This window comes from Plectrocnemia conspersa, unplaced genomic scaffold (genome assembly GCF_051122295.1).
Source record: "Plectrocnemia conspersa isolate PC_06_02 unplaced genomic scaffold, ASM5112229v1 ptg000013l, whole genome shotgun sequence".
Classification (NCBI taxonomy): domain Eukaryota; kingdom Metazoa; phylum Arthropoda; class Insecta; order Trichoptera; family Polycentropodidae; genus Plectrocnemia; species Plectrocnemia conspersa.
In genome coordinates, this window is record NW_028277177.1 from 14792197 (window position 1) to 15031973 (window position 239777).

A 239777-nucleotide genomic window follows, 5' to 3' on the forward strand; every position below is an offset into this window, starting at 1 on the left:
GACTTGTCATTGCGATACTAAATCAATTTTTGGTAACAGCCTAATATATGTTTCACTAAGTCAGCATAGGTCTTTATTACCTAAAAAACCTTCCATTACTGATCTGAATGACTTTCAGGCAGCTAACTGAACACTAGTGAGCTGTTTTTCGAACTCCTTGTTCTGTAATATTTCGCGTATTTGTGGCTCAACAAAAATACCTTCTTTCAACTTTGCTACTAAAAGTTTGTCATAAGGTACCGAAAACCAGTGACATTCTTGTCTAGATTTTTATACAAATTTCATGAGAGCAAGCTTTATGTGTAATGGTGGTAAGAAAACTTTCTCTGAATTTACAAGTGGCTTAAATTGAATATTGTCTTTTTCATGCATAAATTTTGTTCTCTGGGGCCATATTATTATATTATAATGTTAATGTGTTGCTCTGCTATCGCATAAATACAAGAAGCAAGACAGTAGGTTTCAATATGAAAGAAACCTACTGTCGTAGGTTTCTTTCATATTGACCGCATAATTTATTGAAATCGATTGTTTTTTATTACCATTGCGGAAAAAACTGCTTTTAGATTAATTAATGAAAAGACGCCAATCACCTAGATCATAATCTTCGTTCGTTTCTTGAAATAATCCACAGCATTGGAACGCCAAATGACATCGTTTTTCCTTTATCATAGAACCACTGAGTTTGGTTTACTTTACAAGATGTGCAGCAAACACGAGGAGTCCATGATTTGTCTTAATCACTAATATGACATCCAAAGTAGTGAAAATATGCTGTTTACATCTTTAAAGTAATATTATTTTTCTATTTGACAGATACATATATATGTTCCACGTATGTAACAAAATCTGTCAACCGCTGTCTTGCAGTGTCTTGAGTCACCTAGAACATTTTACTTATTTTACGTATTATTTTGAGGGTTTATAATCAGTTTACAGCAGTGTTGGCAATATTACTGTGTTGCCAATGTAAAAAAGTGTAGCAAACCCAATTAAAATAGTTAATGAATATATTGAATGATTGGTGCAAAAATGCAAAATTAATATATATATATATATATATATATATATATATATATATATATATATATATATATATATATATATATATATATAGTATATATATATACATATATTCATTGTTTTCGAATTTGAATTTACCTTTGCATTATGCATTAGGATCAGTTATTTTTAAGAAAGTTATAAAAAATAGTTTTATCCAGTGTAATTAGACAGGTAATAACATACGCTTGCTTGGTGTGGAGTAACATTAGAAATTTGTGGCTTCTCTACTTCAAATCATTTAAAATCAAGCAACAAGAATATTATTTAAAACACCTCATAAAACTATATTAAATATTTTTAATACAATTATTAATCAACTTTTTATGTTAGTAATTTTTATAGTAAAATATAATTTTTTATAATAAAATAGTAATTTTTTATAGTAAAATAGTAATTTTTTATAGTAAAATATACATATGGTCAAACCACTTAATTTGAGCTAAAGAATAAATATTAAATAAGTATCTCATGTGTCCTATTTTTATATTAGTTTATGATGTCAATGAATATCCTAGTTTGTTAGTAATGCCTAATGTTTTTTTAATTGTGTCAAAGCATCATAATTTGAACCTCTAAACAAAGAGGTTCAATTCTCAACATTTATATACGTTTCGGTATTCACACTGATTTGCTATTTGTAACTTTGAAAAGTTATAAATAGGACAAATAATAACAGAATAAGGACATTATACAGGTTTATCGTATTCGTTACATAATTCCGACAAATCGAGCAATAACAAGATTTTCCTGTTGTATTTCGATTCACGTCTCAGCGCTAAATCCCAAAAGGCAAAATTGCACCGGCCCCAGCTTAAAAAAAGAAACGACCCAATCCTGATTAGGATGTACAAATAGTGACGTCACATTAGGCTAATGTCGCACGCATTTCGCAAATCCTTTACGGTTCGCCACGTACTACGTTTCACATCTATTATTCGATACGCGTACAATTTTAACGATAGTCCCCACTAGCCAAAAGCGGTCACAAAATTATAACTACGGGTCGGTATTAGGCATTCGACGTTTGCAAGCAATTTGATTTCGTTTCCAAGTTCACTTTCAATTATAACTTACACAATGCGATCGGGAAGCGGCAATTAACGGCAAACTTTCGACACCTACACATACACAAGTCAATGGTGATAAATACTGCGAATATCTGGTACCGATCTGCAGTAGTGATTTTATTAATTTAAAGCGCTATAGACAATGAAGCAATCAACAGGTAGTTAATTTGTAAAAACCGGTAAGGGCATGAGCTTAAAAGCTTTGACGTATTACAATTTCATTGACGATGCCATAAAAAGTAATCAAACTTTAATTAAATATTCGTCACAGGTACTTCAAAATGTTTTATTACTTTAAAAAAGTATTTGTTTTAATTGTTCAATATTTATTAAAAAAATATTTGCTGTATTAATTTTAGTTATGTACTAGAATGGATTATATGAAAATCAAAAACGATTCAATTTGGTATTACACATATCTTTGTATTGCATTGTTTGTAAAAAAATATTTATGTAGCTTCAATACTTTTATTGGTTTAAAAAAATTACTGCAAATAGTTACCATTATTTATTTTTAATGGGATGTAAAAAAATAAATTATAGGATCAACAATAAAATTGTTTTTTCAGTTCCTATATTGGGTATCATAGAGTTTATTAAATTGAAACACGTATCAAAGTACATTTCATAACATAAAATATTTCTATTTTATTAAATTATATTCGATTCATGTCACACTCACTACAATATGACGTGCAAAGATGTGAACGAATGTAATAAAAACTGAAAGCTTTGGAATTCATTTTAGACGTGACTAGTCATGAGATATGCTTCGTGAATATTTGACAATTCGTTTCGCGTTTACAAATATTTTTGTAAAAGGTATAAACGAAAATTATAATTAAAATTATTTAATATATTTATTTTATATAAATAAAATTAATAATTGGTTTCGTTAATATTTGAATTAAATTGTATATACTTTAAATACTTTTGAAAAGCTCAATAGAATTGTTTCCGTATTTCTTCGAAACATCTACGAATATGTTGTCTCAAAAGGATTGAAATTCAAAGAATCTTTTTGTGTTTCAACGTCTTTGTAATCTAAAAATATTGTTTTTAGAGCAATAATTATTTTTAATATGTATGATTTAAACACTGTATTCTTAAATATAATATGTGCATTTTAATATTTTTTAGATTTTTATTGGCTCTTCTTAATAGTAGTATTTAAACCAAAATTTATTATTATGTCACATTATTTTAGACATACAGATTATTATACCTATTGCTTATATTGCATGTAGACTTAAACTTGCAAACGTAGTGATTCACTTTACAAACGATTATTTTGAAACATGATTTTTCGAGTTGGGCATTAATATTCTCAATGCCTCATATGGGGGTATAATGTATAAAAATGTTTTGATACTATTTAATTAAAGTATTATCCATAACTTTTTCGATCATCTCAACACGGACTGTAAGATAGCAAAAGTCACGTTTAAGTATTTTCATCCAGTCCTGGGGCAGGGGTTGTGCAACGTGGGTCGCGGCTCTGCCAGGACTCCGGAGACCGCTTCCAGGCGCTTTAAAAATGATAAGTTGCCTGAATAATTTAAGGTCCCGCGACGGAAGTGCATACAAATTTGCCCACCGAGTGAAATTTACGACTTTCTCCCGCGAATTAAAATAAGAAGTGCAAGCGCGGTCGGTAATCCCGACGCAAATTAATCCCATGAATAACCATTGAATATATTCAATTATATCCAGACGAAGCCTGAGTTTGATATAACGAATCAAAATATTCCTTGTATTTTCAACAGCCGGGGGAATATCACAAAATTAAATACGGAGCCGCAGTGAAAACATTTTATATTCAAATTTGGGCGTGTGGAATCAAAAATTCAGATATGCACTCAATTTTAATATAAATGTAATAACACAACAAGTGTATTTATACGTGTGTTTCTGTTCAATATTTCCTGATTTATTGTTATTTTTTATAGTAATTGAAATACCATTATTCAACTTAATATAAATTAAAATTGAATACAAGTCGTCTCAAATTACGTAATAAAATCAATATGAACGATCAGCAATAATGAATAAGGAAATATTTTTAGAACGAGAGAATAAATCTTTTAAACGACAGGAAGTGAAACGACAAAAGGGTAAAAATGACAGATGAGGATTTGTAACCAGCATTTTTTATGATGAAATATTTTATAGTCAAGCATTTTATATTTCATGTTGAACAAAGCTTAAATTTGTGATTGGAATTAAAATTATGCTACTCAATAAAAATTTTTTTTACGCAAAATAGAGAGGCATTGAATTTGTTTGAAATTGGTGTCAATAAATTTCGTGGAAAACCTATTTGCTTTAACTGTGTTTGAATACGAAATAATTTTACTATATTGTTTATAACAAAATAACACATATGTCACCAAACATATTTTAACAGGCGTGTTTTATAAAACGCGTTTATTTTAAATTCACAATAGGCACGCAAAAATATTGATTTCAATAACAGAACAGGGTACGGGAATGAAATATAGTAAGACAACATCGACAGGACAAAGGTCGACACACGTATTTGATATATGCTGAAAAGGGTTCACAGACTTGTTTTATTGTGTTTTAATATAAATCAATTTCATCGGAATCAGAGACGTTTTTGCAATAACTCGGATACGCGTGTACATATAAATTGTGTTCTTGTCATTAAAATATTGACTAAACAAAAATAGGTAAATATAAAAATAATTAGAATATATAATAAAAATATATTTTTATTATGATTAATAAGGTATTTTTTTACTATGTAGAAACAGCCAAAATTCATCCAATTCAAAAACAAGATAATTGCCCTACTTAATAAAATATTTACAAAAATAATCTAATCGCGTTTAGAATAATTTATCGATAGTAAATTTATTAGCGAATACTTAAAAAATACTATAAAAAATATTCCTAAGCAGGTGTAAGGAATGTTGTGTAAGGAATAGCGGGATAAATATGATTTAAACTCTTCCATATTTCTAGATTCGAAAAATATAATATTACTAGATAAATTAATTTTCAGTCCAAAAATAGCACACGCTTGCTCGGTGTGGAGTAACATCAGTAAAATAAATTTCTTTACCTAAAATTAAATGTATTTAATTAAAATATAAATATCGCAATAAACATACTATTATATTCAAAATATAGTATAGTAAATATACTAATCGTAATTATATTTAATAAATAAAATATTTTACATAGTATTGTAACGGTAATTGTAATTAACTATCCTAAAATTCAGTTAGCTCTTCATTTGGAGATAAGCCAAAATTTTCATTTACATATTCCAGTCACCCGTGTATGTAACGTTCTGCATTTATATTTATATAGATATACTAGCAATTAAAAATATAAATATTTTTATTTTTCATGAATTTGTGAGAAAAATTAATATTTTTTTATATTTGTTTAACTAACTTAAAAACGATTATTAAAATATGTATTATTTGCCTCGTGACTAATTAAATATTTTACGTGGGTTTGGATCCTCTAATAATATATTTGAATGTTTACTACTTTTTTAATCCAATTACCTCTAAAGTTTATTGGTCTTACAAAGTTTCTGATTAGTTTACGATATAATATTTACAAAAACTATAAAAAATTAAAATAGAGAAGCAGAATATTTATATATAGCGGACAACCCTAATCTCTACATTTTCAATCGATATGTATAATTAATTAATTTATACCGGATTTCAATATATCGTATTTAATATATAATATTATCTAATGTTATGCAATATTTTCCCCGCATTAACAATTGCTGTACATGTATTTATATTCACTTCTGACTGTTATTTGTATCCAGTGGCGACATCTGCACAGATGACAAACACAAATTGCAGCAAGTGCAATTGCAGTCCGGCGCAAGGAGAGAGCACTTGTCCTCGTAACGACCCTAGTCCAGGGGCTTCTATAAGGAATTGCATTTTAATAGTACTCTGTGGACGTCCGCCGTTTTATATATATATACCCACAACCGAAGCCAAGATGTTCCCAATTGTATTAAATTACTTCAGGGTGAGCAACGGAATATCCACTCCTTTCAGTCGATTGAATTACTCACGACGACGGGCAATGTATGTTTAATATCTTGAATTTAATATCACTTCTCATTATTAATAAAATAAATAATGACTTTTATATTTATTCTATATATTTAAAAAAAGTAATACATAAAACTTTACAATTTTTCTTCAAAATAAATACGATTTATTTCTGATTTTTAAATAAAATAATGATAAAAATATAGAATATGTATAATTATTAAGGTTATTAAAAATTAATTATTATCACCTGTAATCGAATTTAATAGAAGATTTAAAGGCTAGTTTATTATAATAAAATACAATATTACGATTTCAATCGCAAGTGATTAGATTTATTAGTTTTTATGTAGCAACATTTTCTTGATAAAAAAATGTTGACTGCTTATACGATTATAAACTTCGTTATTACCAAATTTTACAAATAAAACTCAAACATTTACTTCTCAATTATATACTTACAACAGAGTTTGCTATTTTGGCATTGTTTCCGAAACACATCAAAAAGGGGTGGGACAGAAACGAATTCACACGTATATCCCTCACAGCCACAAAATCTTTTACGGGCAATTACGGCCCCTCGTTCCGCTGGTATTCATTGCACAACTTTCCTTCCACCGCCACGCCATTGTGACTTCCTTTTTTGCAGCACTGCAACCGCTTGTTTATCCTCAGCGGGTTACAATTTTTGTTAATTAATTCATGGCGCTACCCATTGTCGTAGCGAGCAAACTTCGTTTGTTAATTTAAACCGGGCGCCTTTTAAAGTGTTTCTGCCATCGCGTACTATTAGCGTTTTTGTCCTTCGAACGAGCGGAATTAATTAAACAAACCTTGATTTCTTATTTTATGTACCATCGGATTTAAACGAGCGTATTATATGTACACAAGATCGAGTTTACTCGCCGGAGCTCAGTTTTAGCCGGATGTCAGTGTGTTTGGTTTGTGGAGCGGACATCTGCTTAAAGAGAGCTTTTTGGTTAACCGAAATACTCTACAAAGCTTTGCTTTGTCATAGTGATTATTATTCATACCTACCCTCGTTAGCATCTCTTGATGAAAACTTTAATTAAACTACGAATAAATCATGGTATTAGATGTACTATGTATTGTTTTCTTTATGATTTAAAATTCAAGAAATCATACAGCTATAATAATTTTAGGCAAAATCGGAGCGTATTATTTATTTATTTATTTATTTAAGTATATGTGCAGGGAACTTGACGTGAATGCACTCTGATCAGAAAAAAATATTCATAAAACATTTGGGTAAATTTATATGCAATAGTGACTAAAATGCAATGCGTCCAGCAACTGTGAATACCTGGATGAGAACAAATCAATACTTTCCGATAGATGGTTAAAAAGCGCTGGTAATTAAGAGGCACATACCAGTTCGTACAAGCACATTGTGAGAATTTATGGACTAATATGCCCTGCGTCTCGTCTTCTTCCATCTGCCTCGCATTTGCCTGTCCATCTACCTGTGACCAAATATCGCTTCTTTTATGTTACTAATTTAAAACAGCTCTCTCAAATTGTAGATGAGGATGCTGATGTGACAATTGCATCGCTTTTTGGACACAATCTAAAACTGCCAGATGGCAAAATATCAAGAACTTTTTTTGCGCAGGGTCGTATTGTCTATCGCATATCCTATTCACACAACAAAGTAGCTTTTTTTGTACTTAAAAGTGATAACGAGAGATGTGCTAATACGTGTTCTGTGAGCGCTCGTCCATTGTTGAAGCCTTATTTTCGAGATGAATTAATATTTCTTTTCATTTGTTCGATCTGTAAGTGTATTGTGCAGGTCGATGAAACTCGCACATAAATTATATATAATATAAATAATTGTAAATTTTAAAAGTAATGTTTCCATTCACAATATACTTGAAAAATGTTTAATTAAATATCACATAATAAAAATTGTTTTAATACAATTTTAATACAGAGTTAATGTGATACGTCGTTTATAATTTATTAAAGGAGAAATTTTAAAGTATTTCAAATATCTATAAAATTATTTGTTATGAATGTTCTATATGTAAAAAATATATTCAATAATTAACATTAGTATATTTAATATTTAAACATTAAGGTCTTGAATAATAAATAATGTTATTGTACTAAAAAAAGTATTTTGGGTTAAAGTAAAATTTAACCTATATTATATTTTTTTTATATCGTACAATATATTGTAATTAATTTACAGGTGATGTGATTGAAATAAAACGAACCATAATCGCCATAATTATTTTTTAATGTACTTCTCAACAGTCTAAATATGAATAATAATTGTTGACATTATAATATATTTGCAATACAACAACGATTATATAACGAATAATATTTACAATATGTATATTGTTAATTTATGTATTTTAATCCATTATAACAAATATTATTAATATTATTATATATAATATAATATCGTACAGCGATTTTAATTAACGATAGAAAAGCTATTTTTATGTAAAAATTTCCACGAAAAATCTATATCAATTTATTAAATACGTTTATTGTTTTTTTGACATTTTTTGGCTATAAAAATATTTTTCATTAACTACGAATGGTAATTGTGTAATATATTATATTTCATACCAATGAATATTTACACGACGTTTAACGCAACTTAACTAAAATCACAGACTAAATTAATTCAATGTGTATATAATATTATATAATGGTGATGTTATAGTCTTGAGGTTCGATCTATTGGCGTTTCAGCTGCGGAAAAAATCTCCGGCTCCACCTAATCTTTTGAGAATGCTGCTGGACGAGGTCCACGGCGATAAAGTGTTTCCGAGATCGTTGGGACTTAAGGTTAGGGGAGATGCAGAGTCGTTACCACCCACGGCGGATCCTCCTGAAGTGGCAGTTACCGATACGGTCGGTCTATTTTTCAATATCGATCTTGGGTTGGTGTCATCAGAGCTGGACGGCGTAGTGACACAATTGCTGAATAAAAGCGGGTCGATAAATCGCGAATTCGATGGCTTTTCTCTGGTCGAATTGATGGTCTCGCACGTCTCTTTCATTTTGCACAATTGCTCCTGCAAGCTGCGGTACTCTTCCAAAAATCTTTCTAATTGGGCCGCGTGATAGTCGTAAGTTAACGGCATCGAAGGATTTGGCGCAACGAAAGGAGCTCTAGCTATTTCGGCTCTCGGTAGACCTCTAAGTTGCAATAAAGGTGTAGCGTTTCCGGGAGATCCTGGTAGACTGGGAGCTCCTCGACTGCTTGTAGAAGTAGCTAAATTAAGAAAACTATTAGATCTCTGTCCTGCTTTGTTGCTAAAATTCGGGACGTTGTAATGCGAATAAGACTCGATAGACAACCTCCTATTTGAATTACTACCTATACTCGATTCGCCGCCGCTGCTCCCATATCTACTCCCGGGGAGCAAAGGACTTTGACTGTCCGATTCGTTATGACTTCTATTATTGTTGTTATTTTTCATATGTTCCTTTCTCGGTAGAGTGAAAAATGGAAAATCTTTATTGTTCGCCGCGCTGTTGGGCGATTTGCTCTTTTTGTTTGTCATCGATGAATTTATGTTGTAAGAGTTGATCTCAAGCAAGTCGGGGTAATTTTTATCTGGATCGTTTGTGACGTTATTCTGGTCGTCCACGTTGCTGACAGCAATTGAAGAAGACGGAGTGGGAGACGTGTAGATTATTGTACTATTAGGACTAACTAGTTGCCGTCTCAGGTTTTGAGACTGAACGAGTGATGGATCGTTTTGATTGTTGTTCACTTTATTTTGTAAATCGCTACTGACAAATACATTATACGGTTGACTGGATGACGAATTGGAATCCGGAGTGAGTTCTATCCTGTAATATAAAATGCATTATAAAAATGTAAAAATGTATAACTCATATAAACATACCTTGGATCTCTATATTCTGTCAGTCTAGGAATGTGAAGATCCGTCTCGTCAGTTTTCAACTCATTTCTTTGATCTCTATGCAAAGACCAGCTCGTGGGAGGTACTGATCTCCAGCTAGGATTTCCTAGATTTTCGTTCGTAGGCGTCGGTGTCGGTGTTTCCATATCTTCATCATACGTTTCCGCCTCGTCTTCTGTGTCTTGACTAGGCACGTGTCTATAATCGCCTCGTTTCTTAATAGCTCCAGCTATTGGGTTTAAAGGTTCATTTCTATGCGCAAAATTATCGTTTTCTATTACGTTATTAGATAATGGCACATGGTTGTTGAACTTATGATTCATTTCAATTTTTTCATAACTATCGCATCGATGGCGAGAACAAGGTGGCGGATGCGCTCTCGGCTTATTACGAGCTGCTTTAATTCCCAAGAATAGAAGACAAACAGCCAAAACTAAAAGAGCTGCTGTCGCTCCTGCGGCTAATGCCAAGTTTCCGTTACTCGAAGTTCCGACGCGCTTAGCTACGGCTAGTTTTACAACTGCCTCAGCTCTGCCGGCTAAATTTTCAGCAGCACACGTATAAAGACCCGCATCTTGGGGTTCGGCCCCTAAAACCGTTAAACTCGCCGCCCCACCCTTGGCTTTAACTAAATAAGCCCTTTTTCCACTAATGGATGTTGTATTCACCAATACCCTGTTTCTTAACAGCCACAAAACTCTCGGAACTGGTTCGCCGCCGACCCGGCAACTAAGCGTCACGTTGTCTCCTTCTTCAGCTTTGGATTCGGTTTCGTTTGGTACGATTTCAGGAGCGCATGCGAATTCATCAACTTCCATTCGATCCCAAGACTTACCGGCCAATCTTGGCGGATATCGACACGCAGGAGGAGTGCCATACGGTACATTATGCTTCAGCATCCATTCTCGCAAGGGTCTCAAACTACACGTACAGTTCCATGGATTGGTGGCTAACTCTAAGCCGTGCAGGCTTTGTAATGAAGTGATTGTTGCGGATTTCACGTCGGACAATCTGTTTCGATCTAGTTTTAGCCATTCTAAACTATTTTCTAAGCCGCTGAACGCCTTCGGTTCCACGGTGCCTAAGCGACAGTCTGACAGCTCTAGCCGCACGAGTTGAGGCACGTGCATGAAAGCGTCGTTTAAAAGCCTTTGTATGGGATTGCCGCTAAGTTTGAGCTCTCTTAATTCGGGGACGGAATCGAATACGTAAGACGGGACAGCCGAGAGAAAGTTATAGCTGAGGTCTAGTTCTACTAAGTTGATTAATTTTCTGAAGGCGAACCGGTCTATGGTTTTGAGTCGACATTTTGCTACATATATTTTTTGGAGATTAAGAAGTCCGGCTGAAGAGAAAGCGTCTCTGGCGATGGTTGTCAAAGGGTTATCGTTTAGATCTAGGAGCTGCGTGCCGGCGTCGAGGTGGGCTGGAAGACGAGTCAAGTTGGCTGACGGACAAAGAACAGATTCTTTTCCTCCCTTCCATTTGCAATCGCAAAGGCGAGGGCAGTGAGCCCTGAGCGCCTGGACCCAGAGAGCTGCCAGCAGCAGCGCACGCATGGCCGTCTATCCTCGTTTTTTCCCCATCTGCAATAAAAAAGTATATATTAATTAATTACTCACCAAGAAAAATAAATAATATAAAATCAGCATTAAATATTTATTAATATAAATCTTAAAAAAAAACACGCCAAGTTACAGAAAAGATTTTTCCAGCGCAGTGGTTTAAATCGCAATATACTCTTTGTATGAGTGTATATTTTAAGCTCCTTGCTGTTGTATATTGGCAAAAGCACCAGAGCAGAGTTTCGTGCTATTAAGTTGTCCAGCGGCCACTGTACTTGCATTTTATTAGACAGAGAGAAAAATGTGCGGCGAAAAGGCCAAACCAATTGTATTTTCCCCATTTTTCGGCTCAACTAAGAAGGGTCTATCCTCTCTTCTCTTTGATCTAGCATTCGAAAGGGTCAGCTACGAAGGAAACGCCTCGACCAAATGAAACGTTCAGAATCGACGATTTCCTTCTTGATTTTTGCAAAAAGCATAAAGCGTAATTTTCCAATATTGCTTTATAAATTATTTTATTATTCTTTTAAAACACGTAAGGATTTTATTTTAAATTTCATAAAAAATAAATATTGAATAAATTCTTAAAATATTATGCTCATATATAAGCGATACTTATGTATTTTTACTTAGTCATATGGATGATATATGAATATTTATAGTATTTAAATAATAAATTAATCAGTAATAAAATTAAGTAAAAGTAATATAATTTTAAAATAAAATAACTTCACAGATTAAATTATAATACAATATATTACAAAGTTATAATACTGAATTATAAATTTAGAAACAACGGGAAAATGAAAGTTTGTGAATATAAATAGATTTACAAATTTGTGATGATATTTTGATAATGAATTTAGTACTACCATGACATATTTTATAGTTAAAAAATAGATAATATTATATAATATATATTATAAAAATTGAAATATATGTATATATAATCTAATATTTCTGTCTTATTTTTCTTATCAAGCTACTATTTATTTTTTTGCCAATAATATATTTAAATGGAGGAGTAAAACTAGTTTTAAATTAAAATATTACACTATAAGAAGGGTTTAAAATAACTGTAAGCGTATTTGTTATTATCATATTATTTAAGTTATATAATTATAATATAATAAAATATAGTGATAGTTACAATAAGCAAATTAATAAATGGTTAAATAAACTATTTTTTTTATTAATAATGCTATAGTAGTACATAAAAAAGTTCTCTACATTCATTAACCATGTAAATAAAATTAGTAATAGTACTTCAATTTTAAAAGAAATACTTCAATTCTAATAATTTCAGCCAATCATAAAATATTTTTAATTTCAAAACTTTCTACACCAATTTTGATTTTTCTTGTAATATAATATTAGGAGTGTACGACATCTTAGCAAAATAAAATTTCGAATTTATGAGACTATTCGTAATAAAACAGTTTCTGTTTTATTATAAATATAATTGAAATTTTATTTTTTAACTGATCTTATTTGTATAATTTATTTATATAAATACAAATAAATGTATTTACCCTAACGCAATAATAAAATATTGCTTTTTATTGATCAAATTATCTTTTACATATTCTAGTTAATGTTTTACAATCGTAGGATGTCCATTACACGTTAAAGTTCATTTAAGCTTTCTAATAGTTATACGTTTTTCCATTTAGAAGGGAGCTTAAGAGCTCGATGGTTCTAAAACCTCAAAGAGAAATTTATCGCAATTAGAGCCGATCTTCAATCAAACAAAATTCAATCATTATACGATGCTGTTAATTTGTTACTTTTCAGTAGACTGAGAGATTATGTTAACTTTGGTAAATTCGTGATCAGACACACGAAAACGATTTGACGTAACGCAATTTAACGCCATCGTGTAAATTCGATACTTTTTCAAGATTTACGCTCACATGAAATAAGATATTTTATAAATATATTTGTATATCTCGGTTTTTTGCCGGTGAATATTTTTGTAAAAGTATTTTAAAAATGCTGAATCAAATTGAGGCCGCTAATGTTTCCTGTTTCGCATGCGTTATTAAGCACACAATGCGAATTCCTCGAACGAGTTCAAAGTATTTGCACAATTTTGGCTCCTCGCCTTCGATTGGAGCTTTTCTTTATTCGGCACAACCGCTGAGCTTAATTTTCGTATATTTCCGTTCGCCCGGAAAATTCGCCAATGACTACGCATAATATTCGAGCAGAAAAACAGATGTCGAATGCTATATCTATAATATATACGGACTATCAGAGCTTTGGGTTTATATACAGGGCCGTATTCGGATAGGTGCAAGTAGTGCAGTGAGTATAAAAATAAATTTAATTTACAAAATCAAATTTTTGAAAAATATTTTGTATGGTAACAAAAAGTAAATTAGGTAAAAGTTGTGGAAGTATCGATAAGATATTTCTGATAATTTATGATGTTGAGTAATTTAGTTAGTTTACTTACAAGACTATCTACTATATTATAAATCATATAATTAATGACTGCAGCTCATTTTTTTCTACACACCTCTTAAGAAAAACATTTTCGAAAGCTTTTATAAAAAAATTGTGCTACCAATAAATTTCTTTGCTGCAGGGCAATTGCGCACACAGAAGCGGCCCTGCATGCATGTATTATATATATTTTACAGCCCTCCTTGGATGCCTTCGTTCGAGCTCTTAAATATTCGCTTTCGGTCCGACGGGCGAGTGTCCGCTGAACCGGAATCGTGAAAAATTAACCGGGACCAAGCCGGATGCGACGCCTGAACGCTTTCGGACAAAAAATGAACGTTCGAATGTATATCCAGTATATATTATTGCCTTAACGACACACTACATTCGCACCATTCTATGCGATGCTTCAGTGCAATATTTCATTGTATCATTGGAAACGGTAGGGCGCCAGCGTTGGAGCGAATTTGGAATGCATTTCCTACGTGGCGAAGAAATACTTTTCCATGGAGCTTTGTGTTCATTTCACATGCATGAATTATTTTCACATATGAACTTCGTATTTCTAAAATATATGCCCTTGTAGTTGTTCAAAATAAATCATCAGATTTGATAGTCAATAATCGTTCGGGTAATTTAAAATACTATTACAAAGTATGTGATTCAAAAAAATACCCCTATTACAGCTTGTACATTATGTATATTAACAGTTACTTAAATAAATATTTTTATATTGAAGAGTAGCTGGGCCGATTGTTAAAATAATATTTCACCCCTTCGGGGGTTCCTCAAGGGTCCAACTTGGGCTCTCTGCTGTTATTTTTGCTATTTATTAATAACATAAATACGGCAGTTACAAATTCAAATTTTCTTATGTACGCAGATGATTTAAAGTTGTATAAATGCATTTGATCTGTTGTGAACTCCTCTCTACAGAATGATTTAAACTCTCTATGGTGATGGGCTTTCGTTAACCATCTGCCCTTTAGTATCGGAAAGTGCCATACGGTGTCATTTTCTTGATCTAATTCGCCATCAGTTTATTTCTACGATCTCGGTGGGAGCATTTTGGCTAAAGAAACTTCCATTAAAGAGCTCAGAATCACTTTTGAGAGCAAATGGAGGTTCTCTTTACACATACACAACGTCAGTTAATCGAGTTCTCTATGACACCTTAGTTCGTAGCATTTTTGAATCGGAATCTATAATTTAAAATCTTTGAATAACCAAATATTCCGTTTTAGTCGAAAATATTTTAAAATGTTTTTAAGATACCTTTATAAAAGGGTATATGGTTATTATTGATTTTTATATCCCAGTGACTTTCTTTTAGGAGCGTTGGGATACTCGCAGAAAGATGTATATCGTTAAGCATTTCTTCAAACTACTGAAGGGTGCTGTCGACAATCCAGCTATTCTCGAAGAATTCCAGTTTTGAGTTCTAGAACCTCTTCGAGAATCACGATCGCGTCCTTTTTTGATATGCGTTGGGGCTACTCGCCTATGATTGTCACCATCCGGATCTTTAATTCGCTGACATTGCACATTGACCTGTCAGCTGTCAGATGTCAGCTACGAAGAGCTGGTCCAGTTCATATCATTTAATTTTGATATTTTATTATATTTAATATTTTGATTATATATTTTTTTGCATATTGAAATAATATAATTATTATTTTCAACCATTGTGACGCATTGGGGTAAACTCATGTAATGATAGTTTTAATTTATTAAAACAAACAAATGAAATTCCATTGAACTTACTCCATTGATAATTGAATTAATATAAATTATAAATAAAATGAAGAAGCGGTGGCAAAAACTTTATATTCGCTATTGAAAACTTGAATAAGCAAATTCACAGATGATTATTGTGATAAATTTTTTAGAAGCGATACCTAAAAAACTAAAACCTGCAGATAATTCATTGAACAAAATAACTAAATTGTTTAAAACTAAACATACAAAAATTCCACTGTTAAAAACTGGAAACATCTTAGCTCAGTGCAACACAGAAATGCTAACTAATGCTTTTTCTAACTCGTACAAACTTTTAACATCTCAAAACTAAAAACAAAGTAAATAGTTATATAACACATTGATTATACACATTCCTGGAGTTAAAAATTGCTTATCTGATAGGAATTTTTAACTATTTGGAAAACCGATTAAAATTCATCCAGTAAAAAGAGTCCGATTAAGATCTTACAATATCAATTAGCTATCGTCCCGTCAGTTTATTACTGCCATTTAGTACAATATTTAAAAATTTAATCCTTATATGATCGTTAAAAAAATATCTGAGGATTTAAATTATAACCAATTAGTTCAGCTTTTGCGAAGATCACTTGATAACATACCAACTTAATACTTGTAGTTTGACGAATCATATATTCGCTAATTTTAGCACGAAAAAGAGTAAAGGTATTTAAATGATAGAAATAGAAAAGTATGAGAAATTATAATATAAACCATACAAATATAAAACCTCCGACTACCTGCTACGTTAAATATGCTCATACCTAAGAAGTAAAAGTTATGTTGTTTCACTAAAGAGTTCCTGAGTATGTGATAATATTAAAAACATATATAACCGCCTGGACTTTTATAGTTTAAAATAATTATCATATAAATATTTTACATTAATTCATTTTTGCCTTTGCAATTACTTGTGGAATATAACGTCAGATAAATGGCTTCCATTAGCTGTCAGAAAAATACAAGTCCTTCCAAGAGCGTTTCTCATAACGATTGCCGCTTGAATATTATTTTTGAGTACTTCAATCAACGTAGGTTTGTTGACAACGATTTTAAACTCAGATCATTAAAAATTCTTGATTATGATACGTTTGCTGTATTTTAAAATTGAAGCGTTTTAGAATTAATTATGAGCAATTATTATTTCTTACATCAGTACATTGTCATTTTGAAGATGTAATAGCTAATTACATTTTTTGTGGATTTTCAATAGCAACTATTCTATTTGTTAACTTAACCGCTAAGGGCAAAATAGGATTAGTTGCTTACTAAAATTTTGCCATTCGGATTAGGTTTATCATTAAATACGGGTAGGATAGAATATAATTATAACTATATCTTATACAGATACACGTACGCATATGTTGAGAATACACTACAGAATCGAAGGCAATTATTTAAATTTATTTTCAGCAACTCAGAAACTTTTTATTTTATGGGCTTGATCTGTATATATTAATACAGCCCTTTTAATGTTGAAAGTTTATTTTGCCCTCGACTCAAATAACAACATATAAGCCAATCGCAAACCACCGTATAATTTCGTTGGTCGACCGTCGATGATCTTGAGAGACCGTATAATAGTCATGGACGCATTGAAATTTAACGAAATTTTCTATTTGGTTATGGAAATGTTCTGAAGTGGGGCACAATGGGAGCAGTCCTGGGCGTTATTCCCTTAAGTACGATGTGGACCTTTGTTTGTTTGTGCCAAACCATAGCCGTGGGGATAAAGATAATCCGTAACAAGACCCTAGCCCCGGACCCGTGTTCAGGTCGAGACGCCGGCAGAGACCATTTTTCTCCGAGACACCGCAGCGGTCATTATCGTTTCGGCAAACAGTCGAAAAAAACACCACCGCAATACAACCAAACAACAACCAAAGAAATCCGTCTGGCCGAGAGAAATAATGACGATTATAAAAAGGATATAAAACAAAGCGATACGTATACGTGTATTCGCATACATTTATGTATACATGTTTGTGTGATACGAACGTTTTTATCGGATTTTGTGGAAAAGGTTGTTTGTAATAATAATATAGAAAGTTAAAATAATGTTCAGAATAATTAATATAAAATTATTAACTTTACTGATCAAGGTTGACACTGCTAACGCTCTGGATATAGTGATAATGAAATAATATATATTTTTAGATTTTTTCAGAACAATATTAAATATTCTAAAGTTTTTCAAATAAATGTGATATGTAGAATCAATACTATACATTTATAATACGTGTTTTGCTATATAAAGAAAAAAATATTTATAACATTTTAAAATCAGAAATAATTTTAAATCAGACAAATTAATCATAAGCCGGCGTTTAATCAAGTGATCACCATTATTTGATGTAGTTAGGTTTTTATCTTGATTGTCTTAAAAATTGCATTTGTCAAATTACCATAGGTTTAGTAATGTAACCTTATATCATATAAATACCTAGTCAACATTGAACGGAGACAGATTTAAAAGTAAAATATATTTTTATTGCTATTTTTTGCATTAGTTTATACATAAATTATAAACTGAAATATTATATAATTGACATGTATAAATTTTGATTTACCAATATTTTCAATATACAATAATATATGCTGTAATATTATAAATACATATTTTTAATATGTCAACATTTTTCGAGAATACTTTAATTAAAATTTATAGCAAAATTACAACATGTCAGTTATATAATATTTCACTTAATAATTGATGTATAAACTAACACAAAAAATGACAAAATATTTATTAAAACATAGAAATTTATATACGGGATATTATTATTATTCCTACCTAAATCTTTAACGTATGTTTATTATATTTTTAGTATTTAAAAAATTACGAATCCTTGCTAGTCTTCCTAAAATAATTTCTTGCATCTATAATTTTATATTGACCAGTAAAATTCGAGAAAGTCTATACAAAATGTTTGCTAATCGTTATTCCTAGAGTCGGTCATAAAACGTATATTGTCAAATAATTCTTTCAGAGTGTAAATTAGAAATCTTTATTTTTTCAACTACCAGCTGTAATTGCAGCTGTAATTTTAATGAATTTAAAACTTCCATATTCCTGTCTTTAAAATTTAAATGTTTGTAAATTATTTTAAAATAATTGTAAAAAATATAGCATAAAACTATACGAAATATTATAGGGTGTGCCTCAGGGTATTATCTTAGACTGATACTGTATTTGTTAAACACGATAGACCTTCCTCAATCAAAATTAACAAGAATTGCTACATTTGCCGATGACACTACAATAATAGCGACTGATACTGACACCAAAAATAGCATTCTAATATACTGATAATAATTAAAGTAATATTTAAAATTATAATTTATATTACATATACTAAATTTAGAAATGATTCTCCAAAAATCTTTATATCGTCAGAAAGATTTTTTCCCCCACATATTTTATCCACTAATCCTGCATAAGCAACAAGATGAGAGTTTGCAAAGAAAACTCATATGCTTTGGCATTTGAGTCAACGCTCTCGGAATATCATAAAAATATTAATAATATGAGCATAAAATATTTTTTATAGTTTTTCACTTTACATGCTTTATTTATTTTAAAGCGAAAACAGATCAAATCTCTCAGCTTTTCATTCCCAAAAAAACTCAATTATGGGAGCGGCATAAAATATTTTTGCCGTTGTTTTTACGACTGCAATAATTCCAGCATAAAAATCGTTCATTCCACGCCCACGATATGATAAATGATTTATTTATATATAACATAACCAGCCAAACACTCTCAGTGATCCTATGGATTCGCAATAAACCACCGTCGTTTCGACGGCGTCGCCCCTCAAAATCGAAGGGGGAATACATAACGACTTAATTTATTTGCGCTTTTGAGCTTTCCTCGTCGCGTCCTTATCTTAATTTTAAATCCGTCTCCGGCTTGATAGCCTCATCATCCCCGGTGCCGCGTATTAAGCGGGGATTTGTCGGGATACGACTTCAAACCGCCATCGAGTTATGAATATCGAGTCATGTAGAGAGGGAGAGACGAGAGGCTAAAAGCGAACAGCAACACGCTTCAGCATGATTTATCCCGTTCGACTACCGGGGGTGCCTAAAGTTAAGCCACTTTGCGTGGTACGTGGCTCGAATCGACGATTAAGGCTACGTAGCCAGGTGATTCCGTATCGGAGCCCTGAGGAGATATTAACAGCCGATACAATAGTCCTGGGATACGAACGCGCGTGCCTCACTTGCAATCTGACGCCGATTGTTTGGATCACTCACCTTGTGTATTATGTATGGATGCAGAGCCATATCGAAATGAGGTGTAAGTTGCAACAACAGGGCGGTATCCCTTGGATGCTTACCATTTTTTCGTATGGTGTAGATATTTTAAAGACCAACCATAGTGATTATATTATTTTCAGTCAAAATCGAATTAAATTGTATTAAAGTTCAGACTGAAACCTAAACTGAAACTTTGCCATTGTAACTATTGAAATAAAATCTTAATTTGAATTAAATTGTTACTATCACGTAAAAGACCTTCCACGTTTATTCCCAGCAAGCTTAATCGCCTGACTGCGTAGATATCATAATTCGTTTTTACCTGTTTCAATATTTCCGAAAGTGAAATATTTTATCTATGTAAATGTAATTAATTTATTATTTATATTTAATGTTTTTAAAGCTTTTGGTAATTATTTTATTTTTATACATCAATGTTCGTTTCTGAATTTTATTTTTAACATTGTAATCAACGAAATAATCAATCTATTATATATAAAAATCTTATTTTGCGTTATAAAATTATTTTTTCAACTAAATTTTACTCTAGACTCATTACTTATTGAATTTAAGTATTTCGTAAAGATTTAATTTAAGTGAAATCCAAAAGGTTCAAAAAATATGTTAATAAATAAACACCGTATTTTATATTAATAGAATCCAAAAACTAATTAGACATCAAAACTGCTGGCTTTTATTTGTGGAAATATTGCAAGCAACATACAAATATAAGCCACGCAGTATAATCCAGCTAAAGGGTAAATTTTAAAGCAATAAACGGTATTTTGGTCAAAAACATGGCTTAGAAATTTAGGTGATCATCTCTACAAATATTATTGCTATACAGCTCTGTTTTATGTAACCATATAACATACATATATTAATAAGATAGGTTCTTGATTATCGTCTAGCCCATAGGATGAATAGGGTCCGAATACGATATTACAATTCGTGTGTGATCAATAGTCCCGTATGTCGATTTAATATGTGACATTCGATTAATATTGTTACGCTGATAATGCAATGCAAACACAAATAAGACGTTGTACGTTATCAGAGATAAGACCGTAGTTAATTATATTCGAATTAAACCATGGTTAACGTATGTTTGAGTGTATAATTTACAATAATATGCATTTACTTGGGAGTTATATATATTATAATTTTAACCAGTGACAAATACATTTAGAACATACGCGATCGAAAGGGTTATGAAAATATTTATAGTATTTTTACAAGAGTGAGTCTGCCACTCATTTTATATTACCATTGAATTCATAACACATTTTCCTGGTTTTACAAGCCAAAAAATGTTAAATATATAATTTGTATTTAAGTTGTCGAGTTAAAGCGTCATTGCATACAACTTGGAATTAATTACATAAATATTACCTAGGGCAGGATATGAAAGCTTAAGTCGATATTTTAAGAGGGTCGATGTCGGTGGTAATAAATACAAACCACACCGATCCTCCATAGCTTATCATTATTAAGGAGCTGGTAAACCATGTTTAAACATACTTTTTTCGATCAGGTTTTCTTTGATTGCTAACAGTAATCGTTATAGTAATTTACGAAATTTTTTGACTACTTTATATTTATTTATTAAATTATTAAATATATTATATATATATATATATATATATATATACCTAATTATATGTAGGTACTTAGTCAACGCTTAGTACCTACATATAAATAAGAACAAGACATCAGAAACGTGGACGAAATTAACATGAGTAATTAAAAATAAACCTAAGTTTAGCTCGTACTCAAAAAATATAATTTTCTTTAAAAGATGTAACTTTATCCTACCCCTTGTCAGCTTTTATTAATTCCATTAGCATATTGGAGGCTTTGATTCCAAATATTCCGATTGCGCCCATTTTAATTTTTTTCATCTAGGAAGTGTTGCATTGATTGAAATAAGTATTAGTTGAAAGGAGCAAGGTCTGGATATTAAGGTGAATGGGATAAAACTTTCGAGCCAAGTTCCTTGATTTTATCAAAAGTCAATATAGCCACATGTGGACGCGCATTGTCAAGTGCAGACCTTTTTTTACTTCCTCCAATAATTTAAGCTTGTGTTAATATTTGGCCAGTTATGCAGTATCTTTGCAATCCCATCATACAAACAAAATAAACAATTAACAACAAAAGTGTCGGCGACCAAAGCACGGCTGGCTTAAATTATAAAAACGATATTTATTATATGTTCAGTGCGTAACGGTTAGATACAATAAAATATTAAAAGTATATTATTATTACATACGAAAAATGCAAGCATTAAGAAAAGTGTTTTAAGTAAAAAAAAAAGTAGTTAAAAATAGGAAAATTTGCTCAATTTAAAACAGCGCCAGCTTTATCCTTCTAAAGTTTCAGATGCAGCATCGCTTATAATTAATATTAATCACTTGCTCTAGATGGCTCCGTCGCTTCAATTATTCTAAACATTCAGCAGGTTTAATGAAGGAGAAGACAACGAGTCTTAACTAGTCGTTTTCAGTGTCTTCCGTTGCCTCGACACGGCGAGCACCTGACGCGTTCGCTCTTTATAGCTAAATTCTGTAATGGAAACAGTTTCGCCTTTTCGGTGATGCACAACCAGAGAAATTTGGAGCGAATTTACGACCCAAACTTGTATCTTATTTCCTGGCAGACGCCGGGATGTTTGAGAAACATTGTTCAAATTGAAATTGATTACGTCGGCCGGCGCTCTGTGCTTTAATACGTGACTTGCGTAGCGACGGACGTCGCGCGGGACTCGTACAGTGAAAATTTATAATATTCACACATTAAAATATTTAAATTATTTTTTTATTATTATATAAAACAATTTTGCGTTATTAAAAACATTGGAGCAATCTCTGGAGCGTAATTTAATTTTTATGTAACTGCGTATGTGCGCGCGTATTGTAATTTAAGTTGATCCATTAAAGAGTTACATTATAAAAAAAACATTAATAAGAAGTGATTATTTTAAGCAAATTTAATTGAAATAAATCTGCAAAACAATAATCAATTTTAAGAGAAAAGCATAATGGTTCAATTTTAACAGTTCTGATCCTGATAATATTCAAATCAATGCTTCAGGAAAAGCATCGCATGAAGTTTTTAAAACAATGCACTAATATTCTTCTTTAACCAAATGAACATTGGGTTTTGATATACAAATAAGGTTTAGATTTATGTTTGGTTGTAACAGATGCCGAAATCATAGAAAACACTGACGGATCGTCAAAAAGTTTCTCAAAACAAAGCCCGTTATCTTCAAAGATTTATCTCAGACGTCGTTATGTGTGGAAAAAACTTTTATTTGCTCTCAAGGTGTGATTATAACATATTCATTGAAAGTTATTCTTATCAAAACGTTTCCATTGAGATCCTAGGAATTATCTGATTGCTGACGGAATCTAGAAAATTACACAGTATGGCGCTTTTCGAAAATAAATAGACGGTTCCTATTAGCAATCAAAATTTTACAATATATTAGTAGCATCTCTGGCATTGATTGACATCCAATATGTCACCCTTTACACAAATATTTTTAGTAGCAGCTGTTGCATTTATTTTTATATTAAATTTATAAAATATGCAGCTCCATTGATATTGTTCTAAATAAAAAATACTCATATTATTCCCTGGTTAGGTAGAATTTTTGTCATTAAACAAAGGTCAACTAAGGCCACAAAATAATACTTAAAAATACTATTCCACATAATAACATATAAATAAGCCTAGTTGACGTTTAAAAAACAATATTTAAGACAATATCCGCAAGTATTAAATCGATATTACTTTTCCGACGAATTTATTACCTATTATTAATTTACTGACTGTAAAACATTCAGACCATACTGTTTTCTAGCAAGAATTTAAAGTATGTGGTATTATTTCAGCGATAGCGGATGAAAAATAATGTAAGTGTTATTGCATATTTTTTATATATACACAAAATATTCATAAAAGCTCTATTTGCCTTGATCTAATGATTGAATGATACTCGTTGTATTGTGTGAAAGAAACACTATCTGTACATTTACATGTTTTAATAAAATGTCCTTGTGCAATATTGACAATCAATCAAATTTAAAAATCGAGAGCTTTTCACTTTCCGGTAAATATAAATTTGTAAGCCATTATCATTATTTTTGGGTACCCATATTGCATAAAAATTACTTTCTCTTGAATTAAAAAATATTGAATTTCTCCTTTTGATTTAAGGCAATTAAATTATTTGCTTAATCTCGAATGTTTAAATAAATTAGATATATTGCAAAGTGGTCGTGAAAATTCAATATTAAATATTTATAAACTTCTGTCTCCAATCTATGATGAAAAATTCAAACACGTACAATCAGTAATTGAAATATACAATAGCATTATATATTTTTTGTAATACGCCTGAATCCATTAAAGAAAATAAGCATTTATATATTTATATGCATATAATTACTTTTAAGAACACTCAATATTAAAAACTTATATTTAATTTGAAAATATATGTATTTAAATAGCAATGATTGTTCTTATATTATTTTAGGGTATTACAATTTTCTCAATATTTAATTTATGTAAACATTACTTTTTTTCTTCTGTAAAATAAATATTCAGATTAATCAATGATTTTAAAAACTCTACAACGACAATTTCACAATATTAATACCACGTTATATATTTTTTTTGACGAAAAACAAGCATTTTTAGACCCTCTTAGAATAACTTTTGTAGAGTACTGTTCATCCACTTATGCGTCGTCCTTCGAACCTCTTTAAAAACTTAAAATGTTTGCCCTACAGCTTTATTTTTTAATTGCTATGAGCAGCTGTAATCATTAGCCGCTAAATCATATGAATTAGAATAATAATATAATTTAATTACTTATATCAAAATAGATCCTTTGCTGATTTAAAATAATTTGCTTATAGAGATTATATTAAACACGATCATGTAAAAACGAGCTATTCAAATCGCTTATTACGACACGTTATATGTGTTATGAATAATATTATAACTTCAATAATATACTACATAAGTTGAAACATTAACCGTGATATGTTGTTTTGAAAGCAAGCGGTTCAAGAAGATTATTGCTATGACATTTGTATGTCTCTGGAGAGAACTAGATCGCCTTTGAGGTCTGTAATGATTTATCTTCGCTTCGAAGTCGCAAATCTTCACTTATAATGGTATTTGTATCATAATTACGCAATATCTATAGTATTTAAAATATTAAATAAAAAATATAGCTACCACATTAATTTTCAGAACAAATTATATATCTGTATTTTACGTATATTTTTTTGTCAGAATCTTTTCAGAATATTCAGGAAAATATTGAATATAAATATTAAACACTATACAAATTTTAAATAACACTAATAAGTGGAATACTTTTATCTATTATTCTGCTAATTTTGGTTGATATGATTATTTAATGTAATAATAATACATCTTATTTTCGTCTTATATGAATATTTAAACAATTATAATATAATTTTGTCATTTCATTGAATCTTATTAACTTTTAGTCAAAGCGTAGAATTAAATATTTGTAATAAATATGCTGTATTATATAATCTCTTCAATAATATCTACAATATAATACAAATTGAGCACATAATGGAGATTTTGCGTAAAGTGTTTGCAGTATACGCATTTACGGATATGATTATTAAATTAATATTCAAACAGTAATCATCAAAAGCCTAATATGAGACGACACGGTCCGCACGTCAGAATAATCCATCAAAGGCCGAAAAGGTTTACGATCACTAATTCAATTCGACCATGGAACGGAACGGAGTCAACTTACATAATGTACATACGTACATATATACATAATGTATGTACGTACATATTACTAGTAGTATGTTGTGTAATAATAATATAAATGCAAACACATCGGGCAACGAAAATGCATATTCAACTGCTCAGTTGTTTGTCGGTTTAGTGCAAAACATATTACACAATATATGAATAATTTAATACTGCACTTACTTATACACTAAAAGCGGTGTATGTTAAGTTTTGATGTAGCGGGGAAAATTGAGTATAATTGTGATAAATGGCAAAAATAATTATGATCCATATAGCTAAAAATACACATGCAAATCATCAGTAGTTTTTAACGTACATTGATTCAATAAAATTAATTGCTTATTTTTTCTAAAATTACATTTATGCCGTTGTCCAAACTGCAGTAAATAGATATATTAAAATATTTTATCAAGACATATCTTTATGTGCGTGTTTCTAATGAAAAATGCCATCGCTCGTAGAAAAGAAAATTCTTCACTCGACGAAGAAACAAACGCGTACGAGTTGTTCTCGTATATTTTAGGATAATAGAAAATGACTTTTATGGCTGGCTTGTCATACTGAATAAAGCAAAGGGAGAAAAGAACGCCGGGGAATCGCTATGCCGTTACGAAATTAGGTGCGATTACATTTTTACATATGTAGGTATATAGTTTTCCTCGCGACATCAAAATCGTATACCTATGGGGGAAAACGTGTAAAAAATCTATATAACCTTTAGCGAAATAACATGCTATAAATTTCCCATCCAAATGTCACGTTGATATATACATACGTTTCTTGGTTTTTTCCACGATAACGTACCTAGGACATATGTATACGTACTCGAGAGTTGATCGATGGCTATAAATTTGGGAATAAATTGCTCTGATTGAAATCAAACGGCGCATGAAAAATGTGAATACATCTGTTTCAAACATTAACGTACATATGTCTATATATATTTATATTTAAAAGATGTTTAAAAACTTTATTAGATGGTATATGTATGTATTATAATAATAATTTTAAGCAAAAAGTAAATTACACAATCTATTTTTTTAGCACAAATAAAAAACACTCTCTCATCAACTTGGCACTTATGTCGTTTTGTGAAAAGCGTGATTAATATTATGCAATTTACACAGCAATCCAATTATTAATTTAGTTATTAAATTTAATACTTCACGGTGAAAATGAAGGCAAAATTCGTGCTCCACTTTCGTAAATTACGGGATTTTAGTTATTAATTTTATGACGGGTCAAATGGAGTGGTCGGAAGTTATACCTGAAATCCTTAATTTCAAGGGCAGACGAATTGATATAACGAGGCTCAGCAGAGCTATGAATAATGAAGCGTTCGATCTGATTTATTTGTCGAGGCAATTCAATAAGTAATTCGGTTACCATTGACTTATCTAAAAATAAAGCATCAAGATAATTTGGAATAGTTTTAAAAATATTGTACAAATTTACACTATACTAATCATTTTTAAGTTTAAAATTTTATTGAAGTAGCAAAGAAAATAAAAGTTATGCTATAAATAACTTAAGGGTATAAAAAAACATTAAATTATTTTTTGTAGAGTAAATAACAAATTACTATTTTTTTATTTTATGTACGCTAACTGCACATCGATTTTAATCGATGTGCAGTTAGCCAATCAATCGCAAATGAATTGCAAAAAATAAATATTACTAGAGGTGGAAAATTATAATGAACCAGAATAAAATGGAGTCAATTATATTTACGAAACGTAGAAAAGCTTTGCCACTACTAATCTAGGCTTACACCTGAACTACAAGCTTAATTTTAATAAACACATTTTGGAACTTTGCTCTGAAAAGCTTGCTTTGAGCTTACCTATCTTAACATTTTTCTGTCTGGCTTAGAGTAACATCAGTATTACTTGTTTTTAAACTGCATGCCATTCAAAATGAAGCTATAAAATATATATATAGCACACTTTTTTTATACTAATCTTAAGAAATTTTCAATACAATCAAATCATATTTTCATACCAGAAACCATCATAAAATATTTCGCATAACTAAACTAAAACTATGAGAATGATTATAAACTAGTAAAGTGTATTGTATATAATCATATAATTTAAAAATGAACTATCGTATTGAAATTAACGTTTAATACATCAAAAAAAATATGATTTTAAAATAATGTATGCTTGTATGTTCATTTATACAAGTTTTCTCGTAGTAACATGTTATTATACTAGTGAGTTAATTAGTTTTCGTGAAAGCTTTTCATTATATTTTACTGTATTATAATAGCTGTGCTTCTCAGTCCAAGATGTTTCATCAAAACTAATGTCACATGTAATCAAAGTTTTGAATTTGATTGTGATGTGTATATACCATTATTTTTTATGTAATTGTGGGGATCTTATTCTTGAAAGTCGCGTCAATTGTCGTGACTAAAAATGATCATTCATCAACAATTGAGTGTATAGTGTAAAGGATGGGACTACAAAAATTCCTCGTTACGACTAGAAAAAGAGGTCACATAAATAACACGCAAGGGTTCTCCGGTGCATTCACAGTTGCGAAACGGTCACGGGAAGCAATATATCACTGGAAGACAAAAAGCACAGTAAGACCAAAATATTGCAACGACTGGCTGAATGATCACTGCATGATTGTAATTGATCAGAAAGCTTTGCAGCCCTGAATACTTAATGCTTCCTCCACACTCTCTGGAAGTAGGCCATGGTTGGGCAAGGACGGAAAATATAATGTGCTAATTCGGGGCTACTTCGGTCGAGCTCGGGTCATCCCGCTCTAATGTCTCGGCGACCTCGACCATATTCGGTAGACCTTTGGTTCGGTAACTTCCAGAGAGTGTAGAGGAAGCATAAGGTTCGTCTTCAATGAGGAGAGGACAGACACCGGCAGACACTACAAACCTGTGGACAATATACGGTCATGAAACGGACTCCACCATACGAACACCGCAGTAAGGATCAACCTCCGCTATACTGTCGCACCAATCAGATCTTCCACTGATGAGTACCATACTACTCACATATTGACGGATCCACGACAAAGTTCCACGGAATTTTGGTCCAAGATTATACGTCCACGGCAAAAGATCTAGTCGATAAATGGTCCACACAGCATTAAGTACAAAGACATAACAAAATATTCAAAATCATTTTTTAAGAGAGAGTTTTTTTTCTTAATTTCCTAGTGGTAGAAATTTGCATATTGCAAATTTATAAATATAGGTAAACCAATGAAATTAAATCCGATTGAAAAGTTAAAAGTTTTCGTGATAGTGACAATTTAAAAAAAAGTATATACGCCGCTAAAATCTAATATAACTTTATAAATCTTTAGTTTGCGCAATTTAACCACTTGAAAAAATATTACGATTGATTATTGCTATTATTATTTTTTGATTAGTAAGTGGCATGGACGAAAGCTGTGTTACTTGTCCAATAAAATCCACTGACAATGATTAAAGATAAATTTATAAAGAATTATAGCAAAAAAATAAGCAGGTGTTGAAGAAAGGAAGCGACCGGTCTAAAATTTTTGATACACATTTTTATGGATGGAAGTGACTTTCATTCATGTCTACGATGAAGTTTTAAGTGACAAATTAAAAATATATTAAAGAGGATACGATTTATCTCGCTTTAATATATAAATAGTTTTTAAATATTTTTAACGATCGTTGTACCTAACATATAATGTTAAAAAGTATTAAGAATTATTATATGTGAAACAGGGTGTGTTGGGTGGCAAAAATACATTTTTAGGCTTATGTCAATAATGAAAATAAATAAGTAGAGAATGAAATATAATTAAAAAAAACGGTTCAAACCTCTCTGAATAACGCTTCTAGAAACGTATGTATTATATAAACAATACATTTTTAGAAGAACTTCTGACAAAACAAGGAATTTAACTCATATTTTTTTATATGAAATATTTTTGTAACGAATGAAAGCACGTCAGTTTAGTCGATTAGGACGCGAAGTGATTTAGTCAAACAATGCGTAAGGGCAAGGGTTCCCAGATTTGCAGCGGGAGCCCTTGTGCGATTTATTCGAGCGTGCCCCGGGCGCTTTAGTTCGAGGTACAGAATTGTCTGCCCGGGGCGCGCAAGGCGTTTAAAAAGGTCCTTTCCCCCACTTTTGGGTTTTAGCGTAATCAGGTTTTATTCGGACTCATTACGGATTCAAGTCACTTCAAATGTGTGCGCCGTATGGAGAATGCTAATGGTTATTTGGCACGCGCAAACGTCAAAAAATCCAAAGATTTACTCATTTAAAGAGGTGTCAAAGCAATTTTAAACCCCAGCATAAATTTTCGCCATAGAGTGTTAACTTTATTGTCAATTTTCAATATATTACGCGTTTTGGATAATGGCGTTAGCGTTTTATACTATCGTTCAAATAAATTTGGTAGTTAAAACTGTTCATAAAGGCAGCCACCGTAATTGCTGAAAATTTCCATTCTAATGCGGTCAAACTGCGAATCTATTTAATTGATTTATATTCGATCAGATTAAAACGATGGTCATTTGCGAATACATATAAAATTTCATTGTTTTTCTGCATTATATGATATTTTTCAAGCAATATTTTTACAGCTGCACTTTATAGCAAAATGCATTTAGTTCAATGTAAGTTTTATGGGCATTTAAACGATCAAATAAAATCCACGAATGAAATGAAAATCTTGTTAATATATCGTTATCAACCTTCTATTTTGCAGCAATAAAAATACAATTTAAGTGTTCATATCACACGAACGTAAGATATTAAATTAATAATTAACTACATTGTAGTAAGTTTATATAAATTATTTAAAATAAGCATCTAATATAGCAAAGTTTGTATTTAAGATTAATCTAAGACAATCTTTGCTCTTAAATATAACCTCAAAGAAGCGCAAAAATAAAAAAATACTTCAGCATAATCTACAATATATATAAAAAGCTCTCCTCAGCTCAGTGCATAAAAAGTGCAGAATAAACTTTAGGGATAGCGTGCTTGGTTTGTTTTCAATTTGGTCGAGAGCAAAGTTGGGCGTCTGTAACGCATGCACAATTGAGTTGAAAAACGTTATCCAAGCTCAAGTTTCGAAATATGAGCATACATGTAATTCAATGTCCACTTGTCATCTCTCGGACACCAGAGTGTCATGTCTCGTAAACTTTGAGTCGCTTTGCTTAATTTCGTGACTTATTTCAGAATCGCTGTCATGAAAAAGTTACAGACTGCTTTTTGTTGGCCGTTATCACTTATTACGTTTAATATATCATCTGAATGAAATTTTGGAGAGAGATGAATTTTATGAAATGAGCGAACTTAAATATTTTTTGTAATAACAACTTTTAACGATCTATTATTAAATTTAATAGTTGTTAAAAACAGAAAACGCGGACGAGGTCTGCATTAAAAAACCGCCGATTAAATTTATTGTTGATGTTTCCTCATTGGGGTACTAAGAGCAAATAAAATATATGTATAATATATACTTTATTTGCTTTTAGTACCACATTTATCTTTCAGTACATTTATAAGTAAGTGTTTTAAATGCCACGCTCATGACAATGTAACATAACATTGACAATGACAAGTCAATTCCTATCACATTGTGCGACTATTTTAATGACAATAATGTCATGACAAAGAGAATGAATTTAGACCACCTAAAACGTATTGTCAAAAACCAAATTTGCCTTTAAATGAATCTATCATGACCGTCAATTCAATAACCACATATAATGTCCAATTAAACAATTTTATTTTATTAATTACTAACATTTTTAAACTGCTCAGAAAGTTTGTAATGTGGTAGTCTTTGTTGCTATACGGAATAGTATATTATTTTATTAATTGATTAAAATAAATGTGAAGCAACTAGCATAATTCCATGAATCTAGAAATTTATTTTATTTTAAGTAAAATTACTTTTCGAAACTATCGTTGTAAATATTATTCTTAAAAATAGTTATTTTTTTTAACAAGGGTTAAATAATAAAAATTGCGTATTACTGAATTTATATATCGTTGTAATTTCAATATGTCTAAAAATATTATTTAAAAAAAAATAAACTTTTGGTAAAATTTGCAGCAATATATGCAGTAAAATTTTTGTATCGCTCAAATATTTAAATTGCAAGTTCTATTGGAAAAATATAATGAAAATTTGAGAGAAAAATAGAATAGTCGTTTTAATTATTAGATAAATATTTATAACGCATTTAATAATCTTCTGAAAAAGTATGACCAGCATATTATAAATCACTACAATAAAAAAAATAAAAATTAAAGAATGTGTAAATTTCGTACGTTTCTCTGGCAGTTTTGCCAAGTTTAAGACAAAATTTATTGTTAGCTCGTTTTTCCATATTAATTTTCCGACTGACAGCAAACATGTACTGTCATATTTTTGACATACATATAATAACTCAGAAGCGCCAAAAATATTTCGATGGCGAATGTCAGAAACTAGACCTACAAAACATATGCTACAATTAAGAGATGGCGCTACTGAAATCTGAGATATGAAACTAGTCCTCTCGGATTTGGGGCAGACGGTTTAAGTCTTTTTTGTTACTGCAAATACACCCAAGTAGTATATATTTGCAGTTAAAATAGACCCTGGAAAAGTTGTTAACATTTTATTTTATATATACAAATTACCACATAGATTACTATAAAAAGACATCCACAGATTTCTTGTGAAAGTTTGGCAAAACCTAAGTTAGGAAAACACATATGTAAAAAATAAATAAAATAATACTGTGAACCGTAGCCTGAGGTGATTTTTAGATAGTACGATCTATTAGATATTGATGGAGCATAATGGATTTTTTTGTATAGGCGCATAGTAATGGTCACTATTATACATCAAGTAGCACACACATGAGCTGTGATACAGCAGTATAGTAAAAATATATGGTTGTGTATATTCGTGCGGCCTGCGAAAGGATTATAAGTTTGGGCGGTTTAAGCATAGATTCCAACAAAAATAAGCTAATATATATTAAGATTGATATCTGGTTGACTATTTTCTTTATTTTTTGTTTACGAGTCAGCTACGAATCAACATTTAAAAAATCTATAAATTATATATATATATCTATAATCTTTACAGTTAGCTCGTTTATACATTTCACAATAATATATGTCATAAGTTATTTAAAATAGCCACGATTGTTGACTTGTCGATTGCCCTGGAAAATATCAATAAAAATGCTAATTTTATAATTAAACCGGCATGATTGACGAGTGGTATAAGTAAATACCTGGGCTCGAATCCTATATGGAACATGTATTTTTTAAATTTATATCGTGACTGGAAGATCTAAATTAGTGATTTTTATATATATATAATTTCAAATAATCATAGGTTTTTAGATTTTCCTGATCTCACGGATAAATATCGTAATGATTAATTAAAATCAAGATCGTACATATTAGGTATTGAAATATCACTAACAATGAGCCATATAGTTTATATGTATGTATTAAACAAATAAAAAATTAAATTGCGATTTACGTGGTGTGTAATAATTGAACATTATTTTCTTAACTTTAATTCTATGAACGATAAATAATACTACTAAACGTAAAATCCGATTCCAATCAATAAAATAAAGTTTATATTCGTGTACAAATTGGATATATACATATGTATTACAGATTATTTGAAATTTTACTCAAATGCGATACACTTTTGCGAATCAATTTGGGAATTCGTTCAATTTTATTTTCGCATAAAATGAGAAAATAAAATTGTCTCAAATCTCATCATATACAGTGTGTTTTATAAAAATAAAAATTTGTTCTAATATCATTTATGAAATTAAACGTAACGAAACTGTATTATTTATTTGTATGTATCACTTGCTTTGACTTATTAAAATAATATTATATACGCATACTATTTATGAGCATCCCGTAGTTTATAAACAATCGTCCCCGGAGCGAAAAGTTCTCGAACTAAACCCTGGATCGAAATTAAAACGTCAACAGTGCTTACTAGCTGATATGAATTATTAAACGCGTCATAAATCTAAAAACGGATCTTGTTCGTCGCGAATGTGACATTCGTTCCGGACTGAGATTTAGAGCGTTCTCTGCTCTCGTCGTCGAGATTTCCGCCATTTGGGAATATTCGACGAAAAGCCTTAGGTAGGTAACGAGGGAACCGCGTGGGGAGTGGACACGAAAGGCAGAAGGAGAAGAAAAAAGGGATAAAAAAAAGCGAAAGTAAAGCGAATAACGGAGTCACGCAATGGCGTCGTTATAGCGTCGCTAAAAGCGGCGTTCAACGCCGTAGCAGCTCCGCAGTTAATTCACTCGGTTTTGCGTAGCGTTGCTGTAAATACACACAATATAGAACTATACAAGATCTGAGTGATAAACGAAAATGCGTGCAAACGAATGAGATGTTGAGTAAGTGGCAATTTTTATTTATTAAAATCATATAAAAATAAATAATAATAATGAAAACTGTTTCGGAAGTTGTCGTTTTTCAGATGATGAAATCAAAGTTAAGCAAAGTCGCTACGCTACAATATAATGAATAAGATATATGACGTTCTTGTAAATGTACAATTGTCACAAAAATCATCAGTACTGTTCTGTTATTGATCATGTAATTTGAATACAATTAATTGCATCTATGATATAATTATGTCAGAATTATGTATACATAAATCAAGGATTATTGTGTATTAAAAATTTAATATTGGCTGATTCAGACCATGGATTTAATAAACTGTAGGCAGGCCTACATTTTTAAAGGATGCTAATCTGATTTTATAAACTATTTTTGGTTGATTTAATTTAATTTAATTTTGCGATATTCCTGTTTTTCACTCCAACCATATTGTTGGATATATTCTCGACAGGCTTTTCCCTACTAAGAACCTTGGTGTGACGATTGAAAAGCACCGGATATTCAATCTGCACATCGCAGAGACTCACAGTAAATCGATAAAGATACTCGGTTTTTTATCTTGAGAAATACGCGCTACTTTAAAAATACCTTTTATTGCGCACTCTTTATGATGCCCTAGTTAATAACGCAGCATACTAGAAGCTAGTGCCATTATATAAATTTCTAGCATAATGCGTAAATGCGTTTCAAAAATTTCAGGGTAAATTCCATTGGTAATTATATTTGAAGAAATACGGGCATATCCATTGCTGTATTTCAGTGCTATTTATTTAACATCGGAGCATAATTACGTGCTCTTTATGTGAAACATTTTTTTCCTGGACGTAACGAGGGCTTTTGTGTGGTCTTTTAAACTTTTAAAAGGCATTAATAATTATCCATTACCGCATTCATAAAAAACTCGCGGCAAGAATCAAAGTACGCCGAAGACAATATATTTAGATTCGTATCAAATGGCATTGCTCTTTAGCCGCTAAAATTACATCTAGTGTGTTTTTTAAGATAACTCTACTGGTTGTCAGCAATTCGTTAAAGTTACCTCGAGAGATTGACATAAAATATGTAACACTTTGTCACGTCAGTATAGAGAGAGCAGTGGCAGATCATCAGGAGAACATCAATGGATCATCACGAGCAAAGTACATCGAGCGATCATCATAAGATCAAGACATCACCACTCACTAGAACAACTGACTGTTGCTAATCATTAAAAATGCCACGGACTACCCCTGAACGAACGATTGTCACTTGCCACACCAGCAAAGACTCTTAGAATTTCAAGACATGATTTTTTAACTCTACGATTTAAGTAATTTTCAAATGATCTATAAAAACATATATTCCTGATTTATCATATACACACATACATACATATATATAATAACCGTAAAAAGCAAGACGATTAAACATGTAGAAAAAAATATTCATTTATACATAAGTATGAATGTGCTTAGATTTGCTGTTAAGTTAATTAACTGGAACTTACATGGTTTTTATTATTCTGTAAAAGTTGAAGTTGAACCTATATAACATTTGCAGTAAAAGAAATGGTCACACTTGTATATTATGAAATGTTTTTTTTAAATATTATTTTAAATACATAGACGGCAACAAAATCGAGTCATTAGCAAAAGTGGTTAATATACCAAATGAATCGGTTCACATACTAGTGAATTGGCTTGTCACTTTAACAATTAATTCGTGTAAATTTTACGCTGTGGAATGAACTTAGTTTACGGAATGAATTATGGCCTAATGTTTAATATATATGTATATACATACCTAATTAAAATGTTTCCCGAAAAAAAATGTTTTTTGTTACTTATAATATATTAATATAATTTTTACCAAGAGAGTGATATTAAAATAAAAATTAAGCCTTTCTTCTGTTGTTTCTAAGCTAAGCCCAGGAAAGTTTTAATCAAGATTCCTTTGATCACGAATAGTTTAACGTCTACGATGGCATTTCGTCATTTGCCGAAATTGAATTTTACGAAGTTTATCTTTAATTGAAGCGCTCGCTCTCTGAAAGCTTCCCGGAAGCGATTTCCAGATATTTCCATTGCCAACCCGGCCGCGTTTTCAGCGTGTTGTCCTATTCGGCTAAATGACACTATATATCTGTAGCACTAATGACTGAGTGGAAGTTAACCTTTTCAATTTAACGCAAATGCAGTGGTGCTCTCATAAATGCAAATTAACCCACACACCTAAATGTTTTTATATTAAATACGTACGTATGAATAAATAGGAGCTATATATATATGAATGTCTATTAATATATGTACTATTCTCGCAGAATATATTTCATATTGATTAACCACGATGATAAATTTTGATATTGCCGGACTGTGACATATTTGCAGATTAAATCGTCGCATATATCACTACCAGTAATTAAACTGCTTAATTGATAATTACGTTCATGTTATGGTTATTGCATATCAATGAGTTAATACAATTAAATGCGTTATAAATATATCAATTTGAGAAATATCATAATAATATTTTTTTATTAAAATCTTTTGGTAAAATTTAGTTTATCAAATAAATAAAAAACAACAGTATTGATCACTAATATTAATTTTTAATTTAGATAAAGAATATTAAATAAAAATCAATTTCATTAGATTAGGTTTCACGAAACAAATAAATATTATTGATTAATTATAGCTGCGATTAGTTGCTCTCTTATGCCATTTGCAATAAGTGCGATAAAAAAATAAAAACCGTTCAATATAATTGATTAAAATATGTTTATCTAAACAAATATTTGTTTATCTTATTTGGGTCAAAATTAACAAATAATACTAATTTGCTAATACCTAGAACGGTAATACATTTACCAATGAAAATTTTACATTTTCAAACATTTTTAACTTATTAATTATGTTTATGAATTTACACCATTTATTTAAATTATTTTATGCAAAGAGATCAGCATTTACTATAATCATTTTTAACTTTGTTATTGAAAAGTTTCTCTTCTTAAAAATGTTATTTTATATAAACTATATATCTCATTTTAAAGTACTGCTACTAACTCTTTGTAAGAGTTGCCACTATACGTAACTATAAAATTCAGTTATATAAAATTTTATACAGACATATTTAACCTACTTATATAATTGTATACCGAGTTAAATAGTTTATGTATACGAGTATTGCGTAAAGTTTGGCAGTGCGGTGTTGATGTCAAAAGTTGAAGCGACGGGAAAAGCACAATTGTTTAGCCAGCGAAGATAAGTTAAGTGAATTAGTGAAACGTTCTATCCTTTTGCGGGAGGCGCCTTTTATATTTCAAACGGAATTATTCAGTAGTCCAAGAAGAGCCATCGGGGCAAGATTCTCGACTTGGGAGCGATCCTTGTAGCTGCATAGCTACGCCCATTCCTTGCTTCTGTCTGCCGCTAATTCCCCGCCGTTTGTTATCCCACATTACGTCCTCGCTTAAATCCTCTTAATTATGCAACTGCTCCGGGAATAACCTTACACTTGAGAAAGTATAAATTGTCCCGGGACGGGTCTAGGGGCTTCGGTCACCGACCAGATTCCCTCCTCGCAACGATCATTTTCCTCTAATTGCTCTCGGGCTATTGCCGGGAAACTCTCGGGCGCTACTACTACGGTTCGAGGGCGGTTCGGAAAGTTCACAGTTCACAATGAACAAACACAAAAATCATATTGGAGTATTCTTTATATTATATTTTTTTTAAATCTGATGCAAAGTGGGTGGCACTGTTTGCGTGTTTGATAAATGATACTACTTATGAAGAAGCGTACAATTTGGCAATAAATGGCAAGGAGCACTCAAGAGTCGATTTAAGCGACAAGGGACATGTTGACATTTCGCAGAGTGACAAAAAATATATTTTAATTTTCGTAATATAATATGAACCCCAGATTGTAAAACAAATATTTTTAGAATAACTTAAGCTACTTTAAGTTATCTACATATATAATTAGAACAGGCTCTAAAAAGCATACTAAATATTCGGAAGGTAAATATATAAATTAGGACTAGTAGATACAAAAGCTCTTTACCAGACAGTAGTATGTGTTTAAAATGATTGTATCAATTCCTTATTCCCACAATTGCATGTTTATTTAGTAATTATTTTATTTTTTACATTAACAATGATTTTATAAACTGAAAAAATGGTTTCATAAATTTAAAGCAAAACAAAATTACATAAATGATTATAAAATTATTACATCTGACTTACAGATGATTCATAAAAATATTGTCTATCAAAAAAGTTATAAAAGGATTTTTTAAACGTTATTAAAAGTAAATATTTTTTTATCTTTGTTTTAATTTTCCAAGCATCCCTATATACATATCCATACACATATACATAAAATTATAAAACTCACTTGAATCGTCACAAATTATATATAAAAAAATGTTGTTTGTTATTACTTCAGACCAGAAAACTTATCAAACCGCCCTCGCGCTCAATCCAAAAGTGTTTCGTTAAATATTTTAACCGAGGAAAATAAAGGAGGAATCTCGGCAAATTAAACATTTCATTTTGGGGAGAGGCGAGCGAATTGACGTCGTAAAAAAAGATGAGTATAATTCTTATGAAAGCGTAATGTATGCGCGCGTTTTCCCACTCGTACATATAAGGAGGATTGCACAACGATTAAGTTCGCATAAAACCTCTCCCCCTTATCATAAAAATGTGGTATTATGCCATAAAATCGGGACCCGCAGGTCCTCACGCGCCCCCGGACTGGCTGCGGACCATAACATTACCATAAGCGCCGAAGTCAGCTAAACGTTTACCATAACGATCATCATAAATCGACATCAGCCCCGAAGACTTCCGGACGATGGGCGGGATCAAATTTCGACCAGGGAAAACAAACAATTGCATCCCAATTCATGGACCTTTTAATATTAAAACATACTGCCACTTTTATTTTTTTTATATGCTTCAGTAATGCTATAAAATTATATGCAATAAAAGTATTATTACTGGATTTATTATATTAAATAATAATATTAAAATTTACTCCAGAAACTACTTATTATAGGTAGCTAAACGCTCCTCTTACACAAGCCATCCAGCTTCTCAACAAGCTTGCCAGACACATGAATATTTTCGCAAGATATAATATATATAAATAAAATGAATACACAATTTCATAATTAAATATATTTCCTTTGATCAAAGAATTAACACAAATTAAGACACAATTACGATCACAGACAACTGACACAAATTTAGAAGATCAACTGAAACTGCGAACGTCTATGCTTAAACCAAATATTCAAATGCTTTCCAACAGAAAACAGACAAATCAGCCATTAAAAGTTGGTAAATTGTAACATTAACAAATATTTTTAATTAAGCATGTACTTTATTATGTATATTTATTGTAGATACGTGGCTCGATGACTGAGAGAGAGTTTAAAAAAATGAGATGAAAATAAGAATAAATTAAATTGGATTAAAAATATTCCGTACATAAAATTATTATATAATATAATATGATTCCTTTAAATGTGTATAACATTCCTGTTTTTTTAAACAATAAATATCAATTTATATTTTTGTGATTTTTTCAATAAAAATATACATTGGGGAGGGGGGTGTCAACGTTTTCTTGAGTGCGGCTTTATGTTGAATCAGATAAATAAATATGGCCTTCAGAAATAGAAAGGTTACCCACACCTGGTATAGACCATTGAAAAAAATATAATGTAAATAAATACAAATATCATATTATATGAAATTTTGTTCAACTTAATTATACTTTAGAAATACAAATAACGCATAAATTAGTCAGCTACTTATAACGATAGTTAAATAAACGCGTTTTACAAGCGGCCTGTACTTTTAACGAATAAACGAACAATAAAAAAGCAATCAAAACAAGGTACTTTATGCAGAATATTATCCATGATTTTTTTAATTTGCTTAAACTTTTTAAATAGTACCAAATCTTTAACTGTTCCCATTTTAATGAAATATGTGGTTCACTTTTTTCAAATGATTTTTAATATCAAGGTCAAAAAATTTTTTACGCATACAAAATGCATTGAGATTTATAAAATATTTGTTAAAATATAAATATTGAAAGACAATCTAAGGATAAAATAGAAAGAATTTCTGAAAGCAGTTTATTTAAAACTGTTATTGATTTATTGTTAAACGAATTTGATATAGGGCATACATAATATAAAATAAGCAGCGCTGGTTGCACAATCAGCGAAGATATTTTCACTGCCTCAATGAACATCTCGTCAGTATATATTATGTTATGTTATATATTGAAAATTTATATAACTATAGAGTTAATGTATTATTTTATTTTATTTTTTGTGAAGTTTTATATTTTTAAAATAAAATACAAAGAATAAAATAAATGTTTTTTTTTTTTTTTTTTGATAAAGCTCTAGACGTAGTAAAGATTCAATTTGCATGAGCAAACATTTTTTTTAATTTTATTGCGTTCTAGTTTAACTTTTTTCCATATTATACGGTTTACCCGCTTTTAACTTCATCCATCATTATCGAAAAAAGGCATTGAATTTTACGACCTATGTGCGAATATAAAACGAGCGTTAACCTTGCATATTTAATGAAATTGCCTAAGATCCCACCTAACTTCACCCAAAGGAATACTACATAACCCATGATTTCTATCAGTGTACTTTCGATAATATTTATTACACTCAAAAAATGTTTGGGTAGTTTTATTTACTTAAATTATTAACTTTACCTGTCTGCTTGTTGTGGAAGTCCGGATGCTATGTTTTCATTCAATTTTGACGTCGAACTATAAAAGACTCTTGAAACACTGAAACAAAAATAAAACAAAACAAAGTATAAATCAATTTATCATATTTTAAATGTATATTATATATACATATATTTTAAAAGAACTCTTAATATTGACCTTATAATATAATAATATTAAAATAAGCAATTTAAATAGCATATGTAACAAACATGTTATAAACATTGTATTTCAAACTATAACAAAGACGTTTTTATCATTTATTGTAAAATATTATAAGACCCCTGTATATTTAATCTGAAATAACAATTTCTGCGTCAGTTAAAATATACAATATGTTACCTTTCAGGCAATGGTTTAACAATGAATATTGGCTGTCGGAAAAATGTATATTATTGGAATAAAATTCACAAAATATATATTTTTTATATTTATTTCTACAATAATGAATAAAGCGTGTGTTATAAATCACAATGACTTGTTATAGCTTTTGAAATTTATATTATTTAAATATTACACATTTAATACAAATAAATAATAAGTTATATTTATTTAAATGCAAAATTAACAAGTAGGATAAACTATTATTATATTTTACGTGTGTAATGTCATATATTGCATCTATGTTTTTATTACAGTATTTTGTATGTAAACATAAAATATTGAATTGCATTTTTTGCAACAGTACTAATAACAATACTGTTTTTGTTTTAATTAACTTATGTTTAATCTTTGTTTGTCGATACACTTATTATTAAGTAATAATTAGGCAAATTAGACATGTCAGTGGTATTTTACAAATAATTTATTTTGAGTAGCTGTTTGTAAATTTTTCCTCTATGATAGCTCAGTTTTATTGAAATGGTCCAATGATTAGTTGGTGTTTCTAAATTTTTTAGTTCTATTGAATGTAAATTGGGTGATTATTTATCGAAAACAAAGAACACGAAAGCCATTTAAATTGTATTAACTTTTAATATAATCGCTTTTTGTGGAGGAATAAGTGTTGTGTAATGGGCGCTTAAAGACCAACAAAAAATATAAATATATATGTTATTAATACTGTAGTCCTCCGAATCTTCCATTATCACCTTCATATAAATAAAGTCAATGCGAAATGAAATTCAAACAGTAACGCGTAAACTTTGTAATAAGTTTTTGGACCTCTGTCACGAGAAGGAAAATGAAATTCACTTTGATTGTTATAGTAAGGTCCGGAATAATTTAAAGTCTAGAGTAGTGGAATTCAAAAGGTACTGGGCTAATAATACACAACTACTGATTCGATTCCCCAAGAGAGTATTTTTTTCTTCACAATATAAATTATATTAATAATAAAACTGACCCGTATTACTTTATGACATATAGTAAATAAAAACAATACTTAAATTCTAGACCATTAAACGCGTTGCTGATTCTAATGCTGATAAATCTACTCAACCAACGCTTTTTTGTATCTACATGAGCTCCTCTAATAGCCACTTTGCAGACTTCAAAGTCCGGCCCACATTAAATTTTGTATTTTAATATATTTTCCGATATTAGAATTTAGTAACAACTCTGCAGTTGATATAATCTGCTGTTATAGTGACTCATTAAATGCCATCGTCGCAAAATAATCTAAAAAACTTTCTCAGAAATTTATTGCTTAAAAGTTTGCAATCAAGAGAGTCGTTGGTGCTCAAGGTTTACTTGATACACCCATTTTTAATAAATAGCCATACTTTTATACATTTAAATACTATTTATAAAACAAAAAATACACTATTATCTAATACAAATAAAAGTTAGGGATGTTTTAAAATTCTCACTCAAAAAACCCTATCTGAACTGCCACCGCTACCCGGTGTCCGATTAAACGCATTTCTATAGACGGCAGCTAGAATTTGGCACACTTTTCTCAGTTTTATTCATAATATTCAAATGAATCTATCTAAACGACAAGGGCTCACTTAAAGTATGCCTTCTGCACCATTCTTATATTTTTAATCCTCATTACGTACAATGCAAATGCCACTCAAGACGATTAAGCTTCTGCATTCTTCGTCATGGACTATTTTCTGTCTATGCTGGGCATCTAAATATCGTGTGGTCTTCGACTGCTTCATTGCAATGTAGACACTGGGTTACTTTTTCTTCTTTTAAGATAGAACCCGAGGGAGCCCGTGTCATGTTAAGTGGGTTAAGTGGAAGTTTAGCTCACCATATTTTCACTAGCACAAGATTGTCCGCCACATTTTTCAGAGGAGTCTTTGTTTCCCATTAACCCATAGTCATCTCCTTAACATAATTTTAATCAACCCCCATAAATAGTCTACCTTTCAAAAAATAATCTTGTCTATACCACAGCTATTATTTTTCTACGATAAACGCTGTACAGCCATCTGAAGGTTTTTTTGAACAAGAAAGACGTGGTTATTCCAGTCACTAAAACGACTACGTTTCTGAAAAGACATACAAGCATTTGCACGTCTTAAAAAGTATTTGAAACAATCAATGATGTCAATATCATCTGCATATGCAATATCATCCAATAACTATTTGTTTCACTATTTATGTTTTATCTATAGTGATATTTGCAATGGTTATAATAAAAGTAAAGCATAATATAGTCACTTTGTCTTAGACCATTGGAAGTTGATAAATTACAGTTCGTATTAAGAAGTAGAGAAAGATCTATTTCTCAATACGAACGCTTCATTTTATTTTTTGTTGTAATTTCGACCAGGTAAATGATCTAGTTAAAAAATCTGAATTTATACAGTTAGCTTACCGGTTATAGTAAGCCACTATTTAAGTATAAAGATATAATAAATGTGTCAATGATAAGCTCCTACGCATTTTAAAGTATATTTTGCAAAAAATGTATTAGGTCAATTATTAATTGCTCTTACACAAGTTCATAATGGGTAGTCACAAATGCATCGTGTACGAGGACAGTAGAATTGGGCACGTATCTTATATGAAATATTTAGTAGTGTAATCCCTTGATAGTTCTAAAAATAAAGACAGATATACTATAGTAAATTCAGAGAACTGTACTACAGTACATAAATTTCAATATGCTACTAAAGAGAAAAAATATGTTCGCACAAATTTATGAATATGTACATATCATATTTTTATTTAAAGCACATGTCATTTTTGATTCTCACAAACGTATATGTTACATCCGTATTCAACAGTTGCAAGCATGGAACATACATAATATATTATACATGTACTCGGCGCGTTCGTAAATTTTCCAAAACGCTCCGAACATCCCAATAAGCAGTCCAATACAAAACGGATAAACAGTAAATCTGAAGGATCAATGTATTCAAAACTAACAAAGCGGGCAACGGGAGGACGGGTGGATCCCATGATCGACCCCCATGCCGGCGGAAGGGTGGCGAGCTGGTGGGTCACTCGACCGGAACCTGTGATTGATGTTCAGGACCTGGATAGGCCGTCCACCCATCCTTCGGCTATTTACCCTCCGCGGAGATACAGCTTTATCGGAGCGCTGATAAGGGGCGCGCACCAAGGGGGTAAATATTGGTGTCGCCACGAAATTTACGCTTGATTAAAATTTATATTCTGACAAAGGGATAGGCTTCGGAAAAAAGGAACGTCAAAAGTGCTAGCCGCTTTTTCTTTCTTTTGAAAGACAATCTTAAGATGAGACAATTAAAAAAATAATTTAACATGAAATGAAATACGATAATGTCTTGAAGAAACTGAAATTATTATATTTTTTTCTGTAAATAAAAATATATTTGCTAGGTTTTAATCATGTTGGGTTTTTAAATATAACTTATTTATTCTTTTTAAAATAAAATATATTTTAATATTTTTTTAAGAAAGAAGTCAAGATAGAAAAAATCTAGCTTACTTGGAAAAACTGATTATATTTTCGATTTGAATTTATAATCACGACATTTAACGGTGAGATTAAAATAATCTAAAAATCTTTATCTGAGACGATCAATTGTAATTATAATTAAATAATAATCATTAATTCTAATCTCACTGACTTGATAGAAATTAAAAATCACAATTATTTTTATTTAAATAAAATTATTTAAAATTTTCCTTATATACTATATATTAGAAAGTTAATTTGCTGAATCAACAAAAATTCTTAAACGGTGTAATCTGTCGCTATGCAATTTTCACAGCTTATTATATATAGAATTTTCGGGCCAACGCAACAATTTTCGGTTTGCAACGTCATTTATATCATATTGAATCTAATAATATGACAATTCTGGGTAAACCTAAGTTTTTAATTACTAGTTATAATTAGCATTATTTTGCACGCGAACAACAAAAATAGGTTTATATGAAAAAAAAATATTTTTATATTTTTAAACATATAAGGAATTTTAAAAATCATGTAAATTAAAAATATGATATTTTTAGGACAATGAATGTCTAAATATACTAAATAAGATGTGTACATTATAAACAGATTAAATGATTATTTTCTGAGCTTAAAATGATCTTTTGACTCATGTTTTAAGATACTTCACCTCAAAGTTTTTGCATTTTACTACAAGACTTGCTTCTGCTGTACATAAGAAAATTAAAATTAAGGTGAACATACTATAATATATAAGGTTATGATATAAACCTTAGCGTGTATGGTTACTACATGTATAATAATCGTTTAATATACTATATATAAAAATAATAAAGCACAAAAATAGGAATAAAATATTTATTACTTAATCTTCATTTTCTATATGTAATATAAAATATAAGAATAATTTATTTTTGTCAATATATTTTCTCTTTTTTAATCAAATATAATACTAGGTATATAATAATCGCAATAATGCATATAATAATACGATCCTTTATTTGCCTTGAGATGTCTAAAAATATGAGTATTGTGAACTGTTCATTTTTAGATCATATTAATACACAATTATGGTATTTTTTAATGAAAATAATTTAATAGAATATTTTATTTAAATAAGATTATTCGAAACATCTAAAATTTGAACTTACAACCACTTTTTTATGGCAATATTAATTATTATCTGCCATACTGCATCATACAATAATATTGTAAATTAGTATATTTAGTACTTCTTACAATAATAATATTACCGTTTTTCATAATTCGTATTACATAAAATAAAATACAATTAGAGATATACGTTCAGGAAAATATACTATTATATATTATATATAAAAATATTTTATTAACAACCGGTTTGTTTCATAGCAGGTTTAAGAGCTATTAAAAATCAAGATTTGTCTTAATCTGATTTTATAAAACTTATTGCTTAATAGCCATGAAACGGTACAAAAACTTTCCCGACACAGCGCTCGCTACAAGAGTGTTTGAAAACAGTTTTATGACTCAATTCATTAATAATTAAATTCAAAATCTTAAAAGTTGTGAAAATAACTTGCTAATGAGTAGATATATGTATATTACTAAGTCATGAAGCTATAAGCGATAAACATATCTGCTGATTATGTAGGAATAATAAATTGTCAATATACACACTTCACGTTTCTTTGTTTTCACTTTTTCTCGCTCGTCCATTTATTCCATGTTTTTTATGAGCCATACTACATATTGTTATACGGTCATTAGCTCTTTAATATTTGTTATTTATATAATACTAAACGAAACGCATGTACACGCGTAGCAAGTGTGCCAAAACACATATGCTTAGATACAATAATTTTCTAACGCGTACACATACACATATTCTCCGTTAAGTTAAATTAAATTTTAACCTATTAACGGCAACGTAGAAGTTGAGTTAACGAAGCAAATTCAAAACTTTAGTTTTAGTCTTAGTTTATTAACTGAAAACTTTCGAATACCTTGAGGATAAAATAAACTCTTGGGCGTGTTGCAAAAGCAAAACCCAATCGATATACGCCGTTTAATTTAATTTTCTCGCTTCGTTCACGCGATACGACAATCAACGGGTGCGATGATGTGCCATTGAACTATACGTGATTAATGCGGTAAAGTATAGGCGATAGTTTAGTCACGATTTGGCAAATTTTCAGTAAATATGGGCAATGGGCAACCGACCGCAGTTCGCTCAGGATACACGGTCGCTGTTTGAATCGATTCATTGCGAGAAGGGTTTGTTACAAGTGAGCTGTGTCAAGAATTGTGTATGGGTAACTTTGCTAGAGTCAATATTGATGGAGGCTAACAAAGTGTGCAGCTAGACTAACGAGCAACTTAAAGAGTTTTCAAAAGCGTGTTACTGTTACGCGATAAAGCAGTTAAACTTAATTAAAAACAAAATAATAGTGTAATACAATTTATGTGTCTGTTCCAATTTATTTAACTACAAGTTAGTCAAAAAGTTGTTGTACTTCATTTATATTTTTTATATAATCAACTCAAAATAATATTTTTTGTCTATGTAGCCGAACATGGTGTTTTGAATAGTAAATAATCACAAATAAATATACTGAACTAAAATTTTATAAAGTTGACTTAATAAGTGTGAAATTAAATTGAATAGTGTAATATTAATTTATAGATAGTCATTAAAAAAATATAATTAAAAAAAAATATAAAAAGGATTCTGGGGTGATAATTGCTTAAGAAAATCAGAGAATTTAAATTTTCGACTATTATCTTCATATTAAGACACAAAAACGTATTTGCAGTAATAATAATATACGAAATTTATAATTTTAAGAAAACAATATTATGTGTAATTAATAAATAAGACCAGTTATTAAAATTATTAAGTATCTCTGTTTAAACAGTTATTTATTTATTATTTATTTTATTAATTTATTTAGCTTAATAGGTAATCTTTACATCTAACAAATTTAGTAAACATATATAAAAATATATAAAAAATACATAACAGAAAGAAAAAATAAAAATATACAATAATAAAGTCTTAATATTATAATTTATTTCTATATGTACGAAGGTGTTTTTTTATTCCATTTATGAAACCCGTTATATTTTTGCTGTTTCGGATTTCTCTTGGAAGACTATTATATAAATCAAAACCTCCGTACATAATTCCCCTAGCCGTACTCGTTTTCTTATACTTAATTATCTTTAAATTTTCTCTATTTCTAGTATTATATTTATGTACGTCTTTATTTCTTATTAAATACTTATTAAAATATTCTGGTAACATATTATTTTCTAACTTATATATAAATACTAAAACATTCATACTCAATATTTCTTGAACATTCAACCATTCGAATCTTTCAATCATACTTTTACAATTAGTTAATCTATTTTTATTTAAGATTACTCTCATTGCCCTATTTTGTAATTTTTGCAACATTTGTTTATCTAATTTATTTAACATATTTAATAGTGTTGCACAATAATTAAAATGAGGCAATATTATACTATTGTAAATTATTTTTTTTGTATTTATACTTAATATATTTCTTAATCTAGATAATAAACCTATTTTTCTACTATTTTTTTTTTAATATGTAATTACAATGTTCTTTAAAATTTAATTTTGTATCAACAATTACTCCTAAATATTTTATATTATCCACTATTTCTATACTAGAGTTATTTATTACTATTTTGGTACTATTATCTAACACATTTTTATAATTAATAAACATACATTTAGTTTTATTCTCATTTAATTTAAGTACATTATTCTTGAACCATATTTCTAATATACTTAATTCATTATTTAAATTATTTACAATTTCTTTAATGTTATCAACTATGCAATACATTAATGTGTCATCCGCAAATAGATGAATTTTACATTTTTTCACGTTTTTAACTATATCATTAATATACAAAACAAATAACAATGGTCCCAATTTAGACCCTTGTGGTACTCCATAAGACACTAATTTCTCTTCAGAATATACATTATTTATTTTAACTTTTTGTTTTCTTTTATATAAGTAATTATTAAACCATCTTAAAACTATATCACTTATACCTATACTCTCCAATTTCTTTAACATTATTTTTCTGTCTATTGTTTCGAAGGCTCTCATGAAATCCAAGAAAACTGCTTCAATGATTTTGTTTGTATCCTTAGCCAACAGCCAATCATTTATCACTACTTGTAATGCAGTTTCAGTGGAATGCTTTTCTCTGAATCCCGATTGTTGTTCACATATTATATTTTGAGAAGTAATAAATTCCTTTAATTGTTTGATTACTACTTCTTCTATTATTTTTTCTATACACGGTAGCATGTTGATTGGTCTCATTTCTTCAACTTTTTTACTATTTTTTATTTTAGGTATAGGTACAATAGTAGCAATCTTTAAATTTTCAGGCATTTCTCCTAAGGAGAGTGCTTTATTTATTAAATAATTTAATTTAGTTCCTATTATTTCCCATGTTTCTTTAATTATATTTATATCTAGTTCATCAGTACTAGTTCCTTTTTTAAATTTACATATTATGTTATAAATTTCATCTAATGATACCGATTTAAATTTAGTAAATTTTACAATTATTGCTTTATTATTATATTGTACTAAATTACTAATCCTTGGTATTGAATTCACAATTTCTTCTATGCTCTCAATGTAATATGTATTCATTTTTTCTGCTATTATATAAGGATCTTGATATATATTTCCATTAATTTCCATTTTTATTATAGTTAAATATCGAAATAACGTACATTTAAAGTCTAACCCAGATAAGCTTGTACTAAGTGGCTTTATTCATCCTCTTAGTGCAAAGTTATCTCGGTTTGACTATACAACTCACATTGGTCACGACACTTAGAAATAAGGCCATTGAAAGAAAGAAAACAAGATTTTGGTTACAGACAGGAATACTCGATTTATATGTATTATAGAAATAATACTCCTTTTTATAATTACATTTTATTTTTGATTCTTCATCAATATTTCATAGTTTTTTTAAATGGTTGATCTAACGAAATAGTAATAATATTTATGCAAAAAATAAGATTGACAGGTTGACCTAATGCGTCATGATATCCTTCATACAAAATGAATTATTCAACATTTTTTACTCAAGTTTCCATTAATTTTTATATACGATTGTTTTGAAGTTGAACTGAACATATATTTTTATTTATAAAATGCAGACTATTAAGGAAAAATAATTGCTCACTTTAAAATTAATATTATTGATAATTTTATATAATTGCGTAAAAACTTTGTGAACCCATAATATTACTCTGATGCCACGGTACCAAAATGGAAGCCAGCCTTTATATAGTACATATATGTATCTTTCTGAATTTTTCAACCGCTATTCCCCCACAGCAATTCCTTAATGAATTCCAAAGACCTGAGGTTGCCATCAGCATACCGATGAACGAAGGTGTCTGCTCCCGAGCTGAACTAACAAGCTGGAATGAAATAAAAACCTATCGAACGAATTGGCCGAAAAAACACCACAAATTTAATCGAGGGTTCTTTCGTGGCAAATTAGGTTATCAGTTTTATATTATTGCATCGTAACCGACGTAATTTTTACAAAAAAAAATAAGAAAAACTTTTTCCGGAAATAGACAATATATATTATATTTAATAATGCGATTCAGACAGAATGTTAAAACTTAAACATGTCAAACCTGTTATATGTATTCATATTATATATTGATATCTCAAGAGGTTACTCCATAGAAATAAGGCAGCAAAGCATCCAATTGCAACATCCTCGTGTATCCAATTTGAAGTCTCACGGGATATTTATTATTCATATTTGACAGAAACTTTTGACATTTAATAATTAGGTAATAGTCGATAACTTCAACTGAGATTGCGACAACTTCATTAAGCAAACATGTGTGACAATTCAATAATTTGTAATATATTTATTTTATATTGTATTTTCAAGATAATCATTTTTCTATCATCAAAATAAAAAAAACCATTAAAAATCCATTTAATACAAACTGTATCATTAGTGAGGATCTCTGCTTACACGCGATACCCGGTGCTTTTGAATAGTATTGATCAGCTCACACAAAATACACATGTTTTTATCAAAGGTTTAGGCTTAGCATAATAGTCTTTTACATGTTCCACAGCGTATTAAATTGAAACGTGTCGTTTTAACTGTTAACTAAAATGAAAATCTCTTTTAGGTAAAATATACCAATTTCACAGTTTCACACTGCTAAATATCGTATGATTTTTCTATATTAAATAATGCTTCATGGTAAGATATAATAAAGATTTTTTGATTTTCGTCGAAATGTCTCTTCATTGAGGCATAATTTTGACGCAAAAGGGAGAGGAGAAGCTTGATGACGAATGAAATGCCAAATTTACCCTTCAGTAGGCCGTCAAAAAAAGCTAACGGTGATATTTTTATAATAACGTTACATATTTAGGGCAAAAAATAGCTTTTTAGTTATATTAATACTGTAATAATATATATATGTATTATTATATAAGGTATATTAAATATATATTTACTAGAAATATACTTATATGTATATAAATATCAAAATTTTTGTCAAAATATCAAAAAAATGGTTTCTTTTTATTTTTTAACAATTTTTAATGTATTTTTTTTAATTGAATATCATGAAATTTTTTTTTAATAATTATATAAATACACATTTTTTATAGTCATTAATTTTAGTACAATTGTTTATTTTACAGTAGTATTAAAAACATATTATCACAAAAGCCATAATTAAAGACAAAGTTGATATGTATAAACTGCTATTATTTAAAAAAAATACTAGTAAACATAACTTAACATAGCAAGTATTTTATTTTACAAAATGATTATGTACATTATTGTTGTGGCATGTGTATTAACACGTCTTGTTCTTTTTGTTATGACATTTAAATCAATTAATATAGTTTAGGTTAACCTAAATTTTCTAATCTCTCGAATAAATATCGTAATGATTAATTAAGAAATTGAATAATAGTATCCGCAAAGATAAATCAAAATAAATTTTTTATTATTGCTTTCAATGACAATGAAGTTGTCAAATGTTTTGTTTTATTTTGTTTTGCTATTTTGAAGCTTAGAGATTTTTATAGAACATATCCTAAAATTGTGAGAACAAAGTTTTATTATTTAATAAGTTTCATTCAATAGTAGAATTAGTCAATCTATACTAGCAATATAATTATGTTATGAATTTCACAGACAAATAAAAAGTATACTATAAATGCTATTAAAAATTGTATTACTGTGGAATATGTAATATATTCATGTTTTAATCAAGCACTATACTGTATTTAAACCAAATAATATTTTAATTTCACATTTTTTTTAATTGTTCAGTCTCATTTCATGGCACTGTATTTTCAAAAGTTTAACTATGTGAAAATATGCTAGTTTGAGGTCATTCGCGCTTTGCTTTCTCTCTCTTGTCGTGCATGATTGCTATACTTTCGAAACTTTTTTCATCAGCTTCTTTGCTGGGACAGGTTTTTTTCTAAATTATATTTTTTATGCGAGCAAAGGAGGAAAGCCGGGCATTGTTCCACCGTAGAAGAATTAATATCCGCGATGAAAGAAGACAGACTCACCCCTAACTCACTCGTCGAAGAAATATCGCTGCATTAAGTGAACCTGAGTGGTACAATTTTTTGAGTTTCATAAATTTCATAAGCTGCGCGTACATGTGTAAGAAAATTAATTTTATTCCTCGAACATCCATGTTTCGCTTATTTTTTGGAAACCAAGGCTCATTTACCTATTCAGGCAGAGCGTTGCTATTGCTAATTAATGTTAAAACCAACATTTGAACAATGTTTTAATTATTTATATAATTCGTTTAAGCTTTGCGATGTATACCCGGTTCATTATTAATCCCGGGGCGCTCTGCGTATTACACGTTCAGACAATTATAATTATTGTGCAAACATAGCTATTATTTTCATTATTTAAAATTAATTAAGTGAAAATGTTAATGTTATGAGGTGATATTAAGTTATAATATAATTATTAATATATTTTTAATTAGTATATTGTGTATTGCGAAAATCAATAGCTGATTTAGAAGATTTGAAAAATTGTTTGTATACATAAAACAAAGATTTATTGTAAATATTTCGTTACAACATGACAGACGTTAGTTTACTGCGTTACAATTAGTGTTTCTTTTCGAAATAAATGCTAAATCTAGAATTATTTTTTCTTGAGAAATTTGCTAATTTCTCGAAAAATTTTTTTTGTTAAAAATTAAATCGAATAAAGGTAAGAATATTTAATAAGAGGAGAATATACAACCGCATAGTAAAAATTATATAATGTAGTTATGGTTTATAATTATATGAATCTTATAAAAATATGTAGTATTTTATTTATATTTTTCATACGCGGTATACATAAGATATATTTGTGTTATATGCCTTAAACTCGTTATAACATGTAACATTATCCACAAACTCCATTCACATTTGCTCTTTATTAAATGTCAGACTATTTATACGGCACCTATAGCGAAGACGTTTTATTCATAACATGTAACTTTGGAAGCAAAGTTTTTACGACGGCACCACAATGCATAACCGCCACAATGCAACAACGACCACTCAAATATTTATTTAATCTAAATTTGCCCATCGTCGTTGTTGGAAAGTTTGCCCATTCTTCCGCGAGTTCCAACTTTTCCTCCCGTGCGAAACTTTGTCCGGGGACAAAGTGCCGACCGAAGATTTCCCTTTTTTCTGTCGCCGTCACAATACCTTGTCTATTGCCACAATCACATTAATTATTTCGTTCCGAAGGCGAAGGATTGTTTGTTGTGTCAGCATTCATTTCAAGCACCGTCCCATTTACGACCACTTTCCTCTTACTTTTCGTTTTAAATTTAAATAAAGAATTTATGGGGTGCGCCATAAAAATGTGTATTCTCTTTCATGTTGGACATTTGTAAAGATATTTAATTGATTAAAAAGCGAAATATAAATAGCAAAGTTACATTTTGCAGATTTTTAAAAAATAAATTATGTTATTTTAATGTGCAATTTCACATTTTAATCTTATTTTTATAACCGAATTATTAAGGTAAACAGTATTACGAAAATAAATTATCCCTCTTCATTATATATTTAGCGATGGTACGCCAAGCAATCAAGGTTTTATCAGGTTGTGCAAAAATTAAAAAGGTTGATGACCTTAGGTCTAAAACTCTAAAATATATGTAAGTGTAAAATATAAAATAAAATATCAATTTAACTGTATATATTTTTCTCTAGCGGTACAATGTGTTGAACGAAATGGGAAAAAATACATTTCCCAAGCATCGAGTCATTTTCATCGGCGCAGCATTTTTGCCGTTTTCCAATTAACCCAATTAAGGTGCTCGAATTGCTCAATAACTCAAGACACCCTCAATTTCGCGGTTATTAACACGGCTTTCTGAATTTTATTGATCGTTAAACGCCCGAGGGCGGTTTAATTATTTATGGGCTGCGATCGATCCCCTGAATCGATGTGCCGTACCTATGAAAAATGCGTATCTGTTAGCGTTGAATTATGCCCGATCGCTCAGAACCGGTTGTTTACGTGCCCCCAGGTCGTCCCTAGGGACTGGCTGTGCGACGCGGTCCCTCGAAGCCCTCCTGTTATCTCCTTTTCGCCGTCGTATTATTAATGCGCCGAAGCCTGGCGAAATTCAGACGCTCTCCCTATCAACAGCGACCCTGGAAGTCACCGTAAATCGCCAATTATATTTCAATTTCGCCTGAAACGCCTGCAGGCTGTCAACGAAAGGCGTCGCCAAAACTTGATATAGGTGCCGTGCAAAAATAAACGCCGATAGACGACACTGCCACTCAATTGCGGAAATTCAAAGATAACATTAGCGTGTTCAATCGTCGAATACGGTGGGCCAAAAAAGTGTATCGAATTTTATAATAACAATAAATATTATTATTATTTTTAGAGTATAAATGGTCTGATTAAAACCATATCCTGGCCATTTTTATACCAATATTGATTATTGGATATACTAAAATTTCAATATTAATAATACGAGAAGATAAGCATTTTTTTACCAAACTGTATAAAAAAAGATTTGGATTTGATTAGATGGTTAACAACGGATATTGTTTTTCATTGATTTTTATATAGATACATAGTTAAGTAGGTAAGTATCCTTCTTAAAGTTGTCTGTAATTTTTTCTCGAGTGCGTGTTTTGGAGGTGAAGGCAAAGTCCGTTGCCCAAGCATCGAGGCGCAGTGGAATCGAATTTGTCAAGTCTGGTTTTATTACCAAGTTATATATACGGTCATTTGGGCCCACTGTCCCGCCACCACATACAATAAGGTTTAAAATGTTATTAGTGCACGTCTCAACGGTTACAAGAACCCCAGACACTGCTTGTGGTACTTCAGACGCGTGTATGTCGTGTAGGTTAGTCTTTTGATTTAGCTTTATATATCATGAGTCGTAACACAATACTATTTATCAAATTGATTTGATGAGTCCTGACAATTTTATTTTTTAATACTTTAAGAATTTTCAATACACAATGTACGACCAAGGTCGATTTAAATTAATAATTACGAGATTCATCTGTGATTAGAAAAATCAGAGTATACCCGAAACCAGAGTATATAAAAAAATATATCAGGAAAGATAGGGGCATGATCCTGTTAGATATAGAAAAGACTTTCGACATTGTTTGGCACGATTGATTAATGTATAAGTTACCAAAAGCTAAAGGTGCTCTTTCACTTATCCGCATATTTGATAAATATCTTTGCGATAGAAAATTTACTGTCTCAATCAAAGGAAAAAGTTTAGTCCCAAGAAAATTACCAACGAGAGTGCCGCAAGGCAATATTCTCGGCCCTCGTCTTTTTTCCCTTTATATCCATGACGTTCCATCCCCACTTACTGTCAACTTGCGCTATATGCGGATGATTTGGCAATTTATACCTGCTAATCAAGCAGAAAAATAATCGTTAAAAGACTTAAAAGCGGATTGCGGCAACTGCGCAACTTCTACAGTAAGTGGAAGATATAAATAAATGACGCAAAACAGAAGCTATTATATTTTCTCGTAGAACAAGAACGACCCTTTTGTCATAAATAAAAATGAATGATGGGGTTATTCCCTGAGCAAAATCTGTCAAATATCTCGAGTTGAACCTGGATTGCCGTCTAAATAAAAAAAAAACAAGTTGAAGCCATTAGATAAAAAGGAATCGCAGCTATCTCAGCTATTGCTCCAATTTTCAAAAGAAAAAGCGGTCTCAGTAATAAAAATAAACTTTTGTTGTATAAATCTATGATAAGGCTGCTGATGACATATGGAGCTCCTGTATGATCTAGCATATCCCATAGCTCCTTCCGCAGAACAAGTTCTAAGAATCGCCTTAAATGCCTACCCTAGAACTAATGTCAAAGAACTTCACTCGCGAAGTGGAAGTTTAGAGACGATAAAGGACTTTTGCGATAGACAGACACGTAACTTCTACAAAAGTTTAAAAAGCAGAAAGATAAATAATACCTATATCACTGATCTTGGCAAATACAACCTTAATAACTTACCGTTTAGGTATAGCATAAGCTACCTAAACATATATTAAGAAACGAACCGTCCAAGAAGTTTAACGATCTGCATTAACGTGTTTACTGCTGTGACACCTGCAAGTCCCCGGAAAAAGTGGGGGCGCCAAATGTTCAGCTTAAAATCCGTACAAGTGTCGTTCGCCAAATTGAACCAAACATGGCATGTAAACCATTTTGTGCGAGTACATTCATTAGTATAATTTTAAAACTATTAATTAGTTATAAGTTAAGATTGTATTTTACATATTTTTCGATGACTCGCAGAAAATTGGTGTGAAAATTGTTTAAAAAAAATTAAATTGAAAATAACAGATCCGCAAAGAGATTTTTGTCCACTTTTTCTCTATAAATAATTAGCCTAATAATCTGGACTAAGATAATAATTTTAAGAAACTGATAATGTTATAGATTAAGGTAATAACTTAGGTTAGGTCAGGTTCCTACTTACTGATGATAAAAATTAACTTTATAGAAATATGTTGTGTTGTCTTAAGATTTAAATAATATATGCGATATTTTTTGCCAAGACTGACGTTGAGCTGTTTTTTAAAGGTCAAGTGAATCCTAAGCTTCTAAAGCACAACACTAGTGTATACGCTAAATGACTACTAAAGGGCAATCGGCCTTAAAATAATAAAGGAAAATATTTGAATAAGAACCTTATAAATTCTTAAGAACCTAATTTTACTTAAATTTTTTTTAGCGTATTTATTTTATGTATTTGTTTTTCGCGAATGTTTTATTTATTTGTATTTTTTTAATAAATATAATAATAAAATATTAATTAATGGTATCACTATTTTTTTATTTATGGGTATCGCTATTGAAAATAAAGTGTGTATTGAATCTTATACTGAGAAATAAATAATATATTATAATATATAGAATATTATTAATATACAAATATATACTTATCAATAACATGCAAGCACAATAAATATATAAAAAACGTTGCTTTTATTACGATTCTAAACAAAAACACATTCACTATCGCAATAATAGGTAAAGTATTGTGAGATTTATCAATTAACTTATCTTATGTCATTAAAAAGGGTAATTTGACATGTGATACAGCTTTTCAACTGTCTAAGTAAAAATGTTTTTATTTGTTATAATCAGACACGATCGTGAGAGACCTTCTAACGGCTTATTTCACAAGGTATACGATATAAATATCCGTCGCCTTGATAAAAAAAACAACGCGTGTATCAGGTTTCGCTCGAAATGACCTAATTTAGCGGTCAACAGCAATTTATAAAAAAATCGTCACCTTTCTGTAATTGATCAACAAAATCTCCCATGGAAGTGACCATTGGTATTAATATGGAAAATCGGGCAACGAAGAATCATTTCCCTTCCTGATTGTTGCGCAACATATTTAATATTGTCTCAACAAAATAAGCTCCCTGATTTGAAAGTAAGGACAGTATTAAGTATGCGTTTTATTATCCTTTCATGCAAACTTTTTATCTGTAAAGCTGTACATTGAATTGTTTTTGAATCCTGAAATATAAACAGAGATAGCAAATGGTGTGGTTTTTGCTTTAAAAATAGTAAAAATGCGACAATAGCGACATCATGTATTTGCGAAGATTATAATACTGATACTATAAAAGTATATAAGATGCAATTTTGCTTCGATACAATTTGAGACTAAAAATGTATACTGTACATCAATATTAAACAAAAAAGATCTGAGCTAACTTAAACATATCCTCTAAAACCTGCACCCAAAAGCGGATTACATCCGAAAAGAGTAATGTTATGCATATGTTGGGATGAAAAAGGAATATTTTATTTTGAACCCTTATATTTAATTTAAACCGTAAACGCCAAGATGTACTGTATGCAATTATACTATTTATATAAAGATTTTGAAGCCGTAACAGTTTTAAACAAATGATTTATTACTCAGGTTAATATTATATTATTTATTTATAAATTACAAGGGATATTGCTCCATCTTTGGGTAACAACAAAAGAGATTTATCTATTACATTTTATCCAAAAACAAGGAACAGAGCGTATTGGATGCGTGTAAGGATAAGAAGAAAAGAATCCTCTTTATCTGGATAACCTTAAGGAAACGGAAGAGATAGAGTATCGAACAAGGCTTAGGGATTGTAAGATAATTAATTCCAGAACAGGATTTCGCAGGCTTCTAGATGAAGGTTGAAAGGGGATAAAGGTGGTGTACAATGACAAAAACAATAGGCCGGCGTCTATTAGACGAATTGCTCGTGTTCACGTTCGTACCGTAAGCCTAGACCCGCAGTTTGTTTAGTTGTCTTACTTGCGCGTGTTTGAGTACATAGCCGCATTAGTATGTGATATAGCCTTAAATTAATTTCGTTTATTATTAAAAAATAATTTTACTAACATTTAATGTATTTTTAAATCTCAGTTGACTTTTTTTGTGGTGGCAGATATATAGCATTATTAAAATAAATAAAACTCTTAATTTCTTTAAAAATTAACATCTGATTCAATTGCTTAAATTGCAATCAATAAATAACTTAATCGATTTTTTATTTAATAATCATTTTAAAAGCACAAGTATTTTTTTTACTAAGGAATTTAGTAAAAAAAATATTTTTGTTTTTATGTTTTGTATAAAATACCACTGGAATTAGTAAAAGTGACCGTGTGCATGTAAATATATGTGCAATTAAATTAGTCGATGGCAAAACAGTCGTAAAACATAAATCAATATATTTATAAATGAATTGTAATTTATTAAAATTTAAATTATAATCATAATTAGATAGTAATAAATAATTGTTAAGTATTTTACAGAGAGTTTCATATTTATTTCAATGCTCTGAATTTTACTAAATGTTTTTAAAAGGCAAAGTTGAATACATAAATAAACTGGACTTGCTACAAAAATATGAATTTCAGATTATAAAAATTCTGTTGAATTAAATATAAATATGGTTATTGTTTTTGCATCAAAAAATGTTATACAGTGTTATTTAAAGCTTAACGAGTGCCACTTTATTAAACTTTTTTTGTTAAAAATAATACCAAAACTCTGTTAATCAAAAAAGGAGTAATAAATTCTGCTCGAACGAGCAACGGGTTAAAACATGCATGTTAAAACGACTCCGTTCACAATTCCGAAGCAAAATAATTTGCAAATGAATCGCTCGTTATAGGAAAGGGAAAAGTGGCAGTGGATAGACTCGGCAACCGAGATTTATCGTCATGCGTCCGTTTTTCAACAAATTTAGTGGTCGTAACAAATGGCTCGGTACGGTCACGGCCGACGACTATTTGCCCGTTATTACCCCCCGGTTAATTTATACCAAACGGGTAGCGTTTTTACCGATACACACACGCATTTGCAAAAATTACATTCGTCTAGTATTTACATCATCATGTCTCACACTAACAACTTTACAGCGTGTATGCGGGGAAAAAATACATATATTTTGGTAACACGTGTCTACAAAATTCAATATCTTAAATTCTAGCCTTGTAATATCCACAAAACAAGACATGAAAAACTCATTTTTATAATCTGATGGTCAGATTAATAATACATCTATGTTATAATATAATATGTATTTATTTATTGCAACTAGTGTTTATAATTTTTTTGAGATATATTTATAGTTTATTCCTACAATATAAAAGGGAATATTTAGGTTAAAAAAAACTTCCACTAAATATTTCTGAATCACTTTACAGAGCAAAGGGCTAACTAATATCTATTAATATTTATTCAAGAAATTATATTACGATGTTAAAAAATGAGGCCTGGAGGCATTGTTTTTCCAGGGTCCGGATTTCCTCTAGGCTGCCCTGGGGGTAACCTGTTATGTCACGATGTTATTAATTCATTTAAATATGTAAATAAATATATATTAAACATTGCTAAATATTTATAACTATGAATTAATATTTGTATTTTAGGTATGATTAAAATTAATCAATAATTAATAATAAGCAAACAAAGACCTAATCTACGAAATTACCTAATAAATTATTTTACATATTTTGCATGTTAATATTGACAGAAATTTCAAATCCCTGACTTTGTATAGAAACTCTATATTGTCTTTCTAATTAAAGTATTCGTATATTTGTTTGTAGTATACGTCATTAAATATATATTTTAAAAATATACTCCACCCTTATCTATATATCTTCTATCTTATAAACATTGCGAATTTTGCATTAAAAATAAAACTGTTTTATAATAAATACATGACTATTAGGCAGAAGCATTTTGATTTCTCGAGAAATAAAAATTCTCATTTCCACTTTTAAATTTTTTCGAGAAATTTTAATAAATAAAATTTATTAAAATTGAATATAAAGTATAAGATTATAACTATATAGTATATTCTTGTCAACATCTTTATATATGTAATTTATATATACTGCTTTTATTTTTACTTGTTATAAAGCATGTAAATTATATTGTATATAGTGAAATTGAAATATAAGAAAAATTTATTAAACATATAAATAAGTACAATATCACACATTATTTTACTATCCTTATTTTTTATTTTTGATAAAAATATTCTGATATAAATATTTCACAGTCAATTCTCACGCGGTTTTTTCTTATCTAATTATTATTATAATTATATAGCCGATAAAAGTAGTTAAGCAATTTTTTGCTACTCAAATAATTTAGACTTCTATAAATAGTATATTTAAAACACTAAAAACAATAAATTATTGATTGGAATGTATTTTTGCAAGTTTAATAATGATGTTGATTCTGCAATAAAAATAATGAATATTTTTCATTCGCCATAACGTGTGTTTTTTTAAAGAGAAACTTCAAGCGATATATCGATCTTGTGATTTTAGCTCGTAACGATTCAAATATATACATCCATATGACACCCTTATTTATGTGTGATATCTTAAAGAATGTGGTGTATGTAAATAAAGCAACCACTAACAAGCAGCCGAAAGTCAACACTAGAGAGAAAACTGAAGTATTAGGACTTGAAATTCTAGACCAAACAAAAGCTCGACCGTTGAAACTGAAAATGGCTGACATTTGCACGTATTATTTTTACGAATTAAGGTAAGTCAATTCCTGAAAAATATGTATATAATATTAGTCTATGTGTATACGTATTTGTGTATTTTTTTATACAAAGTAAATATTAAAGGCTGCTAGTCAAATTATAAACAAACTTTGTTAAGAGATACATTTTTGAATACATATTAAAATGTACATATTTGTATAAAATATTGTATTGATATTTTAGGAATGTTGCCAAAACAATCCTTAATGTTATTTAAGAAAAAGTAGAATTTAATATTACTGTTATAGTGAAAAACAAAAAAGTTATTTTACGCATGGACTGCTTTAATTTGTTTATAATAAAAAAAATACAAGATAATAATGATGTAAATATTTTTCCATATTTGTACACGAAATGCAATATAGAAAGCATTAAAATTTGCATTTGTCTATATAGATATATGGGGTGAAAAAATCATCGATTCGTGGGTATTATCCGAAAACTTTTTCAATTTTCTAAGGTTTTCCCTTTATGTGTATACACACGGCACGAGAGGGTAAGTTTGCGCAGAGAAATAAGAGGATTTCTACATTTTTATCATCGCGCGTAAGAATAACTTTCCACGCTCGATCTCGCGAACGTTCGCAAACATTACAAAAAAAATCATACACATTTGTGTATCTGTGTATATTTCTCGCAAAAACATACGCTTGTACATTATATAGTGACGCCTGAGCATTTGTTTAATTCTGTTTCGCGATAGGCAACACTTTTTGTTTTTTTGGCGAATTAACAGTGTGCGCGAAACACTCGTGGATAACAAGATTTTCCACGTTCGAAGTATCTACTCCCCTGATGATGGAAGGCCCCGTGTGAACCAAGCAAGTGTTGTATTCACGAATATCCTCTTTTTACACAATACGTGCAATGTTATGTTCAGCTTAGAATAGAATCTGTGAGCGAAGCCTTTTTTTTTGAAATGAGAGCGAACCACAATGAGGAATTATCCTTTTCGGGCGAATGGAGAAAACAAGGTGCACGGAAACGTTTTGGCTATTACAATATAACGTTTGAAAAGCGCGTTGTTTTGGTATAACAAACTTTAAATGATATTTTAATATAAACAATAAAATTAGGTTGAAAGATGGTTTTTCTTAAGATTTAGTTTTTTATTCCATTTCAATATTTAAAGTGTTTTTTTATTACGTTGGATAAACACACAACACAAATACGAGTATTTCTTGGCACTTATAAAAAATGAGGTTATGAGATAAAATAAGCTTTTAATGAAATATTTAAATCTTTCTAAAATTATATGCAATATGCATTTAGAACTGTTTTACATGCTAACAGAAAGCTTAGCATGCAAGCTCATTAAGTATGCCACACAAAATACATATTCAAAATTATGCATTTATTATAATAGTATACGTCCTTTTTGAAAGTAGCACTGCAAAAAGGCAATCGTTATTGGCCCCTTGCGTCGGCTGTAAACTGGACATTGTACTCAATCCCGGTACCACGAATACAAATTGAAATAATGATCGTGAGGGTCCAGGTCGTTCAATTAGTCTCCCGGGGCAAATGGCCAGCTCAAAGGTCCCGCTGGGGATTTAGAAAATTGAGCGTAGGAGACGGAAAACCCACAAACCTCATTTCCACACTGCATTCGATTACTAGTTCAGAACAAAACTACGTGTTGCGGCCTCATACAATCTCAGTGCATATGCTCAAATCACATAGGATATACTTGCTCTAAAATGCTGTTTTGCACAACCAAAAGCATATAATACCACCGGTTTAAGCTAAACTTGAATGGTTCAATATTTGAAACAGGAATAATTCTATATAAATAAGTGTGGTTGTATTTTTATATAATATTCATCTAATATGTATTGTATTGAGTTTAAAAATCTAGTGACAACCTTGGTTAGCATACTTTAGAGACTTTAAAATATTTAACCAATTTAAAAAAAAATGGTAGTGCGTATGTCATGATCAAGTGTATCGAAAAATATTTTTTATGCCAGTTTGTGACCACTGATTTGTTATTACCACCTAAAATAAAAATAACAAACAAAACAGTGAAAAAAATGTAAAGCTAGTCATAGATTCAGTTTTTTTTTAGATATTTGGGGAATTTGGTTTATAGATTGTTTTTAAAATAGGAAAATAATTTCATCTTTAAAAGAGATGGACCATATTTAAAAGGAATGTATCAAATCAAGGAAGAATATAAGAGAAATAAAAAAAATGAAGTTCTTTTGAACGGTAATTTTACTCATTTGCCAAAATAATTTACAGAAAAGAAACAACCAGTTCTCCAATTAGCTATAAAATGCTACAGATAATCCACCGAAGTGCAATGTAATTGTGGTGTAGTCACTATGCTAATTGGTAAGTTTTAAGGCAAAAACATATTTACTCCAAGATGCTCATTCAATTTTACCGATATACCTTTTAGGTTTAAACGGCTTTAATCGTAATACACGATGTCTGCCTATGCTATTATATTAACTTAAGAGACGAATGTTTCTCTTATACTTAATTTTATATCAAAATGCCATAAGCAGCACATCTAAAATACTTATATGTGTCGGTAAATATTGAATGATTATATATATCTGGATAATATAAATATAAATAAATAGTATCAATATATTTGTGTTTTGATTTTTGCTCATATATATTTCAATCTATTAAATAATTTTAATTAATTAAAATATGTTGATATATCCAAAGATCATATTAAATTTGTATAGCTTTGAACACGTCTGAATTTTCTGATTGGCAAATTTAAAATCTGTAGTTATCTACGACTATTATAAGAAATGTGTTTTACTTGACCCAAAATAAAATAAAGAGCTACAATATTTTGCTTAAATCACAGGAGTGATGGTTTTTGAAGTTTGTATTTTAACTATAGTATTTTTTTATACAAAAAAACAGGATTGTATAATATAACCCATTAATTATTATAGTTATTTTTAAAAGCATTCACGTATCATCTTTATGTAAAAATATTGTTTTTATCGCTTAAACCAACCATAACTTGAACAGAAAATAGTGACATTATCCGAATCACGTCCCAAAGACGCTATCTTTGTAAGAGAAATTGTGTTGCGACTGTTTTAATCGTATGTGACGTCGTTCACTAACTTATATACAATAAACAAACTTCGTATACGTTTTCAAAACGTCTCACTTCAATGTAGTGTATGTAATGTAAATTCATACGTGCTTATCAAATTTCACACGATGTCTAGACTGGGGTAAAATATCCTCTTTCAAGATTGTGCACTTAACCCATAGGGTCAGTGTGTGCCCTAAATAAATATACCCTATGAATCGCCGCTATAAACTATTACATTATCGAACAGTATGCTTTGGTTAATTTTAAACTCAAAGTTTGCGTGGCATTAATCGGTATGCTTGATTATACAATATTGTTTGATTTATGCATAAAATAAACAATGAACAATACGCATAATGTGTCATTGTTGTCAGATGATGAATTTACTGATATCAGATTCAAACGTATTGTACAGTATATAAATACGATCATTAAATTAATACCCAGATATGCATTTGACCATTGACAGAAATAAATTGCAGTCAACAATAAAAAAAGGCAATGAGTTATAATTCAATATTTTCTTGTATATCTTATATACAAATTCTTGTTAATATATTGTACAATTTACGTGTACTAATATAACGATGAACTTAATGTTTTGTAATATATGACCAGAAATAAGCACACACTCGCTTCTTTGGCAACACGTACGATAAAAACTCATTTCGTACGACTTGTAAACGATCGGCTCTTTGTTCCGGCGATCTGGTCTCGAGATAAATCAACTCAATCCCGACGTCCCTAGAGCGTGTTGCTCTCAATATCCCATTTGTCAAGCACTTCCAGATATATCAGTGCCCGATTTCTATGCGCCAACTGAGTGACTTTATCATTTCGAATCGTAGCAAACGCCCCATTCGTCAAACAGGGTCAACTGTTCTATCCCAAACCCTGTCCTTTACGCCTTTACGTTCACGTGTGGAATACGTTATAAATCGTTTCGTATGATTTTTTTCCATATTGCAAAATGGATCAAGTGATAAAAAATGAATAATGTGATCCATTTAGAATTTTAAAAATAATAAAAATAAGTGCTACTAATGTGTATAATACACATAAGAGACATTCCGACTATTTTAATACTAGGTGCTGTATGTAATAAATTATTATATACTAGTGGTAAACAAATTACAAACATTTTTTTATATCAAATTTTACTAATATACTTGGAGTCATTGATGTGTATCTTTTTGTAAATATGTAAAGAAAATTATCCATTTGATTAGGATTTGCTTACAGTTTAACCCTAAATTGGTGTTAAAGTATGGCAGAGAGAATTAAATTGTTGGAATCAAATTTCAATATTAGGAGGGAATAATTTTAATGCGACACTCTAAATAACCTCATACTTTAGCTCTTTTCCAGTGCTAAGCTAATTTCAACCATCTCTTTTTACTTTTTTCTGAAAGCCACAATTCTTGCTCAACATTACAATTTCTGGCTTTCATTTTCTTTACCTTTCTGTCTATCATCGTAATGAAATGGATAGTCTTTGTCTAAAACACATATCACCATCTAGCTTTGAAAATGTATTTCAACAATTTTTTAATGACTTAAAATACAACACCCATAGCTATTGATATTTTCACTGAGAAGTTTTGAAGTACAATTAATTATTTTACTAATGTTTGTTCAATCTTTACAAATCCAATACAATGACCTTTACTTAAAAATCGTTTTATTGGTATTAATGAAATATGTATATAAATAAATATTATAGCAATATATTACAAAATACGTATCTAAAAAGAATGGTCGCTTTTTCCAGTCTAGACAATAATATTGTAATTTTTTAATCAGTAAGCAAAAAATCAGTGTATATAAAAATTACAGTTAAAAATACACGCCAAACATATATTGCTCATACTATAAATTAGGTAGAATTATAGTTAGCTTAAAACGAATTCTGCTCAAAGTTTATTACATTATCATATTTTGAATTAAATTTATTTATAAGTATGTACATGTAATGTAAGCAAAGGATGTACAAATCTAAGCCATGCAAAAGAAAGAAGAAAAACCATTCACATTGGTCGTTATTGAAGTAAAGGCCCGGACCGCGTTTATTTTTGTAACTTTTTGAATATATACATTTTTTACGAATTCTGCGACTTCTCTCGCTGAATAATCTGTGCGGCCTAGGCAATAAAGAGATGATATGGGCACTTCGTAAATTTAATAAAGCGAAACGGATGGAGAGCGAAACGAAAAAAGTCTACTGTTTGAATTTAAATGGACGCTCCACCTTTTTTTTATTACCCAAACCCATGAAATGAATGTGTAAATATTACGTATCAGGTAAAACGTAAACGCCTCCGAACGCACCTTTGTAACGTTATTTAAACGTAAACATTGCGTACCCTAACGGATTCATTGTTTCACAAATGCGTATATAATTGTTTCAAAATGTGTATATATTATAAAATGTAATTAGGGCAAAACTGTCTTATATTAAAAATCGGTAGATTTTTACATTTAATAAATGTAAAAAAAATATGCTAATATAGGACAGAATGAAAGTTTTTGAAGAAGGACTTTAACATTCAAAATATTAAATTTTGGTGAGTTAATATATCTTTAAATGATTAAAATAAAAAAACGAGTAGAAAAAAAATTTGACTTAATATGTTTAAAGGCATAGAAAATATTAAAAATAACTGGCTTAATAATAACTTTAACATCACATAAAAAATAAAGCAAAAAAGTAAAATTAATAATATGTTTTATGTTTAAGGTAAGTCACAATAACAGTATTATTCACAATAATGAAAGATAGATCTTTTAACATTTGCGGTTATAATCAAAAAAATTGCACGGACAACTTAAAACCAAATTCGTCCCATGACATAAGTCATCCATAAGTACCGCTGAATAAAATACTCTTTATTTGTGAAAGGATGCGTGCTAGACAATACATTCTACCCTGCGCATAATAATATTTTGTATTGTGTCCAATTTGCCTGCAAACATCTTTATCTGCGATTTGACAGAGCTTTTCCGAACCAGAATTATAAAAGATATGACACCAGAAGACGTACAAAAAGATACGCTACAGAGTCCCAGAGATGAACTAGCACAATGCATGGACACGAGACACATTAGCAGATCGTCCAACATCATCACGAGAACTCATCACAACAGATCTTAGCTACTCCACGAAATCATAGCTGACAATAATACAACTCGACACGCCAACAAAGACTGTCCGAATTTTAAGATCCATCATTTAAACTCCAGCGCCTGAAAGCGGAATCTACATTTTTATATTATATAATATATACATATATTGTAATTTATATATGTTTATAAAATAAACAATCACTAGCTATTCTAGAGTCTATTTGGATTCAAATCACACCCATTTGGCCGCAAAATCCAAAAATAATAAATTTGGATTTTTTTGTATTATTTTTGTAAAATTATTTATTTAAATTTTTTTATTAAAAAATCTTAAAATTATTTATTCACACAAACTTTGAATTTGTGTACATGCTCAAAAAAATATGAATATTTTAAAATTAAGCAACTTATTATAGAAAAAATTAAAAAAGTACAAAAACTTTGGTACAACAAAGTCACCAGCATAGAAATAGTGACAAGATAATTTAATAGTCGAATAAGTGCCTTAATAATGAATCAAAAATCAATTTACTCAACGAATATTTTTCGATCATCAATCGACCTTATACTTGTCAGTATTATAATCAAAAATGGTCATTGTATAGATATATTTAAAAAAATCAAATTATGTACAAAGAAATTTATTCTAGGCGTATAATGTAAAAAGAATGGACGATTTAAATTTTTAATTAGCTCACTATGTCTAAACGATACTGCAAATGGCAGTTTAAATATAAAATTAACTGAAAAGCACTAAGCGAAAACATTGCCATTACGTAATATTATTATTACTAAATATATTGTTAGACTTTTATACGCTTTGTTAAACATGTAAATGTAAATAACATGTTAAAATTTAAAGAAAAGCACCAAATGCAACAGACCGAAGCAATTTTCAGCTAGTTTCTTTCAGACATACAATTGTCCTGCCATGACCATACTACAGAAAATTTTATTTATATAATACATTTTAACAAGTCAAGCATTATTGTATGTTTTCGTCTAGTTACGCAATATAAACATACGTTATTATTTCGTATTTAAAAATGATTTATAAACAGTAACCCCTTTTGTTGAAAAGTGCCCTTTCACGCATCGAATCCGTTCGCATATGAGTATTAAACATGTGTATCTACATGACAATAGAAGGAAAACATTTTCTCCCGCAGGCGATGTATGAAAAATAAGGTTTATTCGGTTTAAATAACTCCATATTTTGCGGTCAACATTTCTCTTTGTTAACGCTTGCAAAGACCCCGCCGCTCGCTCGTGAAAACATAAACAGGTGAGGGTAAATTTTATTTCCGCGATGGAAAACCCGGAAAGTGTATTATTGGGTATGAGCGAGCAGATAAAGCCAAAGATTGAAGGCGAAATATAAATTTTCAAGGGCGGAAATCGTTTTCCCTTGTTTTTCCGGCGCAAAAACGCGCCGCGGACCGAAACAATATTACCGCGCGAGGATTCGCGGAATAGGGGAGGATATTCAAGAAATTGTTTTTTATTTTCGTCTCTTTCGGTTTGTGCTGGTAGAATATGATACTTTGAACTTACAAATGTAATTTTGGGATTGTTATTTTACACTTTCGTAGATACGCGGATATAGCACTTACGACATTACTGCAAAAATCAACGAAAACAGTAAAATATTGTTTTATGTTCTGGATAGTAATAATATAGATAGTTTAATAAAATTAAAATTTTGCATCTAAACTAAAGTTTATCTGATACTGTATGGCAATATTTAAGTTTTTTATAGTATAAACCTTTTTATATGAATTCTTCTGGAAAAATTAAAAAAATGAATATGGTTTTAGTAGAAAGGAATAGCTCACATATTTTAATTCACAGAGCGTATTCTGACTATAATACGTACACACATAGGCGTTAAAATTAATTAATAATTAATTTAAAAACAAAACCAGGCGGAGAACGTGTTAAGAAGGAACAAGAAGATGGCGTTATCACGCTACGCTGTCGTTAATGAGCACCATAGCACGTGTGCCGGCATATGCGGGACTTGAACCGAGAACGGCGGTTCCTAGTCGAATAATTTATGCAAACTTTCGACGGAGCCATTACGGTGCTTGTTCGTTGCATTTAGAATGCACTCTGCTAATACCTAATCAAGGTATTCCGATTAACGACACGTACCTTGGTGTGGCTATTGGCTATTAATAAAATGATTATAATTTACAAGAGAATTTCATTAACTATCTCTGTTCACCTGTGGATGATGAAATCCGAACTTAACTTTTTCTATATATATATATATATATAGAGAGAGAGAGAGATTTTTTTAATGTATTAGAATATCATACAAATGTGTGAAAATAAAATAATTAATATATGAATAGGTGGTTGATTATGTTTATGGTGCAAGCTCTTGCCTTTATTACACTTCTCTTGATTCATTTCCGCATTGAAGAAAAACGATGCAAGGCTTTTTACAAAATTTGCATATTTTATTTCAAGTAGTTTTCCTTTTCATTTTCATATAATTTTCTTTGTTACAGATGCTGAATTAGGCATCTTACCTTTGAACTTCTTTCAACGATAATATATTTTTGCGCTCTGAAATTATTTAAGCAAGTATAATTAAATAGCGAAAAATAAATATTGAATAATAACATTTAATTTAATTTAAGTATTATTTCTGATTAAATATAAATTTTAGAGTATGAATAAAATATTATTTGATATATTTTCATCTGGAAAATACATTTTTTCGTTGTTTATTGTTTAAGCTGCAGGTAATTTTTAAACTATTGCTGAATTATTCCGCAATGTTCCTAAAAATGCATTTTACTAATTTATTGAATTTAAAATGTTTCATAAAGAGCAAACACGACATTACCTTCAATATTTTTAATTTGAAGATAGTGACACTTCCTGAAATATTTTTTTATAATAAAACGCACTTGTCTACAGAGTCTAATGGCAAAACACATTTTAGATAATAAAATTAACTATGTACTTTGACACGTTTTTATCGTTAATGATATTGTCCTGAAGTAAGAGTAGCGCGTTATTTTTTAAATCAAAGCAAAGGCAAAGTTATTAAGTTTAATACATATTTATAAATATGCAGCATTTTGATCACGTGTCATATCTTGACCAAGGATAGCGTGGAGAGGGAAGCGGCTACTTCCATAGTCAATGTTTCGATTTATCTCAGCTTGGTGCGAGTTCTATTGAACTCTGTGTATCCCAAGCCAAAGTTGAGTACCGAATAGAGATATTTACTTCTATTCGGAACAGACTTTAAACTGAACGGAATAATTTTATGTGCATCATATATGCGCTTATTTCAGCTAGATATATTTTTTTTGCCATGCTTACTTTAAATGTGTGCAATATTTTTTATCTGAATTTTTACATTTGTCAATAAATAACATTATTTTATGTTTGTAAAGACAAATGGTCATTTTTAATAGTCTACCTGGAGATGATAATAAATGTGATTCTTAATAATAACAAACATACATTTGTCAAAAGGTCATTGAGATTAATAGTATTTTAGTTTATTGCGCTTTTAACACATATGCGCGTTAAGCGATTTTTTTTATCAAAGTCAACCAAGCAAGGTGGTCCCAACAATATATTTGCTTGCATAAAAAAATCATTTAAATTTCTAATAACTAATCGTATAATGACTACCAGACCTTTTAAATATAATGTTTAGCTTTAAGACTTAAAATTCACTTAATTCCAAGCTTTAAAATATAATTAAACATTCTGTACCAGATTTCATATTTTTTAAAAGTTTAAGGCATATTTCACCCTGAAGAGACTAGCAAGTAATATGTTTTTAAAAAAAATTATATTGTATGATTTTTTGAGCAAATAAATTATTATGATAAGTGAAATATTAATATGTGAAACATAATGAATTAATATGAAGAGACTTTTTTAAACTATGAAAGAACTATAGAAACATATTAAGAACTCCCTAAATTTATTTTACAGAATTCAGAATTCCAGTTATTGATAACATCACCTATTTATACATACGTCCTGATGATAAAAAATAAAAGTTGGATATGACTCGCTAAGCTAAAAAGGTTGCCTATCTCTGTTGTATGCATTTGATCGATCGACAGTGCATTGTAGATTTCGACAGTTCAAAGCACTTTATACTTTTTTGATTGGCGTTTGGAACGGATTGTAGTGCCGAATACGAGTACACTAAAATATATATTGTTAATATTGTGCAAAAGGAGAAAAACTGCTGATATTCATTGTTATGAACGTCCATAATCGTGTCTAAAATTTTAAATATTATTTAGTTCGCAATGAAGAAAGCAATGTACGATCATTTGTTGCTATTAATAATAACCTCTTTAAAAAAATAAAATATTTACAAAATGATTAACAGATATATATAGAACTGGTATTTATGAAGTAGTAATCGTAAGATGAGGCTATCTAAAACTGATCAAACTTTAGGTATAGAAAAAGAAAAAATACTGGAAAATAAATAAAGTCGAACATTAATAAATGCTTACGACCTGTTTTGTGGACTCTGTATTTTTACCTTCTGAATATACCTCATATATATTTAAAACAATTCTTGAGATTATTTAATTGAATATGCATTTTAAAATTTTAATTTTAACCATATATGTATGTATAACGTGTACATGGGGGTATTATATTACAATATTTGTATTTTATTATGCTAACATGGCACGATGCGCGCATTATATTATATTATATAAGCTACCGCATTAGTTACATTTAAATAATGCCTTCGCGTAATTACGAGAGTTTTTGAGCCAGGTAAATGGCACGTTACACTTAATTTACGTGTACATTGTGTATATTTTTTATACTGTACACAAAATTAATTAAGTATGAGCGCAGACGTCTACGGTTTCGGTCGTGGTGTATTTGTAACCGACGAGTACAATTCCGGCTCTCCGTTGGGCACGAGAGTAACAACGGGGCAGCTGAAATAAGATGATTCATCTCGTAACATTAAACATTATTTCATCCGAGTGGTAGCGTCGTGTTTCTCCCTCCTAATTTTCTTTTCTTCCCCTATTCATTGTTGACAACACGTTTTCTAAAGGCGCCGAGCAAATAAACAGCTCGGCTTTTGTGAGAGAAAAATCCGAGTCTTACTCAGCACTCTCTCCTGTCCCGACAATCAAAAAGGAAGCTAGTTTTTTCCAGGTATTTTTCATTACCCGACGGCCCCCTTTTCAAAAAGGGAACATCTTTGTTGTATTACATTTATCGACGTCGTTTATAAAATTGTCGCTAAATCGACTAGTTAACGACTTACAGTAAGGAATATATACGTCTGGCACCGATAGAACTAGACTAAATTAAACATTACACAAAACGTTAATTAATTTGTAAATGTAGAAGCTTTACAAAAGCGAAAATGAAATTACTTTTGTTTTTGTATTTAATAAAATATTTATTTTTCGCAGCGGTCGTTGTGATTTCACGCAATGTTTGCTCTTTTCACATTAACCACACAACGTTTGTTTCCTACACATATAAAAACTCAATAACACGAAATTTGTATTGTTAAAACAAAGTAAATCTTCCAGCTACATTTTCATAATCCTATTTATGGGGGCTGTTTGCAAAGTTCTCGTAATCGGGTACAATATAAAACAAAACATCAGTGAATTGTTTATTTCAATAAGTGGCAGTTTTACTTTTTAAAGTACACAAAATAAAGAAAAACATAAATAAAAAATAAAAATTATTACTATATATAATTTTATACAATATGTGATTTAAAATTACCTATATAAATTATTAACCATTTAATTATACGACCTACATATTACTTTTTATGAGCGAATTTGTGATTTATGTGTTAGACATGCAAATTTCATCGTTTAAAATTTAATTTGCAGCTAATGATAGTAGGATCTAGAATAGTTATTCAATATAAAAGTTAAAATAGTCATATAGAATTTTAGAAATATATAGTTTACTTTGCTTTAAGTACTTTAAGGTAAATGAGTATATTACTGGGCTATGATTTAAATAAATAGAATTACGGTTGTTTTTAGTTATTTGCTTGTTAAAACAATATTTATAATATCTGCTACTAGAATAATGTGTAGGTGTAGTTGAAGCTGTTAAATTTATATTTTGTTTTAAAATAAAATCGCGAAGGGTTCTTCCGTTTCAATTAATGCTTTGCAATTTCAATCGCGATGCATAGAATAGAATTAAAATTCCGTGAATGTAAATTTCCCGTATTTTTTTAATATAAGTGTAAATATAGAGTGGATAGTAAAACAACAATATTTTCCTCAACTGTAGTTACTTTTATTTTTTATAAGTATTAATTGCAGTTTCGTAATAAATTATATTAGATTTGCAAAAAATATATGTTTCACCACTATCTCAAATCAATCGGTTTTTAAAAAATAATATTTATCGATGCTTTTAAGTAGGTGTCAGAAATTGTGTCGAATAAAAACTTTTTGAATTCTAATTTCTTTTCTCGCAATCCATTTGCGTTCCAAAATAATATTTACAGTATATTGCACAGTTATTTATTTTTGATAATATAATAGATATAATTAAATTCATTTAAAGCTATATTTTTTGCTGCATTTTTATTATAGTATTTTTTATATTTCTCAAATGATAACTCTTAAAGGCTTATCTTTGAAAAGAGTAAAGGAGTGATAAGAAAATTCCTACCAAGGAAAAGATTAGCTTCCGAACTTAGTCCGGAATATATAAATTCCGTATCTGTCAAATGCTAATGACTTAATGAGCTCATGAAAAATAGCCTGCTCCTTGAGGTTTTACATAATTATTAAATCACTTATTTGTAAGTCTATATAAATGGGATTCAGTCAAGAAAGTACCTGGTTCTCCATGGTACTGTAGCATGGGCCTTGACGATCGATGAGTAGGTGGGAAAAAATCTCCTGATCAAAAACACTAGTTATAAATTTCACGATCTGAAAATCGACTGTCTCCGTCAATAGCTAATGACCAACTGGGACTACATACTAAGGTTATACAATATACTCAACTTTCGTAAAAAATGTTATGCTTTGGAATTATGTATGTGACGACTTTAATCAATATAAAATGTATCAGTTTTATACTTTATTATATTATATACTAATCAATAAATGTAGAGATAAAGAGCAACAAGACTAGTCTTTTAAAATATAATAAAGGTCTTACATAACTTTAATTTTTTTTTAAATGAGACTATTTTTAATTTATTTTCATATGGTAAATGTTTTTCAAATGCAAATGACATATTTTACTGATTTTTTTAATGAAAATAAGCAATTCATAATAAAATTAAACTCATGCCAACTGCAATGCTGTTTTAAAAGCTTTTCAAACTATATATATATATGTATAAAAAAATAAAATAATTAACTAAATTCAAGCTACGTTTCAATATTGTTTAACTTTATATGTACCTGTACTTTTACTATTCAAAAAAACATACGATCGAATTTCAAATATAAATATAGCACACTACAATCCAATATTGTAACACACGAGTTTTAAACGTAAATAGTGTTTGTTTTGTAAATTCGAAGCTTTTGATGCTTTCGACTCCCGAGCGCCTTAACTGAAAAGTATACATATACGGTATAAAAAGCAAGATTGCGAACTTGGAAAAATTAAATCCACCCGCGGTCCAATCTTCTTAAGTGCTCAATGAGCTTTTTGCATTTGTTCATATTACGTTGAGATGAAGCAAAAAAAAGTTACCGTATGGGGAAAGTGTGATCAAAGGTTGGAAAGTTAGAAGCGTACGAATGAACTTCGTCAATTTTTCTTCATTACAAAATAAAAAAGTTTACCGTGTATATCAAGCAATATTACATTTAAATAATTATTAAAAATAATATATAAATCAGATTGATCCATAATTTTTCATTATATTTACTTTACTAAAAGCTTTAGATTATATCGTTAAAAATACATAGTAAAATAGTACATATGTGCATTAATGTATGCACAAACGCGTCCATTAGTTCAATTTCCATATTTCATGCAAAAGCGAAAACACGAAACTATCGTATCTCCACGATGTGTGTTCATTTTGGCCCTGCATTTTTTATACTGACACGTATGTAATTTAGTCCGAGCAAACTATGTATAACCTACATTATCCATTAAATGACTTTTTATATCACATGACATGTATGTGGCTTTGCATCGGATTTATGTGCACATTTGTAAGTTCTTATTATATGCAACAAATACAATATTTAATTTAAAATATAAAAAAAGTACACAATTTTGTCTACTTTTTTATATTTTAAACTAATTATCTAAACACTAAAATAAATATAATACAAAAATAAATAAAGTAGTAGTATTATCTTCAAAGAGATGTTTAAAAATTGGCTTTTAAATAAAGCGTATTTGTGTACTACAATAATGACAATAGTTTTTTTTTCAACATCTAAAATTAGATATTTTTAAATATTTAATTCTAGTAATTTGTTTATATATTCTAGTAATTTATTTAATAATTCTAGTAATATTTTTTTTCTCTATACATTTAATCAGACATAAATGTGGCGTAAATATAGTATAAACATAAGATATGGATTTATTGGCTTTGCTTTTTATACTTTTGAAACATATAACTTTAAATAATTCACAAATATAGATAAATATGTTTTGAAATACAACTACTATTTAGGAAATTTCAACAACCAGCTATTTTTATATCTCCTACAAACTAATCACTCATCTTATATATAAATGTAGTACTAACTGTAATTATTTTTTAATTTATAAAAATATTTAATTACATTTTAATTATTACTATAGAAGAAATCATATTTATATACATATATACGTTTACGCAGGTTATTTCTCTCTCACATTTTTTTTATTGTGATAAATATAATCGCACCTTCTTTATAAAAATGCGGAAAAGTTAAATTGCAGTTCAAGTACGTGCAGGTAGTGGAATTTATTGCCACATATGGTTTATATGGCGACCTACAACACCTTTGTGTCAAAACTAAAACAGCTCGACCGTTATTATCCGACAAGAACAAATAATTCAAGCAATCTATCGCTGAAATACGCCAGGAGAGCACAAGGTCTCCGGAAATGCAATCACAGAATAGGCGATTGTCGAACTATTCGAACTATGCCGCAGTTGGCTACTTTGGACAGATTTACGAGACGGAATTCCAGTACGACTACATTTTGTCGTTATACACTGGTAGTGATACGGAATTTATTATATAGAGAACCGCATCGCAGCCTTTGCTAACTTGAGGCTTGATGGTCTGATTGTTTAGGTAATTGATGAGACATGTCCATTGACAGGACTTTAAATTAAATTAAATATTAAAAATATTTTGCAGGTTATCAAAGTAAGTAACCAAAATCCTTTCCAGTAAAAACTCAACCTTCCGGGAAAGTGTTGAATGTTAATCTCCTTGTTCAAATTACATAATCATAACAATTTTAATGGAATCAAGTATCGATTAAAATTACTTTTACAGTGTATTTACAAAAGTAGCAATATATGATAAAAATTACAATAGCAATAAAGAATGGAATTATTAATATGAAGCATTTAACCTAATATACTAAATTATCGTTAATGATTAAACTTGAGTTCGCTTATAATTCTGTCGGCGCCATCGAAGTGGGAACGATCGGTAAAATAACCTGGGCCTTTATTTTGAGGGATTAGAGCATCTCAATTAATAAATAGGATAAAATCACTGGTTGTACCCATAGCGAAGATTTACATCTAAGCGACTACATTATTTAAAAAATTCAATAAAACGTAAGTGCACGATAGTTTATGATATCTTTAAAAAATCGCATAAACATACAAGTGTACAATAATATCATATATAAAAATTAAGTAGGTATAATTATTATAAATATTTGTACAAGCCTGACCTAATTATTATACTATTTACCTAACATTATTATATGGCAACATCTACGTATACCTTATTTTTATATGGTAAAAATTAAGTCGTTTTGCGAACTTACCATCTTATCAAGTCTGCGTGACTAGCATGCGTCTGGAAAGTCACGCCACAGCTTCTGAAAAAAATAAAAATATTATTATCGCAGCGAAAAAATATCCGAAAGCTCTTTGTTTGCACTTAAGCCCAACTCGCGATTAGCACGCAAGATTAAAAAGTTGAAATTGCTTGTTCAAGTCGCGTTTCATCTAATTAAAATCATATTTAGTAACACATGACCGTGGCGTGTAATATACGGCTGCACTTGGCCGAAGCCGCGAGAAAATTTATCGTAAGTACAAGTAAGTGTGAAAAATGGCATTTAAAAAGAAAGCCTGGACTACGGCCAAGAGATACTTAGGGGGATGCGAAGATCGCCCGGCAATAAGGGGTGAAACTCATAACGACCCGACCCATAAACAAAGCTCAACGGCTCGACTCTTTCGGTATGTGTATATAGTAAATATACAATATAAAATATATTTTTTAATAAAGTTAATAATACTGGCTCCGATCGCACGGAAAAATAAATTTCTGCGACGTATAACCTCGCGGTCGAACGAATTAGAAATGGGAGGAAATTCGGTACGTATTTTCTTTGCTGCAGCGCTTCTCAAAGAATATTTTAGTAAAATGAAAATAAAATTTAATGACTAGTACTTAGTGACGCATGAGTTTTGTCTGAATTTTATCCCGCTAACAAAGTTGGTTTTCTGAGAAAATATAAATAACGTCTATTTTATCCCTATTATCTTGTGTAAATATGAAGTATTCCACTTGCGTTCCACAAAACTCTTGAGTTCTGCAAAATAATTTTTAAGGGTTTCACGACAAAATATAATAGCATAGATTCAACCTCGTATAACCTATTTATTTGTTGAAAAAAAATTTTAAAATTGCTACCATGTTCCTAAATATAGTACATATATAACACTATGTTTCTAAATATAAATCTATAACACCTTGTTCCTAATTATATACTAGGTTTAAGATTGAAAAAAATGTTAAAATAACCTTTGTATGGTCTAGTTTTACTAAATATTTTTTCTTAATTAATATTTTATAAATAAAATCCTGATCTTTGATTTTCTATTAATAGTTTATAAATAAAATCCTGATGATCTTTCTAAAAATATTTTTATTTTTATTTTTCTGCAAAAATTTATTCTATAAATATAAAACTAAACATTCATGCTGCAGTTTTTATAAAATACACTGTTAATTAAATTTTTGCCTAGCTAGCAAATAGAATAGATTTTAATTGACTTATCCTATTATAAAAACTACCGAAAGCCAATGTTATCTTTATAAATGCATCTTAAGTTTGAGAGATTTGTATTTGAGTATTTAATTACTAAGACCAAACATTATTTAAAGATTATTAAATTAAATTTTTTTTCAGGAGAAATTTTAAATGGTAATAAAAACTTAACACATAAACCTACCTGGAATTTGCATTCATTACCTAACAAACATATTTAACGCTTGATTATTTTTTTAGTATTTACAAAACATTTAGAAAACCGCTTAAATTCATCCGATAAAAGTCTTACTAAATTGATTAGTTTATTACCATCATTTGGTAAAATACATGAAAAATAATCCGTATGGGTTTAAAAAATATATTAACAAACAGTTTTCTTCTGTAAAAGTCAACTAAATTAAGTTTAACGGAACATATATGCGCATATTTTAGTATAAAAAGAGTACAGATCTTTTAATGTTGATTGTAGTAAAAGATTTAGACACAATTTCATTCACTATACAAATACAAAACTCTCGACTATCTTCTACGCTCAATACGCTTATACCCGAGAAGTAAAAGATATGTTATTTCACAAAATAATGAACACTCAATAACGCATAACCAGCTGGAGTTCCTCATGGAAGTTTGCTAAGGCCATTTCTCTTTAACTTGTATACGAACGATATCCCAAAATTAAGAAAATACACTTTAATCTATGTATGATGACTGTAAAGCTATTTTAACGAGTGCTTGCGGTTTAAATCACGGATTAATTACAGACATATTCTGAAAGATAAAAAATTAAAACTGACCAGATTAAAACAGAATCAATTATATTTACGAAAAGTAGATAAACTCTCCCACTGCCTCTTTCCAAAATAAAGAGGCAGTAATGTGGTATATAAATCTAAACTAAATATAAGTTGATTTTTATTATTTATATATTTATACTGACACGCAGGAATAGTTTGTGAATCGTTGTCGATATGAGAAACGGTCTGACAAAGAAAATATTATACGCGAAAGCAGTCTTCCTTTAATATATATATAAAACACATAATACGTGTGTACATAAATATTGCACAAGTCAACGACGATTCGGGCTTTTCTTAAATTTTGTCTTGGCACTCTTCGGTGTTCATAAATCGTCCTTCACACACATAACTTTGAGCGCTGCTCATATTTTGTTTAATGCCTTCTTCGTCTCAATAATTTCTCCGCTTTGAATATAAGTTTGGCAAGTTTCATGTGTTTTTGACTTATTACACACGGAGCGATCGCAAATCTCCATTAAAACTCCAAACGTACATAGTATGTGCCGCTCTAATGACCCCGTCATCGTTTTCGCAGTTAAATATTACGAATATAAATAAAATGTGTATTATTTATAGGATACACGCGTCGTATGTTATGTTAATGTGACTTGTGCGATATACTGTACTGCGAAAAGATCAAGATTATGTTTTATAAACTTGATTATATGTTATACATATCTTAATTCTGGGGATTTTGGATTTCAATTAAAATATAACTAACAGCCGCGCATCTTAAAATTATCTATGCTAATTTATTATAGATATTAGAATTTATAAAAAGTCATATTAATAATACAATAGTATCAAATTGCTATTGTATACATATAAATATATGGTACTTAAATTCTCTATACAATATACTACATATGTATATACAAAACGTCTTATATATTATTGTTGATAGTTACTATGGACGTGCTTGCGGTCAAGTTGCATAGCTAAACTGCAATTTTCATGCATCTTCCATTACAAGCTTTCAGCTCTCGTCGGTCAGTTAATAATTGCCGGCATTTCGTTAGCTACAGTTCATATTCAAATTTAGAACTAAGCTAGTTATATAAGCAGAGAATAAAAGTGAAACTGGCTCGACCGCATTTGGGGTGTTCCATTGAATGCAAAGGTTCGGCGGTTGGATGGTTGGCAGCGATTTGTGGCAACCACTACCAGTAGATACTAGTACCTAATATCTACAACCCGCTATAGTGACGTGACTCTGGCAACTTCTAGTAGACCAACTTTGGGCCGCGCAGTTATAATTGGCGTACGAATGGGCACCATTAGTCCCGCAAACTGTATTCATTCGAACTAATAAATTTTCAAATTATCGCTTCAACTCCAACGACCCGCCGAAGGGACTACTTAGTTTAAGGAGCGTTTAGTTTATCTCGGCGCGATCGATATGGGAGATTGCTCTAAATCACCTTTTAAGCGACACATGAATATTAATTTGTGTAACGCTTAATAATTATAGTGTACTAATAATATTTAGCTATATTAAGTTTCATATATTTTTTAATTTTACATATATATATAATACAACTAATAAATTTTAGTTAATCATCTAAACATTAATTAGTGATAATGGTATAAACTTGAAAGGCAATACTTAGGTTAAATATCCGTTAATATATTTTTAATATAATAGAAATATTGTTAAAAAATAATGTGCCTAAACTAAAGCAGAATAAAACTAAATGTATGATTATTAATTGTAAAGATATGTTAGATAATAATATAAAAATAGTTATAGACAACTATATTATATAAATAGTCGATATTATTAAATATTTAGAAGTTATTGTAGATAAAAAAATAATTGCATATTAGAAAAATAGGTATATTATCTAGGAAAAGAAATAGGTAAAGTATAACTACAATAGTATTATATTGGCCCACTACAAAAATTGTGAAATAATATTATGCATGCTTAATAAATAAAATAAAATGATGTTACAAAAATTACAAAATAGGAGAATGAGTAGTTTATTGCATACGGAAAATTTTATCAACATTATTTATTTAGTTGATTAAAATATCCCTTAAAAAAGAATATGAAGAAAAAGTATGCATAAGCAAACAGTTACTTACTAAATGAGTTATTAGTTTGCACTTCATTGAACTAAAATTAAATTTTTTATTTTTTTTTAATTTTGTAATTGCGACGACTCTGACCACTGGCTTTACAGATACTGCTTTTTTATTGAAGTTAAGTAAACAATGTACAATCTAAAATAAAATATACTCAAATATGACACATCTTAGCTTAAAATAAATTGAAATATGTCACAGTTTAGTTAAAAAAAAAACATAATGCTTCTGAAATTACTAGATATTTTTCCAGGGCTGTGGAGTCGTTAAATTTCCGATATTTACCAACAACACGACTCCACTCCGACTCCGACTCCGACAAAAAAGTTTAATTTTATCAGGTATTTTTGGTGTTTTTCTACACGTTTAATATTCATACGCTATACACATTCATTATTACGCAATTAAAATTTCATAATTTAAAAAAATGCATTTTATAGAAAATATGGTCGGAGTCGCTCATTTTTCACGACTCCGACTCCGACTCCAACTCCGGCCAAAACACCACGACTCCAGTCATAGTACTGTTTTATTGATATTTTTTGAACTCATAAGAATTATCAACGATAAACACACTACTAACTACTATTATACCTAACGCCTTTAAAAATTAGCATTTTTAACAAATTTAACTTAAAACTACAAGGAAAAGCAGTGCTCATATATAAAACTTACACTGTTGTGTAGTACATTTTTGCGACAACTAGCGTTGATTGAATCAATATTCAGGTGAACTTGCTTAATGAATTTTTTTACAAGCATTTTATTAAAGGCTTTCTACAATTAGTTGAATAAATCTTAAAAATGTTATTTTTATTTTATGGAATACTTTATAAAAAACATACAAATATTCGGAAAAATAACTATGTATTTATAATAACAAATTAATCTAAGTAAGAATTTTACATACTAGATATCAACGTTATTACTATATTTTGACAAAACATGGATTATTATGGTAATTATGGTAATTTATAATTATGTTTGTAGATTGAAATTTAAAATATACTCATAGTGTTCAGCGTAATCCAAAAAGTACAGAAATTTATTTGAACAAACTTGATGTTACAATTTGCATTGATACCATATATTTGTTCGTGTATTACAATTATTAGCTAAAATTTTAAGACAAAAATTAAATCCATTTTATTTCTTAAGAATCAACGTCATAAACAGCATAAATGACACAATAGGAATTTAATACAGTAGCGAACTAATTTGTAGTAAATGCGCAATATTCTAAAAAAATCGCCTTAGCCAAAAATACCAACTTGAATTCTAAAACAACAAATATTAATACTTAATACGGTAAAGCGTCGTTTAGGTTTCTCAGCACGTTTCGTTCGAGGCGAACTCATCTTTTTTATCTTCGAGAGAAATATTTTCATTGAATATTTAAGGGATGCAAAAAATTAGGTTAGGCGGATGTGAAAAAATAAAACCATCAAACGATCATCATTCCTCTCGCTTTTTCAGATGAGAAATTTCGTTTGTACATAGAAATAATTAATTATATTCGTACGTCTACGTTCTGCAGTAAATTAGGAAAAATATCATGCATATTCGTATTGTTTGTAGGCGTTAGATTAAATTTAATTTAGCTGTATATTAAATTGATTGTGTACAACCGCCGTGCTAAATTGAAAGAAACCAACTCACGTGAACGTTTTGTTCGCAATTTGTGATGTCACTTCAAGCGTGTGTTTTACATGAAAAGTCCCCACGCATTTACGTGCTATGCTTTATTAACGTAACTGTACGTTAAAATTTGAGGTTTTGAAAATTATATAGCAAAAAGCGACATCTTGGTATACCTTTTACATTATAATACTAAAATAATTAAATTAAACAAGGAGACTAATTTTCTTAAGCCTGCTCTAATTTGGTATAAAAATAATTAGATTTATTTTATGTTAGTCAAGAATCAGACATGATATTTTAATTGTCTTATGACAATACAAATATAAATGAATATACCATTCTTTAAGAAAACAGAATAACATAATTTCGAATAAAGACATATCCCAAAAAAAATCAGATACAGACCAAAATTTAATCTTGGTCAAATTGAAATTTCTGACTTTTTGAAATATTATATAATTATTTACGAATTAATAATCTGATGTTTTGCCACTTTTTTGTACTAATTGGTTATAAAAATAATGCATTCTGGTTCAGTCCAGAGAATGTCTTGACAAACTTTTTTCTTTCACGTTTTCAGTTGCTGGTATATCATTTTTATATTATTAAATTATATTTAATAAGAATATGCTATAAGAGCAAAAAATGCGATTTAACCTGGACGCAAGAAGCGAATTTTAATTTATTGATTTTCCAAGGACTGAATAAAATAATCATCATTAAATAAGTTAATGGTTTGCGACACGCTGTTAAAATACGTTAAAGCTTCTTAGTATGTATAATACATTTAAGGACTGATAAAAAAATAAAAACTGTTCAGAAAGAGATTGCATTGTATTTTAATTATATTATTAATCCATGAAAGACATTTATACAATAGTATGTGAATATAATAATACAGTAAATCATTTTATATGTAAAATACCTTCATTGATTTATTTTTTTTTGTTAGTATTTAAGTATGTAAATTATATTATTCATAGTAACTTAAATATAAAAAGACTCTCAAAATGGCAAAACATTTATTATTTGTTCATATTAATTGGTACATTATTAGTCATTACTCCTAAAATAATACACATTATATTTTATATTAGACGTGATTAATTAAAGGACTAGAAAAGATCGATCTACTTCGATTGATTATAGAGCCTCGTGTTACAAAAGAAATTGGGCTCCTGTGTTTATATCCAAATTGTAGAGAAAATTGTCAATAACAGTTTTTGCTACTTTAAATATTTAATATTTTACAAGATAAAGAGAAAACAAAATTTAAGTTCGCCGACAGGCAAATCTGGGGAAAGCCCCCATACATTTTTTCAATCTGCTGACCGGAGCGATTTATTATTTTCTAATTATTAAAGTATATCTAACATTACTAAAGTAAAAAAAAACGTGAATATTTTTTGCCATTAAAATTCTTCCGACCTCTAATTAAGACTTCCAATAAAGCAAGCATATTTCAAAACATCTGACACCTTCTCTAAAGCAATGGTTTCAAAAATACAGTAGTTGTAGAATATTAAAAAATATTTGACAAAAAAAGATTTTATGAAAATTGGCATGAATTAATCAAGAACTCTCATTAGCATTGGCATGACATTAAAAATTCTCGCATAAGCATTTTTCTCCTCAAAAAATTCTTGAGAAATAACTCGAAAAGAAACACTAGAATTTCTAGCTTTAATCGTAAAAAGGAGAATAGACTAGAACCTTGAGTTAAAATTAAAATTACGTAATATTTTATAAGTTTTGCAAGCTCTGGTATCGTATATAAGAAGAGTCTAAAAGTAATTTTAAGCCAAGTGCATCTTATATAGGTCAAACAGTTGTATGATAGCGTTATGATTTTCTTAGCAGCAGCAGAGGTAAGAAGTATGTTCATTTGCGAGGGTCATACAAATAGTAATGCAATGATTTTAGAATATATTAGCATGCGTATAGTCAGACTCAACAAGACAAGCAATGGACTGTTTTCATCGAGAAGTTGACGGTTTTTATCGACATTAACAGTCAACAGACTGAATTTTAATAGATAAGTTGTAGTAATAAAAGAATGTAGACAAATACACATAATTGTGAATGTAGCGAATTCTTTTTTTACGTTTATCTGTATGATATTAGTAAATAGTATCATAAAAAGGGTAGCAGCTGTGATAAAACAAGAAGGGAGGATTATTTTCATTACCAACGTGTTTTTTTAAACAACATTTTTTTTGCAACAATTTAAATCGCATTCATGTACAGTCTGTATTAAGATTGGAATAAGTCTAGACTGGTAACCTAGAGGCAGCGGGTTTGTGCCACAATAGCGAAATAATTTTATTCATAAAAAAATCGGCTTCAGCTACAAAGTAACATTTATTATTTATAAATTATAATACACATAATAAGTCTGGTTAGTCAATAAGATATAATGAATACTTCTATTTATTTTTTTATATCTGATTGACTTACCTAGTTTATAAAGATTTACTCCGTTGTAACGAATTGGGCTTACGCCTGCCAGTTTTCAACGGAAAATTGAAAAAAAGTATTATTTTCGTGTCCCGTAAAGAATCGAACCGGATTAGGATAAGGTAAAGAGATAGGCGGTTGCTTCTTCGATCTTTGACGATCTGGAGTTGATTGGCGACATTTCTTTGTCTTTCTTAGTCTCGAGTTTGAAAAAATCAGTGATGCCAGTTGGATCAGTTTATATACACATGGCCCCTTCAGTGATTTAGTGGTTACTCTCTTTTGCCTGGGAGTGACCGTTTGATATTTGTTGAACTTGTTGTTGGTTCTATTACATCGGTTTTTTAAATAGGTTACACTTGTAGTTAAAGCATTCATTGTAATAAAACACAACCAAACTTGTAATTCCGAAAGTCTGTTGTGATGCTTTGTGTACTGTCATACACGCTAAACTCCAGTATTTTAAGCAGATACATATTTTGAATGCTAAATCAGCCAATATAACAAAAGGACAACTGACCTGCTGATATTTATGACTTAATAACGTATTTTTTTTGTAAATTTTACTGTTTGAAAAATTACATTGTTTAGTTAATTCAAATGTTGATGTACAGGTTGGTCCATTTTATGTTGTGTCTTGTGTGCCTGTGTCGATTATTTTTTCTTCATTTGATAATAATTTTGTATAATGCTTTCTGTTTTATTTAGTTTCTTTAGTGGATATTGTACACTTATAGGCCCCCAAGCTACCGGTTTGAGGATTCGTAGGATTCGCTGCGTTCTGCACCCGCGCGGGGTCAAATTTATATCGGCCGTTACTTTCTCGTGAAATGGCTGCACTGCGACGGACATTCTGTATGTTCTGTACAATGAAATTTATTTCGCCACATTCTTGGCAATAGTGAACAGCACAATGGCGGACGATTCGCAAAGAATGAGCCGCATTCATCGGCATTTGTACGTGCCGCGGTGGGGCGTATCAAAATTATTCGATTTCGCAGTATTGTTTCGGAGGCCGAAGCCTCGATAGAGTTATGCTCGGTTTTCAAAAGCCAATGTTCATTAGGGTAAGTTGTTGGTGTGGAGGCGTCGGTTTTGGCTCACAACATTCAAGAGATGTTCTTTATCTCGTCACTTGGGAGAACGCCCGACCGAACATTGACTAACAATTCGCTTGATTTAACGCAAGTATTGAAACACAAGCCAACTTTCAATATTGTGTGATTATCTCATGTTTATATGTATGTATGTATAAATGTATGTTCATACACACACGGGGTCACAACACAGATGGTATTTGTTATTTGACATTTATTAGTTATAAATGAGCAAAATTAGTTTTAAACATTTATTCTATATTTTCTCATTCGTAAATAATCATTTTTTGCGGCGAAAATTTCATCTTAAAAACGTCTTGATGTAATTTATCAAATTTCATGATCCATTTTGAGTTTAGAATGACGTGTTTAGTTATAATTTATGTGCTTTTAAATATCGAATTATTAAAAAAGCGTTACAATGACGTGACTATAAACATTTACTGTTGACTATCTTTTAATTATAATTTATTTTTTTATACTAGAATTTACTAAACACTAGCAAAAGTTAAATTATGGTCATTAGGCCTTTAATTACATATATTTTATAAATTTATTGATATAAAATGGCTCATTGCATAATATTATTTTTATCCAGGTTTATTCAAATTTCTAAAGTCAGAGTATCCGCGTGATCGTAAATTAGATTAAAACGTGCATTTAAAATCAATTACTGGCACAAAGCAATTATGTAAATATCTAGTCGTTTTCTCATTTTCTTTTTTAGGTGTATTTCCATGAAAGATAATTATAAAGCCGATTTTAAATTAATTAGTTTACCGCAATTAGATACATTGAAGTAACGCCCATCATATTTTTTGTATGAATTAAATTCAGGCTTTCAAGGCTTATTTTAATTAGATTTAAAATCAATTTCGTCAAAATGGTATTTGTAGATCTTGTTACATCAAGCGAAAAATATTGGAAACAATGAAAAGGGTTCTTCATTAATGTCTAATTGGAAAATAAATAAATCAAGTTTTTTTATAAAGAATCTATGTATGTTAAATATAATTTTTGCTCTACAGTAGTTATTATTTTGAAAACATTTCTAACAAATGTACATATTCCAACTTCATTACGATGCAAACTAAGCGTTATGTTTACACATCAAACAAAAGACGATTTCAATAACAAGCACAGTGATAATAGTTCATAGTGAATCACATAATATACATGTGTATAATAATATCCAATACAATACATTTATGAAAGGAACGCGTAGTACGTCACAGCGACGCATAATGAATACATACCTAATACGCGTATTAATCCTTTTCAGTGTTACATTGTACGTTTAATACATCCGCATATATCGGGTTCACCTATATAATAAATAAGTTCAATTAATCTTGTCGAAACCCATCCAGCAGTCATAAGACAATGCAACTTGTATACATTTATAACCAAATGAAAGCCGAAGCTTATCTGTATCGTGTTTTGCCAGGAATCGTCGTCTGACGACCTCGTAAACGTCTAACCGAATTACTCGTACATGTGTATATATGTACATGTTACAAGGGCTGATCAAAAAGTTCTCGAATTTTTAGAATATGGGGTAGATGTATTTTTAGCTCATGTTACACTGTACAACAATTTTGACTTTTTTAGCTACAGGGGTATATTTTTTAATTAAAAAAATATAATTACTCTGATAAATGTATATATTAATTAACTAATTATAAGCGCAGTTTAAACCGTAAAATTATTAAAGGATCTATTGAAAAAAAAATAAAAAATTATTTAAAAACTGTACCTGACGATTTATGGTATATTTAATAATCATGGTATATCTGCCAGATTTAATACCACAAAAATCGAAGTGGTATTAAATCTGACAGGCTTTTATTAAAATTGGTAAAATGTGTATTATATAAAAATTATATCCAAGCGAAAATAAGTTTAATTGATAAAACAATAGTCAGCATTATCGTTTCTCTAAACGGTGATACTTAATCATTGTTATCAGATTAATTTAACGCAGGATAAATTTAATTTATGAACAGCAAAAATATTTTAATATAAAAATCAGAGATTCTAGTTTCGCATCAAATCATTGCAGGAATAAGAGAATCTTCAATCAAACCCTAGTGAAATTTTCACATGATTACAAAAAACAAGAAAACTAATACGTAAAATAAAAAATTAATGTGTTGCGGATGGTTGAAATAATAAATGTTAGTTAAAGCCAAAATTATACATTTTAAGTTCAGGAAGTTTTTGATTAAGCTTCGTTTGTGCGGTACATATCGCATTTTGAAAATTAATCCGAGATGTTATCAGATAAGACGCGTCTCCGAAGCGATATCAATTCGAACCGTGTAAGTAGTGGCAAGTATTGTGAGGCTGTGTCGCCGGAGAGCGTGGCATATAATAGAGTTTAATCCCCGGTACCATTATATATATACTACTATATTTCCAGGTAAGCAACTTGTAAACACCAATTTAGGTCGTAATTATTCGACGCGCCAAATCGACTGGTTTATATATATGTAGTATATGTGTGTGCGAAAACACAAGCGACGCTTCCTATTGTGTATGATCCTAATGAAAATTTAATATTAAACTTTAAAAGTGTCGGATTACGTTTTGGCAAAATTTTCTTATTAGAAAGCCGAGAAAGTTTAACGGGGTGAGGTGGCGCTTTGTTGTGCTGGTTTATATAAAGATAATAATCGAATTTTTTTATGTACGAAAAAAACATGTGTCACCTAATTTGATAAATTAAGCTGCTACTATAAAATGATACTAGTATGGTCTTACTAAACTTTCTGAACAACCAGCTAAAAGTATTTTTAAGATAAAATTTTATTACCTAATATTATTATTTTTATGTTTATGTCTACCTCTTATTTATTATATTAAAATACGCCTAGCAGCTCTAATATTTTTATTTTTATTAAATAAATAATAAGTATTAGTTGAGCTATAAAAACAATTAAACAGCTAATTACAATCTAGGATCTTATTCAATTTAGTCACGTAAAACGGTGTAATTTGTATTTATTATTATACTCAAAATGCAAATTCTTAGTAATAAAACACTCGTAAAATAAAAAATATGCAAATTAATATTATCTAATTTATTTAATCCCTGATTTTGTAATGAGTAATTTGGCACAAAAATAATATTCCTTTGAAGGTTGCAATATTACAAAATTTATATTTTGACTATACTTCTAGGTAATAAAAAGGCGCGATTCCCATTTAATAAAATTACGCAATATATAATACTGAGATAAGCGTAATGAACTCACAGACTAAAAAATTACCTAACCTTTTTTGTATACATTCATAAATATGTAAACTGTTATTACACATCATAAACTATACACGCTAATCTACAAACTTTGTTTTTATATAAAGAGAACGTGGTTGATGTTTTGACTAAAATTATTTTATCATATATGAATATCAAAACTGATACTTAAAATGTATGTTATTCTAATGAAGATATACTAATGATATCATATTTTAATTTTGGTGCTGAAAAAGGAAATTTATAATATTGTTTAAGCTTTCTTTGATTTTTTGACATACATGGCATGGTAATTTAAATTTCAGATTGCCTCAAATCAAAGTAATGTATAAATACTTATTCCAATGTCAGCTAAGACTATGAATCTGATATAAATTATATGTTTTTATTATTTTTTTAATTCTCAAAATAGTTTCTCTTTGAATACAGTTTTCAGTTCAAGTGAAAACATAGGTAGTATTCAGCTAAATGTACATATATGGTATGTGATTAATCGTGGATCGCGATTTATCATCATTATACAGTCCGAAACAACCCTTCGCTTTTTTGTTGTTAAATACATACAAAATATTCTATATGAGCTGAAATAACTCATTATTAGAGAACTTTCAACATTAATTAAATTAATCATTACGATATTAATCCGTAAGATTAGAAAAATCTATGTAAGCTGTTTACCTATAAATCATAATTATAATTATATAATAATGACTAATTTCGATTTCCCAGGCACGATAGAAATTCAAAAACATAAATGTTCATATGATCTTTCAGGAGACATACCACTCGTCTATTGACTGGTCGTACTTCTTCCGAAACTGATATTGACCTATGTCATGTCCTATATATACTAAGTATTTAGAGATTTATATTTATCTACTTTATTGAACCTAATTTGTTAAAATGCAAATACATACATATATGTCTGTCTCACTCTAAGAATTCGGTCTAGAAATAATTATTAAGACGTTTAGCTTATAAGCTTATTATTTTGATATGTTGGTGTAGTTTGGAACATATTTTTGTCAATTCTATATTGGGAGTGCTGCAGCCCTATCGCCCATATGGGCGAACTGCCACTGATGGGTATATGCTTTAGTATTGAAAGCACTAGTCAATTGTGAAACGAGTGAGAATAAGAAATGCATGCTAATAAATACTTATCGAATTTTATACCGGGGTCGAAGCTCAAAATTAAATTACGCCATTTTAATCACAACTCATTACTATTTAAAATTAATTCCGGCTGTGTTAAGATTTCAGTTAAAATTTAATAAACACCTTAATCAAAGTATGCGAAATAATGCCAACCGCAAACGGTTCGAGCATACCACCCTCCGCAAAGCGAAACGTTTTAATTACGAGCAAAATTTGAAAATAGTTCCAGCCGTATTTGTTATATAGCATTCCAACCCCTGAACTAAAATTTGGCCTAAAGCACACCTACAATATCACGCAGTCGTAGTAGTGTTTTAATTATTGTCAATAGGATACAATAGTCGCAAGTGCGTTTTCGTATTATTGCAACGCCATATGTGGCGCCTTCCGCTAACTTGTAATCCGAGTTGTGTTTGGCCACGTCTTGTCTGCCATTATCACCATTTGTTTATCCTGGAAAGCTTCGGCTGATTAAGTTTCCAGAATCGGGTCGTGTGGCTTATGGCGGACGACCTTCCGGGTAATCTTTTCCTTGTTTTCGGACAACTTTTTAACGCGTTAACACGTTCGATGTCAATCTATGCTTAAGTTGAAATCATCAATAAGCAAATTTTTAATTATAGTATTCATCATTGTTTGTATTTAATGTAGCTAATTATTTTTTAAATAAAATATCTAGTATATTTAAAAATGTATGGTAATATTTCCTATGCTTTATTAGTTTGGAGACCACTCCTCAGTGAATCGTCGACTCTAAAGCGAAATTAGAGTTTTTTTAACTTATTATAATAGCACACAGCATAGCGTGCAGCTTTCAGATTAATATCAGACGACAAACAGCGAGCAGAGTCGCGATAACGGCGTTTGTTTTGTAACATCATAACGGTTGCGACGTTGCCACCGAGAAATACGGCGGTTACACTCTCTCCGGGTGGCTGTACAAATAATTAAAATTTGCATAATAGTTCATTCGGCAAACTTATCAAGCGTTAAGTTTATAGACTATTAGAGTGCTAGAAACGAGTGGGTAAGTCACAATAAGCTGTAGCCGTTTCGGCGAACTAAGTTGGGCGTCGGTGCGGAGCTTTGTTTAATCCGAGAGCCAGCCTCCTGTGCCAAGATGGATAATTCAGATTGGTGGGCGAGACTTGCACACTGACTTGGGCGACAGACTAACTTGCATTAAACTACTAAAACGTCGTTTGATTAATTCACCAACTCATAGTCGCCACCGTTGGCCTTCACTTTAATTGAATATGGCTGACGAAAATTATAGGAGGAAAGTTTCGCGTCTGATTGTTTGCTTTCTCACTTGTGTATGTGGATAACAATTTGATGATCATTCAACATAACCATGTCTAACTGCATTTATAATAAATTGTATTAGCTTCGAAAAAATAAGGCTTAGGAAATTGAATGACTTTGCTTACCTATCAAATTACATGAGTGGCCACCATTAATACAATTTAGATTGCTGCTTATTATTATTGAAAACTATGGATCAATTAAGAACTACAATATTTATCAAATTCTAACGACTTTTAATATCATTAGAAGTCATGTAGCTATCTTTCATATTGCCTGATTGCCTTTCTAGTCTGGGTTTTAGTAATTATGTTATAAAGTAAAATGGATATAGTAGTCCATAGTTTTTTTGAATATATATAGGTTCATTATCTGGAATACCATCGAAACAAAGTACTCCATGTTATTAGAAAGGCTTCAGAGAATATTCCCTCAATATCTATAAGAAATAAAGTATAAATCGTATTTAAATTTTTATTCCAGTGGCTTTTTTATTGCATTGGAATACAATTAATTATATTATTAACGTAATTTGTACCTAATAAAGCGGTTATTTCTGTTATTTACGTTCAAAACGCCAACAATCAAAAGTTTCTCTTTGATTCAAAGAGAAAGTTATCCCCAAAACATATTTGTATCGTTAGAAATATTTGTTTCAATGAGCTCTTTATATACAAATATGTTTTGGCGATAATCTACAAGGAGCTGATTCACTACATTTTAGATAGTGTGCCCAATCTAATTGACAATAATTATATTCTAAATAAGTAAATACTGATATAATTAAAAAAAACTACATCATGCAAAAATACTATTAAGACAACTAATTTTTAAAATCGGAAAAAAATTAAGTTTAAGAATTTTAAGACGCTTATACTAAAGTAATCGTTAATATGCATGGAGATGTCACTAACAAAGAGCCTAAAGTTGGCAGGATATATAAATATAATGAAAGATATTGTAAAGATATATTTTCATGTATTTTATTTTAAAATAAACATAAATATTTTAGATGATTAACAACATTATATACTGGTTTACTTAAATTAATAATTATGTAACGTATTCGTACAATATAGCTTATTATACTTTATAATACGTTGAATTTTATGTACAACTCATAAGTATACATATTACATTATATGCTTACGTATAAGTTATACAATTAATTTACATTTTGTATATAAAAATATATATTGTAAGGCAATGTGAGCGAATCTTTCATAATGCTATAATATAAGCTCATTAGTTCATATAGTGCTTACGTAGAACACGTGTAAAAGACACATGCTTTGTATATATTTATTTTCTTTAATATACGTCTTCTTATAATTTATAATAACAATTTAATGATATATATTTCATACATATATACTTATGACAGATCAGTGACAACTCATTAAAAGTCTAAAATAAAGTTTAAATGAATTTTTTTAATTTAAATCAAATGAGATTTGTATTGTTACCTTTTCAATATTCCAACAATAATACAATATATATGATTATATAAGTGTAAATATACATACGTTTTTTAAAACTTTTTGTTTGTAGTATATAACTTTTATGATCTAATTTACGGTAAGCTCAGTCAGTTGTTATATCATATTAGGCTATATTAACATCTTGCTTGAGTTTTGACTAAAAGCAAGCTGCAGATTTCTCTTTCTAGTACTTAATTAATTCCCCATTTTAATTGCAATCAATGTGGTATTTTTGGACATACACTGATGTCCTAGTGTGAAGAATAAAGGACGCGATCGCGACTTTCTAAGGCATTCTACAGCTCGCAGCCGAGTTATCAATTTTAAATATGCTTTATACAAAAATACAATGAATTATATATCGACGCCCCTATCAAAAACACACTGGGATACAAATACGGATATGACCCGTAATCTTTCTTGTAGAGATATCTCAGATTTCTTTATTCTTTTTTTATCTCCAACAACAAAGAGAACTTACCTTTACTCAGATTCTAGATAATGGAGCCATATTCGAGAACGCTACTAACTAGCGTATCGTACAGAACGTTAATCGCCAATAAATTATTTAAGTGACACGCGCTCCACATAACCAAACCGAATCGCAAATTTTAGCGATGCGCATAGAAAATCTCCATCCCTGCTCAAAACTCCTAAGTAATAGATGAAAGTATTAATGGCTAAAGACATCTCAACATTAAATAATACAATTCCGCCGGGCTAACAGATTTAGAAAATATGACGACGTGAATTTTGGCGATACTGAAAGGTAATCAATTGTCAATGGATTACCTCCACAGCGACTCCAGGTCTTTATGTAAACAGAGTGAATCTGAATTTGTACAAATACTCTGAAACACTTTCAGGTCATCAGCACATATTAAATATTCTGAATTATTAATTCGTTTATAAAGAGAAAAAAGAGCAGAGGATCTAGATTAGATGCTTGTGATACTCCAGAATGAGCGAAATACTCATTGGAGTGACGATTGCCATAGACCACAAAACATACTAATTATAAAAAGCTAATAGTTGCACTCTTTATTGCTAAAAATATAACATCAACATTATTTGTTATCATTTCTAAATGTTTAGTTAAAGTGCAAAATTATAATATTGGCTGATAGACGGTGTTAATGAATTTTTCATAAACAATTGTTCTATAATATCTATTTGACTTCTGGACATTTTAATCAATATAGTTATTTTTAAATTGCGTTTTGAATTACAATAAAATATTTTGCCATATTGTAAATAGAATACAAAATAATTAAAGATAATTACCACAACTATAAACTTTTTTAATATAAATAAGAGAAAGTAAAACTGATAAACGAATTTGTGAAACCTAGTCTCGTCATTAAAAATATTCAAGATTAAGTTCCCGTTAAACGTTCTTTAATTTATTACAAAATTGAAAAAAAAACACATATTTTTAGCAATAGATCAAATTATTTAAATGATATTTAAAAGTTAAAAGTAAAAATGCATATTACAAAAATTTATTATTTTTTTTAAAATCCATTAATATACTTAAAAAAATCAAGTAAATTAAGCGCGTTTCGATTTACATGATTGTTTTTTTTTTAATTAATGATAGGGTTTATTCAGGAACGCAATGCAATTTTTTTTATATATTTTTCTTTTGATCTGAAAGTTTATTTTGAAACTACATGTTTTGTAAACTTTTACTAAACATGAAACATCTGAATATGTTTTGCCCTGAGCCTGAATCGTAAGATATTTTTGAAACGAATTGCTGTATGGCAAAGTTAAATATCCCATGATAGTTGGAAATGTATATATTGGATGCTCAAAGTCATTTAGAAATACTTTTATATACACATACTATTGTACATGACAATTTAGCGGCAATTTGCATATGCATATAATTTGCACAATTATTTACGAAAGTAGAAGACTCACTGCGACATAAAATATTCACAAAATTATATTAAATTTAATAAAAAAATCGTGAAACAAATTTGGACATGAAGCACGATTTTTTTGTTATTCTACTCACGAACTAACGTTTTACTTCAGAATATAATTTTTTGAAATCTTCAATGATATTTTAATATATTAAATACATAGATACATCTTAGTTAAAATAAAAATTGCACTTAAAAACTAATTGAGAAATATTATTATTTTTTTTTTTATAAAGCGTATATTTCGTTCTGATAAATAAATTCACAACATATATTAAAATAAAATATTTTTTGTTGATTTTTAACTATTTTGTTTTATAATATTGCGATATGTTTATAAAATATAATAAAAAAAATATTATTGGTAACAATCTAAGAGTAAAGAATTAAAAACCTTGATAAGACAAGAGAAAAAACAAGATTCAGGTCTTATTATAATACTAATATTATAATTTAATTGAGATCTAGAATTTGAAGCAATTTGTGCATTGGCATTTTGTGCTTTTTAGAGCCACACGTGCGTATTCCTAAAATATTACATGCCCCCTAAACCCTACTTTCCCGACTTCTGACATAACTTAATCCAAAAGTTGATCATTTTATGCTCATATAAACATTATATAAATATTTTACCGAAAACATACCATTCACTCTAACCGTCTAAAAGACAATTAATAAACTTACTAGATAATATATTTTAATTTACTGTTTAATTTTGTAGTTATTATTACGCATACGAGACGGTCATGTCAAAAAAATAAAAATATTTTCTATATCACAAATTATTACAATTGTACTGATAATATTTTCAGTTATTTTTATTAAACTCATCATTTGATTTCCCGTAGCGTAACCAATAAACACACACACAACCATCCATGTATATGTACATATATTTGGTGGGTCGATTGAGCATTCACGCGGTGTCTGAAGGAAGGCAGTGATGCAAACGAAGAAGCGTTCGCTTAATTCCAGTCACGCGGCCTCGATAAAAACCTTAGACGCTTTATCGGCCGTAGCGACTACGGCCGGAATATTATCGCGGCTTTCGCGTCGTTTACACCGGCCATCGGCCATCCAAAGTGCCAAAAAAAGGAAACGAGCTTGCCGAGATTATTTTCAATACACCCCATACAAAATCAATCATCGGCCTCAGTATCGCGTGACCTGCCTTCAAACGCTCGGACCAATAGAACGTAGACCCGTCGAAACAATCTTAGGCGCTCGAGCTACGCCATCGTAGCAGCGTTAAAGCTTGCACGAATACAAAATGTGGTCTAGTAGCTACTATACACTTCATTGGTTGTTTGACATTATTTTTATATTTATGAATTATAGGCAAAGATGTGAATTATAATAATGTTTATTTAATTAGATATTGTTTATAATGGTAAATTATAATAAATTTATTTTTTACCATATGTTACTTTGATTTTGATAATATAATATACGACGTATATTTAAAAAGTAAAGAGAGTTCAAAACATATTTATTTTAGACTGACATAAATATATTTAAAACACACTTTTATCTATTTTTAAAATATTTACTAAATCTACTGAGCTCAACACGAATTTCTTGATTCTGGCCTAATTGAATTATTACGCCTTTTCTCTTTTTATAACATTTTTTCCCGATAGCACAATCTTTCAATAACATAAGTATAGATATATTATGATTCAGTATAATAAATTTATTTTTCAAACGAAACCATAATAGAATATGAAAGAATTTTAACCAATTTATTATAAAAATCCATCAGTTGTTCAATCAGAAAAATACACGTTTAAAATATGCTATCGCATAAACTGATGCGGTAAAAATAACATAAATACGGTCACGTTTATAATATATTATAATAAATTAATTTTTTTGACAACGGTAACAAGAATATCAAAATCGATTATATTTGAATAAAAAGCATTTAAAAGTATAATGTTTAAATAGATCATACTGTTGTGACAAAAAGGGTGCTGCATAGTAATATTTAAAATAAATAAATAATTTTATTTATTGCCATAAAAACTTATTATTAAAATTGTAATCGTTTTTCAATATATCAAATAAATTATAAGTTTCACGACCCCTATAATTTTACTTTTAAATATGCACACATAAAATATGAATTTCTAGGGAAATCCTGAGACATGTTTATGAAGAAGCATCACAATCAGATTATATACATAAAAAATATTTATGCCTCAAGAGCAGGAAACGGATAATGCTTTAAATATACTACATTTTTTCTCAAATAAATTCTCCTAATATTTTTATACTTAGCTACACCTATTATTCCAAATTAACAACTCAAGATTTTACAAATGCTAAGCCTAAATTATCAAATTTTATATTAAACGAATCGTAGCCTCTTAATTACGAAAACAAATATCCGAGTTGCTTAGTAACGACTCATCGTTAAAACACTGATTGGAGGAAATGTTACAAAAGTGTTTGCACAAGAGAAATTTGTATTAATATCAAAACGGTAGATTTCGTAGATACTGTTTAATGACGACCCTTTGCTGAAATCTAATTATATTTTTATAATAATATTAGAAATTTGTTTTGCTATGGTATGTATAATATTTCCGGGTTTTGCACCAGAGCGAGTCGGTATCTCGATCTTTATGTTAATGCTACATCGGAAGTGCAGCCAACTCCGATAGCCTCGGGGGAGTGAGTGATTTCCACCACCTTATCATACTCATCTAATAACAACTTGCATAATTTGCTTTTCTTCACGGCAGACAACATTCTTGTTCATAATGTTATGATGAGCAAAACCCGCAAGCGATAACTAGCTCATAGCAAAACTTCTGTCAGAATGCGATTTATCTAATAAATTGGAGATGCCAGGGAGATTAAAAGAAAAATTTAAGTAAAAATTAAAAAAAAAAATCTACACAATTCAATCAATCTAGGGTTAATTAGGCATATTTTTATAATCTGATTAATTGTGAAATATAAACATCAACAAAAAAGATTAGTATATGATTAAAACTTGGGTCTTGAATGCAAAGGTCTTTCTGCTTCTCAGCATAAAGCCAGCTGAATTTTTACTTTTGCGGATTATCCTAGGTATAATATTATATAAACTCACGCCTCCGTACAAAAATTCTTAACTGGTGCTTATTTTTTATATTATCTGTTTTTAGTATTTAATTCAAGTAAATCTATATTTCATATTAAATACTTATTGAATATATAAAAGCATAAAATTTAAATTTTTAATAGCGAAAAAATCGTTCAAATTAACTTTTACTACCAGTCTTTAACTATTCTTTGTATTTTCCATGAATAGAATACTGTCTATAACATTAAATGAAAAACTACAAGGTGTTAAAAAAGCATTTATATAAAAATTAAACACACTCAATCGTGACATACTATCAGATAGCTTCGAATATTTATCTCTTATTATTATATACTTTAGAAAGATCTAGTAAACAATCTTCGTTATATTTTTTCAGTAAAATATTATTTAATAAATTTTTCTTTCTGAGCAGTTTAAAAAATTTAAATATTATTTATGTAAAATAGCAGAATATAAATCGCAAACAGTTTATAAGCAGTAAAACAAATTTCTTGAAATAAATATATGAACTGAAAAAACCTCATCAAGTTTTAAGATGAACGCTAATATTGCGTTTATGAGAAAACTATCTTATATTTTTGCACCCAAACCAAATGACATTTTGAATTAAAAATCTACTATTTATATGTCAATGTGGCCATTGACTAACACTAAAATTAGAATGTAGCCCGCTAGACTGAAAAGCTTGCCCACCCTTACTGTAGAAGCTCGTAGCGTTCACATGTCGCCTTAAATTATATTATATATTGAATGTGAGAAAAAAATGTCGGCACAAAGCAAAACCTGTGTTATTTATTTTTATTATTATATATTGCCGAGAAAAGTAATATTTTACGTTGATTTAAATTGTTCACGTCGGTCAATCAACGTTAGATGTAAACGAGGAAAAATCAGGAAATAACTATAAATGAAATATGGCCTGGCCTGGTGGAAGTAATAATGTAAGATGGATTTTAGCCGGGTGTATATTGCAAACGCCGGGAGTATTATCGATATTGCGGGTCATAAAGGTGAAATGTTGGATTAAGGCGAGATGGATTATCAGGTTGTCGTAAATATATTTTGGGCACTGGAAACGAGATATCGGGGGCAGGTGCTTTTAATGTTGTATTTATGTAATGGGCGTATTTATATTATCGTATAAATACATTTCAAAATATGTTTAATGTGTTGGCAATTATTTTTATGTAACTAGTCATATTAAAATAAAGCTTTTCCGTTTATTAATTATGTACACGTAATTAATGCTACATCATTAAAAATGAAAATATATTTTTAGTATCTTACGTATACAACAAATTTGCAGTTATTGTATTTTCCACATTAAGAAGATGCCTTAATTTATTATATTTAAACTCAAATCACGACTTGAACAAAATCATTAATTTGTTTTTTAATTAAATTATAGTTTAATTTTTTTATAGTAGGTATCTTTTTATTTTACGACAAAAATATTTATACCTCCGAAATCAATGTTTAATTCTACATATAAATATAAATATGCTATCTTTGTACCAAATCACTTATATTTGTTAATATTTGTCTAAAAACAACCCAATCCATTATTTCCTTCGATATGACAAAGTAAGCAAATAAATATTAAAGGATTAAAAATAAATATTATATACCTTTTGACATAGGTCAATGGTTTTCTAATTTAATTTACTATGCCCCATATTTTAAGAAAAACATTTTGGCACCCGCCCCCCTAATTTAAAAAAATAATTTAATAAATTCTTTAAAAAATGAAAAAAATACAGAATTATAACAAAGTTTACTAATATGTACATAAATGTTATTAAATGCATTTTTTAAATTCGATTTATGAAACTATATGCACAAATTTTATCAATTTATGGTGATATCAATGAAAAAACTACTATGAGTTATTTTTTTATTATTTTGGCAGCAAATTCAAAAAAAAAGTTTCGCATAAATATGATGTAAGGCAACACTACTTTTATAGCTTTGTTTGACAATATCATAAACTACTCAATTTGATTTTACTGTAGGTTGCCTATTTATTTACTATGGCCAAAACTAGGCGGCACTCTGATAACACTGATGTGATGACGGTGTAGGTCACCACATCAGTGTTGGACCTCGATGAGAAAACAACGACCGGCGGCGCCTCATCCGCCGAACTTTCGACGTGTAACTAATTAAAATAAACAACTGTTATACAATATTACTACAGCAGCTCAATATGTGTGTAATTGTTACCCGTCACCACCTGTCAGCTATATTACCAAATTTAGAGTGTATTTTTAATTTTATTCATTTTTTTAAATTAAATATGGCATGATTAGTATTGGTGTTCATTTTTAAATGTAGTAGTCCAAATACAACATGTTGTTTATCGAAAAATAGATTATGTGCCAATGCGTCTTTTGTAAAATCATGTGCATTATTAGACCTTGCAAATATTAGGTGAAATTTTTATTAAAAATATAATTTGAAAAACATGTCGAACATATTTTTTTGTAATTCAATATTTTTATGGGTCTAATATTTTTATAATTTCTTTATTTTTTTTGTTTTGAATCAGTGGATGTATTTGTTAATTTATGTCACTGAATTTTAAGAAAAACTACACTAAATTAGTGAGTTTACATATAAATTTATCGCTCCTAAATAAATTTCTAATTACGGAAAATCGCAATTCCCTTTTAAGTTAAATAGCCCTTTGAATCATTATTGCACGAGATAACCAACGCACTTTAAAATAGTAAAGAAGTAAAATTTCGACACGAATTTTTAAACGGTCTAGTTTTAAAGGACTGTTTTTGATGTAAATATAATTTTTCTATAAATGGTTTTAGGTAAATTTTAAACAGGATACATCGTATTTTTTTGCTTTAAGATTTATATTTTCTTATTTTATTCCTACCAGCTTTTATCAGCGTCAGTATTTCCAACATAAGCGGATTTTATCTTGTAATTATTAGTATTAGAAATAAATTTATAGCAAAAGAAAGGTTGAACTATTCGTGCATTACATTTTGGATCATATTTTTTTATCCCAGACATAAAAAATGAATAAACGATATTTGTAAGTTACATATGTTTTATCGCATAATAACTGGTGTAAAAGCATAAACATGTAAAGAACGAGTATATAACTTTGGAGTTAAGCAAAGATGTTTGGGGTGGGTATTTGCACTGTGTGGTCCATTCCAAAGTTTGAAGTTGTTAGCAATGTATCATCTAGACTTGTTAGCCAACGTTTCTCAAACGCGACCGTGTTGATAATCTGTTCCAATTTTCGGCACTTTGCCAGTTAAATTACGTACAATACCGGCCACCGGTTATTGCACACCGGAAAATGTGTTCAAACGACGACAATATGCAACGTACACGTAACCGTTCTAATCACCCGGAACTTAAATAGGATCATTAAATACGTGTAGATTAAAACATAACAATCTCCTATAGCTTTACTTTTAAGAATTAATAAATATATTTTTTATATCATATTTTTTGAATATCAATAAATTGATACGATCCAAATTTAGAGTTAAAGATAAAAAATTCGGTTCATTATTTTAAGTATAAGCCAAAATATACGACACTAATCTGCAAAAAATAAATAAACATGAACTGTCAAGAACTTCTTTTTAATTTATAAAATCTTAATCAAACTTATTTTTATTCGTAATGTATTCAATTGTAAATATAAATGGCAGTTATGTTCGGTCTCCAAGGTACTTATTTTAAATGGTTTTATTTGCTATTACATTTGCAAGGCATTTCATATTGTATGTATGCAATATGCACTCCTATAACTATTAGGTTAAAGAGAAGCTTAATTTAAACAAACACAAACGCATTACAAATTCCCGCAATTATTACATCAGATTCTTACCACCGCGCTCATAGTTTAAACTTTTATGCACGTGCGGGGCGCTTTAAAGTGAATAACTCCCATTTTCACGAGCGAATCGCCGCATTAAAAGTTGTTTCTTTGCATTTAGCGCTGATGAGAACAAACGATGGGCGGTTTTGTGCCGGAACGGAAATTTTCGGCGGGTGGTAATTTGTTCCGTACACGTAAGTTTTGCGTGGTATTATTTGCAACTGCTAATTGCAACCGAGCGCTGATGTACGACGATATTATGACCGTGGAGTTTGGCGCCAGAAGGCTCCTGCGTGTTTAAGGCCCAAACTTATAATGCCTCCCAGAATAACAGGGCCCTATTAACGAATTTATAATTAGAGCAACACCTGGCCTCGGGCTAACCTGGGTCGGCGTGATAAGGTCCGACAGTTTCGGGCCTAGAACACTTAACCGGCTCGATTTCATTAACAAAGAATAGTTAAATGCAACTGTTGAAAGCATAAGTTGCAGTTTTTACTAAAAAATATTCATTCTATTCGTAGCACTAATGATAAATTCACATATTAAATATTTCTAATATATCGTCAAAAATGACGGAGGTTGTGATTCATAAAGCTCAATATAATACATCCATAATGTAATAACACTTTTTATTTTTCATGACATTTGCTGTATATCATATAATAATATAAAATGATGGTATGGAATTTATTTTGATATAATCTTTATTACGACATTAAAAGGAATACAAGATATTTGCACATAAAAATATGAGGGACTTTTTTATATGAATATTAAATTAAGAACATTTTTAGTTCCTATAGAAACGGTTAGGTAACGAAACATTTCTAAATAGTTCTGATGGACATCACGCACAGCTCTTATATAATATATGTATTTGTACCTTTTAAGCTTACTGTCGAGCTTTCAAACATTTTAGTGTAGGTTAAATTAAAACCTTTAATAATCATCTCTAAAAGTGCTATTACTAACTATCTGTAATATTACTCATCTGCGATTACTAAATGTACTGTTACTTGGCAATTTTAATTTATGATGCTTCTAATCAAAAAAGGTTTGCTATAAAACGCCACTTCAAAGCATGCATTACGGTACTAAGCTTTTATTTTGCTAATTTTAGCGGGTTTTAGTTATTTACTACTTAAAAAAACAAATAAAATTTTGCTGTTCCGCATAAGTACATGTTACAAGTACAATGACTATTTCACATGCCTGATTCAAACTGCTTCTTATCCACTTAAAGCTAATTTTATATCGTACGTGTAGTCTTATGAGTAGATTTACTTTTATACGATATTTAATATTTTTTCTTTATTGCTTAAGGATTTTTAACAGTTAAAATATGTACAATATATACATACATAAAATGCTTTGAAATATAAAATATTTTTTATGGTACATTTAGTATTTTTTATTAAATAGCTTGCTAGCTTTAATTAAAAATTGGACAGGTGCTACGCACCTGCGGCAACCGATGTTTACGTGGTTGTTAACTGCATGAAAAAATTCGATACTCAATAACGATGGCGAAAAATACTCGTAACTCTCGCCCTTGTGAAGATACTTCATGTTAGGGACCCAACAAAGCACCTCAACCACCGTAATTAATATTTTGGGCTCAACTGGAGATTCATTGTGCGTACATAACTTCACAGAAGCGATTAACTGAATTATTTATTCGATATGTACTGCCACAAGACTAAAATTGAGAGTAAAGTGGGATTTTTTAAGTTTTCGTACCTAAAGGTCTTTCCGAGAAGGAAAAACGACCCAATTATAATATAAAATGCATAATGTATTGATGGAGCTAATACTTATTTCAAGTATTTTTGCTCTTTCTAGAATATATAATATGAATTAATTGGGTTATTTTCTGGTTTCTATGTGATTTTTGGGCTCATATATTTTATATTATTATTCAAAAATAGCATATTATATTACGTGAACAAATAATAATTATTTGTTATGTAATCATTACTCTAAATAATTATATACATACATTTATAATTTCTACTAAGTGTGCAAACTATGTATAAATGTCTCTTTTACAAAACTGAGAGAATCGTGTATTTCTAAGAAAATCATTATAATTAATTTTAAAATAAATTATTTGGTCTTTAAAAACGCGTTACTTTACTTTACATTATTTATATAAATTTCTGTATGTATTCGGAATTGTCGTATTTTTAATAAAGTAAAGTATGTTTTATAAATTTTTTGAAAGCAATATAAAATTTATTATGTATTGAAGTTTTCAATGGATACTGATTTTGGACCATAGAGAAATAAATGTAAAATAAAATAGCAAACCAAATGTAAATGTTGAAATAGTTTTCTATTATCATATAGATATCAATATGAAAGTAAATATTTGATAACAAACAATTTCTTATTTAAAAAAATGTAAAAAAAAATAACTAATACACGAGTGGCAACGATTAAAATTTTTTGATAATTATATTATAGTAATTGGTAAGAGTATCATATCACTAAATATGTTTCAACTAACAATGTTAAGCGTTTTTATGTTGTACTGTATGTGTGCATCGAATACATAACATAACGATTGACTATGTATTATATATAAGTAAGACAGATATCGACATTAAAACATATAGATGAAATCGCCCAGATGCCATATATGTTATTTTTGTAGCATGTAAAAATTTGATTCAATTAGCAGAATTATGAATAAAAAATAGTGAGTCAAAGTCATTATTAATCTTAACAATAAATTGAATATAAGAGTATATTCTAAAACAAGCCACAGTCAAACATGTATGTTTTGAAATTAAAAATGCAATGAAGAGATTAAAATACAGAAATCGACACTGCAAAATGCATAGTATTATTTTTCTATTATCATGATAAAGATTTTAAACCATTACTTTTCCAAGCAAGCAATAATTTAAGGGTTTATATCGTATGGAGTTTTTTAAGAAAATAATAAAATTATGTTTATAGAAAAAATATAGTTTTTTACTATATTCCACTTAACATTATAAATAAATATAATAATTGGAGCTTAACAATATTTTAATTGACATTAATTCTATTTACAATTAGTAAAAATATGTAAAAAATAATAATTTAGACAATCAACGTAACATATATCAGAGTTCAATGTTCGTTGTTTTGAAGTGGAGAGTCTATATTGATACATCTGAATTAATAATTACTCCATACTCGATATGACCTACAAAATCAATTTTATCAAATAGTCCTTTTTAATTTAGAGTATGTACTACGATTAATTTATAATCATTTAGATCTAAATAAAAACAACTTTTTTTTTTAAATATGTTTCATAGATAAATTGTATATTTATATACACAAAACATTTTTATTGTTTAATATATTGAAAAAACTAAAACCTTACTTTGTAGTTTAATTTTTATGGAACACCAAGTAGGTGTGGAAGGTTTATGCGCCGAAAAATTCCATATTAAAATTATCGCTGGTTAAATTTGGCCGAAAGTGCTCTGCGACCCCAGAAATAATACGGTCACGGCACATAACTTATTTCAACGTGACGGAAAGCTCAAGCCGAGGCAATATTTCAATTTTATGCACGATCCTTGTTTGGGCCGCACTAGTTTAGAATACAAATTATTTCTTACTCCGGAAACAAAATCAATGTTTTGATTTTGCAGCGAACAACGTCTTCGATGCATGTTTTATTTGTTTCGTTTTTTGCTCTCTCGCTCTTATTTGATCTTTAAACTTCGCAACGTGTGCCTGGAAGCTTTTGTGTAATTTCACGTTTTCAGCATCAATGCATCGATATACGATCAGAAATTCTATTTACAATATAATAGCAAAGCTCGATTATTCGCATATACATTGATCCAGAGATTCCATTTTATATTTATCCTAAACGTTTGTGTAATTTTATATTTTATGAAAAAGCACCCCTGGATCTTTCTGAATTAAAATTATATATAAATCGATATACACCTGATACAAAAACAGAAATTTAGTATAATACTATATATCACAATCTGTCTTTTGATAATATATTAATACTAATACTATTTTTAAATAATAATAAAATCCTAAAAAAAATTATATAAAGTTATGATTTTTCTATAATATATTGTATGTTTCTATTTAAGTTTTATTACTAAATAAAAAATCAATAATTTCCCACTTAACAAATTTGTAATATATTATTTTGAAACCTAATGATATTCGCCCAAAAATAATATTTTTACGTTGAAATTACAAGATAAATTAATAAATAATATAGAAAGCTACTGTATATTAAAGACGATGAAATTGCTGCAATTTTAAAAACAACTAGTGGTTCAAATTTGCAAAATTTATAGCTGCATAAAGAGCAGGTAATGAGAGCAATGTATCTAAAGACATATTATATTAAGAAAATATTCCTGAATTCTTATGTGTCATAAGTTTTATGCCCAATTTTAGCAATTACAATAAGTTTTGTTTCTACGTCCTTACATATTTTTTTGCAAAATAAGAAAGAAAATTATAATTTTATCTAACTTAGACAATTCACATAAATTAATTAGGAGCTCGAACCCGCAACTACAAAGTTACTATTCTGAAACGTTACGGACTACGCTATTTCGTCCTTAATATATAGTTTATGATTAGATATAACGTCAATTAACTACTTTTTATTTACCGCCAAATTAAGTTTTAATTTTCGCTAAATTTTAGATGAATTTAAATTAAATTTAAAACAAATTAGGGTATCCTAGATATTAGTACACTAAAATCTCTATAATAATTTAATAATTCATGAGTAATTTTGAAGAGTTATAAAATCAAAAATACATTGTAATTAGTATTAAACATATATACGTTCATTACTGATTAACCATAATCCTAAAGTCACAACATTTTTGAAAATCTATAAAAATGATTTAAAATAAATTACAAAATAACATGTTTATAAAATAAACACAAATAAAATACATAAAATTGTAAATATTTTTTAACTTTAACCAATAAATATAATATTGACTAATTTCCATTTGAAAATACACGCTGATTTTAGTTGTACTAATAAACGATGAATTTAACTAGAATATAATAAAAAAATATGATATTAAAGAAAGAAACCCTAATTGAAAAAACTATTGACACATTATTTTTTCCCGTGAAAAGTTATCTGACTCTTGAGAAAAAATCTGTATTGTTAAGAATTATTATGTGATCTCACATTACTTTTATATTTATATACCACATATGTATGTATGTGTTATTATTTTATACCAAAAATAAAAATAATCAATAAATTATTTAAAAAAATACATTGGGGTAAATTTTTTATTAAATGCTGTTTTTTTAAGTAATTAACCCTTAAAAGCATGTGCTTAAATTGTACTATTTCACCTTTAAATCTATGAAAGCTATGATAATTAATTCTTATAAAAAAATTGGAAAAGTTTTTGTGTTATAAAAATATAACAAACTAATTTTATGACTATTTCACGGAACTAAAAATAAATTCATAATTGAATTAATCCATCCTTCATTCCCATAACCAGACACTAGAGCTTAAAACCATTTTTTAATTTTTAAGTGCAGATATAAATATACACATTAAATAAAAATCACTTTACTTGTTCAAAAACACCGTTAAATTATAAATTAAAATTCGCTTAATATAAATACTTTTTAATGTAACCATACTGTATATTCACATCTACATAGATTTTGCTTAAGCTTTTTATTATACATGTATGCTGTTTTATATTTAGCTCTTTTATTAAGTTTTTCTCTGGAATATACGTTTTGTATTATATAGTAAGGCTACGCAAACCATACATATTGGATTCGCCCATGTCGCACAAAACTAACCTAGTACATAATAAACCAAATATTACGTCTTGTCCAAAACGTGATCTCTCAATTTGACGAGCTTTATCCCGCTGCGTGTATTCCCGACTGCGCAAGTCGAAAACGCAAAATTGTGTATACACATGGCGCGATCGGTACACCATAATGCGGACGTTCCTTAATCAAATTGTTCACAGTTTGTTTGCAGAAGGGGCAGCCTCTGTAATTGTACTCTGACCAAATGGTTACCGCGGCCCTGCGGTCGAAACGGTGAACGGTTCATGGTATCCATGGAACATTAGGGCAACCACAAATTATGCATATCGATTACACCGACGAAAACTAACACTAAACTTTAGTTTATAGCATAAGAAATAATGGATTGAGTACAGCGCAATCGGATTATTCTCATTGCATACAGTTGTATCTATGCAATGTATTAAACAATAATAAATTTATGCAGATCTCTCAAATGTAACCAAAATTTATTCATTAAAGATTTTCAATATTTTAATTTATTAAAAGTATTATAAATGTTATGATCTATATACATATATCCCATCAATCGTTGTACGTACAACGCAATTTAAAAAATTAGCAAAGAAAAAAATAGTTACTCAATTCAATAGTAATAATTAGAAAAATATATTGGAGAGCCCTTAAAACCTCTTTTGCTATATATTATACACGCCAGTGCTTATCAAAAGGGAAAGATTTATGACACGCATGAATTGCAAAACGGCAACAGTAACGACATCTTAAATATTCACGAATGACGATTCACTATTGACACACGGCCACCCCTTTTCACTTCGCATGACATATGCAACTTTTAGCGCAAGTCATCTCGGTACTGTGTCATTTCAGCTCTCGAGTTTTTTTGCAAATTAAAATATAATTTATTACGTGAATTTTTGCTACGAGTTTGAGAATAAAGTAACAGAGGGTATAAAATAACACTTTGTAGATATTAAAGTAAGATTATTGAATATTGAAGGATTTTCGGCGAGTTAGATACGTTTCGCTTGAGCGTGATACAGCACGTATAAGAGCAATGAAGGGTCCACGGACGTACTTGCCAAGAATGCGAAGAAAGTTAAAGTGCCTTTATTAAGGCTGTCGTCTCGTCCCTGTAATAATCCGTATAGATTACAGCGCGAGTTCTTAACGCCATAAATTTGCATTAGACTCATTTACATTAATACTTACATACATATGCATAATATAAAAATATAATTCATAATATTTTTTTGCCTCTATCTATCTACTTGTAACATTTGTGTATTATTATATATTTATATTAAATCTAGCATTAAAAGTTTGAGATGTTACACGGACAAGGGATAATGCCATTAATACAGCGTATCACATCTCTACTTTGTAGCATTTTATAATTGAAGTGCTATGTGGCAAAAGCATCTGATAAATAGTATGTACAAAGGATATTTAGAAAGTAAGAATATAATAATTGTGTTTCGGGTTTTAAATCAAAATTGGTGTGATTAGTGTTTATTCCCAAGAATTTCTCGAGAAAAATGACAAATCAAAAATTCTTATTTCTCAAAAAATTTGTCGATTTTTCGAGAATTTTCATCAAGCCTTTTTTGTTGAAAATAAAATTGTAGAAATATTTTTAAATATTTTACGACTGCTGCATTTTTGAATAATGTTTTAACAAAAAGGATGGGCTGGTGCCAAATGTTTGCTTATTGCTTAAAATATGCATATTTTCTAGGATGAAATATTTAAATAGCAAGAAAATGTTCATGATTTTTAGATCAGATAAGAAGAAGCCGCTCCGCGTAAAAGTCAGCAGATTTCAAAAATGCATGGGGATTTTCACAGAGTTTTATTTCCACCGAAAATTTCCTGACAAGCATGGCCGATTTCGCTTTAGACGGTATGTGCTATTTAAAAAGTTATTCCAAGAATGTGTGACAATGTACATACCAATATATTTTAATACATGACAAATGTTTAATTATTTTTAAATTTTTTTATTTTATTTTTACTATAAATAATATAATTTACACGTTTCTAATCTCACAGATGAATATCGTAATGATTGATAAAAATCGGGCTAGATCGTAGATATTACGTATTTAAAATGAAATTAAGAAAACAATAAGCTAATTTAGCTCATAGAAAAAATAACTTCTATGCATTAAAAAATAAACGTCAGTATTTTTTAAAGCAACAAAAAAAATGATTAAGTCAGTGTAATTTATTAATTACTTAAATACTCTCTAAAATATTTATTTAGTTAAATCGTCGGTAAAATTTCTAGTGAGCGTGCATCTTGCGACAAGCCGGGAGCTTTAGTTAAACGATGAAAATCTCGTTAAATTTTCTTATTTACTTAATAGCAACCACCGCGGAAGCCTTAAAGTGCCACTTCGTCTCCAGATAAAGTTATTAGTGAATTATTACGAATGGCCGACAAATGGCAGCCGAGTTAACAAGTTTAAAACTCCGCCCCGATATAATAAATACATATCGCATACCAAGTGGGGGAGAGAGAGCTTTGTTATTGGATTTGACGAGAGTAATAATGTTTTGCGAAACTTGGTAAAACTCTGATTTGCATACACCACCCGTCCTCCCTCACCCGCTCCTGGTAATGGATTTTAAACTTGACAATAGCGACGGAATAAGTCCTGCGTATTTTAAATTAACAGGTTTGCGTTTCGCCATTGTGCGGCCAATCAACGCTATAAACAAACTTCGCACTATTGAAATTTGCCATTCCGGAGTTTTTCAAAGCTAATTTTCGATGCAAAATGTATACTGGTGTATGTGTGGATGTTCGATGAAAAATGTGAAGGTTTTACGAATTCGAGAGTTATTCGCGATTGTTTGTCAGGTCGGGGAACATCAATTTTTGTTGTTAATTCATGGATGTGGATTGCATTGGTAACAAATTAAAATGTAAAATGTAGATCGGAATTTTAGTATTTATGTCTAAAATGCAGCTAATAAAAAAACATTGAAAATTACACCAACAAAAACATATATATACATATGTATTGTACATATTTCAGTCAAGTATATTTTTGTTAAGATTTTCTTTACAACACAATAATGGGTCTATTATAATAATATCTGAACAGCGAAATAAAAGAGTAGTACAATTGATGTCCAATCGATGACCAGCTTAGATTAAAATGGAGAAGGGATGTACACTCACCCACGTTAAATCTCTAAAAGCTGTTTGCGTCTATGTGATGGTTTACAATGAATGTCTGTCCCTCAATTATTTTCTTAATTGTTGAGAAAGTTACCTTCACGAAGGCTTTTCTATTTTAACAGTACAATTTGGTTTACCTCTTAGACATTATGCAGTTGTTTGCGTAAAATCAATCATCAACACCCATCCTTGGAAATATGTTACAGGTGCTCTTTTCAGTGTTACTAAATTGTATTATCGATAATTTGACAGTTGGATTTAATGCAGAAAAATAAATTAATAATACATTCAGTTTTATGTTGTTAATCCTAAAACAAAATATATAAAAAACATTCTCGAATCTATTCCAAAAATATTTTTTTAAATATGTCATTACAGTAAAATCATATCGGAATACATTTTCACCAGTAGATATATATATATTTCTACTAGCGAAAATATAATTTAACTGATAGGCTATAATATGCTGCTCTAAAATGTCTATAAAAGCCAATTTAGCAGTTGCGAAACGTGCATTTGCTGTTCAAACCCAAACCTAACCTAATGAAAGTTCTAAAACTAAGTATAGTTTCAAAACATTCATTAGGTCAAGTCCGAAATACAAACTAAGCCAAATCATCTCTCAGGGAAAAATAAGCGAAAGAATAAGTACAGACAGTTATCGCATCTCACATATTGCTCCATAATGTCTGCATTTCGATATTACAATATGTTTTTAAAATATGATAGCTTTCTTTACCGATATTACTATGAACTTATAATATAAGAGGACTGATAAAAGTATATTCAAATCAAATTTTGGTCAATAGGAGAGCGCAAAAACAATTATCACTTCTCAGAAGGCAAAAATTCACGTCAAAAGCAATAAAATCGTGTCGGCGCCATCGCTATGGGAACGCTCGGTAACGAGTTTTTAAAATACATTTCTAAGATAAGATTGAGCAAAAAAAAGGTAAGTAAATTTTAGTATAATATATACCTAATAATATATGCAATCTCGATAATAAAAAATATAAAACCATTTTTTGCTCTAAGTTTTTTGCTAGATGCTTTGGAGAATTGCTTTTTATTTTCGTGTGAAATATTCTCTATGCATAAAAGAAACACTATAGATGAAATTCCCAATAGGTATTTTGCTTCTTCCCCCTATAGCCTCCTTCGCCAAAGCTATCTTTCACATAAGCTTTAACGCAATCTCGATTGATCTGTCTGAGAGGTAAAGGAGCTTTTATTACACGAACAGTTATCTCATTTTGAAAGGTCAGCTAAATTTTAACGCCGCGAATAAAACAAGCTTATCTGTCTAGGCATCTAGCAGGACGCGAAGGGCGACAAAACTTTTTTTGCTTCGTTCAATTTACATACCTGTTGAACCGAGTTTATCTGTCGGTTAACTCGAATTTGAACTCGAGTTTTTGGACGTTTCACTTTGCCGTCTAGATTTCGACACGGCTAATGGTCGATGGTAGAGATAGGAGAATGTCTTGAACACTTGACGGCGGTGAGTTATTGTTGAGTTATTCGAAGTTGTCCCAACTGACGAATATAGAACGCTGTTCTCGTGCTTTAAACGCTCGTACTTTGTTCAACTTGAACGTTAAAACGTGTTACTTGTTAGCGAAATTAATTTTTAAAGTTAAAGACTTTCTCATGGCACATCGGTTACAAGATTAAATACTTAATAAAAAAAATATATCTATAAAGGAAAAATAATTTATAAATATACGTATGTGCCTACAAACATGTATGTGGGTATTACACATGTATATGAGTAGAGTTATATACATGATACATATTGCGTTAGAGCCAACATTTTACACAGTTTCCTAATCTGTGTGTACGTAAAGCATATCATGGGGTTGGAAAAAGACCATCACAATATATTTATTTATTTTTGTTTGACTAATGCAAGATATTTATTTATAATGCATATGATTACCTCAAAATCTAAAGAGCACTGGAGTTGAAAATATTCTCATAACATTACTACCCGTTATATGAAATACAATCAAAGAGCACAGATGAATAAAAAAATGTTTGATTCAAAATTTTATGCAAGAGGTAAAAACATATATTAGGAATAACCCACCCTTAAATATCTCACAATGCTATGTGACTATAATGAAAACATAAAAAATAATGTTCTTCCTCCAACTACAACTTTTATTGTTTAACTAAATATTTAAAAACCATTACATATGAACCAGATTGAAGCAAGCGAGTTAAAGTTATTGATGGACAAAACTTCAAATCAATAACGCATTTCTGGATAGAGCAAAACATTTATAAACCTACTAAAAATAATGGTGTTTTAATATCTACGATGAGTAACGTATTAAATAATGTCACACCCTAGTTGGTAGGGAAGAGTATGCATACTGAAGAAGTTAACGAATTTATTAGCAAACTAGTAGAAATGCCCAAAAAACTGAAGCTACTGTTTTTTTAATAAGTAAACTTTAAAACGAGAGAAAAGATATTAATTTTTTAGAAGAATACAAAGAAAATTTAATTTTTGCAACAATTTTTAGCCTAAGAGATGGCTTTATATTTTAATATGATCGAGAGCGATTTGTGTGTTAAAAGCAATAAATAATGCTATTTTATAATATGCATCAACTTATAAAGAAAATAAATGAGCTACATGACAAATATATAAACATAAATAATATTTTAATTTAAGTTTTGTTCTCTAAGATGAAAGTATATTAAAATTTATAATAAAAAAAATATTTTTACCTATTCGAAAAAAATCATATTTCGTATGTTTTAAAAATGCTTAGTAATATCCTCTTGGTAATAAAAATATTATTTTCATTACTAAGATGATATGTATTACATCTTATACGGTCTGTTTAAGTTAATTTAACAGGCTAAACGTATTAGCAACATAAAAGCTATTGTTTCCTTAGGATTACTATAGTTACGAGATAATATATTATATGTTGGTTTAAGTAGAAAATATCAGTGATAAAAAAACTTCTCTATTATAATATAAATGATTGTATTAAAGTTACCCTAAACTTTCTTTTCAACTTTTTTGTAAAAAGTTACATTTTAATTTATCGTTAATGCAAAAGTTTTATACTGATTTTTTTATATCTATATTATACATGTGTATATATTTTACACAAAATTAAAATGTAGCTCTTGACGTTTTCCAACATTATCACATTTAAATCGCGAAACGGAAAAGCAGCACAAAAATAACTTTTAACATAAAGTCGCAAATCTTTGTGCCATTTTTTTAAGCTTCCAGATCGAGATTTCATTGTGTGTAATATTAATATCGTTTTTGGCGAGTTTCTTCAAAGGTCGCGAGCTTGTCGCTTGAATAATGAATGTTTATGATTAAACGCCCCGTTTCAAGACTATGAATATAATTTGAAAAGTATTTAAAGAGCCGTTTTATTCATTTAGCGTAGCACAGGAACCGTTGAATTGTTGATGGGTCAAGAGACGGCTAAGATTTTGGGATTTTTCGCCATCGGGATTCCCGCCACGGCTGAGAGTTCTCACAGCCCCTGTCAAATATTAAACGAGTGCCTCCTTTTCCTCTATCGCATCGACTATTTATATCCGTGAGTGAGACAAATGGCGGTGCTTTGTTTGGCCTGTTTATCTGTCTGGATGAAAGTTTCAGGGCAGCCTTTAGGAACCGGGAGGTTCCTTCCGTGCCCGAATGTATCGCGGTGTGGAAGCCAGAGCTACAAGAATTCCTAATTACACCGGAATAAATTACATGTGAAAACTTTCAGGGTCGAAGGGGTTGCTACATCATTTCGGGCTGGATAGAATACGAAAACGCGATCTGAGGGAGAGTTATGGTGACACTATTGTTTTCGGAAACGTACGCGAGGCCTACGCTAAAATGAATAGACAACCGTAAACACCCCGCTAATATGTATATTTCATATAAAATTTATTGTGGTCGTTGAATTCAGTTTCCATTAATTATCAGCGCAACAATAACATAATCCAAGACTATAAAATATAATAATGTACCGCTCGAAATTATTTTCGATACAATAACACAGCCGGTAACAATAGACGCCGCTCCTTTATTTATATGTCGTTCTATAGCGAAACAAAAACGTGTCAATGAAAAAGTTTAAAAATGTAACGTCAAAAGGTGTCTAACATAACAAACTTGCAAAGTTTGCTTGAGCGTAAAATAACTTTGGAGTGAAAAAAGGTAAATTGGAAAACATTTCTTTAGAAAACACTGTTTTGTGTTGATTGCGATTTTGGAACACTTCAAAAACTCTTATGAGAAATACGTCAATTTAGTTTTCGTATATATATATAATAAATATATTTTTTTACTATTAAGCCATAATCATATAAAAATATACTTTTTACATTAATCTAATATTTATATTTGCCTATCGCATTTGTACAATAATTTTAACAGAGATATATTTTGTAAAACTTTTATTTATCAGATTGATAGCATTTGAAATATCAAACTTTCAGATCAAAAAAATATAATACTATATTGTCATCATTAAATCTCTACCATAATAACAAGAAAATTTATATCAAATTATCCGATTAACTCTTTAAAAATTCTCAAAAGAAGCCAAACAATTTGATCTTGGATCAGCTCTTTGTAACTGGAACATGGAAAGGATTTGTTACATTAAAAACAGCCAGACTTAGTTAATCAGAATAGAATTATTGCAAAATAAGGCAAGACTTTAAATTGTAAGACAGCAGGAAAAATGTTTGTGCTTAATAATGTAAAATCCTTCACTTTCCACATTTTCCTGACATATAGAACACCAACCATAACCTTTTTTGGCATTAGATAAATACATAAGAAATAGACAATTTCAAAATAAATTGGAGATGCAAAAATTAGTATTTTTTGCCTTTAAAGACACTTTATAAAAACATTATTTATTTATTAATATTAGGTTGGGATAGAGTCATTGAAAGTATAGGTTTTTGAAAAATCTGCCCTTATTAAATTTTTAACATTCAAAATCACACGATTTTTTGGGTTACCTGATACTTAATTTTAGTAATTTTCATGTATTTTGTATATTCTAAGGCTAACTATTTAAATAATTTCTTTCTACATTATAAACAGCTCAACTTTAACCCAATCAATACATGTTTTATGTCATTTATTTTTGCTCTCTTTTATTTCCTTTAATACCTAGTTAATATTATCATTACGTTATTCTTTATATTGTCTTTATTTGAAAACCAAATATTTTTAGTATTATTTAAACAATTACATATTTTGTTAAAATGAGATAATCGTATTGTCTTTATTATTTTAAAGGCAATTTAATGTTTTATAATATTAAAAAATAATTAATTTTAGGCTATTATAGTTGAAATAAAAGTGTACGTTAATCAGTCTTTTGATCCACAATAATAATAAATGGAACTATACAATACTTATTAGTATTCCAAACATTAGTGATTGGTATTACAAACATCTATTACTAATACAAAAAACTAGTACTTATTGTTACATATTGCTATTTAATATATATTATTACATTAAACATATTAAATTCAATTCGACGATAATTATAACAATATGTTTCCAAATTTATAAATCATTATTCTTTATAGAAAATATTTTTGGTTGAAACTATTTATGAAAAAGCTAAAGTGGACCATTATAACGTAGTGTATGGTTATATTTTTTCTGGCTATATGATTTTATATACGTCCAGTGCACGCGATTTTGTAAAATAATATAAATTCTTGTCACAGAAGCGAGCATGTCGTGTAAAAATATCAAGCGAACGATTAAGTGAAAAGTGTAAAGAAATATCCAAAGCTTTTCACTAGACTTTCACACATACGATAGCATAAGCGACGTCGATCCAATAGCGTCGTTTGCTGGGTACGCCTATTTCCGGAAAGGTTGGAAAAGCTCTGGGAAAATCGTTCGTTTCGATCGAGTGCTCTCTCTCTTGCCTCTCTTTGACAGGAATTGACACTACTGGCAAAACATAAACCGGTAACGTCACTTAACATGACTTCATATTTATTACACGAAGAAAATAATATTATATAGTTATAAAATAAATACACTTTGATATAAATGTACATTCGTCTATTAATCTTTTCAGAAAACGTAACTTTTTGGATTATTTTTTTTTGCGTATTAGCCGAAATAGCGGCGCGTCTTTAATTATAGGCAAGCCAAATAAAGCCAAGACCTACTCAAATACCATCAATCACCCCTGAAGGGTTTTCCCTTCGGTTAGGGCCGCTCTTCAAACCTGATATAGCACCCTTTAACCGTTTTCTTGTACGTCTCCCAAAACCTCAACTGGCAGAAGTTGTCAGGCCGGCGTCCCTCGCAGTTGATCAATGGTAAATGCTAATTTCTAGCCCAATTATTTTAACAAGTTTCTCTATTTTTAAACTATTTCTGTTTTATATTATATCTACTATCTATTACTTCCATAAGATCTTATCGATATAACAAAGTATATTCTGACACAAAGCGGTTAAGCACCATAAATCTATTCTCGTTGTACTGATAATACTTTTAAAATTAAACCATAAACTATATATATACATATTTTTTTTTATTAGATAATATCTTTATCTATTCATTAGAACGCCGGCATCTGACACTTGATGGTAGACGATCTAATTTTTAACAATGTGAAAATTTTAATAAAATTAAAAATATTTTATTTAGTTTTGTATATTAAAAAAATATTTCTGATTTTTTATAAATGTTATTAAAATCATACTACAAAAAATGTGACTAATGTAAATATTGATTCCAAGTCTACCTTTTTGATTATATTTTATCGTGTGTAAATATTATTTTTTACTTTAATGTATTATTTTAGGTCAGTTTTGTGGGCAATGATAATTTTAGAGATACATATAATTATTATATAAAAAAATATTTGTATTTTATATTTATACAAATATATATATATATATATATATATATATATATTCCAAAACAATATTTCTTCATTTAGTTTCAGAGAAAACTCGATATAAGTACTTAACGTAAACTTAGAAAATGGCGTCTTTGCGAGGGGTATCAAATGTTGCGCTTAATGCAAGAAAAAGCAAGGTAGCGAACTTTTCCATTAAGAATGTAAAGTGGCCGATGTAACATTTTTATATTGTGTCATATTTTAGTAAAGAGAAAGAGGAAGTACTGGAGTAAACAAAATATACGAGTATTGCCCAAAAAGCAGCTTTGCGTATAAAGACGACCATTCTTTAGAGTAATGCGAGCTTTTTACGGCAAAGCTCGCGGCGCCGGTCGGAATATTAAGGATTTTCAATTCGAAGCTTTAATCGAGGGCAGATTTCTAGCAACAATGAAGAAAAAAATTTACGGATCGTTTAACTTTTTTTTATCTTTATTATTATTTTTTTACTTCTTGGTTTTTTTTAATAACACTTCACGATGTATTTATGATATAGTGTTTGCTTTTCATAAAGTGAGATACTCGGAAAGTCTCTCGGTACACACATTCCATTGGAAAGATTTATAGCTTCGGAACCGTTCATTGTTCAACGTCGATATTTTATTAAAATATAAACACTATTTCAGCTTAGTGGCTGACTCAAATACTAATTCAATATTATACCATACGCTCGAGCGCCAAGATTAATTGATATTGCTTGTTTGCTGTTCGCGGTGTTTGTTCGTATTGGTTTTTAAGACCTTTAATTTATTTATTACTCGGGCAAAATGAAAATGTTGTATAGGACCATTATTTGTATTACAAATAACGACGTAATGAGATATAATATAATATACCATTCAAATTTACACAAGAATAACGACACACCAACACATCCATATATCTTTAAATTCAGTCAAATTTTTAATTTAACCTTGATTTGGTCAGTCCATCCAAATGGGTTTTACCTTTTTCCAACTATCTGTATTTCTCCCTTTCTTTATAATGGATCTATAACAGTGGAATATCTTTCTATAAAAAAATATAGAAAAGATCAAACTATCAAAATTATGGTTGTTGTGGAAATGCTCCGATTTAGATTTTTATTACGATCTAAGTATCGCTTCACATAATTCTTAAACTAGCAGATTTGATCCAATACAAACTCGTTTTCGATATCTAGATCTATAAGTTAAGTGCCACTGTTGCAAGACCTACAGTGGTGTAGCTTCGGTACGGTTCATTGTTCAAGGGTTTCGACGGTATAAGCGACCGTAAGGTCACCGCGTGCTGGTGTCGATACAAATCGTGGGAACGTGAAAGGTCCCACTCCATTATACTTAAAGCATTGCCGAGATGGATCCACGGAACAAATACAATATAAGATACGGTGTTTTATATGCATTGAATCAATTTTTCACATTTCATGTGTTGATCTAATACTTTTCGGAACTAAATCATTATCATTCGAACAGCGTCTAAGAAATGAAAATGTTTTATAAAAATTAGTATTCAGTAATGGAATAGGTCCTTACTGCATTTTTACAGGTGACAAAGGCGCTTTAGATGCAAGCCTGCCCTCCACCAAGATGAGCTAATTTAACAATCGAATTAAAAGTTAAATGAGAAAAGTTTGTGCGACTGCCTGCGAATCCGTCCTAATGGCCCGGACGGGGAAAGTTGCCAAAGTGGGCTCACTACTGTTTGCCGTTGTAAATAATACCGCTGATTGAATAGCTGTTAAAGAACCATTAACCCGACACGCTACATTTAACCTAACCGCAAATGTCGTTATTTCATTTGCAATTTTGTCCTCTTAACGGCGGAAGAAGGGGGATAAGAATTTTATTAGGTGGTCCAAATCTCTTTCGGTATCTTACACTCGTAATAAGAGAGAATCGGCGATAAAGATTTGTCATTTTGATATTGAAAATTTATTCTCATTGCGTGTTAGATATGCTTGTTATATGGTTATTCGAGACATTGTGTAAAACAATGTATTTGAATACTTAATTCATTCCCTTCGTTAATTTTATTCGTAGTTCATCATGCTTCAACTTTTGTTTTATAATACGCAAAGAATATATTATGCAATAGTATAATTAGTATTCAGAGTGTTGCGCGTACTTAATAATAAGGCTTCCATAACATTATGTAAGAGTAAACTCAATTTTTAAGTTTAGGGCTTATCGTCATTTGCGCCGAGTGGTGTGTTGTTACGCGAGAAATATACCGATGATCGTAACAGAGCGGATGCTATGGGGGAAAGCGAAAAAAAGAAGATATTTCGAGGTGGTTGGAAATGCGAAATTTGGAAATTTGATATTTTAAGATAAGCGTTTTATGTTGGACGTCAAAAATGAACAAACGCCGACGTATTCCGGTTTTAAAGACACTCGGGAGACGTGTACGGCATGTCATCAAATGCCCATAAAATTATCCCTTATTTTTTTTTCTTGCTAATATAATATATTTTATATAAAAGCATAATATACGATTATAATATATATGCAAGATAATCACTTTTAACAGGTTTTATGTAATAAAAACATAAAATTCACCTATAGAATGCAGAAAATGTTTTAAATACATTGTATTTATCTTCGTGACATTTAGAAGTAATAAATAAATTAAAAAATGCTACTGTACAAATTAGCTAAGGCAAAAATTATATTAAGCCTTAATTATCGAATTATCGAATATGATAAATTAACCAAATAGAAAATAAAAAAATTACTTTTCATAAAACATTTTTTTAGTGATATTAAAAAGGTTTTTGTCGACAACCTTATATATTTATATGATATTTATAAAAAATATTCGTTATTATCGTATGGGGGAAAGACCTTTATATTTCTAATAATGTTGGAAATCTACCACCGTACAAAAACAGGTGCAAGCCTAAGATATTAACATCGCGTGTATAACAGTGTTCAGACAAATAAAATGTTTGGCAATTGTCGACATATATTTATATTAATTGTTAATTATTTATAATAGTAATTAACAAATGTTTCCTATAGGTCGTATCAGTATTTATACTAATATCGTAAGTTTTAAATAGTAAATACATGACTATTGCAGAAATTCCACCTAAATTTATTTATAATCGCTATAAATAATTTTAATTTTAAAAATATGCTTTTTTTACATCTATGATATCGGTGCTTGTCTACTTCGCTTAAGTTTCTATAAGTTTCTTAAAAAGTTTATCAGAGATAACACAAACGCCTTCAATTAACAACGTATAGTGATCCCATTAAGAAAAAGAAACATATTAATTAATTTTTAATATTAATTTTTTTATAGTATTTATAAATATGTTTTTCTATTTCTAGTAATCTAAAATAAAATCTAAGCAATATGATTTTCCCATAGTTTCAGTCAGCGATAGTTTCAGAATTTGCAACAATTTGACAACAACAAAAAAAGGAAAAAATTTTAACCAATGTGAATATGAAGTTTCTAATAAATGTAGTAATTTAAATATAGCTAAGAAATTTCGTATAAAATACATAAAGGCTGGTGGCGGCTTTAGAAGGTGTTAAAATATTTTGCCTATGTTAGTGGTTTAAATATAATATCACTAGATGAAACTAAATTGTACCTTCAAATATCTGCGATCAAATATACGGGGAAACTTGAACAAACCAGAATTTTTAGTGAGATAGTCTGTGCTAAAAATTGTTCCCGCTTTTGGTTTAGAATTTTCTATTTAACTATTAAGTGTTACAGACAGCAATTTATGTATACTTTCGATTAAAAACAAATAACATAATTATACGAAGTAGACAGAATTAAAGATGATGTTTTCTCTTATAGATGAAATTAATACATATTTTAAATCCTGAATTTTTAATCCATTATAACAGTATTCGTACGCTTTTAACATTGGTTTTGGTCCAGGACGTTTTGCATTGTAGAAGTTACAATGAGATAAGATCACTACATAAAAGTACTCGAAACGTGTTTAATCTGTGATGATCAATTATAATAATATTTATATAATATTATAATACAGAAATTAAAAAAATACTAAGGTCAATATAGGATTCGAACCCTTATCTTTCAGGTGCTGATTATACCACTGATCTATGCATTTATCTTATCAAATATACAAGAGTATGTCTTAGCATATAATTCTACGTTTGTTTTTAACATTGTCTTCTTATTTTATTTTTGCAATATGCAGTAAAAAGCTGCTCTTGTTTATAAAAAAATAAAAGATAAGTATTATAATGAAGATACATATGACACAAATGCGCACAAATGTATAGACTGATATGATTACTAGAAAATTTATATCTAGAGAAATAAAGCCCATTTATTATTACCACAAAAATAGTTTTTAATACATCACACAAAAGTAATGTATTGTTGTTATTTTATATTAAATATTTGTTTTTATCACAATAAACACGAACAAACTTAACAAGCAAAATGTTATTTAACGTTGTTGATATATTATGTCTATCCTTTTTAACCATTACTACAGAAGTAATAATAGTTTCAGGAAAATAAATTGGGTTGTTTTTATAGGCACACTTTAGTTGTTTACCATTATTAACAACATCTCTGGAGATTTGTGACAATTTGTCGTATTTCGTTGTCGGGGTTTTCCCAGCCCCTGTCCCAAAAGCCCAAATAGAAATTTTGCTTTTAATAGTACAACATTGTAATAAAACAGTAAAAAATGTAGTTATGTTGGATGCTCCGCAATAAATCGAGACCCTCGGTTTTATTATGCCATAATGCGATTTATATATTTATTGCAATAGCATATACAGCTTACCGACATCGAAGAGGGAAAAAATAAACATTTAAACAGGATTAAAAGTATAGTAGAAGTTATAAAAGAAGGCGTTTCTTTTCATAATCCCATTTCGTTGGTTTTTATCCCTGTCCATGTTTGGAAGAGGATTACTCTCCGGAAGAAGTTAATGCTGTCCGGACACGAAGGGCCCCTTGACATTTCTCAAAATGAAAATCTCCTTTACGTCGTCACGTCTTGTCCGACTCGTCAGAGACAACTAAGATATTGGACAGATATCGGTAATCTGACGCAATTATTCAAGCGTCGCTCGCTCCTTCGTCGCTTTCATTATCTTAATTTCCTGCGGGACTCGGAGATTTATTTCGAAAATAATCTTAATTTATGTGCGATCGATTTTTTTTAATTAAAATTTTCTCCACACCCTCCGAGCCCAAGGTCCCAAAGGTCTCGGCCTGGGGTCATGGACGAAGTGGTTATTTTGCCGTATCTGGTTCGCTCGACGAACTATCTAAACGGTTCAATCCCAAAAGAGCAACGTTTGACAGAAAGTACAAACCTCGGGACGGATTTGCGGTTGTCCTACAGGACGGCTACTATAAAGTTTAATAAGCTGCCTTATCAGATAACGCGCATAATTTCAAATGTCGCTCTGGCTCTCTGAAAACGGCCTAAAATATCATATTTCTGAAATGTGTTGTGTATAATTTTCGTTTATGCCACACAAAGCAATTATCATTTTGAGTATTCGGGCTAGCATAAATAATAATTAGTAATTCTGAGGATTGGCATACGTTTAGAAAATTTCGCCGTAATAAATTTTAACAATTACAGTTGAGAATCGATACCGGATAATTATAGGTTTTGATAAGGGTGCCCCTTAATAATTCAAGAATCTCTTTACCCCAAAGTTCAACAAAATTAAACTGAAAAACTCTCTGTGGTAATTGTATTGCTTTTAAATTATTAACCAAAAATCAATAATTTAGATGTAATACGAATAAAGTATAAATATATAAATTGAATTAAAAAGAACACCTCGGTACTATAAATATTATATTTTCTACAAATAAATAAATATTTGTACAGTGTCATACTTATATGCAAAATTTTAGTGTAACAAAGCTTAAGCAAAAAATAGAAATCTTATTTATTTATTAGGCATACGTGATCGAAACACCACAAATTTATTGTACATTTAAGTTAGTACTTTTCCCTACTTATATATTGTACTATTTTTTTAAATAATAATTAAACTATTCAATGATTCTATGTTTATTTATATCAAAACTGACTTTAGTAGCTGGATTTTCACAAGCAATAAATACTGTGACGCAAGGAAAATATTTATTTTTGTTATCTAGCGCGACTAAGCTACCCTGCTCACCGATCGGGAGTGGGGTCTTAAAGAGATTTAAAACCTATATCAGCCGCAATGATTAGTTGAAAAATCCGGGTTTTATAAATGCTACTATACTTTTCATTTATGGCAGTACTTTAAACCTAAATTTACCAAATGTTGTTTCTCTTATTAAACGTATTTTCTAGATATTAGAGCTTTCATAATAAATGTCCATGCTATGTAAATGTTTTTAAAAAAATGTTCCATTAAAAATTTGATTTTCGATTTGTATCATATTATCATGTTAGAGTAATTTTGCTGTTTACTCGAAAATATATAAGAAATGTTTAACATTTTTGCTATATTTTTATATATAATATATATATTTATTCTAAAAATAAAGAGATTAGATAGAAAGACCGGCTATTTATGTTTTGTTAAGTCAAGTGTAAATTAAAGGGTTTCTTTGCCCCCGCCACGTATATCGTATTGTACGTATGTATTATTTATATATTTATGTATATGTATATACAATAGTGACTACTTGCTATGGGTTTTTATTTGTATAGAATTTATATTCACTATACGGCTACTTTTAACTACATTATTATACAATTCACTGCTAAATATTTTTTAAATTACTTTACATATTATTTTCAATATTTCATTAATATAATATCATAAATGTATTATACAAATAATAAATTATTAATTGCTCTTTCTGTAATTAAGAAAATTTGGAACGATACTGTATCCAAAGAGTTATTGTATTCTAATGTATATATTGATAATACTATAGAACAATTCAAATATTACCATTTTTTATTTGGATGAATATTAAATAGTATACAATAAATAAAAAAAGTATAGAACTCCATTGTGTATTAATTTACCTAAAAGGTATTCATATATTTCATCCCACGTACTTTTTTGTTATTTAAACGCAATACATGCCAAATTTACAACAGTTAAGTGCTTTTCTGTTTTTTTTCCGACGCACAGTAGGATAGAATCGAATACGGAATAAAATATTTTTTTTATATTATCAGATACTTTAAAGGAAATAAAATTTATTTATAGTTCTTAATATTAGTTTAAATCATTAGAATCTTTTCTTAAATATGAATTTAATATAGTGTTAAGTATCACATTGTTAAATTAATTTATTGATTATCATTAGGTTTTGTTGCATTATTGTATAAAATTACAAAATACTAATCAACTTCTATGTATACGTAGTTTGTATTTTTTTATTCTAAAACTTTTATTGAAAAATTTGTATATAACGCAAGAAAATCGTACTAACAATAATATGAAAATTCTCGTTGAATAAAATATTTCCAAATAGTGAATCTTGAGAGTCGAAAAAAAATAGAAAAACACCTGCTTAACTATTCGCGATTTAATTAAATAGAAAATGAAGTTGAAGGAGTCAATGTATTGAAATGTTGTCAAATATCAATAAGCGAAGGTTCGATTTTTATGAAAATTATTATTGATATTTAATTATTTTTAAAATAACTTTTTTAATAAATAAAACGTATTAAATATTTTAAATAATAGACCGTATTAAAAATATGTTATAATATTTTAAAACAATTTAAAATAAATACTTTACGTCTCTTCCTATCATTAGCCCGAATAATTGAGAGTATCTGTATATAATATATATATACATATATCCTCACAAGCGATTGAAATGTGAAATAAATCTATTCACAGACAATAATGTTCTTAATAAATGGTTAATAACAATAAATGACAATGACAATTCACTCAAAATGTATGATTAATATATATAAATATCTGTTCTATTTATAATAATATTATTGTAAGAAATAATAATATGTAATTATTTTTTTAAATATAAACGTTAAAATTATAACAAGTAGAAAAATTTATATTTATAAATAGTACTGTAATAAATGAAAAACATGTAAAGTGTTATTATAAAAAAATAAAAGTTTATTATAATTAGCCCGCAGCAATATAACACATTTAATAAAGTAAATAAAACAACATTATCGGCCTTACACCTTATCGGCCTTTTTTTGCTTTGGTAATCTAAAATCCACATAATAATTAGCTAAGAAAAACAACGCGTGTGAATAGTCGGATTTCAAAAATATATGGGAGTTATCCACAGAGTTACACCTAAAATTTGCAGGTGAACTTAAATCTCGTTTTTTCAATAATCATGAAAGGATTTTTTATCTTTATATTGTTTAAAATATGAAATATGTAAATTAACAACAACTCTTTAAAGAAAATTTCTCTACGATTTGGTTATTAATATAGGAAATTTATCAGTAACTCGAAGCTCTGTAATCAATTGAATTAGATCGATCTGTTCTTTCGCATTCATTATAACTAATCATCTTCAACGGTTATCTAATTATTTTTAATCAATAATATTCAAATATATTTAACAATATTTTGCATTATTAAAATCACATATTATATGCATATTTTTTTATTGAAATTTTTTGAAAAAATCAAAAAGTGAAATCGAGAATTCCTATTTCTTTAGACATAAAAAATATCAAAAAAAATAGAATGCTTAGTTATAGCGATATTTTATATGTGTTTATTTAGTATTGCTATTATATTTTACAATAATATATAAAAACATATGTTGACACAATATCTTTTCATTTAAATAACTGATATTACGATATAATTAGTTATAAGTTTTATTCTACAAGCATTGATTATTTTTTACTAGTATGCCGAATCTATTCTACTGTGCGGCGCCGACGCCGCAAAGACTTTTTTGTGTGCGAATATACAAAAAAATATTGCTTCTAGTTTTCCATTATTTGCCGCCATATAATACAGTGCGAAAGAAGAATCCGCTCTTTTTGCGTAAGGTCGGAAATACTTTTTGTTTCGCGCTATAGATACGTATTCTATTTTTACGTCCCTTCGATTACCATTTCGCATCCCGTGGGAATCCTTTCGGATTTTTTTGTTATTATTTTTTGCTTTGTTTTTTAAGGCCGTTTATATCGGTTAGTAGTAAGGCGAGAGGTAACGAAATAATAAAAGTGGGATAAACGAATTATATCATATACTGGGTCCATAAATCTCGGCATTAACGCTTCGCGCTGGCGAATTTAGTTGCCATTGTTTGTTTGCTCGGTGACGTTCGAGTTCGAAATTATATTTACTTTTTATCAGGAATTTACACGTGCCGCCACTGCTTTTCATTGTGCTTTACCTTCGGCTATATTTCACACAAATATTGAAGTCGTAAAAAGCGATATTCAATGTAAGCGTTCGTGTCCCTGTCGCCGGTACTCTTTTGAAACACTCCCATCACTTTATATATTCGCATGTTAAAAAAACTATTATTCGCGTATACAGGTGGTCTAAAAAGTAACTTTACCTATATAGATTTAAACTTAAATATTTAAGTAAATAATAACCAATATATAATAGAACAGAAAGTAGTAAATTTGACCTAAAAATGCATGCGTGTACTTTTTCTTGAGCATTAACCCATATGAATTATTAAGTAACGTAAATTGTTCGTCAAACATCACCCCGCTATAATTTTGAGTACAATTTTGGTTACTGCTGGCAGAGCACATTAACTTGATTGGCATGTGTCCCGCGAGCTTTCGTCAATGGTTACGAGTTGGATTTCATAACCGCCAAGGTACTCGGTGCTGTTTTTACGTTACGTTATATAATTTCACCCATATAATATAATTCCTAGCGTTTAATTTTACGTGACTCGTGCACGTTTTTAAACGTGGGTTATTCGGCGTCAATGAATCGTTAAATTTAATGAGATTTTTTCACGCGGAAGATAAGGATCTGTGGTCGGTTTCGGGTCGTATATCAATCAGGGTGTTGACTGACGTGTTTTTGTGTCGCGACGTCCAAGAACGTAGTACGTGGTCGTGTGGACGCAACGTCACTCTATCGCCGGTCACGTTGACGGACGCTAAATCACTGGGTGTGTAAAAACAAATTGACGAGCTACAAAATCGTTTGATTTATATCGATGGGAATGTACGGCGTGTTTTATGTTTTAGCTTGCCAACGATTACAACCAGGTGGATACACACGCGAGCTTTCATACAAAAATGAAGTTTTTGATTCGACAATTCCTAAAATTCCAACCTAGCTTTGAATCAGATTGATATGTTAATTGTTTAGTGCTTATGTCGTTTGCCAATTTGCAAGAAATGAATTACAATTAACAAGTTTGCCCATAAAGAATAATATTCTATTACCAGTACCTGCCAGATAATTTATATTTTCACTGGTAAAAATATATATCTACTTGTGAAAATGTATTTAGATATGATTTTACTGAAATGACATATCTTAAAAAATATTATCGGGATTGATTCGAGACTGGTTTAGAGACAAATATATATGAATTACATCTACTTCAGCAATATCGTCACAGTTTTAATATACACTCCCATGATTTTAGCTGTAATATTTCAAAATTTAATTATTTTTACCACATTTAAATTTTATTTACGTAATTGAAATTATAATTATATAATTACTAATTCTAATTTCCCAAGCTCCGGATAGAAATTGAAAACACTAAGGTGGGAGGAGGGGGCCAGGTCTTTTCGAATTATATTATATTTCTTTGTAGAAAAATTTAGTTGCATGTTGTGATATTTTTTTTCAAAAATTGTTATTTCAGCATAATTTTACATTGCAATTAGAAGTATAATAAAAAAGAAAGAAGCGGGTTTTAGAATGTTTTGTTTTCTTGTTTATATGGAAAAGTAACATTGCAAGAATTTCCTGTATACAATAATGGTTATTATTTTAATCTTACAAGTATACAATATTTTTTAAGCAATATTTTACAGTAGTTAGTTAATTGAAGAATTTTGCAGCCAATCAAGAAATACTATACACTATGTTTATATGCTACCCAGTCTCCTCGAGCTATAGAAAAATGCTTAAAATGTTAAAATATTTACTGCATATATTTCTATTACTGAATACAGTTTATTACGTATTTCCTAATCAAAACTAAGTGATGTTCTTGACATGGAGGATGTCACTCAATGTTTATATACGTAAATTGATTGACAGGTGACTACGCACAAGGACTTTTAATATACAATCCTCAACGGAAAATATTATTAAATAATACCTTAACAAAAATAAGAATAAAACCTAAAGTATTTGGACAACTTATGAATATTTAGCTCATATCAAAACAGATTAAAAAAATTAAAAAAGCTACATTTTTTAAAGTATATTTATGATATGCTCTCCCTGATTATATGATATATTAGATTTTTGATAACAAAACAGAACATTTTTTGAAACTCATCACGTTGCACGAAACCTATGTTGTTGATTATCCTTCAATGTGTATATAATGATTTCGAATATTTTATACAATGCAGATACTAATCTATATTTGAGGCCGGTAACTGATGACAACTAAATTGTTAAAAAAAATATGCTTGTAGCTCATAACGAAAACGCACTTAAAGCGTATTACATCAATAGATTTTATCATAAACCATAAATGTGTGACTAGCGTGTTCGACCCACAAAAAAAACATCATAACAATTCTCACAGAGCAAATCTAAAAACTGGCGATTCTCATCGCACGCGAATAAAACACGAAATAATTCGCACACGGCATAGAGGCAGGCGGTTTGGTGTGCGATTTTAATAACAAAGTCCCCGCCGGTGTAATATTCGCGAAATCGCCCTCGCCCAATCCTTGTAGCGTGAAAATACAACATGTCAGGACAGAAAAACAAGAGAGTATACGTGGGTTGTTCAAAAAGTTTGAGGACTGTTAAAATAACGCGTCAATGAACAGTTTATGGCACTTGTTATCCCTAAATACTACAAGTAAGTTATTGTTTAGTTATTAATCTTAATGTTTGCAATATTTAGAAGATAAGTTAATTTCTCAAGCAGGGTATCAACATGTTACATCAAACATTATAAAAGTATTACAGGGATTGATAAAAAGATTAGATAATAAAAGCGAAAGTTGGCAAAAGCAAACAAGAAAGTCAAATAAAAGTTCTCTTGATTGTGAAGAAGTCGTGTTTTATTTTTATAAAGGGACAAATATTGAATCGTTGATAATACTATGAAGTGCTAAATCTATGTTTAAGAAGTAGGCTTAAGTGGAAATTTTCTTTATACTTTAATATTCCTATGCGGAGTTATTTCATTAAAATAAAATAAAAGATTTTGAAAAACCTTTACAGTAATCGAGTTTATAATTAATAGTTTATTTAGCTGTGCAGCGAAAAATTCGAAGATTTCTTACTTAATAATATACAAAAAATCTAAAATTGTATTGTAAAATTATAATAATGAAAAATCCTGAAAAAAATGTATAATTAATTATATTTTATATTTACTAAACAATTCATTCTTAAAAAAAAATCATTATTATATATCTTGAGTCATCAAATAAAATAGATATTTTTAAATTTAACATTATATTTTTAAAATTCAACTCCCCTTTTGTACAAAAATTAAACATATCTAACTACACTCAACATTATATAAGATGTTAGAATTTAAAAATATGATTAAAATGCTTAGTATGTTTGCTTTTCGACCTAGTCTTAGTCTTATAGAGGCTTTAAATATAGGCAATATTTAAAACCTTATTATTTAATTGAGGGAGATATCTAAAGGATGGGAGTTATATTGATTATATTTTCTTTAATAACTAAGATAAATCGTGAACTGATCTCATTCAATTCGAAGTATACCAGCACTATAGACGAGTGGCATAAGTCGCTGATTATTGACCTAAAAGACATGGGTTCAAATATCATATGGACCTTAGTGTTTTTCAATTTATATAATTTCTAGAAGGTTTCAAATTCTGATCGATCATCACAGATTAGATTTACGTATATTTTTTTAATCTCATAAATTAATATTGTGATGATTAATTAAAATTGCGCTAGGTCGTACATATTAGGTTTTAACTAATAAGTTACATTAAACTCACAATCAGTGCTGTTTATCATAGAACACATTTAAGTTTTAAACAAGTTTTAAGAGTAACTTTTAAAAAATTACAAATAATCTTCCGCATATAAACCAGCATTAAAAAGCAGTTATTAAAAGTATAAAAAATGTCATTATCTCACGAAAAAATAAAAACTGCATATAAAGAAGCAAAAAATTGAAAACAATCTGAAAATTTTTAATTATTATGCAGCTGAAATTGCTCTGCAAAAACTAAACTAAATTGAAATGGGTTATATTCTTCATTCTACAGAGTAAGAAGACTTGCGAAGAAATGCGTTGATCAGAGGATGACCTTCGGTCATAGATAACTAACAGCAAAGAGTTGATAAGATTTGTCGGACGAGAATTGGACAAAACTTAAAAATTGATTGTAAAATATATAAAAATATTTTGCCTTAAATACAAGAAATTAAATTTAAGTTGAGAAATGCATAAATATTTTTTAATTCAAGATTAACAATATGTGAATTCCGGCACTTTTTCTTACAAAAAGGCACTGCTCAGACTTAATTAGTTTCAGCTGTTATTTTCAGTTTTGCACGGTGAAATATTAGAGTTTTAATTTTTCAACAATTTTATTATTTTCCATACAGAATTATCTGCTGCACCTATTTTTTTAAGTTTACGTGACCACGATATATGTATGTTTTAAACTTTATAAGTGACCGAAAAAAATTGTAAATTTAAAGTTCGGTAACTTTTTGAACGACCCGCGTATATAGTGTGTGCGGCACAGGTAAATTTCTGTCCGGTCGTTAAAAATAACGTCAAAGGAATAAAGGCAGCCGGCATGCGACGATAAATCGGGGCACAATGGCCACACCGACTTCGGCGCGACTAAATTGAACATTCAACGACTATGTCCGAATAATGTTCATTCCCCCCACCTTTTCACGGTCTCCGCGAACTTTACCCCCGCCCTTTTCGTGACGTTTTTCCGCTTTCCCGACTCGGCTCGACCTCGCTCCTGAACGCTCACCTGCGGAAGAGGCGTTTCCGCAGCATAAATCTAGCGTTTACAATTACCTTTTTATGTGTTAACGTCGCTGCCTTGGCAAGGCCCTTCATAGTTCAAACATTTAATTATAGAAATACACACTCATCTATATTACGAAAATATTTATTATAAATAAAAATACTAAGTTGAGTATGCATAATACTTTGATCACGTAGTTCCTATGTCTCGCCTCTAAATGGGAACTGACCATCGCTTGTGTCAGTACATTGCGAGTTGAATATTAAAGCATTCTAATATTGAAAGGCGTATTATCGTGCTTTTATATATTTTAGCTTATATACTCAAATAGTTATTCTTTCTGATGATTTTATTATTTGTATGAAACGTGACATTATAGCTTTTATGTACGTTTTTTTTATTATTTTATATTACGAACACAATGGCTAAATATAGTCGTCGACGAGAATAGAAAGCTTACATTATGAATGCTCGCTCTTACATGAGCACATCGAAAAATCGAAATCCTCTCCCGTCCGGCGTACACGTCGAAAACGCTGACCAAACATCAACCCTTTCGCTATAGAAAGGGCGCTCATTTCGCAACGACAAACGTGATTGAAATGCTAAACACCTTATAAACTGCCGTACACCAAATTCTACCTTACATCGAAAGTAATATCGTGCTATCTTATACACGTAGACACAATTCCGATAAAAAATGATTCACCCAATATCAATTGACTAAAAGTAAACTGGTACTATTTCCTTAAAAAAATGCATTGCCTTTAATATACAAAAGTTGATTTAAATTCTTTAAAATAATGTTTACGTTCAGTTATATATGGTCCATCCAAACAATATTTATTATAAGATGATTTTATATCAAGCTATTTTTTTAAAGTATAAGTTTGTTAAAATATGATAAAGTTTAATTTAATAATATGAGTTAAATTATTTTTTAATAGCAAGCGAATTTTTTAATAATAATGTTTATTGTTTCCAAGTTCCATTTATTAGAAACAAGTGTATCAGGCACACCAGATATGAATCGCAAAAAATATTACAAGTGATTAATAAGCATAAAGTAAATATTTTTTACGGCAAAAAAATTATCACAAAAATTATATTTATACTTAAAATTTGAATTTAAATTAAATGTATACATTGGCTAATGCAATAATTTTTTTATTATATGTTTTAACTTAACATTAACTTGTAAGTTTACATATTCATATAACTAAACATTGTAAATATTGTAAATCCTTAACTGCCCTTGCGTCAAATCCCTGATACGAATTCCTGATACGAACATATTTTCGATATCTCCTAATTTTCGCGGTCGGCTCTTTACCGCGCCTTAGTGGAAAACAACTATCAGAAACAAATGAAAAAATCGGTTGACATGCAAACCAGAGCGACAGGTGTCGGCTGAGGGGCAAAGCTCTAGACGAAAAGGGTGGCCCTTAGTGGTTTTACTCGCGTGTTTTTTCGCGGAAAATCGGACGCGAGATTTTTTATGACACGCGTCAAGTGGTTGCGGTTTGTCGCTCGTGGAAACCATGAAAAATATTGTGACAATAACGACTGTCGTTTCATTTTAGAGGCAAAATAGAGCTTATCTATTTTATTGTCGGAAATAAAAATGTTTATTTGCTTTTTTGACGCGAGAAAGAGAATAAATATGTTGAACTCTGTGAATTCAACTGGCAAAGGAAAACAATGTGCTTGATAGACCGTTTGATAAAACGTCAATTTGTAATATTTTTGTTCATACATCTTTTTAACCACTAATTATGCAGTAATCTCTCAATGTTTTGACGCATCTAATTTTTGTTTGTATTTATATAAATCTAACGAAAATGCCAATTGTCTGATAAAATAATAATATACAAATAGCTTTCTAGCTGGAAAATATGTTTTTATGAAACGTTTCTCATTCTAATTAAAGATCACTTTCGGAGCCCAGCTATGTGAACTAATTCTTTGTCATTTTGGTTGCTTTTATCTAGTCTTTTGCAACTTCAAATATATGAGTTGCCGAATAAAGCCCACATCATTTTTCTTAAAGCATGTAATGCCAATGACATAATATTATTCCAGGTGTATAATAAATCTTTCTGTTCTCAACTTAAATAAAAAATGACTTAATACAATCCATATTTTTTTAATGTTCTACGATCGTTAAGTGAAACGCTCTAATCATAGAAGAATGGTCCATTGACAGCAACTATACACCTATATTCTGTCACAAAAAAATGTGTCATAAAAAGTCCAAATCTATTAACTAATACCACAGCTGCAAAGAGTAATAATTTCTCATATATTATTGCTAAGTAAAGTCAAGTATAATTAAATATTATAATACTTATATTCGTTTTACTTTTACATTGTATTAGACCATGAGCACCATAAACATTCAAACATTTACTCGTAATAAAAAATCTAAAATATAATAAATTCGCTATATTAAACACTCTATCCTAAATACAACGTATAAGATACTACAAATTAATATAGAGGTGAACATCCAAAGACATCGTCAAGCTGCAAGAATGAGCTTTTCGTGTTTGAAGAACATAAAAAACTGGACGGGGATCGACGCGGTTGAGCAACTTTTCCACCTTGCAAGTAACAGGAAACACTTCCAGGAGCTTCTCAGACATCATGAAAAGACATACGTCTGAATCAAGCACGCCGCGAGAAAATAAAATGTTATAAAGTGAGAACCAAGTTTAACTCATTATTAAATTTTAAATTTTAAAACTATTACTGCAACAGAAAACTAAACATTCTAATGGAACATTCATTTTGAGTACAGGTACAAGAAACATTACAAAAATTCACTAATTAAATATTTATTTATACAACTAGTAAACTTTTAAGGTATTTTATAAGAATTAAAAATTAAGTTCATTTAAAATACCAATTACCGAAAAACACAGAGGTCTTTCACCCAGTTTTTATGGATTGAAACTCGTATATAGGACTTACGTGTTTTCTACCTAAATAAAATTATATATAGCTAATAATTTGTATAATCTTTGATGATTTCTGGGGTCTTTTGTATGTTTTTTAGGCTCTAAAACACTGTTAATAGAACTATATATTGCTATGACTAGTGAAATTTGTAATGATTTTTGCTGTCTTTTACACGGGATTTGACCCAAAACTTGTAAAAATAAAGCGTAATTTCAAACTAAATGCACATTATGTCAATTACATAATAAGATTTATATACTCGTATTATAGGCCGACGACCAAAAATAGCTATATATATTCGTTGAAACTATGTATGTTGTAGGTGGCTTTTTTGCAGGTGTATTAGAGTGACATAGATAAGGATATACCTTATTATGGTGTACCTCGTCATAGTTGTTTTATAGTTCTGGGTTGATAAGGGCCAGATATTGGATGGCTCTTGGGGACAATCGAGCTCTGAGATTGATCGTAGGTCTTGATTGATCTTTCTGATCTGCCCTCTTGTGAGGTCGAATGTTAACGAATCAAATATTTAAATATGAATTTCTAATATGATGGAATGTGCTTTGCTTATGATAAACCTTTTATCGATAATTTAAAATTAGGGAGGTGTTAAGCCCTTAAACCAATCGCTTTTTGGCTAATGGCTTTAGGCCAATCACAGCTCGTGTAGGAGTGTCCTGGTATCGAAAAGTAATGGACGTTATCTCATGTTTTGCTTTTCCTGAGAATTTAAACCTCCGCAGTATTGAAAGCTATTTACACTAATAAATTTTCTACATATTTTATAACAAAAAATATTATGTACATACTACATTTATCAAGTTAATCGATTTTAAATATAATGTTTATATAACGATTTCACGAAGTAATAAGTTCACTATTTTATACAAACAAGAAAATTAACTCTTTTTTCTTATAACATTTTATATGTTCAAATAAAACAGAATTCACAAGCCTTTTATACGTTTCATAACGTCCAATTCGAGTCCCTTTGAAAGTACGTCAACCATACTAACGCACGCCTGTAACTTTGAAAATTCATAAATGTCATTTATGTGCTCTCCCGCGTATCTTACCCGAGCGTTTTTTTGTGCCCTTCCGGGTCACCGTTTTTACCTCGTCTCTCATTTCGGGAGGACGCACATATCGTACTCTTTTACCCGCAGTAAATTCTAATTGCCGTCCTGGTTAGGATTATGTCTTTTTTGTTTGCGACAATAATACGGCTCGTCTCTGTCCGATGGTGTATGTTTTTTCCCGTATTAAAGGTCCGAAGGGTGGATAGGGCGGACCGCACTTGGCCACGTCAAACCGGGAGGGTAAAATATGAATACGTAGATATTTTGTCCACTAACGAGCGTTAATATTCGGACGAGGGTGAGTTGTAAAAAATGCACATTAGTACACGCAAGAGGAGTGTTTCGAAAGTTTTTAACCAAATATTGGATAGACGGAATCTTGCGAATGCATATATTTTAAAAGCTAGCTAATCAATCTGAGTGAATTCAAAAAAAATGTTTTATGAAAATATTTCTTTGATATAGTAAAATATTAAAGAGAAAAAATAATTTTGGATGTGTGCATGTTATAGCATGTAAATGGTGATATTCTGAATGTACCAGATTATTTCAAAAAATGTGCTGAAATAATCTGGTACCTTCTAATCTGCGCAAAAAGTGTTTTTCGTTAAATATATTATTTTTTATATCTTGTGTCATAATTCGTATTATTCGAATTGTTAATTTAGATACAGAACATTACCAATTATTGAATCATTTGTTAATACAAACATTAATTTTTAGAAGTTGTGTGGTTATCAACGGCTTTTATAAATTCACATCCAAGGGAAAGGATATTGGAATATTGGGGATGAGCCAAAATTTCCAATCCTAACTCGTTAAATTTTGCAACAGTAATCGCAAAAAGTCTCGTATTATTATCAGTCTGATTACCAACATCGTATGTTTCATCGTTAATTTTCTATGCATGCTTTTAATTTTAGTAAAATTTGATTTTCCTGTTATAAGAAACGATAGATAAAAATAAATCCTTGAGAATTCCACCATATATTTTTTCAGGTGCAAACTTGGTTTTGGGGCATGGTTTTTATTATATTATCTAACAATTTCTCTATATACCAGTGCTTCCCAATTACGTTCATGTCACGGCCTTTTAAATCTAAAAGAAAGAAATTCCGGGCTCCTAAAAATTTTTTTTCTAGTTAAAAGGTTTATTTGGCAGTAATTATTACAATTATAATACACATATTTATAATGTGTATATAAATATGTTTTATATAATGTGTTATTATTTATAGACTTAAATATATACATTCATGGAAAAATATTCATAAATGAATATTTGTACTTCCTACTGAATATTTTCGCGGCCCCGCGAGAAATCCTACGGCCCAAATTTATGAAGCACTGCTCTATACTCTCTCGTCAGTATTCAGATAATCATCTGAATACTAACGAATTATTTTTAACTTTCACTACACATTTTGCGCATAGGAGATATAAACTATAATTAAAATAAGTTTATAAACTTTACAGAATTTAATAGGGACATTTTTTCAAAATTGAATTGGGACATTCCTTTTTTTCTCGAAAAGTCAGGGTTACAATATTAAAACAAAAAAATTAACAAACGTAACAAATATAAATTAGTTGCGTATTGCCCCCCAAAACATTCAAATTGCTCCCCAGTGGGGGGCGTACGGCCGCGTTGAGAAACACTGATCTACACCATAATGCATAGGATCGCAAAGTCCTCAAGCCACAGTTTTCAGTTTTCGACTAAGTAAAAATTGGCCACTTGATATAAAAAGAATTTATAAACAATTGTTTGTATTTAGTACAGCACTGGTACAGCACGATTTATATTTTAAAACTTAATTTTAATAATAATATAATTAATTAAGTACTTTCTACGAATAACTCTAAAACGAGGATACTAGACGAAGAATCTACCAGTTATGCATTTTCTATGGTGATTCATAAATCACAGTGACAGTTGCTTAATGTGACAGGAATCTACTTGAAGAATGCTTTTCTCATGGTAAATTGTATCTCGCATTATTAATAGCACAGCATCTAAAACCTTAGGTATGTATATACATATATTTTAGCAGATAAAAATAATTCAATCAAAATCATTATATATCGCTAAGTATCGAAGAATTTAATATAAATGGAAGTAAAATTAATAAAATAGTAAATACTTTTGTTTGCGAAGCGAAAAATATCACATTGTTTGGCAAATAAACTAAATAATATATAGTATAAAACAAAGTATAGTATACTAAACTTTTCCTTTCTTAAGGAGCACTATTATTACACTGTTAACATTTTTGGCTCAAAAATACGATACATTTATCTATAAATAAAATAACACTTTAATTTCGGTACCATTAATTTTTATGAAATATAAATAAAATTTAGTATAAATTAAGTTATTTCTCTTCATGCCAAAAAATTTAAAATTGGCGGTGTTACTTAAAAGGGGATTAGTGTCGTGGTTGATTTAATATTCGTGGAAATGAAATAAGATCATTGCAAGTTTTTAATCATATTTTGAACTTTTTAAATAGCCCTCGCATGAAACGCGGCTGTGTAGTGACACTTGGTAATTGGTTAACGAGAGGTTTATAGAGTCGGGTCGGCGTCGGGCTAATGGAGCGGGCTCGTTACTTCGCCGGCTTAAGGATAATACTTATATTTACTTACCGGCACTTTCATATTCATGATGGACACTCCGCCATTTTGCCCCGAATACCGGCCTGTAGGCGAAACCCGAAGAATTTTCGATGAGTCATTTAAGGGGCCGTAAGGCTTAGGCACAACGGCCCGAGTGTTTGCCGAAATGCAATATTGTTAAGCTCTAATATGAGTTTTTTACTCAGCAGGGAGCTTTGTATTGCCTGGCCTGACAACGGGTGTACTGATTAAAGCGAATTTGGTATGAGCGATTCGCTCTTCAGTATGTCGTTCTTGGGTACGTGTTTAATTAATTTTAAATTAGGTATAGTAAAGACATGTGGGTAAAACTGTTATTTTAAATATACATACTCTATAAACGTGCTCGGAAAATATATACATATACCAGCCATATAGTCTATGATTCTGCTATATTATAATATAAATATATAGTACACATTAGGTGTAAATTTTCACGTACATTTTTATATAAGAAATGTTTATAATATATTTTGCTAAATAGTTTTTCTAACATGTACAGTTATATTTTTTTGATGTGACCGATTATAGCTTATTAAATAGCACGACAGACAAGCTATTTAAACCGGTAACTAATAATTAAAATACCTGTCTTTGAATCCCATATAAACCCTACTGTTTTTTTACATCTATCGCGTGTAGGAGATAAGAATTTTTAATTATTATTATTATAAAACTATATTTCCGGTCCTATTTTTTTCTAATCTCACTAATGAATTTTATGTATGCATAGTGACATCAATTGATTTTTTGCTGTAATTAATAAAAAAAATCAGTGAATCACTGACTGTCATATTGTAACAAAAAATCACAATAAACAAATATATGTTTTAGGTCTAATGTGATAAATAATTTTGCAGTTATATTTTTTAACTAAAAAGATTAACAGCTTAACGCCCGTAGACTCGTATACGAGTCTTGAAAGAACATTGTTTAGTGGCCGTGAACTCAGACTTGAGTCTTACGTCATGCATTTTTTTTAATAAAAAAATACTGAGATACTATCAAGTTTGCCTATATATTATAATGAGAGATACTGTCTCTACATATTATCAAATAAAAAAATAAATTATATTTTACTTTAATTTGTTTCGCAATTTTTATGAAAAGTTCGAATATAATTATTTATTTATAATATAAAAAAGAATATATAATGTTACACTCCTCAAACGGAAATAAATTTCAGGGTCAAACTGTTTGCCTAGATAAACATAAAATCAATCCAATCAAAAGAAATCGAAACATCCGCGGTTAATAGTACATCAATTAACAAAGTTTTGTATATTATAACAAAATTTAAAATTAAAAACGTTACGGTATATGTAGATAAATTAGATAACATAGCAATCAAATATCCTCCAAAAAATTGCATCGATTAGCTTACGAACATTTTTACCGGGTGTATGTTATTTTGATATTTCCTCACCATTTGGAAAGCCTCAATGATTCAGATTAAGGAACCAAGTAATAAAAACTACAATTCAGATAAATTATCGCCGTATTAGATTATTGTAAAATAATTGAAAAATAATAATATTGAGGAATAAAATTATGAACGAATAAATATGTGTTAATTCCTGATATTTTGTTTTAATTGAAAATGTTTGCTATGGTTACCAGCTATTTATAATTTAATAATATGTATGTTTAAATGCTTTTATAATTTTTTGTATAAACGATTTATAAAAAATGTCCATTTATAATAAAATATAATTTGCACTCACCGAATTTTTCGGCGTCCATTTTCTACGTACAACTGTCACAAAACACATTTATTTTTATAATAACACTTATAAACTACACTATATCACTATTTATATTTATTTTTATTATTTACACTTTTTTTATTTAATATTTTTTATACGTATAAAAACATTCTTCGAAATGAAGAAGAATTTCACAACTGCTGCACATATATGCAGAACAAACACGATATTTTCTTCTCACATATTTCACCCACTTTTTATTTTTATTAGCTGATGATTTTTTAGCTTATCTGAAAGCCTTTCTGATGGATTGACAGCACGGGCATGCCAAAATGTGGTTAAAACCGGTGAATACCTTTAACTTTACTTAAAAGAAAATCTTTAAATTTAATTTTGCTACTACGATTCGAAATTTAATAGACACTGAACGAATAAAACAATGCGCGTTGAAATAAATGAAAAAACTACATTTCTTTGTTCATTCCATTGTTTTTTGAAATATTATTGAACGGCGCGATCAACAAATTTAATTTAAATATATATATAATACATTGAGGCTTATATATTGTATGGCCGGTCGTTCTGGTGTTTTTCCTGGTATGAAAATGAGACACCATTTTAAAATCTCTTTTCTTATCTGTTTTCCAAATATAGATAAGCGTTGCATTTTTTCTGCCATGTTTCATCTGTAGGGGCCTTATTTTATTTTTTTAGGGATTTTAGCAGACCTCCATTTTACCGGATTTTTCTACAAAGTCCCATTTTTCGCTAATATAAAAATTGTCAGCATAAACACAGTGCCACTTGTCCAGATATAAGTTAAGTACATTTATCACCGTATTTAATAATTTTTCTGCATTTCCGGTGTATAATTTAAAATTACAAATATAATCGGCATCTGATTCGCAATCATTCTATTCAACATTCCATATTTGGTTGAGGACTGAATATTCGAAAAATGAATCTACCTAACCATGAAATCATTCTCTCCTCCAAGAAAAGGTTTTGCTTTGGCTTTTAAATATTAGCAAATTTACCTAAAAATTGGTTTCACTTTCGCCAGACTATCTGTACTATTTGAAATTGTTGCATTATTACCAAAATGCAAAAAAGTTTAAATTTGTCTAAATTTATTTCTTAATATAGTTTTTCGAAATATTAGCATCTTGATTTGGGAGTTCGTTGAGCAATAATTATTTAAATATCTCTTATGAACTTTACCCATTATAATAAGTAAACTAAACCACCTTTTCAGTTCACTTACTATCACATAATTTCATTGTGCGGTTTTTTTTTGTATTTGTGAGAGGTTTTCCGATGACATAAATTTCTTTTTGAATAAATAATTATTCTCTTTCGTATTTAAACTCGAATTGTAGATGAATTTATCAAAAAGAGCTGTTACTAACTACATTACATTTTTTTAAATTCTAACAATATAATCATAAAAATCTTCCTTAATTATTTAAAAAACCAGGTTTTAGTTCACCGACAGACAAATTCTATGGAAAGCTCCCATATATTTTTGAAATCTTCTTCTTATCTAATTAATAATGTAGTTCTTAGATTACCAAAGCAAAGATTAGGCCGAAGAGAGTACTTAAAAAAATTGTAAACAATTTTTTGCCATTCAAATACTTCCGATTTATATTAAAAGCTCCCAAAAAAGCATGCATATTTTCAAACATCTGGCACGGATTAACGGTATAAAATAAATGTAGCAGTTGAAAAATATTTAAAAATATTCAAAAAAATTAATTTTAAACAAAAAAAGACTATGAAAGTTCTCGAGAAAGCAACAAATTTATTGTGAAACGAGATTTCTCGATTTGACATTTTTTTCAACAAATTATCGAGAAATAATTTTCTTAAATAAACACTTATTACACACAACATCGTTACTTCAAATGTAATAGTAACTATAACATTAGGATAAAAACTTTTTATGTTTTATGTTAACTTAAAATGAGCATGTAATATGTATGTCTTTTATAATCAAGCATACTATTTTACAATATCAATAACTAGATTAGCGTGTAATGAATTATTAATTGATGTAACTCATCTTTAAGTTACTACATTATATCAAAACAACATAGTGTATATTTATTTATTTTAACAGTAACTGCTTGTAATTTTAATACACAATATAAAATTCTCTAAAATTTTATACAACACACGAAAGGTTTTCTTATACTATACCGTGTTAATGGCGAAAGCATATTACACGAAAATAGAATTGTTCAAACAAAGGACCAAACACCGAGCGAGCTTGATACAATTTTAAAGGCGCAGGTCAAAGGATTATAGTGTTTTAAGCAAATTGGCTTATCTTGAACGCGTTCTCAAAAATGCAGATTGCTCCGGGGCGAATCTCACTCATGGGCGTCATGGATTACATTTACACAAATATCGACAAATTATTTTATTATTATTGTATATCATATGAGTAAAAATATTTTATTTAATATTTATTAGAATATTTCTAGCCTACATCATATAGGATGGGAGTTAGGAAAAAAAATGCAATGGGAAGTGAAGATGGGGTGAGAATTTTTATCAGGATACTATTATATAGTATATTAATAGTTAAAAATGTTTTATTTGAAAAACGTCGATAAACAATTTAATGCAATATATTTTTAATATATAAAAATAAGCTTAGCGCGTCGGTGCGCCGCCACTGGCTCAAATATCTAAGTACATTTTGAGGAAGTGTATCAGAATGTCAAAGACAAAGATTCGACTGATCAAAGGCTAGCTTGATTTGAGAGGGACGTCAAGAACGGTTTAGGTATATTTGCTTTTAACGTTCTTAGGATTTTACCTCAACCTAACGGTCTACTATAAAAGGAACTAATAATCATCTCGAAAGAAATTGTTTACCAACATGCTAAAGTATCTGTAACCACTGCCTTTCGATCGGATTAACTGGAGTGATACTTCAAAGAATGCGGAATATTGTTAATTAAAAAGTTTTATCATACAGACCGCACTCCGTCTTTACCTTTATTATCAAATATGGTTACTATCCTTAAAATTTTATGTTTAGGGTTTGTTTGTATATGTTATATTATATTATATTATATAATGGATAAAAGCACAAGATTTGACAGGCTCACCGTTTATAAATCTAACGAAACCGGAGCATTTGCATAACTAGAAACAACTAAGCTCTCATTGCGTCTATGCAAATTTAAGGTCCACGTTGTTACCTGGAACTAAGCCATAGAACTTGAATCACACGCGTTTCCTTTGGGAGCTTGTGTACACATATTAACAAAACGTATATTATATTATAATATGACTAATATTTCACATTCACAAATGTGTTATACTCGGTAAGAATAAAAATAAAGTAGATTTCCAAAAAAAAACATATTTAGTAGTAGTTTTCATTTCAAACAATACAAAGTAAATAATAATTATGATCTTTACTAAGAAGTCACACATATATTTCCTAAATAGTTTATATCTACAAATTGAGTTACATAAAATTGCATAATCAATATTACTATAAACAGTGCTTCGGCAAGCAACTGAAATCATGAGGCAAATAAATATTTAATACCTAAAAGACATGGGTTTGAATTCCATATAGACCATAGTGTTTTTTTAATTTCGTGCCTGGGAGATTTAAATTAGTGATCACTATATAATTATAACTGCAATCGATCATCACAGGTTAAGTATTCCTAGAAATTAAGTATTCAGAATAAAATCAAGCTCGATTGTGTAGTAGAAATAGTTTATAATAGATTACACTGATCTAAAAATTTGATTCTAGTCTGGTGTCTCACTAGTTATTAGTTGTTGATTGTTTTCACCATGTTTTAACGTAGTGGGCTACAAGATAATAGATATGTAATTGCTTTATTTGTGAGAAAAACCGAAATTTCATTTATATTTTTTTAAAGATATTATTCACAAATTAGCATTATATTTTTAATAAAAAAAAAATGTTTTTTCTTATACTGATATGCTTTGAAATCATTAAATTAAAACACTCACAAAATTATGGAATCTACGTAAATTAATTCGTTTCATATAAAAATGATTAATATAAAATACATTTATTTTTTATTAATTAAATTTATTATAAAATAATTGCATTTATTGAATTATTATAACAAAGTCAATAGCTCAATGAAATATTTTTTTTTTGTTGAACTTTAACTAGGAACAACCTATTCAATGACACTTGCTTTCGCCTCGTGTTGAGGATTTAGCGAAAATGTAACATTGCGTTGTCATTGAATAGATTCATGACTATTCAATGACAACGCAATACTCGCGTGGTGCTTCTTCACGAGTTCATTGGCAGCTCCTGTTCATGAGAAAACCCGTCAACGCAATAAGGTCACAGTTTTCTCCAAACGAAATATAGGATTCTCTTGCTAACTCCCTTGAGGCGACTCACGGTGTCGAAATGATTTTTACAAAAATCTCTGAGGTAACTTCGAAGCAATGTTGAAACAGTAATTTAAAGTTTAATATGATCTGCTAATCTATGAGCTAGAGTGAAGGAGTGATGTTTGGAGGAAGAAACTTGATATTAATGAACTCGAATACCTCCAGTAAGTCATCCTCAGGATCTGGCGAATGAGCAGGAGCACTATCCATAACCAACCAATCAAGACTTGATTTGTAAATTATATTTAAAAAAGTAATTCGGCACTGCAAGAAAAAATATCGACTGTCGAAAAGAATCATCAGCTCATTTAGAAAAAAGTAACGCAATACGTATTGCTCGTATTTCAAGACATTGCTTGCTTATCAAGGCAATTTTTTTTTAAATTTCGTTTTGCAAATTTCTCGTAAATCAATTTATTTACTATGAATAAGATTTATTTTTATGCTCAATACGCCTGCGGAACTACTACCTAAATTTTATTATATATTATTACACAGCTGGCTGTTGACAATTACATGATGTAGTTGTTATGGTGGTAAAAGAGTAATAATAGCGCAGAAAGCCGCAACAGAAACATATAGAACGCAGAAATTTATAAATAAGTATGCGGATAGTAACAAATGCCCAAACACAGACAGGGCATTTGAAGGAAGAGGTTTATCATTCATACTTTACTGATTGTGTTAATTTCCGTTTTCAGTGACTTAGTAGGCGTTCTCTATTGAAATTGTATTAACAAAGACTCTAATAATGAAGAAAACGAGTCACATGCAAGAGAGAGCGCGGGCGTAGAGCTTTCATTAAATCGAAACACGTTTTGAGAATTTAATTATAATTTTTTTGTTATAAAGCCTCCCGCGGTAATAAATGGCAATGAGTTTGCTTTGTGCGGATGCTTAGTAAATGGTCCACTGAGCATTGGATGGACGTTATAATTAAGAAATATCATATGAAAAAAATGAAAGAGGCTTCTGTTTCCGAAAGCGGGTGCTTCTTCAATTTTTTATAATAAAATCTAGAATTCTAGACGAACCAACCGAGATATATTGGTATGTCAACATACGCACCGCGGTGTATACATAGCATGTAATAAATTTAATTTGATTGTCAAGATAACAATGAAATATAAACATTCGAGTTTGCAAGAAGTTTGTTTTATGTACTAGCCAGAACTTTCTCGCGGGAACTTTATTATGTTGTACTGCGTGCTATTTAAAGTGTTATCAAAACAGTCTATAAGGATAAGTATTTTATATTCGGTGCCTAAATTATCATGTTTTAAACTTTTTTAAAACACAACAGTTGTTTTTTATGATATTTTATTGCATTTTCCATACTAAAATAAACAAAATATGATTTACATATAATAATAATAATAACCAGCTGATCAAAATCGGACTCGGGCAAAGACGTGTAAACATTATTAGTATATGTCGTATACTATTATTATCAGACATTATATACTAACTAGATAAAATTTAGTGACATGCTGATGAAATCGTAAAAGTGTAGCAAAACTTTATAAGTACTTGATACTTTTAGTTTATAGATTAATCCAATACTTTTATAAGTGGTATAAAGTCGATATATTTTCTTTAGTTTGGGAAAATTCTGGTTTATTTATATGTGCACGTTTCGAAGAACCTGCGTGGGTTTAATCAGATTTATATATTGCGCGCTCATATTAAAAATTTAAGTCAACATATCAAATGTGCTTTGTGGATCGTTTTACTATTTTAACACCTTTCTCTTGTTCTTTGTTAGCAATAAATTTACCCCGTATTCCACATCGATCAGCGAGATTGATGACGCAATAAAGAAAACAAATATTTAATATGGAAACCCGATAAAGACATTCAACGTAAATTGACTATGTATAAAAAAAACTTACCGCTTTCACACAGGCGCCATATCATAGTAGAAAGCCGCACAAATCTGAAATTATAAATAAAATACATATATAACTACTGTGACAGTATGACGAGAAGATCTACGCATAAACACGCGCACGCACACACCTACACACGGCGAATTCCTTGCGAATATTATTTATCTTAATAATTATCCTCGTTTCAAAAGTTTTCCGGGCGGTACGGGAAAATTCTCGCTTTCGTCAGGGGCAAAAGGCATGTTTGCTTTGGAAGTTCACACGACGCAACTTCCAAGTTGATCTTTTAACAACGCTTTAAATATAAATAACGCATATTATACAGCGCTCTCCAGAAGTGGTACAGATTAAACTTTCTAACGCTAAAAGCGAACGCTGTATAATAAAAAATATATACAATACATTACAGATAGAAAGTTATATTGGCAAAGCTGATTAAAATAACACAAAAAAATCAGCTTTTACTTTTAACGAATCTTATTAAGGTGTTATATAATAAGCTCTAAATAAATCATAAATTAATAATGATCAAAAACAAAACAGAAATAAATTCATAACAATAAAAGCCGTTAAAAATACTATGAAAACGTTGCTTTTTAATAAATCAAAACGTATTTTACACATTATAAAAAACTTATTCAACTCCCAACGTTCTTTGAAACTTCGCAACGCGTCGATTAGAATTAATGCAGAGCTGTTTTTCATTATATTTTTATAATATGCTTTTATAAAACAGATTTTTCTTTAAGCGTGACATTTCAATGGAAATGGTTTGTAATGAACTTTCTTTCAACTTATAGTACTTTTAATCTATAATGTTTTTTTGTGGTGTTACAATCATTGATATATGTATATGCTAGATCTAAGAGACCTTGTGAAAGTTATCACGATTAACTTTATATTTTATTTTTAATATATTTAAATGATTTTTATTTATTAAAATATTGTTTTTCTAAATAATTCGATCATATTTATCAGAAAATTCATTAATTTAATTTACTACGTTTAGGTTAAAACATAAAGCGTATTTTAAACTTACATATAATTGACTTCTAATCTTTACAGTAAATAATATTAACATCTTGCCATGGTAATAATTCGTCTAACAGATTTATGAATTGTAATATTAACTGTATACTTATATACTCTAATAAAAAATATACTACTATAATTTTAGTCTAATAAAGTTTCCATAAATTATATTATTCGGGTACATATTATCCGTTCTTTAAATATATATTTTTAATAAAAGCAATCAAAAGAGCGTTTTAAAGTAATGTGTAAATGTACTTGAAGCATATAAAATGGAACTTTTGGTTATATTAAAAGCAAACAAACCTAGATCAGTTAAGTGGACTGAATTAAAAAACCTACTTGTTGACTATTATAATAAAAAAATAGAGGTATCTTTGAAGATTGGTGCAAAACCAAATAGGTTCTTAAGAGTTTTTTTTAAATAAGTCTTAATAGATAATGCTCCTCGTCCGAATAAAAGCATAATAAAAACAAACAACAGTCTTATGATTCAATTTTTTCAACTATCTAATATAACAAGTATAATTCAACCCATGGACCAAGGCTGTATGTAATCAATGAAACAGCCTTCTCAAAACTCTTATTAAATAAGATTACAGCTTGTTAAATTTCTGGAAAAAATGACTACATTGGATGCTATTAGAGTCTCCAATTCGAGTAATCGAGTGCTCGATACTCGAGTATTTTTGTCTATTTTTCAAGTACTTGATAATCGAGTATTTTGAAAATTACTCGATTAATACTCGAAATTAAAAAATTTTGAAATATTTCAGAAACAAAAATAACCTTAACTCGGTCCGGTAAAGGTTAACGTCTTGCTTTTATTTGGCGTTTATGCCCGAAGTCCCGAGTTAGAGCGGTTACTATCAGGTATAATTTTTTCATAGTTCCATAGTTGCATAGTTCCGGTCGTCGGCTATGTTAGTGGGTACGACGGAGAAATTTATTTTGTGTTTTCTGTTCGACAGTCCCGACTTATCTAATTTATGGCAATGAACAATATGAAATATCAACAAAAAAATTTTTAGGTTTTATGACTATGCAGTTGTAGCGTAAAGTGTTGTAAATTGTTTATACTGATCCCTCAGCTTAAAATATAAATCAAAACAATTGTGTGTTTTAAAGGCATTTAAAGTAAAGTCAGTTCTTTGCGAACCGTTTAGCTCTAGAGTGAAAGGGATTCACCCAAATACCTCTTCGAAGGATATAGATTTAAATTCTTCGCAATAATCAGAAGGAGTAGAATATTGTATATCGTTAAGAAAAAAAATCTATTCAAGAAGAATTACAAAATGCTATTTTGTCAATAGTCGAAGGAAATAAGAGAAAAGCAGAGAAGGGAATGAAAGAAGAGAACATAAAAAGAGAGTTCAAAAATTTTATATCTATAAAAAGCGAACAGATATAAATTAGAAGCCTTATTCAACGCGTTAATGACAATAAGACCAACATCAACAGCAACGGAAAGGGTTTTTTCCATAACGGGAATAATAAAACCAAAGGTTAGCAGTAATATTAAATTCGAGACACTTTTTGCATTATTGTTTTTAAAAAGTATGTTCGTGAAGTTAAAATAATTGTAAAAATTAACATACTAAGTATTTTATTTATTTATTTATATGTGCACGAATTTGAATAATAGCTATTTTGGTACATTTAGTAAATACTCGAAAGTACTCGAGTACTCGAGTATTTTAAAATTTTATTATTCGATACTCGAGTAGTTGATGGTTCGAGTAATTGGAGACTCTAGATGCTATACATGATATAGCATAGTATTTATATAAATTAAAGCCAGTAACCCTTGCTTGACCGTAAAGAAAGATTATTTCTAATGTGGAAATATATTTATTGGATTATAAAGAGACTGAAGCAAGTTGTATATTTAGATTATGCAGAATAATGAAAAATTTTAAATGATTTAAAAGTAATTTAAATGTTTTAAATTTTAGTTTTTTAAGTAATCGATTATTTTTAGTCTCTAAATTTTAAAACTGTTATTGTTTTGGTGTCATTTTTCATGAAATAATAATTCAGATGAAAATTAGCACCTCTGTTAAATTGCAGTTAAGTCAGCGTATCTCGTTGGTTTTTCTTTCAGTGGTGATATCAATTTGTATGAGTCGATATCAAGGAGAGGCTACACCCCATTTTGGCAGGACCCCAGGGTATTTCCGCTGCTATGCTTGCGGATTGGCAGCGTCTCGTATTGCCCAGACGATAGAATATGCCGCTTTGGTGTCAAAGGGTCCTTCAAGCGTCGGCTCAACGGCACGTTTCAGATCAGAGGTCAGCAGCTCATGCATCTTGCCTCACAGTTTGCTTAAGCTCTGGATGGTTGTATCAGTATATAGGGTCTGATCTGGGGCGCAGCCCCGGCGGGGATTTATCTGCCATATCCGATTATTATTCTGCTATTGCTACTTTTGAGTAAACCAATATGTCTTGTGGTTTGCATAAATAACTCACACATGCAAATCAGTTTTATTGTATTCGCTGAGGAATGTGCACTTGTTAAGTTAATGTAATATTTTTAATTATATTAAGTTCTATTTGTCTTTCCTTTTAATGTCGATTTGTCAAATGTATTATATAATATAACGTGGTATGCAATTACGTAAGTTCTACAAATTTTATTTTATCTTACCGACGTACCTATGAGACGCCACACCCCCAATGGCATCTATTTTTATCCATTTAAACCAACGCCATTTAAAATTGCCAGGCAATCTATTCCCATGTCGCACCTCTAAAATTTTACGCTCTTCCCCAGTAAAGGAATTCGCATGAATTACGCACAACTCCGTCGCGATCTACATACGTCGAAAACTTAACATAAAAAAGATCGTGCCGAGAGACCGAAGATGAAAAAGTAATGCCGAGACGTTTTCACGGTGGATCTGTTGCTCTCCCGTGTTACGAATTCATTTGGCACACCGCGGGGGTTCCCGCTTGCACCGTAGACTGTGTAATAAAAATCTTACACGTTCATGGTTTAGGCTTAGAGTCGCGTCACGGGGCCCACGCAAGACGACGTGGCGCCACGTGGCAGCACGTGGTGTTTGCGACGGCCACCGCCACCTAAACGACGACCGTCCTTCTTGAATATTGCATGAGGGTAGCGTGGCGACGTCCACACGTAATACTTACCTGATCCTCTAATCACAATATATTGAAACGGACTTGACTGCCGCTTCTTTGTATCAGATTCTGTTTCGATTCAATGAACACGTCGATATAAATCGTCATTGAGATGTAATACATGTGTGGTAAAAATATACTATAATTTAACGGGAATAAAATGCTAATAATCGCTAATTATGCTTTGTACAAATAAATGCATTTTTGAAAATAGTTTGTGTGATATTTTACAAAAATTGCATTATTCGTTTAATTGTTAAGTGGCGGATTTATTTAATAAGATACGAAACGCTTTGATTAGTGAATCTTGTATTATGAATAAGTCCTCATGTTTAAAAAATATAAATATATGTATGGCAAAGGTCGGTAAAAAATGGAGGATAAGGCAAAATATTCAATCTTAAATCAATTAATTTTGTAACAGTAATTAGTGAAGTATGATTATCAAGGAACAATATCGCTCAAGTCTGTTCACAAATTTTGCATGTCTTGTGGTTAATTTTCTATGCATGGTTTTGAATTCTGTATCATATGATTATGATATAATATTTTTTCATGGTTCTAGAAACGATCGACTAATAATTCCCCCAAAATACTACCATACTACTACTAAAATGTATTTCAAATGTAAACACGGCTTCGGAACATTTTACTGAGCTTGTTTACTATTTAACCATTGTTTTGATATTCCTTGGTTATCGTAGAGAATATATTTCTCATCGCAGGTTATGCTTTTGAGAATTAAAGAGGAACATACTGCAAAACGTGTTTATCTATAAAAATAAACCTATAAGAATTTTGTAAATGTCCAAAAAGTTGTTTGTGGATTAGCTTTAACGGTGTTTCTTAATCTTTTCTCATTAATATCAGATGAAGGTCTTTTACAGAGCTTACTTTTAAGGACAATATTGCCAGTAAGAAATTTCTCGAACCAACGTTCTATAATTCTCTGGCTAACAGTCTAATCGCTAAATCCCGAATTGAAATATTTCGTGACCCTTGTCGGGTTATTTTAGTTTAAACTCATACAAAAATAATCCATAAATATTTTTTCAACACCATAATTCATAGAAAAAAAAAAAAAAAAAAAAACACCTCTAGTAAAATAAATACAAAATACAGTTATTCATTAAAAACGTCTTATTCCAATCCCTGAAATAAGAACCGCATATAATAAAATCTGTGATTAAATACGATTATACAATCAGCCATAATTAAAAATAATAAAATGGACTAAACACGATTCAATAAATAGAAAAATAGAAATTACGATCTAAAAAAAAGGAGCAAATCAACATCAATTTTACACTAAATATATAAATAAAAAGTTTTATGAAAAAATACTTATTACTATATAAACAGAGAATAATATTTTTGCCATATGCTAAAAATTATTTTGACTTTCGATAAATATTTGTATGAAAATTATGATTTTAATTATTGTATGTAATGTATTTTCCAATCGAACGATAATTATGGTTTTCATTACCATTGTTTTAACTTTGACAATCATTTACGTTATATATATGATATTATATTACACAAAGCAACATAATTATTGTGTATCAGTACAAATTAAATTTCAATCAACAAAACATACATATATAATTGCTAGAACGTTATACTGTAATATTTTTATATTTAATCTGAATTATGTCATGTTTGTTTACCATTACCTAATACGATATCATACGACCTCCAAAAATACCGATAAAATATATCAGGGTATTATATTAACGCTTGGATTCGGCGACACATCGAACACGTATTTTTTTATCGTTTCCGCTTTGCCATAATTCCATACACAATTAATAAGTCTGTGCCATGATTTAGCGACTTTCGCATGTAAAACTTTTTGTATAAATCACTTGCGTAATGATTCATGGGGGATTCAGAAATAAGGATAATTTTTACGATGGGGCGTGGCTGTGAAAACAAAGAGAAGTACACAATCACGCAGTTTCTCGCAACTTGAAATCTCTCGTGCCATATTATATTGAGAAATGTTTCACCAAACTTCATCCCATACATATTCCGTTCGAACATATACAAATATACGGAGTGTCCCATTAATACTTGTACTACTCGTTCCAATAGTGTCTGTGAAACATTTTAAATTGAAGAAAAATGCTATAGATTGCTCAAGTCTCTCTCAAAAATTGTACTATAATATTATAAGAATATCAGAACCACATAAAGTGTTTAATGAAAAAATATACTAATATTAATTTGTTAAAGTAACATTTAATGCTATGCAATATGGTAACTGTCACAACGCAAGAATATTAATATTTATTAACAAAGGGTTAATTAAAAAAAATATTCCTCATAAAAAATAATAATACAAATATTTGTTATAAAAAAAACAAATTTCCTGAGCTTACGTTATTTTATTTTGGTACAAAATACTCGAAAGATTGTTTGCATTGCTATTTACGTCTCGGGTTTGATGAGTGCCAGGAAAAAAATGTTGACTTATTAAGACTTCTTGTATATATTGTATAAAAAATGATGTTTGTATGTGAATATGGATATAAATTTTATATTAAAATTAATTAGATCATATTTTTGTACACACTACTGTGAGTTGCAGATCAGCGCTGTCCAACTTTTGTTAGTCTTCGGGACATTTATCACTCACCAAAAAATATTTTGCTATTGACAGCTTAAAAAAAGGTTACCTCGGATATTTTTTATTTACAGATGCTAGTGAGGGCTAAAAAAATCACTTCAGATATTTTTGTTTGTATACCCCATGCCTGAGTAAACGAACAAAAATGTCTGAGTTGACATTTTTTAGCTTTAAATTCACTTTGAAAACATGAATTGCTTCGCGGGCCGCAAAAATAAGTTCGCAGGCCACCATTTGGGCAGCGCTGTTGTAGATACATTAAAATACAAGCACATAAAATTATGAAAATGATCATACCGCAACTTTGCTCGTTACAATGACACCGATCGTTTAAAATTAAATTAACGGCTATAAGGGCTTGCTTCGGAAATCGTGTTTCATTCATTATGACATACAATAATTGTTATTGTTGTGCAATTGAAATTTGTCGTACTTCCTAATGTCATAGTAAACAGTACTACTGTAAAGTGAACTATAAATATATTTATTTATAGTTATCGGGTGTAATAATTATTAGAAAAAATATTAAATAATACTTTATTCTTACTATAATAACTAATTTATTTTCACTGATTTTCTATTTTTCTCAAACAAAATAAAGATAGTAATTTTTAAAAGTGAAATATATTATACTAAAATTATTGTACAATACGGTATAATTGTATTTATTATAAATCTAAAATTTGCGACACAGTGAACTCTAATGCTAGGGAGGAAGTGCACGAATAACTGAAAAATACTGATAATCTTAACCATATATTTTTATTTAGTTTTTAAATATTTAAAAACTAATTAGTCCTGCGCATGTATTTACAAATAAATAAATAAATATTCTACATTGGGTCATAAATGTATTTACAGTCACATACTTATTTTGTATATATACAAAAATGGTAGTGGCGCACGTCTAAAAAGATGTTTACCCTCTCACATAAATTGGACTAGCCTCTTGTAGCTTTCGCCAAAAGCATCTTTGTGTCTGGCGCACTCTTTGAAACCCTGAATGGCTTCGTGTCAGAGGAAAATCTAAAGCGCTGATGTTCTGATTGCGATAAGAACGCATCTACGGATTGTTGACAACCTCTTGACAACTTGAGAAAGTGTTTCAAGTATACACTAAGTCGAGAATACGATTTATTGTAGTGCAATGCATCTAACGAAAAGTCACTATTATACAAAAACATACTACAAACATCCGATTAATAAATAAGACGCTCTCTTAACCTTAATGCAATTCTGCATAATGAAAAAACTAATATTCTTTCTGATGCCAAATGACAATTGTTATCATATAAAAACAGCAGTAGAACCAAAATAGACCTTTACGGTTTACCCTAACATTTAAGCAATTTTAAAATAAATTGAAAAAACCGTAAAAAAATCAAAAGTTAGTCAATTTCTGAGTAAGAAGCTTATGCTAAATTTTGTTTAGCACATAAGAATACGTAATATGTAATTTGATGTTAATGTTTAGAATATTTAACATACTTTTTATTTTACTTTTACCAAAAAAATAGAGCTAATATGATCTTCGTTAAATAACAATTTTACTTATTAACGTTAATTTAATTTCTGGGAGAAATCAAACACACTAAGTAAAAACTTATATTATTTTCCTAAGCTTCAATAAATTATATTATCAAAAATTTGTTTATTTATGAGTCACGTGCGTGCGCTACGAGCGAAAATTAATTTTCAACCAAACCAGGTTAAAAAAAGTCAGATAAAAAACGTTCAATTTAATCAAAAGGCCGTGTCGCAGTGATAACGTTATTGTCGCTAATTACTTTGGTACGTTGCAACATTTTTCGCGTTGCGTTAAAATAACGCACACATAATCAGTACACGCCGTTTCAACAATTTATTTGATCAAATAATTATAGCGAACGTGTAGCGTGTGGCTATATTGCTGTCATAAAATAATTCATAGCACTGCAACATTACGGCCATGGGAGGCCAAAGCCGGCACGCGTGCCTCCACCTGACACCTTGATGAAAACTCTATTTTACGACATCGATTTCCGACGACGAAGACGGCAGTAATGGCATTCTTTGGATTGTTTTCATAGCGCCAAAGGTTAACGCCGAAGAAGCTTTATAATAAAGCCGAATGGAGGACTTAATCGTCGTTTAGTCGGTGTTTGAACCAAAAATTACAAGAGCTTTAATTAAAACTTCATCAACAGTGAGCGTACCACGTAGCGATTATATGCGTTGAGACGTATCAAATTCTAACTATAGACATTCTGATTACAAAATTTCGAGCATATAGCGTATCTGTTTAAGTTGAATGAATCGCTTATTATTTTATATAATAAAAGTAAATCAGACAATATTTCCTTACAAACTAACATTTGGAAGTTCTCGAAACTGATGTCAAGAAAAAGAAAGATGTCCAGCTGACCCTTGAGGAAATGCGTTGAAACAGATACCACGGTCACGCTATATATTATTCAATCGGTTCATTATTTCCTTAAACATATATATTTTATTTATTATTATTAAAGCTTAAATGCACCACATATTATTCATACAAAGTTCAGTATCAAATAGTGTAGCTTAATTTTCTGCAAAATACCAATTTTAAGTTTATTTTTACTTATGTTTTTACAAGTATGCGGGAAATAATTTCATTGTTGGCTAGAAAAGTGGTATTTTCAGCACAAGTTGTGTACATATTTTGCACATTTGGTTAATTATTTATTGTTAAAGATGCCTCTTTATGGTCACTTTGGCGATCAGTATCCAAAGGGTAGTAAACAATAGTATTAAACTCAGGGTAGGACGTATCTAGCGCGCATCTTTCTAAGCAAATAGTAGTTTTTCCGTTAGAGTACGCTCGGGATAAGGATTCCGGTTTATTATTGTGTGCGTGAACTGTGTGGCTCAAAACAATTTTGCTCAGAATATTTAATTTTTTTATTTTAAAAGAAAATATATGTTTATTTAACATACATACATCTGAGCTAAGTTGGAAATTTCAACGGACAATTAAAAATATATTATATAATCGAAGAAACCAGACATTGATGTCATTAATTAAATATTTGCAAAACTCAAAATCTTTCACTAGTCAAAAAAATAATGAAGTCTTTAGCTATTCTTCAAAAGCAAAAATAAAAAATGGGGAAAGAAATTATTCGCAGATTGTTTAATGGCTCGATGACTCTTTTAAATCATTAGAATACATTGAATAAATTAAAAAATTATCATTGGCGCAACGATAAGAATAATAACTTTTTTAAGCCTTACAGAGAATAGTGTAAAAAAACCATCAACGTACGGATTAATGGAAAAATAATTTAAATATTTTAATCCACGGGTAAGAGAACGAATAACTTACAGTGTATATTTGAAGCCTTGATATCAATTAACCCAGATATGCCCAAGAAATTTTGTTCTCTTAAAATTTCATTTATAAATAAAAAACAGTGGCACGAGTTTAGTGACCTACCCATGGGACAGTGGGCATGTCTGGGTTAAACCAATATCAACACAAAATTATTTAAAATAAATCACTGCAGAAAATTGAACTTTTGTGCCACACTGCACTTTAATGAGGAATACCAGCGTTGACGAATCAGCGACTGTCCTTAAAAGAGAAAGCGAGACAACGAAATACACGCTACATCACTTCTCCCTCTTATATACATGTACACGCACACAATAACAAACCAGCATCCTTATCCCGAGCGCAATCTACTTGTATGTAATAAATTGCCTGAGGCTATGTCTGACTTACTACTTGGATTGTCGCGAATATCAGCAGCGAAAAAATAAAACATATGATAATCTCTAGCAAGAATTATTAAATTACTCAATAGGAGGGGTGTTAAATGTTATGGTCAGTCACGCTTTACGTATTTAAGCTTTACTCTAATGAAGAAAAAAATCACATTAGGAAACAACATTATTGAGCATTGTATTATCTGTATTTACCAGGCACGTTATCTAATTGTAGTATTAAAAAATCAATATATTAATTTATATATATATACATCCTGATATTTCCCTGGATATAACCAGTTTACAGTGTTGCAAAAACCTTTTACAACAAGATCACACATTTTCTATCCAAGAGTGGGCTAAAGGTCACATGGTTGACGCGCTAACTTTGAAATAATTACAATTATTTAATAAGATTTGTGTGAGAAGGTTAAAAACATGAGGTCATACGATCAATGCAAAGTGAGTAACATAATGAAAAGCGAGAGTCAAATTTAGTTTTGCTCCTAAATTTAGAGATAATATATAAAATTAAACAACAGTGCCTAAGAATAAACGGGATTAATTATTATTAGTAAAGCACTTCTAAGAAAGGAAAATTGCGAAAGTCTTGAAGACTTCCACTCAATATTTTCTAATATATTTTTTTTCAGTATTTTAATTATTAGCACCACTATTTTCCCAGCATTGCCATACATAAACTTTGAAAATCTTACTTCAAAAAAATAGCAAGAGGCCATAAATAAAACCTCTTAAGGTTTTGTTTATAGTAAACCACACGTTTTTTATCCCTCCTGTTAATTTGACAATTATTGAGTTAGAAAATTTACATTGGCATTTTAAAAATATTTTTTTTTTTCAGTGAATATTAAAATTGAAAAAAAAAAAATTTCTAGCTTAGAGCTTAAGAGTATATACTTTTTTCAGTCGATTAAATTTAATAAATATATATTTTTTATATCCAATATAACATTTAATACCTGAGCTGTTTCACTCTAAATGTTTTTAAAATATTAATTAGCTAAAACAAATTTCTAAGCCAGCACGGCGAAACACCAAGTCGCCAAGTCAAAGTGCTCATCTTCTTAAAAGTTTAAGGCATTCGAAACTTTTTAATAACACAACCTTCACCCGTTTTAAAGTAATAAATTACCTCTGAGTCCCATGTGCGCAATGGTTTCAAATATATTCGATTAACAACGTCTATATTATTAATTTGGCTCCGTCTCACAGTTGAGAAATAGTGATCAGTCTCGTAGAGATTTTCAGTTTATAAATACAATAAAGTCTATCATTTCCGATGGGTTCCTAAATTTTTCAACTAGCTTTTACGTGCGCGCTGAAGCGTGAGTTATTTATTTTTCTGCATTTTTCATAGCGCACTCTTCTACGATCTAATTTGAAATTGATTCACTTAATCTTGTTTAAATGGAAACATATTTAATTTCGCTCTCCACTCGCCAGATGCTTGTGCCGTTGCTCCTTTGTGGATAATTTTAAATTAAACCTATAGCAACACGTCACCGCCGTGCTACGCTCGTTTAATCAAACTCAAACTCTATATGTACATAAGTAGTTCTCCGCGAACGTGTAATAACAACCTTGCTATGTTATTGTTATTGTGTTATGACTCGTTGAGAAATCACAAATATTACACGATAAGACTCATACACGTTATGTGCTAGTACATCATAAAATACACATATTACAGACTGAAATACAGGACTAAAACCCACAATAAACCGAAACGATATTTACAACATTACAAGCACGGCATGATTTGTCATGGAAAGTAATGATAGTTGACAAATGTTACTGTTTTTAATTAGGTTTGACATAAAAACATTGCTATATCGTACTCAATGTAAAATTCGAACAGCTCGTGCGATGTCTTATCCCATAAGAAGAATATTCCCCAGATTTTAAGCAAACGTCACTATCTATTATAGTTTATAAATAAACACCGTGTAACTTATTTTAATAACACATAAATATGACATTGTGTCAAAAAAATTCGCATTTTGAGACAATACTGTTAATAATTTTTCACTGCTATGGGTTGTGTGGTTCATACTTGTGTAAATAATGTTTATAGTTTTGGCCAAAACATATAATTTAGCTTAAAAACAATTAGTTTCGGTTGAACTTTATACACATTTTTAAAACCTAACCTATGGCCTGAAAGATTTGTATCAAATGCAAATCTTTCGGGCCGATATAAGCTACTTTAGAGATTAAAAGGGTATGACTTTGCAGCGAAAATATAAACCGAAAAAGCTAGTAGCTGCTGGTAAATAAATTACCATTTATATAGAAAAATGTATCATAAAAACCGCCATCAGGCGGTGGAGTTGATAAAAACAGGCCATGGAGTATTTTCTGGCGTATCAAGTTGTATTATTGTCGGCTGTGATTTCCTAGAGTAGCTGATATCTGAAGTAATTTATTTTTGTGATAATTCTGAACGGTTTTCTAATGTGTCTCGTGTCCATGCAGTGCCCTGACTTATCTCTGCTTGTCTCTTTTACTATGACTTCGTAGCGTCTCTCCTTATCTTTCTTCTAAGTCTGTCACTACGTCTCTACCATGTCTCCTCGTCTATGACATATTTTATACTGTTGATTTGAAACAGCTTTATCGATGGTGATGTTTGCGAGCCAATCGCATTGCTTTTTGGACACAATGATGAAATGTGTTTACGTCTCATAATAGAAGCGGTCCAAATGACGATCGGTATCCAAAGGATAGAAAAACAATGGTATTATGCACCAAGTAGAATGTTTTGCGCGCATCCTTTCCAAACAAAAAGCAGTAACTTTTCAGTACTTATAGGTGATGAACGTCTCGTGACAAATGTGCCATTATATGGCTCGTGCAATATTTCCAATTAATAACGCAACTACTTAGTCACGAGATCCCTCTTCTATTGTTATACTTTCGACTTTTGATTTATCTTTTGAATTATTTTAAGTGGTCGTTAGAATGACCGTTAAATTATCACATTTATGCAGGTAGCTGAAACCTTTTATAAAATTACAGTTAAGTGTTTGGCATATTGCAAAAAACTGTTATATTTTTTAAATATTTTCAAAGAATTGCAATAATACCAGAATTAATAATTATTTATATATTAGAAAATTCCATTTAACAAAGCAATTAATTAATGAAAAATAATAATTAAATATTGAATTATATTTTAATAATGATATTTGTATTGCTATTAAAATATTTTAATTAAACTAAATAATTAAAAGCGATTTAAATTTTACATATGTGAATAGCTATTAATTTTTAAATGCTATATAAATAAACATATATATTTAACATAATTATTCGAAAGCAACACTTTTTGGTTGGCACTAGGGATTCCAATCCCGGGCCAAAATTTTGATCCCGGGATTTCGGTATTGCAATTAGTCGATCCCGGGATCCCGGGACCAGTCCCGGGATAATTTTCATGTTATTTTATCGATAAAAATAATTTAAAATGAATAATACAATATTTTTTTACATCCGTTTTTTATAACGTACAATGTATAAAGTACGTATAATTTTAGTCTTGGACTTAAAATAGAAAATAATATAATACAAATAAAAAAGGGAAGGTCTTATTTATTTATTTGAGAAGATAAAAAATGAACTTTTGACAATGTATGTACATATGTACATTCATAGACACAATTAATGGAAAACATTATTTTGGAAAAAACTCACGAAGTAACATCAAAGCATCAAGCGTTTCATCATTTAGCCTTGATCTGATTTTGGTTCCTAAGCAGCCTGCAGCTGAAAAAGCACGTTCAGACTCGCAGCCTCAAAGATTCACAGATGACACGTGCAACTCGCGCAAGTTTGTATACGAAATGTAACGATTTTGTCAATAATAATTCGATTGTGCTTGATAAATCAATCAATCCAAAAAATTCGGGATTATGTTTTATAATCCCGGGACTCATCGGGTACTGAAAATCGTTCGGTATCCCGGGATCCCGGGATCCAGGATCCCGGGATTGGAATCCCTAGTTGGCACGGATTTTACAAACTTATAGAAGTTTAAACTAAATTAAAAATATGTACATATAATATATATGTTAAAAAAATTATTAGTAGCCACAATCAATACATGCACAAATTTTTTGTGGAATAGTATTTCCAGTAAATAGGGCAGGATTTTGCTTAATTTCTCTCAAACTTTTAACGATTTGCATGTAATTTATGTTACAAATTTTAATAAAAACTACATATTTTACATTTAAAATTTACGTTTTAAATGGAACTGAATAGAAATTTTATTTATGAAAAACTATAACAATAACAATCGTTGCAAGCGAAAAATATGTTTAATTTCAACATATTATTTAGTGACTTGAAAAGCGTATGTTCAGGATTAACGTTAACATGTGTATGTAAATAAATACGAACAAACTAAACGATCATATCGCTAAGGATAAATAAATAACTACAGAGCTTCTAAGAAAACATAAATAACATATACATGCGAATATAATTGTAAATAAATAAGTAACATATTATATTGATAATATTGAATCTTACAACAAATATATTATTTCAATTATTAAGAGCACTGGTTTAATAATTGAATTTGTAATATATGTTACAACATTAAATAATCACAAGCAATATTAGCTTAATGGTTAGAATAAAAAAATTAAATGTATGCTAAAAATCAGGAAGACGCAAGTGACTACTCCTCAATTATTTTTTACTGCGCAAAATCGTATCAGTTAAAATTAAAGAATAAATTTGACGTTCCGTTATATAATATAATCTTATTCGTAAATTTAAAAGAATGATCTCAGAGTTTTTTAATAATTAATTTGAAACGTGCCGTCTATTTTTTAAAACTTTTTTTAAGGCACAGCGCTCTCGAAAAAAGACGGATTAAAACAAGTTAATCATTTATGAAAATCACATCGTTGACAGTTACACAAGAAAACTTTAATAAATGCTATTCTTGACAGACTTGCGTACTTACAACCCTTAAAAGGGCCGTAAAAGTCGCGCTACGTATTTTATTGCTCCTGCGGCGGCAGTTAGAGCTCACCTGAGCTTACCTTTTAATCAAATACTAACGATAATACCCATTCGAATCGGTCGGATATAGGACAAGACGGCAAACGACCAAAGATCATTAAATTTTCAGCATTGTTCGCACGTTCCGATACCGGTAAATCCCTATATAATACAGTATATCTTTTCAGTAATAAATACGCTTGTTTTCGACTCTAATTCATTTAATTGTGACAATCTAATAAAATATACTCCTAACAAACATTTTTAATAAATAGCTAAAGCATATTCAATCAAATATTTAAATTTTAAATAATGAAAATCAAAACTCCAAAGGCTTTCGGGAAAAACGAATTGATTAAATGGTTTCATACAAAAATCTAGATTGATTCGATTATATTTTTGCTGTAAGTTTATCGCATAAATTTAATGTTATTTAATTTAATAATGTCTTAAAAGATGAGATAAATATTAATTTAAAAAATGATTAAGAAAAATTATGTGGAAATTTATGTATTTATATATACCAGGACAGTCCAACCTTTTTGTAGTTTTTATAAAAAATCATCACAATCTACCAATACATTCACAAATATATATTGTTTATTAAGCATTTTAATTATTTAAAAAAACATGTAATATAATATAAAAAAATGATAAAGAAAACAAAAAATTTAAATATAGTAAATACTAATATTATACATTAGATAAAATTTTAATAATAGTTATAGTAATTTGTATTTTAGTTATCTATTCGTTAACTAACTGTGTAAAAAATTGTTACATACTATTTTTATTGGTTTTCCACTGTTATAATTTTGATATAATAATGTTTTTGTGCGATTTTATCGGTTTGGGATGCTATACATTAAATGTATCGAAGCATTAGGTGAGGACATCTATTAGTAAAATATTTTTTGCTTGGTATGAAGTATTAATAAGAATAAGTATTAATTATATAACAGAGCAAAGAAACACATAAAAGTGCAGGTTTTATTACATAACTGTTTTAATCTATGTTTTACTTTACGACAAAAAGGATTCAATCATTTTAATTTTTTGATAAAGATAAAGATTAAGATAGTGTATTTTTCTGCATTTTAAATATATATACTATATATATATATTTAAAATGCAGAAAAATACACGTGCTATAAAATGATAGAGTGTAATTTAAGGTTATATAATATTATATAAAAGATTTTAGTATATAATTAATTAAGTGTTAAAATATTTACATTACTACTTTTTTTCTATAAAAATATAATTGCAAAGATCATATGTCATTTATTATCTACATTGAAAAATATCTAATTTAAAATAATTAGCTACGTAAAAATCTGAAAATGAGGCAAAAAATTAAAACAGAAAAAATGAATACTAATGGCCAGAAGGCTCTGTTCAGAGACGATAATATGTATAATCCATTGCCGAAATAATTCATAAAATCAAGTATAGTTATTTTTTCTGCAATATATAATAGTAAGTTAATAATAATTTATATTTTTAATTAAAAAAATATTAGTTTGTTACAAAATATCCATAAAAAATCATGAAATAAAAGTATTTACAATTAGTAATATAACCTTAATTTTTTTAAGATAAAATTTATTGTATTGCAACATACACGTGTAGCATAAAAAACAGCGATTTTTACTTGTTCACATATCGTAAACCATTATTGCTACAAAAACAATTCAATAAATAAAAAAGTTAATTTTGCCTTAAATTGATCATTTATTGTAAACAGTTAAAAAGAGCTTTTATTGAGCTTTGCCTGAACTCTTCCAGTTTATTTATAAATTTTAATTTGTATGAATATGTATAATTGTTACTTTAATAATTAGTTTTAGTATAAAGTGTGGCATTAATATCAGAAGTAATTACATATTTCACCTAATAATATAAATTCATAAGTTATACACACATACATACATTTAAACAGAGTAAGTCTGACTCAATTTAATTATTAGTTTCAACGTCTGTAGATGATTGCATATTTTGCAGAGCACAGACCACGTTCATGAATAGTCTTTGCTATTATGGTAATAACTCCTAATTGTTTTTTATGCGGTTTACCTTGCCTAATACTATACATACATAATCTTAGTGCTGGTATATCTAAAAAAGTATTTAAATCAATGTGTTCATGCTAATTCGAATAAATATACCAATTTATAAATTAAAATTATTCCAATCCTTACAAGAAGGGCACAATAAGACTGAAATATAAAAGCCATATTTTAATAATAAACTATACTGTATTTGCGTTAACACAGTCAGTTCAAGAGCTATCCATAAAGCACATGATACGGATATATGTACGTTCGATATACTAATCATTACTTCTGTTTATATTTTGAACAAATTTATAAAAATTTAAATCATTATTATATTTTTTATATTTATCAATCAATCGGAATAATGTTAAGTATATTAAACGTATATCCGTATCGTGTACTAGGGGGCGTAAACGCAAACTTGCCATTTCTTTATCAATTATGAATAATCGTGAAATGGATAGCTCTCGAACTGAATGTGTTAATGCAAATAGAGTATAGTGCCAAAACTTACAAACAATATATGTTAAAGTACAACAAACTAGCTCAATTTCATTTTAATTATTTATTATAACATTAATCCATTAAGAAAACCTAATCTGTAATGATCAACCGGAATTATATGTAGATAACAATCACTAATTCCGATCTTTCAGACGCGATAGAAAATGAAAAATACTAGCGTCTATATGGAATTCTAACCCACCTTTCATGTATTAATCACCAACTTACATCACTGGTTTATTTTGCTAGTTGTACCATTGCAAATTAAATTTTGTAAGTCTGTGACATTTATAAACTGTTATTTTAGCTTAGATTTTTAATTAATTATTTTTTGCGAAATTAAGAAATATTGAAAACCCTAATCTGCGATCATTGATCGAAATTATAATAACAGTATGTTGATAATATAACAACACTAACATTTGCTGTTATATTTTTTTTATGTGTAATGACTTTATAAATCCTGTATAAAACGCAAATATAAACGTTATTCAAATCCTAAAAGGAACTCTATTAAAAAATATAAAATTATATTCCTAAATGTTAATGTTTGTCTGTATATCATTTAGTAAACATACTTTATGATAAAGCAATTTAAAATACATTTTTTATAACTTCCACATGTGCCGCAGTTTTACATAAAAATATAAAACTCCTTTATTCCATAGACGTATTTCAATTTCAACCGTAATTTGTATGCTTCATCTCAAACACGTTTTTTTATCCATTAATATTCTTATATTATGCAATAAGTTACATATTCCCGTCGATCTATATTTTGTCCCTAACCGCATTTAACGTCAAAAGCCGCACAAACACATTTTCACGAGAACTTATATGGGGTAAATTTGACCCCTAAATGATGAAAGAGTTCTTCTCTATGTAGTAACCTTAATAATTTTACTGAAACTTTATCGCCCTACGCACTAGCTAGTACGTGCATATAGGGAGAGAGAGAAAAAATCACGAAGCGGCAATTCGACCTCACTTGCAAGGGGTGTTTTTCGTCTCGACGCGCTGAAAAACGCACGTCGTTTTACGGTTGAAGGCCGCTTTCAAAAGAAATATGTACGCGCGCGTACATAATCGTGAAAAATGCGTCTGCTCAGCGGATAAACCCACGCACAAACAGATGCAAAAAAAGGTATACGTATCACCAGTGGCGGTTCGTTTAAAAAGCTGCAAACTATAGAATCCAAAACACAAATTATAATATTAGTATATATCAATATAATATTAGTGTATCTCATCAAACAGGTTCTGAATTGTATAAATTTTTAAATCAGTATTACTGTACGTTTATATCAAACATATATGATTCCACAAAAGAGCTATGTAGCACCCTACGTTTTACCACAAACCGCCACTGCGTATCGCACATTGCGAAAAACGCAGAGTACTATGGGGAACATGTTTGTGGCCCCGGGGAGGCTGCAAGTGTAAACTGATAATTTCTCGTTTCATTCAAAAGGATCGCGAGCTGCCCCGCGGCCACGCTTTGCGAGTTCGGATTTCTTCCTTTAATCTGATTAAAAGAACGTAAAATTGTTTTCTCGCCAAGCCGTCTTATTACCGCATCCCTGCGGACTCGCGGCCCGCGGCGGCAATCCAATATTTTCTCTGCCAACCGCCCCTCAACGTCCACCCATCAACCCACTGATTCGCAGCACTTGGGTACGACTTGCTAAATGGATAACATGTATTTTTATCATTCTAAAAATATTTATGTATAATTTTAAACGGCTTATAACAACATTAAGGTACTACAAAGTAGGATCTCACGCTTTGATGTGATAAACAACAAGAATATATATTTTAACTAAAATATATAAATTAAGCATGCGGTGAAAATGACATAAAAAAATAATAAAAATTTGCTAGATGCATGAAAATTCCGCAAAAAAATCACTCTATAACAAAAAACATATTTTAAAGTTGGAATATAATGCAGACATGTCGGCTAGCAAAAGACTTTAAGAAGCATAAATTTTACCGTCGTAGCTACTTCAATACTGCATGATAAATAAATATATCGCATACTTAACAAAAGCTAAAACTACCAACAAAACTAATTTATTATTAGCATAAACATATATATCCCCTAAATAGAGCAGCTGGGGGTGGATTCTGCAACGTCTCCCTAGGTATGATTCGTAGGTTGAAAGTGTAGACTCGTTATTAGCTCATTTCTGGCTGAAGGATAAGGATGTAAACATCTTACACTTTATTCGTTTCATAATGTACTTTAAAAAGATAACTTTAAACAGAGCAATGCAATATACACATATTTTTTTTAAATAGAAAAAATTAAAAAAAAATCTAACGTTAAGATGTTACAATCTTACACTTAAAAATATTACCTACCACATTTGTAATATATTAATGCGTGAAACAACTCTTTTAACATAAGTAGTCGATAGCAATATTAATTTATGCACAGCTACAAAATGATAAATAAATTTATTTAATATAATATACATAAATAATAATACTATCAATGTATATTTTAACTAAATTATTTGTGGGACAACTGCTTTGTTTTTTACCACAGAAAAATTGCAAATAGAATATTTTACTACCAAGTCGTGTATTTCTCTATATTTTATTAATAGCAAATGTAAGACTTAAAACAGTGACAGTTTAAATTACTAAAAAAATCAAATTTATCCTATTTTGTATATTTTTGCGTCTTTGTTTATAACATTTATGGAAATGTTTTTTACATATTATTTATATGAAAAAAGGTAGCTATTCACATTTTTAAAAATGAACACGCACATAATTTTCAACCCCATTTTGAATTGAAATCTGTAAGATGAATCATCCTTTAAAGCTTAAATAAAATATTTATTTTCTACAATATAAAACGAGCAAATTAAACAACAATAAATATTTAGTCAAACACAAGTTAAATACGTGACGTCACAATCAAATCATCTTCTAAAGCTAGTTGTGATTCATAAGAAAAACAATCATTGTCTAAATTTACTGAGCTTTAAACTATAATATATACTTTGGTACCTATGTAGGACAATACAATATCAACGATAATAAAATATACTATATAAAAAAATAATCGCGAATTCTTTTCAATACAATCAAATGTTGTATAGTATACATATTATTTTTGAAAGCATTCTTTCTTTAACACTTATAAAAAGAATAAGTAACACGTTTCTTTATTTATTCTGACTTGAACATACTGCTGTATTTTATTTTAGTGCATTAGTTTAATTAATTTTTATTACGTCTAGACTATTTAATTCATACTTTATAACCCAAGTTAGTATAATTTTTTTAATATTATTTAATAAATAATGTAAATCGTACGTTATAAATTAAATTACATATACAGCTATACTTATGCAAATATAAATCATATTATAGATTTCATTAACCATTTAAACCGACCCTCTCCGCGCCTCTCGCTTCTCTTACGTTTATCAAAGTAGATCGACTAATCTTTAATTTCGCAATCGCGAAAGCTTTAATCATTCATGAGTACATTTGCAATTCCGTTTACAGCGGTTAATTTATTTCGTCTCACACTTTTACTATCGGCCGTTAAAAATCCTCTGGGAAACGACGACTTAACGTTAGACCACTACACCGATCGGTTAACGTGAACTTTAAGATTAAGAACGTCTCTTGAGTACTGACTTAAATTTATTTAATATTAAAAATGTATACTAAAATAATACAAGGAACTATTGAATTAATTGTTTCTAAGATATAATTACTTTGATATTCAAACGGAAATTCCAACATTCCGAATAAGAAATATTTCAACATTAATTTTAATTTGTCCTGTTATTATATACTTGAATTCAAGAAACTGAATAGATTTTTCTTATTTTTAATGATACAAATATACCACATCTTGGTATTATTTTACTGTTATAGAATACTCTGTGGCATACCAATTCGAGCTTTTCCTTCTTCTATAGCAACATTGCTTCTGTATTAATCACATTCGCGCGGTTTGTCAAATTGTTTGCAAATGACGAAGAGAAAGTTTTGCTTTCGTGCTCTTCTTGTGCATTGTGTACGTTTTCACCTTAACGTTATCCATCGTAAGTAAAATATTAATGCAAATAATTTTAATTCTGAAAACTTTTAAGAACATCTCGCAGCGCCTACATGATATATTTTGTCTCTAGCGAGCCTGTTACAGTCGAATTACAGAAAAAGCGAATGTATAAAAACGTCATTAGTTTTTTTTTCTTCTCCACCGCCGCCGTAGGCTTTCACTTATTCATAACGATCGCCTGAAAATACCCAGCTTTGAAGCGATACACACACATACACACACACAGACACACATTCATACATTTATTTTTTCGTACTCGAACCGCATTACGGGCAAAACTTTTTCACTTCGTTTTATTCAAATTCGCGCACAAGTGTCGTTGCGGGGAGCGCTTGAATTTCCTTTTATTTTTCCCTTTCCATTTTTTTCATTCGTTCATAAGCGAATTTTACGCAGTTACATCTGAGGGATATTTCTTCGGGGCCCTTTTGTATTGTTTTCAAAGGGCGGGGATTTATTCTTGCCATTATAATCGTTTCGCTCTTTTGTGGACCCCGGCGTGACCGGCGCCGCGGGTGGGGTGTTTTCTGCCCCATCGACACACTTATCAACCCTCCCGCGACGTTTCACAAGATTATCTCACACTAACCCTTACACGTTAAATAAACTAGACTTATTAAAAATAGTGTAAGGGACGAACGAATTTTTTCAAAATACCTCTGCCAATTATTATATAGACATCACCTTCAAAAAAAAATGTTATATGTTTTTAGTACAAAAATGTAACTTATGGCGGCCGATTGTCGATGGAATATTTCACCACTTCTAGAGTCCAATTGGGCCCTTTGCTCTTTTCAGAATTCATTAATGACATAAACATGGCAATTTTAACGTTAGAGCCAGGAAATCCGCACTAGCCGACTCGTCTAAGGCTGTCGGCATCCAGCTTCCTAATTAAGCGGCATTGTTAATTTATTTATTTAATGCCAGTTACGATGAGCTGGTCGGATTTGCATATTGTTTTGTTATTGAATACATATTGGATGTTTTCCATTATCAGAGTATTTTCAATACCTAATATGCATGACCTAGCTTGATGTTAATTAATCTTTACAATGTATAATTGTGAGATTAGAAAAATCCAATAATCAATCGAAATTATATATAATAGTCAGTATTTCTGATTTCTCAAACACGATAGAAATTTGAATAAAAATAATAGTCTCAATAATATAAGAGCCTGCGCCTCCTCCTATACTGTTATATTTTTGCTCAAATTTATATATATTAATATGTAACGTAGCAACGTTCTTCAAAATACTTTGTATTTAAAAAGCTGGAATTACATTTGAATTGTTCAATTTACTCTCATCGCGCTATTTTTAACAGCTTCATTTATTATATGATGTATTATTGCACAATTTGTGCATAAAAATATGTGTTACGACTTATTTGTTGTATTTAAGGTAAACCGGAATGTAATATTATATATTTAATGATTAGAAGCTTTAATAATTATTAATCTACAATGTAATTTCCTCATTAGATATAACCTCCCTCCACCTTTTTAACAATTTTTTGATCGCTTTTTCGAGAGATTCCTATGGCTTTGATTTAAAATATCCAAGAAGTCCTTTTTCTACCTCCTCACAATTAAAAAAAAATTTCCGATCTAAAAATATGGTAATCCAATGGCACTAGGATTGATGTCGAATTGTTTTCCATCCCAAGCTCTTCATTTTATGCCGAATTTTTTAATGTGTTTTGTACACTTGAACGGGCGTATCCTAATTTATTAACAATTACTTGAATGATTATAGTTGGATATGTTTAAATTTCGGTTTTCAAAATGTCATCATCCACTATTTTTGGTCTTATTTGGTAATTTTCAAGGATAAAATTTACTGATCGGAATTTCTGAAACCATCTCTGACATGTTCGAACCACAAATATTGTCGGTTGCAATAGTTGCATTTTCTCTTTACAAGAAACGAAACAGCACACAATTACGTTATTATTTATAAATTATTTTATTTGTGAATGGGCGAGAAAAAAAATTTACACGCTAAATTATTGTTTTGAAATAACAACCGATATAGCACAAAACACGTAATTAATTGACGAACACAACACGACTGACTGTTGAAAATGGCCACCATAAATACGACATTAATTGCCGGTTTACCTAATATAACAATACTTCATAATTTTTTAATACTGAAATTAACCTCGAAAATTTTGTGCGTCCTGTGGATTGCAGCTTATATCAAAAAAAAAATTTCAATATATCAAAGGGATTATTTTAGCTTATATGCACTTTTTTCCCCGAATAAAAAATGACAAGTGCCACTTCCGGGATGTATTCAACACGACGGTCTCACTTCTCGTCTCTGCCGCCTTTGAAGATTATCTTTTAACTCCTATGCCCTCGCACGCTATCTTAATGGACCGGTAAAAACACCATAACCACTATCCTCTCTTTGAAATATTTTTATGCGATCGCAATATACACTATACACCCAGCCATTAAGAAACGTCTTAATAAAGGGAAACAACGATGCCACTTTTCACTTAAAGCGCATAATTGCTTTATGAAATTAATATTGAAATTATATAAAGCAAGTTTGATGCTCGATTTTATAAATTTAGACGATATTTTAGTTCCTAGTCAAACCCTTTTATCGATAAAACACGTAAATTATTTTTTATTTGATATATTTGTCTCCAAACGCTTGACGTTGAACTATTAATAGTGTAAGACGTACTTGAGGCAAAATCATTCATACTGTGGCGACCACACATATAGGCACATTTAAAAAGGCGATTGTCTCATTGTTAATGGCCGTGACCAAAAACGTTAATTCATTAACAATGAGACAAACATCATGGCACAAGAGGGATTTCTTTTGACCACACACAACACGGGTCGTTAAGAGAATCCCTTTTGTGACAAAACACTACGGACGCAATCAATCACGTCACAAGACGTCACCAAATAGCAGAGCCAGCGACGCAGACAACCAGAGAGCCAAGATCTACCAGCAGCCATCCGGAGGAACCAGCCACGCACCCTCACCGACAGACCTGAAGATCACACCTGACATTCGCCGCACGCAGCCACAGAACCCTGCACACCTTCATCGCGAGAAACGTCACGCCGTAATCGTCCAAAGTCAAAATTGTAATTATAACTTAATAAACAATCTAATAGGATTCACCGAAGAGTCTCATTGGCCGCGACGTCAACCACCCCTAGGGCTACGCCCCCTAAAATACTTTCTTAAATAAATAAAATATTTTAAATGAATCGCTACCCATTTACTTTTGTCATTATTCTGTGCCCTCTTTTAAAAACATATAAACAGTCTCGAACTAACTATATTTACATACATTTATATGAAGGCGATTCTTCAGAAAAGGTAGACAGGTATAACCTTACTCAACGTCAAAACGTCTACGGTAAATAACAAAGGGTTAAAAATACTTTTAAAAAATTAAATTTTAAAAAGTTCGGATACTGTTTTCTTTTTGCTGGAAGGTGTCATTAAATTTTGTAGCGACATACGTATAATTTGGTTAATTTAATATAAGGAAAGAAATTGAAATGTAGTGATCTCTAGAATCTATTATAGAATACATATTGATCGCAAATTAGAATCATATGCATTTAATTGACATTTACATCAGAATAATGAAGGAGAGTAGCTATGTTTTGAACTGCGCATATTTAAATTTTCTCGTGTAAATTTACACGAAGAGTATTATCCATTTTTTAAGTTAAGCTGATGCATAATAATAGATAACAGATAAAAAAACTACACTTTTTGCGGTTAATTAAAAGCGTCGCTTCACACATTCACATTTCTGTCATTTTTTTTAGTGTATAAAATAGAGTTTGATAAGCATACTTATGTTTATATTTATATAGTTAATAAAAAAGCAATTAATTAAAAATGTTTTTCTACTTCAAGCACTGTTTTAAATTAACCTCATTTGTCGCAACAATTAATCGCTATGTAAGTAGTCGTACAGAATACATTTGTAACTTGTTTGATAAATTGTGTTAACAAGGAAAGGGTTGGTTTTAGCCGGCAGCCTAGCGCAGTCAAACTAAATGTCCGGTTTGATTTAAGGAGTGGTTTTGCTTCGACCTACGTCAGATAAACACAAAATCGGGTCAATATCGAGTACAAACAATAACGTCAATACAAAAAAATACACATTAAATTAAACTGTGACATATCCATTACCATAACAATGGCCAATAGATACTCTCTCGATATAATAACGTGAGCCTTTCTTTGTGCCTGGAATTTATGTATACATATAGAACAGCGGGTCGTTAGTTGGCAGTACTGAATTTATAACAAACCGAGCCAAATAGGTTTTGTTCTATTATGATACACAAGAAAAGCGGCGGCTGCGTCTCCGCTCTATATATAAATCTGCGAGATTTATGTCGTTTTCAGACGAAACGCCAGTAAGCTTCTGTGACACCGGGAGGTCTCGGTTTTGGATCTGTCCTTAAGGGTGGCGGCAGCGTATCGGAGGCTGGATGCTGTAGCACAAAGGAGGAGAGTAGATGAGGGCGAATCCCTCCGGGAACATTAGTCACAGCTAGATCATTCGGCTTACGCTGTACCGCTGTAATTATTACTAAAGCATACCGGCTTCTGTCTCGGCTGCCGTGGAATATATCGTATTGTGATGGGAATTTTAAAGGTTTCCATGAATTGTAAGTTGGCACTGTCCTATTTGAATTAATCTATCGCTTCGATATTGATTTTATTATAATAGGAACAAATGAGATTAGATCAATGAAATAATATTTAAGGATCATAAACTTTAATTTGTACTTATTGATATTAAAATAAGACTAAAATTTACTTATTTTTTATCAATAATTTATAACATAGATTTAATTACAAAATATACCAATTTTCATTATTGGTGTAATTTGTAATGTAATAATTAAATCACTGGTTTGTTGTTCTTTGAGCAATTATAACAATGTTTTATAAATAAATATAATTAAACTTTTATACATTATTATATTAGTAAACTTATATAAAATGTGACTGATGCTTCTAATACATATATATTATAAGTTTTATTAGTCGGTATGACTGAATCCCAAATCGGCATTCTGGTTTCTCAATATTTTTCATTTAATGCGAAATGAGAATTTTTATTTTTACATCTCGATCGTTTCGAAAATTCCCCAGAATTTTTGGGCAATAAAAATATATATGTAATTCGGGCTCATGTATTTAAACCCGAATCATAGAAAAAAATATTCAATGAAGGCAAAAATAAAAACCTCTTTGTATTATTTACAAGTACAAGATTTATAATCACCGATAAGCAAATTTTACGTAATACATATTTTCAATTAGCCGATCCTGACGCGAAGCGGTTTCTTCTAATCTGACTAATAATTTAGTTCTTAAATAACAATGCAAAGATAAGGCCAATTAGAGTAGTGGAGAAAAACGAAAACAATATTTTTTGACATACAAATACTTCCTACCTCTATTAAAAGCTTTTAAGAAAGCATGCACATTTTCAAACATCTGGCACGGAGCCACCATGTTATGCAGCACTATAAAAATAATAATCGGTTGTAAAGCATTCAATTTTTTATAATATATACCCGATATTCTTTATAAGCTGATGTTTTTCATTATTAGAGAATTGTAAATACCTAATATGTACGAGCTAATTCGCTTTTAATTAATCAACACAATATTGAGCCGTAAGATTAGGAGAACATAGATAAACTTAATCTGTAACGATCTATCGAGATTATAATTATATAATAATAACCAATTCCGATCCCCCAAAAATGATAGAAATTAAAAGTCTAAAGTTCACAAACCACATGAACCGTAAAAAAGGAAAACAAAGATACATAAGGTTTATATCGAACTCACGTATTTCAGGTTAATCAGGTCAGATACGTGTACCACTCGTCATACTGGTTGATTTGTATAAATATAATTTTTAACAATAAAAATCTAGTTCTGTATTTTTCCCATGAAAATCTCGTACAAATAATACTAATCATATATGAATTTAAGTGTTTTATCATTTTGTATTGTGTCTAAGAAATCAGAATTAGTGATTATTATTTCTTTTTTATTTATTTTTTAGATTAAATTAAGACCATCGTGGCCTAACAGGTTACCCCAATGCGCCACGATGGTCGAAAACAAATTTTAAATTTACAAAACAAAAAAACGTATATATACATAAATAGAACAATACTTAAAAATAATAAACATAACAAACAATTATAAAATATCAAAATTAAATGATACAAACTGGATCAGCTCCTCGTAGCTAACATTAAACAGGTCAATATTTAATGTCAGCGTATTAAGGAGCCGGATGGCCATAGCTATAGGCAAATCAGCAAGTGCGGATGTCCTAGCCCTAACTCTCGAATATGTTCCGGAGCTCAAAACTGGAATTCTTCGAGAATAGCTGGATTGCCGACAGCACCTTTTAGTAATTTGAAAAAATACTTAGCGACATACAACTTTCTACGAGAACTCAGCGAATCGTATCCCAAAGCTCCTAAAAGAAAGGCGCTGAGATATATGTACGGGTAATAACCAAATGTCCTTTTGTAAAGGTATCTTAAATACCTTTTTTGAATTTTTTCCAGTAAAAGGGAATATTTGGCTATTCGGGGATTCCAAATTATAGATCCTGATTCAAGAATGCTACGAACTAAGGTGTCATAGAGGATGCGAATAATTGACTGATCGTCAAAGTGAAAGGCAATCCTCATAACAAAGCCGAGCATCTTGGAAGATTTATCACAGACGTCGTGTATGTGTAGAGAACCTCCATTTGCTCTCGAAAGTGATTCCGAGATCTTTAGTGGAAGTTTCTCTAGTCAAAATGTTACCACTAAGATAATAGAAATAAGCTGATGGCGAATGGGATCGAGAAAATGACACAGTATGCTACTTTCCGACACTAAAGGGCAGACGGTTAACGGAAGCCCATATCCAGAGAGATTCTAAATCATTTTGTAGAGAGAAGGATTTTACAACAGATTGAATGCATTTGTATAATTTTAAATCATCTACGTACAGAAGAAAACTTGAATTTGTCATTGCTGTATTTATGTCATTAATAAATAACACAAAAAGTAGAGGGCCCAAATTGGATCTTTGAGGAACCCCCAAAGGGGTAAAATATTCTTTCGACAATCGGCCACCATAGGTTACAAACTGTCTACGATTGCTTAAATAACTCGAGAATAACTGAGTTAAATTATCCGAGCAACCGAGGTTCGACAATTTTTTTAATAATAACCTATGACAAACTTTGTCAAAGGCTTTCTCAAAATCTGTATACACGAGGTCTACTTGAATTCCCGCACCAAGAGAAGTTGTCACCGTTTTGGTGAACGACAGAAGGTTAGTAACAGTATTATATAAAATAATTATTTCGGTAGATCATCACATATTAGATTTTCGTAATATTACAGACGAATTTCGTGATAAAAAAAATAGATAAGGCTTACATAGTAATATCTGCTGATTTTCTTAAATAGGGCGTTTCTTCACCGTTATAAATTAAGCAAAAATTAAACATATATATTAGATAACTTTTATTTGAGAGTAATTCCCTTTCTAAATTAACGAATTTTTAATCTAAATTGCCATTTAAAGATATAAATATATGAATCATCTATTTTTCGAATTCTGAATTATTTTATTAATATAATGAAAAACTTTAGCATAAATACCTTAAAAAAATAGGAATTCTAAAATTTGTTTTGTTTTTTATTTGTTATTTAGTATTTTAATAATATTTACTGTTTATTTGATATGTTTAATTAAAAATATATATTTAATTAAAAAGAGTGACTCCAGATCTAAACGACTCCGCATATCGTTTACAGTCACTGAAATAAGATGTTAAACAAATAAAATAGTAGATGTTAAGGTGACTGCTTGTTATCTTATATTTAAAATACAGAGAGGCGCTATTTCTAAAATAGACTTCTGACAACGCATTTTGTATACAGGAAAACAACACACACTATACAATACGACGAGTAAAACAAACATGAACTTAAGCGGTGTAATACAACTGTTAAGGAGTTGAGTTTCAACCTAGTCGCTCGAATTAAGCCGAACTTTGACCAAGTTAAAATATATAAGACCGTCAAAGGTGCGAAATGGGCCGAAAGTGGCTTGTTTACTCTTAAAGCTTCCGTTCACTTTAAACGAAGCAGCACTCCGAGAAAAAGCTTTTACGTCGGACGGCGATATACCATTTGTTGTTTCAAATTAACGTCGCGCCGGTGCGCACCGCCAAGTTTTTTGGGTAATAATGGGCGAAAACTCCATCACATCGATCAATTTATTACTTCAATTACCAACTGGAAAATTATAAACCTGCCGCACAAGTTTTCAGACCTACGGGTGAATTATGGACCCTTATCTCGTGTGCTTTACACCCCTCACAAAAGCGTACGTACCCGTGTACGTACAATGAATACCTACATAATATTTATTATATTAATTTAATTCATATTTAAATACTAAAGCATGTTGCGATAAGAAAGTGTAATAAAAATAAATGGAAACGTAACGTAATATGAGAATATTCATAGTATAATATAATATATAGGTCAAATCACTAAGGGCCTTCCGTTTAAAAAATAAATAAGGTAAATTTAAATAAAAACCGTTCCGTCGCTGACACTTCCCTATTGATGCAAATATATTGTTATTTTATTGATTTTTTTATTTATATTATTATGCTACATATTATAATTTAAATATAATTGAATATCTATTTCCAAATTAGGTGATTTTCTCTCAAAAGTAGCAGTTATACAGTAGATGTGATATAAACTGGATTTTTATGGACTAGATTCCTAATTGTACTTTAAGATTTAGTTGAACTTTATAGGAAACTTTAAACATATGAGTTATTGGGTTATTGCAAAATTGGGCTTTTGACATTTAGTGATGATGCGCTAAATTTTATTTATGCAATTATTATGCAACAAAACATAAGCTACGATACAAATAGATAAAAATGCAAGATATTTTTAGGATATAGGGGATTCAAAACCACGAATTTCATCTTAATAAATAAAAAAAAACTACTTATGTTTAATTGGAATCTATTGGCTAAATGTTATAGTGTTAAATTTATTAATAATTAAATGATTTAATTTTCTTCTAGCTCATCAAATTCAGGATTAACTTTTTTTACACAGAAATCTAAACGAGATACTTGACAACGTCACAAATGAGCGCAGTCAAATGAGCGTGCGTCAAAAAAGCGCTGCGTCATAAGAGCGTTTACCAAAGTAGCGCTGTAACAAAATAGCGTGCGTCAAATGACAAAAGAGAGCACGTCATAAGAGCACAAAAATACTTGGAGAAAATCAAGTAATGAATACTTTAGGAATTAGGTGTACAAAATATATGTAAATTGTGAGAGATTTACAAAGAATAAAAATTCACGAGATATAGGCGGTAAAATTAGTATTTTATGTGCCAGAGCGTAATGAAGATTAAAATGATTAGCCAATGAATACATAATTATCTATTAATTATTAGGTACATTTAAAAGTATGGCTTCCCATCTTCATACGTACGATATACATATATTTTGTACTAAAATGAAACGGTGATTTTTAATTTATCATTAGATTTGTTCTGTAAAGTTTCATTAAATTGGCAAATAATTATCTACTCGACTTTCAATGAATGCGTACAGTTATAGGGCAGGTATATGGCCCGCCAGACCTATTTGAGTACATACGGATATTATATAATATAGTTTTGTTAATTAAACGATTAATCGTTTAATCCGTAAGAAAATTAATATATTATTAAACTCACACATATGATACATCAAAACCATAACAAATATGATTAAGTATATTAAGAAAAAGATCTATTTTATGATCAAAAAATAAATAAATATTTTTTTTGGAGTGGACGAAATTTAAAATCGACGATGAGTAATAAAACATTGATACAATTAAATGAAGTGAATAACTTGAAATTATTGTTTTTGATGATTCAATAGTGCGAAAATTTAAGCAAATATCTACCTGAATTATTTAAATATTTTTAACCCTGATGAACCGATGTTTACGTAGCGTTTATTATATTTATTTACTTAAAAAAAATCTTTAACTTATCTATCCTTGTGTATTACATGATATTGTATCATTTCTAACACGTTCGTTGAGCGCAAGAATCCAATCAAATATTAAACCACAATTTCATACGTCAAAGCTCGCCCGACACCTGGGAACTATTTTAGTCGCGTAACAATTTAAGTTGTGCAGGAAAGATTTATCATCGGCCAACTTGGAAATACATATGTCTTCTGTTCTTGAGCACAAAAACGTATGAGATATGATATCGCACATGTGCTGGACAAAAACTCTCTTTTTTTACAACAAACAGCCTTCGTTTATGATTTAACGACTGTATGTACTTTTCGTTTTCGAACGCCGCTTTGATTTTGTTTACACCTGTGCCGGGGAAGGGTATAAAAACATTAATGGTGCCATTGTTTCGCGGTTGATTGGGGAATAAAAGTCCTTTTACCGTCAGGCCATCGGGCCTAGGCCGGATAATAAATATTTTACAGCCGAATAACCCTTAGAATCTAATACGGCCCTGCTTTTGGATGCCCGTTTTAATAATGTATACTTAATTTTAAGACTTCAACTATTTCCACGTGTGGAGTCGCTTTTTGCGCGCAGTGGGTAGTGTGTATATGCAAATTTAATACATCATTTCTGCGATAAATTTGTAAGCGGTTAACTTGCCGATTAATTTTAAGGCCGATTAATAGCACAGAGATTAAGCAATGTAATTAAAAACTAGCATTTCATCACTAAAATTCAACATATGCAATGATATTGTGCGAATCAAAGATTGTTATAACTTAAAGTCAATTTAGGTAATCAGCAAAAAAGCTATAAAATCAGCACGTAATTTGCCATACAAAACAATAAAACATTATATTTATTAAATATTTTACAAAAAAATAATAGAACATCAAAAATACTTTATAAATAGCTAAACGTTATATGAAAATATAAAAATTTTTAAGAAATTCGAAATTGAAATAGTAAACCATAATAAGCCATCTTAGACTTTCTCGACACACTTGCAATGACTCTCAGACTTCTAATGCCTGCAATTTTAACTCCACCTACTGATACCGAAATATACATTTTGCTAATTTATATATGTTTCTGAAACACACACCACTCAAAACGATTTTTTTATAAAAATAAAGTTTAATCCAAAAAATACGTTTGTATGTATATATCATATTTTTATATGCGTTCCACTGTACTATATCCATATAAAAAAATTGCATAAAAAACACGGTTTACGTTACGACATTAGGGAGGCGTCTACAACAATGAGTTAAAATATATTCATAATCGCATAAAAAATTCAGGATAATAATAATATTTTTTAATAATTTATTTCCAGTGACCTATCTATAATTCTTTATCAGAATTATCGTTACTATGGATCATCACGATTTGTGATTTGGTACGATTTTATTACTAAAAAAGATTATATGTGATGGTTTAGATAATAACAATGGTTCTTTACAATTAGAATTATCATTCAATGTTATTTTTTTTTATTATTAACAATTTTTATATAGTTCCTAATATAATTACTAATCAATATTACAATACAATTCAATATACAATTGTACACATATTAAAATAAATTCATTAACACACTTTTACCTTTGGATATATGAAAGAATTTCAAGATAATAAAATGATAAAACTAGTTTGCTTAACATTAAGCCGGAACATGTTTTTTTTTCAATATGAAATTAAAATCGCTCAACAATTAATCTTAAACAATAAAGAAAGAAAAAAGGTGGCGGTTCGTAAAAAATAAAAATGAATAATGGCGTTGTCACAATTTGACAGGTAATTTTGGCGAAAACTCCCATAATTTCTCTGATATTTACAAGCAGAAAAAAAGTATTATATATTTAATATATCAAACGCAATCATTAAACGTTACCGTCTCAGATCAGTCAAGTCAAAATAGGCAAAGGACCGAGCCCGAGGGCGGCATTTCTCATTCGAACAAACGACGGCAACAATAATGGCAGTTGTAATAATTTATCTAAAATATTTTTCATCCCATTAATCTAAGGATCCTGCGTTTCGTGCTTGAATCGCCATAAATTGCACGGCTCTTTTACGCGACCCTTAGCCCGGCTCCTTTCAACTTTTCCCATCTCGCATTTCTTATATTTCTTTCCAACTGACATAACTTCCGAGACGAGGGGTAAGGAAATGAGCCAACGTCTTTCTGCGACTCATATTTTACCCCTTCAGTTTTCCTTCTGACCAGAACAAAGTGGCAGAGAGAGAGAAGGCGGCCAAGGGTGATGTCCCGCTGAGCTCATAAGCCTTCCGGCTTTCGTAACGCCCGAAAACTCTTGATTCGTACTAAAAATTTGCACACATTCGAATGAAAGGCGAAAATGTGAGAGAATAATGAAAGCTTTCTTTTAACATAATGATAACTGTAATTGAGCATAATAAATTGTTCAAAAGCTAGCTATGTACATTATTGTTAGGAATATCTTCAATTATATACAAAATTAGAATTAATAAATATTTTAATAATTATAATTTTAACTTTATTATTACAATTCTGGATTATGGTATAATAAGTGATAATTGAATTGTCGGTGAATTTCAGTAGTTAGATTAAACTACTTTTTAAGCAAACGGAAGGTTGCTCAATTTTATAATAAAAAAAAAGTATTTTACCAGTCGTCAAAAATATTACAAAAATTACCATAATATCACACTAAATCATCAATTTAGCTTAAGAAATTACCTTAATATCAAAAATTACCTTAATATCACACTAAATCATCAATTTAGCTTAAGAAATTAACATTCTTCAATAATTTAGTAAATTTAAACCAGTATCATTAGATGAAATTCATAACATAATATGTAAATTTAAAAAAGGAACTAGTACTGATGAACTAGATATAAATATAATTAAAGAAACATGGGAAATAATAGGAACTAAATTAAATTATTTAATAAATAAAGCACTCTCCTTAGGAGAAATGCCTGAAAATTTAAAGATTGCTACTATTGTACCTATACCTAAAATAAAAAATAGTAAAAAAGTTGAAGAAATGAGACCAATCAACATGCTACCGTGTATAGAAAAAATAATAGAAGAAGTAGTAATCAAACAATTAAAGGAATTTATTACTTCTCAAAACATAATATGTGAACAACAATCGGGATTCAGAGAAAAGCATTCCACTGAAACTGCATTACAAGTAGTAATAAATGATTGGCTGTTGGCTAAGGATACAAACAAAATCATTGGAGCAGTTTTCTTGGATTTCAAGAGAGCCTTCGAAACAATAGACAGAAAAATAATGTTAAAGAAATTGGAGAGTATAGGTATAAGTGATATAGTTTTAAGATGGTTTAATAATTACTTATATAAAAGAAAACAAAAAGTTAAAATAAATAATGTATATTCTGAAGAGAAATTAGTGTCTTATGGAGTACCACAAGGGTCTAAATTGGGACCATTGTTATTTGTTTTGTATATTAATGATATAGTTAATAACGTGTAAAAATGTAAAATTCATCTATTTGCGGATGACACATTAATGTATTGCATAGGTGATAACATTAAAGAAATTGTAAATAATTTAAATAATGAATTAAGTATATTAGAAATATGGTTAAAGAATAATGTACTTAAATTAAATGAGAATAAAACTAAATGTATGTTTATTAATTATAAAAATGTGTTAGATAATAGTACCATAATAGTAATAAATAACTCTTGTATAGAAATAGTGGATAATATAAAATATTTAGGAGTAATTGTTGATACAAAATTAAATTTTAAAGATAATTGTAATTACATATTAAAAAAAATTAGTAGAAAAATAGGTTTATTATCTAGATTAAGAAATATATTAAGTATAAATACAAAAAAAAAATTTACAATAGTATAATATTGCCCCATTTTAATTATTGTGCAACACTATTAAGTATTTTAAATAAATTAGATAAACAAATGTTGCAAAAATTACAAAATAGGGCAATGAGAGTAATCTTAAATAAAAATAGATTAACTAATTGTAAAAGTATGATTGATAGATTAGAATGGTTGAATGTTTAAGAAATATTGAGTATGAATGTTTTAGTATTTATATATAAGTTAGAAAATAATATGTTACCAGAATATTTTAATAAGTATTTAATAAGAAATAAAGATGTACATAAATATAATACTAGAAATAGAGAAAATTTAAAGATAATTAAGTATAAGAAAACGAGTACGGCTAGGGGAATTATGTACGGAGGTTTTGATTTATATAATAGTCTTCCAAGAGAAATCCGAAACAGCAAAAATATAACGGGTTTCATAAATGGAATAAAAAAACACCTTCGTACATATAGAAATAAATTATAATATTAAGGCTTTATTATTGTATATTTTTATTTTTTATTTCTGTTATGAATTTTTTATATATTTTTTATATATGTTTACTAAATTTGTTAGATGTAAAGATTAGCTATTAAGCTTAATAAATTAATAAAATAAATAATAATAATAAATAGAGCAAGTGTATATAAAAATATATCAATAAGACAATAAAAAAATACTGCTCAGCTGTATTCATAGATAAAACCCAGGCTTTTGACAAAAATGCTTCTAAATTACTCCATAAAATTAAAAGACTGCTTCCACACAACATTTTCTTATAAATCCAATCCTACACTTCCAAATTAAGATCGAAGAAGTTAACACAAAACTATACCAAGTATTATCAGCGTACTTGAGCAGATGCTGTATTTGTTATACACGGAAGATCTCTCTCAGACAAACTCAACAAAAATTGCTATATTTGCCTACAACACTACAATGGCGAGTGATACTGACACAAAAATCATCTTTCAAAATTCCAAGCTTGACTTTCTAAATGGCAAATCAGTACTAATCAAACTAAAGCAATTAATGTCACATTTACCCTGAACAAAGATACTTTTCCTCCGGTATCCCTTAATGGATATTCAATATCATGACTAATAAAAAAGTACTATCAACTAACCTATATTAATATAATAAATTAAGATGAAGACACTACCATAATTTAACCTAATTAAACATACAATAATTTTTATTAATTATTTAAAGAGCCTCCAGTATGAAACTTACATGCTATTTATATTTTTTCTTCTTCGAGCGCCTAGTTTTTGGTAGAAAGAAGAAAGAACGAAATAAATATATAATATAATAATTGTTTATTGTTTAAATAGACAAATTGCATATTATTAAAAAATTAATTTAAAAAAATATAAAATATCACGAAAAATTATAAAGGATTAGGTTATAAAACCACGATTTTTTTAGCGAATTATGGTAATCTGAAATAAAAGTAAATGAAAAAAGAAATGATTATTTATATGATAAAAGCAACGCATAATAAGAATTTTGGCAAGTAAACTCTATGTATATATATAATTAGGTTTTATTTTTTTATAAATTATTAATTTACATATAAATCAGATTATTGAATCTTTGAATTAAAAATACATTACAGCAAAAAATAATTCATTCATAAAAAAAATATTTAAGTGAAGAGATACTAGGACGTTTGTAGTAATTTTTGCTATTAACGATTGTTGTACAGTACTATTTTTTTAAGTAAATGTTTAAAATAAAATATATATGTATATCTTTAATAAAATATAATTTATTTGTCATACTATGGTCATATATGTATGCATAATAATAAAACTCATAGATACCTCTATGAACCCTTAAGCCGTATTAAATATAATATATCGCTCCATAATTTTAAAGATCCGCGTGATGAGAAAAGGGTTTTAAATACTTGGTCTGTCACGGTCAAAGTGAAACATATGGTAGTAATATAAAATATATATGAACACACTTTATTAAAGTTTTCACACGACCCTCATTAAAAATGTGTATAATCTTACGGTCTTTACATCGTTAGCTTTCCCTAAAATATTATTTTATGAGCCTGTATTATTTTATTTTTCATTATATTAATACATATTTGATATACAAATATATCTAAGTTGATACAAAGTGTTTATACCACATATGTGCTGTAAATAATGCTGACTTAAGATCATTTTTCTCCGAGAGTGAAATATTCTAGCAAAATAAAACCGACACATAAAACTGCCTATATCTCGGGTTATTCGCATTCAATAAAGCTCGATTTTACAACTGCGCCGTAAAGCGATAATTTTATAACGTCCTATTAAAAGCGTCTCGAGGCAAAACACGAAGCTTTCGGCCGTTAAACGAAATTTCGTCAAAGGCCCCGATTGAAAATTTCAATAGAGAGCAAAGTATAAATTTTTATTATTTATTTTCAAATGTGATCCTGTTATTTTTTTATTTTATTTTTTTTACCCCATCGTCTGCTGCGAAAGTTACCCGTCACAATAGTGTCGGATGCTGCACGCCCGAATATTACGGGCGACGCGGTCAAAAGCTTGAAAGTTTCTTTTGAAATTACGCGAATGGAGCTTTTGGAGTACTTGCCAGTCCACGATCAAAACTCATCGTCTCCTTTTCAAGTTGCGCAAACCATGTTTTGAATGCCAGCTACTATATTCACGGCGTCCAATTAAAATCTCCCACTTTATGGAGTTCTCATTAATGAGGTCAAATTTCAGCCCTTTATAATTTTGTGCACCCCCTAACAAACGGATCTCTCGGCTTTTTTGTTCCGTCGGCTGAAACGCTAAGACATTTGTCAGACTTATTAACGTATCAAGTCGTTAATTTTATTCTGATAAAATTAATCTGAATAAAGTATTTTAAAAATAAGTTTGTTAATATGGAGATAATTAATTTTATTTTTATAATTTATTATATCATAATTCGCACACTACGTTTTGTCAAAATGACTCAAACGTAAATTTTAATTAGACTCTGTTGAAAATGTTAGAATACTGTTTTTTCCGTTTAGATATATACATAATATTTCTAATAAATAAAAAATATCATTTACCTAATACTTAAAGCATAAGAAGATTAGTTTTAATGCAATCTATGTAATTTCAAGATATCAAGAAAATAACCATTATGATAAATATACATTAAAATGTGCTTAAACATATTTTCTGCGATTAAATAAGCAAAAAAGGATACAAAACAACTATATGAACACTTTGAATTAGGTAGCATTCGCATTTTTTTTATTTTAAAGCTCCTGCTATTTACAATAACTACGAGTCATACTCCAAATTAACCACACACAAACAATATCGCCACACTACAACATTTAAATTAAATTAAATGTCACTCCGTGTCGCAGAAGTAAACAAGCCCCAAAAATCAAAGAACTAAAAAAACATGTATACAATCTCTTGATCTGAACCACACGGTAGACGAGTGTCATAAGTCATTGACTGTTGACCTGAAAGCCCTGGATTCCAATCCCATATAACCTTAGTGCTTTTTAATATCAATCGTGTCTGTGAGATCATATCATTTATTGAATAGTATTTATATGTATTAAAACCTAACATATCAGAGATTTTTTAATATAACGATACGTTTAAATGATAAAGATAAAGTTAGAAATAAAACTAAATGAAAAAATATTTTAATAGTAATCTTAAAGGTATAAATCAGGAATTAGGAATCATGCGATATTCACGTAGCAAAATAAAATATAACAATACACGATCAAATTATTTACAAATTCTACAACCCTTAAATATATTAATGCCATCCGTATGATTAAAAGGTCGAGCCCTAAATCAGTATGACATAAGGGCTCGAAAGCCGAGTGCGCGCTAATAACGCTGAATCATTTTTTATCTGAGATGACCCTATTACGTGACTCTAAAACACATTGAATAATATGTTTTAATCCTCCCGACATAATATTGTTAAGCGCTCATTTCCTTTTATATAACAAATGACTTTTCGTTATGTACATATATTTTTAATAGTAAAATTTAAATTTTATAAAGTTTATAATTCTCGCTTAAATCTTAATATCCAACAAAAAAGAGACGCCCGCGAAGACATTGTCTCGTGGTTAGCTCCAACAATAAACTCAGCCATAAGAATAATATTAATACACCTTTATACAGTGGCAAAGTAGCTACTTAAAGCTGCGCTATGAATAAACATGCAATCTTTTATACCTAGGTACGTATACAGTATACACCCAGACTGGCTGGCTTTCCGGCGCAGAAGCTCGTTTTTCTGTTCTTTGTGTAAAACGCATGACGGAGCTTTAAGCTTCGCAACAATATGAATTAAAATTCCGACAACTATTCTCGCATGAAATATGTATATTCATAAACAAGGTTATTTAGCGATTAAATTTATGTTTTTTTTAATGATGATATTTGGAAAGCGGAAATATGTTTATTTTTTCTAATGTGATTATTTCGCAGAAATAAAATTAAGCGCCAGTCATTCTTCATTGTAAAAGCGTGACACTTGTAAAATATGAACTCATGCCTTTAATAATACTGAATAACGATAACCTTGAATTTAAAATATGAAAGACTGAAGAATTTTTAAAACGACAGCTCCTGTTGCTAGTTTATGATTAATTATCTAGGATAAGTTAATAATAAAAATTGAAATTTACTTGAATGCAATATTTATTTTTTGCATAAACACGACATAAATTAACCTTAAATTAACAAGAATTAATCATTAAAAATTGTTCTGATTTTTTTATAAATATAATGCTTACATGTATTTTTTTACAATTACACTACATCACGTTTTTTTAATATCTAATAAATAAACGGTACATGCAGCAATAATATAATAAATGACAACATTGATAATATATTTTGCTTAGTTTATACTTTATTTATTTGTAGTTGTTTTACTGAATAAATAAAATAGAATGTTACAAATTATTTTTTAACCTACGACTTTTTTTTTCCTTAACTTTTAAAAGTATATTTACATTTAAGATAACTAATGAAATTTTAAGCGCAGCTATTAATTTATTGATACTAAAAGATGTAATTTTATTATAAAAAATAAAAGGAATCATTCTAGCTATTTGATACGTGTAAACGAAACTTGAAGCATACATAATAAATATATTATAATGTCATGGCATTTAGCTTTTAATAAATATTTTTAACAAGAAACTAATGTTAATTTCCATTTGTGATTTTTATATACAGTAGCAGTTTTAATATGAAACATGATTAGAAAGGGCCAGAAAAAATATTACTGTAAAAATCATTTAGAGTGGAGAAATCAACTAGCCTTCTAGAATTTCTGATTTACAACCACAATCTAGATTCAAAAAAGGTGTACTATAATAAACCAACCACAGCTGTACAACTTAATGGTGATATCCGTACTGAAATTGAAAGTTTGACATGTGTCAGCACATTTTGCAAAATTTACGTAGACGGTTTTTAACTGGAACAGTTGACAATTCAACGACATACATTTTTCACGTGAATTTCATTAGGTATTTAAATTAATTTTGTTTGAAATAATCTATTTTTTATTAATATGTTTATAAAAATAAACTTCTTAATGGATCACCTTGTATATACATTTTTCGTTTATAATCAAAAGTGAACGAAATAAAAACGCAAAGTAATATCACTCCGCAAGACTGCGGCGCTTTGCGCGTATTTATGCATGCAATTCAATTTAATTCCAACGCGCTCCAGATCCGCTGTAATAATTTGTAAAAATGCGAAATAGCTTTTAGTGGAAAACGGCCGAGCGTAATGAAATCATAATACTTTTTTAATGAAAACAAATACGAAGTTGTCCTGCCGAGAGTTAACTCGTATTTTTCCCACCGCTCAGGACGCAAGACTCGACCTTTTCGCCGAAACCCTATCACAAGTGGCTCAAATCCACATACGCGCGTTTATATTTATTGTCATTACCTTATATAAACAACAAAGTGTTTTTCAGGGGTTTGACCGCTTTATTGCTTATAAAAACCGAATCAAACCCACACGCATAAGCCTTGGGGTTACGGGGAAAGGGAGTCTCCCGCGTGCCACATCTTTAAGGGCGTTCGCCACGCAGGACTTCTTTCGGATAAAAATTAACGCCCTAGAGAGCAGGGGTGTTTTTCGGTAACTGAGCCGGTCATTACGCTAAAATGTGAATCTCTAGGTGGTCCATTAGCAACGCGAAGCAGTAAAAACAAAGAGTTACGCTCGATCGAAATTTAAACACAAACTATAATCTTTAATCAAACGACAACGGTGAGATTTTATTACAATAAATGTTATTCCAGCTATTAATATTTTTTATAAAAATATTAAAATTTGATTACAATCACAGGATCTATTCTTAGACTGAATATAAATAATATATACACATGAAATTAGTTGCAAATGTGTTACAAATCGGTAAATTTATTCCGCAACTATTTTAATATGTCAAAATATTAATCTATATACAAGCAGCCCTCGACTTTCGCACAATTCGCTATTTCGCACATTTAAAAAAAACAATTTTTTTAATTTTTTTTTTTTTTTTTAAAAACATTCTGATAGCGGTGAATCCTTTGCTTCAATCGGACGTTCGTATGATACAAACAGGTCTACGATATGTTTAATTTTGCAAAATAAAAATATAATTGAAGAATACGTTCAAAATTGTGGAAAATAAAGATATATTTCCACAATCTTTAATAAAATGTTTCCAAAAAAACATGGATGAAATGGAAAATCTTTGTCATCGTAGATCAATGACCAACATCAAAAAGATGTTCCTCTGAGTATTTCAATTATTCAAGCAAAAGCTCTTAGTTTGCACAAAGATTGGAAGGATAGATTAAAAAAATATTTTAACACGGTTTTTCAAGCAAGTAATAGTTGGTTTTACAATTTTAAAATGAGGTATTCTTTTCATAATATTAAATTTACTGGAGAATCGGCTGATGCGGATAAAGATGCTGCAAAAGAATTTATTTCTTAATTATCCAAAATTATTAAAGATGTAGAATATTCCTCTAGCCAAATATTTAATATAGATGAGACAGGTTTATTTTGGAAAACTCTTTAACAATGAAAAATATGAATGAAGCCTTCACGCACCTTGACAATTTTTTAAATATTATGAAAGATTGTGATCCCAATGGAGAACGCATATCTCAAGTGCGTGGGGCGATCAATAAAAACATAGCATGTTATAAAATACTATATGAAAAAAATAAAAAGAATAGTGGAAAACAGTTAACTCTTGACAACTTTTTAAAGGAAACACCCGCAAACCTTACTTAAACGTGTCTCATAAACGCCTTTTAAGCATCTTATATTTACTTGATAAATAAATATTTTAAAATACACACAATTTCGATTTTTTTTACTTCCCTCTACTTTCGTACATTCAACATTCGCACACATTTTCAGGAACCAATTATGTGCGAAAGTCGAGGGCCGCCATATTTTATCGATTAAATCGAATGACACAAATTTCAGATAATATTTTAATTTAGTATGAATTATAAAAAATCATGAAAAAAATATAGAAAACTAAGTTGGTTTTTGTTTTAATATAGTATATGACACTCAGTGATAAATATTTACATAAATGTAAGGTTTGAGAGGACAGATTTTATACGGTAAAAATTATTGTATGTGGAAGCTTTTTTTTTTAATTTGTAGAAAAACTGTCAGAATGGAAAATGTATGTATACGTAGTGTGTGCTCAGAGAAACGCCGAGGGAATCCGGCAACGAAATTCGCTAATTAACGCTCCAAATTCTGGCAGTTCTGCGCTTTATTTATACTTCCCTTTTTGTAGCGTCAAAATCGTGTTCCAAACTTCTCCCGCACATACAGTACAGCCCGTGTAGCGCCCAGTGTGAGCAAAATATAATTAATAACAAGCGATCTCTAACTTTTCATCCCCATCATCAAATGCAATGGATACCAAAGTAATGCAATTACTGTATATTATATATAAATATGCTTCTTTTCATAAACAATTACCCTTTGTTTCGCAACAACATACTATCGCAACAACTTTCAATACTAAAACACAAAAAAAAACACAAGTAGCTCTTAGTCAACAAATAAATAATAAATTAATAAATTTAAAAATCCAGACTAAATGTTTAATCCGTGATCAGATTTGGTTAAGCAGAGATGTTGGATTACAGTAGCTTCTGCATCGTTACGCAAATACTTGATCGCGCCAATTTAAGTCCCAAAAAAAGAAAGAATTTCTCTATTCTTAGCAAAAGCCAGTATTTACCTCCAAGTTAGCAACACGATAGAGATGAAAGTGTTCGCCACATCCTGCGACTGTAAGTCATCTCAAAAAGACGTTGAGGAACCCACCCCCGACTGGTGTTCTATAATTATATTATATAATAAAGCATTTTTTATTTCCAATTCGATAGTACATTATTACCATAAGGTTGTACGCAATAATGGATTCCATTTCAGCGAATATGCGTGCGCATTTAATTCTCATCCCATTTTTAACAGTGGTTTGCAGAAGCCATTTGCTCTTTGGCGCGTTAACAATCGCCGGGTCACGAAGTGGCGTCGGGTCACGAAGCGCAACAACGCGACAGCTGCTGCTGGCTGCCGGATGCGGCGAAGGTTCACGCAACCGAGGAGGCTTTACACCACACACACACTCGCACGCATATCACATCACATCTGCGTATGTGTAATATTTACATTATGCGAGTATAAATTACAATTTCCTTTCATATATCATACGGATACATGAGAAAGCGTTGTTAATGCGAAACATATGTAAACGCAACATTTACGTTAAATTTTATATTAATACAACACAAACACATTCGGATTGCGTAAACGCACGCGTCTTGATGCGAAAAGAATAACACGATTCGATTCGCTAGGCGTAAAAATGTAATTTCCTCAAACTTAATTTTTGTGCGTGTGTTTCTTTTTAGAATATTTTTTTAATTTATATTGTGAAATTCACATTGCATGGTTGGGGAAACTATGGCACTATTTTGTATTACTGATCGTTTACATTAGACCGAGCAACTGAGAAAAAATGTCTCCAAATTAAATGGTTAACAAATAACCCGCAGCCTACTATCTACAAAAACTTTAAATAGCGTTTGCAACAACATTTTCAGTTTTGACCCGCGGAGCGCGTGCACTTTAATGTTATTTGTATAATAGCATTCTCAAATATGGCTCACTTGTTTGAAATTTCAACTAAGCAAACTATAGTTTTTTTCTGAAAATGACTCATATAAACCTTATTAAATATTTCTACAAGAAGTACGGATCGTATCTGTATATGTATTCTAAGAGCGATTATATATAGTTTATTAAGCTTTCGACATAAGGTGTCTTTAGTGAAGCAATTTTTCAATTGCTTTGAGGTGATTTTGAAGATCTGTCAATACCAGGCTATTTTCCAGTAGTGTCCTGGATAGTCGCGATTGCGTCTCTTATTTTTTACTGTTGCACTCAGAGTTTCAGCATTCGTACCATCCAGCTTTACAAAAATGTTTTTAGTAATACATACATGGAACTAAAATAATTTATCTCTTAAATGTTTGTCCCACTATCATTTTTTACGTATGTATGTATTGTTTAACTATTGTATAAAGACCATTATGAAGCATTGGGAAAACCTATCAAGTCATATTTATAAATAAATTAAGCTCCTTAACACGCTACACTACACAAATTATTATATATTAATCCTACCTAATAACCACAAATATTAATAATAGAAAAGGTAGCGTTGATTCAATAGACAAAATATGCACTATTCGATTTTTGGAACAACTAGAAGCAGTCTCTGCATATTTTTGTATAGCCTGATGAACGTTGCTGGAATAAATGCTCAGTAATTATATTTCATTGCCGAATATTCTAAATAAGTAATAAATCACTTAGTGTGATGAAAAGCATTTAATTTAAGATAAAACTTTTCAAATTAAGCTATATTCAATAATAGAGAAGAAATAAAGTCAACGTAAATCAAATAAATACTATATGAAGCAAAACATTTATAATGTACGAATTTATAATAAAAACTTATTTTCAAACAAACGTATTGATTGAAACACTTCACTGGCCAAATACTTATGGAACAATTAGAGTATTCTTAAGCTGTGATGTTTTATATACATATTTGTATTTTCACTTTCTGAATTTTTTGCAAATAATTTAATTATTGATATACGGTTATGGTGTAAATCTTATAATATAATTAAAATTATAAGATATAAAATAAACTATAAAATCGATGGTTTCTTCACTTTAAACTGCATTATAATATATTGCTAACAAAAACCGTCACTATTTTTGTACAAACAAATAATTAAAAGTGACTTTTTCTCACGTATAGCAACATTTTTTTATAATAAATTATATGTATTTAATTGAAATAAATTTAATTTTCTCAAAAGTGAAAATCATTTTAAATAAGTGATTATGCTATATATAAAACTGCAATAAATTACCCATTACTAATATTTGAGCCTGATAATTACCATAAAAATCATAAAATATTAAAATTGATTAATATCAACCAGACCAAATTCTCGTAGCTAACACTAAATAGATTAATGTGCAATGCCTGTGTATTGAGGAGTCGGATGGCGAAAACTATAGGCGAGTCGGTTAGTGCAGGCGTCCTGGCTCTAACAGGCATCGGAAGAGGACACGATCGTGACTCTTGACGACATTCCAGAACCCAAAATTGGAATTCCTCGAGAATAGTGTATATAACAAAATGCATAGCAACAAACAATTTTCTTCAAGAACTCAGCGAATCTATTCCAACGCTCATAAAAAAGGTGCTGAAATACAAGAACAAATAATAAGCAAATATCTCCATATAAAGTATCTCAAAAACTTTAAGGGTGAGTATTTAATTATACGGGGTATCTTAATTATAGATCCCGATTGAAGAATGCTGTATATTAAATTGACATAAAGGACGCAAGTAACTGATTATCGAATGAGTATTTTACCCCCTCGGGCCTTTCTCAATGGTTTAACCTGGGCCTTTTATTCTTCACGTTATTTATTATTGACATAAATACGGAGCTATAAATTTTCGTCTGTATGCAGATGATTTAAAATTGTAATCTCTGTAATAATTTTGATCGATATTAACTTTAACGGATCATCAAAGATAAATGTGGTCCTCATAACAAAACCTAGCATTTTAGAAAATTTATCGCAGACGTCGTTCACCAAAAGTGATTTCGAAATCCTTAGTGGAAGTTTCTCTAGCCAAAATATTCCCAACGAGATCGTAGGAATAATCTTATGGCAAACGGGACCGAGAAAATGATACAGTTTTGCACTTTCCAACACTAAAGGACAGACTGTTGACTAAAGCGATGTGATTTTTTTTGTAAATACATAATGAAGTATTTGAAGAATCATAATAAAAAAATTTATAATAATTGTTAAATATTTTGAAGAGATCCATGAATAGAAGATTGTTAAATAACTGATCAATTAAAACTTCTGTAATATTTGACATATGATTAAGCAATAATTTGTAAGTAATAAAATATACAATTGCCTTTATTTAGATTATGAATCAAATATTTATTATTGTGTTTAATTGCCTATACAAATAAAATCGATTATATGTATATTTAAACTGTTTCTTTATATATGTGTTATATATACTTCAACTTTGTTCGAAACATTGTAATTGTTATATATTAAAGTTTTTTGGAGTTTAGTAGTATTATAATATGTATTAGACTTGAAAAACAAAGATTGACTTTTAAATACTTTTGACAATGTTTGTTAAATTATAACAAGTCGGGCCAAGTTTTGATTACAGGATTGGTATGCACGTAAAAAATGAGCGCAGCGGATAGTAAAGTTGCCATCTACCACCCGCCTTAGCCTGGAATGAGGGCTTAGAGTTGCCAGAAGAAAAAGATATCATTCCGCCCTCTCGGGCGCTAACTCAATAGTGAAATAGATTGGCTATTTCTTCTTTCATGGACTTTTATAAGTTTCCCATTGAATGCGCGCGGAAAATCGGCGTCGGCTACATTGTGAGAGAGCGTCGCTTTCAGGCGAAGGTTTATTTTTCATAAGCTCTCCCCGAGCTTGGGCAACTCAATAACGTCAAGTCTCAAACTTGCAATTCTTCCTCGGTGAAAAGAAGTAGGAGAAAGGACTTGCACACGCAACATACTTAGGAAGTACAGCATCGCGACATCTTATGAGCCGCGGAAGCGTAGACCAATTGAGATTTTCGCAGACGAAAATTTAAAATTTACTACACGAAACGCTTTCGCGTAAAAGCCTTAGCGCTTCGACTATGGCGAGATTGCTTCGAAGAAACTATTATTGGGGCATTCAAATTTTGCTGTATACGAAGGCATTTCCATAATACGCGTAAATAAATTTAAAAATAGAATTTATCCACAGAATACGTATGTATGTACAAACATATATACATATTCTTAATCTTACTTACTTGAAAGACGAGTTATCGACGTTTCGACATGTTTCTTTCATATTTATTGTTAAGCTTATAAAATGTATTCTATACGTGAAAAAATATTATCGAGAAATAAATAAATTTTATTCTAGCAATACCGATTTAAGCATATATCTCAAATGGGACTACTATTGCTGAATCGTTCGCACGTCAGCAGGTGCATCTATGCTAAAAATATTTTGAAACTAGATATGTATATGTAGAATAATATATTTTATTAAAAAAAACAGACTACACTAGCTGAATATATAATGATTGCAATTCTGTTTATTCAGCATACATACTAGAGTCTCCAATTCGAGTAATCAAGTACTCGATACTCGAGTATTTTTGTCTATTTTTCAAGTACTTGATAATCGAGTATTTTGAAAATTACTCGATTAATACTAGAAATTAAAAATTTTTGAAATATTTCAGAAACAAAAATAACTTTAACTCGGTCCGGTAAAGGTTAACGTCTTGCTTTTATTTGGCGTTTATGCCCGAAGTCCCGGATTAGAGCGGTTACTATCAGGTATAATTTTTTCATAGTTCCATAGTTGCATAGTTCCGGTCGTCGGCTATGTTAGTGGGTACGACGGAGAAATTTATTTTGTGTTTTCTGTTCGACAGTCCCGACTTATCTAATTTATGGCAATGAACAATATGAAATATCAACAAAAAAATTTTTAGGTTTTATGACTATGCAGTTGTAGCGTAAAGTGTTGTAAATTGTTTATACTGATCCCTCAGCTTAAAATATAAATCAAAACAATTGTGTGTTTTAAAGGCATTTAAAGTAAAGTCAGTTCTTTGCGAACCGTTTAGCTCTAGAGTGAAAGGGATTCACCCAAATACCTCTTCGAAGGATATAGATTTAAATTCTTTGCATTAATCAGAAGGAGTAGAATATTGTATATCGTTAAGAAAAAAAATCTATTCAAGAAGAATTACAAAATGCTATTTTGTCAATAGTCGAAGGAAATAAGAGAAAAGCAGAGAAGGGAATGAAAGAAGAGAACATAAAAAGAGAGTTCAAAAATTTTATATCTATAAAAAGTGAACAGATATAAATTAGAAGCCTTATCCAACGCGTTAATGACAATAAGACCAAGGCAACGGAAAGGGTTTTTTCCATAACGGGAATAATAAAACCAAAGGTTAGCAGTAATATTAAATTCGAGACACTTTTTGCATTATTGTTTTTAAAAAGTATGTTCGTGAAGTTAAAATAATTGTAAAAATTAACATACTAAGTATTTTATTTATTTATTTATATGTGCACGAATTTGAATAATAGCTATTTTGGTACATTTGGTAAATACTCAAAAGTACTCGAGTACTCGAGTATTTTAAAATTTTAATATTCGATACTCGAATAGTTGATGGTTCGAGTAATTGGAGACTCTAATACATACAGATGGACGAAACGTCTATTGCACACTTTACCATACTGGGCATTACAAATTAACGTTTTAGTAAATAGTAAATGGTCACGTATAGATGAAAATATTATTTAAAACCCGTCGCAATTCAAAATTATGTGTAATGCTTCGCCATATATACAACCTATATAAGTAGAGACCCGATAATGACATACCTTTGTATGGTATGTCTTAAAAAACAACCCTTATTTAGAAGAAACATTAAGAAAACTCGTTACATAACATTCGTGGTAGGTTACATTCACCTGTAATTTTGTACGCTAGCGCCGTGCGTATTGCGGCCGTTTAAGAAAAACTTTGATGAATCAACGTTTCCACGCAGAGGAGTGTAAGAATAGCGTAATGATGGTACACATTTTGGCACCCCCGTGACCTGTTTGACCCAACGCAACGCTGGGCTTTCGTAGGTGCCATAAAGCGATTTTATTGAATAGATGCCCGGGTGGTGGCAAAGGGTGGCAAATGCTAGGGGTTGGTTTTCAGAAGGTCTTGATGAACGAAACCTTTCGTAACAATTTTTGCACCATTCATCGCCGAGCTCTATTATAAATTACATCAATTTTGCGGAAACCGTTCGCCTTCGTTTATTTCCTGATCGTACGTTCTCTTTAACAATCTTTTAAATTTGACTCGTTTTTATGCGATGCTAACTTAATAAACTCGGAAGTCGGAGGGTTGATTCAAATATACATAGATATATTTTAGGATTTTAATATATAAAACGAGGTGAGTTAGGATTACTTTTCAAATACAATAACTCATGTCCGCTTCAGTACGTTGTATAATAATATTTTTTGATTTATTATAGCTTGCGGTTAATTGAATGTTGATAAAAGTACAGCTGCGTTGGTAAAGTGATATTTTATCGACTGAATAAATTAATGAATTCACTGCCTATTAATCATCGTCAGATTTCTTTGAACTAATTTTATTTTAGATTAATAACAAAATAAACAATATAGAGAGGTATTGAATTCGACAAAGAAATATCTAATTTAATTTTGTAGCTTTCAGGTGTCAGAAAAAATATTTCCCCATAATTCTTCGAAACATAATTTTCATATTTTATTATAACTTTCATAATTCATATAATGTCTTTAAAATTATATGTATTAAGATGCGTTTATAATTATAAAATATATTGTCAATCAAGTCAAGCAAATGATATAAAAAGTGCCATAAGTAGAACATAAATCAATAAACGAAGTGAAATTTTACCGCCAAAGACCGATTGAATTGAAACGTCCCATTGAACCTTTTCCTTTTGAATAGGCCTAACTGTAAGGGTTTTTACAACGAAAGGAATTCATTGTATACATTATTATATTTTGAGCAATTTTGCTACGATTCTACCTTTGAGTTTTAGTATCATACGTTTCTCGTATTGAAATACAATTGTTGTTGTCTTCACACGTGGATCATATTTTGTAAAATAAGATCCACGACTTTCATGTAAAAAAATATAACAGTTAAAAGTAAATTTGTCATGTTCGCATCTACCTTTCGAATGATAAGGGGCATTAGAATAATATGATTGCATTCCACACACTCGGTTATTAGCTCATTAGTAAAATGAGTCTTATTATCCACATAAAATATTTCTATGCTGTTTTAATATTTATTAAAATTATAATTATCTAAAATTTAATTTCAATAATGATTAATTAATATGCATTAGCTGATATTTATATTATATAATACGTTAAATTTAAATGTAGAGAAAAGTTGTGTTTCGTTTTTGTTATTCTATAATTAACTTTAGCTCTATACTAATTGATTCAAAAATCCAAGAAATCCTATGGATCGAACCCGCGGCCTCTGGGTTACCAGTCTAGACCTTACTGGCTACGCTATTCCGACCTTATAATAATATAATGTAATTTTAAAATGTTTAAAAACTTAGCGAAAAATCATTATGTATCCTAATTTTATTCATTACATAAAAACCAGTAACAGATAAGACAAGCAATTTTATGTTTATAATTAGGGTTTTTATTTTTCACAAATTATATATTTTATGCATTAAATGAAAAACTCAATCACTTGTGATTCAAATAAGTGCATTACTTTGAAAGAGTTTTCGCGCATGAATTTAAAAAAATCTAGGTGTACGATCATTGAAAATGTTGAGACCCCCTGATGTAGGGCAATATATTACAGAACCCTTGAAATGTAGACGAGTTTCACAAAACGCATAATGTATCATGCTCGTGCCTAAATAATATATTATAAGCACATCGTGAATTTATTATATGTGGTACTTCCTCACCTCTAAGACGTATTTATTATTCAACAAACAACAAGAAAAAACTTATTTGCAATTATTTTTAAATTACAGTTAATCAATCACACAAAAGTTATACAATTTGCACTTGACAACGTTCTTGCTCTGTTTTAATTTGATTGATTAAACGGGCAGATGTTCGCAGTCACTTCAAATGGCCAACTTTAATAAGCTACTCGATCCTACCCTGGGTCAACTTTTGAAAAATTCCCCGTACCGGCCCGCCCCTAGTTTTGCCTCGGTCGCTAATTGATAAAATGTCGTTGGCGAGCGGCGGAAAACTTTCAATTTCGACCTCGGCACGTACACTAAACGAATTAGATACGTAAAAGTGTTTTTGAATCGAGTTTTAATGAATAACGGACGCAGAATAACTTTATTTCTGTGAAACGACCGACATAATTGTTCCACGTGTTAAATTGCATTTACACTACGTTAACAACTCTGGAAATATTGGCTAATAATACTAATGAAATAAGTTAGATATAAATATATTTATAAATAATTAGTTATTCAGCAATCGTCGGATAGAATAAGATCATGAAAATGTTAGATTGTTTACATACAACTATTTTTTAACACTGGTAATCAAAATTAACTGCAGTACCAAAGCATTTTATTGTATTTGAAGGACCTATTAGAGATTAAGCTGTTGACAAACACCTAATACTAAAATAAATAAAAAAAAAAAATTTTGACTAAAAAACTGCTCCCATTATTCCAATATATTTACTATGAGAATCTCAAATCTTGAAAAAATAAAGTTATCTGCAAACACTGCAATATGTCTAAAAATAAATAATCGTTAACGAACTGATGAAAGTTTTACGTTTAAAAATAATGCGAAATATATAAAATGCATATAAATTTATGGAGGTTTTCACACCCAATTTCAATTTTCATTAACAATTTCACTTCCTTTCTCAGAAGCATTTTTACTATTCTTATTTAAAATATGTTGATTTATGCATTTACGCATAAATCAACATCGTTTGGAAAAAATGTATGTAAACAGTTTTATTAAACAAAATTCTCTAAATTAACAACGTAGAAATAAAGTAATAAATATTCGCGCGACATCGACGCACAACTGACGTACTATAGTTATCAACATTGAAAACTTTCCGGGCTTTCCTGCGATTCGCTTAATTGGAGCTTTGGGAGTGTGTATCGCCGTTTTCAATGCGAAAAGTTGAATTCGAAGATTTGCAGAAAGTTTCCTAACTCGAATTGCTCATACAAGCAGTGGCAGCCTGCGAAGAGTCGTCTTGGGTTTATTATTCGGAAAATGTGGAATTATTTTCGGCGGCAGCAGACAATAGGTGGACGGGGGTGGGTCGCTTCTTTCACGGCAACAATCCGAAAGATCGGAGCTTTCGGCTCCAATCTGAAGGTGATTGCTCGCTGTCAGGGCTCGTTTTGACTTTTCCCCCCCGGGCCAAATTGACAGCTCGGGGATAACGAGAAACGATTTCATCGTAATCTGCGAGCGAGCACACGCGCTCTGGATGTGTCGAGTATTATTTTTATTCTCGGCCTTAACTCGTGTTTCGCATAAAAAGGCGTCTCATTGAAAGATAGAGACACAAAAAACACGCATTCGTAAGCTATATCTCGATACGTCAAACGAGAAAACAGAAACATTTGTTCGACGAGGGGGAACAAGTGTTATTATTTCTGATCAAATTTCAGAAAATTATCGAAAATGATTCTAATAAATATTGTTCTTTTTTTATGTATACATTTATCAAACAATTTTGACTATAAAATATTGTTTACAATTCTTTACCTATCATAGTCAAATGCTTGAAGGTTTTAAGCATGTTGTATTAGGAAAAAATACTTTCCGATTTCGAGACGTGTGCTATTAAAGAGTGAGAGATAAATAATTTATATGTTTGAGATATAGTGTATAGTGCTGGAGAAAGGTGCCTTCTTTAGATAAAATAATAAAAGTCAATGTGGCTTAATTTTAAGACACTATAAAATAAGATAGGTACGTCAAAAAGTAGTGAAAAAACATAGCATACGCTTTGGGATTTTCTTTTCGTGTAATTTTTGCAGATTTTTTATTTATATATTTATTTAACATAGCAGTGCACCAATTTTTCAACACACTTAACAAGATTGGAGGTAAAAGGTTTAAGAAAATTGTCAATTGTTTATGAAACTGTATGCAACTGTGCTCTTATCCCTATTATAGTCCATATTTAGACCCATAGGGTCTTTATTTTTTAGCACATCCATTATACTGCTGTACTTGCCACCATTCAGGTGGAATACTATCTGGAGGCATGAAGGATCATTGACTGTTTGTAAGCTGAGAAAATATGAATTAAACAAACTCATTCCGAGAAGAAACTTGTGATGGTGATTTTGATGTCGGTGTATCTATGAATCCATAGTGCATCACAGCGTGACAGAGTCATTGAAGGATCTGTCCTGTAGCTATGAGTCAGAGAAAATGTGTTCTTAGAAAATGGAACACTACATGGTTGTGTATTATAGGGCATTTAAAAGATTTTTCATAAATCTGTTTTTCAGATTACTTCTAGCAATTTTTGTTCTCAATAGTCATTATAAGATGACCCATTACATCCATATCAATGACGTTAATTGTGATATGAGAGCACTAACGTGTCTGCTCTGGTAAGACCAGAGGCCCTGTATTATGAGGATTTGCTTTTAAAGTAGTTTGCTTATATGAAGAGCCAAGCCACTTATATGAATAATCTGTCAGTTTTTAGTACTTTTTAACTGGAATATTTTAAGTGACTTGAAATAGTACTTGAGAACGCAACTGCTGATAATTAGATCGCACAGAAAAACGAAGTCCTTCCAGAATATCCGAAATGTGTATATTTCCTATCAGCAGTTTAAGACCTGCTTTCTCAGGTCTTTCTCTACATTCATCGACGCTACTCAAGAAAATCATATCTCAGCATACCTTGCAGAAATTTTATTGAAAAATAAAAATATAATATATTTATATTCTCTCGTGCTCAATTATCTGAGAAATGATTTTTGGTATCTTTTCTATTATAAGTGAATTGCTAACATTATTGACAATCACACCAGAGAAGCGTGGTTAAACTCTTCAATTGATACGCATATCAAAAGACAATCTTAGAGGCTTTAAATTAACACCCCTAGGAATAAAGTTTAAAGCATGTTTTCTTTATACTAAAAGAATCTGTAGTTCATTTGAAATAGTATGGTTGTTGCTCTAGAATTTTTAATGGTAATTTATTAGCGTATGACTACACACATATTTAATACATTAATTTGAAGTTTTCTATAACCCTTAATGATATACATTTTAAGGTACAAGGTCATTGAGAAAAATAACTAATTTATAATAATGAATAATTTTAATTTTATTAATAAATATAAACATCAATAATGGACTGATATTAAAACTTTTAGAAATTTCTGATGTAACAATGTATCAAGACTTATTATCAACGAACATTTATTAATTTTATGTTAAAACTCAAACCTATCCATTTTTCAAAAATTATGGAATAACAATCAGTGTTAATTCGTAGCTGATAATCTCGTTACAATAAAACCATGCTTTCGATCAATACGGTATCTGTTGGTTTTTTTTAATGTGCAAAAATATTTGTTTTCAATGAAATGTTGCAAACAAATTATAGCGAATATGTGATATGATGTAGAATTTATAAGATGAAATGTCTCATTAATGTCGAAAGACTATTTGGAAGTTTTTGGGAATTTTACATTATACTTAAAGCAAAGCATATATGGAGTCTCTAAGTAAGATAGGTCACGACCCAGTCTCAAGATGACCTTTGTAACGACTTCCAAGAGCGAGGGAAATGAGCGATTTGCAAGCAGGCGTTTAGGATAGCTGTAAATATTCATGAAGAGCAACTGACAAATTCATCGCATATATTTGCTACGAGGTTTTTTTTTATTTATTTTATTACAAATTATAAAACAAATGTAAATCAATATATACATTGGAAAAATTCAAGTAAAAAATTAATTATATGGTAATCAAATACGAAAATTTACTCATAATTTCAAAAAGAAAAAATATCTTTTTAGAGACCTGGCGTTCTTGAATTCGCATAATGCGAAGTTTATTCTGAATATAATGTGTTTTTTAAATTTTAGTTTGGTATTAAGTGAGTAAAGGTTAGTATATTTTTGCGAAATACATTTGTTATATTTTTTGGTGTAATTGAATCATTACAACCAAAAATTGAATATGAAATATTAATCGATGTATTACAATTTATTTCTATTGATAGTTCATTAATTAAGTTTTATTTGCGATCAGCTATCGCTCTATTAGTTTATACGTCACTGAGTAAAATATTTAAAAAAAACTATCCTTATGCGCTAAAAAATATGTTTATTATATTAATTAACTTGATAGTTTCATAGAGCTTTTAATAAGGCGATATGGCATGATGATTTAGTTCACAAGCTATACAAAACAAATTCCTTGACTATCTGCTACGCTCAACTTCATTTCAATTAAAAGAAAAATATTTTGCTTTAAATTTATTTGCTAGAATGTATTGCATAGGTGATAACATTAAAGAAATTGTAAATAATTTAAATAATGAATTAAGTATATTAGAAATATGGTTAAAGAATAATGTACTTAAAGTAAATGAGAATAAAACTAAATGTATGTTTATTAATTATAAAAATGTGTTAGATAATAGTACCAAAATAGTAATAAATAACTCTAGTATAGAAATAGTGGATAATATAAAATATTTAGGAGTAATTGTTGATACAAAATTAAATTTTAAAGAACATTGTAATTACATATTAAAAAAAATTAGTAGAAAAATAGGTTTATTATCTAGATTAAGAAATATATTAAGTATAAATACAAAAAAAATAATTTACAATAGTATAATATTGCCCCATTTTAATTATTGTGCAACACTATTAAATATGTTAAATAAATTAGATAAACAAATGTTGCAAAAATTACAAAATAGGGCAATGAGAGTAATCTTAAATAAAAATAGATTAACTAATTGTAAAAGTATGATTGATAGATTAGAATGGTTGAATGTTCAAGAAATATTGAGTATGAATGTTTTAGTATTTATATATAAGTTAGAAAATAATATGTTACCAGAATATTTTAATAAGTATTTAATAAGAAATAAAGATGTACATAAATATAATACTAGAAATAGAGAAAATTTAAAGATAATTAAGTATAAGAAAACGAGTACGGCTAGGGGAATTATGTACGGAGGTTTTGATTTATATAATAGTCTTCCAAGAAAAATCCGAAACAGCAAAAATATAACGGGTTTCATAAATGGAATAAAAAAACACCTTCGTACATATAGAAATAAATTATAATATTAAGACTTTATTATTGTATATTTTTATTTTTTATTTCTGTTATGTATTTTTTAGATATTTTTAATATGTTTACTAAATTTGTTAGATGTAAAGATTAGCTATTAAGCTAAATAAATTAATAAAATAAATAATAATAAATAATAAATAATTGAATAAATAAATCGTTGCGGGCCGAATAAATTCAGCCTGCGAGCCTACTTTTGCCTACCGCTGCTTTAGAGGCTGAAACCACAAAGTAATGTTTCCAGATCATAAGCTAAATATACTTAAATTATCACTTAATCCTTTGAATTTTTTCTTTTATCTAAATTGTGAATTTTTTTTTAATATCTTTCCTTAAATTTTAACCATTTATGTTTTATTTGAAAATTTTATTTGTTTATTATATTGCAGCTAATAACAAATTTTAATTAAAAAATGGTTATAAACCAGTAACAAAAATTTGATATAATGACATAAACAAAAAAATGCTTACTCGCGAAATATCTTATGGTGCACTGTTGGCTTTCATTATTAATCGGACAGATTAATTTGAATTTTCTGAGCAGTGGGTCGTCAAGAGATATTTTATGCATGAGCAACTTTTAATTGAATAGGTTATTTTAAAAGCAAGTCCACGTTTATTGGAATTGCATTTACAATCTGATGGACCATACAACTCAGTTTTCTTCTGTGTAGAATGCTCTCCATGAATCATATTTTACACTCTCAGAATTCATTCCAGGCTTATAAGCTTGTAAGTAAAGCTTATAGGCTTGTAAATAGAGCTACTATTCTTTTTAAATGTAGGATTATGTTTTTTGCTTTAATTACGGATAACAAAGAAGTGTTATTATTAGAAGATTCAGATCATTCGAAAGACGAAGTAGTAGAAGATCTATTTTTAATTCTTAGAATATATAAGTGTAATATATAGTTTCTCTATAAAACTCGACGTTAAGCTGTGCGTTTAATTTATTTAATCTATTCGCAATTCGACAAAGTGGCGACACCGTCACGTAGCGCTCATTACGCGCGAAAAGCGCGTCAATAAATTGTATAGGCGGAAGGAAAGCGCGTGCCACCGCCGCAGCGCACGACACAATATCAATTCATCTACCATTTATGCTTGCTATTTTATTATGTCACACGCTCATATTGGACGTTTAACATAAAAAATGGGCCCATATTAAGCTTAATGTGCGCATGCATCATGCTAGATGTATATTTTGAATTCGTACCGGCGACGCTTTATCACACTAAATATACTACTACTCGAGCCGGAGAGAGAGAGAACTGGAGAAAGAAAAGAAGAAGAAAAAACACCGATACGCCCACCGAATTTAATTTATGATTTTTTTAATGCGTCCAAAGCCTTGAGGGGTTGATTTATACGCGTGCGAGCTCGCACTCTTGCAAAATTCATAAAAAGGTCATAAATTGCTCAAGAGTTGGATATTCAACACGTTAATTTAGCTCGGCGCTCACAAACTCCGCCGTTTGAGGTCGGTGCTTTCATTTTAATATTATATTTTGCGTGTATATTATTATAATTTAACTGCGTTTTTAATTACGTCTGTATAATGTTTACTTTTTTTGAATACGAGTACAAAGTATTTTATAATGAATAATTCTAAGAAATATTAATAATACTACTTTCATTTCAGAACGGGAGTGAGATAATAATTCAGATAAAATTTAAGATCAATGCGTAGAGAAAAGCTAGCACAATGAGTTCTTGACACGTGTTTACTTGATTGTCAAGAGAGTGCAGTCGATTTTGGATTCAATTTTTTTATAGAAGTGGGCTTTCGATAACCGATTGCCTTTCAGTGTCATGAAATGGCACACAATTTCATTATTAAGGTTCTCGATGACGGTAGAATACTATATATGTGACGTTTGAGAAGCACTTGAAATTTAGCCTACATATTGCTTGGTTTTATCTTGGGAGATAAAAAATCATATAAATTTCAATGCAATGAACTGCTGCACGAAAAAGTACCGCATAAATTCCGTAGGTATTTATATTTGAAATAATGCGGTTATTATATATTTTAGTTTTTCAGTGCTTCCATTCTGGGCTCGCTGAAAAACGCTTCCTTGGAAACTCGCAGTTTATTTAATTAAAAACTTTTGTAAATTGCTCAAAAGCATAGTTGACAACCATTCGGTGCTGGAGCAACTGTAGGCTTTTATAGCTCTGGGTCATAGTTCTCGGTCGCGTCCTCTGTTCCTGTCCGTATAGGTTAGGACTGGAACTCTTTTCTGGCAAAATTTTATTGTGCACATACAGTGAGTTATTTTAGTTCCTATATAATAATGCACATGTTTTTAAATCATATTTTTTATATGTTATACGTTTTATGCTTATAGACATCGTGGCACATTCGGTTAACATATCAGGTTCCAATTGTTCTTATTTTAATAAATAAATTAAAAAGTATTATATAAAGTCCGTAACACGATAGCAGAGCTTGGATAACAAAGTAGAGAGGCAAAGATAAAAATACACACCCCAACTATAAAAATCTTTGCCAAATTTTCGAGTAGTACTTCTATTTATTGGATCGCAAAATCAAACAACTTTTAATTGATCACAACGAAAACTAAAGGACCTTAAAAATATGTTAATATAAAAAGCACGAATCATCAAAAATTTTTTCGTTATCATTGTATGCAAAAGTTAAAAAAATATTGCAAATATAATACCGTATCATTTAAAATTTTATCGTTAGTTTATAATACACCAGATCATATGTCATGTTTAAGGATTCCAATCCCGGGCCAAAATTTTGATCCCGGGATTTCGGTATTGCAATTAGTCGATCCCGGGATCCCGGGACCAGTCCCGGGATAATTTTCATGCTATTTTATCGATAACAATAATTTAAAATGAATAATACAATATATTTTTACATCTGTTTTTTATAACGTACAATGTATAAAGTACGTATAATTTTAGTCTTGGACTTAAAATAGAAAATAATATAATAAAAATAAAAAAGGGAAGGTCTTATATATTTATTTGAGAAGAAAAAAATGAACTTTTGACAATGTATGTACATACCTATGTACATTCATAGACAATTAATTAAAAACATTATTTTGAATAAAACTCACGAAGTAACATCAAAGCATCAAGTGTTTTATCATTTAGCCTTGATCTGATTTTGGTTCCTAAGCAGCCTGCTGCTGAAAAAGCACGTTCAGACTCACAGCCTCAAAGATTCACAGATGACACGTGCAACTCGCGCAAGTTTGTACACGAAATATAACGATGTTGTCAATAATAATTCGATTGTGCTTGATAATCAACCAATCCGAAAAATTCGGGATTATGTTTTATAATCCCGGGACTCATCGGGTATTGAAAATCGTTCGGGATCCCGGGATCCCGGGATTGGAATCCCTAGTCATGTTACTTTAATGAGAACAAAAATAATGTTTCTTAATACTATACGTTTAAAAAGTATCATTATAAGGAATTTTAAATCAATAACGTGATTCTGAAAAAGTATAACATTTAATAGCTATTAAAATTATTAGTAACGCCTAAAGTAAATAATTTCATCTTAATCCGGAAGACAAGAATTTAATTTTCAGCAGAAATGAGCAACGAAATTCTTATGGAACTTGAAAAGCAAAGAAAAGGAGACTTTTCATACTGATTAGAACAATAAAAAAGGGCTAAAAGGCAAATATAACGTTTTTATTAGCGAACTAAGCAAAATCTGAAATATATAGATTTCATTTTTTAAAGTATATGAGCTGCAAAATTTTAATAAAACTTAAGGACCATAGAAAGAATTTTTTTAGAAGAACAGCAGGAAAACGAGCAACTGAAGCAATTTTTAATCAAGATGATTGCTTAATATTTAAATACGATCGATAACGATTTGTAAAAGTGTCTAAAGCAGTGAATGATGCTATTGCATGTTATACATTAATTTATTAAGAATATAGAAAAACTTCAAGGCAAACACTACAAATTATATATAATATCTGTAGTTTGTACTTTAATTCGTGTACATACGTTTTTTTTATAATATTTACGTATTTGGATAAATAATAATTTATTTTTATGTACGTGTATTTTTAACGATCATTTTATTATCAACCATTCTTTCAGATTTATCATAATATGTATAAAGAAATTGTGCGAATTTCAACTTACACGAAAACTTGCGAAAATCGAAGACCTAATGTAGCCCGAAATTTTGATAAGTGAAATGAGCGCAATGCGACAAGCGAAATTCCCAATTTCTAACAAGGCAATATGAAAAGTCTATTAAAACAACATCGAGAGCTATACAGTAAATTCTGATTATAAAAAAAATAATTTTAAGAAAGGGAGTGAGTCGTACACATATATAATTTTTTTAAATAATAAGTAAAATACATGGTTCTAATAATATTATTCCAATTCTCGTACATTTTTGTAATTCTAGAGTTTTTAATGTCAATCTATGACGCTCTATAAAACAATGTTTCAACCAGAATGTATAACAATGGGTTAAAAATCATTTTTGTTCCTTGCATAAAAAGTACAACGTGTCAGTGCATATGAAACACAATTTTGTCTTTTATTCTAGTCTCTTTTTTGTATAAAAATTTGATGCTTTTGTGGTAGTACATAAGCAGTAGCTTACAATAAATAAATTATTGTTTATTGTATTGTAAAATATAATACATATCACTAAAGTATCTCAAAAATAATTAAATGTTTAAATTACACAAAGAAGAAATTATACGTGGAAATAATTACACGATGTAAAAAATACACGCGTAATAAATTTCACACTGCAGTTATTCACATTCTTAAGTAACATGTTTATTTCCTATGTAATTTCATCCTGATATCATTAAAAAGACTAAGGGTTGCTGGTATTTGATTCTAGCAGTACTACCATATAATTAAATTTCAATGAGCAGAGGCTTTCTTCAGCAAGGCAAAACATCAACTGACATACTCCTAATTCTATCATTTATGAAGTCATTTAACAAAGGTTTTAAAAAATCTTTGCTTGTGACAGGATAAAAAATATTTTTTTATCTTTATTTTAAAAGTACACTTCTTACTAACTATTTTATCATCTAAAGGTATAAGTAAAATATTTTTATATTTATTTTTTTTAATTAAAAGTAATCTTATTGATTTAAAAGCTATAAGATACAATGCAATGTAACACAATTTTCATACACTTCTCAAAATATACACATATTTCCATAATGCGCTGCAGCGCGTATGGCTAGCGTAAATTCCGACCAATTAGTGCAGAGCCTTCGTGTCTTGGTTACATAAATTCCGAATGTAAATGATTACGCTTTCCCTCGAGCATAATCCCGTTTTACATATCAGAGTCGTACTGCTTTCAAAAGCGAAACAAAAAAACACACACAACCAAAATCGCATAATTTCCCTAGCATCCGTGCTCAATATTTCATTAGATATAAATGCAAATATGACATTGAGTATGAAAGTAATTTGAGATTCAAATAATCTGCGTGTACACAAAACGGAGCGCACCGGTAGAAAATTTTACATTTTCCGAATGGAAACAACAGCCGAAACAAAAAGAGTACTATAGAGCCGATAGCGAATGTAAAAAAACTCGTGTGTGCGGAAAACGGTTTAATGTACCCACTCTTTGAGGCACCTTTCCGGAACGCTGTACGCTCTCGTGTATGTAAAAAGTTTGCGGTCTCTTAAGAAATACGTTGAGAGACGTATCTTAGAGTTATCACGACTTCGTGTACCGTTTTATGTCGCCCATTTACTCTAATATCCCAGCCGACAGGGATATCAACAGGTATGAATTTAAAATTTATTTTTGAGCGCATGACACGCGACGTTTATTTGTTACCATTTTTATTTCATAAAATATGTATTCTTTGTCATCATGGAGATTTACGGGATAAATGATTAACGCGCAAATAAATCATGATAAATAATGTGTAATCTAATGTGTATCACATTTAAAAAATAATATTTACTAACTAATTTTTTATTTAGGTCAAGTAATAAACCATTTTTGATATAAAGTGCAATAATTAATATAGATTTATATGTAGATTTTTTTAAAAAGATATACACTAGATTTGTAATAGGGTTAATTAAAATATAAGCGATTTTTATACTTTAGTGGTAGTTCCGCGAGACGTGGCAGTTTCGTCCTTTTCAATCAACCTGATTCTGCTTATAAATATGGTATTATTAACAGACAAAATGGTCTCAATAATGTAAGATTCTCAATAAAATAATAAGTATAAGACATATTGTTATTTATTTATAAACATTAATCAAATATATTTTTATTTGTGCTTAACGATGTATGAAATTCATGAACAATGTAAAAAAAATTAGAAAAAAATCTGATAAACATGGATGTCATTTTTGTATATTAAAAAAAACTATTTCACGATAGTATAATATCCCTATGAATTAAAATAAATAAATTTAACATTTAAATATTATTGTATAACTTTCAAGTGTAAGTCCATCTACTATTATTAGAATAAAGCTCCTAATTATTAGTTACCTTTAATATAATATTTAAGTTCTCGATTAAAGTTACCTCTGATAGCAAATAATACTCGAACTTAATGAGAGAACATAACTTTTATTTAAGAAATACCGAATCTTTCAAAATAGAAATTTAACGTCAAAGAACCCAGATAAATATTTATATGAAGTTTTCTTTGAATCTACAAGATGCATTGCTATATCCAAAGTTATCTTTGAAGGAAATCAAAGAAGGCTTTTACAATTCTCATGTGTACCTGGGAGGAGAGTAGCATTTAGAATTTAGATGCTAGTCTCCTCTCAGGTACACATATAAACATTTATAAGCATCTAGATTCTAGATGTTTGAAGCATATTAATAATAACATAACAACTCAAAATCATGTTATAGCTTACAGTGACATATGTTTCGGACAAATCAGAAATATAAAAATGGCATTGATGTAGTTAAAAAAATTTCAGCCCCTGACAATAATATACATGTTATTGATCATAACTTTTTACTGTCGAGTTATTCATTTCTTCCAAATGACAGAGATTTCGCAATAACCATGAGCCAAATAAAAGCAAATGGATATATTTTGCGAGATCAGAATTAGTAATTATTATATATTTATAATTGCGATCGATCAGCACAGATTAAGATTATAATCTCACGGATGAATATCGTGATGATTAATTAAAATTGAGCTGGGTCTTACATATCTATTATTAAAACTTTTCTAATAATGAGCTAATACAGCTCGTGAAAAAATCTTATATGTATTAAAAATAAAACAATTAGCAAAAGATTGCCTGGATGAGATTAATAAGAAGAACCTGACAAAATGTTTTATAAAACATCAATAGAATAAAATACATAGCTTAAAGTGTTGAATTTAAGTTGAATACGAGGTAAGGTCAAAAATTTTGAGAAAATACCATTATTACCACTGCATATAAAATCAAGATCGATAACGAAAAATAAATACAACGATATGATTACTTTGCTACTCTATATATCTTCTGTATATATGCATATTTTAACACATTAACTAAAAACGAAGATTAATATGAATGGTTAGTATGAATCATTTTAATACAATAGTTTAGTTTTTTTTAGTTTAAGTTTCAACAAAAAAAATGTTTACCTACATATAATAGTACAAACATGTTTTTCTAATAATTGTTACTTGCTACATTTGAAACTACATTCATTGTTAATAAATACATAAAATGATATATCTATCTATTATGTTACTATTTTAATCATTAACCTTACCTTAAAATAATATATTTTTGGTAAAAATTATAAAAATAACTGGTAATTTACAAATGTTAATAACTAAATAGATTAGATATATCAAGATGCAAAATATCGATAATTTTTATATGATATATAAAAATAATTTGTAATCCTTATTCTTTCTTTTACTGGAATAATTTAAAAAAATTAAGATAATGCACATTAAAAATAAAAATATTGAAATTAATACTGAAAACCCCTGCTTAATGAGTTAGGTCACATATTGACATGGCCATAAGCATAGTATCATAGTGCCTGTTGCTGTTGTTGCCATTAAAAGGTGTCCCCGCTGACCCGCCGAGAAAGCTTTGCAAAGCTCAAAGCTATTTCTACATTTCAACGTGCAAGGAACTAAGCTTACGTTCACTTCACACCCCTTATAAGCAACAACTCCGTGAAATTCGAATTGTATATTTTTTTATTTATACATACAAGTACATATATATTTGCGGTCTATCCGTACTTTTATATCAAGCTGTCCAGTATAGTTGTTAGGAGATTGCACTCAATGGTAATCAGGGCTGATTCAATAGTGTAGAAGTAGAAAGAGCTCGTCTCTTTGTGTCGAAAACGTGAACTGGTAACCAACCGACATACACGTGCACTGAATGTACACCCACACTCTCATACATAATTTCCAATTATACACGTTCAGAGGTAAATGGAAGAACACGGGAGTAACCCTATTCAAGCGAGGGATTATTATTTCATGACGTTGGCCCAGTCGTGGACGACGATTTCGGAATATAATATAGTCAAGCCATAATATTTTAGCATTACGTGCATAAATCACGTTTAGAATCATAAATATTATAAATCTAGCTGTACTAATGAAAATCTTAATCCCGAGTCCCAATACCAAAGAGGACTCAATAGTTTATTGGTGCCTAAGCGTAATTCTGCAGGGCCTAATCGGAGTGCTTTAAAAACAGGGTCATGTTATAACATTGGGATTAAATTGTTATTGCATTGACGTTTTGGATTATAGTGGTTATGTTACAAATTTATAAATAGCTTAATAACATTATGCGTTATCAAGAAATAGCAGCTAAGATTTGGAAACTCTTATAGGATATTCTCAAATGTGAAAGCTTTAATATAAATTTTCAATATAACAAAGCTGATTTAAAAAGCATGTATAATACCAACAGACATATCTAATAGCAGTATTTTATTGTTATGAATTTTTATATACACAGAAATAAAGTCTATTTATTTTGATATTTTTATCACTATTGTTTAATTTTTAACATATTCACCACCGAAAAACAATATTACATTATTTTTGTAGCAGTTTCATATGAAATAGTTTATTACTAATTCACAGTATTTATATAGTTAAATTTTAAAAACGACTGTTACTTTAATTTTTAAAACAAGTAATCACCGAACGAATTTTTTAATTCCAACTAGAATGCAATTAAAAATTACTTTTATTTATATTTTCTGAATATATCTTATTATAAAATTAGTGATAATTATTTAAATAATATTATTACGAACAAGATAAGTCATTTAAGATTATAATTTTATTTATAGACAAAAGTCAACATGACATATTGAGCAGTTCTATTTTTTTTAAATTAACAGGAGTCCTAAAAATTACATTACTTTACAAAAAATCAATAGTTTTTGTATAAAATGTCACGTATTAAAAATATAAAAATAATCTACTTCTCGCATTAATAATAAAAATAATTTAAAAAAGTATGGTAAATGTTTACAATAAATCTGCTCTTTTTTCGTAATATATTTAAATAATGCTGTAAATAATGAAAGTGAGGTTGAGGGTCAATTTAAAGTGGGAGTCAATATAGTTATTAATATAAGCAAAACAGTGATTTCATCTAATATTATCTTGATAATTATTACTCGTGAAGAAAAAAATGCTAGTTTTATAATGTGGTTTCACACTTTTTTGAACAAGCATCGTTGTATTAAAGCAATTTAACAAATGTAATGAACATAATATTAACAGTTATTAAGCAGGTAAATAAATTTGAAAGTAATGGAGTGAAAGCATTAAAGTTTATTAAGTGCAATAAAAATAATAAATAAACCATGACATATTCTACTTTATCATTTAAAAATAATTGTATAAACATTAAAAAGCATGTTGCTATTAACGAAACTGTGCATTAAAGACACAAGTGTTTTAATGCATATTTTTATGCAAAAACAAATTTAACCGAAACTGCCTAAAGAGCAAATAGTGACATTTTTGATAAGCAATTATTATCATTTTTATTTTTGTCACAATAAAAAATAATTAAATGGTAATTTATAGATTGCAAGAAATTAAAAATGTATTTCTTTTTTTTTATATAAAAATATAATTAAATAAAAATTTATAAAAAATATGATTTTTTTTATTTTTTGTTACGATTTATACATAATTTGTCTCGAGTAAGGTTTTGCCTGATTTACTATTTATTTAACCTAAATATACAATATGTATACATGCGTATCAATTTTAAATCGGGCCTAATGTGGCGCGTGGTAAAGGTTAACTTTTTAAACGCATCCGTTAAAATATGCAAGCTTTAAAGCACGTTTTGGTTTACTCGTGAATTTTTAAAGGACAGATCAAGTGCGCGGTTAAAAATGCAAGTAAAATAATTGATCGCGATGCCGGCAGACTTTTAGGAAGTATCAAATATTAACGTATGTGAATCGATTTGACGGTATACCAGACGTGCCACAAATACGAACCTACTGGCACCGGATGATCCATAAACTAGTTTGTATTTAAAATTTTAATAATAAAAGTACAATTTAAACTCAACTTTATAATAATAAATGTGTGTGAAACAATCGAGAATTTAAAGTGAAAAAACTATATCTTTGAAATGCCAACTATTCCGGTTCTAGACTTCTTCGAACCTACGACGTGTATTTTGAAATACGTGTCAATGCATTCCCCAAAAAATATGTCCTGATCTTAGATTGCCAGCACCAAAATGATTAACATTTCAAAAAAAGGTTTTTTTCCTTAATTCCAGTGTTTTGAAAATACAATTTATTTAAAAACCATCTATATCAAAATTTCTCAATCATTTTTTTCATACTGACACTTTTGCCAGTCAGATAAAAGCAACAGATTTTTTGTCAAAACCAAGTTGTTAAATTGAAAAAAATATATGTATCGAATTATCTTAATACACAAAAGCATACTGACTTTCAAAAGTAAAGGTCTTGTTAAAATTAAGGAAAAATGTTTTATGTTTTCTGAAAGAAATACAAAACTCTTTTTGGAACATTTTAACAGAAAGGATTGGATTTTTATCTGGCAGATGTTTCAGAGAAAAATATTTTCTGTCAAGGTATTAACAAAGTCACCATTATGGTTGCAATTAAAATATTTTAAACTTTTTGAATAAGGACCAACCTGAAAGGCGATAGTTGATGCCTTATAAACTTGCCAATATTAAACGAATTTCTTGACCAAAATGTATTTAAAATACAGAATTCTCTAAAAAAAATGTTTTCGCACACTTTACCAAGCTCGTTTAAAAGTTATATTAATAAAATTAAAGTTAAACCATGAATTCGCAATTTTTTATATATATGTACGATTAAGTTCAGCAGCTACTACTTTATTAATCTTTTTTTTATTTTTGAATAGGTCACCTTTGTTGCATGAGTAATATAACATAATAAAAAGTTCAACAAAAAATAAAACACAAAATGGGATAAATTCACTACACGTATGTTGAAATAGAAATTGGCCAGAAAACAAGCTTTTTATCAAACAAACGTCGAAATGGTTTTAGATTGCCGAAACGTGTGTCTGTACGAAATCCACTTGGCTAAACGCGAACACTTGTCGGTGGAATTTGTTCTTTCGCCTCCGCGCTACGAAATAAAACCAACAATCCTTTGAGCCAGGACTCAAAATCGAAGCCTAGCCGCTCCTGTCTGTCCTCAGTGGCACTTTCAATAAGTTTCCCAAACCGACCCACAGTCCAACTGCGCCGTTCTGTTTTTATTTCGATTTTATACCGAGCGTCTTCAAGTGTACGACTCTATATACAAGATTGAAATTGTGCTACGTACCGAAAGTTACAATGTATAATTTCGAGCAAGCGGTAGGCATTTTGTCAATAAATTTAAACGTGACATAGGACCAAAATGGCAATACATGCTAATATTTTATTGTCGTCGTTTCAGTGAAATTTACATATAAAAGAATTGCGGCTGCGTTAAAAATAAATGTATTGGATTTTATCTCTTTTTAGATGATAAAATCAAATCGTAATGTACGGAATTATTGCTATATATTATGTATGTTTTTAATATTATATATGTTGTTTTAAAATAATAATGTAAATCTAAAATACAATTAAAACTCAAAGCACCCACTTGTGAACAGATTGAAAATATTTTTAATTAAAAAGAATATAAAACAGAAATTACTAACAACTAGAACGACATTGTTAACCTGCAAAGACTACAATTAGATATCAGCCTATAATTGGTTTTTAATAGGAACAGATTAAATTGTAATAATAAAAAGTAATGGTTTTAAGAACAAATAGTAAGTTTTAAATATAACGGTGAGTAATATTATTTATTCGTGGTCAGTTAATAATCATAAACGATCAGTATTTTTTTTAATTTTAAACGATATTGTCATAAAAGATTAGTAACGTTTTTCAAACGGTCAGAGAAGTTCTGATTTCAACAATATTAAACTTATTAATGTTAATATTACATACATGCTAACAACACTATTCCAAAAATGATGTATGATTTCTGTACAAAAAAAATACAAAGCCATTTAATATCATTTTTTTTAAATGGCATAGTTTGAGCACAATTTAATTTAAAAACATATAATTATAAATAAAAACTGATCATTTATTTTGGTTACTTACTTTTTTAAAACTATGATCAAAATACTGTAATTACTGACCAAAATCAAACAAAATACTGAATCAAAAAATAATATTTTTTATGTGATAATAATCTCATGGATATCAATTCACGATATAAATGAGATTGTGGAATATTAATGGTGATACAATTTGTATCATATGAATATTAGAACATATATAAAATATCTTAAAGTTCTATTACAAATATATTGTAAAAGACAGCAATTATAAGAAAAAAATTAAATACATTAACAACATGTATTCATTAGAGTGAATATGTATGTAGCACAGGTATTTAAATTACCATAAAAAACCGCACTTTATACTACCTAATCATGTAAAACACAGATCATAAAAATATTCGACAAAACCGTCATAACTTTTACCCTTATTGTTATCGCGATTGTTCGAAATGAAGAATAAAAATGTCGGAAGCGATCTTGAACACGTTCCGGCCGAAAAGAGTGATCACCTGAGAAGTTTCTTTGTTTTATTGTTATATGCAAAGTTTGATGATATATTCGAACAATTCTCGAAGAAAAGAGCTTTCTGATCCCACTCGGCTGGGATTTAAGGTTTAGAATTCTTGAAAAAAGGAAGCCCGATATTTACTCCTAGCAGATTCAATAGATTTTCTCCTTTGCCGTTTTTTTTTCTTCTACTTCTTATATGTATAGAAGAGTAGAGAGCAAACCGGCATTCAGAGTAATTTATCGCCTCCGTTGAAGATTTGTAATTATACGGAGCGATAAGGGTAAACATTGGATTTATGTATGTTAATTTATATTATTGTTGTTGCTAATTGAATGCGACGAATCACAATACAACGTAAATTACGTAACACGTTAATTAAACTGGCAACGGATATAATATTAAATTCCCATTGAAAATAATCCATTAGTAATTATAATCTTTCCAATTATTCCTTTTGGAACCGCGCTTAAATATTTACATAAAGTCTTCAATACTCTTGATTAAACCTAATCCTAATCCGTTCTTGCGGAACTGGTTAAATTCTTCCACTTTAATGGAAAGATTATATTAAAACATCTTTAATCCTGTGATTTCAGATAAGTTTGCAGCTAGAATTAGTTTAAGCTCGTCGGCATTAAAAAATCGTCTGAACGAATTACAGCGGAAAAACTCGACGAGCTTTTAATTACACGATTACAAAAAAGCCCTACACAGTTATTTTTTATGGTACTAAAATACAATAAATGTATACGTACTTAAATTACAATCAAACATATTTTTAAATCTATATTATATAAACGTTTGACTTACCACTTAAAATACTCCAATAATACGTCACTATTACACAGTCTTCTCCACTTAAGCAAAACACCTGCAAATAAATAAAATAAATTGTTTATTTTATCATATTCATATTTTTAATAAAAAGCTTTCACCTACACACTTATATATTACACATACTAACGACTTATCCTTATAACAGTTTCTAACAAGTCCTCAAGTGTTAGCACACTTTAGCAATTCAAACTTTCGAGTATTATTAGTTGGTTATAAAGATTTTGCAACTTCGCTCAAGCAATATACGATATCGGATAATACGTATAAAATTTCATATCATAACTTATGAATTAAACGCGCAGTAGATAAATGCTCTAGTTCTAGTGCGAAATGACCTAGGTTCGGTAATTAAATTTAATTACCAAATAAGTTACGCTACTAAAAATAAAATTAATTTATAGTAGAATAGCTTTGTAAATCAATAAACTTATTGTATCTTATGAGTAAAATAATTTGATAATTAGTTATAGCACAAATTAAATAGTACTTTCCTATTAATAAATATCTTTTTTTAAAGTGCACTTTCAAAATTACCCAAATCCGTTGTTTTTTAACATAACAAAAGCCAAACTTTCCGTCTAATCGCACGCTCGCGTATAATACACGAAAAACATACATATATTAAGCTAGACACATCCGCGACTAGGCCATCAAGCCATAAAGCTCGAAAACTCCGTCACAAAACCCACCCTCCGAAATTTTCACCCCCTAATGCGATACACCTGCTCCACGTCCACAAATCCAACGCCTGTTAGCACCGCATTGAAAACTTTTAACATTATATACCAATTAAGATTGAAACCTTCTAAAGTGTCATATGCAACTGTACGGTGTTCCACCTAACTTTTATTTTTCCTAAATTAAATATGCTAATTTAGTTTAAATTGTACGACTATGATATATTGCTTGAGCACCTGATACTAGTTTTAAACTATCACTAAGTTTGAATATAAAATAGATAAATTTATTAAATTAAGATAATAACATAATATATTAACATATTATGTTTTTTTATTTGCTTAAAAGTTTATTTTTTTGCTATCTACATTTTACGAAATAACATTGAATTTTTTCAATCCTAAGTGCTTCTTATTTTTAAATACAGCTAATAAAATTGTTTTTAATGAGCTTCCATGTTCTGTTTTTTTATGGTGCAATTATGGTTCATGTGATATATTGCTAAAGTTTATTACAATGTTGATAATTTTATACTTAAATTAATACATAAATAGAATCTATTCCTATGATTATTTTTTTGATACCTGTAGGTACATTGTCTTTTTTAACTTATATTTTTGCAGCGTTAATATTTTTTATTTGCCTTTAATAAATCTCTAAATATCATTGTTTAATTTCACTTTTTACTTTGCAGCATTTTAATATGAGCCCTGTCATCGCAGATGCCATCAAAAAATCCCCAGCACCCAAAGGTGCCATGAACCTTATTTTATATAATTTAGAGCTAATAAAGAAACTCACCAAATCATCAATTTGGCTTTAGAAATAAAAATGCTATAATAGAGCAAATGCATAGTTTGGCAGATATAACCCAGGCTCAAAAATATTGCTCAGCGGTATTCTTAGATATAACCCAGACTTTTAACAAAATGTTGTTTCCCTGGACCAATCTACAAAATTAATAGCTTTTTAATTATCTAATCCTACCTTAAAGATAGACAGTCAAAAATAAAGATCGGTGAAATAAACACAAATCTGTACCATATATAATCGAGTGTCCATCAAGGCAGCGTTCTAAACCGATGCTTTATTTGTTATACAGAATACACGATAGATCTCTTTCAGATGAACTCAACAATAATTGCTACATTTACCGTCGTCACTAGGATAATGGAGTCTGATACTGACCAAAAAATAGCATTGAAGAGACTGCAATAATGGCTCATGTTACATTTACGCTAAACAGAGATAGTGAGTTCTCCGGTATCCCTTAACAAGATAACTTTCGACAGAAGACTGCCCTGTAAAACTCATATTTGCAACAAAATAAAACATCAGGCTACACTGACTCACAAGACCAGATTCAGGCTTATTATTAGAAAACAAAATGATAACATTAAATTCAGATTTGAGGTGCTACCTCTATATCTGATATTTCAGAATAAATTTTTCAGGTTAATGACCAGTGCTCATAAATATGTACTTTACTATTATATATTAAATAACTGTAAGTGTATCAATGTAAAATAAACAATTAAAAAGATAAGTGAACAATATTTTAATGGATTAAAAACTCACCCCAACATACTGGCAAGTAATCTGCTAAAAGACGATGTATAACATTGTCTTTTAACTAAACGTAGATTTAAACGTTGAAACTATGTTGAAGCTAACAAATAGATTCAATAACATTAGCAATATATTGATCACTAACAAATATATCACCTATAATAAAATAGAGATGGGATTATTTTTTAACCTAATTAAACTTACTCTAATTTTATGTTAATTACTACCAAAAATCAATGAATTTTAAAACGCAATTGGATAAAAATTTTATGAAGCGGAACTTTCAAATTGATCTTAAAATAAAATATACAATTAAATTAAATAAAAGCGTTACTTAGAATATATGCTGTTATTTTCTAAAAAAATATATAAATGAATTTGTACACCTACGGCACACGTTTGGGGTGCACAATTGAAAAATCTTCATATTCCCAGAGTTTTGATACACAATTTGACTTAAATTTCAAATGTGGTATATTCGTTCATTCGTTGCAGCTATTTTCATAAATATATTTACATACACGTAAAGCAATGCGTCCTGAATATATTTTCATACACTTTTACCGGATTTCTTCACAACTTATTTTACATATTAGACACGAAGAAAAAAAATATCATACCACATGTTCCATTCGATAAAAAAAACAACTCCAAAACATTTATGTATGTACTACTTTTTATATATTTCTATCTTTGTGCGAATGTTGCGATTTTGCGGTAGCACAGAAGAACCTTATTTATTTACACCCTTTTCTCACAAAAAGGAATATTTAGAATTTCACTTTGACGCAATAAACCTGTTTTATAATCCTACTATCCATTTTTTCAGATTCTCTGATATATTGCGTATTTAATTTTCAATTTGACGATAGGGGCTCTAGTGTAACGTTAATTATTCACAATGGATTATATATCATGAATTCTCATAAATAAATTATGACAAACCCTCGTCAGATATTGGCGATAAGTAGCTTTTGGGTTATTACGTTTTAATTTTCTTGATTACTTCTTGTATTTAAGCTTTACAGAATCTGTTAATTAGACATTATTTTAATGTTTTAATATAAATGCATTTTTAACAATGGCTTAGTTTAATTCAGTTATTTATTTATTTGTAATTTATTTGCGAATAGATTGCACGTAAAATAATTAAGATCGTAATCTTTTCATTAGCTTCGTAATTGAGAAAATTTTCACCTTTTTAGTTGTAAAATATATTTTTTAAGGCAATTATATAATAAACATATAAGTAAGACAATTTTTAATATTCATGAAAAATATCATATGGTTAATATTTTACAATAATAAAATTAAGATTTGTGAGCAATTATTTAAGCATATTTTTACTTAAGATTATTTAAATTAAATTTATATACATTTTGCTTAAAATTTTATTTAAAAATTTTTACATTCTAAAAATCAACATTTGTAGAAGTTTGTAACAATTTTACTACTTTAGTTTTATGTTCTGTGTGAATTAGAGTGGAAAAATAGTCAATTAAAATAGAAAAAAATTATTTTACAAATAAATTATTTTATTAACTGTGCCAAACTTTTAAACCTCGTCATATTTTTTATGATCATCATATATTAATTATATTTCGCCTTAATTACAACAGAAAAGAATACGAAAATATTATATTCTACATGCTACAAATATAAGATTACATTATTTTATAATGTCTTGCTTATAGATATTAAATTAATTTATTGCTTTTTTAACATGTTTACTTCGATAAAATAATGATTATAAAAATTGTAAAAGCATTTTTTTAATATATAATTGATGTTGAATTTGTTTGAAGCTGGGACTTTTGAAGCAAATTTTAAAATGAAAGCATTGCAACGACTTTTTATCTACATTGCTAATTATGATTACGGATTACAATACCGATAAAACCGCAAAAATTGACCTACAATAATGCTGGTATCACAAAATAAAAAACTGGTGGTATCGAAAAAAATTCGTACATTTTATTTGTTGAAAACGATATCTACAAGGCTTGGAACTGCGAAAACAACGATGCCCATATTGCATGAAAGCAGAAATTGAAAATAAAATAATGCTGATTGTAGGGGATTAATCTAAGTTGTGTTATCGGCGTAGGATACCAAAGTATAATAATATTATACATTATATACGAATTTTTAATTTTATAATCGTTTTTCTATTAATCTCTAATGCTGATGATTGCCTTTTTTTGTTTCGCATCAACGGTAAGCGATATTTATAGATTATATGATCAATAAGATTCAGTTGGAATTAAAAAAAATTTAAATTCTAAAACAAATAAAAAAATCTAGAAGTCTAGAAAACATAATCATCTGATCGTAGTAAGCATTGAAATAATATTTTATAAATCGAAACAATAATTTTTGGAGTATTCGAATTTTTAGGTTTTGTCAATCAATAAACACGGTGAAACATGCGAGCGGTACTTAAATTATTTTTTCAGTCTTTTTTATTACCAATTAATTAAAATAATAATAATATTCTTAATACCGGTATTGACTGTTTTTCTCTTGGTAATACCTTTATTGAAAATTCTGGTATTATTGCAATTCTTGATTATGATATGAACCATAATAAAATCTAATAAATTTTTTTTTTAATAAATTCATCAATATCTTAAAAGTATGACTATAATTATCTAATTGTTTCTTAAATAATATACAGTAATCATTCTATTAAATATTGCTTTTTTTTTATTTAATGAACAAGTAATTTTAACAGTTTATTATTTTTTTGGCAGATTAATCTCTTTAAAATTGAATTAGATTTACTAATAACGAGCAGACTAAATTACTTTTTGAAAACCTAAATATTACTTTTTAATTTAATAGCATATGGGATACAAACCTAATTTATTTTAAGGAATACAGATGAAACTGGATGGTACCCAGTTGTATATAAAAATATAATTATTTCACTAATAAATTAAAATATTTAATATAAACATGTAATACAGGTAACCAATGATTTAATTCCAATGTACGGTGCCGAATATTAAATAGGTCGACCGTTCTAGGAAGCATTATCTGAGTAAAAAGGGTATGACTATTATCAGTAGATATGACCCGGACCTCCGTCGTAGTCAGGTCACCAATATCAGATTAAAGAGCTGGCTTCATTGAATTTTCATTGAATAGACTCCAAACGCCATAGACGCTCTACCTACAAAGGATGACAAAGTGCCTCAAAAAATAAATGGTGCATGGCTATCGATTAATTAAATAAATATATTTATGAATAAATACCTGTATATTTGTCTATGCGGCTGTAATTGATAAGGGATCCATTTTTAATTCATAATTGTGCACATAACCAATCACAAGTTTCAAGAGACACTTAAACGACCATATTACCGTGCTAATTAGCGAGTTTCAAGTACGTCGACTTTGATTCGTCATTTTTTTTATTTTTTAACTATTTTTTCAGAGCATTCCACTTTTGCTCAAACGAAACTAAAATTCTCAAACGAGAGAAAAATGTTATTCGATTTTTTTCACGCTGGTCCTCGTCAAGTTTTAAAGTTTTACGCGTATCGTTCGACGGGTCTACGCCAACCGTAGAGATGGTTCTACGACGAAAGCCGAGCGAGACTGACTGCTCGTAGCCGGTTAGTAGCCAACCGAAGAGCTGTGCGCTCCTGCCGATCGTAGCCGACTTTTGCCGAGAGCACGCGATGTTTACATTGCTACGATAATGCTACGCCGTAGACACTTGTTAAACCGCATGAAATTATTAGCGGAGTCATCAATGCGTGCGTAGTTCTGTGCAAATTCGAAGCACCTACGATAAAATGAAAATTCGTGTGGTTCGTGACACGTGTAACGGTGTTTATTGAGATAAATTTAGAAGATAAATATTAATTTAATCAATTAATATAACGGTGGTTAAGTGTGCCGCACTAAAATTAATATATTTATTACTACGAATGATGACAAAGTATAAGTAAAAACTAGTGGATAATAATTAATTGTCATTTCGTATTAAATTTAAGTTTAATCCTTAAGATTATTTTTAATTTGGACTAATAAAAAATTGTTTTCATGTATATTTTATGATAAATATATATTTTTTATAGCTATAAGGATTTTTAAAGTCAAGCTGATTTTAAGACCAACCTGTATATATATTAGAATAAAACAATATTTCATTGGCAAATTTACATTCATAACCAACTTATTAATTAAACATCGTTAATAGATCAAACATTCAAACGGTACTAGTGCGAATCGGATGTAACTATTTGATCAGCCAAATTACTGCGGCTTGCGCAATCGAAAAGGTCGTTCGTTATTAATTTATCCGCCACAAAAATTCATAACGTTAACGTTGAGGTAGATTTTTATCGGAACAAATTCGTTATTGACAGGCTAAGAATGAAATGCCCCGCGGGAGAGAGGGGGCAAACGACGTGGACCACCCAGGAGAGGAAATTTTTGAATCCCTCATTGAAATGTAATAAAGTTGTACCCCATGAACCGTGAAAACTCCAATTACGGCCGCCCCGTAATATCCCCGCGGCTGGAGGGGCGGAATTCGCCCCCTCACGCACAACCCCTCGGGCAAATAACACCCCGTAAAAGCGTTACACAGTCCACAGGTAGTGGTGGCGAAACCAAAAACAAATCATTGACACTCGAACCTGTTTTAAGTACCTACTTCTTTTTATTTGTTTTTTTTTTGTTGTTGTAAAAACCATTTTTAGCTGCAAGACCTGGGCCACGGACATTCGACTCGGACGTGTACAAATGAACACTGTCAAAATGACTGTTACACGTGTCGACAAAAGAAGAGAGAGAGAGAGAGTTGTTTTCCCAACAAAGTTAGGCAAACCAAATATTTGAACTTCAGTCAAAATTAACTTTTTTTTTAAATATATTTTTATGAAAATTCCTACTCTGTAATATTTTTATATAATTTCATTATAAAATGTATTTGAACAAAATGCCTGTAATTGCTTTTATTATAATTTTAATAGCTTAAGTCACATGATTAAAAAGTGTTTTGCGGATTTTAATAATTCGAATTTAATAAAATATTAAACCACATCGCTCCAATATACGCAATATACAGATTTTTCTATAGAGAACATAGATTAAAAAAAGTAACTGAAAAACTCATACCTAAAGAGAAATGTATCATCTCACGTGAACTGTACTAGCTCATCAGATATTCCAATAATGGGCCCAAACATGACTCGCAGAGCATTGCCGGATTCACGAAATGCCTAATGGAATTAATTAATATCTGTTTTGATTCGTAATGCGCCAATTATCTTCAAATTTCGTTTTAGATAGACAACTTTTATGGCAACCACTCAGCCAAGTATATACCACGCATTGACGGTGAGAAAAAAACTCGTAGTATATACGCGATAAAAGCGCACTAAATAAAAAAACAAAAAAGGAAACCTAGACAAGAATATGTATCGAGAACTTCTACCTGTTACTACTGACTTGGGACACTCAGTCAAACTCTCACCAAGTGGAGCTGCCCAAGCATCTACCGAGACTAAAAAATTTTTCAGCATAATAATAGCAAATTCGGCTCCAATAATAAAAATTCTGTTTAAAACGTCATTATATAAAATATCTATTTCGAGGTGAGGAAACTAGTTACGTTAATCGTGTTTTTTTAATACCAAATAACAAATCTTGAATCAATTTAACTATTTTTATGTGTATTTTTATGTGTATTTTTATTATTCAGTGTATTTTTTATTTTTATTATCGTTACCCATTGTGGAAACTTTGATATTGGGTCAAGATATTTTACTAAATTTCGAAATTATATTTAAAAAACGTAGACGACCCTTTCCTACACCCATTAAGAGTGAACAAGGACAACATTGAATGAAGAGCAAGCGTTAAATATCTGGGTATATACTTGAACTCTAGACTTAAATTCAACAAACATAACTGAACTTTTGTCAAAAGGGCTTGGTGCCATTGCGGCTCTAAAATCAATATTTTTTAGAAAATGCGCGCTAACTATTAGAAATAATTTTTTATTCAATAAACAATTAATTAGTCCTGTTTTAACTCACGCATGCCCAGTGTGGAGTAACGCAAATAATACTAATTTTAATAAACTTCAAGCTATCCAAAACAAAGCCATAAAAATAATATATAATATACCGTTTTATATTAATCTTAAAAAACTCCATATATTTAATTCCTACCATTAAAGATTATCGTTATTATCAAACTTATCAATACTACAAAAGTATCTCGCGAGACCATCCAAATACACTAATCTCAAGATTTGGAGATTATGACAAAATAATACTTAAATTCAAATACAAACATAAAATGATTGAGGACATATTGCTTTATATTATATACTATATATATATATATTTCTCTATATTTTTTTAATTTGTAAAAGGTTTTATGTATTCTTATAAAATATAATTTCAACAAAATAAGTACTTGTAAAATAAAAATACTATAAATTTATGGTATTTTAATTGTACGTACACATTTACGTTTTAATTTATTTGTCGCCACTGAGCCAATATGGCTTTTTGAATATATAAATAACAGGAAATTGAAAATCGTTTGATAATACATAACGTTTCTCGCTCGTTTCGTTCGAGTAATAAAACAGAGTTAAAAATATATGTATTGTATATGCATACACGTGTACGCTAAAATAGATCTCGACTCCATAATCTTTACTGGTACGAAGTTTAAAATTGAATGAGTAAAAGAGAAACGGAAAAATTAATTAATATGAATTTAATAAATTGTTATTGAAATATGGCTTGCGTCACGTAACGTAACATACGTTGTACGTATGTGCAATAATGTGGTGGTAACACGAGGATGTCAACTATTCTGGGCCACAAACTGCACCGAAAGCTCGAATATGATATTTCAATTGTACGCCATAGTGATTCATACAGCAGCAATTAAAATCGCAATATATCCAGGTTGCTACGTTAATATTGTTCGAGTCACTTTTGTGTTCATTTGTGAGAGCCATAAAACTAACAGGATTAACGTTTTGTTAATATTTGGGACTGCTTAAAAAAATTGAATCAAAAATACTTTCATTTAAACCTACATATTTCACCCTAGTATATTATACCTTTATACCTACAACAACTTTGTTTTAATGAAAATATATTGATGAATTAAATTAATAAAACTTTTCATCTCTGGCTGGGAACGTGATTTGTGAAAGGAAAACGCATATGCTGCAGTAGTTCTCGTCAACCGGAAGGAAGTAGCCTGCAGTCTCTCATCAATTTCGCTCACATCCACATCGGAAGTGCCATTAATTTTCCAGTACAATTTACTCAATTATAGTCCGAGCTATTCGCTCGATTAAATTATGCTTTTATATTATTATATACCATGTGAAAGCCAAATCGTGTGTGCTATTATATGAAAACATAACGTGTGAATTAAATATGTTTCATTAAGCGACGTAAATAAAATGAAATATTTTTTGAATATTTTTTAATGCAAAGTTTTCCAATCAATTAGTAAATCCTAAAAATATAACGGAACACCTTGTGTATTATTATTATTTTAATTAATTAGTAAAAAATACCGAGTACCGCTCGCATGTTTCACTATGTTCAGTGATTAGCAAAACCCAAACATTCGAATACCCCATCAATTATTAATTTAACATATAAGTTATTCTAATTATATTATTATCCCTTTAATATTTACCACAATTCAGCATGGGTGATTATATTTGGTATGAATATGTGATTGTAGATTTTTTTATTTGATTATAAATTGTTTCTTTATTACATTACAACTATACGTAATTGTCATAATGTGCTTAGTATCTTTAAATGTTGTCTGGTTGACAAATATGACAGATGACATTCATTTAAAGTTGAACTGAATGCTTTATTGCCAAGTTTATGTTGATAGATGCATGCAAGCTTTGCGAAAAAATCATATGAGAGTCGGGACACTTTCATTGAAGATATTGAATAAAAATGTAGTAACTATTGTCGTCTTTATGTTTTTTTGCAGAAATATAATTAACAAGCATGTCAAATTTTGACTTATGTTGCCGATATTTATGACTATTAATGCATATTTTGCGATTCGAAAAATAAGAAGCTTTTAAACAATCTTCTTTACATGCAGGTACTTCTAAAAATATTTTATTGCATTGTTTACGAGTACCTACAAACAAAAATCAATTGGACGATTCTGTACAAAAACTTTTTTACCTTATTTATTTTTTCACTTTCATTAATTTATTACATTTTTGGAAAAAAAATTTTGTAAATACGAGAGCTAAGTTTTAATTTTTTGGAACAATGAGTATATAAAAACATCGTTTTTGATCGACTGCTTCTGAATGCCTCCAAAATGTTTATAGCACAGGACCTAAGTAAATTTTATACCACTCGCCAATTTATTCCATTAAAATATAATTCTATATAACTCATTATTTATGTCAGTGACGATTATCCGAAAGAACCTTATGAGAATGAAGTGTTCAGAAAACTATAAATCTATTTGATCAAAATACGACATATTTATATTTCTAAAAACATTTTTTGCGATTGATAGTAATTTATAATATATATGATATTATTTTAATAGTTATTTTATTTTCTACTTTTGCTTTTAAGCAATAAGGTCATTTTCCTAGTTCTAAGCCATGGAGATATCGTTTTCAACAATAGAAGTGAAAAAAACTTATACTACCGGTATTTTATTTTATAATACCGGTAGCATTGAATATTTGTTTTTCATTGGGTATCGGTACTATCGGTATCACTGTTGAATTTTCATTTTCAGCTTTTACGATTGCAATCATTTTAAGTTTAGACTTTTCTATTGAGTCTCGTTGCCTCTTCAAAAAATGCATGTTACTTAATTTTCGATCAGCGTGTATCATTTTGATGTGCTTTCTAAATTTAACTGAAGCCAAAGAATTGCTTAAAAGTATTTTATGACATAAAACACACATTGTATCTGAAGCATCGGAATTGAAAAATTTGAATAACTTTTATCATACTTTCTGTATGGTCTGTTCACAGATAACACTTGAAGAAATCACATTTTGTACGTCCATTTTTTCTTTAATCGTAGATGTACCAGTCGAATTATCACGTCTTTCTTTTGTTCCTGTTCTTCTCAATAACCAAATATTCATGCTTAATTTTTGAATAATATTTAAATTATATATTTAGAAAAACAATTTTGGCAAAATGTAATTTTTACGCAAATTAAAAACAATTTATATTTCCAACAGTCTGTTTTTCACACATTGCGTAATGTATCGATTCAATTTTGATTAAATAAATTGTCAATAAAACGACACTCGCTTACTTGTGAAAAAGATAATTTTCCCACAGACTTGCTTCCTCCAACATTTAGACAGCGGTATACTGAATACTTAACGCATATTTTTAAGCTGTTTTTTATCTTTTAATTAGGTTTGTAAAAAAATCATCAGAGCGGCCAACCAACTTGACAATCTAGGCAACTGTCGACAGACTAATGACAGTCAGCTATCGCTTCGGTCGTGATATGGCTGCCAGACAAAACAATATACAACATATATTTAATGCGCACCTGGTGCAAAAATATAGTCCTTTATCACTCGCCTGTTAATATGAAGTCAAACGTGTTTGAGTTTTGTTCGTGGAACACATATCAATTTTCGCGGAACATCATTGTTCCACAGAGCATAGTTTTGAAAACAATTTTTATTTAAAAAGTCATTGTAATATTTTCGTAATCATTTGACAGGTTTTTACCGCGCAAAATGAGCTCGTTAACCATGCGATGTTGTGCTCCGAATTCAGGCATATTTTCACAATTCTGCCATCACAAAGACCGAAGCAAAGCTTACGTAGCAAAATAAATCTTCAATGAAGCGTCAGCGGCCTACTTAGCATCCATGTAAGAGGCCTCGAATCTCTCTCGCCTTATAAATATCGTCGTCCCAATACGTCGAGAGATCGAGCGTGTATCGTGGCGTTGCTATTATATTTTTTCTTACGTAGCCGGGCACGCCTCTTAGGTGATATAGTGCGACGAGTGGGTGCTCGGAATAAATATCCTTAATAGCCGAGTTCGAGGAGGCTTTATCACTCGCGGCGGAGCGTTCGCGTGATTTATATGTGCGCCGGGGACAAACGGTGGCACCGCACACCAATATTTATCGTCAAATATTAATTGAGAAGTTTCCCTCGAGCGTTTTCTTGCGGTGACCTCGCGTCCATCCAAAGACATCTGGCAGCACCCGATTTATGCGTGCCATTAATTAGCGAAACAACGTGCTTTACGACGATTAAGCACGTTAAGCTTTACAGCGAAGAGTGCGTCTAAAGCTTGACAAAAACAACAATTTTCTGTCTGCTTAGTAAGGATCTTACTGATTAGTTTATGCCTGCAGTAATATTAGACTAATAGAACGCTGCATTTCATAAAACGATTGTGTAACATGGTACATTGGTTATTCGTGATATTAAAAAAATATTTTAACGGAAGTAGAGATTCCAATCCAATCATTCAAATATATTAATCCATTTTTTGTTGATTCGTTTTATAAATATTTGTGCAAATATTAGCAAAAAATTGTTCGAATTTGTAGTGAAATATTTTTAACATTTTCAATAAAAAAAAATACTTCTACATTAAAAAAATGTTAAGACGGAAAATAAAAGCATTGTAAAAACAAGTTAAATTATTGTCATAAAATGTGTATTAATAAAACAATAAAAGAAAATATGCTCAATGTTATTACTACAGTGTAAGCGGGAATTACAGAATTGAGAAAAGTGGCGCTATTTTAATACAGCAAGAGAATATAAATGTATTTTTTTAATAATAATATGAAACAGATGAGCCAATAATTACTACTAGTAGTTAAATGGATGGCTTAGTGCCGATAAAGTGCTTTTGTAACTAATGAACATTTTAAATATACATAAACATTTAAAATATTCAGCCATATCTTTTAAACAGAATATTATCTAAAATAAATACACTCAATTAATTTCTTAAAGAAATTTTAACTCTTTCTAGAATTCATACTCGCAATAGTTATCTATATCAAAAGAAGAGTAAATACAATTATAAACAATATTAAGAGACTAAGATTTTATACAACACATTTCCTACAATATAGCTAGGGTTCTCAATTATTCGCAGATTTAAATTTCTCGTATATTGAATAAAAATGGATGAAGTATTCGAAATTTTTTTGTAATTTTTTCTTCGATTTCTGCTGATATTAATTTATTAAACCAAATAATACAAACAATCAATTGTTTTAAATAATCAATAATTACTTTTATAATCGTTTTACTTTTTGAATTTCATAAAATATGTATAACACAGTGCTGTGCGAATTACTAATCAGTGAGGGCTTCAAAATGTAAATGTTAATTTTTTATTATATACTTTTTGATCAGGGACGTCATTTCAGTTTTTCAAATTACCAGAATTAAGAGCATCTGCAAATGAATTAATTTAGATAAAATTATAGAACATTTTAAATACATAATAGTATCGAATTTATTGTATCTACACTAGCTAATAATGTTATAATGTTTGAAACGAATTTGATATGCATAAAGATCGGATCTGTATCGGCGTTTGTTTTGTGCGAATCTGCATATAAATTTAATAACTAAAAATAAATTTACCGCGATCAAATTATTTAACGCATTGTCTCGCATTTCGAAACAAAATAAGGGCGCATAAAGAACCATGTTTTTGGAGCGGCACTAGTCACTCGGGTATAATGAGAGAAAAAACGACCACCTGTGTTGCTCAAATAAACAAATAGTTTCATGAGATGCTATTAACAAATAGTTTACGAATATTCGATCAATAATTCGAATATTTATATAAATGAAAATCGAGCGAATAATTTGAATATTCGATTGAGAACCTTAAATAAAGGCAATAACAGTTACTGAAATGATTTAAACTTAAAATTTAACACATACATTTCTTAATGGTTAATTTTGTGTTATAGAAAAATGTATCCATTAAGTAAAAAAAATGTTTTTATCGTTTATTTTTTAATATTGGTGCTTAAAGAAAATTGTTTTAACATATATTTTTTAATTAATTGTAATTCACAAAATACAACATGCACAGAAAAAGTTTATTTGAAAGGTTTTCGTATCAGAAACCTTAAAATAATATATTATTTAGAGTTTCAAGTTATTTTTCATCAATAAAATATTTTTGCCATATATATAAAATAAAACGTACTAAAATTTCAAGTAACGAGACATATTACTTAATAAATGTTGAGAATAAAGATGATAAAATTAAGCAACTACTGGTTTTACTACAAAATAGGACTCTCACATATATATGTAAAAGTCTTAAAATAAGTTTAGAACCAATAAAAAATTGAAGCTGTTGACAAAAAATTTTTATAAAATACTATAATCCCTACACAATACACAATTTTCCAAAATGAATATATATTATAAATTAGCTTCAAATTTTTGTAAGTGTTTTTTTTCACAATTTTTAGCACTCACAAATTCATAGATTTTCAATATTCAAAGCTTTTAAATTTAATATTTATTACAAATTATATCGTATTATAATTTTTTAAATTAAGCTTTAATCTTTATAAAATTTGCTTATGCTTATAAAAATGTTTTTTTTATATAAAAATGTAATGTTTTTTATTTGCACGTGGATTATTGTCATACTATTTTTATAAAAGTAACTTAAATGTAATGGAAAGGACGGAATAGCATAGTCCATAAGTTCTAGACTGTTAACCTAGAGGTTACGGGTTCGAGCCACGACAGCAAACTCGATTATGTATTTATAAAAATGTGCTAATGCTAAAAACCAGCCCCAGCTTCAAAATTACATCTATTGTTTATAAATTATATTACAGAAAAAATTACTTTATTTGTACAGATTTGTTTCGTTGTAACGCATTGGGCTTACGGCTTTTAGGTTACAACGAAAGATTAAAAAAACTTACAAGATATTATTTCGCTATTAAGCTTGAAGCAAAAAATGATTTGAAGTGTTCTCCCAGCAAAGTAAAACATTCAGAACTATGTATGCTCCACAAATAGCCTTAAGAATGATCTAACCGAAAATTATATAAAAAGCTAATGCCATCAATAGATTCAATACACCACTGAAATAAGAAAAATAATCGTTTTGTACAACAAAAGTATAAATTAATTTTTTTATAATAATATATAATAAATTATTTTTATTTTTGATAATCAATACGATTTGCCAAACAATAACTAAATTTTAAACTGCTTTTCAACGCTTCTCGTTAAGAAATATAAGATAGCAAGATTCAAGTTTTTCTAAGTAATATAGAAATTGTTGACGTATCACAAGCTTCTAAAAGTTTCTGAGAAGCTTTCCTACAAAACGCCAAGAATATCAATAGTTTTTAACCGCCAACCTGACAAGCTAAGTTGTTCTTGGGTCGTTAACCAGAGAAGAGAGAACAGCGCACTTTTTTTCCGTGATACTGTTTTTTTTAACCCTTAGCTTGTCGTCGTCGTCGTTTCTCTATTAAAGGCCTTTAAGCAATCCAACACTGCAATGGGCCATCATTTTCCAAGTTCTTGTCTTTTAGCGCCTTAATTAAAGACTCTAGCTTTCGACTTTGGCTAGTGAAGTACTATTTAAGTCATCCTCCGAAAAGAGACCCTCATTGAGGCCCCCTAAGAGTATCATAAATGAAGTGAGATCCTCCTTATAGGGAGGATCTAGGAGTCTGTGACACTTTGTCATCTTAACAATCACGACCTCAGTCTAACAGTCCCTTAATAGCGCGTTGCCGAGGGTCTGCGCCCCCGGATAATGTTCTCCGTAAACCGTATTTACCAATGGCGTTATTAATTTATGTTTAGTAGTGCGTTATTATTTTTTGTGTGCTATATATATTTGTGTTGAATTGCGTCTACACCGACAATTAAATTACTTAAGAAAAAATCAATGTCTTTAAACCAGATTATTTAAAAAAAAGTATTAGCTTAGTAAGCAAGCAATTACTTTAATTGTAGATTGACTCCGTGGCAAAAAAGAAAAAATTGTTGTACGGTGTAATTATTTCGATTGCTTCCCCATAACAAAGTGGTCACAGTTACAATTGATTTGCATACCGCAACCAATTCCAAATAACATAATAAAATAGACACAATCATTGTGTATACACACGCGTGTATTCATAGAGATTAGAGAAAATTATTCCGCATACATTACAGCGAGTAACTCACGCCGGGCAAAACAAGGTGACAGTCGCAACGGGCAGTGGCCGTAAATCGTGGGCCCGCGGCAGATACTACAGAGATAGTCCCCGGCCACTCTACGCCGACTATAATTCAAATCCTGGCAAATGAAAAACCCCGAAAGCGGCAAAAATGAACCGGAACAAACAATCTCGTATTTTTAATCTCACCGCGTGTGTGTGTGTGCGTTCTTGCTCTCGCGCGTATCTGATCATCATAAATGTCTCCGCAGATATCGCGCTCGGTTGCGTCCGTTTCGATTTGGAATAAAGCCAAACAACATTAGCTAACTATTACTCGAAAACGTCCCGAGTTATTGTATATTTGTGTGTGATGTACGGTCGTGATGTATGTGCGCATAGAAGCTTTTCAATTGAAACGTCCGACTGTAATACGTAACCGTAGCTGATAAATACGGTATGGTTACATAGTTTACGGACTTATTCTTAATATAGAACGCTATATTAAGAGCTTTATATTAATGTAATTTTGGTCTATTCTGGAACATTAGCAATAAAAATCTCATTAAACCGTTTCACTACTCCATTGTTACTGAAAACAATGATAAATTTCTAGAAGGGTAATTTGTTCGGGCCGTTCCTTTTCATTCTATATACTAATGATATTCCTATTCTTAAATACTGACTTATCAATGTACGCTAAAGTAACAGCCGTTTTAGCTATTTTTTATTATAAAACCAATTGCAATTAAATTACAAAAATCTCTACAAAACCCGAATAATTATTTTATTAAATAGAAAATAAAATAAACTAAGAAAAAAGTAATACAATCAAGCAACCTTTTCTTCGACCTTCTAAAAGTTAACAATAAAACGCGAAATATTTGGGTATACATATAGACTCAAAGCTTAAATTTAGTATATATTATAGAGCTTCGGTCTAACGGGCTTACTGCCATTGCGAGCCTAAAACTGATACACTTGCCCAGTGTGAAGAATCAGTAATTCATTTTTTGAGCAATTCAAAATAAAGCAATAAAAATAATATACATCGCACTTTCTTATACCAAAAAAAACTATGTTGTATTTTTTTCCTACCAATGTTTAAATAATATTGGCATAATTGAACTGTAAAATATTAATAAATTATCACGCGAATGCATATTAACCCACTATTTTCCAAAATCTATGACTACGTCAAGAGCAAACTTAAATTAAAGTAATAACATAAAATGCCCAAAAACAAATTGCTTTAGAGCCACACATTTAAATTGCAGTAGCAATAGATCCCTAATTAATTCAATATATATAAATAATCTTAAATGTCTAATAATAAATCTTATACTATATTAGCGAACTTTTTCGAAAAGAAAATATACGTGGATGTATCCACTTTAAATTCGATAATTCAAGAACTTGACTGCTATTTGATTATTTTAACTAGTTTTTAGAATGAAATCTGCCCTAAATTTTTATATATTGTGCAGAAAGTCTTACTTAAAATCAAAGTATACAGGCACAACTGTGTATCCAAGATCATCGAAGTATTTTTTGTTGTTGGAGAGAATTCAAACAAAAGTTTTAAGATATCTCTACGAGTCATACCCGTGTTTATATCCTATTGCCTTTTTTCTAGAAGCATTGTGATACAATTCATTGCATTTTTCGGCTTAGCTTCAAATCAGTGAAGCATTTTTTGAAGTTACTAAGAGGCGGCAACCCGTCAACGCTCGATGACTTTCGATTGCGAGCTTTAAAGTGCCCTATAGAGTCACGATCGCGTCCATTATTCCTGTTCGTTGTAGCCAGGACATCAGCGTTTGAGAACGCTTCTCTTACACGATCCATCTAGCTTCTCAACGAACTTATTAAACGAGCACAAGGATATTTTATGCAAAAGCAAGGAGGAGCAGGAAAATAATATGTGGGACAGTACTCATCTATTTTAGATACGCACTATCATTTTTTTATTTTTTACTTTTTAATAGTATAATTTTTTTATGTTTAATGACCATAGTGAAACCTGGAATCGCAATTGAAAATTCGTAAAAAACGAAAAATTTGAGTATTTTTATTAAAAAAAAATAAAAAAATCACATTAACAGCTTAACGCCCGAAGACTCGTATACGAGTCTTGAAAGAACATTGTTTAGTGGCCGTGAACTCAGGCATGAGTACTGCGTCATGCATTTTCTTTTATTAAAAAAATACTGGGATACCATAAAGTTTGCCTCTATATGATAATCAGAGATGGTAGTATACAATTTTTACGTACTATCAAAAAAATAATTATTTATTAAAGTTTTTGTTGAAAGAGTAATTTTATCCCATTGTAACGCAATACAATGAGACGTCGCCTTTTTTAGGGCACGCAAATTTTTTTATGATTTATATAAATCATAAATATTAATTTTATATAAAAAATTATATTTTATGTTGCACTTCTTGAACAGAAATAAATTTCAGGGTCAACTTGTATGGCAAAGTAAACATAAAAGCAATTCAATCAAAATAAATCGAAACATCCCGGTTGATAGTACATCAATTAACAAAGTTTTTCAACCTGAAATTTTGTATGTTATTGCAAAATTAAAAAGTAAAATCATTACGCTATATGTAGATAAATTAGATAACACAGTAATCAAAGAACTTTCACAAAATATCATCCATTAACTTACGAACATTTTTCCCGGTGTTCGTTATTTTAAAATTTCCTCACCATTTGGAAAACCGTAATAATTCACAGATTAAGAAACCATGGAAAAAAGCTACAATTCGGATAAATTTTCGCCGTATTAATTTATTGTAAAATTATTGAAAAAAATTATATTATTGCACTTAAAAGAATCTCTGGGGAATAAAATCATGAACGAATAAATATATATTTTTCATTTCTAAAATTTTGTATAAATTGCAAATGGTTGCTAGGGTTACAAATCAGTTATTTATCATTTAGAATGTGTATGTTTAAAAGCTTCTTTAATTTTTTTTATAAACGATTTATAAAAAATATCCGTTTATAATATAAATAATATAATTTGCACTCACCAAATTTTTCGGCGTTCTTTTTCTGCGTACAACTATCACAAAACACATTTATTTTTATAATAACACTTATAAACTACACTATATTCTTATTTAAATATATTTTTAATATTTTCACATTTTTATCTATTTTTTACACATTTATTTTCACCATTACATTCATAAACCACATTACATCACTATTTATATTTATTTTTATTATTTACACTTTTTTTTATTTACACTGTTCACATTTTTTGATACGTATAAAAACACTCGTCAATATGAAGAGGAATTTCACAATTTCTGCACATGTATGCTGTATCTTTCCTTATTTCATGTGCAGAACAAACACGACATTTTTTTCTCACATACTAATGGTTTTTCGGCTTATTCGAAAGCCTTTCTGGTGAATCGACAGCACAGGCACGGTAAGATGTGGTAGAAAATGGTAAAATTTCTTTAGAATCGACATATTCTACTGAATTCTGCATCCATCCTTTAGCTTTACTCAAAATAAAATCTTTGAATATAATTTTGCTGTTACGATTCAAATTTTGATAGAAACTGAA

At 29.7% G+C, this 239777-nt stretch overlaps 1 protein-coding gene across 4 annotated transcripts; it reads right to left on the reverse strand.

Moving 5' to 3' along the window:
- Positions 1–8693: 8693 nt before the first annotated feature.
- Positions 8694–225615, reverse strand: kek3 (leucine-rich repeat, immunoglobulin-like domain-containing kekkon 3 protein). 4 transcript variants are annotated; one of them, XM_088201741.1, is made up of 8 exons: positions 225237–225615; positions 219705–219765; positions 147980–148023; positions 77852–77905; positions 41118–41195; positions 10087–11690; positions 9552–10030; positions 8694–9446 (listed from the first exon to the last, which is right to left on the reverse strand). In XM_088201741.1, the coding sequence occupies exons 6-8, from the start codon at positions 11661–11663 to the stop codon at positions 8917–8919; spliced, it is 2586 nt and encodes an 861-aa protein (XP_088057867.1). In that variant the 5' UTR covers positions 11664–11690; positions 41118–41195; positions 77852–77905; positions 147980–148023; positions 219705–219765; positions 225237–225615; the 3' UTR covers positions 8694–8916. The 4 variants fall into 4 exon arrangements, with proteins under 4 accessions (XP_088057867.1, XP_088057865.1, XP_088057866.1 ...); XM_088201739.1 differs by having other exon boundaries at positions 8694–10030; XM_088201740.1 differs by lacking the exons at positions 147980–148023; positions 219705–219765; positions 225237–225615 and having other exon boundaries at positions 77852–78279.
- Between the last annotated feature and the right edge of the window lie 14162 nt (positions 225616–239777).

Coding starts and splice junctions, on each gene's coding strand:
- kek3 (XM_088201739.1), bottom strand. CDS start 11,663: ATGCGTGCGCTGCTGCTGGCAGCTCTCTGGGTCCAGGCGCTCAGGGCT. Junction 10,031..10,086: donor ACAGAATATAGAGATCCAAG/GTATGTTTATAT, acceptor TTTATATTACAG/GATAGAACTCACTCCGGATT.